This window comes from Lepisosteus oculatus, chromosome 6 (genome assembly GCF_040954835.1).
Source record: "Lepisosteus oculatus isolate fLepOcu1 chromosome 6, fLepOcu1.hap2, whole genome shotgun sequence".
Lineage (NCBI taxonomy): Eukaryota > Metazoa > Chordata > Actinopteri > Semionotiformes > Lepisosteidae > Lepisosteus > Lepisosteus oculatus.
This window is the reverse complement of record NC_090701.1, coordinates 41,939,785-42,222,754: the sequence shown is the minus strand read 5'-3', so window position 1 is coordinate 42,222,754 and position 282,970 is coordinate 41,939,785. Positions and strand designations below refer to the sequence as shown.

At 48.2% G+C, this 282,970-nt stretch overlaps 15 protein-coding genes across 25 annotated transcripts in view; 7 read left to right on the top strand and 8 right to left on the bottom strand.

Moving 5' to 3' along the window:
- Nucleotides 1-22,198: 22,198 nt before the first annotated feature.
- Nucleotides 22,199-32,922, bottom strand: LOC138239462 (hepatic and glial cell adhesion molecule-like). The gene is made up of 5 exons (XM_069191668.1): nt 32,805-32,922; nt 24,681-24,989; nt 24,186-24,449; nt 22,686-22,903; nt 22,199-22,222 (listed from the first exon to the last, which is right to left on the bottom strand). The coding sequence occupies exons 1-5, from the start codon at nt 32,839-32,841 to the stop codon at nt 22,199-22,201; spliced, it is 852 nt and encodes a 283-aa protein (XP_069047769.1). The 5' UTR covers nt 32,842-32,922.
- A 7,240-nt stretch (nt 32,923-40,162) lies between these two features.
- On the top strand, nt 40,163-53,866 carry LOC138239428 (T-lymphocyte surface antigen Ly-9-like). The gene is made up of 9 exons (XM_069191349.1): nt 40,163-40,296; nt 42,901-43,209; nt 43,436-43,696; nt 44,648-44,911; nt 46,010-46,273; nt 50,359-50,454; nt 51,375-51,399; nt 51,860-51,890; nt 53,165-53,866. Exons 1-9 carry the CDS (start codon nt 40,260-40,262, stop codon nt 53,411-53,413), a joined length of 1,536 nt encoding a protein of 511 aa, XP_069047450.1. The 5' UTR covers nt 40,163-40,259; the 3' UTR covers nt 53,414-53,866.
- A 16,356-nt stretch (nt 53,867-70,222) lies between these two features.
- LOC138239461 (neural cell adhesion molecule 1-like) lies at nt 70,223-89,339 on the top strand. The gene is made up of 10 exons (XM_069191667.1): nt 70,223-70,328; nt 73,879-74,190; nt 74,422-74,685; nt 75,783-75,866; nt 76,900-77,163; nt 84,925-85,188; nt 86,601-86,864; nt 87,898-88,161; nt 88,514-88,654; nt 88,913-89,339. The coding sequence occupies exons 1-9, from the start codon at nt 70,292-70,294 to the stop codon at nt 88,645-88,647; spliced, it is 1,887 nt and encodes a 628-aa protein (XP_069047768.1). The 5' UTR covers nt 70,223-70,291; the 3' UTR covers nt 88,648-88,654; nt 88,913-89,339.
- Nucleotides 89,340-99,214: 9,875 nt separating this feature from the next.
- On the bottom strand, nt 99,215-109,567 carry tmem132a (transmembrane protein 132A). The gene is made up of 11 exons (XM_069191348.1): nt 108,463-109,567; nt 107,021-107,229; nt 105,398-105,583; nt 104,771-105,306; nt 104,150-104,302; nt 103,660-103,858; nt 102,878-103,021; nt 101,831-102,033; nt 101,367-101,592; nt 101,012-101,203; nt 99,215-100,394 (listed from the first exon to the last, which is right to left on the bottom strand). Exons 1-11 carry the CDS (start codon nt 108,575-108,577, stop codon nt 99,648-99,650), a joined length of 2,910 nt encoding a protein of 969 aa, XP_069047449.1. The 5' UTR covers nt 108,578-109,567; the 3' UTR covers nt 99,215-99,647.
- Nucleotides 109,568-118,836: 9,269 nt separating this feature from the next.
- LOC107078191 (T-cell differentiation antigen CD6) lies at nt 118,837-152,721 on the top strand. Of its 4 annotated transcripts, XM_069191343.1 has the most exons (10): nt 123,258-123,377; nt 125,821-125,912; nt 145,814-145,867; nt 146,266-146,616; nt 146,870-147,184; nt 148,059-148,376; nt 149,953-150,081; nt 150,160-150,210; nt 150,669-150,740; nt 151,675-152,721. In XM_069191343.1, the coding sequence occupies exons 2-10, from the start codon at nt 125,834-125,836 to the stop codon at nt 151,749-151,751; spliced, it is 1,446 nt and encodes a 481-aa protein (XP_069047444.1). In that variant the 5' UTR covers nt 123,258-123,377; nt 125,821-125,833; the 3' UTR covers nt 151,752-152,721. The 4 variants fall into 4 exon arrangements, with proteins under 4 accessions (XP_069047445.1, XP_069047444.1, XP_069047446.1 ...); XM_069191344.1 differs by lacking the exons at nt 123,258-123,377; nt 125,821-125,912 and adding an exon at nt 118,837-119,020 and having other exon boundaries at nt 151,675-152,720; XM_069191345.1 differs by lacking the exon at nt 125,821-125,912 and having other exon boundaries at nt 151,675-152,719.
- A 1,906-nt stretch (nt 152,722-154,627) lies between these two features.
- vps37c (VPS37C subunit of ESCRT-I) lies at nt 154,628-158,966 on the bottom strand. 6 transcript variants are annotated; one of them, XM_015353930.2, is made up of 6 exons: nt 158,591-158,652; nt 157,945-157,956; nt 157,580-157,684; nt 156,824-156,995; nt 155,931-156,013; nt 154,628-155,522 (listed from the first exon to the last, which is right to left on the bottom strand). In XM_015353930.2, the coding sequence occupies exons 3-6, from the start codon at nt 157,670-157,672 to the stop codon at nt 154,806-154,808; spliced, it is 1,065 nt and encodes a 354-aa protein (XP_015209416.2). In that variant the 5' UTR covers nt 157,673-157,684; nt 157,945-157,956; nt 158,591-158,652; the 3' UTR covers nt 154,628-154,805. The 6 variants fall into 6 exon arrangements, with proteins under 6 accessions (XP_015209416.2, XP_015209415.2, XP_069047448.1 ...); XM_015353929.2 differs by having other exon boundaries at nt 158,541-158,629; XM_069191347.1 differs by having other exon boundaries at nt 157,945-157,960; nt 158,541-158,622.
- Nucleotides 158,967-162,029: 3,063 nt separating this feature from the next.
- tmem176 (transmembrane protein 176) lies at nt 162,030-169,071 on the bottom strand. The gene is made up of 7 exons (XM_069191342.1): nt 168,987-169,071; nt 167,577-167,706; nt 166,738-166,848; nt 165,993-166,049; nt 165,438-165,593; nt 162,946-163,062; nt 162,030-162,418 (listed from the first exon to the last, which is right to left on the bottom strand). The coding sequence occupies exons 2-7, from the start codon at nt 167,697-167,699 to the stop codon at nt 162,359-162,361; spliced, it is 624 nt and encodes a 207-aa protein (XP_069047443.1). The 5' UTR covers nt 167,700-167,706; nt 168,987-169,071; the 3' UTR covers nt 162,030-162,358.
- Nucleotides 168,656-179,743, top strand: LOC107078179 (uncharacterized). The gene is made up of 6 exons (XM_069191666.1): nt 168,656-169,338; nt 174,711-174,798; nt 175,170-175,280; nt 176,003-176,059; nt 176,452-176,607; nt 176,876-179,743. Exons 1-6 carry the CDS (start codon nt 168,656-168,658, stop codon nt 176,975-176,977), a joined length of 1,197 nt encoding a protein of 398 aa, XP_069047767.1. The 3' UTR covers nt 176,978-179,743.
- An 805-nt stretch (nt 179,744-180,548) lies between these two features.
- rnf20 (ring finger protein 20, E3 ubiquitin protein ligase) lies at nt 180,549-198,650 on the bottom strand. Its single transcript, XM_069191341.1, has 21 exons — nt 198,545-198,650; nt 197,027-197,200; nt 196,023-196,190; nt 195,443-195,593; nt 193,770-193,946; nt 192,775-192,890; nt 190,934-191,080; nt 190,754-190,828; nt 189,787-189,906; nt 188,638-188,817; nt 188,099-188,234; nt 187,840-187,961; nt 186,706-186,862; nt 185,606-185,846; nt 185,191-185,308; nt 184,664-184,813; nt 183,353-183,565; nt 182,769-182,894; nt 181,943-182,083; nt 181,202-181,303; nt 180,549-180,950 (listed from the first exon to the last, which is right to left on the bottom strand). The coding sequence occupies exons 2-21, from the start codon at nt 197,186-197,188 to the stop codon at nt 180,774-180,776; spliced, it is 2,979 nt and encodes a 992-aa protein (XP_069047442.1). The 5' UTR covers nt 197,189-197,200; nt 198,545-198,650; the 3' UTR covers nt 180,549-180,773.
- A 5,226-nt stretch (nt 198,651-203,876) lies between these two features.
- On the top strand, nt 203,877-211,067 carry aldob (aldolase b, fructose-bisphosphate). The gene is made up of 9 exons (XM_069191340.1): nt 203,877-203,994; nt 205,493-205,605; nt 206,045-206,256; nt 206,495-206,549; nt 206,842-207,002; nt 208,246-208,329; nt 209,251-209,425; nt 209,690-209,889; nt 210,363-211,067. The coding sequence occupies exons 2-9, from the start codon at nt 205,494-205,496 to the stop codon at nt 210,456-210,458; spliced, it is 1,095 nt and encodes a 364-aa protein (XP_069047441.1). The 5' UTR covers nt 203,877-203,994; nt 205,493; the 3' UTR covers nt 210,459-211,067.
- Nucleotides 211,068-212,372: 1,305 nt separating this feature from the next.
- LOC107078195 (L-asparaginase-like) lies at nt 212,373-218,478 on the bottom strand. 2 transcript variants are annotated; one of them, XM_069191337.1, is made up of 7 exons: nt 218,374-218,478; nt 215,659-215,797; nt 214,588-214,683; nt 213,902-214,062; nt 213,729-213,812; nt 213,469-213,631; nt 212,373-212,745 (listed from the first exon to the last, which is right to left on the bottom strand). In XM_069191337.1, exons 2-7 carry the CDS (start codon nt 215,791-215,793, stop codon nt 212,590-212,592), a joined length of 795 nt encoding a protein of 264 aa, XP_069047438.1. In that variant the 5' UTR covers nt 215,794-215,797; nt 218,374-218,478; the 3' UTR covers nt 212,373-212,589. The 2 variants fall into 2 exon arrangements, with proteins under 2 accessions (XP_069047438.1, XP_069047440.1); XM_069191339.1 differs by lacking the exon at nt 218,374-218,478 and adding an exon at nt 216,438-216,697.
- A 13,602-nt stretch (nt 218,479-232,080) lies between these two features.
- On the bottom strand, nt 232,081-248,239 carry LOC107078190 (proline-rich protein 36-like). Of its 2 annotated transcripts, none has more exons than XM_069191335.1 (13): nt 248,115-248,239; nt 245,738-245,860; nt 244,349-244,510; nt 243,319-243,408; nt 243,103-243,221; nt 242,510-242,561; nt 241,804-241,893; nt 241,239-241,305; nt 240,659-240,788; nt 239,805-239,838; nt 236,122-239,215; nt 232,832-233,542; nt 232,081-232,202 (listed from the first exon to the last, which is right to left on the bottom strand). In XM_069191335.1, the coding sequence occupies exons 1-13, from the start codon at nt 248,142-248,144 to the stop codon at nt 232,093-232,095; spliced, it is 4,812 nt and encodes a 1,603-aa protein (XP_069047436.1). In that variant the 5' UTR covers nt 248,145-248,239; the 3' UTR covers nt 232,081-232,092. The 2 variants fall into 2 exon arrangements, with proteins under 2 accessions (XP_069047436.1, XP_069047437.1); XM_069191336.1 differs by having other exon boundaries at nt 232,832-233,512; nt 248,115-248,238.
- A 3,068-nt stretch (nt 248,240-251,307) lies between these two features.
- Nucleotides 251,308-254,764, bottom strand: tmem109 (transmembrane protein 109). Its single transcript, XM_069191334.1, has 3 exons — nt 253,650-254,764; nt 252,285-252,387; nt 251,308-252,191 (listed from the first exon to the last, which is right to left on the bottom strand). Exons 1-3 carry the CDS (start codon nt 253,866-253,868, stop codon nt 251,815-251,817), a joined length of 699 nt encoding a protein of 232 aa, XP_069047435.1. The 5' UTR covers nt 253,869-254,764; the 3' UTR covers nt 251,308-251,814.
- A 3,374-nt stretch (nt 254,765-258,138) lies between these two features.
- On the top strand, nt 258,139-267,762 carry prpf19 (pre-mRNA processing factor 19). The gene is made up of 15 exons (XM_069191333.1): nt 258,139-258,324; nt 258,968-259,117; nt 260,876-260,952; nt 261,138-261,279; nt 261,368-261,441; nt 261,533-261,595; nt 262,155-262,196; nt 262,757-262,831; nt 263,088-263,163; nt 263,247-263,356; nt 263,829-263,984; nt 265,119-265,188; nt 265,885-266,141; nt 266,698-266,803; nt 267,065-267,762. The coding sequence occupies exons 1-15, from the start codon at nt 258,306-258,308 to the stop codon at nt 267,160-267,162; spliced, it is 1,515 nt and encodes a 504-aa protein (XP_069047434.1). The 5' UTR covers nt 258,139-258,305; the 3' UTR covers nt 267,163-267,762.
- Nucleotides 267,763-271,022: 3,260 nt separating this feature from the next.
- tcirg1a (T cell immune regulator 1, ATPase H+ transporting V0 subunit a3a) overlaps nt 271,023-282,970 on the top strand; it is a 23,145-nt gene continuing 11,197 nt past the window's right edge. The window contains exons 1-13 of the mRNA XM_069191332.1: nt 271,023-271,175; nt 272,343-272,464; nt 272,563-272,641; nt 273,062-273,312; nt 274,366-274,421; nt 276,187-276,313; nt 276,465-276,547; nt 278,180-278,273; nt 279,422-279,634; nt 279,724-279,874; nt 280,381-280,520; nt 281,910-282,067; nt 282,283-282,373. Coding sequence (XP_069047433.1) covers nt 272,348-272,464; nt 272,563-272,641; nt 273,062-273,312; nt 274,366-274,421; nt 276,187-276,313; nt 276,465-276,547; nt 278,180-278,273; nt 279,422-279,634; nt 279,724-279,874; nt 280,381-280,520; nt 281,910-282,067; nt 282,283-282,373 — 1,560 coding nt within the window. The 5' untranslated portion in view covers nt 271,023-271,175; nt 272,343-272,347. The remainder of the gene's footprint in view (nt 271,176-272,342; nt 272,465-272,562; nt 272,642-273,061; nt 273,313-274,365; nt 274,422-276,186; nt 276,314-276,464; nt 276,548-278,179; nt 278,274-279,421; nt 279,635-279,723; nt 279,875-280,380; nt 280,521-281,909; nt 282,068-282,282; nt 282,374-282,970) is intronic.

Here is a 282,970-nt window from a genome sequence, read left to right as displayed (position 1 = left end):
TTATGTTTAAACATTTTTGTTTTAAAAAAAATAAGAAATCCTCATTTGACTTTAAAAACATGCAGCTCCTGAGTGTTTTTTTGTGTGAAGATTCTTTGACCCACACTATGTATATGTGGTAAAAGGTACAGGTACTGTAATACAGAATGTCTGGTAAGGCCATTAAGAAGGCCTCAGAACAGGACCCAGTACTCTCCCAGCTCCCCACCCTTATACGCTCAGACTGGCCCTCCAAGGTCCCTGCCGAACTGGGCCCCTTCCTTCGGGTCAAAGATGAGCTCTCTTGCTGGAATGACTCCTGTGGGGGACCTGCACGGTCGTCACCAGCCAGTCTCCAAGCTCATATCCTGCAGATGGCCCATGAAGACCACCTGGGCATTGTGAAAGTCAAGCAATGGTGCCCGAAAACAGAAGGGCCTGCTCTCCTAGACTGGCCGGCCAAGCCCTGGGATCACCTCCAGCTGGACGGCTTCAGAGCAGGCAGGTGGCCATACTCAAGGGACGTCCTTCTGCAGTAGCTGACACAGCGGGGCTGTAGTGGCTGAGTAGTCTGGCAGAAACCAGAGGTAGTAGGCAGTCATCCCAAGGAAGGAGGCGACCTGAGCTGGTAGGGTAGGTTCCGGGATGTGCTGAATGGCCTTGACATTGATCTGCAGCGGAGTGAAGCAGCAGTAAGGTGAAAATTCACAAACTCAATGGCGTCACACATTTCTCTCTGTTGAGGGTGAGGTGGTTGTGGTGAAGCACCTTGAACACCCTGTGGAGGCGCTCATCATGGCTGGCACAGATTGAGCCATGAATTACAATGAACCACAATGTCATCGAGATAGATGACTACTCCAGGGATTCCAGCAAACATAGTGGTCATCACTGTATGGAAACAGCCGGCGGCGGAGCTCAATCCAAAGTGCACCCTTGTGTAGCAGAAGACACTGATGTGTGTGACAACAGTTGTCAAGTTCCGGCTGTCAAGGTGGGGAGGAATCTGGAGGTAGCCCTGACGAAGATCCAGTTTTGTAAACACAATGGAACTGGAGAGCTGTGAGCTGAGCTCTTCCACTGTTGGGAGGGGGTACTTATCTGGTATGACAGCTTTGTTCACTGCCTCCAGGTCCGCCCAGACTCGCACGCCCCCAGACTTGTTCTTAGCGACCACCAGATCGGACACCCATGGGGAGGCGTTGACCGGTTCAATGATGCCCCCCTCCGGGAGGCTCTGGAGTTCGGCAGTGACCTCATCACAAAGGGCCAGCGGGACGTGGCACAGTGGCTGGATGACTGGGCGCACGGGGGTGTCAGTCAGGGGCTTGTGGTTAAAAGCAGTGATGCAGCCATGGAGCACTGCAGGCCACTGGGTCTGCCACGGAGAGCTGACAGTAAGAACTGTTGTCAAGCAGAGCGAATCCGAGGTGAGTGAAGAAGTCCAGTCCCAGGAGGTTGGTGCCGTTTTCAAGACACGTGGAAATTGAAGGCAGAGAGAGACCTGGAGCCATAGCGCACCGGTAAGCTGAGTGAGCCCACAATATCAATTTTTGAACAACCGTAACCGCACAAGTTGGTGGACAGTGCTGAGAGAGGCCGGTGAGAGCAAAATTGCTCCACTGTTGAGATATTCAGGATAGAGACCGCGGCCCCAGTGTCCGGCAGCAGGGGAATACGCAAACCGTTCAGCTCGACCGTGCACATTCTGAAAGCTCTGGGCACTGCATGTTGGGAACAGAGGATGGCGAAGCTGAAGCTGAGTGCTGTGGGCGGGCCGGCGCTGAACGGCAGACCTTGGCAAAGTGATTACATTTGCTGCATCATCGACACTGATGCCCTCGGGCAGGGCAGTTCTGAGCCCTGGTGGCGTGAGAGGGCGAAACACAATTCCTGCAGCGCCTGGGAGGAGACTCACGCTGCCGCGTGTGCAGCCCGTCTGCGTCCTGTGTGAGCGAGTCTGGGCTGCCCGGCCGCCGTGGCTGCTCCTCATGGCCAGCAGCGAGAGCGGGAGAAGGAGCAGGGCAGCACGCCAGCGTAGAGGACAAGGCTATTTCAACAGCCCTGTGCAGAGTGAGGTCATCTAGTGTTGTCAGCAATCTTTGACGTTCACGTTGTTCGTGCGCTCTGCTAGCTGGTCTCTTATGAACTCTTATGAACTCGTCCTGCATCGCGCCGAATCGGTAAGAGGATACACAGACTCTCCCGGCAGCTGTCCTTCCTGTGGCGAATGAGGTCCAGTGCAGCCCGGGAAGTCTCAAAAGAGTCCAGCCAGTGAGTCTAGGGCGCTGGAGGCTCACCAGGTAAAGCGAGGAATGGGAAAGGCAGTGGGAGGGAAAGCTCTCTCCTTGTTACCAGTGTTACACCACGGAAAACCAGGGACTGAGGCGGACAGGTTTCGCAGAAGTCTGCTCTTCATTGTACATACTGTAACTCTTAACTGACACAGAACAGCAAAAACCCGCCAAGACACCCGAGTGCCGAAAAGCGGCAACCCCCCAAACCAACAGCACAACAGCATCGTAAACCCCAAACAGGACTCTGTGTGTGACATGACTGTAGCCCCCTTGTCTCACACTACACATAAAATGCATACTGTACATACATGATACATAGATCACGTTCCAGCTCTATGCTGATGCCCTGGTCCTGCTGTCACTCGTAGAACAGGATCACCATAGTCACGCTCCCCTGTCTGTCATCCCGTCCTGCTCCTGCTGTGTTTCCCCTGATGTCTTATTCCAGTCACTTCCGGATTATACCGTCTGCATAGGGTCCTAAACTACGCATTGTACCAGCTCATTGACAATCATTAACCCACAGCCTAATTAACTACATAAACACAGGTAAACCTTATTTTTCATCAGGGGATCCCCCACATTTCAGCAATCACCCCCTCTGTTTTGAAGCTAAAAGTGTTTACAATGTCAGGTGTCACAAACGTTATCTAAACTCAGACACACTTCCTAGTCACCTCTGGTTACCTCTCTTTCCGATCACTCTAGTAACCCCTAGTCGCCTTTGCTTGTGACATTATTATTAATTTATCCAGTACAGATCCCTGGCTACGACACCATATTATTTCAATCAAAAAAACTACCCTAGTCTAAAAGCAATGTAAACTGTGTTCATGTGACTAACCTTTTTTAAAATCCACACTCAAAGAAAAGGAATGAACCTGGACTAGATTCACAAGTGTCAGCAAACGTCCAGCCCTTCACCATGCTGAATCTGCAGCACCCAACTGCTTTTTCATGGCCAGCACGTGATATACTACTGACGTTGTGCTACTATAATGCTTGTAGTGACATACCTGTGCTTCAGTATTGTCATCGTGCTTTCACTCTACATACTGTACATCCTTCTGAAAAATAAAGAGGAATGCCAGCACATACTATTGTATGTTGACACTGCAATATGTTCTCTGTTAAGTAAATAGTAAGTCAGGTGTACGTACATTCTATAAACTAAATGACTAAGTGCAACTGTAGAATGTTCTCTTCTGACTATTGCGTGTTGTACAAATACAGGAAACAAGCAGAATGGGGAGATTGCTGAGGCAGGAAGAAAAGCAGTTGCAGTTTAGGCGTAATCTGTGAAAGATGGCAAACACAGCAACATAGTGACACTTGTGAGAGGAAGGCCGCAGGACAGAGCTGTATTTCCATTTGAAGTCACCAGATGGCCTCAAAGCCCTCTTGAAAAGTTAACACGCGAGTTGTCTTTCAGGAGTCCCAAGCTGTGGAATTAGGAAAGAGATGACCTGCATGGGTTAATAAAGCTCAGGGTCCTGGTTCTGCTAGATCTGTACTAGACAGCAGCACTCAGGAAGCAGAGACAGTCTATGTTTAGAGGCAGCGGGCAGCAGTGGGTGGTACAGTAACTATTTCATATCTTCAAATAGCAGTTTTAAAAACAGCAGAGAGAAACCTACTTCTTGTTTTCTGATTGTATTAAAATTACGCCATGCAGAAAGCAACTCTTAACCCAGTAATATACAGAACACAAAAAATAAGGCTGTGTTTCACTTGGTACCTGTGCTGTCACTGAATTAAATAGACCTGTACTACACTGGACAGAGTGACCTGACTGTGTCTGGACATCACTAATCACACACTGGACACACTGCTGTGGAGCTGGGCCAGTCTGAGATCAGACTGCTGTACAGTCCTGTACTACACTGGACACCGTGACCTGACAGTGTCTGGACATTATTAATTGCACCTCACATTTGAATGATAATGTGTGAATCTCTGAAGACGGTAACAGTACAACTGAGGCTTCTTCAGACAGTGAATGTCACCTGCAGAGAAGCTCTGTTCTCAGATCTCATGCAAAAGAGACACTACTGATCTTATTACTGTTGCTTTGTAGAATACCTAATGAAAGGATCCTACACAAATAAGCCTAACAAGAGAGCCGGGAGTCCGATATTGGAATTGGAGATGAAATCCTCTCCAGACCACAAGAGTGGCACCGTGGAAGGAGAGCCCTGTGCTCAGTTCCTTCAGTGTTACAATATCTTCATGAAGTTTCACTGTATTCACATGGATTTCCTCTGGGTATTCAGTTTACTCCCACAGTCCAAAGACATACTAATAGGCTTCTGGGAAGACTGGCCCTGGTGTGAGTGTGTGTGTGTCTGCCTGCCTTGTGATGGACTGGTGTCCTGTCCAGAGTACGCCTTGCACCTGTTGCTTGCCAGAACAGGCTTTGGCCCCCCAGCGACCCTGGTTTGTGGTTAGAAGATGGATGGAGTTTTAAGAGGAGCAAGAGAGCTCATAGGGTAGAGAGCAATACCATAATTGCTTGCAATCCTTGAATTTACTTTTTGGGAATCTGAGTATCTACGTGAAATTATCTGTGTACTAGCCAGCAGCTCTATCACCCTGCAACTCACTGTTGGCTCAGCAGGTGTGGACCTGGTCAGTACCTGGATGGAAGAGTTCTGGAAAAAACTAAAGTTGCTTCTGGAAGAGGTGTTAGTGGGGCCAGCAGGGGGTGCTCACCCTGCGGTCTGTATGGGTCCTAATGCCCCAGTAAAGTGATGGGGACACTATACTGTAAAAAGGCGCCATCCTTCGGATGAGATAAAAAAAACTGTTTGGTCCTGGTCATTAAGAATCCCAGGGCATTTCTTGAAAAGAGTAGGGGTGTGACCCTGGTGTCCTGGCCAAATTTCCCATTGGCCCTTACCAATCATGGCCTCCTAATAATCCCCATCTCTGACCTGGCTTCATCACTCTGTTCTCCTCCACACTGAGAGCTGGTGTGTGTGAGCAGACTGGAGCATCATCCAGGTTGGGCTGCACACTGGGGGTGGTGGAGGGGATCCCCAGTGTCTGTAAAGCGCTTTAGAGTGGAGTGTCCAGGGAAGTGCTGTATAAGTGTAAGTAATTATTATGATTATTATTATTAAATTTGCTGGTGAATTGAATAATCGTTCTTGGATTTGTGCCTTGTTCTCTCCACCCCAATATGTCCACATCAACCATATATTGTGTTCAGGAACCACAGCCTCACAGATATCGACCACTGTCCGTTTAATGTCTTCCTCCGTCTTCTCAGGAATCTCGTGCAGCTCCAGGTTTCATCTCCGGTGATATCTTTCCGGCTCGTTTATCTTTTGCTCTAGCTCAGCTATGTTTTGTTCATTTGTCTTAGTCACTTCTTTCACTGCTTTCGTATCAGGCTTTCAGCCCTTTAGTTCTTTAAGAGTGTTTCTACCGTCTTGATGGTCGCTGTGTTTTGGAAGAATCCTTTTTTCACTTGTTTGCACCAGTGCTTTTTTTGGCGATGGTATAAGATATCCGATTCTAAACAAATTTCTTCCTACATTAAGATACTGGGAAATAAGACCCCAAGATCTTCAGATCTATAAAAACACATCTGACTTGGCTGCTATCTTGCTGACCCCCCTCCACTCATAGATACGGTAACGCTCAGGGGTTCACATAAGCACCTTCACCGCTGCCGCATCAGGTCGGCCCCCCACTGTCGGGGACTCAAACCCAGGCCTCCAGCGTCACTCAACAGGGACCCAGCCTCTTGAGCCAAAGGGAAATCTCCCCTCAGCCCAGCGGCTGTGGTCCTGCTATTACAGGGAAGGGCGGTGACGTCACTGCGCTGGTAAACCTGCTCTCGCAAGCAATGGTGGCCGTATGCGTTACAACACGAAGTTCAGCACTTCCTGAAAGGCTCAAAATGTCAGAGCACCAATCAAGTGGCAAAACTGGTATTAAATAGCAAGGATTTAATTAGATGATTGAGTGGGGGACTGATTGCATGTTTTGAAAGTTAATAGGGCGTACAGACAAGCGACTCAAGTACGCTTGAATGTGATTGCTCGTGAGAATGTTGGTGTAATGAAAGCATTCTTTCCGGACCCTATGTGGACAACACAATCCAGGGATGAGTGGGGGAAAAAAGCATGCGGGAGTCGGGGATGAAAAAAGGGGCGTGTCCATGGTGCGCTGGTGTTCGGGGGAGGTGTGGCCAAGGCGAACAATCCTGAAGAAAGACCAAGAGGGAATCCAAATGGAGGCAAAAGTCCTAAACCGGGTGGTCCATCCAAGACCAACAAGATTTAAAAATGGGCACGGGACCGGGACCGGGACCAGGACCAGGCGCTTCCAGGTCCCGGACTTGCCTGGTACGGAAACCAGAGCAGAGCCCGGAGTAGAGTGAGCGCCTGGCTTTTAAGGAGAACTGAAAAGGGGGCTGGAACAGGGAGCAGGTGCGGGGGAGTGGAAAACGAGGAAGGGCTGGAGCGTCCTTAAGAGGAGGGGTTTACCAAGGCAACAGTTGGTGTGCCCTGGGGCAACAGATGTCATTGAACTGTTCACCATCCGTGTGTCTCCCTGGGGCCGCTGGTGCAGGAGGGGGCTGTGAGTCTCCCAGGTGGGGCGGCTGGTAAAGAAAATCTGCTCTACTAAAAATGAGAAAACAAATTCTAATACAGGTAAGCTATAATATGACAGCAATCTAATTTATTTGTTTGCACATGTACAGTAATAACATGAATTATAAAATGAAATCAGTGCTTTATTTTAAGTTTACAGTGTTCATTGTCATTAATAATACTTACTCCTTATAATTACTAGCATTACTTCTGAAATAGTTAATTTATAACAAAAATATTACTTTTGCACAATGGAAATGCTGTTCCACAAGTCACACAACCATACTCTGTTTCCCTTTAAGGTATTAACTCTCTCACTTGTGAAATCATCTGTCCTAGAGACTGCGATGCAAATAATCCTCATGAATACTGAGGCTTTACTGTAATTTTTTCAAAAGATGAATGATCTAATCCTACACTGGTAAGTGTGAGCTCTGAATTGATGCTAAAAAAATCAGTCTTCTGAAAAAATCTGTATTGTGGCAAATCGGTTGTCAGAGTGAGGATGAGGGAGAATGAGCAGAGAGTGAGTTGCAGCAGTAAGGAGAGGAATTTATTGCCCTTTTGTATACAAAGGTGCGCTAGTCGCTGGCAAGTGGGGGGGGTAACCCCTAGCATATCACGAGGGAAAAGAGGAAGAATGCCTGGGGGTCCCCCCTTATATAGCTCTTCTGGAAGGAGGAACTGCTGCTGCTGGGAAGGGGTCAAAGGGCGACGGTCCAGTCCACTGCTGGAGGGCTGGGGGGGGAGTGGAACGCCACAGTAATAAATCTTTTCCTTACATTTTAATTAAAAGAACAAAGAGAAATAAAGTAAAGAATATTTTGGAAAAACATTTTTACAGGTTTTTGAAGCTGAAAGAACTCAGTGTTGATTTATTCTGGACCTCAGTTGTTCCCATCTTCCTCTTCATCAACATGATCATGATTAAACAAGTACAGACAATAGTAGTTCAGGTGGGGAGCTGCGTCAGCATGCGTAGGCTGCAAAGGAACAAGTAATAGGTTTATTCCATGCTGAAAGAAAGAAGAAAGAGAACACAACGTTTCGGCCGTGGAGCCTTCTTCAGGTGTGTGAGAGACAGGGCAGTAGGCAAAGGTAAAGTAATAATAATAATAATAATAATAATTGCTTATACTTATATAGCGCTTTTCTGGACACTCCACTTAAAGCACTTTACAGGTAATGGGGACTCCCCTCCACCACCACCAATGTGCAGCATCCACCTGGATGATGCGACAGCAGCCATAGTGCGCCAGAACGCTCCCCACACACCAGCTCTCAGTGGGGAGGAGAGCAGAGGGATGTAGCCAATTCATAGAAGGGGATTATTAGGAGGCCATGATTGGTAAGGGCCAATTGGAAATTTGGCCAGGACACCGGGGTTACACCCCTACTCTTTTCGAGAAGCACCCTGGGATTTTTAATGACCACAGAGAGTCAGGACCTCGGTTTTACGTCTCATCCGAAGGACGGCGCCTGTTTACAGTATAGTGTCCCCATCACTATACTGGGGCATTAGGACCCACATGGACCATAGGGTGAGCGCCCCCTGCTGGCCCCACTAACACCTCTTCCAGCAGCAACCTTAGTTTTTCCCAGGAGGTCTCCCATCCAGGTACTGACCAGGCTCACACCTGCTTAGCTTCAGTGGGTTGCCAGTTGTGAGTTGCAGGGTGATATGGCTGCTGGATATGTAGTGGGAGAACAAAGGTTGGGAGGGAGGAGGAGTGAGAGGCGGGAGCAGGGGACAGATAGAGAGGCCAATCAAGAGGTGTGAAGTCAGAATGGGTGCAGAGAGGTGTGAAATGAAACTTCCAATGAATGGAGAAAATTTAAAAGAACAGTAGTCTGTCGTTAAGGGAAGGGAGAATGTGTGATCCTAGCTGCAGAATAATTTTAGTTTCGGTGGTCTTTCTGATGTATGAGTTCGGAAAACCGTCTTTGAGAACACAGACGGAGAGATTAGAGTGGTCGTGGCCGTCAGAGGTGAAATGAGAAACAATGGGCTTGGAGAGATCTTTAATCTTCACAGCCCTGACGTGTTCTCTGAAGCGGTCTCCGAGTCTCCTTCCTGTTTCTCCAATGTAGATGGCTGGGCATTTACTGCAAGAGATACAGTAAATAAGGTTGCTGGAGGTACAAGATGCTGTCTGGGTGATCCGGAAATGACTGTGGTGGTGTCTGTGTACTTGCAGGTGATACAGCGAGCTCTGTTGCAAGGGAAAGTGCCTGGTGTGGATGGTTGTTGAGGGCGGTCAAGGGAGCTGTGAACAAGGAGGTTACGCAGATTAGGTGGTCGGCGATATGAGATGATAGGGCGATCAGAAAAGAGGGCCCCAATGGAGGGATCATCCTGTAGGATGGAAAAGTTGTGGTTAATGGTCCTGGGGATAGGAAGTGTGTTAGGGTGGTAAGGAAGCACCAAAGGAATGCGGTTGTTACGGCGGGAGTTCCTGATCGGGTTGATGTTCCGGGGGGTGTTTTTGGCTCGGGCAAGAGCCCTGTCAATCACACTGCTGGGGTATCCTCTGTTGATGAAAAATGAGTACATTTCGAGGGCTTGGTTCTCGAAGTCAATGTCGTCGCTGCATAATCGTCGTAACCTAAGGAACTGTGAAAAAGGAAGAGAGTTTTTAGTGTGGTTGGGGTGAAATGAGCTGTACAGGAGGTAGTAGTTCAGGTGGGGAGCTACGTCAGCATGCGTAGGCTGCAAAGGAACAAGTAATAGGTTTATTCCATGCTGAAAAAAAGAAGAAAGAGAACACAACGTTTCGGCCGTGGAGCCTTCTTCAGGTGTGAGAGAGACAGGGCAGTAGGCAAAGGTAAAGTAGCGGGAGAACAAAGGTTGGGAGGGAGGAGGAGTGAGAGGCGGGAGCAGGGGACAGAAAGAGAGGCCAATCAAGAGGTGTGAAGTCAGAATGGGTGCAGAGAGGTGTGAAATTAAACTTCCAATGAATGGAGAAAATTTAAAAGAACAGTAATCTGTAATTAAGGGAAGGGAGAATGTGTGATCCTAGCTGCAGAATAATTTTAGTTTTGGTGGTCTTTCTGATGTATGAGTTCGGAAAACCGTCTTTGAGAACACAGACGGAGAGATTAGAGTGGTCGTGGCCGTCAGAGGTGAAATGAGAAACAATGGGCTTGGAGAGATCTTTAATCTTCACAGCCCTGACGTGTTCTCTGAAGCGGTCTCCGAGTCTCCTTCCTGTTTCTCCAATGTAGATGGCTGGGCATTTACTGCAAGAGATACATTAAATAAGGTTGCTGGAGGTACAAGATGCTGTCTGGGTGATCCGGAATTGTCCTGAGGGGCCTTGAATGAGTGTGGTGGTGTCTGTGTACTTGCAGGTGATACAGCGAGCTCTGTTGCAAGGGAAAGTGCCTGGTGTGGATGGTTGCTGAGGGCGGTCAAGGGAGCTGTGGACAAGGAGGTTACGCAGATTAGGTGGTCGGCGATATGAGATGATAGGGCGATCAGAAAAGAGGGCCCCAATGGAGGGATCATCCTGTAGGATGGAAAAGTTCTGGTTAATGGTCCTGGGGATAGGAAGTGTGTTAGGGTGGTAAGGAAGCACCAAGGGAATGCGGTTGTTACGGCGGGAGTTCCTGATCGGGTTGATGGTCCGGGGGGTGTTTTTGGCTCGGGCAAGGGCCCTGTCAATCACACTGCTGGGGTATCCTCTGTTGATGAAGAATGAGTACATTTCGAGGGCTTGGTTCTCAAAGTCCATGTCGTCGCTGCATAATCGTCGTAACCTAAGGAACTGTGAAAAAGGAAGAGAGTTTTTAGTGTGGTTGGGGTGAAATGAGCTGTACAGGAGGTAGCTGTGTGAATCCGTGGGTTTGTAATAAACTGAAGTGGACAGTCGGGGGTAGTTGATAGACAAGTGGATGTCTAGAAACGGAAGAGTGGTGGAAGATATGTTAACCGTATATTTGAGGGACGGGTGGAAGAATTCAAGCTGATCATTGGAGCATGTGGCGGTACCGACGCAGTCATCAATATATCGTTTGTAGAGGTCAGGGACATAGCCAGTGTAGGAAGCGAAGAAGCGTTCTTCTACCCAGCCGACAAAAATGTTGGCATAGCTGGGTCCCATTCTGGTGCCCATATCAACTCCACTGACCTGTTGGTAAAAAAGATTATTGAAGGAGAATGCGTTCAGTGTGAGGACCGATTCTGCAAGGCGTACCAGGGTGTGGGTGGGTGGATCAAGCACTGTGCGTTTGTCCAGCATGTGCTTGAGGGCTGTAAGGCCGTCATTATGGGGAATGACGGTGTACAGAGATGTGATGTCCATGGTAAAAATGTGGCATTCGGTACCCTGAAATTGGAAATCATTGAAAAGTTGGAGCGCGTGGTTGGTGTCTTTGATGTATGAGGGAAGATCTTCAACCAGCGGTCTCATGAGGCTGTCGAGAAAGGCTGAGATGTAAGTAGTTGGACAGTTACATGCTGATACGATGGGGCGTCCAGGGGTGTCCGGTTTGTGGATTTTGGGGAGGAGGTAAAATTGAGATACCTGTGGATGTTCCATGATGAGCCAGTTTGCCTCCTGGGGGAGCTCGTTACTGCTGATAAGAAGGGAAATGGTGGATACCACTTCCTTTTGGTAGTCAGTGGTAGGGTCCTGTTGGAGAGGGAGGTAGGCAGAAGTGTCAGTTAGTTGTCTAGAGGCTTCAAAGATATATAGATCCTTACGCCACACCACAACAGCACCTCCTTTGTCCGCTGGTTTGATGACGATATCATCCCTGTTGCAGAGAGACTGGAGCGCCTGATTTTCTCCTTGGGTGAGGTTAGACCTATGTTTACTGGGTATAGAGAGTGCCTTGGGAGTTTGATTAGTGCATTGGCTGATGAAAAAATCAACTGGTGGAAAACGGCCAGAGGAGGGAGTCCAACAGCTCTGTTTGGGATTAATGTTGTTAATGACATCAAAAACCGGGTTGTTATCAGCTGCCTGTGAAGAGGAATTGTCACCATACCTTCTGACCTTTCCCTTTCACAGGATGAGCGATCCCTCCTCAGCAAAGGGCTCAGTTTTGTACCAGTTCCCAGGAAGCTGGACATCCCCCAGACCAATGTCGACCTTAACCACTTTTACCGCAGGATCCGTCTCAGAGCACATTTTGCCGACAATTCCTCTTCACAGGCAGCTGATAACAACCCGGAGCTTGATTAGTGCATTGGTTGATGAAATAATCAACTGGTGGAAAACGGCCAGAGGAGGGAGTCCTCTATTAACCATTAACCATTAACTATTAACCATTAACCAGAACTTTTCCATCCTACAGGATGATCCCTCCATTGGGGCCCTCTTTTCTGACCGCCCCATCATCTCATATCGCCGACCACCCATTGCGTAACCTTCTTGTTCACCGTTCCCTTGACCGCCCTCAACAACCACCCACACCAGGCACTTTCCCTTGCAACAGAGCTCGCTGTATCACCTGCAAGTACACAGCCACCACCACACTCATTCAATGCCCCTCAGGACAATTCCGGATCACCCAGACAGCATCTTGTACCTCCAGCAACCTTATTTACTGTATCTCTTGCAGTAAATGCCAGGCCATCTACATTGGAGAAACAGGAAGGAGACTCGGAGACCGCTTCAGAGAACACGTCAGGGCTGTGAAGATTAAAGATCTGTCCAAGCCCATTGTTTCTCATTTCACCTCTGACGGCCACGACCACTCTAATCTCTCCGTCTGTGTTCTCAAAGACGTTTTTCCGAACTCATACATCAGAAAGACCACCGAAACTAAAATTATTCTGCAGCTAGGATCACACATTCTCCCTTCCCTTAACGACAGATTACTGTTCTTTTAAATTTTCTCCATTCATTGGAAGTTTCATTTCACACCTCTCTGCACCCATTCTGACTTCACACCTCTTGATTGGCCTCTCTATCTGTCCCCTGCTCCCGCCTCTCACTCCTCCTCCCTCCCAACCTTTGTTCTCCCGCTACTTTACCTTTGCCTACTGCCCTGTCTCTCTCACACCTGAAGAAGGCTCCACGGCCGAAACGTTGTGTTCTCTTTCTTCTTTTTTTCAGCATGGAATAAACCTATTACTTGTTCCTGTACAGGAGGTAGCTGTGTGAATCCGTGGGTTTGTAATAAACTGAAGTGGACAGTCGGGGGTAGTTGATAGAGAAGTTGATGTCTAGAAACGGAAGAGTAGTGGAAGATATGTTAACCTTATATTTGAGGGACGGGTGGAAGTTGGTGAAATGGTGCAGGAAGAACTCAAGCTGATCATTGGAGCATGTGGCGGTACCGACGCAGTCATAAATATATCGTTTGTAGAAGTCAGGGACATAGCCAGTGTAGGAAGCGAAGAAGCGTTCTTCTACCCAGCCGACAAAAATGTTGGCATAGCTGGGTCCCATTCTGGTGCCCATATCAACTCCACTGACCTGTTGGTAAAAAAGATTATTGAAAGAGAATGCGTTCAGTGTGAGGACCAATTCTGCAAGGCGTACCAGGGTGTGGGTGGGTGGATCAAGCACTGTGCGTTTGTCCAGCGTGTGCTTGAGGGCTGTAAGGTAAAAATGTAGCATTCGGTACCCTGAAATTGGAAATCATTAAAAAGTTGGAGCGCGTGGTTGGTGTCTTTGATGTATGAGGGAAGATCTTCAACCAGCGGTCTCATGAGGCTGTCGAAAAAGGCTGAGATGTAAGTAGTTGGACAGTTACATGCTGAAGTACAGACAATGCTGACCGGATCTCAGACCTCTGATAGTTGCAGCTGGTTTCTGGGGTGTAGAGAATGACATCAATCCATCTGAAGGGCTGGAAGTAAAAACCTGTTTAAATGAATGTCTAGGGCTCTAGTATCAGTTATCTACTTTCAGATCCAATACAGATGGGCCTCACTGTGATTAGGGTATATTTCAGCTGGGCCTTAACATAATTTCAGTTCTGTACAGTACATTGGTATGGTAACTTCACACTTTAACAGTTTTACTCTTAATTTTACTCTGCTGTTCCTCTTCTGTCCAGTGATTTTACCCTTCTGTCCCCATTGTATAGTCTTTATGTGAATTTACTGCCACAATGTTTACTTGTATTAGTAAATTGTGTTAATCTACTGTACGTTGACTGTTAGGAATAAATCGACCCAACAACACAGAGTCTTCACAAGGATTCACAACACGGAATGCATTTATTAATATATATAACAATATGTACATAAAAGCATCCAAGGTACTTACTGTATGTGAGAGTCTGCCTGGATACAAATGGTCATTATGTGAGGATATAAAGCTCACTATGTGAGGATTACCAGGCTATAGCCGATATCAAGACATACATGGAAAACAAATTACTTAAAGGAATTGTATTGTAGCCCAGCAAAGAAAACACAGTACTACAATGAATTTGAAATGGAACTTTTTATTCTGGATCTGAATGAAATCACAAAAATGAACGTTTTTATTATTTTCTGTTTGTGAGCATAGTAAAGCCCCACATCAGCAAATCTGAGAGAATTTAGAATCTGTTACAGAAACGTAGATTGGATGCAGTATAACCCTTAAACCAAAAGCTTCACATACAGTATGCATATATGGAGATTTACACACACAAGGATGCACAAAGAGCTACTAAATAAAACAAAGACAAAGAAAAAAAAAACGGTAGTGGCAGTTTCCTCTCTGATCTCTCGTCTAATCCAAGACGCACGGAAAATCACAGTCTTCTTCTAACACGCTCCAAACAGCACTGGAACCCCATGGGGGTCAGGATCACTTCTTCCATAAACATCCACCAATTGTCTCTAGCCAATATGTCACCATCCACTCATGTATCAGCAAAAAGGGATTACCAAACTCCATTTTCGATAGTTACACAATCAACTTTTATTTTATTAAACGTGTAAAAGCATTTACAAATACAAATACAAATACAACCAGGGGATCAGAAACAGGTACAGATAAAAAACAATTAACTGCTAGAGGTAATGAAGTCAATTATGTGATCAGATTGTATTTTTACATACTGTATATCAAATGTTTTCCTTGCTTTAGCATTTTCCAAGTGTTTTGTAGAATTTAGTTTCCAACTCCACCGCAAACGTACTAAAAAGGGGAGTATTATTAGACCATTTGATTTATGAATGTGAAATTTATTCAAAATGACTAATAAATTTACTATAAATTCTCTTTTTTCCAAATTTTCTATTAAACGGTACGATAAAATATAAAAATCCTTAATATAAAAATATAAAACTGCCTGCAAACAAAACTCTGCAAGTCCGTCCAAAACGCCTTCACAGACATGCACCTAACAAATGCACCAAAGACCCCCCTTCAGGCTGACAAAAAAACACACAGATCATCCTGCTCATGCTTATATTTAGAGAGCAATCATTTAACTAGATAAAACTTATGAACAAATTTAAACATTATATCTTTTACTTTATTTGTAATACAATATCTATCAGGAGTTGTCCAAACTAATGTCCAATTTATATTTTCAAACATTGCATTCCAAAAAGATAAACAAGAAGGGATAAGATGGGGTTTACAAAGATTCCTTATATGTGTATTATTACATTTCTTACCCTTTATTTCCACATTATCTAAGAATAAATAAGTAGTAAGACCAGAAAGGAAGTCAGACCTAATAGCACTTTTATTTGCTTTTAACAAATTCGCTACACCTTCCGGAATGGCATCAAAAACTATTGCATATTAACAGGAGTAACAGGGAACTGAAATCTCTCCAGGAATTCAGGATAAGTAAACAATCTACTGTACCGTCTTCATTCAACAGTTCTCTCTCATCCTAGAGTTAATCCCGCATCAGCGGAGTCCGCTTGTCAGCACACCAGTCTCCATTTGGTGGTTCGAACCAAATCCTTGAGCTGACATTGCCATTATATGCGACCGAGAATACTCCAACCGGCGCGTCGCTCCACCTGCCGTCGCAGTGGGGAGGGGAGAACAAAGTAATGTAGCCAATTCATAGAGGGGGATTATTAGGAGACAGGAAATTTGACCAGGACGCCGGGGTTACACCCCTACTCTTTTCGAGAAACTGGGATTTTTAATGACCACAGAGAGTCAGAACCTCGGTTTTACGTCTCATCCGAAAGACGGCGCTTGTTTACAGTATAGGGTCCCCATCACTATACTGGGGAATTAGGACTAACATGGACCACAGGGTGAGCGCCCCCTGCTGGCCCCACTAACAGTTCTTCCAGCAGCAACCTTAGTTTTCCCTAGGAGGTCTCCCATCCAGGTACTAGCCAGGCTATCTTCATTCAACAGTTGAGCCACTAAATAAATGCTGTTGTTATACCAAGTCTGTAAAAAAGCTATTATTTTAATACTTAATGTCTTTCTTATTCCAAATATAATATGTATTCGGTGAAAAATTGTTTGTAACGCATAAGGCCGACATTGCAGGAGTAGCGTGAACCAAGCTACATTCAGCGACTCTGGCTTGGCAGCACCTTTCAAAATAAAAGTCTCCTAAAACCTACCTCAGAAAAAATTGTCCTGGGCCAGGTTAAGTCACATTTATAGCACAACAACAATTTGTATATCCTCACAACTAGGTGGAATGTGATAAATAGACCCACAGGTAATAGGAAATTGCCGTTCTTCATTACTTTTTTGCTTTCTTGCAATGTTATTGGTGTTTTTATATCACTTCCTCCTTGGAAATTGACACTGAGCTGTGCACTGCTAGACAGGAAAAACTATCATTCCTGACCCCAAAAAACTATGCCTCTCCAAAAGTAGTTCAGATCTATTCCACAGACCCACAGGCAATAGAAAATCGCCTTGTTTCTGTCGGATAAGTGTCTCTATCAAAACTGCTGGGGATTATAGAGCACCTCCCATTCCCAGACTGGGACTGTGCAGTGATTGACAGGGAGTGGTCCCAGCCAAACAAACACTTAACACAGACACCTATCTGACAAAACCATGGTGATTTTCTATTAGCTGAGGGTCTGTAGAGAAGATCTGAGGTATTTTTGAAGAGGCACAAATTTATGTTTGGTCGGGACAGGAGTGAGACTGCTCTCTGTCCATTGCTGCGCAGTCCCAGTCTGGGAATGGGAGGTGCTCTATAATCCCCAGCAGTTTTGATAGAGACACTTATCTGACAGAAACAAGGTGATTTTCTATTAGCTGAAGGTCTGTGCAACAGATTCCATCCACCTTTGGAGAGGCAGACATTTTCCTCATCCAATTCTGCACTGCTGTGTGATCCACACAGACCAACAATATTAATAAAGACTTAAAACTGAATGAAGAAGGGTGATTTGCTATTGGCTGAGTGTCTTAACATTGTATGTTTCACCACTTTTGATGGTGCAAAAAATATGTTTTTGTCCCTTCTTATAGTTTAAAAAACTGACTGAATTTAAATATAATAAAGGATTTGATTTAATTACACATTTCAGATGGAGCTCCTTTAAAAGCTTACATCCTAAAATCTTTTTCATTGAACAGAAAAAAAATTATCAAAATAAAACTCCTTCAGCTACCACAGTAGCGTATGAGGAGTATATCAACATTAAGTGAAGTGATAAGCAGCTGAAACACCTGCTTTGTTATTTCTTTGTGGGTAACTAATTCCTTGAACATTCTGCCAGAATTTGAGAGGGTCCTTTTTAAATTTTAAATCACCTCCACTCCAATCTCCAAGTTTGACAAATCTAAGATTATTAAAAGTTTTTAATAATGTTACAGCACCTTTCTTCCATTTATACTCCTGTAAAAAGTCATTACAGGGAAAAGTGTAAACAACAACCATGATCCCAACCAAAGTAATGGTGACACTGAAGCGCATAGTATTGCGATCAAAGCCATAGTTGTGACTCAGAGTAACCATACAATAAAAAATGGTTCTTAGGCACAGAGTGGATGACTGGCAATGTTCTGAAAAGGCAGAAACTGTTGTGCATCTGTAAATAAGCCAACAGACAAAAAAACCAAAGGTGGAGTGCGATGCTTGCAATGAGTGGTTTAACTTTGTTTGTGTAGGTATCACACAGAATGACATAAATATAGAATCTGTAGGATTTTGCTCAGATAAATGTGATGTTAAAGTCACAGCATTAAAAACTGGGTTCAGTTTCATGAACAAATGTGAAGCAATCAGCAGTGTAATACATCATAAGTCAGCTGTGACCAAAACAAAAGTTAAATTGATGTATCACGTCAGCTTTGGTGCTCAAACAGAGCTGGATTATGTTATTTTTGGGGCTTATTGTGGTTAAACAGACAATAAACGGATGGTTTGCAGGGATAGGGAGGTCGAGCTAAATGGTGACACAGAAGTAGAAAGTAGCATTGCATGTAGTGTATCCGTCACCCAAGGAAATTGTTCCTCATGTCGTTCCCTCTGAGAAGTGAAATGCACAGTATGGATGCCTGCAGAACTGATGTCGATGGTATGAATCTAGATGGTAGCTGTTATGAGAACACCCCTGAAATTAAAACACACAAGGTAAGGCACCCAGATGGCACTGAGGACCTGACATTAGATTGCGACCTCAGTGGTAATTTTCAAAAACCAGCTATAAAAACCCAGGAAACTTTCCAGAGTGTTTAATTACAAAAAGCCAAAGTGAAGTTTTTCAGAAGTACAATACTCATACTGTAGCTCGGAGCATCACTTTTTTCCAATTGGGACGCTATGGAAAGCCATCTCAAAAGGTGTTGGAAAACTGTCAATGGGACTGCACAGGACCATGAATTAAGGTTTACTATAGTTATGGCCAGTTAAACTCATGTTATGAGGCAAGCCAGTGAACTCTGTAAAAAGCAGTATAGTGGAAAGTGTCAAAGATACAATGTTGGCATGTATAACTTTAGTGTCGTGCTTAATTCCACTGGATTAGAAGACCTGTACGCTCATATTTATGACACCTGCATTGTCATGGATAGTAGATACAGTAACTCACTTGTCACACAGTCTATTTCCAATCTCAAAAGGGAAGACTAACGGTGTCCCCACTGTTACAGGTGCTGAGGACTCAGATGTTAATTTTGGATGCATAGAGATTGTGAATTCACAATTTCTTGACCATTTTCAAAAAATGTTCATAAAGGCAATGGCAGATTCAAACAGACTGGAGAACAAAGGGCCCAATGCCCATTTTGGTTCAAAACTTTTTTGGAAAAAAATGCATTTACTGTCATTAATCCCAATATGGAGGTACATACTAATGGGCTGATTTTAGCAATACCAAAAAGTGGATGAGCTACATCAATTTCTGAAGTATATTTAAAAAATAATAGACAACTCTCTTAATAATGAAAAAAATCAGAATTGATGAATGTGTGGAAAGGTTAGGAACTCTTTACAAAGCACATGGAAGGGAGTTTTGTGATAAGATAAGACTGAATTTGTCTAGAATTAGTAAGTCTCCTGCCCTTATGGAAGAGGAGGAATGGAACAAAAAAAAATGTCCACAACATCTCTGGCATTCATTCCAAAAACCCCCTATCAGGACAATCCAAAATGTATCATCTAAATGATAAATGCAAAATAAATGGTTATCCAAATGATCACAACAAGCCACTTATCATTACATTCTCAAAAACAGGTAAAATTGGCAATCTTGATTGGGCCAATCAAACATGTAGATTTGAGAACACCCTAAACAAGTGCTGGTTTAATTCTGTCATGTAGTGTATCGCTAATACGAATGCAATACAGACCAAAATAAATACGGAATTCTATTCTAAAGGTTTTAAGTTTATGCCCGGCTGTTTACTGAATTTTGTCAAAACTGCCATCAACAATCCTAGAAGATAATTTTCAAAGAAAGTGTTAGATGTGTTATGCAAATGTGTTAGATGAGATATGCAAAGCGATATCTTCAATAGATTTCAAGAGAGAAAATGACCCAGCCGATTTAATAATTCCCCTTATGTCCTGGCTTGTTCACGGCCAAGTAAACAGTACTTTTATTACTTCCCCATGTAGACTTGTGCTAGAACTGTAGTTTCTTGTATACCGAAACACTGCATACTGAAGCCAGTCCTTTTTTTGGTTGCACAAATAGGTGCGTTTCACATGAGTTTATCGACCGCCATACACAAGTCTTTGATAGAGAACACAGTCACACAGAATTGCTCAAAGTGTAAGAAAACAGTGGCCCAGAACAATTGATTTAGCTCTTGTCCAGAGCACATACCACGGGTGCGATGCTCACCCAGATTTCCCACCAGCAGCGAACTGGAATTGGAAGGTTTTGGTAAAAAACAATATACCACCAAATCAACTATGTGCTAAGTCTACAAGCAGAGGTAGACATTATTGGGTGGTACTTTCACACATTGGACAGAAATTTAGAATTAAAGCAAATGATCAAAACAAATCAACACAGCCAACACATAGCATAGAAGTCTCACAAAACCCCAAGGTCATATTCATAGATCTACAGGCCTCTCTTGCTGTGGTAAATTTCAGAGTTCATGAGTCCATCAGGAAAAAAACTGAATAAAAATGGCTTTGATGGAAGGATGGTGTCTCGACCACCAGCCAGCAGAGATCAGCTCACAAAAGAGCTAACCAGTACCAGCAGTGGGTTAATAATAACAAGCGAGCAGCATTATTTAAACCATCCTAACCCACTTCCCACTGCTTGGTATTGAGTTAACTCCCTGAGAGCTCTACCTGGCGATTCCTAACTGTGTCACTCTGGATTTCGCCTCTCGATTCGGATTGTTTGCCTCCAGTGACTGACCTGGATATCAACCTTCCTTCCTCTCGTTGACCACGATCTCGCCTCTCGATTTGGTTTGTTTGTTGCCGCTACTCTATTCTGCAAGAAGAACATTGCTGCATGGATTACATTTGCAAAGCAGCACTTGAACAAAGAACATGACTCCTGGAACAATGTGCTCTGGACAGATGAGCACAAAGTGGAGTTCTTTGGCTATAATGCAAAATTGCCATGTTGGGCAAAAAAAAAAAAAAAAAAACCCCAACCACACAACTATTTAACCAGAAGAACTGCATACCCACCATCAGGTGCAGTTGTTGTGGGAAAATGTGGAGTTGAACTGAAAATGGATCATGCAACAGGGCAATGATCCAAAACACACAAGCAAATCTCTGACAGACTGAACCAAAAAGAAGATATTCAGGATTTGTGGAATCCTGAATGGTCAACTCAAAGTCCAGACCTAAACCACATAGAAATGCTGTGGTGGGACCTATACCTACAAGAAAACATCACTGTTCTGTATGAAAGAGTGGGCTATGACCCCAGTGATATGAGAGACTGACCACCTCTTCCAGTAGATATTTGATTCAAGTTACTGTTTCTAGATGAGGAGCAATAAGATTTATATATAGCAGGCATCATTTGCTAAACATTTGCTTTTTCACCTGAATATATTTAATACTGGTACTTTTTTTTTTAAATATCCCACACAAAGTAGAATTTCTCCGTGTATTTGTCCAATAAGGTAGTTGTCAGGGAACCCAATCAGTAGAATAGGAGGATCCTTATGCGTGACAGGAATCCCACAGAATGCAGAGTAGCAAAGGGACGATCCAAAAGACAAAATCCAAAGGCTGGGTCGATAAGGGAGGCAGAGGGTCTGGTAACAAGAGATGTCCAGAAACAATCCAAAAGTCAAAATCCAAGAGGCAAGATCGAGAAGGGAGGCTAAGGGTCCAGCAATGAAAGATATCCAAAACAATCCAAAAGTCAAAATCCAGGAGGCAAGGTCAATAGGCAGAAGCAGATGATTCATAACAGGAGATCAGTCAATAGGCTTGGAAACACACACTGGAGAATACTACAAGAGGCTTCTCAATAGTAAGCATGGAAAGGTGTGTGAGGGGAGTTTAAATACTGAAAGGAGAGGGGTGTGATTGGATGATTGGCTAGGGAGTGAGAATTTGAGGAATCTGATGCATGTGAGAATGTGATGGGTTCAAACAGGGATGAGATTGTGAAGCAGAGGTTCCGGGAATGTAACGTCGTTTGCGAGGGAGAGTGTGGAATGTGACAGGGACAGAACGGTGTTTCCGAGGTAGAGTGTGGGGTGTGACAGTAGTTTTATCTACTATTATGACTTGGTGAGGATTAGGTGAATTTCACAAAGAGCTAAATACAGTACGTTTTTTGCACCACACTGTAACTATATCACTTATTCTTTAATTACATTGTTAACGGATGTTCTTGGTAAGAAGACTGGCATCTACCTTGCTGGTGACTCTCTGTCAGTCTCTTCAGGATGAGCTCATTCCTCATCACAACCAGGACTGCGAACACAGTCAGCACTCCGAACACTGACACAGTTACAAAGTGGACAGCTGCTGAAATCACACTCCCACTGCTCCCAGTACCTGTGAAACAGCAGAGAGAGAGAGTAATACACAACACTCCAGTACATTAACACTGCACTGAGAGAGAGGGGTTAATACAGTCCAGACACACTGACTGGACACTCCAGTACATTAACACTGCACTGAGAGAGAGGGGTTAATACAGTCCAGACACACTGACTGGACACTACAGGACATTAACACTGCACTGAGAGAGAGGGGTTAATACAGTCCAGACTCACTGACTGGACACTACAGGACATTAACACTGCACTGAGAGAGAGGGGTTAATACAGTCCAGACACACTGACTGGACACTACAGTACATTAACACTGCACTGAGAGAGAGGGGTTAATACAGTACAGACAAAATAACAAATCAAGTGACTTAAGTGTGGCAGCTACTGTCAAGAAGTTTATTTGACTCCAGTATCTTACCAAAGCAGTGCTCCTCAGGTCTGACTGGGAGTGTCTCAGTGCTGACTGGGTTAGAGGCCACACAGCTGTAGGAGTGAGAGAGTCCTTCTGTCTCCAGAGGGAGAGTCAGGGGGGTGTTGAGATCAGGGTTGCTGGTGTGGTTGAGTGTCTCTCCCTCTCTCTGCCAGGACAGGGTCACCTCTCTCCCGTTCCTCACAGAGCACAGCAGAGAGCAGCTCTTGATGCCCCCGATTTCTTGGAATATGTGAGGTTTGGACACTCTTTCTGCAGAAACATAAAGTGCAGTGAGACCCTTCAACACTGTCAAATACTAATCAGTCTGATAGGTGCTGCTACTCAATTTCACTATAAAGACTACACTAAGTGAAGCAAGAAGAAACACAATGGATCAGCTTTTGAGCTCTTGTTTCATGTAATGAAGAGCTATAAAGCAAACGAGAACAGAGTATCTGAATAAATAGAGGGCTGGGTGGTGTGAAGAGCTGAAATCTGTTAATGTTTTTTAAAAGAACATTAAGAGAAGAGGTAATGTCACAGATGTTGGAAGGGATAAACCGTGGAATGGCAGGAGAGTGGAAAAAGACCCTATGCGTAGCGGCGGGACGGGGGTTAACCTGGGCTCAGCTGTTCAGAAAATGCCATATAGAAACATATGCCCTCAGGCAGCGGATGTGGGGCGACCTGATGCTAGGTGGGTTCCTGGACATCTGAACATCAATGCTGAGCGAGAAGAAAAGCGTGACCCGGAAATATACAGCCCCAGAGAGACACACTGGAAGGACAAGCAAAGCACAGGAAACGAAACTAGGGACAGGACAGAATAGGAGCGCCCCCTAGCTGCAGAGGGCGTGACAGTACCCCCGCCCTTCATGAGCGGCTCCTGACGCCCAACAAGTAAATGAGCTGCACAGCACACTGGGGGGAGGAAAAACCTCATTTAACTGAAAGGAAACCTCCTGGAGTCCACGGATGAGAGCTGCCCCCTCCTCCAGGGTAGAAACCTTTATTAGGTGGGGGGGGCGGATAGAGCTCCGGAGCGTCAACAAAAAACAAGTACAAAAGCACAAACAACAAAAATAAACTTGGGAGACCAGGGTAACACACCACTCAAAACAGATAGGAACCAAGAGTGCCACGACACAGGGGTCTGGGGAACCAGAGAGAAGGGGAAACCAGGAAGTGAAAAACCAAAACACCAAAAAAAATCAATGTAAAAACACAAAAACCCGGGAATAAAAACTAGAAAAACACCGAAAACTGAGCAAAATACACGTTCAACATTCTACCACTGATATCGGAGTGGACAACCTGAGGAAAGCCAGGCCGAGGCCCACTCACAGACACGGATGTCAGGAGAAGCATCCTACAATTAGAATAGAAGAACTGAAAAAAGAGCCCCCAATACTGCTGGAAAAACAAAAAGCACTGCTCGTGGGGTCAGGAGGTGGCTCAGCATTCTGTCACGGAATACAGTACAGATTCAATTACAAATTCATTGGCTCAGTCTGGCAGCTGTCAAGAAAATGTCTTGACTCCAGTATCTCACCAAAGCCGTGAACCTCAGGTCTGACTGTGAGAGTCTCAGTGCTGACTGGGTTAGAGGCCACACAGCTGTAGGAGTGAGAGAGTCCTTCTGTCTCCAGAGGGAGAGTCAGGGGGGTGTTGAGATCAGGGTTGCTGGTGTTTGTCAGTGTCTCTCCCTCTCTCTGCCAGGACAGGGTCACCTCTCTCCCGTTACTCACAGAGCACAGAAGAGAGCACCTGTCACTGACCTGAGACACTCTGGACACCTGAGGTCTGGACACTCTATCTGTAGAGACATGACCTGAAATGTAAACTCTGTCTGTAAAGATACAACAGCTGTCAATTCGGACTTAATTCTTCACTTGCTGACAAAAAGTTGCGGTGCTCTGTACACAGAATACAGAACACTGTGGACACAAGCAACACACTGACTGACCACTGTCAGGTTAAACACTGTTAGAGACAGGACTCTTTCAGAGTGAATTTCATGCACACAGGGGATACAGGGGATACTCACTGAACACTGTCAGGTTAAAGGTGGAATTCTTCTGGGTACCCAGGCTCTGCACTGTATAAACCCCACTGTCATTTGTTCTCAGATCCCAGATTTTGAAGAATCCAGATTGATTGTCCCAGGTCACTCTGTCTTTGAAGTCTGGTTGAGTGTTAGTTATCGTCCCATTAATTACTTCTGCAACCGTGCGGATAGTAGCACTATCTCCTTGTATTAGATCTATGAACTGTGACACTTGGACACTTGGAAACGTGACAGACTCTCCCACAATGCCTTTCACTTCCCGCTGCAGAGTGGGAGACAGTTGTGTCCCTGTGGAGGAGAGAGAAAGAGATAAGACTTTCTGTTCAGTCTGAACAAGCTTCAATAAAAGTCAAATACAGCACCTCTCTGTTACAAATTTACATGCCTGATTTTACATTTAACACACTGACTGGACAGGTACAAAATTCATTTGTTGGAATGAACTTTGTGAACTGCTGTACCTCTACTGACCCTCCTGCTGGCGTGTTAGATTCTCTTCATAGGCAGTGTGACTTTTTTCTCCAATGTTTTTCTTTTCATTTTTAATCCATAGTTCCTTATGAGCACTGTTTATCCAGTTGGCCTTATTTCAACTGTGACCAGTATTGGTAGCTCCATACCAGTTTGGCCCGCTGTGGTCTGGGCTGCTGCTGTGTATAACATTGACAGTGTCTTGTCTTCATCATGGACTTTGCTGTACGTACTTCTGACTTAATGTGGCAGAAGACCTTGCTCTGGACTGGCAGTGCATCTTCAGATCACTATTGTGTTTATTTAACAGATGTAGTATTGATTGACACTTATATTAACATGTTGATTGATTACCGATTATAATTGTTTCAATCATTATATACCTTTTATGTCCTGCAATATACTGCATACAGTATGTTTGTCCTTCTTTTGTAATGCTGCTGCTTAACATTCAAATTATGAACAAGTTATGTGAAAGCTGATCAGCTCTCACTGTATTATACCCATTACTGTGAGAAGGTTTAGAAATGTTGAGTTGACCTTGACGGAAACAGTATGAGTGGTAGTTGTATGAAAATATACCGGTAAGGGCTAGTAGAGACTGGTTTCATTCAATCCTCTAGAAGGGGGTATATTACCCATACAGGTTCCAGTAAGGGACATCAACATCATCAGCCCTGATCTCTGGTTGTGAACATCAAGAATAAAGATGGACAATTCACCTCACTACTGTCTCTAGTCTGATCCGTCTCTGGAGCTGTCTAGACTGCTTGCATCCAATTCTAACAAGATCAGCAACAATAATCTGATATTCTGTTTTAATAATAATAATAATAATAATAATAATAATAATAATAATAATTGCTTAAACTTATATAGCGCTTTTCTGGACACTCCACTCAAAGCGCTTTACAGGTAATGGGGACTCCCCTCCACCACCACCAATGTGCAGCCCCACCTGGATGATGCGACGGCAGCCATAGTGCGCCAGAACGCTCACCACACATCAGCGATCAGTGGGGAGGAGAGCAGAGTAATGTAGCCAATTCATAGAGGGGGATTATTAGGAGGCCATGACTGATAAGGGCCAATGGGAAATTTGGCCAAGACGCCGGGGTTACACCCCTACTCTTTTCGAGAAACGCCCTGGGATTTTTAACGACCACAGAGAGTCAGGACCTCGGTTTTACGTCTCATCCGAAGGACGGCGCCTGTTTACAGTGTAGTGTCCCCGTCACTATACTGGGGCATTAGGACCCACACAGACTGCAGGGTGAGCGCCCCCTGCTGGCCCCACTAACACCTCTTCCAGCAGCAACTCTTCCAGTTTTTCCAAGGAGGTCTCCCACCCAGGTACTGACCAGGCTCACACCTGCTTAGCTTAGCTTTAGCTTTAAAACTAAATTCCAGCTTAGTTTTAAAATTATTGAGTTGTATCTTCAAGGCATACTGTTACACATAGAAAAATCTTTTTATTGCCTTGACAAAGCGGCTTAGGCCTCTGTGTCAAATACAGTTAAAGCCCATTTAGTAAGAAAGACATTCCAGGACTGGAACACAGACCAGAACACAGTGAAACTGTACACTAATGCTGTTGGTGCAGCCTGGCTCCCTGCTATTTATCCCTCTTTTGGGCCAGAGGTTACGGTCCATCATCCAACAGACAATCCACCAATGAGAGACCTGTAGGACTACACCTGAAAACATCCTTACCAATCACCAACTGTGATGTCATGCCTTAAAAAGTAGCATCCAACTCATTTTTGTTGGTTATCTCCCCAACTTCTCTTCTCTTTCCAGCTGAGCTGTCAGTCAGGTTTTTCCAACCATGTGCCTGTAAGCAGTCCAACTCAGGACTTTAAATTTGTCCAGAAAGCCAGGTCAAAAGAGTGAATCAAATAGTTTTACCTGATCAACAGACAGTTGAAATATTTTTTTTGATATTCTAGATATTCAGCAAAAAGCTACAGCCTGGATGAACTGAGATTCTCTCCTCTCGTCTCACACGTGACAGGACCCAGGCAAGAAGAGTAAAGTTCACGAACGCTAACGTCTGGAAAAACTGCCCTTAGCAATATTAGACAAAGCTCTGTGTCTTCTCTTTGCACCAGGGCTAAGTGAGCAGTTGCCAAGACAGACTATGGCTCAACCCAACACTGTTTTTCCAGCTGGAAGTGTTAACATGTTAACTTGTGTTTCAGCATTAATAATGGAATTTTTATTCACGTGACGTATTAGAAAAATATTCCTTAGTAAGAATTTTGAACTAAGTTTATTAACTTTTCTTCTTTCACCACAACAGATACACAAAATAAAAAGAGACCAAACAGAAAAAGATAAAAGGGGAGAAGGGGGGCTCTGTTCAAAAACACACACATTTCTTTTACAGATACTGAATTCGTGGCATTAGGAGACAGGCATATAGTACACATCATAAATACAGGCTAGCTTATCACATTTTGTAAATCACCTAATCTGCATGGCTGAGAGGTTTGGAAGAATGTTTAACAAGAAAGGTTCCTATACATCATAAAATAAGTTTTGAGTGTAATAAACAAGTGATCTGAAAAGATGTACCCCAGTCCAATCCAATGCCATCTTGCTAAGGTACAGTATCTTATCCAAGATTCACAACAAATGTTAGCATTTTGTAGTCTTTTCTTAGCCTTATTAGTTACAGATGCAGCCATTTAGAATGTTCGAGGTGCTCAGCAAGATATATAAAATAGTTTACTGTTATTACGTGTTGTGACATGATGGGTCAATTCCAACAACCTTAAAGCAGCATATTAACTGTGCAACCCATGGTTAGCTCCATGCTTAACCAGGGCGCTACCTTAAGACAAATTAGTCCGTAACACCATACTAAACCTGTTCTCATTAGCAACAAACCGAAAGTAACAGCTCCTGCCCTCTAGATGTTACTGAAGTATGGAACTAACTTAAACCACCTCTTCATGTGGTTTAAACAGCTTAGTAGCAGACTAAACGGAACTGTGGATCACATTAGTTCATTCCTGCATATAGTGAAAATAATATTGTCACTAACATATGCATCTGCCACTTAAAAATTATTGTAATATTTAATTAAAGGTGTTTTCCAGACACACCACAATTATTCATAATGAGGTTTATTAATAAAAGTGTAATTTATGAATAATGCAGTTTAATGTCTGCTTTATTAGTAGCTGTATGTAGAGCCTTTAGTATGCAGTGGTGACATTTTCTGATAACCTGGGGAGTGAAGACAACTGCAATTAAGGAAATACATATTTAAATGCATTATAAGTCTTAAATGTGTTCCGTCACATCTGGGTGTTAATTTAATATGATTTTTTTTGTGATGTGACTCTACACTTGTGATCCTCAGGGAAAAGCAGGGATATTGGAAATTCAGGAGTACAGAGAATAACTGGTGTGGGCCAATGTAAGGGTGTATTAAAGGAAAAAAAGCTTAACGTCATCTTTCTAAAAATGTTTATTTTCTACTGCTTTTTGGAACGGTGTCCCTTCTCGTATCTGTGGTTGCAGTCCCTTGATATTTGTGGTGAAACAGTCAGAAAATGCCAAAAGTCTTGAAGATGGAATAGGAGGCTCATCCAGTCAGTAGCAATGTTGTGTAGGACTGACATGCCACAGTGACTACAGTATGCTCTTACTGGACTAGTACACAGACCAGATGACAGGCAAAACGCTGTTTTAAAATGGTAAAGTCAGAGGAACAGCAATGAACACATTTATACTCTTGCAGACACAAATGCAGCTTATACATAAAACAATGTATTGGCTTATTCCTCTGAAGGATCTCTATGTGAATCTATATCATTTATCAAAGGAAATAAAAGTGTCTATAATACAAGACATGTTCAAACTTAAACCCACAGCTACTGACCTCATTCGTTTCATGATTAGTTGCGATTGAGTATTGATTGAGTGTCACATTAGTAGTTATATAACCTTATCTGGTATATTTTAACATAAATGCCATACTTAAAAAAACATTAATGCCAGGGACATTCAGTTATACATAAATTGAAGACAGAAAAAGTTATAATTCTATATTAACATGGCTGAAATGTTAATTTACTGATCATTTGAAATGAGAGAGTTTTATTGTGTAAACACTGTAGTTTTTTCCCTTTTAAAGGGTGTTTTTGAGTGGACAATCAAGAGTCAGAATCTCAGGGCTGCAGGTTCACAGGAAGAGTGAGTAACATTTGCCAACACCCCATGTTATTAAGGGGAGAGGGTGGAGGAGGTTAAAGACACAGTCCCAGAAGCTCTGCTGGAAACTGTTACAATGCACACAATGGAAACAAGGCTTTTTCTTCAAGAGAAGCATTTAATCTAGTAGCCCACTAAAAGAAGATCTGGAACACTTCTATAGCTCTGGGCATTACTGCTTGTGATTGACTGCAATGCAGCTAATAAACCAGAGTACAGTACATTGTTCTTATATCTCATATGGATACAGGATGACAAAGCAGACAGGGAAAGAACCATTTTAATTTTCCTAAATAGGAGCACATCACTGGAGCCATTTTCATGAAAAAGACATACAGAGAAATCTAATCTGCATTTCAGTGAATTGTTGCTTTTTTAGTTTGGATTCCCCTTGAACACAAAATGGGATGTATAACAAAATAGAATACAACACAAACTACTGAATACATTCTCCAGAGCACCGAATAAATCTTAAAATACAGAATATGATCCACAGAATTCATCACAAGATGACACAAATTATAGAAGACATAATATACCATACAGACTACATCATACAGAATATAACACAAACTACTACACACAGTATAGAATATAACCCACAAAATATATATTTTGACACAAAAAGAGGCAGGTCCTGGTATCTCCATGTAAAAAACAGCCAGGTGTGTGAATAAACAGCAGTGAGCATTCTGCAGTGTACAGTGACAGTGAGCAGTATGCAGTGTGCAGTCAGTAGTCTGCAGTGTACAGTGACAGTGAGCAGTATGCAGTGTGCAGTCAGTAGTCTGCAGTGTACAGTGACAGTGAGCAGTATGCAGTGTCCAGTCAATAGTCTACATTGTACAGTGACAGTGAGCAGTATGCAGTGTGCAGCCAGTAGTCTGCAGTGTACAGTGACAGTGAGCAGTATGCAGTGTGCAGTCAGTAGTCTGCAGTGTACAGTGACAGTGAGCAGTATGCAGTGTGCAGTCAATAGTCTGCAGTGTACAGTGACAGTGAGCAGTATGCAGTGTGCAGTCAGTAGTCTGCAGTGTACAGTGACAGTGAGCAGTATGTAGTGTGCAGTCAGTAGTCTGCAGTGTACAGTGAGCAGTATGTAGTGTGCAGTCAGTAGTCTGCAGTGTACAGTGACAGTGAGCAGTATGTAGTGTGCAGTCAGTAGTCCGCAGTGTACAGTGACAGTGAGCAGTATGCAGTGTGCAGTCAGTAGTCTGCAGTGTACAGTGACAGTGAGCAGTATGCAGTGTGCAGTCAGTAGTCTGCAGTGTACAGTGACAGTGAGCAGTATGTAGTGTGCAGTCAGTAGTCTGCAGTGTACAGTGACAGTGAGCAGTATGTAGTGTGCAGTCAGTAGTCTGCAGTGTACAGTGACAGTGAGCAGTATGCAGTGTGCAGTCAGTAGTCTGCAGTGTACAGTGACAGTGAGCAGTATGTAGTGTGCAGTCAGTAGTCTGCAGTGTACAGTGACAGTGAGCAGTATGCAGTGTGCAGTCAGTAGTCTGCAGTGTACAGTGACAGTGAGCAGTATGCAGTGTGCAGTCAGTAGTCTGCAGTGTACAGTGACAGTGAGCAGTATGCAGTGTGCAGTCAGTAGTCTGCAGTGTACAGTGACAGTGAGCAGTATGCAGTGTGCAGTCAGTAGTCTGCAGTGTACAGTGACAGTGAGCAGTATGCAGTGTGCAGTCAGTAGTCTGCAGTGTACAGTGTACAGTGAGCAGTATGTAGTGTGCAGTCAGTAGTCCGCAGTGTACAGTGACAGTGAGCAGTATGCAGTGTGCAGTCAGTAGTCTGCAGTGTACAGTGACAGTGAGCAGTATGCAGTGTGCAGTCAATAGTCTGCAGTGTACAGTGACAGTGAGCAGTATGCAGTGTCCAGTCAGTAGTCTGCAGTGTACAGTGACAGTGAGCAGTATGCAGTGTGCAGTCAGTAGTCTGCAGTGTACAGTGACAGTGAGCAGTATGCAGTGTCCAGTCAGTAGTCTGCAGTGTACAGTGACAGTGAGCAGTATGCAGTGTGCAGTCAGTAGTCTGCAGTGTACAGTGACAGTGAGCAGTATGCAGTGTGCAGTCAGTAGTCTGCAGTGTACAGTGACAGTGAGCAGTATGCAGTGTGCAGTCAGTAGTCTGCAGTGTACAGTGACAGTGAGCAGTATGCAGTGTGCAGTCAGTAGTCTGCAGTGTACAGTGACAGTGAGCAGTATGCAGTGTGCAGTCAGTAGTCTGCAGTGTACAGTGACAGTGAGCAGTATGCAGTGTCCAGTCAATAGTCTACATTGTACAGTGACAGTGAGCAGTATGCAGTGTGCAGTCAGTAGTCTGCAGTGTACAGTGACAGTGAGCAGTATGCAGTGTGCAGTCAGTAGTCTGCAGTGTACAGTGACAGTGAGCAGTATGCAGTGTGCAGTCAGTAGTCTGCAGTGTACAGTGACAGTGAGCAGTATGTAGTGTGCAGTCAGTAGTCTGCAGTGTACAGTGACAGTGAGCAGTATGCAGTGTGCAGTCAGTAGTCTGCAGTGTACAGTGACAGTGAGCAGTATGCAGTGTGCAGTCAGTAGTCTGCAGTGTACAGTGACAGTGAGCAGTATGCAGTGTGCAGTCAGTAGTCTGCAGTGTACAGTGACAGTGAGCAGTATGCAGTGTGCAGTCAGTAGTCTGCAGTGTACAGTGACAGTGAGCAGTATGCAGTGTGCAGTCAGTAGTCTGCAGTGTACAGTGACAGTGAGCAGTATGCAGTGTGCAGTCAGTAGTCTGCAGTGTACAGTGACAGTGAGCAGTATGCAGTGTGCAGTCAGTAGTCTGCAGTGTACAGTGTACAGTGAGCAGTATGTAGTGTGCAGTCAGTAGTCTGCAGTGTACAGTGACAGTGAGCAGTATGCAGTGTGCAGTCAGTAGTCTGCAGTGTACAGTGACAGTGAGCAGTATGCAGTGTGCAGTCAGTAGTCTGCAGTGTTCAGTGTACAGTGAGCAGTATGTAGTGTGCAGTCAATAGTCTGCGGTGCACAATAAGCAGTATTTTGTGTGCAGTCAATAGTCTGCGGTAGTTTATAACAAGCAGTATGTAGTTTATAACAAGCAGTAGTTTACAGTGTACAATGAGCTGTGTGCAGTGTGTAGTGTAAAATGAGCAGAGTGTACTACTGTATGTAGGGTATGATTTAGCTATGGCAGTAAAATGATTGGAAAGCAATTACTATCCTAGCGCTGTACCTACTCATACAGATAGTGCTAATAAATACATGCTTCTGTAAAGCATCACCATGAGTTTAAGTTGCTTAAACTTAAAGAAAGAAACTTAAAGAAACTTAAAGAAGCTGTGGAAATTGTAAGCAGTGTGACAGGAGCTCATGCTGGAGTAGTTTTGCAGATGATAGCTTAGACACAGGTAGAGGCTGTACTGTGACTTACCCAGCAGGACCAGAAAGGACAAAACCAGACAGATCATCTCTCCAGCTTAACAGTAATTCTTCAGTCACAGAAGAGAGGGCGGCAGTCTGAACACGTTGTATTGAGGCACTGACACTGAATACTGTACGTACGCACTGACACTACACACCATACTGATGTAATGACACTAAACACTCTACTGATGCACTTCCGCTAAATTCTTTACTGATGCACCGAAAGTGACATACAGTACTGCTGACAGTTGCTGCTAACCCTCTGGTGAATATTGACACACTGAGTGTTTGATCATATGGGTGTGTGTTTCAAGAAAATAACCCAGAAACACGCTTTGAGCTCCACCAAGTGCAGAATTACTGCTCCTACCTCGGTGGCTGTTCTGCTTCTTTGTTTTTTCTTTCAGTCTCCTGTCCACTTGTATGTGTTTATTACTGACGGATTCTATGTTATCTCCTCTCTCTCAGTGTCTCCTGTCCTGTTGTGTGTTTATTATTAAGTGATTCTCTGTTATCTCTTCTCTCTCACTGTGTCTCCTGTCCTGTTATGTTTATACCTGACAGATTCTATAATACTCACTAAGTTGCTTCAAAAAAGTATAAATGAGATCTGTGTATATAGTAACGTCACTAAGCTGTGTTTCAGTACTGTACTCATGCAGACCCTACATGTTTCACCGATGAGACCTGTGTTTCAGTACTGTATACCCCACCCACATACTGTATATATAGTGCAGTATGGAATAAGCAGTATATAGTGTGCAGTAAGGAGTGTGTAGTCTCTAGTATTATCACGAACACGGACTGAAATCCATGTCAGATCTTGTAGAAGACCCTATGCGATGCGGTAAGAGCTGGAGAAAACAGGAGGCGTAGTGAAAGGGAACACACAAGGGTTTAATAGTGCACAAAATAATGGTGACAGTCCGTGAGACAGTGAACGGGGAAGACAGAACGGCATCCAGATCCAAACGGGTCCAAGGGCAGGTCAAAGCACAGTCCGAGAGTCCATCAACAAGGAATCCATCCTGGGACGCGACAAAGTTCAAATCCCCGGGAGGGGGGAGCACACGGAGAGACAAAACATGGAGGTCCAAGAGTGACGGGGCGAGATCCTCCAGACCCCGGGCTCAGGAAGCGGGAGGTGTCGGGGATGAGGCCTGTGCCCTCAGGAGACGGACGTAGAGTTTCCTGGTGCCAGGCGGGCCTCGCGGCATCTTACCCTAATGATGAGCCCCGAGGACTGGAGGAGCTGGTCTTTAAATAATAACACTGAAAGGGTACACCTGGAGAGCTTAATCACACGGACAATAATGGGAGCAGTGGAGCGCCCTCTAGGGAGGGATGTCGGGCGTGACAAGTATGTTGTAAACAGTGGGCAATGAGCAGGGTAAAGACACAAACACAAACGTAGACACAAATATAGACACATAAAGACACAAACACAAATGTAACTAGTCACAAACATACTGTCACCTGTAAAGGTATTCAAACCTTTGCCCAGTTTTCAGTCATTCAGGAGAGACAGATCTAGGTAGTATCTGAATGGCACATTACACCTTGCTATAACCAAATTATCAACTTCATTGTGTTCAATAGGATACTAAGTGACTTCATCATTACCACCATTATTTGAAGGTATATGTATAGTATACTGTGTATTGTACATAAATCCTTCTCTTTTCACATTTTTCTGCATTTTTTTGCAATAATCCATCATTTGTCCACAAACACAAGAAGAAAATGTCTTACCAGGTTTTACCACCATAAATTCTCAGAAGTACTCCTCTTCACTAAGGGTCTCCATATTGCTGCTATGATGAAGATCTTTGTGGACCCGAACACAATCCTCCAGTACCTCATAACCAGCCAGCCATTTCTTCTCCATCAGCTGTTTCACCACTCCAGTTTCTCATTTTCAACCAGCTTCGTAACTGAGTCTATTTTCTCTCATTCCTTCATCAAAGATCCAGATCTTCATGGTTCGTCAGTCTGTCGCAGGACCTAGACCTACAGTGCCTTGCGAAAGTATTCGGCCCCCTTGAACTTTTCAACCTTTTGCCACATTTCAGGCTTCAAACATAAAGATATAAATTTTTTATTTTATGTGAAGAATCACCAACAAGTGGGACACAATTGTGAAGTGGAACGAAATCTATTGGATTTTTGAAACTTTTTTAACTAATAAAAAAATGAAAAGTGGGGCGTGCAAAATTATTCGGCCCCCTTGCGTTAATACTTTGTAGAGCCACCTTTTGCTGCGATTACAGCTGCAAGTCGCTTGGGGTATGTCTCTATCAGTTTTGCACATCGAGAGACTGAAATTCTTGCCCATTCTTCCTTGCAAAACAGCTCGAGCTCAGTGAGGTTGGATGGAGAGCGTTTGTGAACAGCAGTTTTCATCTCTTTCCACAGATTCTCGATTGGATTCAGGTCTGGACTTTGACTTGGCCATTCAAACACCTGGATACGTTTATTTGTGAACCATTCCTTTGTAGATTTTGCTGTATGTTTGGGATCATTGTCTTGTTGGAAGATAAATCTCCGTCCCAGTTTCAGGTCTTTTGCAGACTCCAACAGGTTTTCATCCAGAATGGTCCTGTATTTGGCTGCATCCATCTTCCCCTCAATTTTAACCATCTTCCCTGTCCCTGCTGAAGAAAAGCAGGCCCAAACCATGATGCTGCCACCACCATGTTTGACAGTGGGGATGGTGTGTTGAGGGTGATGAGCTGTGTTGCTTTTACGCCAAACATATCGTTTTGCATTGTGGCCAAAAAGTTCAATTTTGGTTTCATCTGACCAGAGCACCTTCTTCCACATGTTTGGGGTGTCTCCCAGGTGGCTTGTGGCAAACTTTAGACGAGACTTTTTATGGATATCTTTGAGAAATGGCTTTCTTCTTGCCACTCTTCCATAAAGGCCAGATTTGTGCAGTGTAAGACTGATTGTTGTCCTATGGACAGACTCTCCCACCTCAGCCGTAGTTCTCTGCAGTTCATCCAGAGTGATCATGGGCCTCTTGGCTGCATCTCTGATCAGTCTTCTCCTTGTCTGAGCTGAAAGTTTAGAGGGACAGCCAGGTCTTGGTAGATTTGCAGTGGTCTGATACTCCTTCCATTTCAAGATGATCGCTTGCACAGTGCTCCTTGGGATGTTTGAAGCTTGGGAAATCTTTTTGTATCCAAATCCGGCTTTAAACTTCTCCACAACAGTATTACGGACCTGCCTGGTGTGTTCCTTGGTCTTCATGATGCTCTCTGTGCTTTCAACAGAACCTTGAGACTATCACAGAGCAGGTGCATTTATATAGAGACTTGATTACACACAGGTGGATTCTATTTATCACCATCAGTCATTTAGGACAACATTGGATCATTCAGAGATCCTCGCTGAACTTCTGGAGTGAGTTTGCTGCACTGAAAGTAAAGGGGCCGAATAATTTTGCACGCCCCACTTTTCATTTTTTTATTAGTTAAAAAAGTTTCAAAAATCCAATAGATTTCGTTCCACTTCACAATTGTGTCCCACTTGTTGGTGATTCTTCACATAAAATAAAAAATTTATATCTTTATGTTTGAAGCCTGAAATGTGGCAAAAGGTTGAAAAGTTCAAGGGGGCCGAATACTTTCGCAAGGCACTGTAGCAAGAGGCTGCTGTAGATGAAGCAGAGCAGGGCAAAGGCTGAGACCTGAAAAAGAAGGCTATGTAGATTTTTGCAGTCAGTGAAGCAAAAAGCCTTCTGATGTCTGGAAGCACTGCGAGGAGCTGATGGGCAAGCAGTGTCAAAGGTGGAAAGTCAGGATCACAGTCTGTGCTCAGATGGACGTGCAGTGAGCAAATCATTATTCAGGACTCAATGTGGGAGCACATCCAGAGTGGTGCTTTGTACATTTATAGGGACCTGGAGAGAGACGAAAAGAAACTGGGGGACGGAAAGAAATGTCTGAGGTGGACTGTCTGAAAGGAGGTGAGTCAGACCAAGAGGCATCCACATTCTCAGCTCCATGGGAGACCCACCATTTCTCATGGGAATGTTATGGATTCCTAGGGCAACTGAGGGCTGTGAGCAGCCGCCGCCCAGGCATAACAGGAGTCTAGTTAATTTTTTTTAATGCAGTATATGCTGCAGGTGCAGTACTTTGTTATTGTCCACTGGTGGGGTACCTGGAGTGAAGGTTCAGTGCACATTTCAGTAAACAGACATGAAATATTGGAGAGATCTGCCACGTCAGGGACTGAGGTAAGTCAAGGTGGTACTGTAGGTGACAGCTCTTCCTCTTTTCAGAAAAATTACATAGGCCAATATAACTGGAAGCCAGCTTCCAAGATGGCAGGTGGATGCTACAGTATGCTGCTATTCCTGGTTTGGCCCATAAAATGTGCCATGCCCCTGCTGCTTCTCAGCCCCAGGTCTGTCCGATGTCCTCCAGCTGTGTCAGCAGGTGTTCTACCACATCTTCTCTTTCCTGCCCCTTTTTCCAAGTTACTGTATTTTCTGTATTAGTTCCATTGGGATCACTATTTGCAATTATTTAAGGAAGAACATTTAAAAATCCACCTAATACCCCCCCTTACTACTCCACTATGAATCATGCTATTTTATACTTTTCTCCAATGCTTTTAAAATCATGCCTCTTGACTCTGGTATTTTTTTAGAACATATCCTGGTGAAATAAATTGTACTTACTGTTTGAGACCCTTTTAGCCAATGTCTGCTTGGAATTTCCTCCCCTTAAACATTTTGTCATATCTCTGCAGCAGAACACAGCAGGAGTCTGGTTCAGGTCTTAAATTGAAGCTAACCCCCTTGGCTTTGAGTGTGAGCAAATGTCTTTTATTTCTTAATGTGTTCACTCAGCAGACAAACATATGAAAAAAACATAAAAACAGCAGGTGAAAAATTGTTCAGAAGTTTCAATACTGAATACTGAAAATGCTTGTAGGCCTTGTCCTAGGTGTCTACTAACATTTGCATAAACATTTGGGACAAATTGATCAATTTGAAAAAATTCTACATAATGTTTTCTGAATACTGGAACTGGAATGAAATTTCTTGCATCCCAAAATAAATTATAAAAATAGTTGAAAGAAATAACAATAAAAGTCATTGCAATTGCTATAAAACCTTTAGACACTGCTAGAGAGCCTTTTTCTGCTGTCAGGCATTGGAAAAAAAACTCATTGCCTTCTGGTGTGAAAAAAGGACCACTGATAAGAAACTGATTGATTACCCCTTCTGAGTCAATGATTGACAGATAGAAGGCAGGTGGAATATAGCCTGAGGCTTCTAGAGGAAGTCTCACCCCCTAAGGGCTCTGAATGGCTGAAAATACAATGAATGACAGCGTTAATTCCAATCAGATTGCCTAATTTTTGGCGGTCCAGTTTCAAATATCTATTCCAAAGCCAATAACATTCAGTTTCCGCCAGGTCTGGAGTTCTGGAGGTGGGTTAGTCCAGCCTGTCGTACTTCCAAATAAGGTAAAAACATGGGATATATTCTTTTTTTTTTTTGCGGTTTTGGCTTTTGTGGTCATGTTTTGCTGGCTAATTGATTACCTTATTGATGCACTTTGGAAGTTTGCTGAAGTGCATAATCAGATAAAAAGTGTCCTTGTGATTGATTGCCTTGGTGTTTTTCGGTTCTGAAAGCGGTTTTGTAAAACTCAGAATGCCTTTTTTGATTGATAACAGGTTTTGTGTTTTGTATTGTTAAGGTTTTGTGGTTTTGTTGGTGAAAAACGATTAAATATGACATAGGTCTCAAAAGTAAATAATCACTTAGCCTGTGGTCGCAGGTGGCAACGCAGCGCACAATCATTTTTTGATTAATTACCTTGGTGTTTTTCGGTTCTGAAAAAGGTTTTGTGTAGCTCCGGTTGTCCCTTTTCGATTGATAAAAGATTTTCTGTAAAGGTTAAGTTGATGAGACGCGTCTTAAGTAAATGCTTACTTAGCCTGTAGTCGCACGCAACCATGCTGGACAGCACTAGGTACACTGGTTACAGGAGCAAATATTCAACATCTTAGCTGAAACAGTACTGAATCCTATTCTAGACTCTTCCCTATACTCATCATTTTCTTGACAGTTTCTTTCATTCGACTATTTTCTACCTCAAGGGTCTTATTAACTCTCAACTTTGTTTTACAGTACTGTATATGTTTTACCACTGAGGGCACCTCTTGCTGTGGTGACAAATCTGGTCCATCATTGGTCTTGGAATTTTTCTCAGTTCTGAAAAATGTTTCTGCCTATGTGCTTGTGATAGAACAGATTACATTCATTTTAAAACTTTCCACAAACCTGTCATCAAAATCTTGTGCAAAGTATTGTACAGTAGGTCAGTATATCATGTTAAACAGGATTGATTCAAAGTGAACAAAGTAAACTAAATAATGTAAACTTGGCTACACTTGAAAGCTTTGTAGTGTTAAAATATTTTGTCTTTCCATGTACAAAATACTGTAGGAAAACAAATATTCCTCAGTCAAAATGAGATGACAAAACAATTGCTTTATGTCAACACTTCGTGGATAGAATATATATGAATCTAACATAATGAAATTTAGTTTCTACATAAAATTATTTTCAAATATGTAAAAAGTTCATTTTAATAGGATGTGAACATTTTATTCTCCATCCCAACTTCTCTCTGCTGTTACAGGCTAGTTCCTGAAACGTCACTACTCTGCGAGGAAGGACTCCTTCAGCGGAGTCCACTCTGATGCGGACTTCAGAGAAGGGATCATTAAGGGCGCATTGGGGGCGCTTGTGAGAACCCTTATGGGACACCCTAAGCTCTTGCAGAGCAGAGGAAGAATGCACATATCACATACAGTATGAAGGGCACAAGACTACAAGTGTGCACAGTGAGACACCGCCCTAGATAAACCTTCACCACAGTAAAGGAAAGGTTGAAGTGCAGAACCAAAGTACCTGCAGATGCTTCCAAGAACAACACCTCATCTGTGAAGCATGGTGGAGGTTATGTCCTGGTCTGGTCATGCATGGTCACCTCTGGAACTGGCTCTCTCGGTTTAATTGATGACGTAACTAATGATGCTGGCAGTAAGATGAGTTCTGAAGCTTACGGAAACATTTGATCTGTTTAAGGAGACGATAGCTCTGCCATATTTAATTGGAAGTATAAATGAATATACTGTAAAATAAAAATTACAGTGTACTATACAATATTTATTATTCATATTAACCTCATAATCATAAATACAAATTGTTTGACTGTAAAGTAGGAGGTTTTGCGGTCCCGTTGCATCTACACATGGTACATAAACATATTTCTGACAGAAATGTATCGTGACAGCAAGTGAAGGAGGAGTCTGCAGAGCGGAGAGCAGGTTACAGAAAGCAGAAGTGCAGTGGGAGCTCTGTTCCCCTGGGGTTACTAAGCTTAGTGTCTGTGTAGAGAACTGTGCTGGAGTCACATATACATTTGATACAATGATTGTTATTCTGCTGTATGTCTGCTGGATCTCCGGTAAGAGCTCATTATTGTTGTTGTTAGCAATAGCAGCAGAGCAAGAAGTAGCAATAGTCATAGCACTCATTTAAAATACAGATTTTCATGACATTTTACAATTTTTATTTCAAAAGCTACTATGTAATATTTTAGGTAAACAATTTGGACTTCTTTGTTGTTTTTTAACAGTAGAAAAACTACATATAAGTAGTTTTACATTGAAACTGCTTTAACTGCTAATAACCGCTTCACTTACTAAGAACAATTCATATTTCGAGGGCATTTTTATATCCCTGCATTCTGTAATATTATAAATATTTTTTTAATTTAAACTTTGATTTGCCCAAATAAGTCAAATTATTGTCTAACCACAATGTCTGGATCTGTGAATGTCTAAGTAAAGAGTTGGTTCTTTTTCTCCAGCCGACTGATCTAGTTCTGGTCCTCCAGTTTCTTACTTACTCTGCACATAAATATCTTTGTATTTCTAGCAGCCGACAGTAAACTAAAGTGAGTTTAATGTACAGTATGATTAATGTTGGATGTATGCTCTGTTCAGTTTAAATTAATTTTGTGACAACAGATTTTTCATTACTCCAGTTCGAGCCAAGTGAATGTGATAGAGGGATGAATACTGTATGTAAGGGTAGAGTATTTGGAGTGTCTCACCCACATGTGGGAATGGCAGTCCAGCCATGAGGACAAGGCTGCCCCAACCCCCTCACTATTGATGGTGGAGGGGGGGTGAGAGAGAAAAACTAAGGGAAGACCTGGGCGCATGATTTATTCTGTATACTGTACATAGGCGAGCAGAAATGTGTGAGATTAAGATCTAACCTTCCTCCCAAATGTCTGTTATAAATTCCATCTTTGTGTATTATATCTATCAATCTTACTTTGTTATGTTAAAAGGTTTTTTGTACTTCACCGATTGCTCTACTAGTCGTAGACAGTGAAGTCATTATGAAACGAAGACAGAGATGTAGCAATCTGGGCATGACGGAGAGAAAAGTAAATTCGCCCAGGGGAGAAAATAACCCTCTGGGGCTGTAGGCCTATTGGTTTTTCCCCTCTCCCCTTTGGGCAGTAAGATTAGGTAGATTATGAATTATGGACCCTCAGGCTGGCCTTCGGTAGCTCAAGAGTGACTGCACTGACGTGGAAGGAGGACTGGGGCTGGAGGACAGATGAAACAACCATGATACAGTAAGTGCAGTGGCTAGGAGCTCAACCAGTGGAGAAGAATACAGTGCAAACAGAGATTTCAGAAGAGACACAGGAAGGGGCGAGGAAGCAGCCCTAGGGTTCCAAGGCAAGAAATAAAATCAGAAGCACTAGAAGAAAGAGCAGACACCATGGCCGGTACAGCGTGTTGGTTATTTTCCATGCTGGTCTTATGCAATGAGAAAACTACTCCTAGCATGGAGGATGTATTCAGATCACTGAATTTGATTGTGCTAGTAAAGGCAGAGAGCATGAGGATGATGATACTGAAGCTAAAAGAAGAAAACTAGAGGAGCACAAGAGCAACAAATGTAAGTTCTCTCGAAGAAGCCCGTCTCTGCCCAGAATACATGCTAGTGTGAGAGACAATCACAAAGGGATATCCAGAAGACAGTAGAAGGCGAGATTAGAATCAAACCTTCCTCCTGAACCTCTGCTATAAACTCCATTAAGTGCGGTAAATTTTCACAAACTATTCATGTACAGTAACAGGATCCGTCAGGCTGTTTCATAAGTTTGAAAATGAACCTGATACTAAAGCATATTGACTTTGATATTAGGTGTGTCAGGTGTGTGAGGTGGGTAGAGTTCAAATTGTAGCCTCACACGTTCACTCTCCTACTTGCTGGAAGCACACAATACTCTGAGCATCTTTTCCAAGACACTCTATGTGTGAGTCTCAATGGTGACATGATGTTTCTCACACTTGGCTTTACTAAGTCCTTTACATATTCACCTCCTTCAAGCCAGGACAGGAGTTGTTTGTTGCCACATCTCGATCAAGCAGCTCTTCAACCTCAGATTATCCACAGAAAACAATTGTTTGCACCTCTCATGTTGTGAGCTTTTCTCTTCTAGTTCTGATGTCATCCACCTTTGCTGGAAATTTAATCAGCTGTAACTGCTTCTTCTCTCTGTTTTCACTTTCTTCTCTCTTCTGCAAAACCTTCTCTCCCCTATCTCCTTTTCTCTGCTGTTTGTGGTTGAGCATCTTGACCACTGCACCTTGAGCCCCAGTCCATCTTTGTTATGTCATCTTTCCCCCTTCCCCAGTCTTCTTTATGTGGTCACCCAAGGAGCCTCCCCTTCCCAGTCACTGACACTACAGTATGTGAGCCCACAGCATCAGTCTGTACTTCCATGACTGTAAGGGGTGACATTATCATTATTTATAATTTGCTGCATCGCAAGCGTCAGGACCATATTTTTCATCTGATGGATACTTATTTTGTTAGTTAAAACAATTAACCCAGTACAACAAAATGAATATAAATTTAAGTTTCACTGGAGCATTATATACAGTACATTATTATTAAAAACAGAGAAACAATATTTGAATGTTTTTAAAGCTTGTTCAGAATAAACAGAAAGTCTCACCTGCTTCTCTCTCCTCCACAGGGACACAACTGTCTCCCACTCTGCAGCGGGAAGTGAAAGGCATTGTGGGAGAGTCTGTCACGTTTCCAAGTGTCCAAGTGTCACAGTTCATAGATCTAAAACAAGGAGATAGTGCTACTGTCCGCACGGTTGCAGAAGTATTTAATGGGACGATAACTAACACTCAACCAGACTTCAAAGACAGAGTGACCTGGGACAATCAATGTGGATTCTTCCAAATCTGGGATCTGAGAACAAATGACAGTGGGGTTTATACAGTGCAGAGCCTGGATACCCAGAAGAATTCCACCTTTAACCTGACAGTGTTCAGTGAGTATCCCCTGTATCCCATGTGTGCATGAAATTCACTCTGAAAGAGTCCTGTCTCTAACAGTGTTTAACCTGACAGTGGTCAGTCAGTATATCACTTGTGTCCACAGTGTTCTGTATTCTGTGTACAGAGCACCGCAGCTTTTTGTCAGCAGGTGAAGAATTAGGTCTGTACTGTATGCTGTTGTTCTCTGCAGAGTTTACATTTCAGTTCATGTCTCTACAGACAGAGTGTCCAAGCCTCAGGTGTCCAGAGTGTCCCAGGGCAGTGAGAGCTGCTCTCTGCTGTGCTCTGTGAGTAACGGGAGAGAGGTGACCCTGTCCTGGCAGAGAGAGGGGAAGACACTCAACCACACCAGCAACCCTGATCTCAACACCCCCCTGACTCTCCCTCTGGAGACAGGACTCTCTCACTCCTACAGCTGTGTGGCCTCTAACCCAGTCAGCAATGAGACAGTCCCAGTCACACCTGAGGAGCACTGCTTTGGTAAGATACAGTAGTTGAATAAAATTCATGATAGTAGCTGCCAGACTGAGTCACTTCATTTCCCCTTTGTGCATTAAATTTGCTGTGAAAGAGTAATGTCTGAAACAGTGTTTAATGTGACAGTGGACAGGCAATGTCGCCATTGTGTCCTCAGTGTTTAAATTAACAGTGGAAAATCAGTGTGTCCATTGGGTTCACAGTGTTTAACCTGTCAGTGTCCAGTCAGGGTGTCATTTGTGTCCACAGAGTTTAACCTGACAGTCCATTGTGTCCAGTGTTTAACCTGACAGTGGACAGTCAGTGTGTCCATAGTGTTTAACCTGATAGTGGACAGTCAGTGTCTCCATTGTGTCCACAGTATTTAACCCGACAGTGGACAGTCAGTGTGTTCATTGTGTCCACAGAGTTTTACCTGACAGAGGACAGTAAGTGTCTCCATTGTGTCCACAGAGTTTAACCTGACAGACTACAGTCAGTGTGTCCATTGTGTCCAGTGTTTAATCTGACAGTGGACAGTCAGTTTGTCCATAGTGTTTAACCTGACAGTGGACAGTCAGTGTCTCCATTGTGTCCACACTGTTTAACCTGACAGAGGACAATAAGGGTGTCATTTGTGTCCACCGTGTTTAATATGACAGTGGACAGTCAGTTTGTCCACAGCGTTTAACTTGACAGAGGATAGTCATTGTCTCCATTGTGTCCACAGTGTTTAACCTGATAGTGAACAATCAGGGTGTCATTTGAGTCCACAGTGTTCGGCCTGACAGAGGACAGTCGGAGCGTCATTTGTGTTCAGAGTGTTATACCTGACAGAGGACAGTCAGTGTCTACATTGTGTCCCCTATGTGCATGAAAATCAGTCTGACAGAATCCTGTCTCTTACAGTGTTTAAGCTATGCATCACTTGTCTCTCTGCAGACAGAGTTTACATTTCAAGTCATGTCTCTATAGACAGAGTCTCCAAGCCTCAGGTGTCCAGAGTGTCTCAGGTCAGTGACAGGTGCTCTCTGGTGTGCTCTGTGAGTAACGGGAGAGAGGTGACCCTGTCCTGGCAGAGAGAGGGAGAAACACTGACAAACACCAGCAACCCTGATCTCAACACCACCCTGACTCTCCCTCTGGAGACAGAAGGACTCTCTCACTCCTACAGCTGTGTGGCCTCTAACCCAGTCAGCACTGAGACACTCCCAGTCAGACCTGAGGATCACTGCCTCGGTGAGACACGGTAGTTTATTAAAATTCATGACAGTATTTGCCAGACTGTATCACTTTATTTCCCCTTTGTGCATTAAATTTACTGTGAAAGAGTAATGTCTGAAACAGTGTTTAATGTGACAGTGGACAGTCATTGTCTCCATTGTGTCCACAGTGTTTAACCTGATAGTGAACAATCAGGGTGTCATTTGAGTCCACAGTGTTCGGCCTGACAGTCCATTGTGTCCAGTGTTTAACCTGACAGTGGACAGTCAGTCTGTCCATAGTGTTTAACCTGATAGTGGACAGTCAGTGTCTCCATTGTGTCCACAGAATTTAACCTGACAGTGTCCAGTCAGGGTGTCATTTGTGTCCACAGAGTTTAACCTGACAGTCCATTGTGTCCAGTGTTTAACCTGACAGTGGACAGTCAGTCTATCCATAGTGTTTAACCTGATAGTGGACAGTCAGTGTCTCCATTGTGTCCACAGTATTTAACCTGACAGTGGACAGTCAGTGTGTTTGTTGTGTCCACAGAGTTTTACCTGACAGAGAACAGTAAGTGTCTCCATTGTGTCCACAGAGTTTAACCTGACAGACTACAGTCAGTGTGTCCATTGTGTCCAGTGTTTAATCTGACAGTGGACAGTCAGTTTGTCCATAGTGTTTAACCTGATAGTGGACAGTCAGTGTCTCCATTGTGTCCACACTGTTTAACCTGACAGAGGACAGTCAGTGTGTCCATTGTGTCCAAGATTTAACCTGACATTGGACAGTCAGTGTGTCCTTTGTGTCCACAGTGTTTAACCTCTCAGAAAACAGTCAGTTTGTCCATTGTGTCCAGTGTTTAATCTGACAGTGGACAGTCAGTTTGTCCACCGTGTTTAAACTGACAGAGGACAGTAAGTGTCTCCATTGTGTCCCCTGTGTGCATGAAAATCAGTCTGACAGAATCCTGTCTCTTACAGTGTTTAAGCTATGCATCACTTGTGTCACAGTGTTCTGTATTCTTTGTACAGAGCACTGCAGCAATTTGTCAGCAGGTCCAGAATTGGGTCTGTACTGTCTGCTGTTGTCTCTCTGCAGACAGAGTTTACAGTTCAGGTCATGTCTCTACAGACAGAGTATCCAGACCTCAGGTGTCCAGAGTGTCCCAGGGCAGTGAGAGCTGCTCTCTGCTGTGCTCTGTGAGTAACGGGAGAGAGGTGACCCTGTCCTGGCAGAGAGAGGGAGAGACACTCAACCACACCAGCAACCCTGATCTCAACACCCCCCTGACTCTCCCTCTGGAGACAGAAGGACTCTCTCACTCCTACAGCTGTGTGGCCAGTAACCCAGTCAGCAATGAGACAGTCCCAGTCAGACCTGAGGAGCACTGCTTTGGTGAGATACTGTAGTCAAATAAATCAACTTGTACTGTACAATGCTGCAATGAGACCAGTTAGTACCTGTTTGTGTGCTATGTATATTTGTTGGGTTTTACTTGTGTAGTGCAATACAGAATCATTTTCCTTTTTATCGCTGCCTGGTTTCACCTCTTAGCACTGAGACAGTCACACTCACAGATATCACAGTGACTGCTCGGGTAAGTTAATCTGAATACAGAAACAGAGGCCACAATGTGAAAGGCTTGTTTCTTGTTTACAGAGCCATTCTCCAAGTCCTACATCCAATCTCCAATCTCCATATTGTTTTTCTTGTGCACTGCTTGGTTTTGAATTGTCTTGCTTGAAGGAGTGAAAATCCTACTTGTATCGCTTAACAGAAAAGCTGTGTCAATCTACTGTATGCAACAGATGTTTTCTGTAAAACTAAAATCGTTTCTGCTGCCCCGGTGGTTGGATTGAACAACACAACACTATTCAGCACTACACAGCACAACACAACACATACTGTCTTTTGTCAAGTCTGTCAAAGTCCAATCAGCTAAATAAAACTATCATTCTCTCTTCATCATCCTCCTGTTCTGACTGACAGAAAGTGTTGTCATGACCAGGAACATTGCTAGGTAGCTTTACTGTCCAGGTAAACAAGATGTAAAGCAGCTCTGAGTTAAAGAGAAGTGGCTCTTTTATTTACAGTGTGAGACAAAGTAAATTCCAGAACACAAACTACAGCCTATGGGCCTTTGAAGACAGACTTTGAGTCTAGGCAGAATCTCAAAGAGAACATTGAGCTTTTGCTTGGACCTCTTCAAAGCCCCTCTCTGATAATGATCAAGCAGCTACGGCTCTTTGAGAGTTTTACAAAACCCTTAAATGGCTTCTTAAAACTCACAAGCTTTCTTGGTCCCCTGGCTGGTCACTTCCTGCACATTTCTTCACTGGGGTGAATTCGCAGCATGTAGGATCTGACCTTAGTCCCCAACGGCAGGTTTTTAAGCTCCACCTGAGGACGGTAGCTCAGTCCACAAAGCATTCTGGGGATTGTGGCTCAGACCACAATCTCCATCTTGTCTGAATCTACTGCCTCCTCACAAGGTCATGCTTTCAACATTATAAATGCTAAATAATGTCATTTTCAATTATTTAGTTATTAGCTAAATTAAACTAGTTTACTGAGTAATTAGTTTCCTAGTTCAGCCAAATCCTCCTCCAGATTCATCCGCCTACTATTTTGTATGTTGTATGTTCCAGTATGAGCCAATAAATCATGTCTAATCCTGTTCATCCCAGCACTGACAGGAGTTAGTCCATTTGCTCAGAGAGGTCTGCAACACACAGAACAAGACTGTAAACAGAACTGTCTAATAACTCACTATCACTGTGGCCCTTTTAATGGGGGGCAGATTCTTGTTTGTTCCTGGAGGTATTTTCCCCTACGATGTCAGTGACTGGACCTACAGTATCTCTAAGCATGGAAGCAGCTTGACACAGCAGTGTTTGGAGATGCCACACCTGTGGATTTGCCTTTACCCGAAAAGTGTAGTCTACATTCAGCCAGTTAGCTGCTTCCTGGCCCCAGTTTCCCTAGACTGACCTGAAAATAAGTGATCAAAACAGTACACTGTACTAAACAAGGATGCCACGATCAATGTGTTTTCTCAAGTTAGGAAGTTCATCATCACTTGCTTGGAGTTTGCAGATTTCCAGCAAAGACAGTTTGTTGTTCTTGTTGATAAGAACACTGTTGCTCTGCAGTTCTGTTATTTAAATGTAATACTTTTCAGCTTCATCCTCTGCTACAGTACTGAAGGCTGAATAAATGTTTTAATTCCTGTTTCAGCTGAGCAGATGTGGGAGTGATTATAGTTTGACCTCCTCCTGAATTTCTGTTTAACCTTCCACAGGTCACTATATTCTGATTCAAGGCTTTACAACAGCTCTTCAAACTGACAGCTGTTAAAACCTAATTTTAATAGATTTAATGGTGGATTTGTCAATGACTGTTGACAATATATTGTTCACTCACAAACCCATTTTTCCTTAAAGAATAAGGCAACGACTTAGCTTCTGGGAAGAACAGGTTAGCAGTTTCACATGATCTACTGGAGAGACGTACAGGGACAGAAACAACTGCTACTACAGGACTGTCTTGCTTATTGTGTACAGAGCTCTTCTATAAACTCAGCTTCTGATTGTGAAAAAAGATACAGTAATAATACAGTGATGTTGTACTGGAGTGTCCAGTCAGTGTGTCTGGACTGTATTAACCCCTTCTCAGTGCAGTGTTAATGTACTGGAGTGTCCAGTCAGTGTGTCTGAACTGTATTAACCCCTCTCTCTCAGCGCAGTGTTAATGTCCTGTAGTGTCCAGTCAGTGTGTCTGGACTGTATTAACCCCTCTCTCTCAGTGCAGTGTTAATGTCCTGTAGTGTTCAGTCAGTGTGTCTGGTCTGTATTAACCCCTCTCTCTCAGTGCAGTGTTAATGTACTGGAGTGTCCAGTCAGTGTGTCTGGACTGTATTAACCCCTCTCTCTCAGTGCAGTGTTAATGTCCTGTAGTGTCCAGTCAGTGTGTCTGGACTGTATTAACCCCTCTCTCTCAGTGCAGTGTTAATGTCCTGTAGTGTCCAGTCAGTGTGTCTGGACTGTATTAACCTTTCTGTCTCAGTCAGTGTTAAAGAGGAACTGCAACCCTGTTTTTAGATATCAGGGATATAACAAATCGACAATGATGGGTGAATTTCAAAGTATAAGAAAACTATCTAGTACACAGTAAGTGTACAGCTTCCAATTTACATCACAAAAGGATTAGGTTTCAATGCATGCATGGCACCATATTGCTGTCATTGTCTGTGATTCAGAACAAGGCAACTAAACTTCTGGTAATTGGAAATCAGCCCTATTACATTCTAAACATGCTGTACAACATGCAATTTTCAATATTTAATATTAACAGTAAACATTTTCATGAAATGGGCACAGACAAGGCAACATGTTTGTTAGATACTTTTAAATATTGCAAAAAAAGAGAAACCTGCCAGCCAACTAAACCCCAGACTTGCAGTGCTGCTATATGTGTGGAGTTTGTACGTTCTCACCGTGTTTGTGAGGGTTTCCAAACGATATAACTGGTCCTGGTGAGAGTCTGTGACTGTGTGAGTCCTGTGATGGACTGGCTTCTTTTAAAATGTATTCTGCAATAATTTTTGCAATAAATTCACCTACCAAATAATTGGCATAACATCGTCCATCTTTTTTCAGTTTTATGAAAATCATATGTATAAAATTTTAAATTATTAAAAAATAAACGAATAATTCCTGGCTTTACAGTGCCCTCCAAAAGTATTGGGGCAACAAAGTCAAAACCTTTTCTGTAATCTTGATCTTAATACGGATAGGTAAAATAGCAGGTGAAATAGACATTTGAGTCAATAACTGCACTAAGTCTGTTACCCACTCAGCTCACTGAATGATATGTGTGATAAGAAAAGATGCAGCTTCTAAGAGTTCCTGCCTGTTCTTAGGCTCTGTCCTGACATTTTTTTCCAAGTATAAAATGCTGCTAAATTGTATTTTATCTGGAGATGGATTTGGCCACTCTAAGATTTTTTGATTGTTTCTCCTTATGAACCCTTTTGCACTGGATTGACATGCTACATCTTAAAGCACCTCATAGCAAGTATGAAAACATCCAAACTCCTCAATAAAGATGAGTGAACCAGTTCCAAAGGTAGCCATCATGACCTTGCCTTCACCATGGGCTCATCTGTCCATAAAATTATTTCAGAACCCTCTTGGCTCATCTTTGTTCTTCCCACCAAATTCTGAAGCATAATGGACATCCATGGCCACCTGTGAAACTTGCACAAGCTAAAAGCAAGTTTTCCCCAGACCCAGAGTCTTTAAGCTGCATGGGCCTGCCCTGGGATCCATGTAGCTATATTGGCTGTGTACACACCAGGATGACCTACCGGCAACAAACCAAAGTGACAAACATGGGGGTGACTGTATCTGTCAGGCCTGAAGACAGTCAAAGTGTGGGTGTCTGGAGAGGAGCTGCAGTAATGTGTCTCTGTGTTACAGGGGCTGATGACAAAGTCCTGCTATACGCTGGGGCAGCTGGTGGAGGAGCTGTGTGTTTGGGAATTGTGGCTCTAGTGCTGTACTGCAGACTCCGAGGTAATCATCATCATCATCATGTTACTAAGGACAAGTTTTATTAAACTTATATAGCAAAAACACAAAGATATGTGTTCATTGAACACCTACACTGGCCAACAAGAAAGACAAACCTGTCTTCTAAACCAAACTGAATAAAACCTATAGTTAATTCTCTCTATATATAAATTCCACAATCTCTATTTATATAAAAAAATACATCAACCTATCAGGAGAAACTGTCTTTAACCTAGAGATCTTTTATAAAAGAAATCAGTTTCCTAAAACAACAGAATGGCAAGCATACAAATAAAAAGTACTTTCTTTGATCAATGTGTCCCGGCCCCCCTACAACTCAGGAGAGCCTTTGTCACCCCTCACACTTCTGTGTTCAGGCTCTCTGAACCAACAGCTAGTCACCAGTCCAGACCCTTGTCGCTCCTCACACTGTTGTGTTCAGGATCACTTAACCCTCAGCATCTCACCAGTCCAGAGCCCTTGTCACTCCTCACACTGCTGTGTTCAGGGTCTGTGAACCCTCAGCAGCTCACCAGTCCAGAGCCCTTATCACTCCTCACACTGCTGTGTTCAGGGTCTGTGAACCCTCAGCAGCTCACCATTCCAGAGCCCTTATCACTCCTCACACTGCTGTGTTCAGGGTCTGTGAACCCTCAGCAGCTCACCAGTCCAGAGCCCTTATCACTCCTCACACTGCTGTGTTCAGGGTCTGTGAACCCTCAGCAGCTCACCAGTCCAGAGCCCTTGTCACTCCTCACACTGCTGTGTTCAGGGTCTGTGAACCCTCAGCAGCTCACCAGTCCAGAGCCCTTGTCACTCCTCACACTGCTGTGTTCAGGATCACTTGCAGACTATTGCTGTTTAACTGTGTGTTAAGCTACATTCTCCAGAATCACTCACTAAGGTCTCTTTTCTCTTGACAGGTAAAAAGCCCAGAGATGAAGACAGGTACAGTGTAACAGGTCACACAGAGAATGTTCATATTCATTTGCTCACTATTTAATAAAAAAGGCTAATTGGCTTCAGTATTCTGCCTGATATTGATATGAATTAGCTTAGAAAGCAGAATTTTCAAAGGCAATGTCTAATTGTGCTTTGTATATATTAATTCCAAGCAAGTGGCAATGGAAATGCTGTAGAAATGACCAGATTTAATATTAATATATCCCATAATTCATAGAGAATGCTCTTGCTCTTAAAAACAACATGACCCTGAAATATCTCCTTGTAAGATACATGGACAGATGGGTGACTAGATAATTTGACAGGATTTGGAGAGGGGGCTATGAGCTCCCTATAGCATCATTCATGCAGTGATTCCCAGTTTGTTATTTTGAGAGGAATTGTGGTTTAAAGGAAAAATGTTCATTTAATAAAATATTTTTTTTATTTTTGTCTTTTTTCACAGTTCTCCTACCAACAATGGGGCTTTGGGAAGTGTAAGTACTGTACATGGTCTCTGCTCTAATTACAGACTCTGGATTAGGACCCTGACTGTGATATCCAGGCATTAAGGGATTGAGATCTCTACACTCTATACTTTATACTGGAGAGAAACAGGCAAAGGTCAAAATAAAAGATTTATCTGCAGGTTCCCCTCTCTCACACACACCTGAAGAGGGCTCCACAACCGAAGCGTTGTGTTTCTTTTATTTTCCTTTCAGCGTGGAATAAACCCCTATCCGTTCCTTTAGAAATCACCAAAATCTTCTAAATCTGCCTTAAAAGAGCTCAAGAAAGAGCATTGAAAGATCGTCATCAGGAATGAGCTCCTGCATCAGTCCTAAGAAGAACCATCGCTGGGATGTTTCACACTAGCAAGATGAATGAACTTCACTTTGTTTAATTTCTGAACACTGAAGATTGAAATGGCCTGATCAAAGCGTTTCACTTAATCAAAGACATGGATCAAGTAATCAAAGACATGGATCAAGTCAAACCAGTGGACATCTTCAAAATCAACAGTGATAAATGAACTACAATATCAAGCATCTTGAGGATCATCTGGGTTTTAGAAAGGAAGGCAGAGGTGAAAACACAGCAGAACAATCACCAATGGTGAAAGTGAGAGAACCATATTACTCATCTGATCTGAGGGCAGCATCCACAGACAGCCACAACCAGATATCAGAGTCCTACAGTCTTCTCGGGACCAGACTCCTAGCAGCCAGTGCAATAATACCATAATACCTTGCACTATCACACCTCTCACACTTAGGGTTACAGAGGGGAACTGTTTCACATTAAGTGTAGGTTAATTACAGGTTAATTACACACTAGAAAAAAGGTGTTTTGGAGCCTCTTCAGGTGTTTTGTATACTAACATCAGTGACGGGACAGGAATGATGCTCCCTTGACTCCTTTTTTTCTTTGATCACTAAGTGGACCAACAATCCTAGACTCTCATCCAGTCTTGCTTGAGGGATCCCAGAGAGCCAGCCTGAGTGGAGCGACATTCAGTGTGTTCTCTCAGCCCACAGCTCTCTGGGTAAAGAGCAGCTGTGGGTCTGGTCTTGGTTCTGCTCCTATTCACGGACTCTCTGGGCCCTCTAGGGCCGTCTCACTGCCGGGCTCTGAAATAGTGGAGACCAGAAGACCATTCAAGATTTGAATCAGTGTTCTTCTGAATTGTGGAATGATTATCTAAATTCAGAATCTTCTGAATTGTGCAGTGATTATCTCCTTTATTTCTCTGTGTTTGGGGGCCCTGCAGGGTCCAGCAGAGGTGACCTATGCAGCTTTGGACATGAAGAGACTGAAAAAGCCCACCTCAGTGCCCCCTGCTGGAGAGGACCACACAGTGTATGCAGAGGTAACGGGTGGAGGGAGGATGCAGGGGAGCCATTACGCACCAGAACCCCCTCCTGCTGCTGGAACCCTGGCCAGCGAGTGCACAGAGTATGCCAGGGTGAACTTCAGGAGGAAGACCAGGAGAGCGCAGGATGCAGTCCTGTACTACTGAGATGCAGCACACAGTCAGGTTTCTGTATCACTCTCATTGTCTAGTGAATGACATGGTGAGATCAGTCCCCTGTTCTTTTCTACTTGGGTACAGTGTGTCTCACTGTCATCTCATTTTTACAAGAAAACCTGAGGAGAACGGGAATCTGTTCTTGTCCACTGAGACAACACAGTCGAAAGAAACCCAGTCAGATATAAAGAAAGTGGATACATCCACAATTTTCACTGGGTTTTCATATGTGCCTCAATATATTTTTTAGTCCATGTTTTTTTTATGTTTTGCGAACTTTGTAGAAATACGTTACAGAAGTGTCTCTTCCAGGGGCTGAACACCTCTGTCACTGCTGCATTGAATGCATATCAGCAAGCTGCTGGGTCTCTTTGCTTTATGGACCAACATCATTTACTTATGTTCTTTACATCAGTGTGATTTTAATAAAAAAACTGATCTGAACAGATCTTCACTGAGATTTTTCATTGGTGAGACCAAACAATTCCTCCTCAAACGTTTTTTGTTGACACAATGAAACCTAAGCAACACACTCAACGTGGAAAGGCTTGCCCACTGCCATCAGAATCCATTCAGCCTTTTCATGACCTAGTTTTAGATCACTAAAACCATCATCATCCATCAGTGTGTAGCTGTCTCCATCATGTTCTTATTTTCAGGGAATAATACTGAAGCTGTTTGGGATCTGGATATGAAGTGCAATCTGCCTCTTGGGAATTCAGGGTGTAGAAACACATCTTTTAACATCCTGAGGCATGTTCTTGATTCATTATTTGGTGAACATCATAGGTTAATGTTCATTTTATAACATGAGGTGTGTTGGAGGGTATCACCATGTTTAACTTCACATCACAGTACCCCATTCTTTACAAAATAAGATAATCAGATGTAGAGCATTCTCTGGAAGATTTACTCAGCTTCCCTGGTCCTATCCTGTCCTTGAGTTGGTCACAACAGCCTATAATCCAAGTGGTTTGATCTTGTCCTTGAAGCAGTAAAAATGGTCTACATAACAGACAATTGCTCTCATTCTGAACCTCTGGTAGATCACGAAGTCAGCCTACTTACAGAGCTGGTGCAGGAGGTGAAGGGTTAAAATCCAGCATGTGGTAAGAATGACAGAGGACCTTGAGACCCAGACAGACAGCAGAGGCAAGCAAACTGGTTACCAGTATGGGCCTTATTCTCTTATGCGCCTTAACAAATCCAGCCTTAGTAGGAATGCAGGTAAAAGATAAATGTACACAAGCTGAAGAAAACATTTATTCTGTAGAGTTATGATGCTGCAGTGGCTCAAACACATTGTAAAATTGTCAAGTTTTGGGGTAATTTACTAGATAGTAGCCTCTCCAAGTGAATCTGGGTGGGGTGAAAGTCAGTCAAGCTACTGTACCTCTACACAGTTCCAGTAAATACAGGTGAAGAGCTTCCATATTCCTGTGTCCTAAAATTAATCCTTCCTACAACACTGCATAGGAAAAATCATCCCAGAGACAGTATAGAATACAATAATCAATAATACAATACAGTAATCAGGATGAAGGATTCAGAGTAGACAGGAAAAAAAAGAAGAACAATGTTATGGCTCTTTCATAGCAAACCAAACAACAGAACACAAGTCCAGGTACTCTGAGTACTGTAAATTACAACACTAGTTTTAGGTGAGGGATTGTTGGCTTTTATCAATTGTAGATTAGCCCTGATGTAGCCAATAGCCTTCCAAATCACACAACATCTCCACCTGTGTAAACGTGTAATGATTATGATGCTTTCAGAACAAAAGCAGCTGTAAATTTAGGTCTCTTCTGCTGGTTGGTCCATCTCAAAGAGTTTTTCTTTGAAGGTCTTAAAGGCTTTTCTGACAGAGACTGGTCAGTGTGTACATGTCACAACACTATCCCAGGCTCTGCAAAAGCCTGAGCTGTAGGGGCAGGAAGAAAGCCACAACTCCAAAAAGCCCAGATTGAGTCATGTGAGAGGTGTGCCAAGCAGCACTGTGGCGATTCTGAAGCCCTGTGTTTTTATGGTCTGATGAAACCAGGTTGGGACCTTTTGGCCTAAATCCAAAATGTTGAGCTTGGTGAAAACTCAGAATTCACTGCTTTCCTTCATTCTTTGTTAATTAATAAACAAGGCCAGAGCTGATTTCTCCCTACCTTCCCAGGCCATGAGCAGATCCCTCATCAGGCCCTCGAGTACAGTTTCCAGGAGACACTGATCACTGGTATCTAACCCCCAAACCCTTCAGTGTCAGTATTGTGGACGAGAGGACAGGGCTCTAGATACAAGATTGGAAGGTTGTGGGTTCAGATCCCAGATGCTGTTGTATTGCTCAACAAAGTTCTTCACTCAGAGTAGGCTTATCAAATTTCTTGCTCTAATATGTGTACAAAATTAGCTAAATGAATAATATTTCAGTCTTTTGTTTTTACTAATATGCATGTTTATACCTGGACATTTATTTTCGCAAGTGGTAAATGTTTTTACAATATTATTTTTCAACAGGAAGCAGATGTATGCAGTTTACAATAAACAAATTTACAATATTTATATTTTATTAAAATATCATATGATATATATATAGCAAATATATGTATTTGCTATATATAGCAAAGCTCAGTGCGTTTGTGTGGAAGAACCCACTTCTGTTTAACTGGACCCCATCAAGGCAGCAGCAGTTTATTTCTGTGAACAGAATTGGGAAGTGGTCACACTGCAGGCTTGAACAGGAAATGATCTGACAGAATCAGCTTTTAGACGGGCAGAAAACAAGCCCACACTCCAGCCTCTACAGTAAAACGTGTAAGAGGAACTGCTTTCCCAGTTTCACAGACCAGTAATTAAAGCTCAGAAACAAAATAAAATTCATTGACAGTATAGCAAAAAATTACAAATTTCAAATTAAGTACAAAATCATGAACTTTGTGAAAGGACTGTAATTTGTCATGTCATCGCAAACCCCTGGTCTCACCACAGGCAAGAGCAAGAGTTTGCACGAATTGCGATGTGATGTGGCCCTTCCTGCTCCCTAGTCACTGTAATGACTAATGTAAGGTGATGTTCAAGCGAAGTAAGTATAGGTTGTGCAGCAGATTCTGACTTGAGGGCTGTAAGACCATCATTGTGGGGAATTCCTTTTATAACAGCCGATAAATTAATTACATTGCACATACTACAGTACAGTGTTGAGTAGAGAACAGGCCCATAGATTAAAATACACTATAAAACACTGTACTGAAGTAAACAACACAAAAAATGGGTTTAGTGAAGTGGCAATGTAACATATTGGAATAAATGGGTAAAGTGAAAGTACAGTAAAATAGTTCTGCTAGAACATTCTAGGATTCTGTTTGACCACTTTCAGGGCAGACTGAGTTTTGTGGCACTGCACATACCATTGGAAATTACATCTATTTTGTGATGTAAATTGGGGGTTTTCTAACCTCCAATGTAAAAGTACATTTTACTTTTATTGTGGTTTGAAATGCACTCATCAATGACAATTCTTTCGAATCCCAAAAGATAAAAATAACATTGCAGTTCCCCTTTTAACATTCCCCTTACAACACCTGATCAATCAATTGCACTGCACATACTACAGTACAGTGTTGCACTTGAGAACAGACCCATAGTAAAAGACTTAATAAATTACAGAACTGGGCTTTTGTGAAGTGGCAATGTAACATATATAGGAATATATGGGTAAAGTGACAATACAGTTAGCAATTCTGCCACAGCGTACTAGCATTCTGTTTTAACCACTTTCAGGGAAGACTGAGGGCACTCCTGTCACCTTCAGGTCTTCTCTGGTCTTTTGCCTCATACACAGCCCTTAACTCATCATACTCACACTTAGAGCACTAACAGTTCACTGGGCACAGGAAGGGTCACACTCATAACTCACTACATCATGTCCAGTTTTCTTGCTCTCTTCAATAACTTCTTACATCAGGAAGTATAGATGTACTCAGCAGAGCCCAGCTCTCTCACTCTTCACTATTTATTCACATCACTGGGCATAGACTTAATCTGCAATTGAATTTGTATATATAAAGCATCCCAGTTATTTAAAAAAGATTGACTTCAATTAAACAAGGGCATTGTGGTAATAAATTGTAATTTCCATAATTATTTGTATGTTTTTGGTCAATATTGTTTTTGGTGAAAAAATAGGCTGATGAATAATAAGGTATTGTGTTTATTACTTTGGCTTTAAGTTCCCTGGCTAAGGAAATGAGAGTGCTGGTTGGAGATGAGTGCTGTCACATCCCCCAAATACTGATGCAGATTTCAAACACTAATCTCAGAGCAAGTCAGTTCAGCTGTGCTTTCACCCAAACTGAGCAGAACATGATGACTGAAAAACATGTGGGCAGTGGAAGATGCTCCGGCAGCAGGAAAAGTAGACTAATGCTACACAATTGTGTTCACTACACAATAAGAATGTATTTGAGCTGTACCCCCGAAAAGAATAGGAATATCGGCTACAGCTGAAGGCTTTAGGAGAGGGGAAAGAGTTAAGGGCCAACACCAGCCAGTTAGACACCAAACGAAAAGGGGAGGGTAAAAGAGGGAGATGCCCTTAATGGCAGCCTCATAGGCCCACACTAGGGACAGTATGGGGGTTAATAATAATAATAATAATAATAATAATAATAACAATAACAATTGCTTACACTAATACAGCGCTTTTCTGGACACTCCACTCAAAGCGCTTTACAGGTAATGGGGACTCCCCTCCACCACCACCAAGGTGCAGCCCCACCTGGATGATGCAACGGCAGCCATAGTGCGCCAGAACGCTCACCACACATCAGCTATCAGTGGGGAGGAGAGCAGAGTAAAGTAGCCAATTCATAGAGTGAATTAACTTAATGAGAAAGCCCAGATCCAGTGCAGACTGACACCATGCACGTGTACCCGTGAGACGGAGTGTGTATCGGTGACCAGGGGCTCCTGAGGTGGATACTGAAAAGAAGAGTGGGGGAGTGAGGAAGAAATGAAACAACAGATATAGGCTGGGGCAGCAGGTGCAGTGGGTTAGACGCTCAACCAGAAATAAAGAAGTGGGAGGAAGGAGAAAGGAATGGGTGATATTAGGAAGAGAAAGAGAAGGGGACGAGGGACAAAACTGACGCAGTTTCCCTGAAGCTTCTGGAAGGTTTGCTGACATCAGGAGGCCTGTAAAAAAGAACACAGATGGTATGGTGGACACAAAGCCACTTGTTTCTGGACACTGAGACACTACCTCACTAAGGGAGAAAACCTTAAAATCTCACTAAAGATACTAAGAAAAATAACCACTGATGCCTCTGGGGACTCAGAGGATATGACTTTATTATTAAACTGTGTCACATATGTCTGTAATTTGTGTTTTACAATTATTGCAAAATTCTATTAATATGAGATTCTTATTTATATGCATATGTGTTAACAGTCATGGGTAGTGGCCACACTCCAATTCCAGAATTGAAACTCTGCTCTTTAGTGTGTAGTGGGAAGGCATATTATTACACATAGAATGAAACATTATGAAAATTGTCTAATAATCTTTCTGCTGCCTTGCCAATCAGCACAGGCCACTGTGTGAAAGCAGAGAGATGCAGCTAAAGAGGCCCATCTGATAAGAGACATCGTAAAGCTGTGTCCATGCTGAACCACCCTCATGATATACAGTGTAGCCTGGCTACTCTCAGTCTGCTCTTCCCTTTGTGACAAAGACAATGGTCAGAGGTCACTGCCCATCACCCAAAGGGTGATTCACCAATGAGGGAGCTGCAGAGTGAATAGCAGAATTATACTTCATAACATCCTAATCAATCAGCTGTCATATTGTACCTTAAAAGCCAGCATTAAACTCAGTTTTGTTGGTTAACTCACTCGTTTTCTCTTTCCAGCTGAACTGACGATTTCATTTTACCAACAACGTACCTGCAAATAGTCTGTCAGTACTTTAACTTTCTCCGAGACACAAGTATGAATTGTGGCTGCGAACCCACTGATATTTTTGTCTGACCAAAACAATGACAACAGTTTGGCTCTTTTTGTTGACATCCTGAATATCCAGGTACAGCATATTCAGCAAAAAACTATAGCCAAGACAAACCTGTTTACTCCCACCTGTCTTACACGTAGGTGGACTCAAGCAGACAAATGAGCACAGACTGTTTTAAAGCCTGAAGTTCGAAACGTTAACTTCTTGCAGTGCTGTCCTGAGCAATGCTAGGCAACGATCTCTCTTTTGTTTGCACCGGGATACTAACAGCACAGAGCAAGCAGCTGCCACCTCAGACCACTGACCCACAGAACCCAACTCCATCTTTCCAGCAGGAAACTTATCAAGGATATTCCATCAACGGATCTTTGAATATAAAACTTCTCTACTCACATTCTCAAGAGCTGAACTATTATCCCAAACACAGGTGATAATTTGTTCATGATAGTAAGTGCATATTTACTTGTATCTGAGAATAATAATATGATTTAACTATATGAGACTGATAAAATCTATGTGTTTGACACATTATAGCTGATAATATGTATTTTAACTCTGAAGTTATTAAGTCTGATATTTTTAATCCCTGAAAGAACGATCAACCTGTCGTATCCCAGCAAATCATTTCACAAATATATTCTATTACATTTGTTGTTTGTTAGGCCTGTTTTGGTGTAATATCAATGAATAGTGTATTGTATACATACTGTACAATCCATTCTGAGTCTGTGGATTATTATGTTTGATTAATTCCTAACAATTGTCAAAGCACTCTCGCAATGTCACAGGCACCAGTGTCCACACAGAGAAGACTCACACACTCATCTCAAAGGACAGGCAGGTCACAGGCACCAGTGTCCACACAGAGAAGACTCACAGAGCTCATCTCAAAGGACAGGCAGGTCACAGGCACCAGTGTCCACACAGAGAAGACCCACACACTCATCTCAAAGAACAGGCAGGTCACAGGCACCAGTGTCCACACAGAGAAGACCCACAGAGCTCATCTCAAAGGACAGGCGGGTTACAGGAAGCCAAAGGCAGGGTCTTGAAGATTTTATCTGGACATGGGTCAGAACTGTTGCTAAACACTCAAGAGTTTCTCTAAACTGTGTTTCTCTAAGTAGTAGAGTTTTTCCTTGCTGGGCAGATTTTAGCTATGAATTTTTTTTTTTTTAATAAAGTCTAATATAACCTTGTGAGATTTGTGATACTCCATGGAGCGATAACAGTAAAGTTTATCACACCAACATATTAAATATAATATTTACTCCCATCATCCACCCTTATGACTGAAAATCAAGCAAAAAGCTTGAAATGTATAATAACTGTGTATCAGAGCCTGATGCTGTTCAAACAAAGTGTTTTGTTTTTATTTAAATTGTTTTAGAAAATACTTGAATTATTTACTGTTACTATTACTGTGGCACCAAAAGTTAAATTAATAGGACTTGCCCAGTGGACAAGGCACTCTACATCCATATAGAGGCAAAGACGATTCTGTAAATATAATTTTACACACTATTTACTGAAGTATTGATTCTTGCAGTGGTCAGCTTTGTTCCCACCATCATGAACTAAACAAGACACTTGGACAGCTGTCAGCAGGAACCACAGAGAAAAGCAGTTGGTAAAAAGAAAGAACACAAAAGCAGAAGTGAAACTAAGAAGAGCGAGACATGGAAGAAGAGCTGCTGGGTCACATACACTGTACCCGTGTGACAGAAACACTTATTGTTGCCAATGGGAGGTTATGAAAAAAGAGAAAATCAGGAAGCAACCAAGCGGAATAGTTCAAAATATGATATTCATAAATATCAACTTGTAAATAATTCATCTAAAACTATAACCGAGAGGTCGGTACAATTAGAGGCATGTGAATTCTCATTCTCTGTTCTCTGTCACAGCTGTGGTGAAAAGAGTAATAATCCAGGCACACTTGGTTAAGCAAATATCTATTAACAATGACAGAGACACACAGTACACTGCACACAACGTAAACATACAACACACCAGTTACTGTATTTACGAGTTTACAGACAAGGCATTTCAGAGACCTTCAGTTAGTCCACCCAGAAAACCCCAGGCTGCTACCGAGTATCTGACTCTTTAATAATACCTACAGAGGCCAGAGACGAGAAGCTGCCTTCTAAACTAAATGCAATACAGCCTGCAGTTAAATCTCTCTCTGCAAATCTGGATTCCAAAAAATAAATCAGGAACCTATCTCCCTATTCTAAAAATGCACTCCCGTGCAGGAAAAAACGCCTTTAACCAAAATACTCTTTACTCAGGAAACCTAATTTCCCCAGAAACACAGAACTACAGGCTCTCTCTAACAAGGTTAAAATACTTTGGTCCAATTGTTTTGTTCAGAGGATCATGGCGTAGGGACTCTAACCTGGCACAAGCTTCAAATTCCTCACCTCTTCTCTCTCTCTTGTGGTGTGACCTTCTTTCCTCCTTTTTCTCTCTCCTTTGCTTCTCCTGATCTGATTTTATACGGTGTGTTTCTGGACTGTTGATTGACACTTAATCATTTACCCAGATCATTAATCAATCATTAATTAAGGTCAACTTCAAGATTTGCTGGACTCCCTACATCTCAGCAAACATCCCCTATGCTTTGAAGCTAGCAATGTTTACACTAAGAGGTGTCACAAACTTTATCTAGATTCTTAGACACCTCCCTTGTGGACTAAAGTACCTAAGCTTGTAACGGTTATCCTCCCTTAAAAAATAATTATTGTCTCAATAATTGCTTTCATCAAGTGATAAAGTTGAGAGATCATTAAAGGGGTGAAGGGAAGGTAACAGATCTCTGCTTTTACCTGAAATATATTTCAGTATTAAGACTTGTAATTTTAAATCTCCCAGTTAAGAGAAAACCAGTAGCTCTTACTGACAGAAAAAGTGTTTCTTTTAAGTGTTTTTCCAATTGATTCCCCTTAATCACAGGCTCATCATGAGGATGTCCAATCGGCAGCATTAGGACAAACACTTTCGTTCTCTTGCGAGTGGTTTTTGCAAAACATAAATGCGAAACCTTTGCATAAAGTTTCCCCAAGTGCACCCAACCAAACTGTACTGAACAGTGGAAGACACCGTTATTTAAGCGATTCACACAGATCGGGGTCCGGTACAGGAACGGGGAGATTAAAAGGGGTCACGGGGCCAGGCGCTCCAAGGCACAATGTCACGCCCAGTGCACCTAGAGGGCGCTCTCCTTCTCTCCTGTTCCTAGTTCCCTGTGATTATTCATGTCTTTCTGGTGTGTCTTGTTGTGTAGCCTATTTACTTCCTGCTTCTGCTCTGCTCCTTCGCTCAGCATTGACGTTCGGATGTCCTGAGACCCCCCTAGCTCAGGTCACTCCTGTCCATGGCCTGAGGGCATAGGTTTCTTACCGACATCGTCTGACCCCCTGGACATCACTAATCACACACAGGACACACTGCTGTGGAGCTGGGCCAGTCTGAGATGAGTGTCACTGTGTCCAGGTTAATACAGAGACAGCAGGGATTTTGCATGAAGCACAGCTTTGTTCTTACAGCCATTACAACAGTAACGGGTAAAAGAAGAACAGCTGTTTTTCTGCATGACTGAAATTTCATTTTCATCTTAGTAGGAAAATGACTCATGTGTCTTTTTTGTCGTGTTGAAATAGCGGTCAGTTTTGTGTAAAAGCTCTGGTCTTGACCAAAATATCACTGTGTCCTCACTGCTCCTTCAACATGTGAAACTGCCCCAGCCTGAAGCAGAAATACTAGTGAAACCCTCAGACACCTCCAGACCACACTCACCCAGCCTTATGCAGACTGTTAATTCCCACCCCACTTCGCAGGTTCACACTTCATCACCCCTGCTATCTACTGTACATCTCTCTCTTTACAAGCCTTCAGACAATTTAAATGTATTTTTATTAGTGAGTTCAGGCCCAGGCCTTCACATAATGCTGATGGAGAAAGTAGAAGATAGAGAACAACACAATATCTGAAGCACAACCAGTAATACAGAGTTGTTTCTTCTGGAGGTGTCCAGTTCATAATTCATCACTCTCGCTCACTAATGGCCAGATCATGTTTAAAGAGTGTGGTCAAGGCTCTGAACTTGGGACTGGAGGATTGTGGGTTCAAACCCACAGCCAGCTCTGTAGTTTAAAGGACACTGAAAACATGGACGCGGGGATACTGAACATACTGAACAAGGCCTTCCTGTACAGTGCTATATAGTACTGGACAGAGGAACATTGACCACAGTGAACAAGGTCTTCCAGTACAGTTCTGTACTGTACTGAACACAGAGACACTGGGCACAGTGAACAAGGTCTTTCTGTACAGCTCTCTACTGAACACACCGAACAAGGTCTTCCGGTATAGTTCTGTACTGTACTAAACACAGTGAAGGTCTTCCTATACAGTTCTTTACTACACTTCACACAGTGACACTTGTGACATGGAGGCTACAGGACAGAGCTCTATGTCCTTCTGAAGTCACCTGTCACTATTGAAAAGTTAACACGCGAGTTGTCTTTCAGGAGTCCCCAGCTATGGAATTAGGAAAGAGATGACCTGCATGGGTTAATAAAGCTCAGGGTCCTGGTTCTGCTAGATCTGTACTAGACAGCAGCACTCAGGAAGCAGAGACAGTTTAGAGGCAGCAGGCAGCAGTGGGTGGTACAGTAACTATTTCATATCTTCAAATAGCAGTTTTAAAAACAGCAGAGAGAAACCTACTTCTTGTTTTCCAGGAACTGTAGCTTGAGAAGGCATCACATTAAAAAAATACCTCTATTTTCAACCAAAAGAAATTAAACAGACATCTAACACAACTGCAGGATAGACAGACTTGATTTTCTTTAAAGTTAGTCGGCCTTATCAACAGTCTATAAAAGGGAAAATTGAAACCAATCTTCAGAGTCAAGCATGGCTGGACAGAGACAATGTGTGAACTTGTTGCACAGTGAATGAAATGCAGCCTGTATGCTGGTTAGTATCCAGCTGATCCCAGGATCTCATCCAGCTGTTTACTGAAACAAACCAGTGTATGGGCTTCAACAACACAGCTGTGCAGCTTGTTCCACACTCCCATCACTCTTTGTGAAAAGAACTTGTGAAAAGAGTATGCCACTTTGAGCCTCCCTGCTCTCAGTTTCAAGCATGCTTTCCCTCTGTAGAGCATGCAAGAAGTCACAGAAGAGTTTAGTGGAGGTTTGAAATGAGTTTTAATTTGTTATGGAAAAGGTCGTTTTCCAGAGAACACCCAAGTAGACACACAACGTGTATCCTCCATGGTGCTCTGAATCCAAGCGGGTTTAAGGCAGTTTTGTTGTCTGATTACAGCTCAGGTCATTCTCTGCCACCACAAGTAGCAGTGACCGTTGCAACCTCTGCATATGCATTAGAACTGTACAACATATTTCCACACTTGGCACAGTGGCTGTTTCTAAGAAGTTTATCCCTTCCTTTCGGTCATTCCCAAACTGTCACACACTCAGGCCAGGTCTTGCACCTTAGTTTCCACTTGTGCTCTCTGGATTGTGAACGCTGCTCATTCTCAGGGTTACTGTTAGAAGTAGACGTGCTCTGTTCATCTAAAACAACATCTGTCCTTGGAAACAAATAAGATAATGCAACTTTTTTTGTACTGGGATGTAAAAGCCCTCAGATAATCAATAGCTATAAAGGGAACACACATTTTATATTAACCAGGATGGTGTGAGACAGTTTATTCCTTGACAAATTGAAGATGCACAAAGACTCAGCCCATGCTGTTGCTGGTGTAAGGAGAAACAGTGTTTAAACAAATAACCCTGCAACACTGAGACTCTTACCTCTGAAAGCCAGTAATGAACAGGAAAAGAAGACATTACCACTCAAATTTAATTTATTTCCTCTCTCAGTGATAGGACTCCTGCATGAACGTGTGAAACAGTGTAAAAATGTCAATGTTTAGGGTAAAAGATGAGGAGCTGGGTGAGCCCACAAGGTAAGAAACCCTTCCCATTCATGAGGTACTGGTTTCTGAGATCGGTGTCCCCTCTGCTGGTCTTGTGTGGTACTGCAAGCAGGGGACAGGGGTAGTATGAGCTGAGTAATACAGTACAAGTAGGAACCTGCGTCAGGCTGCGAAGGAACGGGTAAAGTTTTATTCCATGTTGAAAAGAAAGGAGATAACTTTTCAACTGTTGAGTTTTATTAGCAGTACCACATTTGGCTTATTTATAGGCATAGCAATTACAATTTAAAGCAATAATATTTTTAGCTTTTCTATACGCACAACATGTTTTAATGTTACTGCCAGAAATGTTAAATCTCTCATTACAGTAGATCAGGTCACTGTAACATCCTGACTGCATCAGCTTGAGCTGGTGCTTCATTCCTGGAGACAGGCTGTTATGATGGAACAGATGGAAAGAGACCTGCTCTTGATGGATTTAGCACCCATTAATCAGTAATTGGTGATTATATACCGTTAATCAGTAATCGGTGATTATATGCCATTAATCAGTAATCGGTGATTGGGGGAATTGGCCTGAGAGAGTCCGCACCGCCCTAGAGGGAATTAGACTCCTCGTACAGGTGCGCCTGGATTCCATGGAGACCGAGGATTGTGAGCTCTTGCTGGCTTGGGCATAAAACAGACCATGTAAATACTAATCAATATCTTTACATTAAAATACATTTTAAAATTAGCACAATTTATCACACGTTCAGTTTGACACTGAAATGTAATTAGATCAGGTAGGGATTGGTGTGTTCTAATCACACACAGGACACACTGCTGTGGAGCTTGGCCAGTCTGAGATCAGACTGCTGTACAGTCCTGTACTACACTGGACACAGTGATCTGACAGTGTCTGGACATCACTAATCACACACAAGACACACTGCTGTGGAGCTTGGCCAGTCTGAGATCAGATTCCTGTACAGTCCTGTACTACACTGGACACACAGTGATCTGACAGTGTCTGGACATCACTAATCACACACAGGACACACTGCTGTGGAGCTTGGCCAGTCTGAGATCAGATTCCTGTACAGTCCTGTACTACACTGGACACAGTGATCTGACAGTGTCTGGACATCACTAATCACACACAGGACACACTGCTGTGGAGCTTGGCCAGTCTGAGATCAGATTCCTGTACAGTCCTGTACTACACTGGACACAGTGATCTGACAGTGTCTGAACATCACTAATCACACACAGGACACACTGCTCTGGAGCTGGGCCAGTCTGACAACTGTCTTCCTGCAACTATAGCCTGTGATTTTTCACACCCCTGTAGTTCAATCAGAGAGAAATGAAACAGATTGCAGGTTATGGATTGCAAATGGGAAATTCTTGTTCTGTTTGTGTTTCACAGACTTCTGAAATTTTTTCGTGCCTCGTATGTTTCGTTGATATGGTAAAGTCTCAGCTACATGTATCATATAAAAGGAAAAGTGTAACTTCAGTTGAGCGAGCATATTTACCGAGTGTGAGGGGAGCCCCTGACTTGGTGATATGCTCCCCTTCAGCTGATTGAATAAAGATCTCTGTTTGACAATCTCCCAACCTGAGTGAAGACTGAGTTTTCTTTGTCAACGTATACCATAATAACAAACAGGAATTAGCATATTGTTCAATTAATGAATAGAATGAAAAATAATAAAGATACTTTCCTAAAAAACAGAATAGTCAGTTATATTCCTACCTGAGCTGGAGCAGAGAAGAAGGTGCTCTTCGATTCCTGACATGCGGCTGCGATTCCCACGATCTCACAGAGAGAAGGAGGGATTATGGGAAATATCCTCCGACACGCCCTCCTTCCTGCCGGTCTCATCCCTACTGGAGCATCAGTGCCGAGTGGAGGCTCGTCCCTCAAATTTGCTCAACAAGCTGTGTTGGCCTGAACACAGCACTGTGCAGTCACAAGTACCAAGAGGGCCACTAGGGGGCACCCTGTAGCTGAAAGTCAGGACCACTGATCAAATTGTGCAACACCGCCTCATAACCCTTGATGGAGACAAATATGATCAATAGGATTCTAACACAAATGTAATCATATTCCAACCTACACAAGAATACATATACAAACGACTAATTGACTCATACAGTGTAAGACCAAACCTAACCCCATGGTGTTGGGAGGCTACAGGACACCCAGTGCCGATGTGACTGGGAGACTCACAGTGGGGTGGGAGTAGGGTCCTCTCAGGCTGTAGACCATGTCTGGGAACCTCTCACTGTCTTTTCTCAAAGTCTCTATAAGACAAGAATACCTGAGCTGATGGGGTTCAGGAATGTCAGCAGGTTTGTGTTGAACTTCATCACCTTTCAATTGTTGAGGTTTAGACCTGTTCTGATTGGTGTTAAATGTGTCAAACTGTAGAGGAGAGGCAGTGGGTCAGATACGGATCATGAACTCTTGGTTAGACGTATCGAGACGAGCGCTCCTGGCTGGGCTACAGGGTGGGGAAATACAGGCTGATGGACAGTTTTATTGCCCCGTTCATCACAGCGGGTGAGCTAGTGACAGAGCTGGTAAGAGCAAGAGAGGCAGAGAGAGAGCAGACATACTCAAAACTCAGAGGAGAGAGAGAGAGGAGCTTTACAGAGGGAAACAGAGTGAATCTGGGGTAAAAGAATAGTAGTTTTATAGAGGGAAACAGTGAATCTGGGGTAAAGAATAGTAGTTTTATAGAGGGAAACAGAGTGAATCTGGGGTAAAAGGAGAGATTTTTGTGCCAGTTTTCAGATGTCAGAAATTGTGGTGGAGTTTGCATCACTGTTAAGCACTATCATTTATTTGAAAGGTTACAATAATTAAACTGTTAAAGTTAGCATTATCTACAGTACAGAGGAAAAGGCGTGTCAGTTTCCCATAATCGTCACTGGAGGGTTGAGACTGGAGTGCCTCTTCTGTCCAGCAGCAGTAACAGCTGATAAAGGGTCACTGAACGCTTCGAATTTGTAATTTTCCAAATCGACAGTCCTTTCTCAGGTTCAATAGCTTCAGACATGAATTTCAAGCCCTTTACATGCTTCCACATTGCAGTTCTTACTGAAGTTCTTAATCAGGTAAGTGCGATGGACTTCTTGCAATCTGTCTCTAAGTAAGAGTAGATCTATGCTTTCCCAGGATTACTGTTGGGGTGCAAATTAACATGAGCAGGGACAAATGGAACTGCTGGTGTCATGATACCGTAACACTGAGCTCAGATCAGTGAGACAGAGCCCTGCTGGAGGAATCAGAGACTCATGTCTGGTCTGGACTGCAGTGTTGACCTGTTTGAGATCTTTAACCTCATCCAAAGCGGCCTTCAGTCTCTCTCTAATCTCTTTCCCTTCCCTCTGAAGCTGACCTCTTCAATTACTTGCCTCAATTCAACCATATTTCTTTGAGTCCTCAAATCTTAGGAAGAACTTTTTCTGAAGGACAGTACATCCCATTTTTGTCAGTGTCTCATTTCATACCTCACAATAATATTCTTTTCATTTTTCAGTTCCTGATGTTCGATATTCATTGGGATTAACATGCTTGGTCTGGCGAGGTTTCATGATGACGCTGGAGGTCCCAGAGATGAAAACAGCTAGAGCTGAGTGAAAAAGACAAGTGCACCAGTTCTAGAGCAGCAATACATGTTCACCCACATTTTGCTCAGAAATGGTGTTGTTTAACAGAAGCTCAGGAGAAGGTCAAATATTATCATTGTTTCTACACAACGTTGCACACATCTTTTCTAGCTGCCCTCCCTCCACCCAGCCACACCCCTGCAGCAGCTCCCTGTTGAGTAGGGTTGGGACGGTGTTGCTGATATTACAGCCAGTGCTGTCATTTCTTCACCCAGGTGGGTTAATCCCAGAGTCGGCTATCCCTACCTCTCTACTATCTCTTTATATTGTACTGACTACTGAGAATGACAGAACTACTAAGATACAAAAATGACAAAGAAGAGTTTTGGAACAAAGGTTTAAGACAGGTGTGACTAAGACAAACCTTCAGCAGAGTGACAGAGAGGTTAAAGTGTGGAGGAAGATGCTCCAGTGTCACCTCCTCCTCTGTGCAGCCTGGTGGAGCTCATATCATGGCCTGGACACACATGGCTGCTTCTGGGCTTGACTCTCTCATCTTTATTGATCATGTAAGGAACGATGGCAGTGTTAAGGACCCTAAGCAGAATCCTCTGAACTCTAAAGTACCAGCAGGAGTTTATCCCAAAATGTGGGTCAGGAGGTCAGGGTAAAAAAAACAGTAAATACATAATAACCAAGTAGAGATTCAAGGCAGAGACAAAGCCAGGGGTCAGAACCAAAAACCTAGAAATCTTGGGGAACGGGGAACAGGGAATGGGGAACGGTGCAGCTCTAGCTTGGTGAAACCCGACACTGAGCAAGGAGTGGTGTGTCAGGCTGGTTAAAGTAGGCAGGTAGAAGGTGTGTCTGATTATTTAATTGGAAACGGCACTGGAATGTGCAACCAGACTTTTAAACTCTGAAACTGACTGACAGTGAACGTGTCCAAATACTTCAGGTTACTTGAAATCACTGGGTTGAACCTATCATACGATGATGTGATAATGTGACGATGTGAAATCTGTCTTGAATTGCACTAGTCATTCATATGAACTCCGTCATCAAAAATACAAATTGTTGGGACTGTAGTCTACACCTGTCCTGTAGCTGTCCTGATACGTCTACAGAGGCCTGGTAAATATATTTCTGACTGAAATGTATCGTGACAGCATGTGAAGGAGGAGTCTTCAGAGCGGAGAGCAGGTTACAGAAGGCAGAAGTGCAGTGGGAGCTCTGTTCCCCTGGGTCAGTGTGAGCTCTTCAGTCTTCAGTCTGTGTCTGTCGCTGTATTGGAGTCACACATACATTGAATACAATGAGCTTTATTCTGCTGTATGTCTGCTGGATTTCTGGTAAGAGCCCATTATTAGTAGCAGCTATAGTATTATTAATAAGGCTGATGATATTGTTAGTAGGGGCAGCAGTACTTATAGTAGTAATAGCACTCATTACATTTTATAAATTGTATGATATGTATTACTGTATTACTGTATGTTGGAGTATTTTGTGTTTGACTTTGCTTGTGGGTAGTTTCAGATTGATCATCACTTTCAGATACAAACGACCCCACCATTTAGAATAAAACATGTTCATATTTCAATTACAGGAAGTAAGAAAACTGCATGACAACACTGCAGTCTATTATTATACTTTTGTATTTAAATTAATCGGAAGGGCAGAAAATCATAAAAATATCACTTCTTTATGAGAAATTCTACTGTGATCTTTCCTGGAAGCGTCAGTCATTTTAGCCAGTTTGTTTTCTTACAGCAGTTAATCCTGATAGAGCTGTGCTTTGTAGAACAGATAGTGTCCTTCTAGCTCTCCGATGGTCTCCAAACGAACACCTGACTACTCCTCCAGTAGCTCCTTTCTTTTTCAAGACAATCCATCCCAGGGCCTTGAGCATAGGTGAGCTAGACGACTGCCAGGGGACCCCTCAATGTGCAGGACAACATATTCTTAATCAGCTTGTTCAAGTGTGAGTGAAAAATTCCTGCTGTTGATCATCCTAATGTAAACCCCGTCAAAAAAATGACCTATTATAATCGAGTACATAATGTTTCTGAAGTGCAGAAGCCTGCAGCTCCCATCTGGCAGCCCACTGAAGCTCAGCAGGAGGGAGCCTGGCCAGTTCCTGGAAAGCTAAGGTTGCTGCTGGAAGAGGTGTTAGTGGGGCCAGCAGGGGGCGCTCACCCTCCAGTCCATGTGGGTCCTAATGCCCCAGTATAGTGACGGGGACACTACACTGTAAAAAGTCGCCTTCCTGCGGATGAGACGTAAAACTGAGGTCCAGATTCTCTGTGGTCATTAAAAATCCCAGGGCGTTTCTCGAAAAGAGTAGGTACAGTATGTTACCCCAGGATCCTGGCCAAATTTCCCCCTGGTCTTTACCCATCATGGCCTCTGAATAATCCACATCTCTGAACTGGCTTCATCACTCTGCTCTCCACACTGAGAGCTGGTGTGTGTCATCCAGGTGGGGCTGCACACTGGGGGTGGTGGAGGAGGGGGTCCCCATTATCTGTAAAGCGCTTTGAGTGGAGTGTACAAGTGTAAGGAATTATTATTATTATTATTATTATTATTATTATTATTAAATTTGAAATTCTACAAGGGTAATTATCTTTTAACTTAGAACATTAACATTTTAAAAGTACCTAGGTAAAAAGCATTATTTCCAACAATTGTATTTAAAAAAATGCTAATCACAATAGACAAAATCTAAAACATAATGGTTAACAACTTGTTTTAAAGAAACTGTTTTAAAAAACACTGTAAACCCCATCTGTCCATCTTCTAGCTGCTTCATCTAATTCAGGGTCACGGGAGAGCTTGGACAGTAAAAACTCAACTGTGTGAAATTAGGAAATAATAAATGCAAGAAACAAACTAATTACATTTTTAGATATTACATTAAGTCTTCCATCTGTCATCAGCAATCAAATAAGCTCAATTGTTGGCCCTCCCGAGCACTTATTTCTTTCAAAATAAATATTTTGATTTTTCTTAGTATATTTACTTTTTCCATTATTTTATAATTAATATGTGAACCTGACAAATACATAAGCACCCTTTTTATCCTTTTAAACAAAAACACCCTTAAATGACTTGTCTAAGACAACCCTGGCCCTCAGATAATTACTGAGACTGATGGACAAAACAACACTGATACTGCAGTCAGAGTAATACAGTAAATTTGGAAATATAAATCAGAAATCAGTGAAATGTTATAAACTGAACTATCCCTAATGGCTACACCGTATTGCAAGCTTGGTTGATGCTTATTACTGCTGTTGCTTGTTGCAAAACCATGAGAACATTTCTCAGCTGGATTGAGAACTGGTCAGCGATGACAAGACACCACCTACTTCCCAGAGTGCAGTTCACTCGTGTACCAGAAGTATACCAGGAGCAAGAGAGGTGCCTTTTGCAAGGAGCCAGACTGTCAGTGATCTGTGCTGGGGCATCACTGCAAAGAGCTGAGCTACACTGAGGGCAGGTGTGAATCTCCTCTCCCACACGAGCTGGGTTCACCTGTACCTTCAGAGAACAGAAGGCCAGTCCACTTACTGTCAGCTGTCAGGTCCAGTAAGCAGCCTTGTGGTCAGAAAAGTCCAGAACATGTTTGCAGGCTGAAAGTGCAATAAAGAAGCAACAGGAAGTGTACAGTAGTTTAGGGGAAATACCAACAGAGGATGAGGTGAACTCAAAGGAGGTAACATTCTGCACAGGACCTCAGTGATGAATGACTGCTAAACCCATCATGACCACAGCTGTGATTCCCTCAGTGTAGCCCTGTCCAGCAGGAGTAATCTCATCCAACAGCAAACAGTCCTCCAGGTGACACTAGCAAGAGAGACAGAGGAAATCCACTTTCCACACAAAGATACTGTACACTCTTCTGGACTGAGAGAATCAGAGCCACCAGACTTTAAACAAATACAAATCTAGCAGAGATCATTATCAAAGAAGTGTTATATTCAGAGTCAGTACAGACAACCCTGGCACTCAGATAATTACCGAGACTGATGGACAAAACAACACTGATACTGCAGTCAGACTAAATAACTGACCAGAGCTCTGACTGTGTTCAGAGACACACTGATACTGCAGTCAGAGCTGCTGTTACAGACTAAATAACTGACCAGAGCTCTGACTGTGTTCAGAGACACACTGATACTGCAGTCAGAGCTGCTGTTACAGACTAAATAACTGACCAGAGCTCTGACTGTGTTCAGAGACACACTGATACTGCAGTCAGAGCTGCTGTTACAGACTAAATAACTGACCAGAGCTCTGACTGTGTTCAGAGACACACTGATACTGCAGTCAGAGCTGCTGTTACAGACTAAATAACTGACCAGAGCTCTGACTGTGTTCAGAGACACACTGATACTGCAGTCAGAGCTGCTATTACAGACTAAATAACTGACCAGAGCTCTGACTGTGTTCAGAGACACACTGATACTGCAGTCAGAGCTGCTGTTACAGACTAAATAACTGACCAGAGCTCTGACTGTGTTCAGAGACACACTGATACTGCAGTCAGAGCTGCTGTTACAGACTAAATAACTGACCAGAGCTCTCACTGTGTTCAAAGACACACTGATACTGCAGTCAGAGCTGCTAATACAGACTAAATAACTGACCAGGGCTCTCACTGTGTTCAGAGACACACTGATTTTAAAATTAAAAGTAAACTTTTGAGAAAAGATTCACACTGCCGATGAAGAGCCTCTTTGACTAAAAAGTCATTGAACTTCATACCTGTAGTATAAAATTTGTTCAAAGTTACGATGGTTTCAATAAAAAATATCAGGGATGTAATTTTATAATAGAGAGATACTGTTTTTGACTTTAATTAAAGCTGAACAGTCCCTCCTTCTCTCTCCTCCACAGGGACACATCTGTCTCCCACTCTGCAGCGGGAAGTGAAAGGCATTGTGGGAGAGTCTGTCACGTTTCCAAGTGTCCAAGTGTCACAGATCATAGATCTAATACAAGGAGATAGTGCTACTATCCGCACGGTTGCAGGAGTAATTAATGGGACGATAACTAACATTCAACCAGACTTCAAAGACAGAGTGACCTGGGACAATCAATCTGGATTCTTCCAAATCAGGGATCTGAGAACAAGTGACAGTGGGGTTTATACAGTGATGAGCCTGGGTACCCAGCAGACTTCCACAACCTTTAACCTGACAGTGTTCAGTGAGTATCCCCTGTATCCCCTGTGTGCATGAAATTCACTCTGAAAGAGTCCTGTCTCTAACAGTGTTTAACCTGACAGTGGTCAGTCAGTGAGTTGCTTGTGTCCACAGTGTTCTGTATTCTGTGTACAGAGCACCGCAGCTTTTTGTCAGCAGGTGAAGAATTAGGTCTGTACTGTCTGCTGTCTCTCTGCATTTCTCTGAGTTTACATTTCAGTTCATGTCTCTACAGACAGAGTGTCCAGACCTCAGGTGTCCAGAGTGATCAGAGTCTGTGAGAGCTGCTCTCTGTTGTGTTCTGTGAGTAACGGGAGAGAGGTGACCCTGTCCTGGCAGAGAGAGGGAGAGACACTGTCCCACACCAGCAACCCTGATCTCAACACCCCCCTGACTCTCCCTCTGGAGACAGAAGGACTCTCTCACTCCTACAGCTGTGTGGCCTCTAACCCAGTCAGCACTGAGACACTCCCAGTAGGACCTGAGGATCACTGCTTTGGTGAGATACTGTAGTTGAATAAAATTCGTGACAGTATCTGCCAGACTGTATCACTTTATTTCCCCTTTGTGCATTAAATTTACTGTGAAAGAATAATGTCTGAAACAGTGTTTAATGTGACAGTGGACAGGCAATGTCGCCATTGTGTCCACAGTGTTTAACCTGTCAGTGTCCAGTCAGGGTGTCATTTGTTTCCACAGAGTTTAACCTGACAGAGGACAGTAAGTGTCTCCCTTGTGTCCACAGTATGTAACCTGACAGTGGACAGTCAGGGTGTCCATAGTGTTTAATCTAACAGTGGTGTCACAGATGTCCAAAGGGACTGACCGTGGAGAGCAGGAGAGCGGAAAAAGACCCATATGCGTAGCGGCGGAACGGGAAAAAGGCCCGGGCTCATTAGTGCAAAGAGTTCAGGAGTGCCGTATAGAAACCTATGCCCTCAGGGAGCGGACGTGGGGAGACTTGGGGCTAGGCGGGTCTCAGGACATCCGAACGTCAATGCTGAGCGAGGACAGAGTGCAAGACCCGGAAATATAAAGCCCAAGGGAAAGAGAGGGACCGGAAGGACAGCAGGCAGGAAACTAGGGACAGGACAGAGTAGGATCGCCCCCTGGCTGCAGAGGGCGTGACAAGTGGACAGTCAGCATCTCCATTGTGTCCACAGTGTTTAACCTGATAGAAGACAGTCAGTGTCTCCATTGTGTCCACAGTTTTTAACCTGGTAGAGGACAGTCAGTGTCTCCATTGTGTCTACAGTGTTTAAACTGACAGTGGAAAGTCAGTATGTTCATTGTGTCCACAGTATTTAACCTGAAAGTGGACAGTCAGTGTGTCCACCGTGTTTAACTTGACAGAGGACAGTCAGCATCTCCATTGTTACTACCGTGTTTAACGCGACAGAGGACAGTAAGTGTCTCCATTGTGTCCACAGTGTTTAACCTGACAGAGGACAGTCAGTGTCTCCATTGTGTCCACAGTGTTTAACCTGACAGAGGACAGTCAGTGTCTCCATTGTGTCCAGTGCTTAATCTGACAATGGACAGTAAGTAGCCCCTGTATCCCCTGTGTGCACTAAATTGACTCTCCCTCTGGAGAAGGACTCTCTCACTCCTACAGCTGTGTGGCCTCTAACCCAGTCAGCACTGAGACACTCCCAGTCAGACCTGAGGAGCACTGCCTCGGTGAGATATGGTAGTTTATTAAAATTCATGACAGTAGCTGCCAGACTGTATCACTTCATTTCCCCTTTGTGCATTAAATTTACTGTGAAAGAATAATGTCTGAAACAGTGTTTAACGTGACAGTGGACAGGCAATGTCGCCATTGTGTCATCAGTGTTTAAATTAACAGTGGACAGTCATTGTCTCCATTGTGTCCACAGTGTTTAACCTGTCAGTGTCCAGTCAGGGTGTCATTTGTGTCCACAGAGTTTAACCTGACAGTCCATTGTGTCCAGTGTTTAACCTGACAGTGGACAGTCAATGTGTCCATAGTGTTTAACCTGATAGTGGACAGTCAGTGTCTCCATTGTGTCCACAGTATTTAACCCGACAGTGGACAGTCAGTGTGTTCATTGTGTCCACAGAGTTTTACCTGACAGAGGACAGTAAGTGTCTCCATTGTGTCCACAGAGTTTAACCTGACAGACTACAGTCAGTGTGTCCATTGTGTCCAGTGTTTAATCTGACAGTGGACAGTCAGTTTGTCCATAGTGTTTAACCTGATAGTGGACAGTCAGTGTCTCCATTGTGTTCACACTGTTTAACCTGACAGAGGACAGTAAGTGTCTACATTGTGTCCACAGAGTTTAACCTGACAGAGGACAGTCAGTGTTTCCATTGTGTCCAAGATTTAACCTGACATTGGACAGTCAGTGTGTCCTTTGTGTCCACAGTGTTTAACTTCTCAGAAAACAGTCAGTTTGTCCATTGTGTCCAGTGTTTAATCTGACAGTGGACAGTCAGTTTGTCCACCGTGTTTAAACTGACAGAGGACAGTAAGTGTCTCCATTGTGTCCCCTGTGTGCATGAAAATCAGTCTGACAGAATCCTGTCTCTTACAGTGTTTAAGCTATGCATCACTTGTGTCCACAGTGTTGTGTATTCTGTGTACAGAGCACTGCAGCAATTTGTCAGCAGGTCCAGAATTGGGTCTGTACTGTCTGCTGTTGTCTCTCTGCAGACAGAGTTTACAGTTCAGGTCATGTCTCTACAGACAGAGTGTCCAAACCTCAGGTGTCCAGAGTGTCTCAGGTCAGTGAGAGCTGCTCTCTGCTGTGCTCTGTGAGTAACGGGAGAGAGGTGACCCTGTCTTGGCAGAGAGAGGGAGAGACACTGTCCCACACCAGCAACCCCGATCTCAACACCCCCCTGACTCTCCCTCTGGAGACAGAAGGACTCTCTCACTCCTACAGCTGTGTGGCCTCTAACCCAGTCAGCACTGAGACACTCCCAGTCAGACCTGAGGATCACTGCTTTGGTAAGATACTGGAGTCAAATAAACTTTTCGACAGTAGCTGCCACACTTGAGTCACTTGATTTCTTATTTTGTCTGGAGTGTATTAACTGCTCTCTCTCAGTGCAGTGTTAATGTCCTGTAGTGTCCAGTCAGTGTGTCTGGACTGTATTAACCCCTCTCTCTCAGTGCAGTGTTAATGTCCTGTAGTGTCCAGTCAGTGTGTCTGTGCTGTATTAACCCCTCTCTCTCAGTGCAGTGTTAATGTCCTGTAGTGTTGTGTATTACTCTCTCTCTCTGCTGTTTCACAGGTACTGGGAGCAGTGGGAGTGTGATTTTAGCAGTTGTGCACTTTGTAACTGTGTCAGTGTTCGGAGTGCTGACTGTGTTTGCAGTCCTGGCTGTGATTAGGAATGAGCTCATCCTGAAGAGGCTGACAGAGTGAGAGGCAGGCAAGTGTATTACAGGCTCTGGAGTTTGTCTTGAGTTTGGAGGGTCCTCACCTCTAGTTCAGTCTTTACCCTCTATGGGTACTCTAGTCGCAGCAGTCCACTGCCGAGACCCTCCACTGCTCTGGAGAGTGATGGAAGAGGAGCTGTGTGTGCTGACTGCCCCCTTTCCCCTCAGGATACTGCGCAGTGTGTGCTGGACTGCTCTGTGTCCAATGATGTCCACTGATATATTGCTCTGTCTTTGTGTGTTTACTGCAGGACAGAGGAAAGAGAAGTGAAAATCACAGAACACCTAAAAAACAAAAGCAAAAAACAACAAAACAAAAAATGGAATTGAACACAGTGTTGGACCCTGGATTCAGTTCCTGGGATGCTATCTGTGTGGAGCTTGTGTGTTAGCCCAGTGTTCCCACAGCCCAAAGACATACTGGGAGGCTAATTTGCCTCTGTGTGTCTGCCCTACAGTGGACTGGTGTCCTATCCTGCTCTGTGCCTGTTGCTTGCTGGGACGGGCTCCAGTCCCCTCGACCCTGAGTCACTTTACAAGCAAGCGTTACAGTGTGTATTATCTCCTGCCTCACTAAGCTGTAATATTTCACTTGTGTATGTAATTTGCTTATGTTCATTGTTTGAGTAATTCAATCTCTTTTGAAATAAATGGTTTGATAACTTGACTGGAGTTTTATTACAGTCTGATACATAACAGGGGTTTAAGATCTAGAGTTTGTTATAATATACTTGTACAGCACAAGTAGATACAGACCCACCGTAGTGTGAGATTACAATTCCAGAGACAGAGGGAAGAGGAGAATCAAATAGACTATTCAGATTCAGGAACCAGGAGTTTCTGAATCTGTGGGGGTCAGACTCCTGTACAGATCAAACCTAACTCCATAACCCCATGGTGTTGTGAGACACCCAGTGGCGATGTGACTGGGAGACTCACAGTGGGGTGAGAGTAGGGTCCTCTCAGGCTGTAGACAATGTCTGGGAACCTCTCACTGTCTTTTCTCAGAGTCTCTGTAAGACAAGCAAACCTGAGCTGATGGGGTTTGTGTTGAACTTCATCACCTTTCAATTGTTCAGGTTTAGACCTGTTCTGATTGGTGTTAAATGTGTCAAACTGTAGAGGAGAGGCAGTGGGTCAGATACGGATCATAAACTCTTGGTTAGACGTATCGAGACGAGCGCTCCTGGCTGGGCTACAGGGTGGGGAAATACAGGCTGATGGACAGTTTTATTGCCCTGTTCATCACAGCGGGGTGAGCTAGTGACAGAGCTGGTAAGAGCAAGAGAGGCAGAGAGAGAGAGCAGACATACTCAGGACTCAGAGGTGAGAAAGAGAGGAGCTTTATAGAGGGAAACAGAGTGAATCTGGGGTAAAAGGAGAGATTTTTGTGCCAGTTGTCAGACGTCAGGAATTGTTGTGGAGTTTGCATCACTGTTAAGCACTATCATTTATTTGAAAGGTTACAATAATTAAACTGTTAAAGTTAGCATTATCTACAGTACAGAGAAAAAGGCGTGTCAGTTTCCCATAATCGTCACTGGAGGGTATGAGACTGGAGTGCCTCTTCTGTCCAGCAGCAGTAACAGCTGATAAAGGGTCACTGAACGCTTCGAATTTGTAATTTTCCAAATCGACAGTCCTTTCTCAGGTTCAATAGCTTCAGACATGAATTTCAAGCCCTTTACGTGCGTCCACATTGCAGTTCTTACTGAAGTTCTTAATCAGGTAAGTGCGATGGACTTTTTGCAATCTGTCTCTAAGTAAGAGTAGATCTATGCTTTCCCAGGATCACTGTTGGGGTGCATATTAACATGAGCAGGGACAAATGGAACTGCTGGTGTCATGATACCGTAACACTGAGCTCAGATCAGTGAGACAGAGCCCTGCTGGAGGAATCAGAGACTCATGTCTGGTCTGGACTGCAGTGTTGACCTGTTTGAGATCTTTAACCTCATCCAAAGCGGCCTTCGGTCTCTCTCTAATCTCTCTCCCTTCCCTCTGAAGCTGACCTCTTCCATTACTTGCCTCAATTCAACCATATTTCTTTGAGTCCTCAAATCTTAGGAAGAACTTTTTCTGAAGGACAGTACATCCCATTTTTGTCAGTGTCTCATTTCATACCTCACAATAATATTCTTTTCATTTTTCAGTTCCTGATGTTCGATATTCATTGGGATTAACATGCTTGGTCTGGCGAGGTTTCATGATGACGCTGGAGGTCCCAGAGATGAAAACATCTAGAGCTGAGTGAAAAAGACAAGTGCACCAGTTCTAGAGCAGCAATACATGTTCACCCACATTTTGCTCAGAAATGGTGTTGTTTAACAGAAGCTCAGGAGAAGGTCAAATGTTATCATTGTTTCTACACATCTTTTCTAGCTGCCCTCCCTCCACCCAGCCACACCCCTGCAGCAGCTCCCTGTTGAGTAGGGTTGGGACGGTGTTGCTGATATTACAGCCAGTGCTGTCATTTCTTCACCCAGGTGGGTTAATCCCAGAGTCGGCTATCCCTACCTCTCTACTATCTCTTTATATTGTACTGACTACTGAGAATGACAGAACTACTAAAATACAAAAATGACAAAGAAGAGTTTTGGAACAAAGGTTTAAGACAGGTGTGACTAAGACAAACCTTCAGCAGAGCGACAGAGAGGTTAAAGTGTGGAGGAAGATGCTCCAGTGTCACCTCCTCCTCTGTGCAGCCTGGTGGAGCTCATATCATGGCCTGGACACACATGGCTGCTTCTGGGCTTGACTCTCTCATCTTTATTGATCATGTAAGGAACGATGGCAGTGTTAAGGACCCTAAGCAGAATCCTCTGAACTCTAAAGTACCAGCAGGAGTTTATCCCAAAATGTGGGTCAGGAGGTCAGGGTAAAAAAACAGTAAATACATAATAACCAAGTAGAGATTCAAGGCAGAGACAAAGCCAGGGGTCAGAACCAAAAACCTAGAAATCTTGGGGAACGGGGAACAGGGAATGGGGAACGGTGCAGCTCTAGCTTGGTGAAACCCGACACTGAGCAAGGAGTGGTGTGTCAGGCTGGTTAAAGTAGGCAGGTAGAAGGTGTGTCTGATTATTTAATTGGAAACGGCACTGGAATGTGCAACCAGACTTTTAAACTCTGAAACTGACTGACAGTGAACGTGTCCGAATACTTCAGGTTACTTGAAATCACTGGGTTGAACCTATCGTACGATGATGTGATAATGTGACGATGTGAAATCTGTCTTGAATTGCACTAGTCATTCATATGAATTCCGTCATCAAAAATACAAATTGTTGGGTCTGTAGTCTACACCTGTCCTGTAGCTGTCCTTATACGTCTACAGAGGCCTGGTAAATATATTTCTGACTGAAATGTATCGTGACAGCATGTGAAGGAGGAGTCTTCAGAGCGGAGAGCAGGTTACAGAAGGCAGAAGTGCAGTGGGAGCTCTGTTCCCCTGGGTCAGTGTGAGCTCTTCAGTCTTCAGTCTGTGTCTGTCGCTGTATTGGAGTCACACATACGTTGAATACAATGAGCTTTATTCTGCTGTATGTCTGCTGGATTTCTGGTAAGAGCCCATTATTATTAGTAGCAGCTATAGTATTATTAATAAGGCTGATGATATTGTTAGTAGGGGCAGCAGTACTGATAGTAGTAATAGCACTCATTACATTTTATAAATTGTATTCTATGTATTACTGTATTACTGTATGTTGGAGTATTTTGTGTTTGACTTTGCTTGTGGGTAGTTTCAGATTGATCATCACTTACAGATACAAACGACCCCACCATTTAGAATAAAACATGTTCATATTTCAATTACAGGAAGTAAGAAAACTGCATGACAACACTGCAGTCTATTATTATACTTTTGTATTTAAATTAATCGGAAGGGTAGAAAATCATTAAAATATCACTTCTTTACGAGAAATTCTACTGTGATCTTTCCTGGAAGCTTCAGTCATTTTAGCCAGTTTGTTTTCTTACAGCAGTTAATCCTGATAGAGCTGTGCTTTGTAGAACAGATAGTGTCCGTCTAGCTCTCCGATTGTCTCCAAACGAACACCTGACTACTCCTCCAGTAGCTCCTTTCTTTTTCAAGACAATCCATCCCAGGGCCTTGAGCATAGGTGAGCCAGACGACCGCCAGGGGACCCCTCAATGTGCAGCACAACATATTCTTAATCAGCTTGTTCAAGTGTGAGTGAAAAATTCCTGCTGTTGATCATCCTAATGTAAACCCCGTCAAAAAAATGACCTATTATAATCGAGTACATAATGTTTCTGAAGTGCAGAAACCTGCAGCTCCCATCTGGCAGCCCACTGAAGCTCAGCAGGAGGGAGCCTGGCCAGTTCCTGGAAAGCTAAGGTTGCTGCTGGAAGAGGTGTTAGTGGGGCCAGCAGGGGGCGCTAACCCTACAGTCCATGTGGGTCCTAATGCCCCAGTATAGTGACGGGGATACTACACTGTAAAAAGTCGCCTTCCTGCGGATGAGACGTAAAACTGAGGTCTAGATTCTCTGTGGTCATTAAAAATCCCAGGGCGTTTCTCGAAAAGAGTAGGTATGTTACCCCAGGATCCTGGCCAAATTTCCCCCTGGTCTTTACCCATCATGGCCTCCGAATAGTCCCCACCTCTGAACTGGCTTCATCACTCTGCTCTCCACACTGAGAGCTGGTGTGTGTCATCCAGGTGGGGCTGCACACTGGGGGTGGTGGAGGAGGGGGTCCCCATTATCTGTAAAGCACTTTGAGTGGAGTGTCCAGAAAAGTGCTGTACAAGTGTAAGGAATTATTATTATTATTATTATTATTATTATTATTATTATTATTATTATTAAATTTGAAATTCTACAAGGGTAACTATCTTTAACTTAGAACATTAACATTTTAAAAGTACCTAGGTAAAAAGCATTATTTCCAACAATTGTATTTAAAAAAAGGCTAATCACAATAGACAAAATCTAAAACAATGGTTAACAACTTGTTTTAAAAAAACTGTTTTAAAAAAACACTGTAAACCCCATCTGTCCATCTTCTAGCTGCTTCATCTAATTCAGGGTCACGGGAGAGCTTGGACAGTAAAAACTCAACTGTGTGAAATAAGGAAATAATAAATGCAAGAAACAAACTAATTACATTTTTAGATATTACATTAAGTCTTCCATCTGTCATCAGCAATCAACTAAGCTCAATTGTTGGCCCTCCCGAGCATCTATTTCTTTCAAAATAAATATTTTGATTTTTCTTAGTATATTTACTTTTTCCATTATTTTATAATTAATATGTGAACCCGACAAATACATAAGCACCCTTTTTATCCTTTTAAAGAAAAACACCCTTAAATGACTTGTCTAAGACAACCCTGGCCCTCAGATAATTACTGAGACTGATGGACAAAACAACACTGATACTGCAGTCAGAGTAATACAGTAAATTTGGAAATATAAATCAGAAATCAGTGAAATGTTATAAACTGAACTATTCCTAATGGCTACACCGTATTGCAAGCTTGGTTGATGCTTATTACTGCTGTTGCTAGTTGCAAAACCATGAGAACATTTCTCAGCTGGATTGAGAACTGGTCAGCGATGACAAGACACCACCTACTTCCCAGAGTGCAGTTCACTCGTGTACCAGAAGTATACCAGGAGCAAGAGAGGTGCCTTTTGCAAGGAGCCAGACTGTCAGTGATCTGTGCTGGGGCATCACTGCAAAGAGCTGAGCTATACTGAGGGCAGGTGTGAATCTCCTCTCCCACACGAGCTGAGTTCACCTGTACCTTCAGAGAACAGAAGGCCAGTCCACTTACTGTCAGCTGTCAGGTCCAGTAAGCAGCCTTGTGGTCAGAAAAGTCCAGAACATGTTTGCAGGTTGAAAGTGCAATAAAGAAGCAACAGGAAGTGTACAGTAGTTTAGGGGAAATACCAACAGAGGATGAGGGGAACTCAAAGGAGGTAACATTCTGCACAGGACCTCAGTGATGAATGACTGTTAAACCCATCATGACACAGCTGTGATACCCTCAGTGTAGCCCTGTCCAGCAGGAGTAATCTCATCCAACAGCAAACAGTCCTCCAGGTGACACTAGCAAGAGAGACAGAGGAAATCCACTTTCCACACAAAGATACTGTACACTCTTCTGGACTGAGAGAATCAGAGCCACCAGACTTTAAACAAATACAAATCTAGCAGAGATCATTATCAAAGAAGTGTTACATTCAGAGTCAGTACAGACAACCCTGGCACTCAGATAATTACCGAGACTGATGGAGAAAACAACACTGATACTGCAGTCAGAGCTGCTGTTACAGACTAAATAACTGACCAGAGCTCTCACTGTGTTCAGAGACACACTGATACTGCAGTCAGAGCTGCGATTACAAACTAAATAACTGACCAGAGCTCTGACTGTGTTCAGAGACACACTGATACTGCAGTCAGAGCTGCTATTACAGACTAAATAACTGACCAGAGCTCTCACTGTGTTCAGAGACACACTGATACTGCAGTCAGAGCTGCTAATGCAGACTAAATAACTGACCAGGGGTCTCACTGTGTTCAGAGACACACTGATTTTAAAATGAAAAGTAAACTTTTGAGAAAAGATTCACACTGCCGATGTAGAGCCTCTTTGACTAAAAAGTCATTGAACTTCATACCTGTAGTATAAAATTTGTTCAAAGTTACGATGGTTTCAATAAAAAATATCAGGGATGTAATTTTATAATAGAGAGATATTGTTTTTGACTTTAATTAAAGCTGAACAGTCCCTCCTTCTCTCTCCTCCACAGGGACACATCTGTCTCCCACTCTGCAGCGGGAAGTAAAAGGCATTGTGGGAGAGTCTGTCACGTTTCCAAGTGTCCAAGTGTCACAGTTCATAGATCTAAAACAAGGAGATAGTGCTACTGTCCGCACGGTTGCAGGAGTATTTAATGGGTCGATAACTATCACTCAACCAGACTTCAAAGACAGAGTGACCTGGGACAATCAATCTGGATTCTTCCAAATCTGGGATCTGAGAACAAATGACAGTGGGGCTTATACAGTGATGAGCCTGGGTACCCAGAAGAATTCCACCTTTAACCTGACAGTGTTCAGTGAGTATCCCCTGTATCCCCTGTGTGCATGAAATTCACTCTGAAAGAGTCCTGTCTCTAACAGTGTTTAACCTGACAGTGGTCAGTCAGTGTGTTGCTTGTGTCTACAGTGTTCTGTATTCTGTACAGAGCACCGCAGCTTTTTGTCAGCAGGTCCAGACCTGGGTCTGTACTGTCTGCTGTTGTCTCTCTGCAGACAGAGTTTACATTTCAGTTCATGTCTCTACAGACAGAGTGTCCAAGCCTCAGGTGTCCAGAGTGTCCCAGGGCAGTGAGAGCTGCTCTCTGCTGTGCTCTGTGAGTAACGGGAGAGAGGTGACCCTGTCCTGGCAGAGAGAGGGAGAGACACTCAACCACACCAGCAACCCTGATCTCAACACCCCCCTGACTCTCCCTCTGGAGACAGAAGGACTCTCTCACTCCTACAGCTGTGTGGCCTCTAACCCAGTCAGCAATGAGACACTCCCAGTCAGACCTGAGGAGCACTGCTTTGGTGAGATATGGTAGTTGAATAAAATTCGTGACAGTATCTGCCAGACTGTATCACTTTATTTCCCCTTAGTGCATTAAATTTACTGTGAAAGAATAATGTCTGAAACAGTGTTTAATGTGACAGTGGACAGGCAATGTCGCCATTGTGTCCACAGTGGTTAAATTAACAGTGGACAATCAGTGTGTCCATTGTGTCCACAGTGTTTAACCTGTCAGTGTCCAGTCAGGGTGTCATTTGTGTCCACAGTGTTTAACCTGTCAGTGTCCAGTCAGGGTGTCATTTGTGTCCACAGTGTTTAACCTGTCAGTGTCCAGTCAGGGTGTCATTTGTTTCCAAATGAGTATAACCTGACAGAGGACAGTAAGTGTCTCCCTTGTGTCCACAGTATGTAACCTGACAGTGGACAGTCAGGGTGTCCATAGTGTTTAATCTAACAGTGGTGTCACGGATGTCCAAAGGGACTGACCGTGGAGAGCAGGAGAGCGGAAAAAGACCCATATGCGTAGCGGCGGAACGGGAAAAAGGCCCGGGCTCATTAGTGCAAAGAGTTCAGGAATGCCGTATAGAAACCTGTGCCCTCAAGGAGCGGACGTGGGGCACCCTGGTGCTAGGCAGGTCTCAAGACATCCGAACGTCAATGCTGAGCCAGGACAGAGTGCAAGACCCGGAAATATAAAGCCCAAGGGAAAGAGAGGGACCGGAAGGACAGCAGGCAGGAAACTAGGGACAGGACAGAGAAGGAGCGCCCTCTGGCTGCAGAGGGCGTGACAAGTGGACAGTCAGCATCTCCATTGTGTCCACAGTGTTTAACCTGATAGAGGACAGTCAGTGTGTCCATTGTGTCCACAGTGTTTAACCTGGTAGAGGACAGTCAGTGTCTCCATTGTGTCCACAGTGTTTAAACTGACAGTGGAAAGTCAGTATGTTCATTGTGTCCACAGTATTTAACCTGAAAGTGGACAGTCAGTGTGTCCACCGTGTTTAACTTGACAGAGTACAGTCAGCATCTCCATTGTTACTACTGTTTTTAACGCGACAGAGGACAGTAAGTGTCTCCATTGTGTCCACAGTTTTTAACCTGACAGAGGACAGTCAGTGTCTCCATTGTGTCCACAGTGTTTAACCTGACAGAGGACAGTCAGTGTCTCCATTGTGTCCAGTGCTTAATCTGACAATGGACAGTAAGTAGCCCCTGTATCCCCTGTGTGCACTAAATTGACTCTGAAAGAGTCCTGTCTCTTACAGTGTTTAACCTGACAGTGGTCAGTCAGTATATCACTTGTGTCCACAGTGTTGTGTATTCTGTGTACAGAGCACCGCAGCTTTTTGTCAGCAGGTCCAGAACTGGGTCTGTACTGTCTGCTGTTGTCTCTCTGCAGACAGAGTTTACATTTCAGGTCATGTCTCTACAGATAGAGTGTCTAAACCCCAAGTAAACAGAATGATCAGAGTCAGTGAGAGCTGCTCTCTTCTGTGCTCTGTGAGTAACGGGAGAGAGGTGACCCTGTCCTGGCAGAGAGAGGGAGGGACACTGTCCCACACCAGCAACCCTGATCTCAACACCCCCCTGACTCTCCCTCTGGAGACAGAAGGACTCTCTCACTCCTACAGCTGTGTGGCCTCTAACCCAGTCAGCACTGAGACACTCCCAGTCAGACCTGAGGAGCACTGCCTCGGTGAGACACGGTAGTTTATTATAATTCATGACAGTAGCTGCCAGACTGTATCACTTCATTTCCCCTTTGTGCATTAAATTTACTGTGAAAGAATAATGTCTGAAACAGTGTTTAATGTGACAGTGGACAGGCAATGTCGCCATTGTGTCCACAGTGGTTAAATTAACAGTGGACAGTCATTGTCTCCATTGTGTCCACAGTGTTTAACCTGTCAGTGTCCAGTCAGGGTGTCATTTGTGTCCACAGAGTTTAACCTGACAGTCCATTGTGTCCAGTGTTTAACCTGACAGTGGACAGTCAGTCTGTCCATAGTGTTTAACCTGATAGTGGACAGTCAGTGTCTCCATTGTGTCCACAGTATTTAACCCGACAGTGGACAGTCAGTGTGTTCATTGTGTCCACAGAGTTTTACCTGACAGAGGACAGTAAGTGTCTCCATTGTGTCCACAGAGTTTAACCTGACAGACTACAGTCAGTGTGTCCATTGTGCCCAGTGTTTAATCTGACAGTGGACAGTCAGTTTGTCCATAGTGTTTAACCTGATAGTGGACAGTCAGTGTCTCCATTGTGTTCACACTGTTTAACCTGACAGAGGACAGTAAGTGTCTACATTGTGTCCACAGAGTTTAACCTGACAGAGGACAGTCAGTGTGTCCATTGTGTCCAAGATTTAACCTGACATTGGACAGTCATTGTGTCCTTTGTGTCCACAGTGTTTAACCTCTCAGAAAACAGTCAGTTTGTCCATTGTGTCCAGTGTTTAATCTGACAGTGGACAGTCAGTTTGTCCACCGTGTTTAAACTGACAGAGGACAGTAAGTGTCTCCATTGTGTCTCCTGTGTGGATGAAAATCAGTCTGACAGAATCCTGTCTCTTACAGTGTTTAAGCTATGCATCACTTGTGTCCACAGTGTTGTGTATTCTGTGTACAGAGCACTGCAGCAATTTGCCAGCAGGTCCAGAATTGGGTCTGTACTGTCTGCTGTTGTCTCTCTGTAGACAGAGTTTACAGTTCAGGTCATGTCTCTACAGATAGAGTGTCCAAACCTCAGGTGTCCAGAGTGTCCCAGGGCAGTGAGAGTTGCTCTCTGCTGTGCTCTGTGAGTAACGGGAGAGAGGTGACCCTGTCCTGGCAGAGAGAGGGGAAGACACTCAACCACACCAGCAACCCTGATCTCAACACCCCCCTGACTCTCCCTCTGGAGACAGAAGGACTCTCTCACTCCTACAGCTGTGTGGCCTCTAACCCAGTCAGCAATGAGACACTCCCAGTCAGACCTGAGGATCACTGCTTTGGTAAGATACTGTAGTCAAATAAACTTTTCGACAGTAGCTGCCTCACTTGAGTCACTTGATTTCTTATTTTGTCTGGAGTGTATTAACTGCTCTCTCTCTCAGTGCAGTGTTAATGTCCTGTAGTGTCCAGTCAGTGTGTCTGGACTGTATTAACCCCTCTCTCAGTGCAGTGTTACTGTCCTGTAGTGTCCAGTCAGTGTGTCTGGACTGTATTAACCCCTCTCTCTCAGTGCAGTGTTAATGTAGTGTAGTGTCCAGTCAGTGTGTCTGGACTGTATTAACCCCTCTCTCTCAGTGCAGTGTTAATGTCCTGTAGTGTTGTGTATTACTCTCTCTCTCTGCTGTTTCACAGGTACTGGGAGCAGTGGGAGTGTGATTTTAGCAGTTGTGCACTTTGTAACTGTTTCAGTGTTCGGAGTGCTGACTGTGTTCGCAGTCCTGGCTGTGATTAGGAATGAGCTCATCCTGAAGAGGCTGACAGAGTGAGAGGCAGGCAAGTGTATTACAGGCTCTGGAGTTTGTCTTGAGTTTGGAGGGTCCTCACCTCTAGTTCAGTCTTTACCCTCTATAGGTACTCTAGTCGCAGCAGTCCACTGCTGAGACCCTCCACTGCTCTGGAGAGTGATGGAAGAGGAGCTGTGTGTGCTGACTGCCCCCTTTCCCCTCAGGATACTGCGCAGTGTGTGCTGGACTGCTCTGTGTCCAATGATGTCCACTGATATATTGCTCTGTCTTTGTGTGTTTACTGCAGGACAGAGGAAAGAGAAGTGAAAATCCACCCATTATATCGCAGAACACTTAAAAAACAAAAGCAAAAAACAACAAAACAACAAATGGAATTGAACAGTGTTGGACCCTGGATTCAGTTCCTGGGATGCTATCTGTGTGGAGCTTGTGTGTTAGTCCAGTGTTCCCACAGCCCAAAGACATACTGGGAGGCTAATTTGCCTCTGTGTGTCTGCCTTACTGTGGACTGGTGTCCTATCCTGCTCTGTGCCCGTTGCTTGCTGGGACGGGCTCCAGTCCCCACGACCCTGAGTCACTTTACAAGCAAACGTTACAGTGTGTATTATCTCCTGCCTCACTAAGCTGTAATATTTAACTTGTGTGTGTAATTTGCTTATGTTCATTGTTTGAGTAATTCAATCTCTTTTGAAATAAATGGTTTGATAACTTGACTGGAGTTTTATTACAGTCTGATACGTAACAGTGGTTTGAGATCTAGAGTTTATTATAATATACTTGAACAGCACAAGTAGATACAGACCCACAGTAGTGTGAGATTACAATTCCAGAGACAGAGGGAAGAGGAGACATCAAACAGACTATTCAGATTCAGGAACCAGGAGTCTCTGAATCTGTGGGGGTCAGACTCCTGTACAGACCAAACCTAACTCCATAACCCCATGGTGTTGGGAGGCTACAGGACACCCAGTGCCGATGTGACTGGGAGACTCACAGTGGGGTGAGAGTAGGGTCCTCTCAGGCTGTAGACAATGTCTGGGAACCTCTCACTGTCTTTTCTCAGAGTCTCTGTAAGACAAGCAAACCTGAGCTGATGGGGTTCAGGAATGTCAGCAGGTTTGTGTTGAACTTCATCACCTTTCAATTGTTGAGGTTTAGACCTGTTCTGATTGGTGTTAAATGTGTCAAACTGTAGAGGAGAGGCAGTGGGTCAGATACGGATCATGAACTCTTGGTTAGACGTATTGAGACGAGCGCTCCTGGCTGGGCTACAGGGTGGGGAAATACAGGCTGATGGACAGTTTTATTGCCCCGTTCATCACAGCGGGGTGAGCTAGTGACAGAGCTGGTAAGAGCAAGAGAGGCAGAGAGAGAGCAGACATACTCAGGACTCAGAGGAGAGAGAGAGAGGAGCTTTACAGAGGGAAACAGAGTGAATCTGGGGTAAAAGAATAGTAGTTTTATAGAGGGAAACAGGCGGAGAGAATTAATCTGGGGTAAAAGGAGAGGGGTTTTATAGAGGGAAATGGGGAAAGAGCAAAGGCTTATAGAAGGCAAGAAGGAGCTGGTGCTGTAATAATAATAATAATAATAATAATAATAAACTTTATTTTATATAGCGCCTTTAAAGGTGGCTTCTCAAAGCGCTTTACAGGATGACAATAACAATACATAAGAAGAGTATGACAATAAATAAGGAGAATACACAAGATAAGACACAATTACAATATACAGAGGAGACTGTGGATGGTGGTACTAAGAAGAGCAGAGGGGTGAAGAATGGAACCAGTTAAGTAAAGGCTTTTCTGAAGAAGAGGGTGTTGAGTCTGGATTTGAAGGAGTTTAGAGAGGGTGACTCTCTGATATCCTTGGGCAAAGAGTTCCAGAGCTTGGGGGCATAGCAGGAGAAGGCCCTGTCGCCCATACAATGTAGATGGGCTTGGGGGACAGTAAGGAGGGCAGAATTTGAAGAGCAGACCTCTTGGACTGCTGGTGAATAGATCCTCCACTTCTGGGGATGACCCTGCTCGTCCCTTCAGGAGGTGTCCAGTGAGCCTTTATACAGCCTTCACAGCTGCGTAAGGTCGTTGTTATTTTTCTTCTTCTTTTTGCCTGTCCTGCTATGTACCTTTATCGGGGCAGGCATTTTGTTTGGTTTTTCACCCTTTTTGTGGGTTATTTTTGGTTCATGCTAACCTCACATCAGTGCCTCCGTCCCTCAGTTAGGGGCATTGACTTCTTACAAGTGCTTACCGCGGCGCCGCCCACTCCCACATTGTTACATTATTTTTCAACAGGTTGCAGATGGCTGTAGTTTACAAGAAACACAACTACAATATTTACAATATTAATGATGCAAAACACCTTTTCCCATAGTGAAGTTATCTTTCTCAATTGCTGTAAAATAAACAGTGAAAATACCATATGATATATATATATAGCAAAGCTCACTCCGTTTGTGTGAAAGAACCTCCTTCTGTTTAACTGGACCCCAACAAAGCAGCAGGAGTTTATTTCTGTGAACAGAACTGGGAAGTGGTCACACCGCAGGCTTGAACAGGAAATTATCTGACAGAATCAGCTTTTAGACAAGCAGAAAACAAGCCCACACTCCAGCCTCTTCAACAAAAGGTTTAAAGAGGAACTGATTCCCTGCTTTCTCAGACTTGGTCATTAATTCTCAGTAACAAAATAAATATCTTGACAGTATAGAAACATTTTGCAAATTTCGAATTAAGCACAAAATCATGAGCTCTGTGAAAGGACCATAAGTCATCATGTTGTCGCAAACCCCTGGTCTCACCACAGGCAAGAGCAAGAGGTTGCGCGAACTGTGATGTATTGTGGCCCTTTCTGCTCGCTAGTCGCTGTAATGACTAATGTAAGGTGATGTACGAGCAAATTAAGTTCAGGTTGGGCAGCAGACATTTCACTCAGAAATGTTCCGACAAGATTTGCATGCAGAGTTAACACAAAGGTAGTATTTGTCAGCAAAAATTCCTTGAAGTTGAGATTAATATTTCTATTGGATTAAAAGAGAGGTGTTCACAAGCCTGATTGTTTACAATGTCATAGGGCTGCTTCACCTCACCGGACGTTTTATTGCCCCGTTCTGGATTGCAGAACATGGCACTGCACATACTGTACCATCGGAAATTCCATCTATTTTGTGATGTAAATTGGGGGTTTTCTAACCTCCAATGTAAAAGTACATTTTACTTTTATTGTGGTCTGAAATGCACTCATCAAAGCCAATTCTTTCCAATCCCAAAAGATAAAAATAAAATTATAGTTCCCCTTTAAACAGTCCCCTTACAACACCTGATCAATCAATTGCACTGCACATACTACAGTACAGTGTTGCACTTGAGAACAGACCCATAGTAAAACACTGAATAAATTACAGAACTGGGCTTTTGTGAAGTGGCAATGTAACATATATAGGAATATATGGGTAAAGTGACAATACAGTTAGCAACTCTGCCACAGCGTACTAGCATTCTGTTTTAACCACTTTCAGGGAAGACTGAGGGCACTCCTGTCACCTTCAGGTCTTCTCTGGTCTTTTGCCTCATACTGTACACAGCTCCTAACTCACCACACTCACACTTAGAGCACTAACAGTTCACTGGGCACAGGAAGGTTCACACTCATAACTCACTACATCATGTCCAATTTTCTTGCTCTCTTCAATAACTTCTTACATCAGGAGGTATAGATGTACTCAGCAGAGCCCAGCTCTCTTACTCTTCACTATTTATTCACATCACTAGGCATAGACTTAATCTGCAATTGAATTTGTACATATAAAGCATCCTAGTTATTTAAAAAAGATTGATTTCAATTAAACAAGGGCATCATGGTAAGGAATTGTAATTCCCATAATTATATGTATGTTGTTTGGTCAAATTCTTATAATGAAAAAATGAGCTGATGAATGATAAGATATATCGTATCGTATCAATTGGCACAACTGCACTGGTCACAGGCACCAGTGTCCACACAGAGAAGACCCACACACTCATCTCAAAGGACAGGCAGGTCACAGGCACCAGTGTCCACACAGAGAAGACTCACACACTCATCTCAAAGGACAGGCAGGTCACAGGCACCAGTGTCCACACAGAGAAGACCCACAGAGCTCATCTCAAAGGACACGCAGCTCACACATGCATATTTATATACACTCCCATACGCACACATCTATACTCACACACTCCTACACATGTACATGTTTTACCTGTGTTTCTCTTGTATAGATTTTGTCCCTTCACCTGTCTTCTGTGTATTGTGTACTTCCCCTCTGAGGGAGCCAAAGGCAGGGCCTGGAGGGTTTTATCTGGACTTGGACTTTTTCCTTGCTGGGAACAGTTCAGCATTGATTTGTTTTACTATGCGTTTTTAATAAATCCTAATAAAACCTTGTGACCTTAGTGATACTCTATGGAGCTACAAAAGGAAGGTTTATCACGCCAACATATTTGTCAGGAGGAACCAGATATGCAGACAAACCACGGAAAAAGAAACTGGTGAAAAGAAAAATGATAAAAGCATTTGAACTTGAACTTGAACTTTATTGCCATATGTAACCGGTACTGGTACAATGGAATTCTTACTTACAGAAAGTCTCTCGATTGTAAAACAAGTGTAAAAAACAAGACAAAGTGCAAACAGTGCATCAAGACAATGTACAAACAAACAATAGACAATGTGCAAGTAAACATGTAGACAGTTTGAATGTAAACAATACAGACATGTAAACAATGACTGGAGATGTGCAATAGATAAGAAATCATAAAGAGGTAGATGGTGATGGTGTAGGTGTGGTCCGAGGGGGATGGCTAAATGTGTTCGCCAGTCTCACTGCCTGTGGATAGAAGCTGTTGAAGAATCTAGTGGTCAGTGTCCGTATGCTCTTATATCTCTTGCCTGAGGGCAATGGGGTGAAGAGCTCATGCCTGGGGTGGTGACTGTCCTCTGTGATGGCCAGAATTCTACCACGGCAGCGGTCCTCATAGAGCTGTTTAATTTCGGTGAGACCGCAGCCGATGATCTTCTGGGCCATATTGACCATTCTCTGCAGTGCCTTTCTTTCTCGCGAAGAGGTGTTGCCATACCACACGGTGATCCCGTTGGTGAGGACGCTCTCGATAGTGCAGCGGTAGAAGTTCACCAACACATGTGTTGGCATCCCCCATCGCTTGAGGCACCTCAAGAAATAAAGGCGCTGCTGAGCCTTCTTCATGATAGAGTCAGTGTTCACAGTCCAGGTTAGATCTTTAGAGATGTGAATTCCCAAAAACCTAAAGCTGGTGACTGTTTCCACTTCCGTTCTATCAATACTGAGTGGGCTGTGAGTGTGTGGCCTGTGTCTCCGAAAGTCCACTATTAGCTCTTTCGTTTTCTTTATGTTCAAGTCCAGGGACGAGTGTATCTGCTCTCACTGTGTCAGATGTGAGTCTCACAGTCCAGTGTGTGAGGGAAGAGGGTATGTGTTCTCACTGTGTCAGACGTGTGACACACAATCATTACAGCTTGCCTGCAGGTCATGAAACATGACATGGATCTAAATTTACTGCACAATCCTTTCATAGCGAGGGACCAGCGCTTTGCTCAGTCCAGCACAATGGAGGGAAACACAGCTGACATGCAGCGCAGTGGGACAGCAGCAGTGCAGGCAGCAGCTGTGAGGCAGGAGCAGCCTGCAGAACTGACAGAGCTGACTGTAAGTCATACCAACATTAAGCCCACTGCTGTAATTATTATAAGCATTATTATTAATTTACATCTGAACTGATCATTTTCTATTTTTGTAAACAGAACTTGTGTATCAGAATTATCTGACAAATTATAAGAGAAAAATATAAGCCAAGTCATAAACACTGGTGTGCTACAGTATGTGCATGGAGATTGTATGTTCTCCTGTGCTCATGTGGGATTCCTCTGGGTGCTCTGGCTTCCTCCCACAGTCCAAAGACATGCTGGTTGGTTAACTGGCTTCCTGGAAAACTGGCCCTGGTGTGAGTGTTTCTTCACCAGACTGGGGAGGAACAGTGAGGAGACAGTGCTGCTTTGGTCAAGACCGGGGCTTTTACACAGAACTGACTGCTATTTCAACACAAGAAGAAAAGATACATTGGAGTAATTTCCCCACTAAGATTAAATTTAATATCTCTGTATTAAACTGGTGTAAAATGACCAGGGGAAGGGCCATCCAGGACAGGTATTTCAGGAACGACCTGCTCAATATACTCGACTTAGACCTGAGCAAGATGGCCGCCAAGAAAACCCAGCTGACCCGCAGATAGAAAGGGCGTATTCCGAAAAACAACGAGACACAGGTGAGTCTCGTCAGGAAACAAAATATAAATGCGCCGGAAGGGGGGTGAACCGGCGCGGAAGTTTGTGAGGTGATAGAGGAATCAGCTTGGTGTTACGAAAGGATTGATGAATTATGGTTTACGGATTGTGGCTTTGATGTGGCGCGGATTTGTGTTACTTTACGGACTTTGTAACTCGGATAGAATAAGGATTGAGAGAACGGATCACAGACTGGATTTGGAAGATAAACGGACAGGCGAAACAGAGTAAAACTCCACGGAAATTAAGAAAGAAAAAATGTGGTGTGAGTAATTTTACGTAACGGAGATAACTTTTCCCCCGGAGACACCACACTGGACACAGTGACCTGACAGTGTCTGGGCATCACTAATCACACACAGGACACACTGCTGTGGAGCTGGGCCAGTCTGAGATGAGTGTCGCTGTGTCCAGTTTAATACAGAGACAGCAGGGATATTGCATGAAGCACAGCTTTGCTTTTACAGCGGTAATGGGTTAAAGAAGAACAGCTGTTTTTCTGCGTGACTCCTATTTAAATGTTCATCTTAATAGGAAAATGACTCAAATGTATCTGTATCGTGTTGAAATAGCGGTCAGTTGTGTATAAAAGCTCTGGTCTTTAACAAGCAGCACTGTCCTCACTGCTCCTTCAACATGTGAAACTGCCCCAGCCTGAAGCAGAGATACCAGTGAAACCCTCAGACACCTCCAGACCACACTCACCCAGCCTCATACAGACTGTTAGTTCTCACACTTCATCACCCCTGCTATCTACATCTCTATCTTTACAAGGTTTTGAAAAATTTGACTGTTTTTATTAGCGAGTTCAGGCTCAGGTCCTGACATTGGGCTGATAGTGAAAGAAGAATGAGAGAGAGAAGCACAATGAAAACTTTTTCTGTGTTGTTCACCAGTAACAGAATCGTTTCTATTTGAGGTGTCCAGTTCATCCTTCAGAACTCACTCATCAACGGCCAGAAATGCCATTTCGTGTGGAATTCTAAGATGTTGAGAGCTTGGGTGACTATACTCACTCAGGGTGGTTAATGAGTTAAAGATGAAATGAAATAAACCCAGAAGGTGTGGAACACTGTATAGGTCAGGATTGATCAAATCAGCCAGGTTGTGCGCATATTGAAATGAGCTCAGAAAGCTGATGGTTCTGTCCTGCTGGGAATACGAATTCACTGGTTAAGTGGCTGCTGTGGTGTTTTGTGCTGAGTGAACTTAAAACTATAATGGATGCTTTGGGGCTCCCCTCTCTTTTACTTCATAAACCTGGGGTCTCCATCCCTGGTTTGAAGTTTCCCAATACAGTGTGTGTCATAGGTTGGGGTAGGGACAAGGCTTATTATTTCACTTTGAATTGGGTGTTTTTAAAGATTTCTAGTACTGTTTGGGCACCTGGACCAAACAGCCTGTTGCCAGTCACAGGAATGTAGCTCTAGAGGCCCCTCTCTGTGGTCTCAGTCACAGGATGACCTAGTGGTCTGTTGTGGTATGTTGGCGAGTGAGGGAGATAATAATTGCTTACACTTATATAGCGCTTTTCAGGTAATGGGGACTCCCCTCCACCACCACCACCACCACCACCAATGTGCAGCATCCACCTGCTTATCTTTTGGATAAGAATCTTTCCTGGGATACTATAGATGCAGTAGTTCAGGTGGGTAGCTGTGTCGGCATGCATAGTCTGCAAAGGAACAAGTAATAGATTTATTCCATGCTGAAAAGAGAAGAGAGAACGCAATGTTTCGGCTGTGAAGCCTTCTTCAGGTGACCTGAAGTGTTGGCAGCAGCCATATCACCTGGCAACCCACTGAAGCTAAGCAGGTGTGAGTCTGGTCAGTACCTAGATGGGAGACCTCCTGGGAAAAACTAAGGTTGCTGCTGGAAGAGGTGTTAGTGGGGCCAGCAGGGGGCGCTCACCCTGCGGTCCATGTGGGTCCTAATGCCCCAGTATAGTGACGGGGACACTATACTGTAAACAGGCGCCGTCCTTCGGATGAGACGTAAAACCGAGGTCCTGACTCTCTGTGGTCGTTAAAAATCCCAGGGCGTTTCTCGAAAAGAGTAGGGGTGTAACCCCGGCGTCTTGGCCAAATTCCCCATTGGCCCTTATCAATCATGGCCTCCTAATAATCCCCCTCTATGAATTGGCTTCATTACTCTGCTCTCCTCCCCACTGATAGCTGATGTGTGGTGAGCGTTCTGGCGCACTATGGCTGCCGTCACATCATCCAGGTGGGGCTGCACACTGGTGGAGGTAAAGCGCTTTGAGTGGAGTATCCAGAAAAGTGTTATATAAGTGTAAGAAATTATTATTATTATTATTATTATTATTATTATTATTATTGGCATAAAGGTTCCTGGGAAAGCTAAGGTTGCTGCTGAAAGAGGTATTATTGGACGCAGAAGGGGGCGCTCACCCTGTGGTCTGTATGGGTCCTAATGCCCCAGTATGGTGCATTAGGACAAAAAAAGGCGATGTCCTTCAGATGAGACATAAAACCGAGGTCCTGACTCTGTGGTCATTAAAAATGCCAGGGTGTTTCTTGAAAAGAGTAGGGGTGTCACCCTGGGGTCCTGGTCAAATTTCCCCCTGGCCTTCACCCATCACGGCCTCCTAATAATCTGCATCTCTGAACTGGCTTCATCACTCTGCTCTCATCCACACTGAGAGCTGGTGTGTGGTGAGCGGACTGGCGCATCATCCAGGTGGGGGTGCACACTGGTGGTGGTGGAGGGGATCCCCATTACCTGTAAAGGGCTTTGAGTGGAGGGTCCAGAAAAATGCTATATAAGTGTAAGCAATTATTAAATTTATTATAAGCTATTGGCAGACTTCCCTTAGCTTGCTTTGTCTTGAAGTCGAACCTGCTCAACATGCATGAACGCTCTCTGTCTCGCCCTGCTTGCGTGCAGGGACAGACGAGGTGGCGCTCAATTTCATCAAACTGCAAGTGGAATATGAAAAAAATATTTTTAATAATTCCCTGCAGACGTACTTAGCCACTGGAGAAGACGCATCGGCAACACAAAGTATTTTGACTGTGAGCCGAGTGACTGGCGAGTGCTGGGACACGAGGGCGTCCGGTTACCCTCTTTATAAGGGTGCACCTCGAATTCTCGCGCACTTTCCACACGTGCTCTACAGCACAGAGGAGCTGACTGGGCTTGTGGAGCGGTGGCTCTGTGGCTAAGGATCTGGGCCTGTGACTGGAAGGTTGCTGGTTCAAATCCTGCGGCCGGCAGAGGAATCCTACTCCAGTGGGCCCCTGAGCAAGGCCCTTAACCCCAACTGCTACAGGGGTGCTGTACAATGGCTGACCCTGTGCTCTGACCCCAAGCTTCTCTCCCTGTCTGTGTCTCATGGAGAAAAGCTGGGGTATGCGAAAAGACAAATTCCTAATGCAAGAAATTGTATAGGGCTAAGAAAGAAACATTATCATCATTATCATTACATTAAAGTGGCTTCTGGGACATAGCCACCGAGTGGAGGCGCGTCCCTCACATTCAAACTCAGCTTTATTGGCCTGCGAACAGCACCCTGTGGCTGCAATACCAGGAAGGCCACTGGGGGGCACCCTAAGGCTGAAAGCCAATTGAGCAACACCATCTTACATCCCTTAAGGGAACCCAAGATAATCAACAGGATTCTAACAAAAAATTTAATATTTTCAAACCTACACAAGAAAACATATACAAACATTAAATTATTGACTCATACGTGGTGTACTTCCCATTCCTAAACCTATTTGTCATTCAGTCATTTCATCCTTAAACCTTAGGAAAGAAAGAGAATTCCTAAATGTATTCCACAGAGAATAAACAAAAATGATATGCAGTTATACAGAATTAATTATGACAACAATATTGTAACAAACTATAGACTTTAAAGTATCTGAAGTGAAATTATATGAATTTATGTAGTACATGATTACTCAATAAATGTATTACTGTATTAACCCCTCTCTCTCAGTGCAGTGTTAATGTCCTGTAGTGTCCAGTCAGTGTGTCTGGACTGTATTAACCCCTCTCTCTCAGTGCAGTGTTAATGTCCTGTAGTGTCCAGTCAGTGTGTCTGGACTGTGTTAACCCCTCTCTCTCAGTGCAGTGTTAATGTCCTGTAGTGTCCAGTCAGTGTGTCTGGACTGTATTAACCCCTCTCTCTCAGTGCAGTGTTAATGTCCTGTAGTGTCCAGTCAGTGTGTCTGGACTGTATTAACCCCTCTCTCTCAGTGCAGTGTTAATGTCCTGTAGTGTCCAGTCAGTGTGTCTGGACTGTATTAACCCCTCTCTCTCAGTGCAGTGTTAATGTCCTGTAGTGTCCAGTGTGTCTGGACTGTATTAACCCCTCTCTCTCAGTGCAGTGTTAATGTCCTGTAGTGTCCAGTCAGTGTGTCTGGACTGTATTAACCCCTCTCTCTCAGTGCAGTGTTAATGTCCTGTAGTGTCCAGTGTGTCTGGACTGTATTAACCCCTCTCTCTCAGTGCAGTGTTAATGTACTGTAGTGTCCAGTCAGTGTTTCTGGACTGTATTAACCCCTCTCTCTCAGTGCAGTGTTAATGTCCTGTAGTGTCCAGTCAGTGTGTCTGGACTGTATTAACCCCTCTCTCTCAGTGCGGTGTTAATGTACAGTGTGTTCAGTTTCTCTCTATCTCTCTCGCTCAGAGTCTTAAGGGTTGTGTGGCTGGTCCTCAGCCTCCTCATTCTCTCTCTGACCCTCTCCCTCTGTCAGGCTCCTCTTTGTCCCTCTATCCCTTCCTGTCTGTCTCAGGGTGCAGGGCACGCAGTTGACGAGGAAGAGGAGGGCAGAGAGGCAGAGCAGAGAGAGCAGAGCTGCCAGCCCCACCTTCAGCTCCTCTGTTTCATGCTTTCTCCCCTCCCTCGGCACCAAAGGTACATCAGAACCGTTTGGTGCAAACACTCCGTTCTCCACGTGATGGGGACTCAGCACAGCGCTCTCTTCCCTCTGCGTATGTCCTGGGTGGCTGTCATTAGCTGGAATAGCAAAGGATTCCTGATCCATCTCTGAATCCGGTTCTAAGAAAAAATCGGAAATCTCCAGGAGCTCGAAATCCATGTCTTCGGCCCCAGCCGGCCGGGAGGGGTGGTCAAGGTTCACCCTGACCCAGCCAGACCCGCGGGCCAAGGGCAGAACTGCACCCACTTCCCCAGTGCTGGGCGGCTGGCTGGGACAAGCCCTGGGGAGAAGCTCCGCCCTCAGCAGAGGCCCGCCCCCATCACCCCGAGCAACCACCCGGGGTAGGACAGACGGCTGAGAGCCAGGAGGAGCGGTTACCATGGACACCACGGATTCAGCCAGTGAAGTGATGCGCAGGGAATAGGAGATGGTGTCGTAATAAGCCAAAGGGGCAAGTGTGTCATCACTGAACTGTAGCCATATGCTGAGAGAGGCTTCCTGCAGGAAGAGAGGGAGAGGGGTTAATACAGTCCAGACACACTGACTGGACACTACAGGACATTAACACTGCTCTAAGAGAGAGGGGTTAATACAGTCCAGACACACTGACTGGACACTACAGGACATTAACACTGCACTGAGAGAGAGGGGTTAATACAGTCCAGACACACTGACTGGACACTACAGGACATTAACACTGCTCTAAGAGAGAGGGGTTAATACAGTCCAGACACACTGACTGGACACTCCAGTACATTAACACTGCACTGAGAGAGAGGGGTTAATACAGTCCAGACACACTGACTGGACACTACAGGACATTAACACTGCACTGAGAGAGAGGGGTTAATACAGTCCAGACATACTGACTGGACATTACAGGACATTAACACTGCTCTAAGAGAGAGGGGTTAATACAGTCCAGACACACTGACTGGACACTCCAGTACATTAACACTGCACTGAGAGAGAGGGGTTAATACAGTCCAGACACACTGACTGGACACTACAGGACATTAACACTGCACTGAGAGAGAGGGGTTAATACAGTCCAGACATACTGACTGGACATTACAGGACATTAACACTGCACTGTCCATACACTGCACACTCACCTGTCCATATGTGTACAGGATGTGTTGCGCTGAGACAGTTGCTGTGATGACAGAAGGGTGGGAGGGACTGGCAGTGATTGACAAGGTCAGCCCACTCACTAGCTGGACCTTGAGGTCACCAAGTTTCACAGGGTCAGCTGATACTGTGACCTCTGACTCCCCTAGCACACTGTCCCACTGGCTGGACACTACCTGGAGAGAGAGAGACAGACGGAGCCCCAGCCCATTATAGATCAAACTGGTCATAGGAGAGGGCTGGCCGGACAAACACTCAGAAATAGGTGCACGAGTATACAGCTGTTATTAAGAATCATTGCCCTGTATCTCAAATTATCTGACACAACGTCACAATTACCTGCAGTGATGTCACTCCTGGCTCTAAACCAATCAGAATGCCGTGCTCATCAAGACTGGCAACTCGGGGGTTTTCCACTCTCAGCCCGTGACGGGCAAGCGCTGTCACATCCACAAACCAGTCAGGGGAGCCCAGCAGGTACGTCACCTGACGTCGGGCATCCACTGGCATAGCAGCAAACTGAGCCCAGATCTGAACTGTGGACCGCTGGTACACTGGAGAACAACTGAGAGAAATGGTGGAAAATTACTTCACTGGCTGTTACATGACGAACAGATACAACACAGCACAGACCATACAGATCGCAGTACTCTACGGTATAGGCACACTACAGCACAGCCATCACAGTGCTCTACAGTACAGGCACACTACAGCACAGCCATCACAGTGCTCTACAGTACAGGCACACTACAGCACAGCCATCACAGTGCTCTACAGTACAGCCTCAGGGCACAGACACTAACCCTGTCTCAGTGTGGGCTGTCCAGCCGTCTATCTGACTGAGCTGGGAGTCGGACAGTGCAACGGTCAGGGGAAGCTGTGGAACCCACACCGACAGGCAGAGGGAGGCGGAGAACGAGCCCAGGGAGAACTCCACCCCTGCACACACGCCCCCTCGCCCTGATTCGCTCCCGTCTACAAAGAGGGTGGAGCAGTCACTTGACACCTGCCAAGAGCGGAACAGGAGCGGAGTCACAAAACAAGTGACATAGGAAGATGAGAAAGATTTCAAACAAGAAGAAGAAGGCATTTGCTCCATCTTGCCTGTATGCGAGTAGTTAATTGACCCAAAGTTCGCATTTAAAACTCGGCTTTTTCTAGACTCCAACAAACTTCTAGCCTTGAACAATGAAAACCACGAGGGTGTCCTCAGTCAAGTAACTAGTAAAAACGAAATGGGTTTCTGGGCCTCCTCTCATTGGTAACATGTTTTACATTCTAAACCTTGGTGTACAGACGTGCTTTCTGCTTTGACTGGAAGATCACCAGCTGTTTCTTGAAAGAAACCAGGGTATCGCCTTCAGCAACATGGCTGGACGGCCTGTTCCACACTCCCACACCCCAGTCCCTCGGTTTGACTGTGTTGGCTGGCAGGGTGTGGTCTGTATAACAGCTGGTGTGAGTGTGATGGACAGATCCTCACTCCTCCCAGCCTAGCAACTCGTTCTGGGGTAATGCCACGGGTCTTTGTGCTTTTCTCTGCCCCAGAAGAACGTGCTGATGACACAGAGGTCATGCAGAGTGCAGGAATTTAATAGTGATGGCCTACTTTTGGAGACCCTACTGATTTAAGACATAATGGCCATGTGCTTCATCCAGAGCTTACACTGGCACTGGAATCAGCAAGCTGGCATGCTGGTGTACCAGGGATGATCTACTTCTGATTTACTCCTGCTATGAATTACTACCTAACTGTTCCTGTAGATAAACATACTACCCCTTGTACCACTATTGCTACTTCTAGTACTAGTGCGTCAGCAGCCACTGAACAGTCATATAGTTAACAGGACCTTAATGATGTCCTCATCAGCAGAGTGACAGGTGACAGCACTGGTGACGTCAGACACCTTCCCATCATGCCCCACAGCAAGGACGGTCACAGGAAGTGACACGGGCTGGCCAGTGAGAATGGCTGTGTTGATCAGAGAAGCGGTCTGTGTGGGAAAGCAAACACAAACTGGCACCACCTTGTTTCCCAGCACTGTCTGTTATGCTGCTGAAAAGGGAACTTCTAATCCAAAAGGAAGAACAGGCAGACTTCACCTTACTGCACACTAAAACACATAATGAAACACCCGGCAGAAAATCACCCAAAGGTGTCATAGACAAGGTATGGCAATGGAGCACCTAAGAAATTCCTGCAGCGGTACACACCTACTGGCCTTAACACATGGGTATCATGTCGGTATACATGGGCAACTGTGAAAAACAGAACTCTTGTCTCCCTAGAGAATTAATACTGATGTTTCAGCATGTTAATAGGAGAAATCTGAGATCTCAACAGGAAGTGGCTTTCAGTTTCAGGCACTGAGCGTTTTGATTATGAAAAGGAACAATGGCCCTGTGGAGCACTTTCCTCCCGGGCCAGAACAGACCCAATAATAGATCTCCATGGGGCCACAAGGGCCACGAGTGGTGGGCTGATATTTCAGTCCCTGTCTCAGTGTCCAGTAGAAATGCTCATGTGGGCATTTCTACTGGACTCTTATAATGACTGACAGGAGACCGATACATAGCAAGGTGCGAAAACAGGAGGACCGACAAGCACCATCGGAGAGCGTCGGTACAGTACCTCGGTGATCGGTGCAATGCCCACTATGTCTCTGTGGGAGAAGGTAAACAAGGATGCGGTGCCCCCCAGAGGTGGCATGGGGTTATTGTGTCCTGAGTACTCCACCCTCCAGAACACCCTGCGACTGACCGCACCCTTGGAGACAGAGTCCCCTTCGCACTGGAGAGAGATGCAGGCCACCTCCTGATAGAGAGAGGAACTGAGAGACGCACACACACAGAGTGAGGGGGGTCAAACAGGAAACACACTGACCGACTGCAGATACACTAAGGACATGTACAGTTAAAAAAATATATATATACAAGTAGAGGATTAAGTACTGTATTGGAATATTCCCATAGCTGGGGCTGCTCTCCTCTCTGATGATCGTTAAGATTAATTGCATGTGTGGGGCCAATTAAACCTTCCATAACAGGAGCCCATCGGCTGACAGCTGTGCAGGGTTCTCAGTAGCTCAGCGGACTGTTAAACTGCTCCTCTGCACCTGTACCTGAGTGTCTGGGTGAGTCCCTTCAGGCGATGGCAGATCAGTGATGTTGTTTCCTGTTTTGCTCCCACAGATTTCTCCATGGCAACGACCCAAAGGCCAGAGGTCATGACTGGAACTGTCAAAACTGTCATCTGCGCTTTCTTAACCTTTAACCTTTGAAGAATAAAGCAAGAGAGAGGGGTTAATATTTTGTACTGTATTAGCCCCTCTCTTTTTGAAGGGTTAATACAGTAGAGACAAAGACAACAGAGGGAGAGAGGTGTAAATACAGACACACTGACTGGACACTCCAGGACATTAACACTGCACTGAGAGAAAGGGGTTAATACAGTCCAGACACACTGACTGGACACTCCAGGACACTAACACTGCACTGAGAGAGAGGGGTTAATACAGTCCAGACACACTGACTGGACACTCCAGTACATTAACACTGCACTGAGAGAGAGGGGTTAATACAGTCCAGACACACTGACTGGACACTACAGGACATTAACACTACACTGAGAGAGAGGGGTCAATACAGTCCAGACACACTGACTGGACACTACAGGACATTAACACTGCACTGAGAGAGAGTAGCTACTTTACATCACTGAAAACATAAAGCACGTCCAGCACCTTATCACCACGAAATCAGCGCTGAAGTTGGACCGCAGGCGGACCGAGACGGCTACCGGCTGGCTGAACCTCGCCGGCCCCCTCTGGTATCTAATGAACACATTGGGATCCAGCCAGAGCTCCTCCTCCGCCTGCTGCAGAGAGGGGGCATCCTCCTGTTTGTCTGAACCAGCTCGGTCCTGGGCCCCAACACAGGAGCCAGGAGGCTGCCAATCATTCCTCATTGTGTTCCTGGCTCTCTCGCCCCCCGTCAGCCTCACTGCTCCCGTGTAATACAGCTTGCTCTGAGAGCGCTCCAGTCTGGCCTCCAAACAGCTAGGTGGCGCCCCGTCCATTAGTGCAGGAGGGCCGTCGTCGGAGTAATAGAGCTGCACTTGGGCGTCCATGGGGCTGGAGCCGCTAGCTGCGCTGCCTCTGTGGCGCCTGGGCTTGTGTCTGTGCGCCGGTGTGAGTTTCTGCGCGGGCAGGACGGGGTCCCGGGCCTTCAGCCACGAGCTGGGGAGAGAGAGGGAAGCCACACACACCCCCAGTGGAGCCTGAGGCAGAGAAGAGGTGAGTGCTGACAGAGTAGCAAAATCACAGACGCAAAAGCCACGTTCAGACAACGTTGCGTGCTTTTCTTTTTACCTCTGTGAGACAGGCAGCCCTCAGTTCTTGGGTTTCTTTGAATGCATGCAGAGTCACACAGCGCCCCCTGCTGTCAGTCCCCCGCCAGTGAAATAACACTCGGACCAGAAACCCATTCTCTTCTCCGGCGGTTAGGAGAGACGCTGAGAGAAGGGGGGACAGAGGAAGGAGAGACCGGGAGTACTCCTACAGAAAGGAAAGAGAGTTGATTCTGCAGAAAGTGAGCACACAACTGTAGAGACACACCTCTCTCAGAAACCTTGGCACACCTCTACAGACACTGATCAATACACACCTCTCTCATGAACCAGCAGCACCTCTCTACAGACACTTGATTACCTGTGAGACAGTGTAAGGATACCTGTGAGACAGTGTACAGCAGGCTGAGCTCACACTGGGTACCTGTGAGACAGTGTTCAGTGGGCTGAGCTCACACAGGGTACCTGTGAGACAGTGTGCAGCAGGCTGAGCTCACACAGGGTACCTGTGAGACAGTGTTCAGTGGGCTGAGCTCACGCAGGGTACCTGTGAGACAGTGTGCAGCAGGCTGAGCTCACGCAGGGTACCTGTGAGACAGTGTGCAGCAGGCTGAGCTCACACAGGGTACCTGTGAGACAGTGTTCAGTGGGCTGAGCTCACGCAGGGTACCTGTGAGACTGTACAGCAGGCTGAGCTCACACAAGGTACCTGTGAGACAGTGTGCAGCAGGCTAAGCTCACACAGGGTACCTGTGAGACAGTGTTCAGTGGGCTGAGCTCACGCAGGGTACCTGTGAGACTGTACAGCAGGCTGAGCTCACGCAGGGTACCTGTGAGACAGTGTTCAGTGGGCTTAGCTCACGCAGGATACCTGTGAGACAGTGTGCAGCAGGCTGAGCTCACACAGGGTACCTGTGAGACAGTGTTCAGTGGGCTGAGCTCACGCAGGGTACCTGTGAGACTGTACAGCAGGCTGAGCTCACGCAGGGTACCTGTGAGACAGTGTTCAGTGGGCTTAGCTCACGCAGGATACCTGTGAGACAGTGTGCAGCAGGCTGAGCTCACACAGGGTACCTGTGAGACAGTGTTCAGTGGGCTGAGCTCACACAGGGTACCTGTGAGACTGTACAGCAGGCTGAGCTCACGCAGGGTACCTGTGAGACAGTGTTCAGTGGGCTGAGCTCACGCAGGATACCTGTGAGACAGTGTGCAGCAGGCTGAGCTCACACAGGGTACCTGTGAGACAGTGTTCAGTGGGCTGAGCTCACGCAGGGTACCTGTGAGACAGTGTTCAGTGGGCTGAGCTCACGCAGGGTACCTGTGAGACAGTGTTCAGTGGGCTGAGCTCACGCAGGATACCTGTGAGACAGTGTGCAGCAGGCTGAGCTCACGCAGGGTACCTGGGAGACAGTGTGCAGCAGGCTGAGCTCACACAGGGTACCTGTGAGACAGTGTTCAGTGGGTTGAACTCACACAGGGTACCTGTGAGACAGTGTTCAGTGGGTTGAACTCACACAGGGTACCTGTGAGACAGTGTTCAGTGGGTTGAACTCACACAGGGTACCTGTGAGACAGTGTTCAGTGGGTTGAACTCAACAGGGTACCTGGGAGACAGTGTTCAGTGGGTTGAACTCACACAGGTTACCTGGGAGACAGTGTAGGGCCCGAGTGAAGCCTGGACTGTGGGTGGTCCCGGTGGCCCCGCGAGGGGCAGTAGGAGCAGAGGCTGTGAGCAGGACAGCAGGCTGGAGTTCCCGAAGAGATCCTGCTGGGCCTGGGAGAGGGGCAGGGGGCTCCAGGGCCCCGACACCGAGACCCGGGCTTGGAGAGAGAGGGGAGAGGGCTGGCCGAAGACTGGGGGAGACAGGAGACAGACGACAGCGTGAGATCGTGATCTGTCATTCAGCAAACACCTGCGAGTCAGGGTCCGCGCCCACAGTCTCGGTTCAGACCCGACAGCCCAACGTCTGGCTTTACGATTCAGGAAAAGCTAACCCTGGAACTGGTCTGTGGAAACTGTTAGCACCTCTAGGGCATTAACCCAGGTCAATGCCCCAGTCACCCCGCTGAACAGTTTCAGACAAACGATAGCGGTACGTATGTAGATACATATCTGAGAATGAACACCGTTCAAGTTAACAAAAGCAGTTGTTAAAGGCTTAAAATACATCGCATACATCTGTGTCACTGGCTAAATTTATCTGTGCCACGCTGATGTCAATCTAATAAGCATGAAACAGCTCTCTGTGACGTCTAGGATGAACTATGTGCAGAGTCAGAGACAGCTCTGCCTCCTGTAACGTTTCAATTGGATAAAGAGCTAATTCATGTTCGACACATCCCTCATAGACAGGTAACAGTGCTCAAACAACGTTGTCAATACCTATTGCGTCAAGGCCCTGCAGTGATTGTGGCTGCTGTGTTTGTGTATGGTGTACACTACTGACTTATTGTCAAGACTTATTACTGGACTACTGATACTGCTGCTACACTGATACTGCTGCTAGTATCACTACTGCTACTATATTAATACTGCTGCTAGTATCACTACTGCTACTGATACTGCTGCTAGTATCACCACTGCTACTATACTAATACTGCTGCTTGTATCACTACTGCTACTGATACTGCTGCTAGTATCACTACTGCTACTGATACTGCTGCTAGTATCACTACTGCTACTATACTGCTGCTAGTATCACTACTGCTACTGATACTGCTGCTAGTATCACTACTGCTACTGATACTGCTGTTAGTATCACTACTGCTACTATACTGATACTGCTGCTAGTATCACTACTGCTACTATACTAATACTGCTGCTTGTATCACTACTACTACTTATACTGCTGCTAGTATCACTACTGCTACTGATACTGCTGCTGGTACCACTACTGCTGCTTATAGTATTACTACTAATAATAACAATAATAACAATGATAATAATAGTAACAACAGGAGCTTCATTAGTCAGTAGTAACGGACTCCTTTATCTAACAGTGCTGTTACCACGACCCCGCGTGTTTTTATCCCAGTGAGTTTAGCAGTATTACTACTAACAGCAACATCGCCGGTCTGCACACTCACCAGACAGTGACACGCAGCAGAAGAGCACGACTCCACACGAGTGTCCGCGGCCAATCCGTGACCCGGCCGCCTCTCCCTTCTCAGAGGTCCCGCGGCGGCGCGAGCGGCTGTCCATCCCTGCCGCCTGCACCTGCGCGGGGCGCGAGGGACCCGAGAGCACGCGTTCAGTGAGATGCACACGCGAGCGCAGGTACTCGAGGGGCGGGGGATTCACTGCGCGAACACGCGCCTCCCGCCCGGTCTGCAGCCCGCAGCTCTGCCCCTGGAGAGTGTCATTCACACCGCCGAGCACATCCGCTTTCCTGCACCGCCCGAGAGAGCACGTCCACAGCGCGACTGCCGCCGCCACTGAGCGTTAATGATATAACATGCTTACACCACCCGCCAGAGGCTGGTCCAGAGGACAGGGCTGTGTCCGAGCAGGGGCTGGTCCAGTGGACAGGGCCGTGTCCAGTCCGGGTCAGGTCCAGTTTAGAGCTCCGTGTCCGCTGAGAATCTGGTCCAGTTTAGAGGTCCGTGTCCGCTCAGGGTCAGGTCCAGTAGACAGGGTCGTTTCCAGTCCTGGTTTGGTCCAGTTTAGAGGTCCATGTCCGCCCAGGGACTGATCCAGTGGACAGGTCTGTGTCCAGTCCGGGTCTGATCCAGAGGACAGGTCCGTGCCCGCACAGGGTCAGGTCCAGTGGACAGGGCCGTGTCCAGTCCGGGTCAGGTCCAGTGGACAGGTCCGTGCCCGCTCAGGGTCAGATCCAGTGGACAGGGCCGTGTCCAGTCCGGGTCAGGTCCAGTAGACAGCGATGACCCGCACACTGCTCGCTGTCTGTGCCCGCGGGGGGCCGTGCCGCGCGGGGAGCGCCGTCAGGTGTCGGGCGTGACGGCGATGCTCAGTCCTGCGCGCGCCGAGCTCTCTCGTGCGGGCGGGCGGGCGCTGTGACAGTGACCGTCACTACTGCTGCCTGCGGCTTCACCGCCTGGTCCGACAGGAGCGTATCGGTAAAGACTAGGTAACTACACGGATAGCAGACAAGTACGACACGCCCTTCTCGCTCCCAACTGAGAATGTAGAAGACGACTTTTCTTTGAAAAGGCTTTCTCCGATCTTAAAAATAAAAAATGAAATACAAAAGCAAGGTATTTTGTGTTAGTTTAAATAAATACCTTCAAATAAGATTCCAGAAAACGACAATCGTTTTGTTATAGTGCTTGGTAAAATTAGACAAACGTCTACCTCTTCAACGGGAAAAAAACATCATCATTTTCCACATGAACCACATATTCACTGTATTAACCCCTCTCTCTCAGTGCAGTGTTAATGTCCTGTAGTGTCCAGTCAGTGTGTCTGGACTGTATTAACCCCTCTCTCTCAGTGCAGTGTTAATGTACTGTAGTGTCCAGTCAGTGTGTCTGGACTGTATTAACCCCTCTCTCTCAGTGCAGTGTTAATGTCCTGTAGTGTCCAGTCAGTGTGTCTGGACTGTATTAACCCCTCTCTCTCAGTGCAGTGTTCATGTCCTGTAGTGTCCAGTCAGTGTGTCTGGACTGTATTAACCCCTCTCTCTCAGTGCAGTGTTAATGTCCTGTAGTGTCCAGTCTGTGAGTCTGGACTGTATTAACCCCTCTCTCTCAGTGCAGTGTTAATGTACTGGAGTGTCCAGTCAGTGTGTCTGGACTGTATTAACCCCTCTCTCTCAGTGCAGTGTTAATGTCCTGTAGTGTCCAGTCAGTGATTGTCTGTTATATTACCTCCTCATTCTCTCCTTCACTCCTCTCATCTTTTCCTTCTCTCTCAATATTCTAATCCCCTGATCGTTGATTAAATAATCACAGATCAGGACATGGCCTCCTTAATCCTCTTTGCTTGAAAAGCAGCCAAACAACTGTCACTTTGTCACATTACGGGGATCCTGCACTGATGTACCAGGTACCTACCACTGTATCTATTCCTGGCTCCAGTCTTTACCACTAACTCCTACTCTGGTCTTACTACAGAGATTCCCTCTTTTATACTGGCAAGAGAGGTTAAAACATGTCCGCAGTCTTCTAAAATGGAGAGGTCAAAAACCACCTCACTTGCACCTAGAATTCCAGCAGACTGTTGAAAAATGTTGACAATTTCAAGATCAGCTGTCGACCAGAGGACACAAGTTGAAATGAAGTGTTTAAGACAGGAAACAGGGCGGATGTCTTTACACAGAGAGTGGTGGGTGTCTGGAATCCATGTTGCTGATGGTGACATCCTAGGAACAATGTTGTGAATAAGGTTGCATTAACTATGGCTCTTCACACACAGAGTTAATGAGACACAGAACAGGAGCTGGAAAGCTGCTGTTACAATAAACACCCTGCAAGAAGCGACAAGCATCCCCATTAATGACATCCGCTCGAAGGCAAATGCCTACGTCTCTCCAGTGTCACTAACAGAAAGGAGAGTCGCCTTTAACGCCGGGGTGTCCAGAGGTGGTCCTAGGGGGCCCCAGAAGAGTTATCCTCATAGGTCACCCTAAACCTGGCGTCTCAAAACCTGGACCTGTGGAGCCCCAATATTGTTAACCTCATAGGTCAGCCTAAATCTGGGGTATCCAACCCTGGTGTCAGGGAGCCCCAATATCATTATTCTTATAGGTTAATGTACCCCATAATCTGGGCTCTCCAACCCTGGTCCAGGGTATTCCCCATCCAGTTATTCTTCTGGGTCACCCTTCATCTGGGGTCTCTAACACTAGTCCAGGGTATCCCCAGTATTGTCCTAATAGGTAACCCTGAATCATATTGGTCACCCTGTTACTTGAAGATCACTAACACTTCTGTACGCCACTGATCAAGCGAGCAGGTGATGTTAAACCAGTGAACGCTGCTCGTCCAGGCTTGAGTCGTGTTCCGATTTCTGTTCCAGCTGATCTCTAAGTGATTTAAACCTGCTGGACTGGGGCTCCCCAGGACCAGGGCTGGAGACCCCCGCAGGAATCCGTTCAGGAGGAATGGAGGAGGGCATCAGGAGGGTCAGGGTTCGAGCACACAGGCCCAGGCAGGGAATCCGACAGAAGCTCCTGCAGAGCTCTCACGCCGTGGGGTGGAGAGTTTAATCCTTGCACGCATGTGGCCCGTCCACATGCACGTGGAGCTCGGTGCCGGTGGGACGTGTGGGGCTGGCACCCTTGACGAAATGGAGGAATGAGGCCTGGACAGAGCTGCCCTGCTGTACCCTCTCATACTCTTCTCCTTAGTCATCGAGGAAGCATGATGCTTCTCTGTGCTGGAGGTCTTGGGATGAGCAGTGGTTTAGCAAGATGCAACCCTGCGGCGTGATTCACCCTACAGTACAACCCTGTAGTGTCGTGTACATTTCCCATACAACCCTGCGGCGTGATTCACCATACAGTACAACCCTGTAGTGTCGTGTACATTTTCCATACAACCCTGCGGCGTGATTCACCATACAGTACAACCCTGTAGTGTCGTGTACATTTCCCATACAACCCTGCGGCGTGATTCACCATACAGTACAACCCTGTAGTGTCGTGTACATTTCCCATACAACCCTGCGGCGTGATTCACCATTCAGTACAACCCTGTAGTGTCGTGTACATTTCCCATACAACCCTGCGGCGTGATTCACCATACAGTACAACCCTGTAGTGTCGTGTACATTTCCCATACAACCCTGCGGCGTGATTCACCATACAGTACAACCCTGTAGTGTCGTGTACATTTCCCATACAACCCTGCGGCGTGATTCACCATACAGTACAACCCTGTAGTGTCGTGTACATTTCCCATACAACCCTGCGGCGTGATTCACCATACAGTACAACCCTGTAGTGTTGTGTACATTTCCCATAAAACCCTGCGGCGTGGTATAGATTGACCAGGTTTGCAGCAAGCCTGTGCACATGGACTGACAGCAGGTTAATGAAAGACTTAAAATTAGGGGAGACAACTAAAACCAGGCTGAGGTAATAAGTGGTGTCTTACTGCTGCTCCTTCTGTCTAAAATTCATGGCCAGCATTCTAGTCACCCATCATTCAGTTCATTCAGCCTAGAAGCTAGGAGAAAAACACATGAGCTCCCTAAAGTGCCTGAACTCCCTGATGTCCTCTTCAAGACAGCAACAGCAAAGGAATAAGGGATAGGAGACACACAGACAGAGGAGGTAATGGAAATCAGAGCAGGTGACAAAGACAGTTACAGTACATGACAGTAGACACAGTGAGAGGAAATAGCAGGAATAAAGCAGGTGATACAGAAACAAGTCTTGATATAAAATGGTGCCGTGTTTCAGTTCTATAGCACAGAGGCGCACAGCTGTCACTTATGTTACTGCTAATCCTCTGCTGTTTAATAATGCAGGATCTAAAGAACTGTGTCAGTGAGAGAGGGAGAAAACAGAGGAATTCAAATGAATATTATAGTGCCCTAATCTTGTGTTAATGGATTGTCATGTCCACTTAGTCCCTCTGCTGGTACTATATTAAGACTCATCACCCCCTCCCCTGTCTCATATCTGTAATCTGCAGGTAATCCATTGTCATCTGTCATTGTTATTCCCAGAGAGACATTAATTTCATATAATCCCACTGACCTCAACTGAACAGGCACACAAACACATTTAAACACAAGTCTTTAAAAGTGTTCTCTACAAATACACACTCTCTCACGTGCACACAGACTCACACACTAACCATGTCACACTCAGATGGGAAACAATAAGAGAGTATTTGACACAGAATTGTAGTGCTACCGAAGTTTGCCACTAGAGGGAAACCATGTACTTTCGATTTAGGCCTCAATGACAGACGAAGTAAGATGCAAGTGTTGCAAAGGGACGAGCAAAGGTTAATTCCACCTGGAGAAACAGCTTCTTCGGGTGCTCTTCAGGGCACAGGTGAAATCAGGTTTCTTTAGTCACTCTTCAGAAGATAAGAAACTTCAGGTGCTCTTCAGGGAACAGAAGAGTTCAAGTGATCTTCAGGCAACAGGAGTGTTCAGGTGATCTTCAGGTGCTCTTCGGTGTACAGAAGATTTCAGGGGATCTTTGGGGTACGAGAGAGTTTGCCTGCAGAGTCAGTTCTTCAGGCAATCTTCAGTGAACAGGAGAGTTCAGGTGATCTTCAGGAAACAGGAAAGTTCAGGTGATCTACAGGGGACAGGAGAGTTAGGTGATCTTCAGGGGACAGGAGAGTTTAGGTGATCTACAGGGGACAGGAGAGTTAGGTGATCTTCAGGGGACAGGAGAGTTTAGATGTTCTTCAGGTGCTCTTCATGGCACAGAAGAGTTCATGTGATCTTCAGGGAATATAGGAGAGTTCAGGTGACATAAGGTCCTCTTCAGGAGACAGGCAACCTCAGGTACGTTTAAGAACTCGGGTGCTCTTACGGGTACAGAAGACATCAGATGTCTTCAGCTATTCTTCAGGGGGGAAGATTGAGGTCAGGTGCTCTTTAAAGGTCAGGAGAGTTCAGCTGCTCTCCAGGGGACAGATGACTTTGTGGTAAGAAGAAGCTTTGGTGTTTTGCAGATGGTGATGAAGAGTTTGGTTTGTGCATCTTCACAGACCCACAGGTCATGTTCAAAACTACACATAGATTATCTACAGGCTTTGTAAGGGGAGTCTCCCTCTCAGGGGCATCAGCTGGTGATGATAACTCATACTGTTTGACAGTTGGCAACACTATTGGAGTACAGTAATGGTGGACAGAGGGGCTCTAAACATCCTGGAGAAAAATGTTTCTTCTTCCAATGTCCCAGAGGGAATACAAAAAGTGCAGTACACACTCTGAGGTCTGCAGCATCTGCAGTACACACTCTGAGGTTAGTAGTAGCAGCAGTAGAGACTCTGGGGTCAGCAGCAGCTACAGTAGAGACTCCAAGGTCAGCAGTAGCAGCAGTAGAGACTCTGAGGTCAGCAGCAGCAGCAGTAGAAACTGAGGTCAGCAGCAGCTACGGTAGCAGGAGCAGAAACTCTGAGATCAGCAGTAGCAGTTGCAGCCAAACCTATGAGGTCAGCAGTAGCAGCTGCAGTAGAAGCTCTGAGGTCAGCAGCTGCAGTAGAAGCTCTGAGGTCAGCAGCTGCAGTAGAAGCTCTGAGGTCAGCAGCTGCAGTAGAAGCTCTGAGGTCAGCAGTGCAGCTGCAGTAGAAGCTCTGAGGTCAGCAGTGCAGCTGCAGTAGAAGCTCTGAGGTCAGCAGTAGCAGCTGCAGTAGAAGCTCTGAGGTCAGCAGTGCAGCTGCAGTAGAAGCTCTGAGGTCAGCAGTAGCAGCTGGAGCAGCTGCAGTAGAAGCTCTGAGGTCAGCAGTAGCAGCTGGAGCAGCTGCAGTAGAAACTCTGAGGTCAGCAGCTGCAGTAGAAACTCTGAGGTCAGCAGCTGCAGTAGAAGCTCTGAGGTCAGCAGTAGCCTCAGTTGCACTATAATTTTTTATACCAGTGGCAGCTGTAGCAGCTGTCACCCACAGCCACACACAAATGCACATAAATGTATACAACAATGGAAAATCTTGGTAAAACCCACTTCCTCTAAATCTATATACAGAGCTGTAGTGGTTATAAAAAGCACACACAAATGCACATTGTAGTAGCAATGCATGTTATCACACCTCATTTCCTTGCTTGCACCACTTCTCTCTCAAGCAACCTGGACCTCTGACTTTCCCAACCACATAATTGCAACCAGTCCGATTCAAGACTTAACCTTTTCTGACAGGAAACTGCAGAACAGTAGCACTGCACTGAGAGAGAGGGGTTAATACAGTCCAGACACACTGACTGGACACTACAGGACATTAACACTGCACTGAGAGAGAGGGGTTAATACAGTCCAGACACACTGACTGGACACTACAGGACATTAACACTGCACTGAGAGAGAGGGGTTAATACAGTACAGACACACTGACTGGACACTTCAGGACATTAACACTGCACTGAGAGAGAGGGGTTAATACAGTACAGACACACTGACTGGACACTACAGGACATTAACACTGCACTGAGAAAGAGGGGTTAATACAGTACAAACACACTGACTGGACACTTCAGGACATTAACACTGCACTGAGAGAGAGGGGTTAATACAGTACAGACACACTGGACACTACAGGACATTAACACTGCACTGAGAGAGAGGGGTTAATACAGTCCAGACACACTGACTGGACACTACAGTACATTAACACTGCACTGAGAGAGAGGGGTTAATACAGTCCAGACACACTGACTGGACACTCCAGTACATTAACACTGCACTGAGAGAGAGGGGTTAATACAGTACAGACACACTGACTGGACACTACAGGACATTAACACTGCACTGAGAGAGAGGGATTAATACAGTCCAGAGGTCCTGTCTGAGTAGACAGTAAATATAAGCCCTGGAGACCTGGACCAGTCTGTCTATGATATAGAAAGATTGCAGTTCATGGTGCTGATCTGCCTGCAGAGTCTGGAGGGGGCGTTGCCACGTTCTGCTCTCTGCACTGCTGTGGTTTCCTGCTCCGCTTCAAGCACATCCTGTTTGTGATATTTCCGTCTGAGTTTCTAAATTCACATCAGTGTGTCTGTCCCTCCTGTCTCTGAGTCCCCTCGTGTCCCCTCTCACTTCAACGCTCTTCACTTCAGGTGCAAAACCGTTGGATCAGATTAAATAATACCTCAGAATTATGTAGCATTTTCCCCAGAGTATCTCAAAAGGGCACTAGCACCTGCACCTGCCCCATCAGCCCCTCCAGGGAGACACACAGCCCCCTCCTGCCCCAGTGGCCCCACCTGGGAGACACACAGCCCCCTCCTGCACCAGCAGCTCCACTGCACACAGTTCAGGGGAAGGAGAGAGAAACTGCTGTTCCAACAGTCAGGACACTGGGGTCAACACCCCTACTCTCACTGACAGTGTCCTGGGTCTGTAATGATCAGCAGTCAGGACACTGGGGTCAACACCCCTACTCTCACTGACAGTGTCCTGGGTCTGTAATGACCAGCAGTCAGGACACTGGGGTCAACACCCCTACTCTCACTGACAGTGTCCTGGGTCTGTAATGACCAGTAGTCAGGTTAATACAGTACAGACAAACAGAGAGAGGAATTAGTACAGTACATCTGTAATGGAAAAAAAAGACACTAGAATGGAGCAAATGTATTTTTAACAAAGCACACTCTCCTTCACCCAATATGAAAGAGAAGCTAGCAGGTGACCCCTCCATCTTCCCCCACACTCTCACACACAGTCCCACCGCAATCAGAACTGCAGGTCTCACTGCCGCCCCCCGATCTTGCTGCCCCCTGTACGAGACCCTTTCACGGAGCTGAGCCCCGGACTCGAACACGCTTTCTCTGGACCGCAGCACGCACTCTGGGGCAAGACGGGGACCGGCTGAGTCGAAGTGCACTGCGACCCCCCAGAACAAGGGAGGGGAACAAGAAGAGGACAAGGACGCTCTCTGCACGGTCCCCCACAGTGCCTCATGGGAGTGCACACCCTCCAGCGGGCCCAGGATTGCACTGTGACAACGTCTTCCCCTTGTGTATAATTCACTGTGCACACGGACATCCGACTCCCACACAACAGCACCATGCTGCCCGGCCCAACACTCTGAGTACTGCTCACTGCTGCTGCTGGTGTCAGTCCAGCTCCAGCCGGGCCCTGAGGACACATCCCCAATGAAAGCAGTGTTGTAAACTCGCAGGCAGGTAGAGAGGGGGGGAGTTTTCTCTAAATGTCTGTCGATGTTAATTGTATTTGTTTTTTTGCTTTGGCAACACTGCTTTTACACATTGGTCATGCCAATAAAGCACCTTGAATTGAAATGGAATACTGTAGGCAGGGAGAGTAAGACAGGCAGACAGTCAGGGAGAGAGACAGACAGTCAGGGAGACCGAGAGAGAGAGAGACAGACTGAGAGGGAGAGACGGAGAGACGGGCAGACACAGGGAGAGAGAGAAACAGTCAGAGACAGACAGAGAGAGACAGACAGAGAGACAGGCAGTCACAGGGAGAGAGACAGGCAGTCAGGGAGACAGACAGAAAGACATGCAGACACAGAGAGAGAGACAGTCAGGGAGAGAGACAGGCAGTCAGGGAGACAGACAGAGAGACAGGCAGTCACAGGGAGAGAGACAGGCAGTCAGGGAGACAGACAGAGAGATGGGCAGACACAGGGAGAGAGACAGACAGTCAGGGAGACAGACAGAGAGATGGGCAGACACAGGGAGAGAGACAGACAGTCAGGGAGACAGACAGAAAGACATGCAGACACAGGGAGAGAGACAGTCAGGGAGAGAGACAGACAGGCGGACAGGCATGCAGACACAGGGAGAGAGAGAGACAGTCAGGGAGAGAGACAGACAGGCGGACAGACGGGCAGTCACAGGGAGAGAGACAGACAGTCAGGCAGAGAGACAGGCAGTCACAGGGAGAGAGTCAGACAGAGAGGCAGAAATTCGGACAGACACGTTGACGGGATAATAGATACCTTGATAGATTTTTAAGTTTTAAAATCCCCTTTAATTCAACCATTTAATAAAATCAAACAACACTCGTTCGGCACGCCACACTTCATCAATCCTACAGGCACTGAGTTAATGCTGCTCTCAATCACATCAGTTAGAACCACAACAACATCATAATAGATTTTCGTTCTTGCACTTAACCATAACGAAGCCATTGCATTTAAAAACAGCTAGAGAGAAATATCGCTATATCAGCAAGAAGTCTTAATTAAACTAGTTTCTATATATTGAATTTGGCTTTCGTGATTCTAGATATTGTCTTTTGTTTTGTGATTAAAAGTTGTTACTGTGTTGATATTTTTCTTCGATAGTTTCGATTCTAATTTAATTAGATAAATATTTTCTCTTGTAAGAAACAAAGTTTATTATTTATTTTTTTAAAGTTTCGTTTGTGTTTGTAGCCTGTTTATTTTATTTATTTTATTTTTAAACAAACGCGTGTGTTTGTACGAATTTAAGATGACTCACTCCCTCCTGTTATTACGGAATGAAATCTGGCTGCATCGCTTTGTAATCTCTGGTATATTGGCGAATACTGCAAAAATTCCACTGCAATAAATATATAAACTATACCAAAAACACCTAGTAAAAACTAATATTTTTAATGTTACTAAAAGTGACAAATCACGAGAAAATGTTAAAATTGTACATAGTTTCTGTTGTTATTTATCGCTAGAAAGATTTTTCTTTGAAAATCCCCAGCGTATATCAGATATATCTTATTTTTTTTTAATTAACGAACTGAGTTAATGGAAACGCAGCCGACCGAGTCTGAGGAGAGACAGGGGGACACGGTCCGCGCGCGCGACCCCGGAGCACGGCTCTGCCTCGAGACCGAAGTCGCCGCCCGCTCGTGCCGCCCGCGCCGCTCGCTCGCGCTCCCTGGTCTCTGTGATGTGGGAAGCGTTGGAGGGCGAGAAGAGGGCTCGCAGAAAGATCACGACAAAACCCCACAAAATAAAGACCCGAACGAGCGAGAAGGGAAGGAGAGGCAGGACTGTACGGTCGTGTACTTGTGTCAGTGATTCGGTAGTAATTACATGAGCGTGGTCGCTGGTTCCTGTAAGTGTATTATTATTATTATTATTATTATTATTATTATTATTATTATTATTATTATTATTATGCCATTCTTCCGCCCTTTCCCAAAAGAACTGACGTGACGGTCGCCGGTTCAAGCGGACTTTCTCTCCCGAGTGCTGTTTACACCTGATCTCTTTTCGCAAAACCGCTGGGTTTGTATCGACAGGTTTCTTATGTCAAATTAACGACATAATGTGAACCGAGAGAACGGCGAGTCGTTCTCTGCCTTCCCTGCTGTAGTTTAACAAAAGGTATTTTACGCAGTATTCTGTGAACCGTGGATTATTCTGTAAAGCGTTATGTGACAGTGTGGGCGCAATTACAGTACATACGAAAATAAGAAAACTCTCGAATGTTCTTAAATTAAGAGATTCAATTATTTTTATTTTATTAATATCAGAAAAGATTAATAGAACATGGCTGATTTGTGCTATATAACTGAAACATAGCTTGGAGGCACCAGTAAATACATGACACAGGTCTCATCAGAGACATTTAGCATAAAACTGAAACAGAGCTTGCAGAGACTAGAAAATAGCTAACACAGGTCTTATTAGTGACACATGTACGGTCTTATTAGCATAAAACTGAAACAGAGCTTGCAGAGACTAGAAAATACTGTACCTGACACAGGTCTCATCAGAGACACATGGAGGGTCTGTATGAGTACAGTACTGAAACACAGTGTGCAGGCACTAGTAAATACCTGACACAGGACTCGTCAGAGACACACGGAGTATCTGTATGAGTACAGTACTGAAACACAGTGTGCAGGCACTAGTAAATACCTGACACAGGTCTCATCAGAGACACATGGAGGGTCTGCATGAGTACAGTACTGAAACACAGTGTGCAGGCACTAGTAAATACCTGACACAGGACTCGTCAGAGACACACGGAGTATCTGTATGAGTACAGTACTGAAACACAGTGTGCAGGCACTAGTAAATACCTGACACAGGTCTCATCAGAGACACATGGAGGGTCTGCATGAGTACAGTACTGAAACACAGTGTGCAGGCACTAGTAAATACTGTACCTGACACAGGTCTCATCAGAGACACATGGAGGGTCTGTATGAGTACAGTACTGAAACACAGTGTGCAGGCACTAGTAAATACTGTACCTGACACAGGTCTCATCAGAGACACATGGAGGGTCTGTATGAGTACAGTACTGAAAAACAGTGCGCAGGCACTAGTAAATACCTGACACAGGTCTCATCAGAGACACACGGAGTATCTGTATGAGTACAGTACTGAAACACAGTGTGCAGGCACTAGTAAATACCTGACACAGGTCTCGTCAGAGACACACGGAGGGTCTGTATTAGCAGACCCCTGAGAACACACCTTGGTGAAGATAAAACAAGAAATACGAAGAGAGTAGAATAAACAGGTCAAATTGGCATAAAATACGGAAGCAGGAGAGACAGGAAAAGGACCATAGAGTGATCCGAATTCATTCTTTTACAGCGCTTATTCCTCGTCTCAGAACTCAGACAGGCACAGCTGCTAAACAGAACAGGAAGAGTAATCACAACAATAATTACTTTGATTAACTCATCATTCAACCATGACGCAAGCTCCTTTCTGAAATCGCAATCATTATAAACACTAGTTATATTCGGTTTAGAAACGTATGGCTGTTATTCTAACATGACTGTGATTATTAACCATGCCGACCGCATGGCGCAGTGAACCCGTCTGCTCCCCGCGCAGGGAATCCCAGGAAAACTGTGGGATGTGGGAGTAAGGACCCCCCATCCCTGTCCCACAGAGCCCCATTCCAGCTTGGGAAGCGCCGACTCCTCGGGTTCTCAAGCCCTGAGCAATTCACACAGGATCCGCAGCAGTGGAAAGGTTAATTCCCAGACTTTAGCGAGAGCGCTTAAAAAGCAGTCCATCGCAGTTACAGGTTACTGGTGCAAGGGATTACTTCTAGAAATTAACCAGAGGTGGGGGGATTTAAACAATGGCATTAGTGATCTTCAAATCCAACATCTAATTCATTTTAAACAGTAAACCCTTATACGGTAGTAACTTGTCACTGTAATGATAATCTGGGGACTTAAAAAAATTATTTAGCAATCACAATTTAGCACATTTATTCATTTAATCGTACAATAATTGAGTAACAGCAAGAGCAGAGTCCAGCCAGTACAGGAGTGCCCCCGCCAGGTCCTGGAGAGCTCCAGGCCAGCAGGTGTTGTAGGTCACCCGTTACAAGGAGAACCGTTTCTGGAGCCTTTCTGAAGTGAATTTAACGAACCACCTGTGTTAATGAGTTCAGTTACACAGGTGATGTGTGAAATTAATTTAGATTAAGATTTAAACCACTCCTCGTCGATCGTTGAGATCTAAACTCCTGGTAGTCTTCAGCTATCAAGGAGCGGAGGTGTCTTACTTGAGAAGATTACTCGCCTGGGTCATGAGCCCTTTACGGGTATTTCCGGTCTTTAAAACAGGTGGCCAGGAAGGGCTGCGCTCCGCAGAGACATGATTGGAGACCTTGGCATTAAAGATTGTCTAAAGCAAAAGATTCAAAGAATAACAAAAACAAAAGGTGGATTTAATACGTAGAATCACAAGTCCAGTTAAAACGTAAACATATTTATCTTCCATTTTATAACTTTTAGGTTTATTTTTTTTAAGACAAAAGCACACGTTAAATCAAAGGATCTCGGACCGAGCTGTTTCCCATCATGATCCTTAGTCACCTGGTCATTAAAGATCTGCTGCTCCCTTCCAGGACAGAACAAACATTTTAAAAGATCTTAATCCGTCTCCAGCCCGGAAATTACAGCGTAAAACGAGGGAATCTCGTATTCGGGAAATGGAATTTCCAAGCCTCCTTTCTTTCATTTCTGCTCGATTCGATCTCAGTCTTTCGTTTTCGCTCGCCGTTGTCTCATGCTATGCCGCTCTGGGGGTGTTTCAGAGAGAGCTTGTTTACTCGGTACGACCTCCTCCTCCGGCCCCCAGGGGCAGGGACGGGGCGCGCGTGTCTTTCCGTAAGCCGGCGGTACCGGTAAACCACCGCCCGCCGGCGATCACACACACGGGCGGGACAGAGATGATTGTCACTCCTTTCCCTCGCCGGCACTTGGGCAGAACCGAAACCCCGCAGTGACGGAGCGAGAGCGACGGAGGAAAGGTGTGAGCGGACGGCAGGAGTGAGTAACTGTACAGACAAAACAGAAACACTGGCTCATGGGATCGAGAGTGTGTAGGAGAGAGAGACAGGTACAGAAAGACACAGCACTGAGAGAGAGGGGTTAATACAGTCCAGACACACTGACTGGACACTACAGGACATTAACACTGCACTGAGAGAGAGGGGTTAATACAGTCCAGACACACTGACTGGACACTACAGGACATTAACACTGCACTGAGAGAGAGGGGTTAATACAGTCCAGACACACTGACTGGACACTACAGGACATTAACACTGCACTGAGAGAGAGGGGTTTATACAGTCCAGACACACTGACTGGACACTACAGGACATTAACACTGCACTGAGAGAGAGGGGTTAATACAGTACAGACACACTGACTGGACACTACAGGACATTAACACTGCACTGAGATAGAGGGGTTAATACAGTCCAGACACACTGACTGGACACTACAGGACATTAACACTGCACTGAGAGAGAGGGGTTAATACAGTACAGACACACTGACTGGACACTACAGGACATTAACACTGCACTGAGAGAGAGGAGTTAATACAGTCCAGACACACTGACTGGACACTACAGGACATTAACACTGCACTGAGAGAGAGGGGTTAATACAGTCCAGACACACTGACTGGACACTACAGGACATTAACACTGCACTGAGAGAGAGGGGTTAATACAGTCCAGACACACTGACTGGACACTACAGTACATTAACACTGCACTGAGAGAGAGGGGTTAATACAGTCCAGACACCCTGACTGGACACTCCGGCACACTAACACTGCACTGAGAGACCAGCAGTTTGTAAGACAGACAGAAGGTTTGTGAGATGTTTTCTCCTCTCCGAGAAAGACTTCAACTCCCTATTGCTCCACTCCCTCTGCCTCCCCCTCCTCTCCTCTCTCTTCTGCTGTATGTGAGCCCCTTCCTCTTTATCCGCCTGACTTTCTGAAATGTCAAGCCCTTTGTTCTGAGGAAGCTCTGCACCGCTCGGAGAGATGAGAGAGAGAGGGGGGAAAGAGAGAGGGAGGGAGAGAGAACAGTTCTAACACACCTCTCATATTTCCTTTTGAGGGTGTGCTGTCTGTCTTCAGTCTTTTCCTTTTTCATCTTCTGTGTGCGTCTGAGCACGCGTCGACTAACGGTAAGATTGACCATTATTATCAGTTGCGTGCTGCCGGAATGGTGGTAGCGGTAGGAGTATTGGTATCCTAGTACCGGTAGTACAGTAGTACTCGTAGTAGCGGTGGGGTAGCAGTGGTAGTACGAGTACTGGTAGAAATAATGGTGCTAGCAGTGGTAACACCAGTATCGGTGGTAGTGGGAGTATTGGTAGTAATAATTTTGGTAGCGGGGTAATAAGAGTAATGGTGGTAGCAGCGGTGGACCAGGCCTTTCTTTAATGTGGCTTCACACGGTGAACAAGGCTGTGACTGTGGACTCTGTGTCTGTGCTGTACAGAGCACTTGAAGACACAGAATGGCCCTCTGCACTGCTGGAGGAGGAGTGTTAAACTGGTGTGGAAGCATCACAGCAAACGGAGGCAGAATGGAGAACAGCAAAGGGTGCTGAGGCCATTCAGAGAGCACGAGGCCAGGAGGGAGAGGGCGTAAGGACTGATACTTTTGTTCCCGGTGCAAATTTCCTTAAAGAGTTTGACCACTATAATGGTGATGAGCAGCGAATTCTCGATCCGGCCGGACTGATTCGGTGTGCACTCTCCTTGTCTTGTCTCCGTGCGTGTCAAGGAATCCCAGGACAGTGTACTGTAGCTCCCCAGTGCAGACAGGAAGACTCTGAGGCTCAGGAATGGCGCAGCATTGCGAATTGACAGTTTTTCAGCAGAAAAAAGGCTGAGGGGACCCAGATTGAAATGCCCTCGTAGACAGGTCTCCCCGACAGTCTTCAGAAACGGGCAGAGCAACAAAGAAGCACAGGGGACCGGGAATGATCCCTCAAATGGGTTATAAATCTGAGAAGGAGGCACTTCTTCATTACTCAAAGAAAAGGTTTTCAGAGTGTGGGAGAAGCTACCAGCCATGTTATTGAATGCGGTTGACAGCCGGATGGGATCCTTGCATCAATTAGCTATGAACTACCAAATAGCCAAGGTGGGCCGAATGGCCTCCTGTCGTCCCTGACCTCTCATGTTCCTGTCCTCTAATCGTACCGAGAAACAGTGTCGTGACTTTTAACTGTCACACATGCAGTATGTGTGAGCTCTCTCATGTTCCTGTCCTCTAATCGTACCGAGAAACAGTGTCGTGACTTTTAACTGTCACACATGCAGTGTGTGTGAGCTCTCTCATGTTCCTGTCCTCCTATCGTACCGTGAAACAGTGTCGTGACTTTTAACTGTCACACATGCAGTGTGTGTGAGCTCTCTCATGTTCCTGTCCTCTAATCGTACCGAGAAACAGTGTCGTGACTTTTAACTGTCACACATGCAGTGTGTGTGAGCTCTCTCATGTTCCTGTCCTCCTATCGTACCGAGAAACAGTGTCGTGACTTTTAACTGTCACACATGCAGTGTGTGTGAGCTTTCTCGTGTTCCTGTCCTCCTATCGTACCGAGAAACAGTGTCGTGACTTTTAACTGTCACACATGCAGTGTGTGTGAGCTCTCTCATGTTCCTGTCCTCTAATCGTACCGAGAAACAGTGTCGTGACTTTTAACTGTCACACATGCAGTGTGTGTGAGCTCTCTCATGTTCCTGTCCTCCTATCGTACCGAGAAACAGTGTCGTGACTTTTAACTGTCACACATGCAGTGTGTGTGAGCTTTCTCGTGTTCCTGTCCTCTGATCGTACTGAGAAACAGTGTCGTGACTTTTGACAATGCTACACATGCAGCATGTGAGCTCTCATTTCTCTGTGCCTCACTCTCCTTTGATTTACTCGGCTACTGTAAACGTACTCATGGTGAAAGGATACTGTACATTGTACACTCTCTCTACAATCTACTCTACCAGAATACACTCTACTGTTACTCTAGCAAAGTACAGTCGGTTGTTACTTTAAAAATGTATGTTAGTGTTACTCTACTGTTTGTCTAGCAAAGTACGCTAGTATCACTCTAGCAAAGTACGCTAGTGTTACTCTAGAAATGTACGCTAGTGTTGCTCTAGCAATGTATACTCTACTTTTATTCTAGTAAAGTACACTGCTGTTACTCTAACAATGTACGCTAATGTTAAGCTAACAAAGTACACTCTTCTGTTACTCTAGCAATGTACGCTAACATTACACTATCGAAGTACACTCTTCTGAGTTCACTACTGTTAATTTAACAAAGTATATTCTGGTGTTGCTTTAGTAAAATTTACTCAGGTTTTTTGAGTAAAATATACTCCAGTCTTACTCTCACAAAGTATACTCCAGGTTTAGAATTAGTGAGATGAGCCAAAATCACAAAATAAGTTTTTTTACATTATTTTGCACTATGATTGTTGTTTTCAGACTAATGATACTAGGGACTGGAAAAAAACTAAATGGGAACAACATTGGCAATCCAGAACCTTTGGCTCAGCTCTCCCCAGGGTCAGACATTCACGATTGCATCTCTGTTTTTTACGACCCATGGTTCAGTCTTGTCCAGTTGATGTCGTCTGGCGCTCAGTGCCGTGCGGGGCTCGGAGCTCTCCCGTCTCCCGCCTGTCCGCACCAGAGGAACACACCACGTGAGTCAGCGCAACCGAGACTGTACGTGGATGTTTTGTACCTTAAAGATTTAGTTCTGAACATCTCGGAAATATTTTACACCTCGGCGGAGCAACTTGCGAGCCCCTTTCGTCTGAAAATGAGAAATACCGAGACAGAACGAATGCACGGCAGTCGAAACCCGAACTGGGTTTGGATTTCCCCAGCGCACAGGGGCTACCCACACGTTTGATCGCCTACTTAATTGATTAATTAAGTGGTCGGTCAATGAAGTGCTGAGTTATTGAAAATTCAGACTGAAGCCCTTGTCCGAGGAGTGGGTTACATAATGAAACACTAGGTATGATAAATACATGTCTCAAATGATGGACACAGAATAATTTCTCAAATTAAAGATTTTGTAAAAAAAATCGTTTCAACAGACGGCAGCAACATATTAAGGATAAAATGGATGAGGCTGATTGCAGATAGTGTGAAGGAAGTTCATAATGTTACCAAAGAAGAATAACCGATCTTGTTTTTCCTCTTTATAACGTGTGGGGTTTTGCGCGCTGACCTTACAACTCTCTATTTCCAGGACAGTTGACCTAGACGGGTCTCTGTGATTTCTCTGGACTTTCGTAATTATACGGAGCATAGAAAAGGCTTCTAACTTTCTAAATCCGTGCACAATACAAAAAGAAAAAAGTAGGCCTTAACCCACCCGTTTATTTAAGACATTTTGTACATCGATTTTGAAAAACATGACACGAGGAGCCTCGCAATCTTTCACTTTCCGAAGACAGGGAGGTTCGAGAATAAAGACCCGGTTCTGTGCTAAATCGGTCTTAGTTGATCTGGGAACGTGTTTCCATCGCGTCACGCTGCGTTGCAGATTGACCCACCAGTGTTAGCAAATCTCCACGGCTCCAAAGAGGTCTGGTCCAGCTGTTGGTGACAGCGGACACACTATACCGTAACACGGCCCACCTGCAGTGATATTGCCACCAGGTATGTGATGACGAACAAAACATACATTTAATCCAGGCCCTGCATTTTCAGTAACTCCTGAGTTCACCTTCATCAGGGGTTGCAATCAGACGGAATTTCTCTCTCGATCGCAGGAGCAGTTTCAGAGAACAGAAGAGATTTAACACATTAAATTTGTGTTGACCTTACAAGTGACCTTTACAAGTGCCCAACTTCGGCATCTGAGTTTAAAATGAGAGTGTGAAGTAAAAGTGAATCCTTTTATACGATAAGTAAATTTTAAAACAAGATGGAAATATACCTAGTTGTGGAAATATATAATCCTGTATTTAATCTGGTTGGTTTATGGTGGACATGCAGCTATCATTAGTAAACAGTTATCATGTGTGACCCACACTGCTACTAAAACTACTGCACAGAGAGAGACAGACTAGGAATATTGATGATGTCACACTGTGTCCAGCAGACACTGCCCAGAGAGAGACAGGCTGTGGATATTGATGTCACACTGTGTGCAGTAGTCACTGTCCTGAGAGAGAGACATACCTGTGGATATTGATGTCACACTGTGTCCAGTAGACACTGTCCAGAGAGAGAGAGACAGGCTGTGGATATTGATGTCACACTGTGTGCAGTAGACACTGTCCAGAGTGAGAAATGTTGTGGATATTGATGTCACACTTTGTGTAGTAGACACTGTCCAGAGAGAGACAGGGCGTGGATATTGATGTTACACTATCCCTGTTATATCATATTTTTACTTCAATTAGTGAATGCTGTTTGTAAAACTACACCAGTTATATTAAGAAAGCTGGCCATGATTTTTCAGTATCATTAATAAGGCATGTGTTAGCTGTTTTGAACCCAAAAAGATATCCTTCTTATTCGCAGGGTACAGTTTCTGACATGTCTACAAGAAGCAAAAAAACATGCATGGTAGGGAATAGCTCTCCTATATCATATATACAGTATACTGCGGCTATACCTAATGCACTGCAAATCAATAGAAATATGGCAAACACTAAGAGAACATGACAGAAGATACAGTACTGCGCAGATTTCTATGATTAAAATTAGTATTAAAAGTGAACATAAAGCACGTACTTTTACAGTTATTGTGTGAGATCATTGTCAGGTACATGCGATGAAATTTGAAAGATAGGATGGGTAAAATGGAGGAAAACACGTGTGAATTCTGAATTGAGCCTTGGATTCAGTTTGATTAGCTTCTGGCCTCTGAAAATATCCTAGAAACATCAATAACTCTGCAGTTACTGGCCTGACACTGCAAAGAAACTAAAGACAAGGAGGAAGGTGCTGTAGGCATGGTTTGTATAAAAAGAGTCAAAGCATTTGTGGGAGTGTGGAACAATCTACCCCGCTATGTTGAAGCCTAAATCATGGCTTCTTTCAAGACCCAGCGAGGACACGCAATCACACAGCCAGGACAGGGGGGCACTTCTTTACACAAAGGGTTGTGGGAGTGTGGAACAAGACCAGCAAGTTGAAACTGATGCCTTGGATTCTGTCAACATACAGCTGGATAATCCTCAGATCAATTAGCTACTAACCACCTAAAAAGCTGGAAGGACTCAATGCCCTCCCTTTTCTGCAACCCATCTTGTTCAGCTTTCCATCTTCAATAGCTTCAACAGACTCTCTCTGGCTGTTTTAATACTGTGCATGTTATGCCTGATTACACTGGACTAACAGCAGCACGATCTGATGTGGTAGACGCTCTTGTGTTGTTATTGTACTAGATTAATAACAGCACGATCTGCTGTGGTAGACGCTCTTGTGTTTTTACTTATTAAACTAGATGAATAGCAGCACGATCTGCTGTAGTAGACGCTCTTGTGTTCTTATTATACTAGATGAATAGCACCACGATCTGCTGTGGTAGACGCTCTTGTGTTCTTATTATACTAGATGAATAGCACCACGATCTGCTGTGGTAGACGCTCTTGTGTTCTTATTGTTCTAGATGAATAGCACCACGATCTGCTGTGGTAGAAGCTCTTGTGTTCTTATTAAACTAGATGAATAGCAGCACGATCTGCTGTGGTAGAAGCTCTGTTCTTATTGTTCTAGATGAATAGCACCACGATCTGCTGTGGTAGACACTCTTGTGTTCTTATTATACTAGATAAATAGCAGCAGGATCTGCTGTGGTAGAAGCTCTTGTGTTCTTACTTATTGTACTAGAATAATAGTAGCATGACCTGCTGTAGTAGAAGCTCTTATGTTCTTACATTTTGCATGAGGGGTTTTTAACCTTTTTTGGACGGGACCCAGATTAAGTCTGGGAGCGAGCTTCAAGACCCCGTGGTTCAGTTTTTAATGAATTTCCTTTTAAGCCCTTTGCTGTCATCTTCAAATTAAGTGCATTATTGTTATTAAAATATAACACTTAGGAAATATACGAACTTTTACAAAATAATAATAATAAAATATGAATAGCAATTAGTAATTAATGAGTAAGGAAATATTAGAAAGATGTCACAGGACTCAAACAGTAACTTATTGGTATATTAATGTGAATCTTGACTGTGCACAAGCCTTGAAAGTTGGCTGTGTTTGTGTATTTATCCCGCACGAGTTGTTATGAACCCCGTGCAGGTTACTGGGAGAGTCCGATGGCTAACGAGTCCGGGAGGAGCGAGGCAGCAGGGTAGAGCTCCGAATCCGAATCCGCGAGGCAGACGATTCCAGAGAGGGCGAGACGGAAGAGCAGTCGGAAGGTCCAAGGCTAGAAAGGTCTGCGTGTCGGCGGCCAGAGGTTCGAGGACGATGCGAGCTCAGGAGGCAGACAGGTTCCTAATACCGAGCGAGGACTAGTGAGGGACGAGGAGATTGAATAATGAGGGTCAGCTGATGCCGGCTGCACTTGGAACAGTATGGACAGGCGGCGCGTTGAGTCGTGCTCCGGTTGCAGTCGGCTTGAGAGCTTCGTTTATGCGATGGCAAGTGCTGAAAATCCTGCTGCACCCGAGTACTGTATGTCGTAGAGAAAGACAGAACTTTCAGAGTTGCATTTCGGGGGATTGATTTTTCTTCCTTCCCTTTGATCCAGAACGCCCTGACTTAATGATTCCGTTGGCTTTTGAAAGTTGTAGCGCCCTGTCGGCTCGGTTCTGGACCTCGGCACGCTGCTCTTGCAGGCCAGCAGTGCTTCAGATGTCATGAGCCGGGTCTTCGGTGTTGGTGTGTGATGGGCTGCAGACCCTGCTGTTTATTCCCATCCTCGACGCAGAATGTTACACAGGGCCTGTGTGCGGCCTGAACGTTACACTTGTTTAACCGAGGAGCGCTCGTTTACTTTGAGCTATATTTGATATCTGCAAATAGATGTGGAAGATGTTTCCTTTATACTAATTACTTTCCACAAAAGAGAGGCGATTCTTTGATTCTTCTTTAACGAAGATGGTGCTTTCATGAAGACAGTAGTCTGCTTCCGAAATAATTATTTTTAAAGAAAGTCGCAAAACGTTTTTTTTCTATGATTTTTCAGGTTTTTCATTCATCATCACTGTTAAACGGAGCAATGTTAAAGCATTCTGCATCGATATTTTATTCCTCCGTGAGGCTAAAAACAGGCTTGTGTAGAAGGAAAGAAATGTCAGTTTATTCAAGAGGGTCGTGGCGATCCGAAGTGGCTTGGTGACCCATTGTTGGGCTGCAACACCCGTAACAGACTAATACCAGCACAGCCTTCTGGGGCAGATGCTCCTGTGCTCCTATCCTTGTCTATTAGGCATTTATTACCAACAGAAACTAAAAGGTACCAACAAAACCTATATACTGTATGAAGGCTTTTCAATGAACAGCCCAAGGCAGGGCACGAGTTAGCCCAGAGGGGTCTGTGTAAACCGAGCGCCCGAACGCCATATTCAGCTTCAGCAGGAGCTCCTGGGGCTCTCGCGGGTCAGCAGGAACGCCAAGACAGCTGACTTTGCCCAGGCTTGAGCACACTTGGAGGTACAACTTTCTGAGTCCAGTAGCTCCTGGGCGTGGGCAGAGGCCCTGGTGTGCCAGGCAGGCAGGACTGGGGTTAGCGCCATGCCTGTGATAACCACAGGGTGGATGCTCAAGGTGGGAAGGGTTTCCCTGGTACTCCCTCCACTCATGAGACCGGTTGCCATATGGCGAAGTGAAAGAAGACTGACAAGCGAGGGGCATGCCGCATCATCAGGCAAAGCTGGGGTGCAGAAAGGCCCGGCCAGATCAGCCCGCAGTGTGGTGATGCTGCTGTCCTAACCATGAGCACTTGCAGCTCTGGGGGCTGGGGTACAGAAAGGCCCGGCCAGATCAGCCCGCAGTGTGGTGATGCTGCTGTCCTAACCATGAGCACTTGCAGCACTGGGGGCTGGGGTACAGAGAGGCCCGGCCAGCTCAGCCCGCAGTGTGGTGATGCTGCTGTCCTAACCATGAGCACTTGCAGCGCTGGGGGCTGGGGTACAGAAAGGCCCGGCCAGCTCAGCCCGCAGTGTGGTGATGCTGCTGTCCTAACCATGAGCACTTGCAGCGCTGGGGGCTGGGGTACAGAAAGGCCCGGCCAGCTCAGCCCGCAGTGTGGTGATGCTGCTGTCCTAACCATGAGCACTTGCAGCGCTGGGGGCTGGGGTACAGAAAGGCCCGGCCAGATCAGCCCGCAGTGTGGTGATGCTGCTGTCCTACCCATGAGCACTTGCAGCGCTGGGGGCTGGGGTACAGAGAGGCCCGGCCAGATCAGCCCGCAGTGTTTCAGAAGGGATGTCCCTCAGGAAGTGGAGCTGTGTGGGCTGGGGACCCCACGAGCTCCCGGAATCAGAGCCCGGCAGGGTCAGGGAGAGCTTGTCTCGTCACACCAGCACCCAGCCGTGTCCACCTCTCCCGCCCTTTAAAGATCCTGTCCTCTTGAACCACTGTCCAGCAGGGGGCCCGGTCATCAGCCCCAGGAGCCTGGCACGGGTTCGATGCAGCAGCCTGTTGGTGAGACTCAAGCCTGCCCAGGCGGGCCTTGGTAGAAAAGTGATCACGAGTTCAACTGGGTTTGCCCAACCCTAGATCATTCACGGTTATAACGGAGGCTGTGTGTGAGCAAACAGTTCTGTTCTACAGCACCCTCCCTGCACGCAGAGATGCTAAATGTTAGCAATAAGTGCAGAAATAAACCGATGAGTCTAGAGCATAAGAATGCTGGGGTGGCAGTTTTGCTCCGGTGTCCTTGAGGTTCTGGCTGGGTTAATCGGGCTCTCTGTTTTGGGGTCCCATCCAGAGTGTAGTCCTGCCTTACTCCCTGTGTTTTGGAGCTGCGCTCCAGATTGCCCTGAGGCTCGCTAAGAACAGACCGCTGGATATGTGGGATAATCAGTACATCGCTACATCTTGCCAGTGCATGAAGAGTTAAACAGCAGTTCTCCAATAAGTGACCTTGTAAATCCGGTGATATTGGAAACAAACGAATTCTGTATATTTCCGCACCGGTATTAACAAGGAGCAATTACAGTGTATCGCTATAAAGGTGCTGGGGCAATACGTGCTTCACTTTTTATGTCTGCAAAATGCTAGCGCTGAGAACCCAGGCATGCCAAGCAAACTCCCATTGCAAAGGCGCTTGAGCCGGCCCAGGTTTTATCAGCAGCTGGTTCTCATTGGCAAACCAGCAGCAGAGGCAGGACATTCCGAGCACAATCGACACGTTAGCTTTTGAGTTTCGTCCGTTCTGTTTGCTGTGAGTCTGAGCTGTATCAGCTCTTGGGGATTTGAATTCTTGTGCCACTGCAGCGCTGTTCTGCTTCTGCCTTGAGCGTGAGCAGGTCTTTGAGAAGCTGTTTACTCCAGGGTAGCCCAATGCCATGCCGAATGTTGCAGGTTTTTTTTAAAAGCTCAGACTGCCTACAGAGATTCTTCAGCTGGCTTCCTGTCTAAGTATCTGAAAACGTTCTTGGTGATTTCTTGGTGATGGTGAGGCTCTTGCCTCCATTCTCAGCCAGCAGTGAAGCATGAACCAGACAACACAAGTGGAAAATCTGGACGGGAGGCTCTTCTTCACACAAAGGGTGGTGGGAGTGTGGAACAAGCTGCACAGCTCTGTTGTTTTCTTTCCGGAAACAGCTGGTTGAGCCTCTCATTTGTGACCTGTCTGATGTTCTCCATACATCCCCACTGAATCCTCTGCCGACCGCTTGTAAACATTCGAAGGCATAAAGGCTCACAGCAGCAAGCAGCAGAAAGGAAATGCATGTTGTCGGTGTGGATTCAGATCTGGAAAAAGCAGTAGGAATGTGCTCAGCTCAGCTCTTTCAGTGACGGTGCAATAGCACTGGAACTGAAACTGATATCTGCTTTTGGAGCACCATCCAGCTGGCAGCCCCAACACATTACTGGTGATCGAAAATATGCTCATTTAATCATTACCACAGACAATACCATAATGTTATCAAAAAATGGCAAATCACACCTCTGTATAGACACTGATTCAGGGATAATGACCACCAATCGTTGTTATACCCACTTATTCTGCTAATTCACGGGGCTCTAGACTCTTATAGACCTGTGAGTGTACTGACACAGCCCAGTCACAGGCTCTAGACTCTTACAGTCCTGTGAGTGTACTGACACAGCCCAGTCACAGGCTCTAGACTCTTACAGTCCTGTGAGTGTACTGACACAGTCCAGTCACAGGGCTCTAGACTCTTATAGTCCTGTGAGTGTACTGACACTGCCCAGTCACAGGGCTCTAGACTCTTACAGGCCTGTGAGTGTACTGACACAGTCCACTCACAGGCTCTAGACTCTTATAGACCTGTGAGTGTACTGACACAGCCCAGTCACAGGCTCTAGACTCTTACAGTCCTGTGAGTGTACTGACACAGCCCAGTCACAGGCTCTAGACTCTTATAGTCCTGTGAGTGTATTGACACAGCCCAGTCACAGGCTCTAGACTCTTATAGTCCTGTGAGTGTATTGACACAGCCCAGTCACAGGCTCTAGACTCTTATAGTCCTGTGAGTGTACTGACACAGCCCAGTCACAGGGCTCTAGACTCTTATAGTCCTGTGAGTAGTAACAGAGTTTGGACATTTAAGGTTTCAGCATAGAGTGAGGTTTGTAACAGTATGGTTTGTAGGGCTACTGCAGAAAGCACTCTCTATCCCAGTGTTTCAATGGGAATCAGTGCTTGATTTTCAATACTCAATCCCCAGTGAGGTCTCCCTGTCAGGCATATCAGACGGAAGAGAACAGATTCTGTAGCTTGTCAATGAGGGAATGCACTGACTGCAGCAGTAACAGACTTCCTGCTGTATCCGGTACCAACAGACATTTTCCAGCCACCCTCGTAACTCTCACTCATTTCACCCTTTAACCCCGATCAGACGGGGATTTTCAAGTAAGAAAAAAATACATTAGAAAGCAAATTACACAGAAGAAGTTAAAAACGAGACACAGAGGAGGGGAGGCCCATCTTGCCCAATTGGTAGTAGATTAATCCCAGGATCTCATCCAGCTGTGTCTTGAAAGAGGCCAGGGTATCGGCTTCCACAACACAGCTGGACAGCTTGTTCCACACCCCCACCACTCTCTGTGGAAAGAAAAGACTCCTGTCCTGACTGGAGGATCTCATCCAGCTGTGTCTTGAAAGAAACCAGGGTATCGGCTTCATCAACAAGGCTGAGCTGTTTGTTCCACACTCCCACCACCCTCTGTGCACAGAAGTGCCTCCTGTTCTCATTTGTAAATACACCTCCACATACACCTCCCCTCTGCCCTCTAGTTTGTATTTGAGTGCTCGTTGTGAAATCCACTAGGTGAAGCTTGAAGACTCTGAATATATGGTTCAGATCCTCGTAGTCTTCTGAAGAATAAAGTAGATTAAAAAGGCACTTCGAGCCCGAAGAGATGGCGTTCCTTCAGCCCGTCGGTGTCAGACATGATTTTGAACCCCATCGTGTGCCTGGAGTCTCTTCCCTGACTGCGGAGTAGAAAAATCTTTGGAATGTGGTGACCAAAACTACACAATCTACACAAGTCTATATTGTGTGTAGCTGTACTGCAGATACTGTACTACAATAAACCTTTCGGTAACTATCCAAGATATCTGTCTCTTATGAGCAGGTATAAACATATTATTACCTATGAAAAAAGGACAATATTAGATTGTTTTACTTTTAAGATCTAATTATTTGAGTTTAGGTTATTGTATTTGTTACAGTATGGTGAAATTAATTATACTGAATTCCATTTCAATGTAAATATTAAACTCAGTTTAAAATAATATGAAATAGCTTTTTTTATTAAACTATTCTATAAGCTATTATAAGAATATGACACGTTTATATACCACAAATAATCTAGGAAATAGCAAACCCATTATTAGAAATTATTGTAATTATAAACAATTTTCTACTGACATATGACCTAAAACTATAGGCACTTCTTCACATACTGTAAATTACAGATTTAAAACTGACCCTGTCGTGACAAAGAGTGTAGCGGCGTGTTCACAACGGTTTTGTTTTCTATTTGAAAAAGTATTGGATTGTTTTATTGTATAACTGTTTACAAACCGACTGTTTGGATTATTTAGCTCCTGTTTTCTGTGTGTTACCGTTTAGAACCTGGCAGTGCTGATTAGATCCCGTTTACCGTGTTGTTCCCGTGTTATTGAACAGAACTTTAATCCTATGATTTAAGGCAACAGCCGAGAGAGAGGTGAAGAGTCTGCACTCCTATACTCTTACTCTTTCAGTGATCGGCCGACGGCTGGCTCTTAAAACGGACTCGCAGATACTTGCAGGACTACTGCTGCTGAACGTTTTTGTAAACTGGTAAAAATTTGTCGGACAACGCGGAGGTCTAAATATGTGACCTCCCTGTCAAAACCCGTATCCTTATGTGCGGAGGAGTTCGTCATAAACGTACGTGTCGGGTGCCAGATATAAATGATTATATCTGGAAATTCATTTTAACGTCGGGACTTGAAAAACGAGGGAGGTGTTCTCTCTTTGTCTACAGTACGTTAAGGAGTCGTAAAGTTTTGCATACGTTCCTGCGCCCCAGCTGAAAAGGTCCCGCAGGCCCGCCGACCTGACGCCGTTTCAGTTCTGATTGTGCAGGAGGGAGACGGCGATGACTGGTGCCGCCGGCGGCCTGCTGACAAAACAACAGCTCTGCGTGGGACCGGTTAACTCTTAGCAGGGCAGAAGCTAACGCGCGTCTTACGGACAGAGCTGTCTGATGCTTAATGGGTTTAAACCGGCAACGCGTGAGAAACAAGTTTATTATGAAATAGAGCACGCAGGCTGAAAAATCAGGAGCAAGGCACTGTACAGTGCGGCCGAATGTACTGGAACATCCTTCTGGAATCGAAATGAACTCCCGGACGTTCATTTGTTCAATTGCATCGTCGACGAACACCGCTTAACACCACTTAATTAAACGATTGATTCCAAAATAATGATTCAGTAAAAACTTTAATAAACCAGACTATAACCGTCTCCATTTTTTTACGATACCGTAGGGGAAAAACGGGCTTTGGTTTAAAGATGATTAGTAATAAAAATAGAGTTGGAATTAATACAAATCTTAAAAATCATTAAATAACACTTAAAATGAATTTTGTGCTAAAATAATATTTTGCAACGTTTCTTTCAAAGCACATGGCTCCAAATGTACAATTCACAATCGGGACAAAAATATCGGCATAAGAGTTTCTCAAGCTGCGTTACTACTCCGCTGTGATCAGTTAAAGAGGTCAAATGTTCAATTAAGCAATTCAGATATCACTGATCACTGAGGCCTAAAATCTACAAACTCTTCAGCCCTCAGGAACCAGAGTTACTGAACAGACCGATCGGTCACAGTTAACATGCTCCAGGCGGGGAGAAATGGACGGATTAAAGAACTGGGGAGCCCATCACCCCTGGACTCGGGGAACGGGTCCCGCAGAGGAGGGGTGGATGTCAGCCCCGGCGGCTCCTCGGACACCACGCGGGGCGAGTATTCGGGACAGGGAGCAGGAGCGGGGTGTCGTGTGCGGGGCTGTCCCGCACGGCGCAGCGAGAGCCACGGTACGGCTATCGACACCGGAGACAACGCCGACACTCGCGCCCGGCCTGGGTCCTACACACACCTGCACACGCCGTCGGGCCGCCACGCGTGGGTAGGCGCAGACGAGCAGCGCCTCGCAGTTTCTGTACACACCCGCGTCCGCTCCCGTGCTCGGATTTCAGTTCTGCCACAAACACGAAGGGTAAGAGCTCAGCGCCTCTCGGGGCCGAGCCGGGGAGCAGAGTGAAAACACACGCACCGCTCTCACCTCCCGTGACTGACGTGACGCGCTGCCCGAGCCCGGCAGACAGGAGGCGAAGCATTTCTGTGTTCATCGGTGCTGAAGCGGGTGTCAGGATATATCATACCCCATGTGTCTGTGTCTGCATGAGGCAGTACAGAATTCTAAACCCGCTCATCAGCGCTGCAAGGCCCATATCAATGTTCATTCTGTATTTCTAGTAAAAGAAAAAATAGAAATAAAAAAATGGTTAAAACTATGTTGTTGTGGTCTGGGGACCAACAGATTGATTTGAAGTTTCCCGGAAAAGCACCTCAGTCTAGAAGCAGGACACGATGGAATTGTCTGAGTATTTGTAGAGCCTGTCTCTGTCGGGTCGGCGCCACGGAGGCCAAGCGTGAGCTCAGGCTCCACTACCTCTCCGGAAAATCATGAGCTCACCCCTTTCAGAACAGCAGTCTCGAACAGGGACTGGACGCTCTGAGTGAGGTCACTCAGCCAGCTTCGTGCGGATGAGACATAGGACAGTGTAGGCCACAAGGATCACCAAGGCCAGGGAAGACGACTGCAGAAGTCAGTAAGAGAGAAACCGCTTTCTACAGACTACTAAATGCAGAACCTGTCCAGGTAATCTGAGTACTGGAAGAGCAACAGACTCGTGTCTTAAGTAAAGGGACTTGCTGTCTTACGCTGCTGGAAATAACGACTTCCTATTTATGTCACTGTTTAGCGATTCACTAATTTGAATAGGGAGATGGGTTCCTTTTTATTTAGCATCTGTTTTCTAGAGAACGTCAGTCCTGGGCAGGGTCCTTGTTCGATAAGACAGAGGTTTCCTCTTTGCCTTTATATGGTGATCTGTTTCTTGGTGTCAGGTGTGCGTCTGGAGTTCTGCATCTTCAGTGTTTAAAGCATGAAAGGTGTATTCTTTTAAATTACTGTAATAAGCCTTTGTTTGTCTATGTTATGTTTGGCACCTGTTTATTAGAGAAACTAAGAACGCATGATGTGATACTTGTGTTATTCCGTGACTGCGGGCGGTGTAATTATTTTTCATTTTCTAATTTGCTTGCATAGCAAGCTGGTGCCAGGACCGGAATTGTATATTGACTCTATTTTTTTAATGTAATTTTAACCCCCTAACACATTACAATTTTAAATGAATAAAATGTCAGAGAGTACTGACGTAGAATTCAGTTGATCATGAAAAACACTCCTCCGGAATTCATTTTAACATTATCCTTTTAATCGCGCTTGCTTCCAGTTTTGTTTAACCTCTAAACTGAGCATTGCAGAGTTCATGTCTACCACGACGGCTTCGTCCGTGCGATTCTCTGCAACGGTGCGAATTTCTGCAGCAGTGTGATTGTGTGTCCCACAGCGCAACGAGCGCGCCACAGTGCGTTTGTGTCTGCAGGAGTGTGATTGTGTGTCCCACAGCGCAACGAGCGCGCCACAGTGCGTTTGTGTCTGCAGGAGTGTGATTGTGTGTCCCACAGCGCGTTTGTGTCTGCAGCAGTATGATTGTGTCTCCCACAGCACAATGAGAGGGCCACAGTGCGTTTGTGTCTGCAGCAGTGTGATTGTGTGTCCCACAGTGCTATGAGCGCGCCACAGTGCGTTAGTGTCTGCAGGAGTGTGATTGTGTGTCCCACAGCACAATGAGAGTGCCACAGTGCGTTTGTGTCTGCAGGAGTGTGATTGTGTGTCCCACAGCACAATGAGAGTGCCACAGTGCGTTTGTGTCTGCAGCAGTGTGATTGTGTGTCCCACAGCACAATGAGAGGGCCACAGTGTGTTTGTGTCTGCAGGAGTGTGATTGTGTGTCCCACAGCACAATGAGAGTGCCACAGTGCGTTTGTGTCTGCAGCAGTGTGATTGTGTCCCACAGCGCAACGAGCGCGCCACAGTGCCTTTGTGTCTGCAGGAGTGTGATTGTGTGTCCCACAGCGCAACGAGCGCGCCACAGTGCGTTTGTGTCTGCAGGAGTGTGATTGTGTGTCCCACAGCACAATGAGAGTGCCACAGTGCGTTTGTGTCTGCAGGAGTGTGATTGTGTGTCCCACAGCGCAACGAGCGCGCCACAGTGCGTTTGTGTCTGCAGGAGTGTGATTGTGTGTCCCACAGCGCAATGAGAGTGCCACAATGCGTTAGTGTCTGCAGACACAAAGATTCGGCACTGAACGTTTTCTCACAGCTGTGGCCTTTAGTCGAGAATCACAGTTCATGGTAAAGGTTCCAAATTCACCTCAAGTCGAGAAACACAGCCAGAGGGTTAAGGTGGAGGGCCATGCACCCTGGGCTGAGGTGAGGCCCCCTGTGAGGTGAGGCCCGGGCCAAATAGCCCTGCTGCCCCCCCTCGTAGGGCCTGACTGGACAGGGGCTCCTCGCCAGTGTGCGACGTCGCCTCTGGGCTGTCCCGGCCATGTGCTCTTGCCAGATATCTCTGCTTCTTACGGCAGCTCTCCGGGATAATCTGGGAGAATCCTGTCTTCCACACGGGGAGGCAGTAGTCTGTGGTGTTTTTGGTGCCTCTCGGTAGATAAGTGTGCGTCGGCTGGAGCTGTCGAGTCCTGGCCCCTTCCAGTCAAGTCCAGCACCGGTCTGCAGTGCCACCTAGTCGCCTCGGCAGCTAGTTCTCAGGCTGGGGGAGGCAGACTCCTGTGGGTGGAGCGACTGGGGGAGGCAGGGGGTTGACTGCCTGCGCATTAGACAGGGGGAGAGGTGGGACGCCAGAATAATTACCACACAACGAGGCGACGCTGAATGCCCCGTTTCTCTGAGCGGTGCCGTTGTGTCGGTCCCTATCACAGCAGGACGGCGTGGGTCATGTGCACTCAACCTCAAAGCCTGCAGCACCCTGAATTCTTGCAGCGAGAAAGTGAACCCACAGCAGGCGGAGGCCTGGCGCCAGGGCCAATTAAAACACAGCTGAACATTCACCCAGCACGCAGCCAGCAGAGGTAAAGCCGAACAGGGTTTACGATAGTCCCTAATTCGACTCAAAAGTCACAATTAGTCACTAATTGGGTCACTAATCTCAGAGACCAAATATATCTGCATAGAGTTTGAAAACAGCAGAAGTCGGGTTGCAAGAGACCCTGTATAAATGCTTAATAATCATGTTTTTAACCATGCTATTAACAGTGAACTACACTCGACATTTCTGAATAAGAGCAGCTGTCAGTAACCTGCAGGTGATCACCACCACAGCTTAGCACCCAGGACAGCGACGCCCTGCTAATCCTTCATGTAACTCAGGGGTTTCCAGCTCACTAACCTGGGTTAGATCCTAATGAGGGCAGTAGAGGAATGAAATATGTCCTGAGTATTTGGCGTAATTCGCCTACCTGAAGGGACGGCAGCCTGAGGCTCAACCTCCCCTTACGCTGTTGTGTGGATTAAGCAAGAGAGCTAGTACAAATGTATAGATGGTGACCAAGGGAGTTAGTACAAGGGTGTAGATGGTGACCAAGAGAGATAGAACAAGGGTGTAGATGATGACCAAGAGAGTTAGTACAAGTGTGTAGATGGTGACCAAGAGAGATAGAACAAGGGTGTAGAAGGTGACCAAGAGAGTTAGTACAAGGGTGTAGATGGTGACCAAGAGAGTTAGTACAAGGGTGTAGAAGGTGACCAAGAGAGCTAGTACAAGTGTGTAGATGGTGACCAAGAGAGTTAGTACAAGTGTGTAGATGATGACCAAGAGAGTTAGTACAAGTGTGTAGATGGTGACCAAGAGAGCTAGTACAAGGGTGTAGATGGTGACCAAGAGAGTTAGTACAAGTGTGTAGATGGTGACCAAGAGAGCTAGTACAAGGGTGTAGATGATGACCAAGAGAGTTAGTACAAGGGTGTAGATGGTGACCAAGAGAGATAGAACAAGTGTGTAGAAGGTGACCAAGAGAGTTAGTACAAGGGTGTAGATGATGACCAAGAGAGTTAGTACAAGGGTGTAGATGGTGACCAAGAGAGATAGAACAAGTGTGTAGATGGTGACCAAGAGAGCTAGTACAAGCGTGTAGATGGTGACCAAGAGAGTTAGTACAAGTGTGTAGATGGTGACCAAGAGAGCTAGTACAAGTGTGTAGATGGTGACCAAGAGAGCTAGTACAAATGTATAGATGGTGACCAAGAGAGTTAGTACAAGCGTGTAGATGGTGACCAAGAGAGTTAGTACAAGTGTGTAGATGGTGACCAAGAGAGCTAGTACAAATGTATAGATGGTGACCAAGAGAGTTAGTACAAGTGTGTAGATGGTGACCAAGAGAGTTAGTACAAGGGTGTAGATGGTGACCAAGAGAGCTAGTACAAGGGTGTAGAAGGTGACCAAGAGAGTTAGTACAAATGTATAGATGGTGACCAAGAGAGTTAGTACAAGCGTGTAGATGGTGACCAAGAGAGTTAGTACAAGTGTGTAGATGGTGACCAAGAGAGCTAGTACAAGGGTGTAGATGGTGACCAAGAGAGTTAGTACAAGGCAGGAGGGAAGGAAGTTCTGGGTGCGAGACATCTGTACATAAGCAGGGTTTGAATCTTACCTGGAATCCTCTCGATTTTCTGTTATAAACTCCGTTAAAGAGATTGACGGTGTTTCCTGTAGACAGTAAAAGACAGTGTGGCAGGAAGTGGTTTGAGTGCTGACTTTCTGTTTGCTTGTCCTGAGCAGGTCTGCAGTAAAGCCTGATGGACTTGGGCAGGTCGAGATCTTGTGAGCTTTTGTGCTCTGGGACAGCCCCAGTTAGGGGTCTGTCAGAGTCACATAGACCCATTGTCTTTTATTTTTAGATCTACAATCTACAGTACAGAGTCTATACAGTATGTATACAATTAGATTTATACAGCATCCTATACATATATTTCTATTTATGCAAATCAGTATCACTGCAATCAGTGGTGTCAATATACAACTCTACACTACTGAATGTTTTTGGCTTTGCAGTACGCAAAAAATGTATGTACAGTTCAGCAATAGTTTTGAAATGAAATGATACCAGTGATGATACACAACCGTTAATGGGGTTGAGTTAGATTTCTTCTTGTAGCTCTTATTGATGTGAAATAGATGCTTATAAATTCCATCTTCTTTCAGCTAAAAAAACCATTAAAAAACTCAAACCATTAAAACCAAAGAAAATACAGTAAAAAAACAAAGAAAATACAGTCAAATCAGGACATCAGTGCTGAAATAAATTAGCACAGGGTTCTTTAGATTTAATGTTATTTAGATCAGAGAAAAATATATTCCTGATGGTTTAAAATTGTACTCTTGTACGGTTTTAGAAAAGACTGTGTGGTGTGATGGCTTTCTTTGGGGGATCTTTCTCAATAATTTGGCAGTAGTGTAGACAGTAACAGTATGAAAGGACTGAAATGCTCTTCTTTGGCTTGAATCGTTTTTTTCAAGGGTCTTAGTGGAGCGGTGACACTGTGGCTAAGGATCTGAGGCTGTGGCTGGAAGGTTGCTGGTTCAAATCTCACAGCCAGCAGAGGAATCCTACTCTGTTGGGCCCCTGAGCTCCAGGGGTGCTGTATAAATGGCTGACCCTGCGCTCTGACCCCAAGCTTCTCTCCCTGTCTGTGTGTCTCATGGAGAGTTGGGGTATGCAAAAAGATGAATTCCTAATGCAAGAAATTGTATGTGGCTAATAAAGTGATATTCAAAAAAATGTTACTTTATCTCCAGTTACATAACACATGCCGTACATGTAGTGAAAGAGATTTAAAACTGACACATCAATAAACAAAACATTTCCTGGACAGTTACATCTGTGCCTTTATCTCTGTAGAGTGTTTCAGTACCTGATATATGGAGTGATACTGTGTTTTGATATTCTAGTGTAAAATATTTTAGGAATACTTCAGTTTCTGTCACACTAGATAAATAAATTCACATGGGTGCCCCGGGAAAATTCTCCAATAGCTCACTTTCTCAAACTTGTGTCTACACCGTTTGGAAACAATGAAAGCATCAATAATGAGCAAAATGTCTCCCAAAAACACATTTTAAAAAGTCTATTGTGACAATGCATTAGGAAATAGGATATTTTGGGGTTCGGTACTGTATCCCCTTTGACTAAGGGTGGACAACTGGCTTTAAAAAGACTCAGCCAAAATCTTTAGCACTTTGACAAGACCAAGCCAGCAGAATTCCCCCTCGGACTGGTTCCAACACGTTTCGACATCATCAACAGCAGGAGCTCGGCAAAACGGAAAATCCTTTTGAAAGGAGTTGAGCATTCACCTCCTAATTGATTTTCAATTAATTACCAATTCAAAAGAAAGCCCTCTATAGCACAGGTTGCTTTCAGAAGGATACTTATAGGCTATGACCTTCACATTTCTGAAGTGCCAGCGGAAAATAAGAGCTCTGAATATGTATGGAAACTTGCACACATTTGTAGCTCACAAAAATATCAAGAAACTAATTAGCGATTGTGATTGTGAGATTTACAAATTGGGATTTTGGGGGCCCAACAAATAATTTCTGAAATAGTGACATCATCGTACTCTTTTTAATGAATGTACTGTATACAACAACATAAGACAGTCACAGATGAGAGGAGATAACCAAGATCTTCGAGCTCGTTTGCTTGCTAGTGGCTAATTAATCCAAGGAAATCAATGTCTTCAATATGACCCCCGTGCACTGGTAGGAAAAAATGGAGATTCAAAAATATTTTATATAAAAAATAGTTTGTATTCTGTCTTCTCTGTATTTTCTTATAAAGAATGAGTCATAACATTTTAACTAGTTCAGGTGGGTAGCTGCGTCAGCATGCGTAGGCTGCAAAGGAACAAGTAATAGGTTTATTCCATGCTGAAAAGAAAGAAAACACAACGTTTCATCCTTGGAGCCTTCTTCAGGGTATAAAATCATATTTTAAGCACTAAAGTGACTTAAATGTCTAATCCAACATGGACTGTGGCCCAGCCATTTCACAGTCTGAATGATATAGCCACTGGCGGCCAGTAACCAGGATTAACCACAACGGTTCATTCAGGATGAGGGGCTCTACTCACGCCACTGGGCTGGCCAATACCCCAGCAAGCATCTAATATCCTATAGGGTCCGGGGGGAGGTGTTAGTGGGCTGCTGGGACACAGTATTGGGATGGTATGACTTAGACATTTGTTCACTCCACATGACCTTCGTGGTCACAAGAAAACTGACTAGAATCGTAAGAAACCTCAGAGCCTCACAGTGTGCTCTTCTGCCAGTCTTACAGGAGCGCCAGGCAGACTTTAGCACAGGTTGAAGTCTAAACACATGGATCAAAAACATGGCAGTTGTAGATTTTCTCTTATCCTGAAATCCATGAGGACCTAAGGCAGGGATGTGAAATCAGGTAACACACGATCCCGCGGAGTTGTTTGGGTTCGAATCAGAGGAGCTGATTTCAGGACAAGCTGCTCCTTCGTAACAACATGTTTGGTTGCACCTGCCAGAGCGCTGGTTTTTGCAGGAGGATTTAATTCCTTTTAGGATCTTCCAGGCAGGGCCCGTGTCTCTGGGCTACACTTCACTATTTAGAGAAGCGGTTCTCACAACTGCGCGTCAGTGTTGGGGAGGAGACGGACCCCCTGGGGGTCTTTCACTGTGTGGAAAACAGTGTCACATTCCTGTGATGCTGTGTCTCTGGAAGTGTGCAGCAAGGGAGGTCTATCTTTGAGCAATGAATGAGGGTAAATTTGGACTGTAGATGGGCTGGCACCAGTGAAAGAATTGTTTGTGCCTGCTCATTGCATCAGGTATTTACCAACTCTGTATTATTGCTACAGTACATTAAGCAAAATGTCATGTTCTTTATTATTTCTTCAGGTATGTACCCACGAACAACACATTATATAGAGCCATTCTTTGTTACTCTTGCTTTTAAAGAAGTCAGTTCTAATGAGTTTCCAGTTTTTACTGGAATTTGAGCCATTTGGTAGTGAAGTGAATGTCTTGCATAATCTGTAAAAACCTTACAAACAATCCTATATGTGAATATGGCTGACTAAGAAAGGAATTTTGTGATGAACTTGATTGCTTTCCAGACCCATGCTAATAATGTTCTCAATTGAACAATTCAAAATAACAGCTGCTGCCCTAGAGGACACTAAAGTTAGCTAGTGCTCAATTTAGGACACCATAGCTCCATACTCAATCTGCTCGTTTGTTGCAATTAATCCTTTCAGATTAATCCATAAATAATTTTCTCCCACATGTGACATACCAATGGTCTGATCGCATGAGTGGGTCTCTGTACTTAAAGAGCAGAGACAACATTGCTCATGTCAAAATGTACTGGAGTGTCCAGTCAGTGTGTCTGGACCGTATTAACCCCTCTCTCTTTCAGTGCAGTGTTAATGTACTGGAGTGTCCAGTCAGTGTGTCTGGACTGTATTAACCCCTCTCTCTCAGTGCAGTGTTAATGTCCTGTAGTGTCCAGTCAGTGTGTCTGGACTGTATTAACCCCTCTCTCTCTCAGTGCAGTGTTAATGTCCTGGAGTGTCCAGTCAGTGTGTCTGTACTGTATAAACCCCTCTCTCTCAGTGCAGTGTTAATGTCCTGTAGTGTCCAGTCAGTGTGTCTGGACTGTATTAACCCCTCTCTCTCAGTGCAGTGTTAATGTCCTGTAGTGTCCAGTCAGTGTGTCTGGACTGTATTAACCCCTCTCTCTCTCTTCCTTTCAGTAATGCTGAACGGATTCTCTGTATTATTTCTCGGACTTCTCCACCTGGGCATAGGTAATCAGAGTTCACACGCTGATTTGAACCAATGTTCTGTTGTTTTTCAATTTACACGTGTCTTGTTCCCAAATACCTCTGTGTGCGCCTCAGTCTCTAGAACTGTTTGTGTGTGTCCGAGCCTACAGAGCAGTTTGTCTCACACTGGAGAGCTCTCTGTGTCTGTCCTGCAGCCTGTCTCTCAGACGCTGAGTGTCTCTGTAGAGCTGTCTTCTCTGTCTGTGTCCTTTGCACCCTGTTTAGACAGAGACACACGCAGGAGTGAGACTGGTCCCCAATATCCCTTGTCGTCTTCCTCTCTGTCCTCTTCACGAGTGACACCACTGTTCGTCCCGCATCCTGGCTGTGTGTCTGTGCTCACGCCTGCTGCTCTCGTCCTCGCCCCCCCCCGTCCCCAGTCCCCTCTGTCTCTCCAGGTCCTGGCAAGGAGATCGCGGGAGGATCTTCTCCGAACTGCACCGCCGTCACGGCGCCTCCCGAGCTGGCGGTCTTCTCCCTGGCTGAGGGGCGCGGACGCTGCGCCGGGGAGCTGCAGGTGGGTCTGCGTTTCCCCCAGGACGGGCGTCCCGCTGGGCCCGTCTGCAGGGAGAGTCTGGACGACGGCACGGCTGGGGCGGTCTGCACGGCTCTGGGCTGCGGAGCCCTGCTGAGTCTGCAGGGCACACAGAGGGACACGCTGGGCTACCTGATCAGGAACGGCACTGTTGAGTCATCCCAGTGCATGGCTGTGGCACACGTTGTCTGTCAAGGTGAGCGGGTGTGAGCGTGCATCATCTCCTTCACCACTGTGGAAACCTGAGACCCTGTTTAGTGGGGCTGCATTTAAAACCGGGGGGGGGGGGGGGGGGCGCTTCTTTACACAAAGGGTGGTGGGAGTGTGGAACAAGCTATCCACCCATGTTGTTGGACTGGACACCCTGGTTGCCTTGTAGAATGGCTGTCTGTTCTTTGTGAGCTGCCTTGTGTCCCTGCTGTCTAACGTCTCCCTCTTTCTCTCACAAGAGAAATCCCGTCTCCCGGTAAGACTGGCCTCAGCGTTCAAGGAGTCGGTGGTCTCCTGTGCCGGACTGGTCCAAATTCGAGCACATGACAGCTGGAAATATGTCTGCGTCAATAAGGACACATGGGATCTGAAATTTGCCAATGAAACCTGTCAGGAGGTAGGCTGTGGGAACTCGATCCACCACAGTGCTGTCCCAGCAACCCCAGAAGGCACCACAGGGGTGTTCTGCAACAGCACGAACGCTGACTTGCTCAGGTGTCCCATGCTTGTAGAGAAAAATGAGACCTGTCTTCACGCAAGAGTGGTGTGTCAAGGTAAATACTGCCTGTGTGCCCACTTGTGTTACTGGTCTTACTCACCTGTCTGTCAGTGTGTCTGTACTGTATTAACCCCTCTCTCTCAGTGCAGTGTTAATGTCCTGGAGTGTCCAGTCAGTGTGTCTGTACTGTATTAACCCCTCTCTCTCAGTGCAGTGTTAATGTCCTGTAGTGTCCAGTCAAGTGTGTCTGGACTGTATTAACCCCTCTCTCTCAGTGCAGTGTTAATGTCCTGTAGTGTCCAGTCAGTGTGTCTGGACTGTATTAACCCCTCTCTCTCAGTGCAGTGTTAATGTCCTGGAGTGTCCAGTCAAGTGTGTCTGTACTGTATTAACCCCTCTCTCTCAGTGCAGTGTTAATGTCCTGTAGTGTCCAGTCAGTGTGTCTGGACTGTATTAACCCCTCTCTCTCAGTGCAGTGTTAATGTCCTGTAGTGTCCAGTCAGTGTGTCTGGACTGTATTAACCCCTCTCTCTCAGTGCAGTGTTAATGTCCTGTAGTGTCCAGTCAAGTGTGTCTGGACTGTATTAACCCCTCTCTCTCAGTGCAGTGTTAATGTCCTGTAGTGCCCAGTCAGTGTGTCTGGACTGTATTAACCCCTCTCTCTCAGTGCAGTGTTAATGTCCTGGAGTGTCCAGTCAAGTGTGTCTGTACTGTATTAACCCCTCTCTCTCAGTGCAGTGTTAATGTCCTGTAGTGTCCAGTCAGTGTGTCTGGACTGTATGAACCCCTCTCTCTCAGTGCAGTGTTAATGTCCTGTAGTGTCCAGTCAGTGTGTCTGGACTGTATTAACCCCTCTCTCTCAGTGCAGTGTTAATGTCCTGGAGTGTCCAGTCAGTGTGTCTGTATAAACCCCTCTCTCTCCACTCCAGGCTCTCCCTCTACTCTGCCAGTCTCACTCAGTGGGGGTGCCAGTCATTGTCAGGGATATGTGCGCATATTCTACCATAACCAGTGGCAGCCAGTTTGCCCCGCTGACAACAATGTAAACCACTGGATCTCCCAGAATGCCAAGGCAGTATGTCAGTCACTAGGATGTGGGAACACAGGAAAGGAGGCACCACTACCTCAGGCACGAGGCAGTAAAGTGAAGGGGATGACATGCGCCAATACCTCTCTGTCACTGACAAACTGTTTCCACTATCTGGAGCAGAGCGAGGGATGTTTAAACATCAGTTTAGTCTGCCAAGGTAAGACTCTTCACCTTTGCTCTCCCCTGTTCACCACTCTTCACTACTGCTCACTCTTTTTACCACTCTTCAGCACTGTTCGCTATTGCTAACCACTGCTCCATTGCTCTCCACTCTTCACAACTGTTCACCTCTTTTCAGCACTGCTCCCCATTGTTCACCACTGTTCACCATTTTTCACCACTGCTCACTACTGCTCACACCACAATGGCTACCTGTCTGGGAGACATAAGATCAAACTATTAAACAAGGCACGCTGGGCGTTAATGATCCAAAATGAGTCTGAAGCATATCGCGACTTTCTCATGACTCCTGTTAAATCCGGACCTGCTTCTCACCTGTCCTGAACAGGTCTGATTGGGCTCAGAACAGGGGGGGACATTGTTACCCCACTGTTCAGCCTAGTTTGGGAACAAATTCCTTACAACGTTTGTTGAGTCTATTTTTGTTGGAGACTGTAGCAGGGAGATTTGGGTTCTCAAAGCTCAGCTCTGAAGATCATGCCAGTGGCTTCCTTTTATAGACCACTGCCAATACCATTTCCTTTGAAAGAATAAAACCTTGTGCTAGGTACAGAATACATCTGGAACAGACATGCACACTCATGCATCCATTTGGACTGGATGTGTTTTTACACATCAGCACAGAAAAAATAGTTTTGAACCACAGAAATGCCTGGCTGCTCAGACAATGTGATGCCAGCTCAGCTCAACTTCGATATCTCCCTTGAAGCCTATGTTGCCAGAATACTGGGGAGGCTCTGATCGGTGCTCATATTAACAAAGCATTTCTCTGCACCCCTCCCAGAACATCCTCATTATTTTATCAGAAGCTTCACCCTGATGGTCAGACTGCTTGTGCTCTTGAAACCAAGGGTCAAATTAAATGCAGATAGCGGGGCTTATAGGTTTTAATGTATCTCCTTTTTACACTTCTTCAGTTCAAACATCAGCTGCGCATGTTGATCAATCAACTGAATAATAAGTAACTAACAGTCAAATCTGTTGATTGTCGAGTGCATGACAGGACATAATTGTTATGTAGCATTGTGCATGTGTGGTCCGGTGATCATCTCCCAGGCCTGGGCACAGTGAAACTGCATTCACCCAGCTTAAACAGCAGAGTGGGGTGCCTGAGTGCACACAGCACTGCCTCACACTGTCGCAGAACCACAGCACAGGGCCGGGCTGGGCCGGGCCAACATTCCTGAGTTGGTATCCCAGCCAATCATTCTGACGTTCCTGGGGGGGAATTTCAAGCTCTTCTGCGTCTGAGAACAGGAATCTGTTTTCCCCCCAGTTCATCAGGATAAATGCACGACAAAGTGAGGCGAAGTTCTGTCTTCACAGCACATAGCCAAAGACAGCGCTTCTCGGTATCTCATTATTTTTGCCTGCCCATAAATTAATTAACTGTCAAATATTTTTGCAGCAAATTGTTTAACCTAAACTAACTAAACTGACTAAAGTTTGCATTATCAAATCGAGTTTAGCTGGGTTAGTTTAAGCTGATGTACTTAGTGTTACCGGAGTTAATGTACTGTACTAATTAATGTACTAACTCTCCCTCTCGTCAGAACACATGGAGCCCAGTACCAGAACGCTGGTGTTTCTCCAGGTCTTCTCGGTGTTGCTGTCCATGCTTCTGCTGTCTCTGATTCTGATCAAGTTTGGACCTCGGACCTACCATAAAATCAGCAAAAGATGTGAGTTTCCAGGTGAACTGCTGGGCTCGCTCTGGGCGTTCTGGCCTGTTGAGTGACGTGCTGCTGTGTGTCTTCCAGTGTCCGAGAGGAGAGAGAGGCAGTGGATCGGGCCCACGCAGAGTCACAGTGGTGAGTGGGTGTGTTCGGCTCCCTGACGGACCATCACTAAGCTGGGCTCCCTGCTGGCAAGCGAGCTCTGCTCTGCTGTTCTGACTCCTGGACCGGTGCTGGAGGGAGGAACGGGCCAAGTCAGAACGTTACTGTAGTGTTCTGACTCCTGGACCGGTTCTGGAAGGAAGAACAGGTTCAATCAGAACCTTGCTGTCCTGTACTGACAAATGGACTGGTACCAGGGAGAGAGGTAGCAGGTGTCGGTATGAGTGTTTCAGCCCGCCAGACCCCAGCAGCCCCTTGACCCGCTGGTGGTGGTGCTGGTGCTGCCCTGGGCCGGAACAGGCCCCGCTTGGACTTTCATGCTGCGGCTCCTGGCTCAGTGATGCGAGAGTCTCCAGAGAGCCTGTGGCTCCCTGCCCCTGTCTGTCAGCCTTGAGAATGTTCCAGGACTGACCTCTGTCTGTGTGTCTCAGTGTCTTTCTACAGAGCGCAGAGCGCAGCCCAGGCCAACAGCACAGACAACAAACAGAGACTGTCTTTCCCAGGTGAGAGTACTGCCCACAGACAGCACACACTGCCCACAGACAGCACACACAGCACACGCTGCCCACACGCTGCCCACAGACAGCACACACTGCCCACGCTGCCCACAGACAGCACACACTGCACACGCTGCCCACACGCTGCCCACAGACAGCACACACTGCCCACGCTGCCCACAGACAGCACACACTGCACACGCTGCCCACACGCTGCCCACAGACAGCACACGCTGCCCACACGCTGCCCACAGACAGCACACACTGCACACGCTGCCCACAGACAGCACACACTGCCGACACTGCCCACAGACAGCACACACTGCCCACAGACAGCACACACTGCCGACACTGCCCACAGACAGCACACACTGCCCACAGACAGCACACACTGCCCACAGACAGCACACACTGCACACGCTGCCCACAGACAGCACACAGTGCCGACACTGCCCACAGACAGCACACACTGCCGACACTGCCCACAGACAGCACACACTGCCCACAGACAGCACACACTGCCCACAGACAGCACACAGTGCCCAAGCTGCCCGAAATACACAGACAGCACATACTGCCGACACACAGCACACGCTGCAGAGACAGCACACAGACAGCACACGCTGCAGAGACAGCACACAGACAGCACACGCTGCAGAGACAGCACACAGACAGCACACGCTGCAGAGACAGCACACAGACAGCACACAGACAGCACACGCTGCAGAGACAGCACACAGACAGCACACGCTGCAGAGACAGCACACAGACAGCACACAGACAGCACACGCTGCAGAGACAGCACACGCTGCCCACACGCTGCCCACACGCTGCCCACACGCTGCCCACAGACCATCAGAGGCACAGACAGGAGCACACACAGTCAGACTCAACGCCTCCTATCACACACGGACACACCCGTCTCCCCCTCTCTCTCCAGGACTGGAGCGGATGACTGGGAACCACAGCAGGGAGCCGTCCTCAGCCAGGAACAGCGACTATGACTCCTACAACTGAGCCACAGCGTGTGAGCATCATGACCCCGTGACAGCGCCCCGGGAGAGCCACCGTCCTCATCGTCGGCTGAGGAAGAGCGCCCGTCTCTCGCTGAACTGTCTCTACAGCTTTCGTCTCCTTCCCTCTTCCTGCCTGAGAATAATCCTCAGAATCACAAGAATAATAAGACGCAGTTTTTTCTGTGTCTGACACAACGACATAAATATTTCAGTGGGATAATTCACAAATATTTTTCATTCTTCTTAAACTTCTAACCTTGTCCAAAGTGCTCTCAACAATGTTTTCCTGCCAAGCAGTGACTCTATCTGTTGATTCACACCTCTTATCTTTCACATCTGTCTCTGACCTGGTCAGCTGTAGTTGTGAAGCAGACAGCTGCGCAGTCCCCTGTCTCTGACCTGGTCAGCTGTAGTTGTGAAGCAGACAGCTGCGCAGTCCCCTGTCTCTGACCTGGTCAGCTGTAGTTGTGAAGCAGGCAGCTGCGCAGTCCCCTGTCTCTGACCTGGTCAGCTGTAGTTGTGAAGCAGACAGCTGCGCAGTCCCCTGTCTCTGACCTGGTCAGCTGTAGTTGTGAAGCAGACAGCTGCGCAGTCCCCTGACTCTGACCTGGTCAGCTGTAGTTGTGAAGCAGACAGCTGCGCAGTCCCCTGTCTCTGACCTGGTCAGCTGTAGTTGTGAAGCAGACAGCTGCGCAGTCCCCTGACTCTGACCTGGTCAGCTGTAGTTGTGAAGCAGACAGCTGCGCAGTCCCCTGTCTGCAGCACTGAATTGGACAGGATGTTGAAGGTGATTGATGGTAAAACTAGTTTGTTAGCAAAATGAGTAACTGGTAAAAAATGAGGTCATTTTGAGAACTGTGTGCTTGTGTGTATGTTTAGAAATTGAATTTTATTTTAAAGTTTAAGGATTAAAGGTTTTGTCAGTTATTTTAGTACTGAAATGAAGACCTTGTAAAAAGTTTGTATTAAAACCTTTTTGAAAAAAAGCACTGTTTAGCTTGGATTATTCTCAAAAGGGGATTATTATTAAAGTACCAACACTGAGTGCACTGAGAGAAAGAGGGTGGTTAATACAGTCCAGACACACTGACTGGACACTACAGGACATTAACACTGCACTGAGAGAGAGGGGTTAATACAGTCCAGACACACTGACTGGACACTACAGGACATTAACACTGCACTGAGAGAGAGGGGTTAATACAGTCCAGACACACTGACTGGACACTACAGGACATTAACACTGCACTGAGAGAGAGGGGTTAATACAGTATGGACACATATACCAGCTGTAGTGCTGTATCTTGATTGCCCAGGTGTGAACAGTGTATGCAGCCTGTCTCTGTGATACTAGTACAGTATAATCAGCCTCTAAAACACATGCAATGTCCACAGCACCTCACATTCTGCTCGGGATTAATCCCAGTCTTCTAGAGGAGCACCTGCAGCAGATCTTGCACCCCTCTGCCCACTCTGAATCCGGTCTCAGGTGTGTTCTTTCACAGCTGCTCATTTTAATGTGGCTGGGCGCCATGCCCCCTCCCCCCGCCACACAAGGGCGCCGAGGTCCAGCAGCAAGGCCCAGCTGCAAAAGGAGAGCAGGACTCCTCCTGTCTCTTGAGCTCAGCTCCCAGTGGTTATCTAGGCATGTACACAGAGGTCACGTGGCCCGACTGCAGGAGCAGGTTCATCTGATGTCACCAAACCGAGGGGTTGATTAATTACTCAGTCTCGTACTCTTCCTCTCCGACAGCACAGGTGAGGAAGGGCGCCGGCTCTCCCTCCTCGACGGTGCAGGCGGGGAATGGTGCCAGCTCTCCCTCCTCTTCCTCTGTGATGACTCAGGCAAGGAAGAGCACCGGCTCTCCCTCCTCGTCCTCTCCGACGGCACAGGTGAGGAAGGGCACCGGCTCTCCCTCCTCTTCCTCTCCGCCAGCGCAGGTGGGGAAGGGTGCCAGCTCTCCCTCCTCTTCCTCTCCAAAGGCGCAGACTGGGAAGGAATGCTCTGAACTGAGCTGTCCAGCGGACAACAGCAGGACATCATTATTTATGATTCAGAAATGTCCCGAGAGGAGAGCTGCATCAATGAGCGCTGGCTCTGGCCGTGAACTGTGGAGCCTCCATCACACACCTGAAGAAGCTCCACAGCCGAAACACTGAGATCCTTCCTTGTGCTCGTCCCGAGGAATTAACCCCTTACTGCCCCTGTCGTTCACAAACACCCACAGGGACTGCAGCCGATTCAGGAAAGTTCACAAACAAAGCGCATGCCGTTGATCGCTGTATTTTAAACACTGAAGCCAACTCGTCGACCCCTCGCCTCTCTCCTCTCGCGCAGGCGCGCCAGCCTGACAGCTCCCCGGGCGTTTCCTCCCCGATCAGCAGGGAATTCAGGGGGCCCTGCGTACCGACACGCCCCCCCAGAGCAGGCCTTGTGAAGACACAGGCCCAGGGTGCACAGTAAGTCCGAGTCTGGCTCATGCAGGGCTTGAGAGGAGGAGTCAGAAGAACAAGACAAACGAGAGCAGGACACCCGGCCCAACCAGCTCGTTTGGTCGTTAGTAGTTAATTGATCCAACGATCACTCAGCTGTTCCCTTGAGAGAAGCCGGGGGATCGGCTTCAACAACACAGCTGGGGAGCCTGTTCCACACTCCCACTACCCTTTGTGTAAAGAACTGCCTCCTGCTCTCAGCTTTAAATGCTCCTGTCCGGAGTCCAAAAACAGCTTCTGCCCTGAAAAATATCAAACCTACTGGGACTCGTGTCTCCTGGCCTGTAAGCAGCAATGTCACTGAACCAGAAAACAACTACAAAGAGCCCCGTCAGACCACGGCCCCGACACAAATAACCACTGCGCAGCAAGAAAGGACAGATCCCAATTAAATAACATGAGTTTTAAATACAAAGGGCTTCGCCAACAGAATGGTTTACACACGAATCTTCATTATGTTGAATTTTCAGTCTATTACATAAAGAGAGTGTACAGTACATGTTTTCACATGTTAGCTATGTCACAAAAGTCCCAATACAATGCTGCTGAAGTAAAATTCTGCTTAGGAGTAAGGCTGTGGCATGCCATAGCTGGGTCTATAGCAGCCAGGCCGAGCAGTAGGAGACTGGTGAGGCGCTACATTCGGATTAGGTGGGTAAGAGTACCCAGGAGAGGGGTAAGGACAGGGGTAACTGGGGTTAAACTGACCAAACTGAGGTGGGGGAACTGGGAAACCTTGTTGAACGGGGTAAGGGCAGGCCGAAGGACCAAAACCAGGGCCTGGGCCTGGATGGGGAGGGAAGCCTGGGCCTGGGTTGAATCCGGGGCCCACAGAAGGTGGTCCTTGGCAGGCCTGGGCAGGGAATGGAACGGCGGGCAAGGAGCCTTGGGCAGTGGGGCCTTGGGCTTGAGATTTTTGTGGGGAGGAGGGGTACGGGAGAGCGGGAGATGGGAAGGGGCCAGAGCTGGGTGCTGGCGGAGGGGGGCCTGGCTGAGAGCTGGGGAACGAGACTTCTGTCGCTGGCTGAAAGTCTTCCTGCTTCTGTTGCAGCTGTGGGGATTCTTGCGGTTTCCAGGAAAACGGATCACAGGCGCGTGATTGTGATGTCATCTCCGCTGGACGCGTCGCGCCACCCCCTCCTTCTCTTTTCTGGCGCAGGACGTCCTGCAGTTTCTCTATCCGCACTCTCCTGCTGTGAGCCAGGCAGCGCTTAGAGTGGAACTGGTCAAGGAAAGAGTCCAGAGCCAGCTGGCCCTCAAGAAACTGATCTGCCAGAGCCTGAGAGAGAGAGAGAGAGGTTAATACAGTACAGACACACTGACTGGACACTACAGGACATTAACACTGCACTGAGAGAGAGGAGTTAATACAGTACAGACACACTGACTGAACACTACAGGACATTAACACTGCACTGAGAGAGAGGGGTTAATACAGTCCAGACATACTGACTGGACACTACAGGACATTAACACTGCACTGAGAGAGAGGGGTTAATACAGTCCAGACACACTGACTGGACACTACAGTACATTAACACTGCACTGAGAGAGAGGGGTTAATACAGTCCAGACACACTGACTGGACACTACAGGACATTAACACTGCACTGAGAGAGAGGGGTAGAAAGAGACAGAGATATAAACTGCAAACAGGAGATACAAAAAAGAGGCAACAGCAGCTCACCTCGGACTCTGTCTCAACAGTAGCGCCCTCTGCCTCCAGCTTCAAGAAGACCACCTCTGGAGAGAACTGACTGAGCTTATTGTCTGCAGAGAGAGTTTATCACAGTGCTCTTTTACCAAAGTGTGGCCAAGACCTCAATGCCTAGTGAGTCCTTTCATTATTGCAGATACACACAGACAGGCATCCATTTAGGGCACTGACAAATCACTGCATCTGAATTATACTATACACTTGAACCAGTGTCAGGACACCAACTTATTCCAGACACACTGCCTGTGTTGATACAGATGCAGGTGTGAACGCAGGCACTGTGTCTGGATTAGACTGGTGTCCAGACACCAATAAAAATCTGACTGGAAACAGTGACTGTATTAACACTGGATCAGTGTCTCCTCACTGCCCTCTCTCCGTCTCCCCCTCCCCTCCCCTGTCCTAGAGCTGCTCAGAAACAGACTGAGTGCTGTGACAAGGTCCCACCAGCTCAGCCACAGCAGTTACAGGACTGACCAGGGAATACAGCAGCACAGCACGCAGTTTAAACAACATTTACACAGAGACCTGCTCTAAAACAGCTGTTATCTGATCTGTAGGGTTCCTGTATTACACCTTTGCCACTCTTTTTTAGATCTTAAACTGCACTTTATTTTCAGTCACTAGACATGTAAAAGGGCCTGTGAGATCTACAGGATGAAGATCTGACATCGGCTAATCAGGTCTAATACTGCTTTAATCTGTCTCTCTGGGTCTGCAGCAGGACTGAAAGGCTTGAAATACTTAGTGCGTCACAATTCTGCAGGCCTCCTTAGATCCTCCTGTCTCTCTGACCCTGGGGAACTGCTTGCAGAGGCAAGAGAAGTGAGACTCGTTCTGTGTCTCTCTTGTCTCGCTCTTACCTCTTTCCTGGCAGCAGCCCCTGTAGCGGTCATGCAACTCCCTCAGCTCTCTGTATCTCTCTCCCAGTCTCTCCCGCCCCTCCTCCAGCCTGGGCCGGAGCTCCAGGTTTCTCTCTGCCAGACTGCGGTTGGAGGCCAAACACATCTCCCTCTCCAGCTGTATGGACTGTACCTGAAGGAGAGAGAGGGGTTAACACAGTCCAGACACACTGACTGGACACTACAGGACATTAACACTGCACTGAGAGAGAGGGGTTAATACAGTCCAGACACACTGACTGGACACTACAGGACATTAACACTGCACTGAGAGAGAGGGGTTAATACAGTCCAGACACACTGACTGGACACTCCAGTACATTAACACTGCACTGAGAGAGAGGGGTTAATACAGTACAGACACACTGACTGGACACTACAGGACATTAACACTGCACTGAGAGAGAGGGGTTAGTACAGTCCAGACACACTGACTGGACACTACAGGACATTAACACTGCACTGAGAGAGAGGGGTTAATACAGTCCAGAGACACTGACTGGACACCACGGGACATTAACACTGCACTGAGAGAGAGGGGTTAATACAGTCCAGACACACTGACTGGACACTACAGGACATTAACACTGCACTGAGAGAGAGGGGTTAATACAGTCCAGACACACTGACTGGACACCACAGTTAATACAATACATATACTGCATGAACTCTGCATTAATGTTAATCTTCTCTGTGGTTGGTGCTGTGACCTCTTACCTCATCAGACTCCAGCACCAGTGACTCCAACTTCTCCTGGTTGTCCAGTAGAGCTTGAAGCTCCGCGTGACTGAGTTCTCGCAGCTTCTCCATTGGTCAGCCTGCCTGTCAATCACAACAGACACGCCCACTTTCGTTATATTAGAACTCTTAAGTGACTTTCTTATAATGTTTTTACTGTTCATAAACAAAGGAGTACTGTAAGATTTTTCAAAAACTTGAGAAAAATCACGATTAAAGGCAAAAACAAATGTGATGACATTTTTACTGAATGTTCCTCAGTGTTGAGTCTGAATATTGTGATAAATATTTACATAAACAGTTCCATAACAAAATACATTTTCTACAATAAAAATGTCGGTTACCTATGACGTCCGCTGTCTTCGTCACAAGTCCATCGAGAGGTATAGAAAATAAATAATATGCCCAATAACAGTAATAAAAAACACACAATGACTCCTTTTTAACAGGTGGCAGTTAACCCGAATCCAAAGGTCCTAATTCAAGCCACTCTGCGGTACTGAATTACCGCAATAAATCTGTTTTCGACAGTGCCCTTTTTGTACTCTATTCCAAATTGAGGTTTTTTATCATGACACAATATAAAGCAGAAAATGAATAAAAACAAAATAGTGTATGACGAATTAACACAGAAAAACAAGTAATTCTCGGAAGTGATATCATGAAATCCACATAAACTAGCTGCAGATCAGCACAACAAGTAGATACACAATCCCCGCGTCGGTCCAGAAAGAAATAGCCTATGAATTGGTTCGTAAAAGCGACGAAACAAAAGCTTTAAACACATTCACGCCGTCCCGTCTCGAAATGCCATCGCTAACGTCACCGTGAGTCAGGCATTCCTGACAGCGACCCTAGCGATCCCGGCGGCGCTACAGCCGCCCCGCTTCAGCGACGGGTCGCGATGAGCTGAAGTACAATATTGATTTCTCAATCTTACAACACACGGAACCACGCTGGGCGCTGCCAGCTCAGAAACGCGCGTCGGACCTGCGGGTTCGCCTGCACCTCCACCGAGCCGAAACCGAAACCACTTCCGTCCTCAGGCGAGACCACTGCGCTCTGGCGATGGAGGGGTGTCCATCTCACCAAAGCACAGCTGAAGCGACACTTAAACTGTAAAAATAAGTCGCTCCCTACCTTACTGTAGCTTAGCACATATTTCAAATTCTATTACTTTGACTCATTTCTGTATATTTCCCAGGATGGCTGTCGAAAACTTGCTCCTTGACGACCCCATTGTGGACGATGATTTGGGCCGTCCTGAAGATCAGCTGTTCGAAGAAATTCCCCTGATCGGGTGGAAGGTCCCGACCAGATTGTATTTACGGGAGGAAGAGGTGGTGCGGAACCGAAAATTGGGTTAATCTTTTTTTAGAAATAATACATCAAAAGGATCAAAAAGGAAAACTATAAATGAATGTCATCTTCATTTCTCAAAATGGAGAGCATTGTTTTCGAAATCACTTTCGCGTTTACAAGGACGACAATTCCCAGGATTCAATGCCGCAGGAAGTAGAGGACCCAGAGTCCCGAGAGCTCATGGTTAATGTAGTTTGTTTGTACCCAATCGATAGAATTGTTTTACATTAAGGTTAGGTTAAGTGGGAGAAGGAGGAGGCTAGATGCCTTATCTAGAGGCCTTAAAAAACTTAGGCAATAATAAGAAGAGTGAACTGTCCAGGCAGCTCAACACCTGGAGTAAATTATCAAAGCCATTGAGATCGGAGTTGCGGTTGTATGTTTTATGTGTGACTGCCCTCTCCTCTTCTCCTCTCCACAAAGGTGTCCTGCCCACAGCTCTCTTCCTCTCCTCTTCACATTGTCCCACACAGGCGTCCTGCCCACAGCTCTCCTCCTCTCCTCTTCACATTGTCCCACACAGGCGTCCTGCCCACAGCTCTCCTCTTCATACTGTCCCACACAGGCGTCCTGCCCACAGCTCTCCTCTTCATACTGTCCCATACAGGCGTCCTGCCCACAGCTCTCCTCCTGTCCTCTTCACATTGTCCCACACAGGCGTCCTGCCCACAGCTCTCCTCCTCTCCTCTTCACATTGTCCCACACAGGCGTCCTGCCCACAGCTCTCCTCTTCATACTGTCCCACACAGGCGTCCTGCCCACAGCTCTCCTCCTCTCCTCTCCTCATTGTCCCACGCAGGCATCCTGCCCACAGCTCTCCTCCTCTCCTCCTCACATTGTCCCACACAGGCGTCCTGCCCACAGCTCTCCTCCTCTCCTCTCCACATTGTCCTACAGAAATATGTAGCTTCAGTCCACATCTGGTCTCAGACCCTAGTTCACAGCCCTCGCTAGCCATGGTCCTGCTCCTGCCAGTGTTCCTTCTGTGGCAGAAACAGGTCCCACACCGTATGGTGATGGTGCCCGCCTCCCTCCCCAGTCTCCACCCTCAGCCCCCGGGGTCCCAGCTCCCTGTCCACAGAAGAGGTGGCTCTCGGTCCCATGGCATCGCCCAGTGGCAATCCTCTCACAGCACTGTGCTCTGAGCTCTCCACTCTCTCTGTTGGGCTTGGAAACACCATTAAGGCTTTCCTTGAACCCTTCGTATCCCTTTAACTAATTAACATTAGCGAACCACATTCTCGTATATATGTTCTGCTTTCAGACTTCAGCCAGCAGCCATATCCCCCTGCAGCTCCCAGCTGGCAGCCCCCTGGAGCTCAGCAGTAGGGAGCCTGGTCAGTACCTGGAGAGGAGACTCCTGGGAAAGATAAGGCTGCTGCTGGAAGAGGTGTTAGTTGGGCCAGCAGGGGGCGCTCACCCTACAGTCCATGTGGGTCCTAATGCCCCAGTATAGTGATGGGGACACTATACTGTAAAAAGGTGCCATCCTTCAGTTGAGACATAAAACTGAGGTCCTGACTCCCTGTGGTCAGTAAAAATCCCAGGGTGTTTCTTGAAAAGAGTAGGGGTGTCAGCCTGGTGTCCTGGAAAAAATTCCTCTTGGCCTTTACCCATCATGACCTCCTAATAATCCCCATCTATAAACTGGCTTCATCACTCTGTTCTCCTCCTGATGTGTGGTGAGCGTTCTGGCGCACTATGGCTGCCGTCGCATCATCCAGGTGGGGCTGCACACTGGTGGTGGTGGAGGGGAGTCCCCATTACCTTTAAAGCGCTGAGTGGAGTGTCCAGAAAATGTGCTATATAACTGTAAGGAATTGTTATTATTATTCATAACCTAAGAATTCATGTGTTGGCACTATGGGCTGCCAAAAGATCCTCAAAGCCAGTTACACCTGTGACTCGAACTCATTCAAATTACGCCTCTGCTTTGCCTTAGATTAGGGTTTGTCCAAGTTAGTGCAGTGTGTTACATGCAGGGAGCAAACCCCCTGAGCTCTGAGAATTTACTGCTTAGTAAACTACTCTACTACTTTCAAAACACCGTAGAAGCAGCAAAAGAGTCTCAGTAAGTTTTAGATAAAATTCTCCATGGAGCTAACCCCTGGCAGATGATGCTTAATGAAGACAAGTATCTATCCAGATAATGTGGGGAATGCAATAAAAAGGCGAACATAATGCTAGGATATACAGTTAGAAGTGTACATTTTAAATCAAAAGAAGTTATGTTAATATTGTGTAAGTAGTAAGGCCTAATTAACTGAGTACAATTTTATTCATCATGTCAAAGAAAAGAATCGCTGTAATTGCAAGAATTGCATAATTTCAGGATTTAAGGGAGTGTCCCACTCTGACAGACTGAAGGAACTGAGTCTCTTTAGTCTGGAGGGAGTGTCCCACACTGACAGGAAGGAGGAACTGAGTCTCTTCGGTCTGAAGGGAGCGTCCCACACTGACAAGCTGAAGGAACTGAGTCTCTTTAGTCTAAAAGGAATGTACTGCGTTGTACACAGCTGAATCTCTTTAGTCTTTAGTCAGTGAAGATTATGAGGCCACCAGAGGACACAAACAGAAACTGTGTGAAGTGGATTTAAAATTGAGAACAGGAGGGACGCCTTTACGCACAGAGTGGTGGGAGTGTGGAACGAGATCCCAAAGCCATGTTGTTGAAGCCGATAGCCTGGCTTCTTTCCAGATACAAACTACCAGACAAGCTGGATGTGAATGGCCTCCTCTCGTTTGCAACCTTTTTTTATGTTCTTACTGTATTACTGCTATTAACCATTCGGTATGTTCTCAGGCCAGAGAGGGTGTTACCTATGAATATATATAGTTGTGCAGATTCAGAGTATGCAAAGGAACAAGTAAAGATTTATTCCATGCTGAAAAGAAAAGAAAAGAAACACCTTCTGTGGTTGTGACACACTCCTCTTTTCACCCTGGAATCAACTCTTACTTGTTCCTTTGCAGCCTGCGCATGCTGACGCAGCTCCCAGCTTGAACTAGATCCAGAGCCAGGTGGAGAGACACTGTCCACTCATTCGAACTGGTTGGCGTGCGACTATTGACGATTAATCAAGTTTATTGAAACATATGAAATAGAGTATACAGAATAATGACAGATTGTATACACTGAGTACAAACAGAGTATGACAATACTGGGACACAAACTGGACAGCTCTGAGACACAGCTGGTCCCCAGGGAGAGGGGCACGAGTGGGATGGAGACAGAAATCTCCTCAGACCCTTCAAAGAGAGGATGAATGAATGGGCAGTTTGATAGGCACGTGTATGGATGGAGGGATAGACACGTAGAGAGATTAGATCCGTACTGGGGCTGCTGTGTACAATTCAGAGTAACGCGTCCCGGAATAGCATCCCTCCTCTCCCTGCTCAGTTCATAACTGGGAATCCGGTTGTCGTGGGAGTCGGTGGGGCGCTCAGGTTCAGAGCCTGGAAGGACACAATGAAAGCAATGAATACCCCACTGACGCTCACAGATCTGCTCATCTGCCAAAGGAAATATTAGACTCGCACAGATCGCTTGCACAAGACGCAGAACAGATCAGGCACAAGCACCCCTGGGTCTGACAAGGCGGGGCCTCCTGGGCGTGCTCGCAGGGCCTGATGCAGACGCTCTGGGATCCAGGACACGTCAACAGGTGGGGTCCCTGGGAGACTCGTGCTCTAAAGCAGGGGAGCCCAGCTCCAGCCCTCAAGGAGGCGCTGTCCAGCAGGCTTTAAAGGTCTAAATCTCTTGTCAAGAATGAGGAAAGACTTCACCTAGTCCAATTAAGCAATTAGTGAGTCCAATCAGGTAATGGAGGGCTCAGCAGGAAGGAGGGGGTCAGATGTGTTAACCGGCTCCTGGCGTGCTGAGGGTGGGGTTTCAGTGAGGGGAGTGAGGTATCTGCTCGAACCCGCAGCACTGCTGAGCACAATTCGGTGACATCTGCATTGAAGAAAGATTGGTCTTATACCGTGTAGGGGGTGAACTTCTTCTTCTCTCGGAAGAGGAAGATGCTGAGGAAGAAGCTGATGACAGTCTGAACCACCGTGAACACCAGGAGAGAAGACTTCACTCCCCGAGAGAAGGCCTGACAGAGAGAGACAACGCCTGATAAAGACAGTACATTATTGACATAGCAGTGCAGTCACGCACGGTACAGTCACGCACGGTACAGTCACACTGCAGTCACACACAATACAGTCACACACAATACAGTCACACTGCAGTCACACACAGTACAGTCACACTGCAGTCACGCACAGTACAGTCACGCACAGTACAGTCACACTGCAGTCACGCACAGTACAGTCACACTGCAGTCACGCACAGTACAGTCACACACAATACAGTCACACTGCAGTCACACACAGTACAGTCACGCACAGTACAGTCACACACAGGACAGTCACACACAGATACACAGTACAGTCACACACAGTACAGTCACACTGCAGTCACACACAGTACAGTCACACACAATACAGTCACACTGCAGTCACACACAGTACAGTCACAGTACAGTCACGCACAGTACAGTCACGCACAGTACAGTCACACACAGATACACAGTACAGTCACACACAGTACAGTCACACTGCAGTCACACACAATACAGTCACACTGCAGTCACACACAGTACAGTCACGCACAGTACAGTCACAGTACAGTCACACACAGTACAGTCACACTGCAGTCACGCACAGTACAGTCACACTGCAGTCACGCACAGTACAGTCTCACACAGTACAGTCACACTGCAGTCACGCACAGTACAGTCACACTGCAGTCACACACAGTACAGTCACACACAGGACAGTCACGCACAGATACACAGTACAGTCACACTGCAGTCACGCACAGTACAGTCACACACAGGACAGTCACGCACAGATACACAGTACAGTCACACACAGTACAGTCACACTGCAGTCACACACAGTACAGTCTCACACAGTACAGTCACACTGCAGTCACGCACAGTACAGTCACACACAGGACAGTCACGCACAGATACACAGTACAGTCACACACAGTACAGTCACACTGCAGTCACACACAGTACAGTCACACACAGTACAGTCACACTGCAGTCACACACAGTACAGTCTCACACAGTACAGTCACACTGCAGTCACGCACAGTACAGTCACACACAGGACAGTCACACACAGTACAGTCACACTGCAGTCACACACAGGACAGTCACACACAGATACACAGTACAGTCACACACAGTACAGTCACACACAATACAGTCACACACAATACAGTCACACTGCAGTCACACACAGTACAGTCACGCACAGTACAGTCACGCACAGTACAGTCACAGTACAGTCACACACAGTACAGTCACACTGCAGTCACGCACAGTACAGTCTCACACAGTACAGTCACACTGCAGTCACGCACAGTACAGTCACACACAGGACAGTCACGCACAGATACACAGTACAGTCACACTGCAGTCACACACAGTACAGTCACACACAGGACAGTCATGCACAGATACATAGTACAGTCACACACAGTACAGTCACACTGCAGTCACACACAGTACAGTCTCACACAGTACAGTCACACTGCAGTCACGCACAGTACAGTCACACACAGGACAGTCACGCACAGATACACAGTACAGTCACACACAGTACAGTCACACTGCAGTCACACACAGTACAGTCACACTGCAGTCACGCACAGTACAGTCTCACACAGTACTGTCACACTGCAGTCACGCACAGTACAGTCACACACAGGACAGTCACGCACAGATACACAGTACAGTCACACACAGTACAGTCACACTGCAGTCACACACAGTACAGTCACACACAGTACAGTCACACTGCAGTCACACACAGTACAGTCACACTGCAGTCACGCACAGTACAGTCTCACACAGTACAGTCACACTGCAGTCACGCACAGTACAGTCACACACAGGACAGTCACACACAGTACAGTCACACTGCAGTCACACACAGTACAGTCACACACAGTACAGTCACACTGCAGTCATGCACAGTACAGTCTCACACAGTACAGTCACACTGCAGTCACGCACAGTACAGTCACACACAGGACAGTCACGCACAGATACACAGTACAGTCACACACAGTACAGTCACACTGCAGTCACACACAGTACAGTCACACTGCAGTCACACACAGTACAGTCTCACACAGTACAGTCACACTGCAGTCACGCACAGTACAGTCACACACAGGACAGTCACGCACAGATACACAGTACAGTCACACACAGTACAGTCACACTGCAGTCACACACAGTACAGTCACACTGCAGTCACGCACAGTACAGTCTCACACAGTACAGTCACACACAGGACAGTCACGCACAGGACAGTCACGCACAGATACACAGGACAGTCACACACAGGACAGTCACGCACAGATACACAGGACAGTCACGCACAGGACAGCACACGTCAGTCTGACCGTGGCGAACTGCTGGTGACCATTGCAGTCTCCCGTCTCCTCGGAGTCGGATGTGCAGCCCGTCTCCGGGTTGCTGAACAGATCCACGAAGTAGATGATCACGGCCACCAGGGACACGACCGCGGCCAGGGCGGTGGCAGCCAGGCACACTTGCACCTGGAACACGCACACAGTGCGTCAGTGCCCCCCGCGGCCTGGACACACCCCGGAAACACCCCGGACACGGCCCTCAACGACCCCAGAACCAACACCGGGTCAGCCGCCCTCTGATACTGTTACCTCCTGTCTCGTGAGGGTGACGTGTGCAGACAAGCACAGTGCTAGGAAGAACACACGATCACACACATGAGGTCTGCTAGCCCATCCAGCCCCTTTGATCGTTATTAACTCATTGATCTGAGCATCTCATCCAGCTGTGTCTTGAAAGAAACCAGCGTTTTGGCTTCAACAACACAGCTGGACAGCCTGTTCCACACTCCCACCACCCTTTGTGTAAAGAAGTGTCTCCTGTTCTCTGTTTTAAATGCTCTTCCATGCATAAACACACAAACTCACAGCCAAGAGAGTAGTGTGCTTCTCCGTCACTATAGCCACAGCTCCTGAAACGATGAACTGTACAAATAAAAAAAAACACATGTCAAAATGTCAGCAGTTACATGAGAAATCCACCCATCCATTTTCTATCTGCTTCATCCGGTCCAGGGCTGCAGAGGAGCCAGGGGCACAAGGCAGGGTACACACACTGGCTCACACCAGGGGCAGTTTTCCCCAGAAGCAATTAACCTGCCACTAGGCCTTTGGACCGTGGGAAGAACCCCACGCAAACACAAGGAAAACCTACAAACTCCATGCAAATAGCACCCCAGGTCCAGACTCGACCCCAGGGCCCCAGCTCTGCAAGGCTGCAATGCTAAACAGTGCGCCACCATGCCGCCACTACATGAGAAAAGACATTTAAAGCACTGCGATGCAGTGCCTCACTGAGAGAGGTGCACAGTGGGAATTGTAGTGTATGTGCGGGGCATTATGGGACTTGTAGTGCGTGAAGAGACCTGCATCAGGGGCTCTGTGTACTCAACTGAGCAGATCCTTGCAAACAAAGGGCTTTGTGGCATCTAAAGGGCTCTGGTACCAATTTCATTCCATAAGCGGTCGACTAGGAGAAGAAGTGTTCAGGGAAAAGTCTTTAAGGATCTCACAATGCACCAGGAAATGAAGGAAGGTGGGTTTGCCCCTCAAGGATCAACCCAGATAATGTCTGCCTGTTCCTGGGGGCTGAGTATCGAGGTGTTCATCATACCATGACCCCACTCCACCAGGGCACGCCGAAGTTCAGCACCTCTGTCACATCGCCGGCCATGAGGGGGGCAGCGAAGCAGATCACGAGCACCCCCACCATCACCTCCGACACCTAGAGGGGAGATTGAGTCCTCATTGTAATTCCAGCCATCGCCGCTGTGTCTCCTATTCACTGCTGCTCCTCCCAATCCCTTCTCATCTCACTGCTGCTCCTCTCACTGCTCCTCTCTCTACAGGTCCTTTCACTGCTTCACTTCTCACTACAGCTCCTCTCACTGCTGCTCCTCTCACTACAGCTCCTTTCTCCACAGCTCTTCTCAGTCCCTTCTTCTCTCACTGCTCCTTTCTCTACAGCTCCTTTCACTGTTTCACTTCTCACTATAGCTCCTCTCACTGCTGCTCCTTTCTCTACAGCTCCTCTCATTGCTGCTCCTCTCCCCACAGCTCCTCTCACTGCTGCCCCTCTCAGTCCCTTCTTCTCTCACTGCTCCTTTCTCTACAGCTCCTTTCACTGCTTCACTTCTCACTATAGCTCCTCTCACTGCTGCTCCTTTCTCTACAGCTCCTCTCACTGCTGCTCCTCTCTCCACAGCTCCTCTCACTGCTGCCCCTCTCAGTCCCTTCTCCTCTCACTGCTGCCCCTCTCTCTACGGCTCCTGTCACTGCTGCTCCTCTCTCCAGCTCCTCTCTCTGGTGTTCCAGTGTAATGTCTGCTGTTCCTGCTCCTCTCACTGAGTACTGCTGCTACCCGCAACACTACTACACAACAGCAGTCAGAACAAGGGTGAGGACAGCAGCACAGGTGTTACTGCTGCACCTAGTCACGGGGGGGTGACTTACCCCGAGGGCCTTGGGCTCTCCTCTCGCTATACTCTCCTTCACCAGCCACTGTCTGTCTGCCAGCTTGTCATTACTGCTGTCTGTCAGCGTCACTGAGAGGTCACGAGAGATAGAGACTGCCATCACTGCACTGAGAGAGAGAGACAGGTTAATACAGTCCAGACACACTGACTGGACACTACAGGACATTAACACTGCACTGAGAGAGAGGGGTTAATACAGTCCAGACACACTGACTGGACACTACAGGACATTAACACTGCACTGAGAGAGAGGGGTTAATACAGTCCAGACACACTGACTGGACACTACAGGACATTAACACTGCACTGAGAGAGAGGGGTTAATACAGTCCAGACACACTGACTGGACACTACAGGACATTAACACTGCACTGAGAGAGAGGGGTTAATACAGTCCAGACACACTGACTGGACACTACAGGACATTAACACTGCACTGAGAGAGAGGGGTTAATACAGTCCAGACACACTGACTGGACACTACAGGACATTAACACTGCACTGAGAGAGAGGGGTTAATACAGTCCAGACGCACTGACTGGACACTCCAGTACATTAACACTGCACTGAGAGAGAGGGGTTAATACAGTCCAGACGCACTGACTGGACACTACAGGACATTAACACTGCACTGAGAGAGAGGGGTTAATACAGTCCAGACGCACTGACTGGACACTACAGGACATTAACACTGCACTGAGAGAGAGGGGTTAATACAGTCCAGACACACTGACTGGACACTACAGGACATTAACACTGCACTGAGAGAGAGGGGTTAATACAGTCCAGACGCACTGACTGGACACTCCAGTACATTAACACTGCACTGAGAGAGAGGGGTTAATACAGTCCAGACGCACTGACTGGACACTACAGGACATTAACACTGCACTGAGAGAGAGGGGTTAATACAGTCCAGACGCACTGACTGGACACTACAGGACATTAACACTGCACTGAGAGAGAGGGGTTAATACAGTACAGACACACTGACTGGACACTACAGGACATTAACACAGTTAATACAGTGTGTCCAGTAGAGAGGAGACTCTGGAGATGCCGTGTGTCCCTCTGCGCCAGTGGCGGGAGCTCGCCCGTAGCTCTCCCAGCCTGCCGCGGGGGCGGCAGCACCTACGGGACCCCGGCGGACAGGGCCGTGCACTCCCATCACGGGCTTCCCCGCTCCCGTGCGCTCCGGCCGCTGTTGGGGCTTCTAGCCGTCCGGGCGAGAGAGCTGGTTTTGCTCGGACGGACACGCAGGACCGCGGCCGCCGTGGGCTCGACGCGGGGAAAGCAGGAGAAAGCTACAGACTCCGAGCGCCGGACGGGCGCACAGAGAGCGCGGCGGGAGCACATCGCTGTCCGCCGGGACAGAAGGCGCACTTACCTGCAGGCGTCAGGGAGCGGAGGAAGATCCGAGGAAACACGTTTCTTCCGCTCGTCTGCCTCAGCAGGAGCAAGCAGCGCGCGGCGGGGCGAGAGGGGCGCGGGGGGCAGCTCGCGAGCGCACAGCTCTCCTCCCGTCTCCGCCCTTTCGGGGAAACCAAAAAAACACTGGACATTTGCACACAAACATACACCCCCCCCAATATCGGCCCCTCTCTGCTCCCTCCTCGTCCTGGCTCCGCGCTCAGTGTTGTTTGTAACTCTCCGTCCTCCCGCCTCTCTCCCTCTGCAGCGTCGTGTCTCCACAGCCCCGGCGCGAAGGATATAAACTGCCGTCTACGCGTCTTGTCCAGGTTCGTCTGACTCTTCCTCCTCCTCTTCCTCTCGGCAGCGGTAGCGGGACACAGCGACAGTACTCACGGCCCGAGGTGCGGGGGTTTGCTCCGGGCGGGAGTGGGGTGGGAGCTCGGTGATCGAGGAGCGCCGCCAATGGAGCAAGTTTAACTGCCGCTGCTACTCTCGAATTGCGCCGGTCCTGAAAAAGGGATTTTAGAAACGCAGAGTGAAGTAGAGAGGCGAATTTTGCGATGGTTGGGCGGCTGGGGGGGTATTATTAAAATCAATAATAAAAGAGATTTTCAGCACAGCAACAGCCAAAGTACTCTGAAGGACGGAGTGAGATGTCTCTAGGATGATAATGCGACGCTGGCAGTCTGTTTCAGTCTGTTTAGTGAGTAGTATCAACAGAAAGAACACAGACCTGTTACAGGTACTAGAAGCACTCGAGATGCACAAATCTCCAGTTTTAGCCAGGCTGTGTTGCCGGAAGAGATGCTGTTCTGAAGCCATTGACACCTCTCTTCTTACAGTCCCTGGAGACAGTGATAGGATAGGAGCTGGGGACTGGAGAGCAGCTGGTGTAACACCCGTCCATGATGAAGAGGGCTCACTGATAGATCCCCAGAGCCTGGTGGGATCTCACCAGCGGTGCTCCTGGCAATGAGAGATATTCAGAAACTATTGACCCTACTCCTCCAACAGTCCCTGAACAGAGACAGGACCCAGGGGCTGGAGAGCAGCTCCTGTACAAGGGAGGGTGAGAGGACTGCACTGAGCAAATCTAATCCAGTACATCAGACTTCTCTTACAGGTGGAGTAATGGAAATGATTGTTAGAACTAAACTAGTTACCACGGCTGGATCAGCCATACGGGAATAATATCCCAGGGAACAATCGATATGAATTTAGAAAAGACAGGTCTTGCTTGAATAAAACATAAAAGACTTTTGAACCAGGGGCTAAAATAGTCATGGATTCACATCGAGCACATGATAAAGTACTGTATATCATGATTTTACAGAAGGTGTTTGATCACATTTGTCGCAAAAGATTAATCCTCAGATTTAATGAGGCAGCTCAGAGAAATGTATAAATAGAACGAAGAGGGTAAAAATAACTAATGATTGGATGAATTAATGTCAGTGATGTAATTAGTGGAGTACCACAGGGTTCTGTACTGGTACCACTGGTCTTCTTAATTATATCAGTAATGTAATTAGTGGATAACCACACTGATCTTTACTGGGACCAGTGGTCTTCCTGATTATATCAATGATGTAATTAGTGGAGTACCACAGGGGTCTATACTGGAAACACTGCTGTTCTTAATTATATAATTATAGTTATAGATATAGAGTATAGTTAGAAACCTAGTCAGGTTTGCAGGGGATACCAAATTAGGAGAATTAGCTAACACTAAACAGATTCAGTATAATATACAGTATAAAAATGCAATTCAAAAAGATTTAGATAAAATTTAAGGATGGCCAAAATCTAGCAGGTGGCGTTTAGCACATAGGACTATGTTTCATGAATAAAATGGGAAACAGTGAGTTTGAATATACTGCCTGTAAAGAAGACATTTACGTTGAAATATCACTTGTATCTTCTAGACAATGTAGGGAAGCAATTAAAAAGGGCAAACAAAATGTTAGGTTACACTGTTAAAAGTGGTGAACTTGAATCAAGGGATGCAGTGTAATGATAGTATAATTTACTAGTAAGAAGCTCTTAGAATATTGCGTACAATTTCAGTCATGAAGTTACAGCAAAGACACTGCTGCTCTGGAACCAATCCAGAAGCGAAGATCAACCACAGAGGTTCTGCACTGACAGGCTGGAGGAACTGAGTCTATTTAGTCTCAAACACTAAAGATCCTTTCCTCCATTTTCAAACCACCTCTTCCAATTCATTGTCATGGGTGAGCAAGCAAGTGTTCAGTACAGCTCACACCTGTAGAAACTAAATCACGAAATCACTCCTGTCTTTGTTCAGTACAGCTCACACGAAATATCAGACTCGAATATCAGACTAGTGCCCAGAGAGGACAGGCTCAGTGACCACAGCCTGTATACAGACAGATCGGAGAGAGCCTAAATCACTCCTGTCACACAGACTGACCTGCAGAGACTAAATCACTCCTGTCTGTGTTCAGTTGTGCAAACATACATACACATGGATTAAAACGTGTGTACACATGTCCAAAACACACACATGCACAAACTGTGCACGCACTTACACACACGTGTCTATACACTTACACACATAGGCACTTGCACACACGTGTGTATACGCTTACACTCATACACTTACACACACGTGTACACACTTACACTGACGCACATTTACACACATGTGTGTACACTTACACTCACACACGCGTGTGTGTGTACACTTACACTCTTACACACACTTACGCACAGCATTTGGCCACCCTGTGCAGTGTCAGGAGACACTCGAGTGGGCGTGTGGAGTGGAGTAAGGACGTGTTGTTTCCCCTGCACTCTTGCGGTGTTTGTCAGTCCCATTCCTGGGGAGCACATAAAGAGCAACAGATACTCTTGTCTGCACACTGAAAACTGAGTACCCCGTTGCTGCCGGGAGGAAACACTGAGGCCACAAGCGTCCCCAGTCACTAGTGCAGACAGGCTCAGCTCCTCTGTCAGGGTCAGGTAGGACAGCACTAGCCACCCCAGGGAGAGAAGGCGAGGCAAACAAGCCTGATCTCTCCTTCTCTCTCGCCCACTCACACTCCCCCTCTCCCTGGACACAGCCGCCTTCCTGCAGCAGCATTCCTCGCCTTCTGGGGGGAGAATCAGGACACATGGATCTCATTATGACTCCCTCCTCCCTTCCTTCCGCTCTCCACCACCAGCACAATTGCTCGCTTTATGGAGAGCTGAGAGCTGCAGTAATGATCAGATCAGATCAGACCACATGGGAGGTCTCTTTATTAATCCCTCTCTCTGGTGCAACTGTCCTCCCCCACTCGAACATCAGACTACTGCCCAGAGAGGACAGGCTCAGTGACCACGGCCTGCACACAGACACTGGACACAGACAGACCTCACTGTCCAGAGAGGACAGGCTCAATGACCACAGCCTGGACACAGGCAGATCTAAATGTCCAGAGAGGACAGGCTCAGTGACCACAGACACTGGACACAGACAGACCTGACTGTCCAGAGAGGACAGGCTCAGTGACAACAGCCTGGACACAGACAGACCTGACTGTCCAGAGGGGACAGGCTCAGTAACCACAGCCTGCACACAGACACTGGACACAGACAGACCTGACTGTCCAGAGAGGACAGACTCAGTGACCACAGTCTGGACACAGGCAGATCTGACTGTCCAGAGAGGACAGGCTCAGTGACCACAGCCTGGACACAGACAGATTTGATTGTCCAGAGAGGACAGGCTCAGTGACCACCTGCCAAAGGTGAGAAGCAGAGACAGAGACTGGAAGACTACTCTCTGCTGCACTTTGAGAAATACTCTGAAATTAGACAAACGTTATTCCCCAGAAAAACAAATCAAATCCAAGAATACCCACAGCTGCCAGAATCCAAACAGCTTCCAGTCCTGCTGGGGAGGAAACTCAATAGCTGCAGCCCGGTATGTGACCCCCTGTCACAGCTGGAGAAACAGGGAGGTACAGTAGGCTTCCATATGCAACATGCATTGTCCTGAATGTTTGTGAATGTTTACTAGTTGTTAATGCCTTGGCAACACTGTAATTCAACTATTGTGCCAATAAACCTCTATGATTTTGACACGCCATGTCAGATATTGCTAAACCAGATGTTTCTGCAGCTGGTGTGCAGGACCAGCACTCACAGCGGAGAGAGTGCTCTGGATTCTCTCCAGAGAGAGGAATTCCAAACTGCTTTGGCTCCAGAATCCGTACTTCCTCTCTCTCTCACTCTGCTTTGTCCTTTGTAACAGAAGGCTCCCTGCCAGCTCTTTTTTGTGAAGGGGAGTTTGTCCTTCGCTGACTAATCTGGTTAAACAAAGTGCAGTTATTCTGTGACTCTCCTGTGCTTGTTGGTCCCTGCTGTCCTGTCCGTTTCAATGTGCAGTTTAAACCTTCAGGGGAGTTTGGCCAGAGATCATTGAACTAAACAAACAGACACTCTCCACCTCACTCTGAGTGGATTTTTCTAATCAGCTTGTTGTTTTACTCTTTAGATATTTCTGCTGTAAGTGTGTTCTTTGTGGTTGAATCTTCGCTTGAAATGAGCGCCCAGACTAAAGTATTTATTCTGAACTCACTGAAACACTATTATTGCACACAGAGCAAGGTCGCTCAGCTCCCTGTGTGACTTGTCTTTTGTGCACCTAAGCTAATGTAGGCTTGCCACAACAAGGGGGCTGCATGCTTTTACAATCAGCATATTTCTGTTTTTTAATTTACTTTGCAGTATTTGCTGACGTTTAACATCTATCACCTATAAAGAGTTTTCAGTCTTAGCATTTAAATTGTGATTAAAAATATTAATATTAAGAAATAAATACTTCATTTGTAATTAGACAAAATGGGTCATTCCTGGGAGAGAATAAATACTTTAGCAGGGCGGTGTATTTACTCGTTTTAGAATGTGTTTGCAAACAACAGCTCATCTGCAAGTTCCACGTCTAGCTCACAGCATTTTGGCAGTAATTACAGGCATTTCACTGTGACTTGTTATTCCAGTTGTACCACTATTCCATCTGTTCCAGCTGCTGTTCCATTTGTGCTACTATTCCAGCTGTGCTGCTCTTCCAGTTGATACTTTATTCCAGCTTTATTACCATTCCAGCTGTGCTGCTCTTCCAGTTGATACTTTATTCCAGCTTTATTACTATTCCAGCTGTGCTGCTCTTCCAGTTGCTGCTCTATTCCAGCTGTATTACTATTCCAGCTGTGCTGCTCTTCCAGTTGCTGCTCTATTCCAGCTCTATTACTATTCCAGCTGTGCTGCTCTTCCAGTTGCTGCTCTATTCCAGTTGTATTACTATTCCAGCTGTGCTGCTCTATTCCAATTGTATTACTATTCCAGCTATGCTGACTAGTGCAGCAATGTAGTGTCTCCAGGGCTGCTGGGTGCTGTCATACAGCACTGGGCAGGGGGAGAAGGGGGAGGAGGGAGAGGAGGGGGGGAGACTGAGCACAAATGTTTCATTCACAAACTGAGGTACACAAGTCTCGTTGTGTCCAGAAAACCGTGACAACCCTCTCCTGCAGCTCCAGCTCTTCTGGCCTCTCCCCTTCTTCCTTTGCCATATACAATAAGGAAATAACAAGCGAATTGCATTTCCAGATCACTTCACACCGTATCTTCTCCATGTCCATCAGTGTCTCTCTGGTCCTCGTTAACGTCAATGTCTGCTGCTCTTGCCCAGGTCTGACCCAGGGACGATGCCAAGCACCGGGACTGCGGGTCCGAAAGTCCATCGCCTCCATTGCATCTTGGATCCCGAGGCCCTAGGGGTGGGAGTCCTTCAACCATTGGAATTACGAGTCTGAAAGATGGAGAAAGACTTGGATTAGGCAGACTGAGTGACAGCGAGAGACACCGGCAGGCGCACAAGCCCAAAAACACCTCTATTACCACCTTGTGATCTGATCTGGTCACACGTGGGGTGTGAATCTGAGCATGTGTCTCGTCTCTGGGAGAGAGAGTTACTATGCATGAAAATCACTGCTTATAAATGTAATCAATAGATTGATGGATTGATTCATTTTCGAAGCAGCCGATATAAATCCCAGTCTGACAAGCAGATCCCGGCGCCGGACCTGTTCAGGGTTGTAAAATCCTGTCCTATCCCATTCCTTCACTGCTGTCTCCGTCTGTCCTGCAGGTGGTGACGGTGCTCCTGGGAATCTTCCAGCTGCTCCTGGCCATTCCCGTTTACTACACTGACCTCCAGCCCCCAAGAGTTCTCATCACCCCCGTCCTCATCGGCGTGCTGGTACAGTCGTAGCCCTCGGTGTTTGTGTCTGCCTGTGTGTGTGCCAGCCAGTCTGTCTCCTCCACAAAAGAGGAGAAAAAATACAGCGGCGAAACAAAGCAGGGAGACTAAAGAAACCCGTTAGAGGAAAGAAAGGACATTTTAACAAGTAGAAAACTGACAAACACAGAATTTCAATTAGTGTTCTAGGTGCAGTCAGGCTTGTAGTCCCTTTCCTTATTTTCCACGGGTCAGCCGACACCAGAGCTAGACGGGACAGTACTATAGAAGACCCTGATCCCACTGCTAACACCAACCTGCTGATGAGGTGACACGTTTGCCTTTCACCTCTTGCCTTTCATACGTAAGCTCAAACTCTCTGCATTCGGAGAGAAAATAAAAGCTTGTCACTTAAGGATTCAGATCGGTACGAGCTCAGCTGAAACAAACACCAGCAGGTGAGCAGGCTGCCAGGACCAGCACTGTCACGCCCGGAGACTGACAAACCTGTATCAGGAGCAGGAATTCCCTGGCTCCTCACATGACTGTACAACACAGGGTAACAACAAGTCATTTTTAATAGCCTAGTGGAAGAAGTCCCTCTTTTTCCTGTTGAAAGTGTATTTGCATTAACACCGTGTTCTCCTTTTTGTCATTGATTTTATACTCAAATTTGACTAAACATCTCAGGAAAAAAAAAACACCTTAATGACTCTCTTATTTGTGTGCATTTTCCTTTTCAGTTTATTATAGCAGGGTCTTTTTCCATTGCTTGTGAGAAATCACCCAGTAGGCAGCTGGTAAGTTATCTTTAGTAGTCATTAACTTTACAACCATATCTGTATCGGCTTTTCATTTTAATAACTCTTCTCTTAATCCCTCACTCTGTTTCCAGTGAGTGTGTCTGGACTGTATTAACCCCTCTCTCTCAGTGCAGTGTTAATGTCCTGGAGTGTCCAGTCAGTGTGTCTGGACTGTATTAACCCCTCTCTCTCAGTGCAGTGTTAATGTCCTGTAGTGTCCAGTCAGTGTGTCTGGACTGTATTGACCCCTCTCTCTCAGTGCAGTGTTAATGTACTGGAGTGTCCAGTCAGTGTGTCTTGACTGTATTAACCCCTCTCTCTCAGTGCAGTGTTAATGTACTGGAGTGTCCACTGTCTGTACTGTATTAACTCTACACTCTATTCCATAGCTACGGGGATGTCTGTACAGTAACGGAGCTGGCCTGTTGGTGGCACTGTGTGCAGTTTTTGTGTATTCAGTATCCCTACACCAAATCCCGAAAGCAGAGTCTTGCGAGTCACATGGACCAGATGTCACTATTTGCCAGCTTACTGCAGCGTTCAGGGTATGTTTTTTCTGCCATTATTTTATCCTTCCACCTCTAATGTACTGTAGTGTCCAGTCAGTGTGTCTGGACTGTATTAAACCCTCTCTCTCAGTGCAGTGTTAATGTCCTGTAGTGTCCAGTCAGTGTGTCTGGACTGTATTAACCCCTCTCTCTCAGTGCAGTGTTAATGTACTGGAGTGTCCAGTCAGTGTGTCTGGACTGTATTAACCCCTCTCTCTCTCAGTGCAATATACTAATGCCTCTGTTTCCTGTTTGTCTTCTTCAGGGTATGACAATTGGTGTCGCCGCCCTGCTGATGATCTATGACATCGCAGCTCTTGTTCTACAGTCTGTTCTTGCCTTCTGTGCACTAAGAGAGCTGAAGTGAAACTGACAGGATCAGATGAAACAATGGACTGATACACTGACAGACATGCTGACTGACTGACCGACACAGAGGGCACTGGTGAAACATACCAGATACAGGGAAAGCTGCAAAGACAGACGAGGTTATTGGGGCACTGGCCTTACCTCTGCAGCAGTTTTAACACAGGCGAGCAGTGAAGAGCCGACTGAGGGAATAAAACCGTTAATATGACCAACATGCCGACTGACTGACACACTGACTGACTCCGACTTACTGACACTGTGACCAACATGCCGACTTACTGACACACTGACTTCTACTTACTGACACTGTGACCAACATGCCGACTGACTGACACACTGACTTCTACTTACTGACACTGTGACCAACATGCCGACTGACTGACACACTGACTTCTACTTACTGACACTGTGACCAACATGCCGACTGACTGACACACTGACTTCTACTTACTGACACTGTGACCAACATGCCGACTGACTGACACACTGACTTCTACTTACTGACACTGTGACCAACATGCTGACTGACTGACACACTGACTTCTACTTACTGACACTGTGACCAACATGCTGACTGACTGACACACTGACTGACTCCGACTTACTGACACCGTGACCAACATGCCGACTGACTGACACACTGACTTCTACTTACTGACACTGTGACCAACATGCTGACTGACTGACACACTGACTTCTACTTACTGACACTGTGACCAACATGCTGACTGACTGACACACTGACTTCTACTTACTGACACTGTGACCAACATGCTGACTGACTGACACACTGACTTCTACTTACTGACACTGTGACCAACATGCTGACTGACTGACACACTGACTTCTACTTACTGACACTGTGACCAACATGCTGACTGACTGACACACTGACTTCTACTTACTGACACTGTGACCAACATGCTGACTGACTGACACACTGACTTCTACTTACTGACACTGTGACCAACATGCTGACTGACTGACACACTGACTTCTACTTACTGACACTGTGACCAACATGCTGACTGACTGACACACTGACTTCTACTTACTGACACTGTGACCAACATGCTGACTGACTGACACACTGACTTCTACTTACTGACACTGTGACCAACATGCTGACTGACTGACACACTGACTTCTACTTACTGACACCGTGACCAACATGCTGACTGACTGACACACTGACTTCTACTTACTGACACTGTGACCAACATGCTGACTGACTGACACACTGACTTCTACTTACTGACACCGTGACCAACATGCTGACTGACTGACACACTGACTGACTCTGACTTACTGACACTGTGACCAACATGCTGACTGACTGACACACTGACTTCTACTTACTGACACCGTGACCAACATGCTGACTGACTGACACACTGACTGACTCCGACTTACTGACACTGTGACCAACATGCTGACTGACTGACACACTGACTTCTACTTACTGACACCGTGACCAACATGCTGACTGACTGACACACTGACTTCTACTTACTGACACCGTGACCAACATGCTGACTGACTGACACACTGACTGACTCCGACTTACTGACACTGTGACCAACATGCTGACTGACTGACACACTGACTTCTACTTACTGACACTGTGACCAACATGCTGACTGACTGACACACTGACTTCTACTTACTGACACCGTGACCAACATGCTGACTGACTGACACACTGACTGACTCCGACTTACTGACACTGTGACCAACATGCTGACTGACTGACACACTGACTTCTACTTACTGACACCGTGACCAACATGCTGACTGACTGACTCCGACTTACTGACACTGTGACCAACATGCTGACTGACTGACACACTGACTTCTACTTACTGACACTGTGACCAACATGCTGACTGACTGACACACTGACTTCTACTTACTGACACCGTGACCAACATGCTGACTGACTGACACACTGACTTCTACTTACTGACACTGTGACCAACATGCTGACTGACTGACACACTGACTTCTACTTACTGACACCGTGACCAACATGCTGACTGACTGACACACTGACTTCTACTTACTGACACTGTGACCAACATGCTGACTGACTGACACACTGACTTCTACTTACTGACACTGTGACCAACATGCTGACTGACTGACACACTGACTTCTACTTACTGACACCGTGACCAACATGCTGACTGACTGACACACTGACTGACTCCGACTTACTGACACCGTGACCAACATGCTGACTGACTGACACACTGACTGACTCCGACTTACTGACACCGTGACCAACATGCTGACTGACTGACACACTGACTTCTACTTACTGACACCGTGACCAACATGCTGACTGACTGACACACTGACTTCTACTTACTGACACTGTGACCAACATGCTGACTGACTGACACACTGACTTCTACTTACTGACACTGTGACCAACATGCTGACTGACTGACACACTGACTTCTACTTACTGACACCGTGACCAACATGCTGACTGACTGACTCCGACTTACTGACACTGTGACCAACATGCCGACTGACACATTGTGTCAGAAATTAACACTTAATAAGCATTTATATTGTATTATGTTTATAGTTTTGTACCCATTAATGTATCAGCTGTAATCCAGCCACCTCCTCTCTCCTGTCCCCCATCTGTCTGAATACTCTCCGGTCCTGCTCTGTACAGTTGGACTGTGAGGAAAACTAGCCATAACAGCCCTGTACTCTCACACCAAACAATAAAAGTCATGGTTAATTAAGAGTGTGTGCCTCTATAGGGAGTGTGTGTCTATAGGAGTATTAAGAGACATAAAAACCCTCATGTTACTGTACTTAAACCCCTGGAGCTGGCACACTGCAAATCAGCAAGTAAACAGAACAAGATAATGATCTTATCTTAAAAGGGAAATTAGCATTACCCTGTGATGTTCCTGATCAGTATAGATTCAAGTTTATCTGGAAAACATCCAACATGTATCAGAGTAGTAAGACAATATATGTGGAGCATCTTCCTGAAGGTGAAGTCATTCGCCCAGGCTGGTGGATAGAGGGCTGGAGCCAGACCACACACCTGCTCCCTCGCAGAGCTGCAGAGGCCTGCTGGAGTCCATCAGCGTCAACTCACGCATGCTGAACATCCCTGCCAGACATGGACTTCTGGAACCTCTGATCCCCTGCTTTGAACCCACACTGCCGGAGAAGGTTTGCGTGTATCTGAGCACATAACACACACACTGCCAGAGAGGGTCCGCGTGTATCTGAGCACACAACACACACACGCACACTGCCGGAGAGGGTCCACGTGTCTCTGAACACACACACACACTCACACAATGCACGCACGCATGTACGCTGCTGGAGAGGGTCTGCGTGTCTCTGAACACACAACACACAACACACACACAACGCATGCACGCACGCTGCCGGAGAGGGTCCGTGTGTCTCTGACCACACACACACACTGCCAGAAAGGGTCTTGACACCATGCGATTTCAGAGACATTGTGCACAATATTGAGAACAAGATTGAAATTATGAATCTGAATAAAGACAAAATAATTTTGAAAATACAGCGCTCTGTCCGGGACAGTTTTTAATTTCCTAAGAAACACGTAACACAAAGTCCACACAGAGTCCAAACAAAAAATGAACATCACACTCCGACCCTCAAAAGCAAGCTCTACTCAGCGGTTTAACGCCTACACCCGCCAGACGAGAGAGCGCAGCCGGAGGAGAGGCGGACAGCGCGGCGGCGTCTCTCGGCCGGCTGCGGCTCCCCACGCTGCCCCCTCGCTATCCGATGTAGATGCGGTGGAAGTCGTTGGCACCGAAGGCAGCGTTGCACTTGGGGCACTTCCTCTGACGCGTGTCGTAGCGCGTCTTCACACACTCGAAACAGAACACGTGGAAACACTTGGTCAGCACAGCGTCCTTCACCCGGGAGTTACAGCACGGACAGGTCAGACGAGCCTGAAAGAGCAGGAGAGAGAGGGGTTAATACAGTCCAGACACACTGACTGGACACTCCAGGACATTAACACTGCACTGAGAGAGAGGGGTTAATACAGTCCAGACACACTGACTGGACACTCCAGGACATTAACACTGCACTGAGAGAGAGGGGTTAATACAGTCCAGACACACTGACTGGACACTACAGGACATTAAAATGAGTTTGACAGAGCAAGAAGAAAGAAGGAAGAGAGGTAGACAGGTCAGACCTTGTAATCGTTAATTTCCTCGTTAAGGATCTCGTCACAGTTTGGAATGTTCTCGGGCTTCTTGGCTTTCTCCAGCTTCCGCCTCAGCTTGGAAATGTCCTCCTGGAGGAAGAGGTCATCAGGGTCGTTAACAGCCATAAAACAGAACCAATCACTGTGATCAGCTAGTGTCCCTGATCCTCACAGGTGTTAATGGCCAGATAGATCTTTACTGTCATGAGTTTAACGCGCTCCTTTTAAAATCTGCCTCTGTTACCACAACACAGAGTGGTAAAATGTGTACACAAGGAACGTTTGTGTGAGGGAAGAACAGTTGAATCCAGTTTTATTATCAATTTATATTATTTTTTTTAAAACTGACTTGATTTAAGGAGCTATAAATGTAATCTATTAATTTAAACCAGATTATTGCTCTCAAATTACAGGAGGCAGCTCTCTACGAAAAGATATCTGGATATTAACAGTGCTTGTCACCTGAAACCTGCAGGAGTATTAATGCAGTGCCGTACTAGTCAAGACAATGCTCACTGAGGATGAGGGCTCTACCAGTCTGTGATATCATGAGATACCATGGGAGCAAGCCACGAGTCACACAGTATCTGTTCTTTATAGGGGCAGCTTCACCTCCAAACCAACCCCCTCATTAACCCACAGTCCCCACACAGCCATGCTCTTTCGCTCTCGGCTGCAACATCAGCATCCCATGAGTCACTGGGTCAGCGGGTGACGCCCCATCGGCACCTGGGCTCTCCTGGCGTTGAAGGACTCCTTCTCCCGGGAGATGCTGTTCTCGATGACCTCCTCCCTCACGGCACTGAGTCTGGACTGGACGCTCTCCATTTGAGACCTGAGCTCCTCGGACAGCTGCACGGACTCCACCGCCTGCGGGTGAAAGCCACAGAGCAGGAGCTGCAGTGTAAGCAGTGCAGTGCACACAGACAGGCCATAGAGAGCAGGAGCTGCAGTGTAAGCAGTGCAGTGCACACAGACAGGCCATAGAGAGCAGGAGCTGCAGTGTAAGCTGTGCAGGGCACACAGACAGGCAGTAGAGAGCAGGAGCTGCAGTGTAAGCAGTACAGTGCACACAGACAGGCCGTAGAGAGCAGGAGCTGCAGTGTAAGCTGTGCAGTGCACACAGACAGGCCGTAGAGAGCAGGAGCTGCAGTGTAAGCAGTGCAGTGCACACAGACAGGCCGTAGAGAGCAGGAGCTGCAGTGTAAGCTGTGCAGTGCACACAGACGGGCAGTAGAGAGCAGGAGCTGCAGTGTAAGCTGTGCAGGGCACACAGACAGGCCGTAGAGAGCAGGAGCTGCAGTGTAAGCTGTGCAGGGCACACAGACAGGCCGTAGAGAGCAGGAGCTGCAGTGTAAGCTGTGCAGTGCACACAGACAGGCCGTAGAGAGCAGGAGCTGCAGTGTAAGCTGTGCAGTGCACACAGATGGGCAGTAGAGTAGTAAAAGCACTATAAGCTATACAGTGGAATGCACACAAACAGTACTGCAGTAGAGCACAGAGGACAGTCACCACAGGAGAGCGCGGGGCAGTCAGGAGAACAGGCAGTACAGACCTTGCGCTTGTTCATCTCCAGCGCCTGCGTCCTGAGCGCCAGCTCCCTCTCCGCCGTGCTGATGGTGCCCTGCAGGAGGCGCTCCTTCTCCTCCAGCTTCCTCACCACCTGCAGCTGGGCGTCCACCTGACCGAGAGGGGAGAGCTGGAGGGTCACAGCCACAACGACACACAAGCACAGGTCACTCCGCCGCGACACCCGGAGAAGGCTCCACAGCCGAAACGTTGCGTTTTCTTTCTTCTCTTTTCATCATGGGATAAACCTTTTACTCATTAACTACTGCCCTCATCAGGCCTGGCGTCAGAGGCCAGGCAGGGCTGGACTTGGACAGCACTGGGGAGGAGACCCCTGGGGAAACAACAGGTTGCTGCTATATGTGGCGCTGCTGGACCAGTAGGGGGCGCCTTTGCAGCTGGACCAGAACTTCCAAACCAGTTTGCCAATATGGTGACGACAGAGGCCACCCCTGCAGGTGAATACTACTGGAGGACATGCTGTCCTTGGGATGAAAAACTAAACTGAGGTCATAAGTGCCTGGATCGTTATAGACGCCAGTGCAGTGGCAGTGATATCACTCTCTGTACCTGAGTCTTGAGGGTCAGTAACTGGTCTGCCAGCTCCTCCTTCTCCTCCTTCAGCAGCTTGTGGATCTGGTTGGACTTGATCCTCTCGCTCATCAGCTTGAAGTTGGCATCGTCCTTCTCCCTCAGCTGCTGCATCAGCCTGATGTTCTGCTCCTGCATGTCTTCGAAGGCCTGGCCTGTCACATCCATCTCACTGAGGAGAGCCTCCTCCTCCTGGGAGAGGGAGGTCAGTACTCAATACACTGTTCATAAGAGCAGGAGTGTTCTCCTCAACACACTATTACTGCTGTACTGACACAGAGAGGTTAGCGTAGTGTTTGCTGCTCCTGGTCTCTCACAGAGATCAAGTTTCAGCTCTACTCTCAGAACTTCAGGGGCTGCAGCAGAGGTTGGCACTGCTGGAGCAGTACTGTCAGACCTGGGCACTGCCAGCCCATCTGGACCCAGAACAGGAGCTTCAGTAGAGCCTGGCACTGCTGGAGCAGTACTGTCAGACCCAGGCACTGAAAGCCCATCTGGACCCAGAGCAGGGGCTTCAGTAGAGCCTGGCACTGCTGGAGCAGTACTGTCACAACTGGGCACTGCCAGCCCATCTGGACCCAGAACCAGAGCTGCAGCAGAGCCTGGCACTGCTGGAGCAGTAATGTCAGTCCTGGGCACTGCCAGCCCATCTGGACCCAGAGTGGGGGCTGCAGCAGAGCCTGGCACTGCTGGACCAGAACTGTCAGACCATCTGGACAAGACCACAGTTAAGAAGAAAGCTAGATTTCACTAAACACCATCACAAAGGAAATCTACAGGACCCTAAAGAGACAATACACACCAAGTATCTGAAGGTAAAATACAGCAAAGAGAAACAGAAACTGGTGAAGTACAGGCTCAGTGACCAGTCTGGCCACATAAAACTGGATACAGACAGACCTGACTGTCCAGAGATAACATGCTATTCTCCCATTGCCAGCAATGGAAAGCAGGGACAGAGATGCACTTTCTTATACGCCGAGAGAAACTCAGGGAGTAGACATACTTTTCTAATCCCAGAATTCCCACACCTGCCAGAATTAGAACAGTTCCCAATCTTACTGGGAGAGGGGGGAGGGAACTCAATTGAGCAGGATGCCCAGTATGTGATCACCAATCAGAGCCTGAGGAACAGTGAGCCTCTCTCTCAATGGTTTGTTACGTACATGACTGTCCAATGTCTGTCCTGTTAATGCTGTGTTCATTATATCTATTTTGGCAAAAGTCTTCAGTGAAGCGATAAGTCACTTTGAATGTGACAGTACAAACCGTGCAGGACTGGAGAAGTACCTGCTTCGCCAGGGAGAGTTTCTTGTTCAAGGTATCAATCTGCTCCTCCACAGATCGGATCTTCCTCAGGGCCTCCTCATCCGCCATCTTCTTCCCCTCCCTCCTCTCCCTCTCCTCCAGCTCCCGCAGGCGCTGACGCAGCTCCTCCGCCTAGGAAACAGAAAACAGTGCAGTGTTAATGTCCTGTAGTGTCCAGTCAGTGTGTCTGGACTGTATTAACCCCTCTCTCTCAGTGCAGTGTTAATGTGCTGTAGTGTCCAGTCAGTGTGTCTGGACTGTATTAACCCCTCTCTCTCAGTGCAGTGGTAATGTCCTGTAGTGTCCAGTCAGTGTTTCTGGACTGTATTAACCCCTCTCTCTCAGTGCAGTGTTAATGTCCTGTAGTGTCCAGTCAGTGTGTCTGTACTGTATTAACCCCTCTCTCTCAGTGCAGTGTTAATGTACTGTAGTGTCCAGTCAGTGTGTCTGTGCTGTATTAACCCCTCTGTCTCAGTACTGTAGTGTCTAGACAGTGTAAATGTACTGACCTCTGACTTGGCCTTGCGCTCTGCAGCCATGAGCTGCACCTTATCTCTCTGCTCTTTGGGGGCAGAGCGGTACATGTCCAGCAGCAGCTTCATCTCCCTTTGGGATTCCTGCGCCTTCCTGGAAAAACGCACACAGAGCTGAGCGCACACAGGCACGCACACGCACAGTTCCCCTCGCTGTGTGGGTCTGTCTCCATGCGTCACGTCTCCGGTGTATCTGTCCTGCCTGCACTGTAGCACAGGAGCACATGGGCTCTCCCAAGATAACGCAGTGACACACTCGCATTCTCTCTCCCCCTGAGAGAAGAGCAACAGGTCAGCTACTTTCTCTCCGACACACAAACAGAGGAAGAGTACAGCATTCACACACGCAGTTGATCTCGATGGACTCCTCTCATACGCTGATAACACTCACTTCAGCTCCGCCCTCACGATCTTCAGCTGCTCCACCTCCTTCCTCTTGACTCCTCCAATCACGGCGCAGCGCTCAGGCCCCGTGTCCTCCGATTGGCTGCTGGAGCCTGCCCTCTCGCGCTCCTCCTTCACAGCCCCGCCCCCTGCCCGGGACATCGCCGCCTTCTCCCTGTCCCTGTCCTTCTCCTCCTCCCTGGAGCCTCCCTCACTGTCCGCCCCCGGCTCGGCCTTCATCACAGGACCTGGAACCAGGGAGACAGACAGGAGGGGTTATGGGTTAACGCAGGACAGACCTGGGGACTCCACAGGCCACCTGGCGCTGACCCGGATATGAGAGACAGTACAGAGCTGGCGGGTCACAATGTCTTCCCAGTGCAAAACGCCAGAGATTGCACCCGTGTACTGCACGTGCACCTTCATCGCTTCAGGAAGGATTTCAAGTAAACGTCTGTTCAAAAAGCCTTCAATTTCTATATTTGGAGTTTCTGACATCGCTCCTAAAGGCTCCAAGAGTAGAGTCGTTTATTGCCACATGTACACGTACACTGGGATTCTTAATCGCGCTGATCTCGCGGGGCAAACACAGTACAACAGACAGAACCACACAAAGTAGACGGTACATTACAAACATGAATAATAACAGGAACGATACATACGTGGTAGAAAAAAACATGGGAGATCATGTAAAAAGTGCACTGTGCAGATGTGTGTTGAGTCTGAGGCACTGCACAGTCAGCTGCTGAGGATGTGCACTGCAGTAGGGTAGGAGCTGTTCTTCAGTCTAGTGGACAGAGCTTTAATAATGTGGTACCGCTTGCCAGAGTGCAGGGGGGAGAACAGTTTGTGTCTGGGATGGTTGGGATCCTGAATGATGGACTGGGCTTTATTGGGACAGCAGAGGGTGTGAATCTCGCCGATTGATGGTAAATCACGTCCTATAACCCTCTGTGCCGTGGCCACAAACCCTTTGTAGTGAATCTCTGTTATGCAACTCTTGTTCAACTCTGTTAGTTTGTTACTATATTATTAAATTAATAATCTGGGTCCTGAACAGTAAAAAACGGTTAGGTTACAAGACACCAAATCACGAATTGCTTCTACCTGTGGATGTGGGCGTGGCCGGGCTGGGCTCTGGCTCCGCCTTCACCGTGATGTCACTAGAGGTAGAGGGCGTGAGGGGGGAGGCGGTCTCTTCCTTCACATCTAACTCCGTGCTGGACTGTGATTGGAGGAGGGAGCTGCCCTTCACAGCACGGGCCTATCGCAGACAAAGCAGTGGAGTCAAAGTGCAGACAATACTATGAACCCTGTATGAAACTCTCCACTACATCCCTTTCTCTCTCTCTAATTCACTCACACAACCACACTCAAATCTGAAATGGAATCAAATAAAATGTGACATGTATTAAAAGTATTAATTTTTCCCCTAAGATTAATCAAAAATAGGAACAGAATACCGTTTTTGTTGTATTAACTCCTTTAACTTCCATCTTCAATTCATATTTATCTTTTCTCAGTGTTTCTCTGTCACCTCCCTCAGTTGTGCGAGGCTTCTCTCATTCTGTACTTCTCAGTGTGTCCCATGATCAGCAGCCATATCACCCTGCAACTCACAACTGGCAACCCACTGAAGCTAAGCAGGTGTGAGCCTGGTCAGTACCTGGATGGGAGACCTCCTGGGAAAAACTAAGGTTGCTGCTGGAAGAGGTGTTAGTGGGGCCAGCAGGGGGCGCTCACCCTGTGGTCCATGTGGGTCCTAATGCCCCAGTATAGTGACGTGGACACTATACTGTAAACAGGCGCCGTCCTTCGGATGAGACGTAAAACCAAGGTCCTGACTCTCTGTGGTCATTAAAAATCCCAGGGCGTTTCTCGAAAAGAGTAGGGGTGTAACCCCGGTGTCCTGGCCAAATTTCCAATTGGCCCTTATCAATCATGGCCTCCTAATAATCCCCCTCTATGAATTGGCTACATTACTCTGCTCTCCTCCCCACTGATAGCTGGTGTGTGGTGAGCGTTCTGGCGCACTATGGCTGCCGTCGCATCATCCAGGTGGATGCTGCACATTGGTGGTGGTGGAAGGGAGTCCCCATTACCTGTAAAGTGCTTTAAGTGGAGTGTCCAGAAAAGCGCTATATAAGTGTAAGCAATTATTATTATTATTATTATTATTATCAGCTGCTTGTGTCGCCATGGCCAACTTTAAACAGTCCCTCCTCGTACAGGGCCCCTCACCTTGCTCAGCTCGGCCTGGGCCTCCCTCAGTCTCTGCTTGTACTTCTGCACCTCCCCCTTCATCTGCTGGTTGTGGTTCTGCAGCGTGCTGATCAGGTGACGCATCTCTCGGTTGATGGGACCTGCGACGAACACGATTGGGTGCAGTCAGCTGACAAACTAGTGCACTAACAAACAGCGGCCCTCACAATGAAAATAACTAGCACACACCTCACGTCATTAAAGCCTTGACCACCCAATTAAAAGAAAGCAGACCAACCTGCTTGCTCATTGGCTGCGAGCGTCTGTTCAAATTCGATCCTCAGCATCTCGTACTCCTTCCTGACCTGAGCCAGAGTGTCCTCTAACTGGATCACCTCTGTCCGCACCTTCCTTTGCAGACTGACCTCATCATTCTGAGGGAGAGAGAGGGGTTAATACAGTCCAGACACACTGACTGGACACTACAGGACATTAACACTGCACTGAGAGAGAGGGGTTAATACAGTCCAGACACACTGACTGGACACTCCAGTACATTAACACTGCACTGAGAGAGAGGGGTAAATACAGTCCAGACACACTGACTGGACACTACAGGACATTAACACTGCACTGAGAAAGAGGGGTTAATACAGTCCAGACACACTGACTGGACACTCCAGGACATTAACACTGCACTGAGAGAGAGGGGTTAATACAGTCCAGACACACTGACTGGACACTACAGGACATTAACACTGCACTGAGAGAGAGGGGTTAACAGTACAGACACACTGAGTGAGAGCAGTTGCAGTAACTGGTGCAGAGCAGCATTACCTCCATGTGGTCCAGCTGCCTTAATCTGGCTCCCCTGGTGGTGTTGAGTCGTGCTCGTGTTTCATCCAACTGAGCCTTGAGCTGCAGCGATTCGTTGTAAAGCACAGAGAACTGGGACTGCAGACAGCGGTACTCCGAGGACTCCTTCACAGCGCTCTCCGCACGAGAGCACAGCTCCACCTGAGAGAGGAGGACGGCACAGGTATGACTACAGCACACTGCGGTCAGTAGCCTGCAGTCCACAGTGTAGCACACAACAACACACCATAATCAGAATAATGCAGTGCATAACAGCTTAAGCACAAGTCTTGGATATCAATGCATACCATCTTATAAGCTTTCCTACAGGTCTTCTGCCAATTTTGTACCTTGCCACATATACAATTTCCGGTCAAGAAACAGCACTGAAATGTTGTTTGCACGGTGACTGATTCTCGAAGTGACTGTGGTACGAGGAGACCGCCCAGTACATGTCGACAGTGTAGTGCAGATGAACACTGTCCAGCACAGTATAATAATAATAATAATAATAATAATAATAATAATAATAATAATAATTGCTTACACTTATATAGCGCTTTTCTGGACACTCCACTCAAAGCGCTTTACAGGTAATGGGGACTCCCCTCCACCACCACCAATGTGCAGCATCCACCTGGATGATGCGACGGCAGCCATAGTGCGCCAGAACGTTCACCACACACCAGCTATCAGTGGGGAGGAGAGCAGAGTAATGTAGCCAATTCATAGAGGGGGATTATTAGGAGGCCATGATTGGTAAGGGCCAATTGGAAATTTTGGCCAGGACACCGGGGTTACACCCCTACTCTTTTCGAGAAGCGCCCTGGGATTTTTAATGACCACAGAGTCAGGACCTCGGTTTTACGTCTCATCCGAAGGACAGCGCCTGTTTACAGTATAGTGTCCCCGTCACTATACTGGGGCATTAGGGCCCACATGGATCACAGGGTGAGCGCCCCCTGCTGGCCCCACTAACACCTCTTCCAGGTGTAACCTTAGTTTTTCCCAGGAGGTCTCCCATCCAGGTACTGACCAGGCTCACACCTGCTTAGCTTCAGTGGGTTGCCAGTTGTGAGTTGCAGGGTGATATGGCTGCGAGTATGACCTCGCCGCCCTGCAGAGCCTCACCCTCATGCTGTTGTTCTCCTGGCTGATCTGCTGCAGGTCCTGAGTCAGCCTCTGCAGCTCGCTGAGACGATTCTCCGCCAGCTCTCGGTTCTCCTCCAGCTCACTGTTCATCTCCTCGAACTGGGCGCAGAGGGAGGGCGGGACACCAGGAAACAGAACACGGAGCAGGTTATTCCCGGTCGGGCCAGCCCACGGGAGTGACCGACGGGTCTGCCCGTCTCCTCTCACGACGACCATGACCCCGTCCTCGCGGCTCCTTCACCCAGCCATGCTGATGAAGCCGACACCCTCGCTTAGGGGCGGAGCGGTGGCTCTGTGGCTCAGGATCTGCGCTTGTGGCTGGAAAGTTGCCGGTTCAAATCCCGCAGCCGGCAGAGGAATCCTACTCTGTTGGGCCCCTGAGCAAGGCCCTTAATCCCAGTTGCTGCAGGGGGCTGTATAAATGGCTGACCCTGCGCTCTGACCCCAAGCTTCTCTCTCCCTGTATGTGTGTCTCATGGAGAGCAAGCTGGGGTATGGGAAAATAAATTTCCTAATGCAAGAATTTGTAAAGGGTTAATAAAGTGATGATATTATTATTATTACTTCTCTCAAGAAACACTAGATGCCCGATCCGGGGTTGTCATCCAGCTAACCGCCAAGCAGGCAGGAAGGGCTTGACAACCTCCTTTCATTCGGAACCGTGACGTCTAACTCTCATCTGAAAGGACGGCTATGACCCTGCTGTCTGAACAGATCCTCTCTGTATAAACCGGTGCTCTTTCTGGTGGGCGTGTGAAGGTCGAACCACCAACAGCCAGGAGTTGAACGGCAGACAGAAGTCTGGAGCTGCACGAGCCACGAGAAACAGTTTTCGTTAAAAAGCAATGAAGGAGCAGGCTGCCATTGACGTTTCTTACGCTCCCTTGTCTGGGCTCGTGAAACGCTCATGGCTCTGCGAGACTCCGCAGGCGCTGCCTTCACTCACCTTCCTTTTGTTGATGGTGATGGTCCCACACACACTGCTGGCCTCTCCACACACCTTATAGCCCTTACTGTTCACCTGCGCAGAGAGAGAGCCAGGTCACACCGGCAGACAGGCGCACAGAGGGATCTGAACACAGCACCGTTCGGGAACTGACTCTCCCCTCCTCTGACCCCTGCTCACCCTCTCCAGCACCTCCCCCAGGTGAGCGTTCAGCCTGTTCTCCCGCCGGCGGATCTTCTCCATGTCCCACTGCAGCTCCTCAATCCGGACCTGGAGCTCACTGACCCGGCTCTCCGCACACTGAACTGCACTGCTCAGACTCTGGGACTGAGAGAGAGAGAGGGGTTAATACAGTCCAGACACACTGACTGGACACTACAGGACATTAACACTGCACTGAGAGAGAGGGGTTAATACAGTCCAGACACACTGACTGGACACTACAGGACATTAACACTGCACTGAGAGAGAGGGGTTAATACAGTCCAGACACACTGACTGGACACTCCAGGACATTAACACTGCACTGAGAGAGAGGGGTTAATACAGTCCAGACACACTGACTGGACACTCCAGGACATTAACACTGCACTGAGAGAGAGGGGTTAATACAGTCCAGACACACTGACTGGACACTCCAGGACATTAACACTGCACTGAGAGAGAGGGGTTAATACAGTCCAGACACACTGACTGGACACTCCAGGACATTAACACTGCACTGAGAGAGAGGGGTTAATACAGTCCAGACACACTGACTGGACACTACAGAACATTAACACTGCACTGAGAGAGAGGGGTTAATACAGTCCAGACACACTGACTGGACACTCCAGGACATTAACACTGCACTGAGAGAGAGGGGTTAATACAGTCCAGACACACTGACTGGACACTCCAGGACATTAACACTGCACTGAGAGAGAGGGGTTAATACAGTCCAGACACACTGACTGGACACTCCAGGACATTAACACTGCACTGAGAGAGAGGGGTTAATACAGTCCAGACACACTGACTGAACACTACAGGACATTAACACGGCACTGAGAGAGAGGGGGTAATACAGTCCAGACACACTGACTGGACACTACAGGACATTAACACTGCACTCAGAGAGAGGGGTTAATACAGTCCAGACACACTGACTGGACACTCCAGGACATTAACACTGCACTGAGAGAGAGGGGTTAATACAGTCCAGACACACTGACTGGACACTCCAGGACATTAACACTGCACTGAGAGAGAGGGGTTAATACAGTCCAGACACACTGACTGGACACTCCAGGACATTAACACTGCACTGAGAGAGAGGGGTTAATACAGTCCAGACACACTGACTGGACACTCCAGGACATTAACACTGCACTGAGAGAGAGGGGTTAATACAGTCCAGACACACTGACTGGACACTCCAGGACATTAACACTGCACTGAGAGAGAGGGGTTAATACAGTCCAGACACACTGACTGGACACTCCAGGACATTAACACTGCACTGAGAGAGAGGGGTTAATACAGTCCAGACACACTGACTGGACACTACAGAACATTAACACTGCACTGAGAGAGAGGGGTTAATACAGTCCAGACACACTGACTGAACACTACAGGACATTAACACGGCACTGAGAGAGGGGGGGTAATACAGTCCAGACACACTGACTGGACACTACAGGACATTAACACGGCACTCAGAGAGAGGGGTTAATACAGTCCAGACACCCTGACTGGACACTACAGGACATTAACACTGCACTGAGAGAGAGGGGTTAATACAGTCCAGACACACTGACTGGACACTACAGGACATTAACACTGCACTGAGAGAGAGGGGTTAATACAGTCCAGACACCCTGACTGGACACTACAGGACATTAACACTGCACTGAGAGAGAGGAGTTAATACGGTAAATTAACTATTGCAGTACAGTACTCTCTTGCACTGAGGGAGAGTTAATAGTGTACGCCAACTGCAGCTACAGTAGTAACACCAATCAATACTGAAGTGCAGGTACCTCTGTGGTCATATGAGCATGTTTCTGTTGCAGCTGGTCAGTCAGCTGCTGCAACCTCTCATTCTCCTTGGACAGGATGGAGTTCAGCTGAGACACCACCTGCCACACGGCACTGTCTGTGGAGAAACACACACTGTGACAGCGCCTGCGTGTCCTACAGTACTCTCTGTAGAAAAACACACACACACCCTGCATGTCCTACAGTACTCCCTGTGGGGAAACACACACTGTGACAGCGCCTGCGTGTCCTTCAGTACTCTCTGTGGAGAAACACACACACACACCCTGCGTGTCCTACAGTACTCCCTGTGGGGAAACACTGTGACAGCGCCTGCGTGTCCTCCAGTACTCTCTGTGGAAACACACACACACACACACACACACACACACACACACACCTGCGTGTCCTACAGTACTCCCTGTGGGGAAACACTGTGACAACGCCTGTGTGTCCTCCAGTACTCTCTGTGGAAACACACACACACTGTGACAGAGCCTGCGTGTCCAACAGTACTCCCTATGAACACACACTGTGACAGAGCCTGCGTGTCCTCCAGTACTCTCTGTGGGAACACACACACACACTGTGACAGAGCCTGCGTGTCCTCCAGTACTCTCTGTGGAAACACACACACACACACACACACACACACACACACACACCCTGCGTGTCCTACAGTACTCCCTGTGGGGAAACACTGTGACAACGCCTGTGTGTCCTCCAGTACTCTCTGTGGAAACACACACACACACTGTGACAGAGCCTGCGTGTCCTCCAGTACTCTCTGTGGAAACACACACGTGTGCGTCATGCTTTCTGACAACACCACACGTACAAGCAGTCATAGAAGTGAGAAAAACTACTTTATCTTCTGCCCTTTCCTACCCCTTTCAGTCTGGAGTGAGTTTCCTCCGGAACCCGAGCTTTCCTGGATCCCCGGGGCTACGCAGCCCAGCAGACTTTGACAGGACCCCGCAGCGGACGGCCAACCCACCTTGGCTGAGCTCTCTCTCCAGCTGGCGCACGGTGGCCCACAGCGCGTCGTACGCCTCCACCAGGCGGCTGGTCAGCCCCCGGCTGGACTCCACGCGCTCCTGCAGCTCCGCCTCCATCTCCTCGCTGCTGCTGCTGGCCAGCGTGGCCAGGAACGAGAGCGCCGCCTCCCCCTGGCCTGCAGGACACCGGGGACACAGCGCCGCGCTCAGCCTCCGGCACCCAGCCCCCAGGACAACAAGCCGGGGGCTCAGAGCTCGGAGCCTTAGGTCACAACACAACGCCCTGCCGGCGGAGCCTCCCTTCACGCTGGAGTGTTTTCCGGGCCGACTGCAGCTGGGCTCTGCCCTCTGCCCTCTGGCACACACTCAGGGGGACACTGCGCAGGCCTGTATGCCCGGACCCATCCGCCCCACCGGATCCCCTCACTCGAGCACCCCCACCAGAGCAGGACAGGGGCTCCCCGGCCGCCGTCTTGTCCCATGCAAGCACTGTGTGTCCGCGGCGTCGCCCTGCCACTGCGGCGCCGAGAGCAGGTCCCTGACGTGGCTTCGCTAGAGCCCAGAGCCACTGCTGCAGTGTTCGACCTCTGCTCCGCGCCACCGCTGTGCTGTATAAGAGGGGCTTCCTAGTGTGGGGAACTCCGGCTTCTGGAACGTAACCCTTAGGTCAGCCAGGCAGCGTCCAGTAAAAAAAGCTCCGAGCACAGGGCTGCACCTCTAGAGCAAACGCCCCTTCAGACACGGTGAAGCTGGGTTCGAACAGACCCACGGTACCAGGGCAGAACACCAGGGGAATCCTCACTGCAACAAGCCCCTGGCAAACATTTTCCTTACACGCGTTCGAGGATACAACGATAGCAGCTCTATTCATATTGAGCTCTGTTGGAGTTTATTTTATTCCATTTCTATTGCACTATTACGTACTATTTTGTATATGTCATTTGGTGATTTTTTTCCCCCCTCCGGTGAGCTCGTAGAAGAGACATTTCATTGCCAGACACTACTGCTGCGCGCTGTATTGTTGTGCATTTGACACATAAACTTGGATTTGATGATCTGATTGGGATCCACCCCAGAATTTTCTACCACTTAATCTTGCAAGACCCCCAGTTGGTGGGGGATCTGCCAGCTTGCGAAGCATCAGTGAGCTGCGATGCGTGCTGGCTCGAGACGGGACCCACACTGCCTCTCCATGCCTCCGATGTGTCCTGTACACGTTACTGGCCACTATGGCACTGGACTCAGTGGTTGGCAATACTTGCTCGTGCAAAGAAGAGGGAGTGATAATTCAGTAAACAGATGTCAAAGCCGTCAGTGAGATAAATTAATAATTTAAACTGGCTCCCTGTGTGCATGAGAGAGCCCAGCTGCAGAGCGATCGGGTGAGAGGTAAGAACGATAAGGGCTTGATAAGTCCTGGTGAGGGACGCAGTGACAGTGCTGCTGGTCGGGGGTCTACAGCTCTTACAATGAAGAAAATCTGAGCGAGCATATGACATGCGACAGCAACATTACTCAAGAGTCCTGATACACATAAGTATTATCATGTAAATAAGTGCAAGAATTGCCATAAGCTTTACAATATTTCCGAAAAAGTACTGAGCATTTTGCATCCTGTAAAGCGACAGGACAACGGCCCTGCTGGCCCTGCCCCTCCGTCTCCCTCTCTTACTCTTGCAGTCTCGCCCTCGCTCCTGGTTACTGTCCCCATCCGGCTCAGGAGTCTCCGGCTTCAGGCTCCGCCCCTCCGAGGGCGGCAGCAGGTCCCCGAGCTCCGCCTGCAGGTCGTAGCGCCGGCCAATCAGGCGCACGTTCTCGTCGAACTGAGGGGGGGGGGGCGGGAGAGTGGCAGGTCAATACAGGCGCACTGAACGTACCAACAGGTCCAACCGCAGGCACACTCGTATCCAGAGGCTGGGCGCGATATACACAGCGCGATATACACAAAAGGATACACAGATGGATAGCGCGCATATCATGAGGACTGTCTAGACCATCTGCTTCATCTGCATTGGCAAACATTAATGCAAACATAAGCCACACGCAGGATATAAAGTCCAGAATCGTTATTAAATATTGAGCAGAAACCACAAAAGGCCCCAGCATTCCAAGTGTAGCATGGCCACACCTGAGCATCACGGGCATCTTTTCCAGCTGCTGGAAACTGAGCCTCTCATAGCCACAGTGGTGTGTGAGCAGCACCTGCCGATGGACCGGCGTCAGGGCACGCCCTGAGCAGCGTGGAGCATTACCTGGTTCCAGTAGCGGTTCAGGATGAGCAGACTGGCATCATCAGTTGCTTGCCGTCTCTCCAGCCTCTCAGCTCGATCTCGCAGCTCATCCTCAATCACCTGCCTCTGGTCAAGAGCCTCTCCCAGCTTCCTGTTCTTAACCTGGAGAGCTCGGATATCCTGCTCCTCCTGAGAGAGAGAGGGGTTAATACAGTCCAGACACACTGACTGGACACTACAGGACATTAACACTGCACTGAGAGAGAGGGGTTAATACAGTCCAGACACACTGATTGGACACTACAGGACATTAACACTGCACTGAGAGAGAGGGGTTAATACAGTCCAGACACACTGACTGGACACTACAGGACATTAACACTGCACTGAGAGAGAGAGGGGTTAATACAGTCCAGACACACTGACTGGACACTCCAGTACATTAACACTGCACTGAGAGAGAGGGGTTAATACAGTACAGACACACTGACTGGACACTACAGGACATTAACACTGCACTGAGAGAGAGGGGTTAATACAGTCCAGACACACTGACTGGACACTCCAGTACATTAACACTGCACTGAGAGAGAGGGGTTAATATAGTCCAGACACACTGACTGGACACTACAGGACATTAACACTGCACTGAGAGAGAGGGGTTAATACAGTCCAAACACACTGACTGGACACTACAGGACATTAACACTGCACTGAGAGAGAGGGGTTAATACAGTCCAGACACACTGACTGGACACTACAGGACATTAACACTGCACTGAGAGAGAGGGGTTAATACAGTCCAGACACACTGACTGGACACTCCAGTACATTAACACTGCACTGAGAGAGAGAGAGGTTAATACAGTCCAGACACACTGACTGGACACTCCAGGACACTAATACTGCACTGAGAGAAATGTGTAACAAGACGTCTTCACAATATCAGTCTGGTAGGAGACAGTGTATGGACAGCTGACAGAGCCAGGGTGATGGCCTGATGTTGGACAGGGGGTGGGACTCACAGTGTTGGACACTCCCCCCAGCTTGATGACCGTCTCCACAGCGGTGCTGCCGCCCGCAGCTCCCCCGTCCTCCGCCTCCCTCTCCCCCTCCCTCTCTCGCTCCCGCCGCTTCTCGGGGGGCCCGGAGGTCAGGGGGTCAGCAGGGCGCTTCAGCCCCGACATCGCTGGCCCAGCCTAGGACAGAGAGCAGGTCAAGATGGCGCCGGCGCCAAGCTGCGGCACGTATCCCACGGTGCACCGGCCCGCTCCCAAGATGCAGCTGGGGCAGGAAGTGCTGCAGGCGTGAGACTTTCTCAGCCTCTCGCCCAGACGCGACCGCAGGCCTGTCCGCCTGAGCCAGAGGAGGAGACACACTGCTCTCCCTGGCAAGCCTGGTTTCTCCACACCTTGGCCCAGCAAAGCCCCTTCCTAGACTCGAAGCAACAAATAAAAGCAGAGTTGAAGTCTCAGGACTCAACCACTCTTCCCGGCACAGAAGCTCAGGGAATCTCTGAAACTCGTCCGATTCAGTTTCTGTTGATTGCGACGGCGTCTCAGATCAGCCCCCTAGTGTGGGGCGTTTTAAAGACATTGGGGTGTCAAGTTGTTTAAAGTCCTCTGCCTGCTGCCAGGGGCCTCCTGGAGAATCTACCTGCGTCCCTGTAACAGCCGATAAACCCCACAGGGCAGCTCAAACGCCACATCCTGCTCGCTCCAGTGTCCGGAGAGCACAAGAGAGCTCAGCTCGAGTGAAGACCCGGAGAGCCAGTGAAAGAAGCTCAGCTGCAAACTCCAGAGAGCCAGAGAACACAGCACCATCAGAGTGATGCGCAGAGACAGGGCCGATACAGAGCCAGGACTGGAAAAGGGCTTTCTGGCCTCTGGATGGCCTGAAGTAGTCTCTGTTGGGAATCAGGATCAGGAATACTCCGAATGAAGGGAGACTCAGCTTCCTTGCACATTCAGACAGATAAACTCTCTTGATGGAGGGCACACACGCCCTGAGTGACTACACACCCCAGAGCTGGTGACATGCTCCATTATAAGAAAGTCTTGAGCATAGCTGGTTGAGCAAACCAATTCAAGACTCATTTCATGAAGTGGCTGCAGGTAGGACAGGCAGGCAAACTCCCACTGCCCAGCAGTCTGCGCCTCTCCAGCGTTAACCTGCTGCAAGCTCTTGTACAGATGAGAATTAATTTCGCTGTCTCTGACAGAAGCCGGGGAGCCCCAGTAATTTTACTAACAGGGAGAGCGGTGAGCCCCGGGAAGTTTACTAACAGGGAGACCGATGAGCCCCCGTAGTTTCTCTCTGCTGGAGAGAGCAGTGATCTCTAGTAATTTTACTATCTAACGCAGAAAATCTTTTATATCAGCACAGAAAGATGCTGATATAAACTCAGCGCTACACCCAACACACAAACACACAGCTTACACACACGTACACCACTACACGACCAGGGCAACTACACAACACTAACGTTATCTTCTCATTCACCTCCTGCGCTAAAGTCACTCATAGCGTCTTCGTTTTCTTACCGAAAGTTCTCCCGAAGTCTTGCCTTTAACGCCGGTCTCAATGATTCATGTTTTAGATTTGTGTACACCTCCAGCTCCCACCCTCTCTATCCCCGTCTCCTGCTTACGGAAGCGGAAGTTAAACCACAACCTGCTTTATTTGTTGGCGGGGCGCTGTGCGCGGCTCTCGGGACGGTATCGCGCCACCTGGTGGTGGGAGGTCATATCGGCCTGGGCAGGGCCTCGATTACTGTGGGATCACCTCAACTGATAATACTGCTCCTGTGACATTATTATTAGTATTACACTTCAGCTGGGTAGCTGCGTCAGCATGCTTAGGCTGCGAAGGAACAAGTAATAGGTTTAATCCATGCTGAAAAGAGGAGAAAGAAAACCCAACGTTTTGGCCGTGGAGGCTTCTTCAGGTGTGAGCTTACACACACACCCTCACACCTGAAGAAGGCTCCACGGCCAAAACGTTGTGTTTTCTTTCTCCTCTTTTCAGCCTGGAATAAACCTATGACTTGTTCCATTATTCTTATTATTGGTAGTACTAACGGAGATATAAATCAGGTGGCACAAGCGGTTAGCCTTGTTAAGACCATGGATTTAATTCCTGGGGTGCTGTCTGTGTGAAGTTGATATGTTCTCCCTGTGTTCATGCTGGTTTCCTCCCACAGTCCAAAGACATACTGTCAGGTTAATTAGCTTCTGGGAAAACAGGCCCTGGTGTGTGTGTGTGTTTCTGTGTGCACTGTGATGGACAGGTGTCCCATCCAGGGTGTGCTGTGCCTTTCACCCACTGCTTACTGGGATAGACTCCGACTCCCCCACAACCCTGAACTGGAGTACTTAGAAAATGGATGCAAGAAGAAAATTATATTTATTTGATGTGAATCCTCAGTGTGTCACTATAGCGCACTGGGCTACACTCTGACAGGAGTGCTCAGTGTGTCACTATAGCGCACTGGGCTACACTCTGACAGGAGTGCTCAGTGTGTCACTATAGCGCACTGGGCTAAACTCAGACAGGAGTGCTCAGTGTGTCACTGTAGCGCACTGGGCTACACTCTGACAGGAGTGCTCAGTGTGTCACTGTACCGCACTGGGCTACACTCTGACAGGAGTGCTCAGTGTGTCACTGTACCGCACTGGGCTACACTCAGACAGGAGTGCTCAGTGTGTCACTGTAGCGCACTGGGCTACACTCTGACAGGAGTGCTCAGTGTGTCACTGTAGCGCACTGGGCTACACTCTGACAGGAGTGCTCAGTGTGTCACTGTAGCGCACTGGGCTACACTCAGACAGGAGTGCTCAGTGTGTCACTGTAGCGCACTGGGCTACACTCAGAGAAGGTCTGATCTTCCCTGTCGAGGAGTCTAAGTGAAAGGCAAGCCAGGACTGTTCCATACAGAACCATACCTTTGACGCCTCATAATAATCTTCAACTCATTGCATAACCAGACAGCTACTTAATAGACAGAGAAATTAATATCAATTCAGTCCTGCATCAAACTGCAGCACGGTATCTTTCTGGAAGCTAATACTTCAGCTGTGGGTCAGGGTTCACATTGTGTAACTTTCTCTTATCTGCAGTGCTTGGAAAGATAGCACTGCCTGACTGAATCATGGAGCAATTTCTGGGTAAGAATGATTAGATCTGGGAGTTAAATCTTAACCACATTCATTGTGGTCTGTGTTTCAGTCTAGGGAGATGTGGCCATGTTTGTCTCTTTCTGTACTGAACTGTGTATTTATAATTTAGTTAATCAATCTTTATTGGCTCTAAGGGAATTTGTCTTGCAGATCAAGAGCTCATAAAAATATAACATACTATATACGACATAAATACAATGCAACAACAGTACAATAACATGACACAAAACAACATTTATCAACATCACTCAATGAGAACTCTAGGAATATCATTTACATTTCCAGCATGTACATGTACACTCAGTGGCCAGAATATTGGGAACCCTGAGTCAAAATGAACAGATTCATAGCAGGCAGTGTGTCTGATCTTCACAACCACTGCTCACACCTGCCCAATCAGACACTCTACTGCTCACACCTGTTATCTGAGACACTGCACTGCTCACACCTGTTATCTGAGACACTTCACTGCTCACACCTGTCATCTGAGACACTCCACTGCTCACACCTGACATCTGAAACACTCCACTGCTCACACCTGACATCTGAGAGACTCCACTGCTCACACGTGTCACCTGAGACACTCCACTGCTCACACCTGCCCAATCAGACACTCTACTGCTCACACCTGTTATCTGAGACACTCCACTGCTCACACCTGACATCTGAGACACTCCACTGCTCACACCTGCCCAATCAGACACTCTACTGCTCACACCTGTCACATGAAACACTCCACTGCTCACACCTGTCACCTGAGACACTCCACTGCTCACACCTGACATCTGAGACACTCCACTGCTCACACCTGCCCAATCAGACACTCCACTGCTCACACCTGTCACCTGAGACACTCCACTGCTCACACCTGTAAGAAGATATATCTTCTTGTGTTCTTTAGATAGATGATAGATACTTTATTGACCCCATGAGGGAAATTTAGTGTAGTTTCAGTCCTGGGTGCTTGTTTGTGGAGCTCTGACAATTCAATCAAAGCCTTACTTTTCAAACCCGTGCTGTCCGTCCATGTAGAGAGCAGCCTCAATAAAGGCACCAGTGACAACCAACGTTGTCCTCTTGCTGCTCTAGCCTGATTGGGACATGTGCGTGTTGTTTTGGCTCCTCTTGTTTCCAGTATTTCCTGTTTCCACTGCACTGCTGTATTCTGTCTGCCTCTTGCCAGTTCCAGAGGGCAGCATGGTGGGTGTCTGGGATTGTGGCTTCGAACTCCTGCTGCGGACACTGCAGTTGTACCTGGAGGGAGGGGCTGTACCCCAGTGGAAAGGTGGGGACCAGCCCTGCTGGGGAAAGGCTCTGTGACGGGACCACGTGCCCTCTGAGGGCTCGATGCCATGGAACGTGGGATGAGCTCTGACACAGACAGCACAGTCGGTGTTTCAGTCCCTTCACTCAACACACATGAGCCTGCGCGTGGGGACCCCAGCTGTCTGCCCAGACACTGCTTTGAGAGACAGGACAGGCACCACCAAGCTGGGGTACACTAGGAGCACCCCAGTATCTGTCCTTACCCATGTGGGGATGGCTTACGTAAGAGGATTTACAGGTGAAGGGGAATCTATCTTTCTGGGGCCAAATCTCTCTCCTTCTCCCAGTTACACCTGTTACCCCCTGTTACAGCCTGCCTGCCTTTCCTGCACACAGAGACTGAGGGGTTAATACAGTCCAGACACACTGACTGGACACTACAGGACATTAACACTGCACTGAGAGAGAGGGGTTAATACAGTACAGACACACTGACTGGACACTACGGGACATTAACACTGCACTGAGAGAGAGGGGTTAATACAGTCCAGACACACTGACTGGACACTACAGGACATTAACACTGCACTGAGAGAGAGGGGTTAATACAGTCCAGACACACTGACTGGACACTACAGGACATTAACACTGCACTGAGAGGGGTTAATACAGTCCAGACACACTGACTGGACACTACAGGACATTAACACTGCACTGAGAGAGAGGGGTTAATACAGTCCAGACACACTGACTGGACACTACAGGACATTAACACTGCACTGAGAGGGGTTAATACAGTCCAGACACACTGACTGGACACTACAGGACATTAACACTGCACTGAGAGAGAGGGGTTAATACAGTCCAGACACACTGACTGGACACTACAGGACATTAATACTGCACTGAGAGAGAGGGGTTAATACAGTCCAGACACACTGACTGGACACTACAGTACATTAACACTGCACTGAGAGAGAGGGGTTAATACAGTCCAGACACACTGACTGGACACTACAGGACATTAACACTGCACTGAGAGAGAGAGTTTGAGAGATGGTGCTGTAAGGAAGGATGATGCAGTACTCTGTCTGGGTTGTGGGGCAGGATGGGCAGGGAGTGAGAGGAGATACTATGTGTTGGAGATATAGTGAGATAGAGAGAGCTGGAAAGATACAGAGAGAACAGAGGGAATTCAGCACAATAGCAAGGTTTGAATTCAGCCTAGTGTGTTTACTGCTGTGTTTGTTCCACAGAGTGCTGATCTTTGCTCCCCCAGTCAGTGAAATCAGCCAAGCCCAGCGTGAACACTGCACTCTGACAGAGTGGAGCTGCAGCTGGCCATTAACACTCCTGTTCTAACAGGACTGCTCTACTGTACTGGGACTGTAGCTCCTATTGTAACAGGACTGCTCTACAGTACTGGGACTGTAGCTCCTATTGTAGCAGGTTGCTCTACTGTACTGGGACTGTAGCTCTTATTGTAACTGGACTGTTTTCCTGCACTGGGACTGTAGCTCCTATTGTAACAGGACTGTTCTACTGCACTGGGACTGTTGCTCCTATTGTAGCAGGTTGCTCTACTGTACTGGGACTGTAGCTCCTATTGTAACAGGACTGCTCTACTGTACTGGGACTGTAGCTCCTATTGTAACAGGACTGTTCTACTGTACTGGGACTGTAGCCCCTATTGTAACAGGACTGTTCTCCTGCACTGGGACTGTAGCTCCTATTGTAACAAGACTGTTCTACTGTACTGGGACTGTAGCCCCTATTGTAACTGGACTGTTCTACTGCGCTGGGACTGTAGCCCCTATTGTAACAGGACTGTTCTACTGTACTGGGACTGTAGCCCCTATTGTAACAGGACTGTTCTTCTGCACTGGGACTGTAGCTCCTATTGTAACAGGACTGTTATACTGTACTGGATTGTAGCTCCTATTGTAACTGGACTGTTCTCCTGTACTGGGACTATAGTATGGAACCTCATGTACCGTTGTCAGGTATAAAGTCCTCTTCCTGAGTTAATTAGACCAGGAGCATGAGTTCTTCCTCCCACTGTGGAACCTCGTAGACTGATTTCAGGGATAAAGTCCTCTTCTTGTCTCTCAGGGATCAGAGATGGAAAGCACTGACCTAAGCATTACAAAGTAATACACACACGGGACGTGCACAGCGCCACCAAAACAACACTCAGTACGCATTCCCCAGCACACACCGGGACTCAACCAGGAACAAACGGCGAACACAACAAGCCCACCACCAGCAGCCACGCCCACTTCTCCCCTTTCGACCAATCGCATCGCGAAGTCCTCAGACCGCCCGCCAACGCCCCCTAGCCCCGCCCCGTCAACACAGAACCACGCCCTCTTGGTTGGCGTCACGACGGGCCACGTCACGAATCGATTTGATCCACAAAGCGGCACTTTAAATACTGCGACCTGAAAGCGCTCTTGCACTCCGTTCGCCTCGCAGGTACAGCGTGTGGAGGGACTCGAGACTCCGTCTTCTTCTGCAGTCACGATCTGCGATCACCCCCACCAGCTCAAGTGAGTTGCTCTGTAGTTGTTAATGGCACTGTCAGGGGGGGTCAGTGTGAGTCCCCAGGAGGGACAGACCGCCTGGGGAGAGGGTCACAGGTAGAGTCCGTGCAGTTCAGAATGATTCTTTAACGCCTCGTTTGCAAGGTGAGGTATCTGTGCAAGGTAGCTTCACTGCAGCTGCTGCAGCTGTAAACGTTTGTTCACTAAACGCAACCGAGCTGGAACACCTGTGCGCGCGGCAGCTGGGGTTTGAGCGCGCAGAGCTGTTTCAGGAGCTGTGTCCCACGGGAGTCCTCTGGACTGGACTCCTGGAGCCGAACAGAGGCCGGGGGGGGTGAGAGGTGGGCGGGCAGGACAGGCCCAGTGGGGAGGAAGCGGGAACTGGAGGGCGGATCACGCCGGGCCAGGCTGCTGAAGTCCGAGCTTTGGTCCGAGCGGGGATGAGAAGACCGACCAGAGCTCAGACAGGAGACGGGGCTCACGACTTCTGCTGCTCTAGCGCGATTTACTGCCCACTGTATTACAGCTGAACACAGAGAAGCTGTTATGAAGCTAAACAATATTGCTGCTGTTTTTGCGCGGGGCTGCGGGCTCGGGGTGGCGCGCGCGTGGTACCCGCCCCGAACTGGCCTGGTTCTGGAGCTGCACCGGCACCGAGCACGTGAAGACGTTCACGGGGGTGCAGAAACTGTACTTTGTCATTGAGTTCAAAGAGGTTTCATCTCGATTTTACGTCGTTTTGACTTTTTTTTTTTCATTTGTCGTGTCGTCTTTACGTCTCGTAAAGCGTTCTGAGACTTTTTTTAAAGGCTCTGAAACGCGTTGTGACCGGCCGTGGAGCGGGGGACCTGTGGAAACGCCAGCCCCCCTGCAGAGACACGGGCGCACCCACTGGTGTCGAGTACGCGCAGGGTCACAAGCACTGGCACTCTGCCCCCACCTCACGGTCACGGTCAGCCCCCAGACTGAAGTTCAGCAGAGGAAACCAGGCAAATATTGACTGAGGGGGTGGGGAGAGGGAGGAGGCTGGAGAACTGAACTGACAGCATTGTTTGTGTGCTGGAGCTCCTGAGGGCTGCTCTTTAGCCTGCAAGCATGACTGAGCAACAGCACTGAGACTCCCATTGCACAACTGCCTGACTAGAGCCTCAGGATCTGCCAGCTGGGGGCCCCTGAGCCTCGCAAGGGGGCTACTCCGGTGCCTGCCCGCCCACCCCTGAGCCTCGCAAGGGGGCTGCTCCGGCACCCGCCACGGAGCGTGTCAACATGAGCCTGGCTGCAGTGTTACAAGCCAAGAGCATCATTTGGTCAGGTCTCAGAATCTCCTATCAATGGTGTGGATGGACCAGTAGGTGGTTTTCCCTCTGGACTGCAGCTGTCGCACTGTGCAAACACAGACCAAATTTAATAACCACACTGACCACAATAAACCAGTGGTAAGGTACTGTAGTGTTCAGTCAGTTAGTCTGTCTGCAATGAATTAACCCCTCTCTCTCTGTGGCAGGATGACTCACCAGTTCACCTATCTGACTCCGGAGCAGAAGAAGGAGCTCTCCTCTATTGCTCAGAGGATTGTGGCAACAGGGAAAGGGATCCTGGCTGCAGACGAGTCTGTAGGTGAGAGAGGGGACGATTGTCTGTTGCTCATGTATGAGGGTTGTCTGTTCTATTCTGCTGTCTACAGCCATTCTTCTGTGGCACCTTGATACCACACTGGAGGTGCTCTCCATCGGCTCCGGTTTACTCCTGTATATGGAAGTGCTTTTAAAATTGAGAATAGGAGACACTTCTTTACACAAAGGGTGGGGGGAGTGTGGAACAAGCTGTCCGGCCATGTTGTTGGAGGCGATACCCTGGCTTCTTTAAAGAAACAGCTTGATAAGATCCTCCAGTCAGGACAGGACTTCTTTAAAAAAAAAAACAGCCGGATGAGAGCCTTGGATCAGTTAACGGCCGATGTCCCATGTGGCTGGATGGGCCGAGCAGCCTCCTCTCTGTGTGACTGCTGTCCCGCGCGGTGTGGTTACCGGCCCGTGCTCCCGTCTCTCTTGTCCAGGCACGATGGGGAAGCGACTGCAGAAGATCAGCGTGGAGAACACCGAGGAGAACAGGCGGCAGTTCCGCCAGCTGCTCTTCTCCGTCGATCCCTCCATCTCGGAGTGCATCGGAGGGGTCATCTTCTTCCACGAGACGCTGTATCAGAAGGCGGACAACGGGGTGCTCTTCCCAAAGATTGTCAAGGACAAGGGCATCGTGGTGGGCATCAAGGTCAGTCTCGGCCGGCACTACTACACTGTGACAGACATCACAACTTGTGCAGGGTTGACAGAGGGCAGAAAGACCTGGAGGGGGCGCTGTGTCTACAGCAGGACTGTCCAGTCCCAGTCCTGGAGGGGGGTGTTGTGTCTACAGCAGGGCTGTCCAGTCCCGGTCCTGGAGGGGGTGTGACAGTCTGTCAGTCGCTGGGCACACGTGAATCAATGTGACGCTCTATTTCTATGGGCAGGTGGATAAAGGCACAGCAGCACTGGCTGGAACAGATGGAGAGACGACAACACAGGGTAACATCTCCCCCTCTCTCAGTGCAGTGTTAATATACTGTAGTGTCCAGTCAATGTGTCTGGACTGTATTAACCCCTCTCTCTCAGTGCAGTGTTAATGTCCTGTAGTGTCCAGTCAGTGTGTCTGGACTGTATTAACCCCTCTCTCTCTCAGCGCAGTGTTAATGTCCTGTAGTGTCCAGTCAGTGTGTCTGGACTGTATTAACCCCTCTCTCTCTCAGCGCAGTGTTAATGTCCTGTAGTGTCCAGTCAGTGTGTCTGGACTGTACTAACGCTTTGCTCTGTAATTCAGGGTTGGATGGACTGGCAGAGCGCTGTGCCCAGTACAAGAAGGACGGTGTTGACTTTGCCAAGTGGCGGTGTGTGCTGAAGATCTCGGAGAGCTGCCCCTCCTCCCTTGCCATCGCAGAGAATGCCAATGTCCTGGCGCGATACGCCAGCATCTGCCAGCAGGTGGTGTTTCACACACGGATAGAGACATAGGCGCTGTCATGCAGTGGTGTTAAGTCCTGGAGGTGCAGTCGCCTGCTCCTCTTTACATCCCCTACTGCTGAGAAGTCAGAAGATAAACAGCCCATTCTTTGATCAAGCTGTTGATTCAGTTGAGGAGCTGAGGGCATGGTTGAGATGTCATCTGGAATTCCCCATGTCTCTGAAAGGACCAGCCAGCATGATCTTCACGCCATAGGATTATTCCATCACCTGGCTCTTTTGTCTTCTCAAGCCAGTTAGCAAGTGAGGCGTTAAAAAGAGTTACACAGCCTGCTGGACTGTTAGCGCACGGGGCCCTCTCTATGTGCGCAGTCATGCAGTATCCCCACACACGCCCCACTGCACACCGTTCAGGGGGAGGAGAGGAACTGCTGCATCACCTGAATTCACAGAGAGCTTCAGAGAAAACATTGTTCCAAGACCAGGTGGGATTGAGTCATTGGGGTCAGCACCCCTACTCTCACTGAGAGTGTCCTGCATCTGTAATGACCAGCAGTCAGGACACTGGGGTCAACACCCCTACTCTCACTGAGAGTGTCCTGCGTCTGTAATGACCAGCAGTCAGGACACTGGGGTCAACACCCCTACTCTCACTGAGAGTGTCCTGCGTCTGTAATGACCAGCAGTCAGGACACTGGGGTCAACACCCCTACTCTTACTGACAGTGTCCTGGGTCTGTAATGGCCAAGTACCAGTTTAACAGTACCTCCTACAGCAGTGTCTCTGGTCACCATACAGGTGCATGAGTTTGGAGGTTACAATCCAAAGGGAAGAGCTCCACCTACTGATCCATCTACACCTCATTGAGCAGCAACCCCATTTTCCCTGGTCTCTCATCCCATTCCCGGCCAGGCCCAGCCTTGCTTGGTTTGTGTGATTTGACCTGATTTTACCCGTGTCTTCTGTAGCATGAGGTTTTTAGGGTCTTTGAAGTATTTTGACAATCTCTCATGGGTGCTTGGTTCTATGTCTACCCCAGGGCTTAGATGAATCTAGCAGACCCTTTTGATCTAAACCACAAATAAGCTTATTTGATTGACCAACCACCCGAATTTACTCCATCTTATCAGTCAGCTGCCTTTATGCAGTTTTTGCTATGCCTGTCTCTATGCTTTTGGTCAATTTGACTTGAAATTCTAAGTCCTATCTTGAACATACAAATACGTAAAAATTCACAATTTCATCTATTTATCATATTTTTCAGAATGGACTGGTGCCTATTGTTGAACCAGAGATTTTGCCTGATGGGGACCATGACCTCCTGCGCTGTCAATATGTCACAGAAAAGGTTTGTACTGTATTAACCCCTCTCTCTCAGTGCAGTGTTCATGTCCTGTAGTGTCCAGTCAGTGTGTCTGGACTGTATTAACCCCTCTCTCTCAGTGCAGTGTTCATGTCCTGTAGTGTCCAGTCAGTGTGTCTGGACTGTATTAACCCCTCTCTCTCAGTGCAGTGTTCATGTACTGTAGTGTCCAGTCACAGTGTCTGTACTGTATTAACCCCTCTCTCTCAGTGCAGTGTTAATGTCCTGGAGTGTCCAGTCAGTGTGTCTGGACTGTATTAACCCCTCTCTCTTAGTGCAGCGTTAATGTCCTGTAGTGTCCAGTCAGGGTGTCTGGACTGTATTAACCCCTCTCTCTCAGTGCAGTGTTAATGTCCTGTAGTGTCCAGTCAGTGTGTCTGGACTGTATTAACCCCTCTCTCTCAGTGCAGTGTTAATGTCCTGTAGTGTCCAGTCAGTGTGTCTGGACTGTTTTAACCCCTCTCTCTCAGTGCAGTGTTCATGTACTGTAGTGTCCAGTCAGTGTGTCTGGACTGTATTAACCCCTCTCTCTCAGTGCAGTGTTAATGTCCTGTAGTGTCCAGTCAGTCTGTCTGTACTGTATTAACCCCTCTCTCTCAGTGCAGTGTTAATGTCCTGTAGTGTCCAGTCAGTGTGTCTGGACTGTTTTAACCCCTCTCTCTCAGTGCAGTGTTCATGTACTGTAGTGTCCAGTCAGTCTGTCTGTACTGTATTAACCCCTCTCTCTCAGTGCAGTGTTAATGTCCTGGAGTGTCCAGTCAGTGTGTCTGGACTGTATTAACCCCTCTCTCTCAGTGCAGTGTTAATGTCCTGTAGTGTCCAGTCAGTGTGTCTGGACTGTTTTAACCCCTCTCTCTCAGTGCAATGTCCTGTCTGTACTGTACTAAGCTGTTGCTCTCTCTTCAGGTGCTCTCAGCAGTATATAAGGCCCTCAATGATCACCATGTCTACCTGGAAGGAACCCTGCTGAAGCCCAACATGGTGACCGCTGGCCACTCCTGCTCCAAGAAGTACACGCCCCAGGAAGTCGCCATGGCAACTGTGACGGCACTGCGCCGCACAGTGCCAGCTGCTGTGCCTGGTCAGTCGCGGTCCCTGATGTACTGTGTACATGCACCCTGACACTGATGCGCCAAGATGAATCCCACAGACAGAGCGTTATGAGGAGTGCGAATCCTTAGGGAGAGTGTCTCGATGCCCACACTCTACACACTGATACTCGCTGATTTAGTGTTCTAGCACTGCATCTCCAGCACACACGCTGATACAGGGATAAACTGCAGAGACAAACAGACACGCTTATCTGCATTCTGTCCTAGTGATGCGTCTCCCTCCCTCTCTACAGGAATCTGCTTCCTCTCTGGGGGGCAGAGTGAAGAGGAGGCCTCCCTGAACCTCAACGCCATGAACCAGTGCTCCCTGCCCCGGCCCTGGAAGCTGACCTTCTCGTACGGCCGGGCTCTGCAGGCCTCGGCCCTCTCAGCCTGGGGAGGGAAGCCAGGCAACAAGCAAGCTGCCCAGACGGCCTTCTGCACCCGCGCCAAGGTGGGGGCTGAGAGTGGTGCTGGCTTTACTCTGCATGCCTGTTTGTTCTTGGGGGAGCGGGGCGCTGGGGTCAGACTGCCTCTTGAAGGTCACAGCCCCGGGGAGAGGACTGAAAGGGTTCTTTGTCCTCGCCTCTGCTGGATCAGGGAAAGATGGCAATTTCTGGCACAGGGGTGAGATGTTCCTCAAAATTTTGCTCTTGATTATTTTGCTGATCCGGTAAAAACATTTAAAACACCTTTTCTTCCTTCCAACTAAATCAAGTCAAATTCTGTATCTTAGTTATCCTAACCAAAGAGTCTGAAACCTACAAACGAGCTGAAGGTTTCCTTGCCTGGTATGTGACAGCATCTTCAGTTTTAGTTGTCCAGCTCATCTCTAACCCCAGTAGCAGGAAGTGCTGTTAAATCGCACTGTCAGCTTCTTTTTCTCAGACACCTGTCCTGAGATCACATTGTCTTTCTTCTCTGCAGATCAACGGCCTGGCAGCCAAAGGAGAGTACAAGCCCAGTGGACAGGCTGACCAGTCTGCTACACAGTCTCTCTATACAGCCAGCTATGTCTACTAGACTACACTGAGAAATGTGCACTCTCACTGCACAGCTACACGTCACCCCAACATTATAACAAACATGTTTGCTGGGTATAATAACAAACACAGTCATGGTAGACAGATGAGTGGAGCAGAAGCACACTGACACAGGCACACAACTGGTCATTTCTTTAAGGTATACTGACACTCTCGGAGACACTGGACCAGAAGAAGGCTCACACTGCACAGCCAGCCAAATCTGTTAGGTATGCTGACACACATAATCCTGTACACAGACAGACGGCTCTACCAGACATGCACTAACACAAGCACACAGCTACCCATATCCTTTAGAGAAAGTAGCACACTTTGTGCATAGACATACTTTGACTTTGGGACTTTCCTATACTTGGACACTAGCACTCTTCCCCATGACCCCCTGGTGCCACACAGACTTCTGTACAACCTGATCTCTGCTCAAGAACTGTGAACCCTGTTCAGAAAAGGATGCTGCTGGACTTGCCTCTGAAAGACCTGGAATTTATCCATTGTTTAAAGAGTCTGGCCCACCCTTTTCTATTAGTAGCTGGCTGTAAGTCTGCCTGTGCTGTTGTAAGAAAGGAAATAAAGTCACCCTTAAACTGCATATCTGAAATGAGTTGTGTGACCTGTCTTTCCAAATGTTAATATGCACTGTTTGCTGATTGAAACTTCATCATAGTGTGAGCTGATCCAACAGGACTGTCAAACTGGGATGATTCAGTTGCTCCTTTATAGCCGCTCGGAGCGTGATCCATGCGAGTCCGGAGCAGTCGTACTTAAACACTCCTCAGGATGAGAGGACCAGCTCCGCACTTCAAAATGACAAGCTGGGATGTTGTAAGATTGGCCTGGTATGGGATTGCCTGAACAGGAGTGTGACTGACAGTTTTTCTATAGACTGTGTAATAATAATAATTGCTTACACTTATATAGCGCTTTTCTGGACACTCCACTTAAAGCGCTTTACAGGTAATGGGGACTCCCTTCCACCACCACCAATGTGCAGCATCCACCTGGATGATGCGACAGCAGCCATAGTGCGCCAGAACGTTCACCACACATCAGCTATCAGTGGGGAGGAGAGCAGAGTAATGTAGCCAATTCATAGAGGGGAATTATTAGGAGGCCATGATTGATAAGGGCCAATGGGAAATTTGGCCAAGACGCCGGGGTTACACCCCTACTCTTTTCGAGAAACGCCCTGGGATTTTTAACGACCACAGAGAGTCAGGACCTCGGTTTTACGTCTCATCCGAAGGACCGCGCCTGTTTACGGTATAGTGTCCCCGTCACTATACTGGGGCATTAGGACCCACATGGACCACAGGGTGAGCGCCCCCTGCTGGCCCCACTAACACCTCTTCCAGCAGCAACCTTAGTTTTTCCCCAGGAGGTCTCCCATCCAGGTACTGACCAGGCTCACACCTGCTTAGTGTAAACATGGTGAGGGGAGAAAAAATAATGGGTCCTAGGGTATAAGATGGGAAACTGTTTCTAGCTCTCAACAGTACGAGTGTGGTTAGACGTCTGATATTATTGGCTCTTTTTCTCTGGATGTGGAAAATATTTTTTGGGGGGGTGGGGATTGAGAGGAGGGTGGCCCGCTGGCACAGGGGTTAGCATTGTTGCCTTGCAGTTTTCAGTCCTAGGTTCAATTTCAGAGCAGGGGTGCCGGCTGTGTGGCGTTTCTATGCTCTACCTGTGCTTGTGTGGGTTTCCTCCCACAGTCCAAAGCCCTACTGGCAGGTAAGATGCTTTGGGGAAAATTGACCTGGGTGTGAGTGTGTGCCTGTCTGTGAGCACCGTAAGGGACTGGTGTCCTGACCAGGGTGTATCCTGCCTTGCGCCGTTTGCTTTCCAGGACAGGCTGTGATCAGAAAAAGTGATCAGAAAAAGGATAGATTGGAAATGTATTGGAAATATAAGGTATTTAATATTAATAAATAAATTAGAAATACAAATAAAGTAAAAGGAACTGGAAATCAGGTGAATGAGGTACAGGGTACTGTAGAGAATGTACAGGGCATTGGACATGAGAGGAGAAAGGCCAGAAAGGCACCGATGTGCACGACTCTGCTGGTCTCTCTGACAAGGGAGACCAGCAAGCCGCAGCAGGTCCGGGGCTGTCAGTCGTCCGAGGGCACCTGCTCGGCAGTGAACTTCAGGTAGGCCTCCCTGGTGGGGAACTGCTCAGTGAAGCGCGGGTGGAAGAGCTTCAGAACGTTCTGGAAGCCATTCTTTCGGGCCTCGTCCACAGCCGTCCTGCCCCGGACATCCCTCTCCTGAGAGAGACAGAGGACACCACGTCTGATCTAACATTGTGGATTCGCCATTTAACAGAATGCACTAACGAGTGTTATTGAAAGGCAAAAATGACAGTGCACTAATACATACAGCAGACTAGCCACGTGAAATTCCAGGAAGTAACCAAAAGACGGCGATGGCTTCTCCCCAAGGAGCAGGGTTCTCAGGTGGAGCTCTTCATATCCGTCTCTGAAGGCTGCATTATACACTGTTTCACCACACAGCTGTGGTGAACTGCACATGAGTGCTCTTCTATCACTCCTCTGGCTCTCACACTAATAACTGCAGTGCTGCCAGAGCAGCCTGAGTCACACAGAGGTGTTGTCGCCCCCTTCTGGTTCCTATGTGAAACTATGTGTGGTTAGTTTGCCACAACATGGAACTTGACTGTAATGTGCTAGTAAATCAATACAACAGATCATATTCTACTACTCCATGAAGAAAAGGGGTAGTAAATTATATACACTATAAATGGACATAATGATGAGTTGTTAAATACCACATTACTATAGTGACTCTCATACAATGTGTCTGCACTGTAGTAACATCTCTTTTGGTGCAGTGTGCAGTCTTAATGTACTGTAGTCCTGTCTGTTCTGTATTAAGCCGTTTCTCTCTTTAGCTTCTCTCTCTTTAGGTGCTCTCAGTGGTCAGTGGTGTATAAGGCCCAGAGTGATCACCATGTCTCTGCTGTGTCTCACCAGTGGAGTAGCCCCGTAGTCCAGCAGTGTGGCGACCATGACTGGGTCTCTCAGCCTCACTGCCAGGTGCATTGCAGTGCGGTTGTCATAATCGCCCTGGTCCATGTTGGTGCCAGATAGGAACCAGCCATACAGGATCTGATAATCTTTCTTGACCACTGCCCTGAAAGAGAGAGGAGAATTAACTCTGTCATCAACAGAACAGCAACACTAAACTGAGAGAGTATAATGTAGACATTGTGCAGTACAGGTCTACTCACTGTATGAGCTCAATTCCTATCCTGACGGGTGGAATGGAAAGAGTGGCCCCCTTTGTCCTGAGGATCCTGATGATCTCATAGTGCCTGGTGGAGGGCAGATGCACAGTGCAGTACAGAACACGGTAAAGTACTATGCTATCCTAAGGAAAGGTACAGCAGAGAGGAGTACAGACCTGTGCCGTATAGCAAGGTGAAGAGGAGTGTTTCCAAATCGATCCGTCACTGCTGGGCTTGCACCCTTGGCCAAGAGATATTGGACCATGTCTAGTCGGCCTGCTTCACAGGCTTTATGGAGTGGAGTGGTGCCATCATAATCGCCAGAGTCCACATCAATCTACAGAGAGAGAGGGATTACTACAGTGCAGACACATTGACTGGACACTACAGGACATTAACACTGCACTGAGAGAGAGGGGTTAATACAGTACAGACACACTTACTGGACACTACAGGACATTAACACTGCACTGGGAGAGAGGGGTTAATACAGTCCAGACACACTTACTGGACACTACAGGACATTAACACTGCACTGGGAGAGAGGGGTTAATACAGTCCAGACACACTGACTGGACACTCCAGTACATTAACACTGCACTGAGAGAGAGGGGTTAATACAGTCCAGACACACTTACTGGACACTACAGGACATTAACACTGCACTGGGAGAGAGGGGTTAATACAGTCCAGACACACTTACTGGACACTACAGGACATTAACACTGCACTGAGAGAGAGGGGTTAATACAGTCCAGACACACTGACTGGACACTACAGGACATTAACACTGCACTGGGAGAGACTTTCTTTAGGTTAGAAATACAAATATTATATTAAGTGTGTATAGCCCATCTCTCACCGTCTCCAGTATTTCCTGTAGAGCAAGGACATCATTGTTTTCTACCGCCCCACAGGCAAAGGAGGGCAGAAGCTCCTGAAGCAGATCCTTCCTCTCCTGAGTAAGAGAGCAGAGTGCAGGGAGAGGAGAGAAGGGAGGATAAGAGAGGAGGAAGAGGAGAGGGGATAGAGGAGAGGTGAGGTATTCATGCAGAGTAAATTCTAATACATATTCAAAGTCATTGTAGTTTTGCCAAAACAGAAACAATTAAAAGAACATTTACAGTATAAAGATATTATTGAACATTTATGGACATCATAGAACAATTTCCTCTGCACATTCCTGCTGTCAGGACACACAACAAGATTCACACACAGTTATATTTAAGAAGTTTGAGAAGAGAGCTTCATCAGCATGCGAAGGCTGCAAAAGGACCAAGTAACGGTTTATTCCATGTTGAAAGGAAAAGAAAAGAGACATAGTGAATAGGCTGTGGGGCCTTCTTCAGGTGTTCAATTACAATTAAAATTTATTTAATGTAAAGAGCACGTTTCGTTCCACAGAATTCAGAATCTCTCTATTTACAGGGGGGAACTATTTTTCCCCACTATAGCTCAGCCCCACCTGGAGCCACACAGCCCCCTCCTGCACCAGCAGCCCCACCTGGGAGACACACAGCCCCCTCCTGCACCAGCAGCCCCACCTGGGAGACACACAGCCCCCTCCTGCACCAGCAGCCTCACCTGGGAGACACACAGCCCCCTCCTGCACCAGCAGCCCCACCTGGGAGACACACAGCCCCCTCCTGCACCAGCAGCCTCACCTGGAAGACACACAGCCCCCTCCTGCACCAGCAGCCCCACCTGGGAGACACACAGCCCCCTCCTGCACCAGCAGCCTCACCTGGGAGACACACAGCCCCCTCCTGCACCAGTGGCCCCATTTCTGACATGTGAGCAGATCAGATGGCAAGGTGGTAAGTTGTCACACAATAACTCTTCGTCCACCTTCTTCAGAAGATAATAACTGTTTTATAAGCGTTTTAACTGCTGCTGTCGGGACCTACAAAGTCCCTCTCTGTTTCTTCAGTACCTCTATGTCTTTATTGCGAAGCCAGGGCAGCTCCAGCACCTCCCCGACCCAGCGCAGGAATCTCCTGCCTCTCACCACAGCGCCGGAGATCAGGAAGGGTCTGTTGTCACTGTCCTCTGCTGGAGACGCCTCCATCAGTCTGGAGTAATACAGCAATACACTGCGGTTGACACAGCTCCTAACACAGTTCCAGAGCAACGCCTCTGTAATACAGCTGTTTATACAGCTAATACAGCCCCCATCAGCCCTGGAGTAATACAGGAGCACAGCATTTGACACAGTTCCAGAGCAACATCTCCTAGATCTGGCTGCCCTGTTAACAGTGTGTAAACTGTGTTCTGTAAATGACATGTGAAATAAATGAAATCTCTCTGAATCTGTACAGTGCAGTTTGATATAGTCTCACACGTTACAGTGTTCTTGCTTACTGGGAGCAGTACCTGTTAAGGAGTGGTTGTGTTGTGAACAATTTGGATTAATTTGCCTGTTCATGAATATTTAAATGTATCAAGAGTTTTAGTTTCTCACTACTTCTTATATCATTTCATGCTGATGACTCTTAAATCTTCCTCTCTCTTCCTCCCACCGACAATAAAGGCTCCTGTATCTCTCCTGTCACGCAGCCCTGTCCTGGAGGTCACATACTGGGTTGCAGCTCTATTGAGTTTATTCCCCTCTCTTCTTGAAGGACTGTTCTCAATCAGGCAGATGTGGCAGTTCTGGGATTAGATACCTTAGTCTAGGGGAGAATGTTTGTCTAATCCTAGATTGTTACTCACAGTGCATCAGAAAGTGTCTCTGCTTCTCCCTGCTGGCAGTGGGAGCACGGCCTGTCCTGTCTGTACAGGTCTGCCAGTGTCTAGTTTGTATTTTCAGGCTGTGGTCACTGAGTTTGTCCTCCCCGGACAGCCAGGACTTTCTGTGTGCAGTTTCAATGTCCAGGCTGTTGTCACTGAGTCTGTCCTCCCTGGACAGCCAAGACTGTCTGTGTGCAGTTTCAATGTCCAGGCTGTAGTCACCGAGTCTGTCCTCTATGGGCATCCAGGTCTGTCTGTGTCCAGTTTGTATTTTCAGGCTGTATTCACTGACTCTGTCCTCCCTGGACAGTCAGGTCTGTCTGTGTCCAGGTTCTGTGTCCAGGCTAAGGCTGTCGTCCCTGGACAGTCAGGTCTGTCTGTGCCCAGTTTCTGTGTCCAGATAGTGGTCTCTCAGCCTGTCCTCTCTGGACAGCCAGAACTCTGTGTGTCCAGTTTCTTAGGAGCATGTAGGTTGTCATGGCCCTTCACTCTTCTCTCGAAGCTGCTCCTCTCCTGCCCACCTTTCAGCAGCTGTTCAGACCTCTCACCTACATTCCTCAACTGTGTTGGACTAGTGTTTTCCATTGTCAGGCTGCTAATGTCATTTGCAAGTTGCTCCTCTACGATAAATATGCAGTGCAAGGGTGTTTACGTTATTGCTTTGTATCCACACTGCATTGCTGTATATCCTCGACTGTCTCTTCTTTCTCAGTATCGGCATGTTTGGAAGGGCTGTTTTTCACAGCGTGTGTGTGCTAGATTGTACGGAAGCGCAGTGCTGCCACCAAGGAAAGCGCACTTACGGGAACATTCTCGCGTACTCCATGTGAACACCCGATGGCACAGTTGTCATATAATACCTATATCGCTACGTGCGGGCTGAGAGTTTTAAGCAGTGGGACAGATCGCACGTATAAATGTTCATAACGGAACCGTCATTGCTGTGATCTCTAAATCACACAAAGCCGGTTCTGTTCATCTTGGCTAAGAATCGCAAGATTTCATTATGACTAGCCCCCAGTCGAGAGCAGCAGCGCTGGACACTGACACGACCATGAACCCGAAAGCGCCAGCAGGCTCAGGGCGACGTTCACAGCTCGCACAGACACTGCAGTCGCCAGCGCTATTGTAACACCCCGGGCTCGGTTTAGGGTTTTCGGCATTCGTGTGAAAGAAAACTGAGCTTTCACTGGCCGATCAGCAGGCTTTATTGATAAAATACTAGCAGACCAAAAAAGAATAACGGACACAGCCCCTCTCTTCCCCGGTCAGAGACTAAACACGACTTTACTCACGATAGACACATTGCCACACACAAAACACTGAACATGTCAACCCAAATACAGTGTCTCACACTACCTCGTCATTGCCAGATAATTAGTTATCTCCTAATACGAGATAAGGGGGCGATTTTTCCCCTTGGTGGCAGCAATGCGCTTCCGTAAGACCGTGCGAGCTATCACTTTTAGTCAGTTTTGTTTTTCTTAAGGTATCTGGATGTTATCGTGCTTACTATTTCCTTCAGACACTTCAAACGACACTTTTGTAGAAGTTGGAGTTTGTCCCGGGTATGGGCAGATGCAAATAAAAACCAATATCGCTGCGTTTATATTGTGAGCAGTCCGATACACCTGTTAAGCAGTATGTACATATCTATTCGTGTTAAGAGAAGATAAAGAGACATTAACTGTTATAAAGACCTTTTGTATTGCAAGCAGTCTCACATAAATGACCTGTTAAAGAACACCTCAATGTATATTGAGATGTTTGAGATAATTCTACTGGAAAAGAGTGTTAATATTGTGAGACGTCTGAGATGAAATACCTGTGAAGGAATATGTCTGTGTACTGTGAGCAATGTGACATGTAGTAACGCTTAAAGGAGTGTTTATATTGTGAGTAGCGGGAGATAAATTACCTGACTCGGAGAGAAATACAGTTGGTCGTTTCGGCGGTTGGTCGCGCGAGACCAGCAGGTAGGACCCTCGAGGCACTTGGGGAGGAGGGGCAGGGGCGTCAGGTTGTTAGGTCGTTGTCAAGGAAACGAGCACGAGCCTGAGGCGCGAGAGTCTCTTTCCTGAGTTCATGTTTGTGGAGCCGTTACTGGAGTAGAGGTGCGGCCCTCTCCGTCTCCACACACATCACAGCCCGTTACGTGTAATGCCGTTTTGAGTCTTGAAGACAAGAAAGGCATGCCGGTATCCTCTTCTCCCTAAAGCACCTTAACCTAAGAATCGTTGGTAAAATATGTTGGAAACGGGCCTGTTTATTAGTTTCATGTTAGCTACAAGAGTGTGAAGAAGCCCTGTCTTTGGCTACGTGATGTAAAACTAGAAATGTGCTTCTGTAACGGAGTAAAGTTGTGATTTTCCACTGAAGTACTGGACGGTTTGTAAATACAGTAGTTCGTTGTGAAGAATGGCGTCCCTTGCAGGGCGGGAACGGTACCACTGTAGGTTTCTCGGTGGGGGTGGGAAGGAAATATAGTTGATATTAATTAGTGTACCATAAGTTAACTTTGGAGTTGGATGTTCATTTTAATTTCTTCAGTTAGTGTTCCTGTGAGAGAAGTTGGGTGTATTTTTTTTTTCAATTTAGGCAGAGCAGAAATCAAACATGTCGCCAAATTAGTGGTACGTGCGGGACCGTTGTGAAAAGAGCCCGTTTCCGCAGCTCTCTCTCTGTCCGGCCTGGGAGCGCTTTACCGGCGAGGTCGCTGGCTCCGTTGTGTATATCTGTGATCGTTTAGTGTTTTTGTTTCAAATAAGGTTGTAAAGTGGAAAGTAATCATATGAGACGGGAGTGATCATTTGTTTAAAATACGTTTTGTTATATGTGATGTTTTCGTTCTATGCATTTCGTCTTTTGTGTGGTTCTGTAGGTCGACCGCAGTAGAGCCTGTCTGATATGGGCTTTACTTTTTATATATTGTCCGCTCCTGCTGCTATTCAATACCACAACACAGCGGAGAGGAAGGGGAGGAATTGTGGCGAATCTGCGCACACTACACCTCACTTCGCCGTGAATTTAATATTTAATATGGTAAATGGGGGGAGGGGGGTGTTACCGGTTATTGGGGAAGAGCTCGGAAACATCAAAATAATTAGGCGGGAAACAGCCTCAACAACCTTTATTTTCTCAGCTCAGGGTATTGAAGTACAGGATTAAACAGCGCACTCGTATGACAGAGTTCAGTATGAACAGATTACAATCGGCGATGTTTTGAATGCAGTATTAAAACTGATTAAAAACAATGGTGCTGTCAGAATGAGAGCAAGGCTGGCGATGATCAATACTGAGATGAGCCTGTGTCTCCCAGGTGGAGCTGCTGGTGCAGGAGGGGGCTGTGTGTCTCCCAGGTGGGGCCGCTGGTGCAGGAGGGGGCTGTGTGTCTCCCAGGTGGAGCTGCTGGTGCAGGAGGGGGCTGTGTCTCCCAGGTGGAGCTGCTGGTGCAGGAGGGGGCTGTGTGTCTCCCAGGTGGGGCCGCTGGTGCAGGAGGGGGCTGTGTGTCTCCCAGGTGGGGTCACTGGTGCAGGAGGGGGGCTGTGTGTCTCCCAGGTGGAGCTGCTGGTGCAGGAGGGGGCTGTGTGTCTCCCAGGTGGAGCTGCTGGTGCAGGAGGGGGCTGTGTGTCTCCCAGGTGGGGCCGCTGGTGCAGGAGGGGGCTGTGTGTCTCCCAGGTGGGGTCACTGGTGCAGGAGGGGGGCTGTGTGTCTCCCAGGTGGAGCTGCTGGTGCAGGAGGGGGCTGTGTCTGCAGGTGGGGCTGAACTACAGTGGGGGGGGGGGGGGGATAGTCATTTGCAAGTGAATCACAGTTGTAATTAAACACCTGAAGAATGCTCTCTCTATATAGATCTATAGATGTGATCTATCTAGAATATAATATACAGTCTACAGTCCAGCTAGAATATACACTCCCTGTGATCACTGTCCGAGGAGGGCAAGCAGGAAGTGTCCGACCCCTCCTCTTCCTCTTCCTCTCGCTCTTTGCCCGAGGAAGACGCGTCGGAGCTCAGCCTCCAGACCCGGGAGCTGGTGAGCGCCGTCTTCCGGGGGATCCAGTCCCAGCTGGCCAAGGAGGAGCTGCAGAGGGCCGGCTCCGGGCGGGGCGCGCGGCTCTCCGAGGAGAGCCTGCTGGCCCGGGAGATCGTGGCGTCCGCGCTGGCCAGGCTGGAGGAGCGCCCCCCCGCCGGCCCGCCGCTCCCCCCACGCCCCCCGTCCTCGCCCCTGGTCAAGGAGGCGGGGGTCCTGGTGTGGGACGTCATCTACAAGGCGGTGGACATTGTGAAGCACCTGCAGGCCAGCGACAGTGTCGTCCGCGGAGGTGCGCCCCCTGAGCCCCCCAAACCCGCAGTGCCCCCTGAGCCCGTCCCTCACCCGGAGGGCCGAGAGCTTGGTGTGGGGTGTGGTCTGCAGGGCCGTGGAGACGCTGCAGCTCCTGCAGGCGGAGGCGCAGGAGGACGCAGTGTCGCCGAAGAGAGTGACCTTTGACCTCCCCTGCCTCCTGGACACCCCCGAGCCCCCCACCTCCAGCCAGGCCCCGCGCTGCCGGTCGGTGGAGAGCCAGGCCTGCGCCGACAGCTCGGCCTGCAGGCTCCTGGGCGGCTCGGGAGAGCGTTCGGAGGAGGAGGCGGAGCTCGGCAGCCTGGCCCAGGAGATCGTGGGCGTCATCCTGCGGAGCGCCGCCGAGGAGACGCAGGAGGAAGAAGCTCTGCAGCTGGAGCTCCAGGCGTCTGCCCCCGACAGCCGGCCGCCGCCAGCTCCCGCGCCCGGAGAGGGGAGAGCGGTGAGTCCGGCGCCTACCGGCCGCTGTCCGGAGTCCGACCCCTCCTCTTCCTCTTCCTCTCGCTCTTTGCCCGAAGAAGACGCGTCGGAGCTCAGCCTCCAGACCTGGGAGCTGGTGAGCGCCGTCTTCCAGGGGATCCAGTCCCCGCGCTCTCGGAGCCCGGCGCCCGGCTGCTGCGCGGCGTGCTGGAGAAGTTCGTTGGGAAGCTGCTGGCGCAGTGCCTGGGCTTCCCCGCGGCGCTGTCCCGCCAGCTGGACCTGGTGTGGCAGAGTGGCTCCAAGGACGCGTTGCGGGAGGCGCTGAGCTCTGGCCGGCCCGAGACCGTCTCCGCCGCCAGGACCGCCGTGGTGCAGCAGGTTTGCCAGTTCTTCCTGTCCGAGGACGAGTCTCCGCTCAGCTCGGCCAGCAGCTCCAGGACCTCGGTCCGCTCCTTCGACAGCGACAACATCCCAGCCACGGTAGGTACTCTGGCGGCAGTGCGGATGTGCGTTAACGGAGCTTCCCTCCAGGACTCTCCCGGCAACAGAGAGGTGCGTGCCCTTGTCCTGCTGGAGGCCGGCGCCCCACTCCCGCAGGCAGCGTCCAGGCCATCCGGAAACGGGAGTGCGGCGCCCTGCAGTCATGGCCAGAAGCTCTCCCGGCTCCAGCAGGCCGCCGGTACGGCCGTCATCCGCGCAAGCTCCGTAGCCGATCTGCTGATCCTGTCGTTGGGTCCCGGGATCACCGATGGCCAGAACGGACTCGCTGATCGCCCAACTTCATCCTCCTCCTCCTCAGGCCTGTCAAACATCGTGGAGGACATCGTCACTGGGCTGCTCTGGACAGTGGCCCCGGCGTGCACTCCGCCCGACGGCACCGGCCCTGCTGGAGAGCTGGACAGGCCGCCCAGCCTGCTCTGTGTGCTCAGTTACCTCAGACAGCGGCAGGACAGGCCCAGGAGGAGCGTCCCGGGGACACGCCTGTGGGTGAGTCCTGTCCAGAGCCGCAGCCCAGCCTGACTGCGTCCCTGACTCCACACTCGTGCAGGAGGGGACTTCCTACCTCCAGAGTCACGGGCAGGAGACTGGGGCCGGTGTGCAGCTTTGATCGAGGCTCCTGGGATTGATTCGGCTCGTTTGATGTCAGCTGATAACGCGCCTGTCAGGCTCTCAAAGGCCCACGCTTGAGGGGTCAGGCCCAGCTGACCAGGTTTAGAGCACCAGTCTCCAGGCGGCCCCCCTCTCCACTCTTCTCAGATCTGTGAGGCGATTCCAGGGTGCGGGTGGCGGGGGGGGGGGAGTTTTTGAGGCACCCTTTGTGCACATGCCACATGGAATGTCCTGGGGGGCGAGGTCTGGGGTGTCTTGTGAGCACAGCCTGCCTGTTTCGCCTGGGGGGTCAAATCTGGGGTGTCCTGTGAGCGCAGCCTGAACCCAGAACCCAGGATTTGAGAGAGACGTAAAAAATCCAGATTAAAAAACAACGGTCGTCTGTTTTGTCTTTCAGGTCGTGTGGAAGCCCCTGTGCTGTTGACACGTGCGAGACAATATTCAGACCCCCCGAATCAGAAAAACTGAAACAGGTTCCGCTCTCAAATAACACTATAAAAAGAAGAATTTTACTTTGCTATTCCTCTGGTCCCGGTTCCATTCTCCTGGGATAACATCTGTGACTCCTGGAAAACTAGCCATCCAGGAGATGTACGAGAAAGATATAACTGGCCCTTTGGCAATAGTGTTACTCTAGGGGGGTGGAATATGCCCCCATATGATGAGGAACGTAAGACAGGGAATGTTCTGAATTTAAAGTAACCATTTAGAAGAAGTACATGTACTTAAACAGTTACTTGTAATCATAATGCTACCCTGCGGATACTTAACTACTCATCCTCCTAATGAAGAGAGATATACCAGAAGGGGAAGATTCTGGGGCAGTGCCGCCCCGCTCGTCTCCGGAGCCGGATCAACAGTGGCGTCGCCCCGGCGGTCAGACCCGCCCGCCCGCATGGCGACGGGGCACAAGCGATCGCGGCTGCAGGCGGCCTTCCCGTCTCCCTCCAGGACCACACTCCCGGAGGAACGGGCAGTCTGGAGCAGGAATTTCTAAGAGGGGGCAAAAGATTCAATTCCCTGTAAGGAATCCTGAGGAGCGGAAAAAACTTGGAATTCCTTCCTGAGATCCTTGCGCTTGCTGCCTTCAGCGGGAAGGGAGACGGGATTCAGCTGTAGAGCACGGGAGGTCCACTCTGCCCTCAGGATGCGACAGTGCGGACTGTGTCGTTTTAGCAGACTGTAGACTCCACTTAGTCGAATATTCAGCCGACTCGACTGACGATTTAAAAAGCACAGCTTTGGTTGTGAAAGTTTGTTCCTCTTGGTTGTGAAGTAAAATCCACTCTGCACCTCTCTGGCCCAACACTGCTCCTGCAACACAAAACACACGAGTTATTCTTCCTCGGAAACATGGGGCGCAGCTTCCCTGTCGACAGCGGAGTCTAACTCCCTGGACTGGCTGTGAAAGCGAACAGAGACAGTCCGTGGCCAGCAGCTGGCCGGTCTCCCAGAAGCATGCGAGACGCGCAGGATCTTGTGTTTGTGCGTTTCTACTGGGCACTGAGGCCGCACAGCTCTGTCGGACATCACGCACAGCTGCGCAACGCAAAACAATAAAACTCACACAGGGACACAGGGATCGCATCTTGTTTGTGCATCAGAGATAAAGAGTGTTCTAAAACCAGTCCCAGTCCCAGTCGTGCTCAGACCTGCAGTGTCCGACTGTTCTGGACACAGAGGACACAGAGTTAACTCTTGAAAGACACGGCAGGCTGTATAACTGCTGCACTCTGCAGGTGTCCATGCTGTGGTGTATGAAAGGAGCTTGTCAATTCAACAGTTCCCTCCCCTGCCTGAATTAACAGAGCCTGACAGCTATTCTGCTGTTCAGTGAACTCATCCAATTGGCCAGCCCCTCCCTGATGAGCAAACCAAATTCACCCAGTTTACCACGTTTGCATTGCAAACACAGCCTGAGACACTAAGACTGACAAGGTGCCAACAGAATCACAACCTAGGGCGGAACACAAACAAGCCACTTCCCCTAACAGCGTGACTGACTTCTTTTCCTCTGTTCTGTCTCCTGCAGGAAACCAGGGAACAAGCGTCTCCAGGCATTTCACTCACAGGCCACAGGACAACGAGCTGGGTCTGGGTGGAACAAGCAGCATACGGGCCTCTTGTTCGTAATGTTTAATGTTATTGACAATAAACACACCTCACTGGGGCAGACTGTTTGGAAAGCGTCTTTGTACTAGGGGCAGCCCATCGAGGAACTTTAAACCAAGTCTGTGGATACAGTTGTATGTTTTCCAAAGCTTAAAGTTCAGAGGTGCAAAGTTGCACTGTAAAGTGCTGGACGTCTATAATACACAATTGATGCACTCCTGTATAAATGACTCTCTTCACAGCAAAATTAATTGCTTGTCCTTTATAAAATGAAAATCTGGTAATTCAACAAGTGATTTAACCTTATAATAAGGTTTTCAATCATAATTGATTAATAATCAAGATGTAGTGTTAGTGGTAAAGTGAACAGAAGGCTGGAGAAATTCTTGTTGCGCACTCCTCCGCCATCACCCACCCCAGAAATCACACAGCACACTCCTCCGCTGTCACTCCCCCAGAAATCACACAGCACACTCCTCCCCCAGAAATCACACAGCACACTCCTCCGCTGTCACTCCCCCAGAAATCACACAGCACACTCCTCCGCTGTCACTCCCCCAGAAATCACACAGCACACTCCTCCCCCAGAAATCACACAGCACACTCCTCCGCTGTCACTCCCCCAGAAATCACACAGCACACTCCTCCGCTGTCACTCCCCCAGAAATCACACAGCACACTCCTCCCCCAGAAATCACACAGCACACTCCTCCGCTGTCACTCCCCCAGAAATCACACAGCACACTCCTCCGCTGTCACTCCCCCAGAAATCACACAGCACACTCCTCCCCCAGAAATCACACAGCACACTCCTCCGCTGTCACTCCCCCAGAAATCACACAGCACACTCCTCCGCTGTCACTCCCCCAGAAATCACACAGCACACTCCTCCGCTGTCACTCCCCCAGAAATCACACAGCACACTCCTCCGCTGTCACTCCCCCAGAAATCACACAGCACACTCCTCCGCTGTCACTCCCCCAGAAATCACACAGCACACTCCTCCGCTGTCACTCCCCCAGAAATCACACAGCACACTCCTCCCCCAGAAGTCACACAGCACACTCCTCCGCTGTCACTCCCCCAGAAATCACACAGCACACTCCTCCGCTGTCACTCCCCCAGAAATCACACAGCACACTCCTCCGCTGTCACTCCCCCAGAAATCACACAGCACACTCCTCCGCTGTCACTCCCCCAGAAGTCACACAGCACACTCCTCCGCTGTCACTCCCCCAGAAGTCACACAGCACACTCCTCCGCTGTCACTCCCCCAGAAGTCACACAGCACACTCCTCCGCTGTCACTCCCCCAGAAGTCACACAGCACACTCCTCCGCTGTCACTCCCCCAGAAGTCACACAGCACACTCCTCCGCTGTCACTCCCCCAGAAATCACACAGCACACTCCTCCGCTGTCACTCCCCCAGAAGTCACACAGCACACTCCTCCGCTGTCACTCCCCCAGAAATCACACAGCACACTCCTCCGCTGTCACTCCCCCAGAAATCACACAGCACACTCCTCCGCTGTCACTCCCCCAGAAGTCACACAGCACACTCCTCCGCTGTCACTCCCCCAGAAGTCACACAGCACACTCCTCCGCTGTCACTCCCCCAGAAGTCACACAGCACACTCCTCCGCTGTCACTCCCCCAGAAATCACACAGCACACTCCTCCGCTGTCACTCCCCCAGAAGTCACACAGCACACTCCTCCGCTGTCACTCCCCCAGAAGTCACACAGCACACTCCTCCCCCAGAAGTCACACAGCACACTCCTCCGCTGTCACTCCCCCAGAAGTCACACAGCACACTCCTCCGCTGTCACTCCCCCAGAAGTCACACAGCACACTCCTCCGCTGTCACTCCCCCAGAAGTCACACAGCACACTCCTCCGCTGTCACTCCCCCAGAAGTCACACAGCACACTCCTCCGCTGTCACTCCCCCAGAAGTCACACAGCACACTCCTCCGCTGTCACTCCCCCAGAAGTCACACAGCACACTCCTCCCCCAGAAATCACACAGCACACTCCTCCGCTGTCACTCCCCCAGAAATCACACAGCACACTCCTCCGCTGTCACTCCCCCAGAAGTCACACAGCACACTCCTCCGCTGTCACTCCCCCAGAAGTCACACAGCACACTCCTCCGCTGTCACTCCCCCAGAAGTCACACAGCACACTCCTCCGCTGTCACTCCCCCAGAAGTCACACAGCACACTCCTCCGCTGTCACTCCCCCAGAAGTCACACAGCACACTCCTCCGCTGTCACTCCCCCAGAAGTCACACAGCACACTCCTCCGCTGTCACTCCCCCAGAAGTCACACAGCACACTCCTCCGCTGTCACTCCCCCAGAAATCACACAGCACACTCCTCCGCTGTCACTCCCCCAGAAATCACAGCACACTCCTCCGCTGTCACTCCCCCAGAAATCACACAGCACACTCCTCCGCTGTCACTCCCCCAGAAATCACACAGCACACTCCTCCGCTGTCACTCCCCCAGAAATCACACAGCACACTCCTCCGCTGTCACTCCCCCAGAAATCACACAGCACACTCCTCCGCTGTCACTCCCCCAGAAATCACACAGCACACTCCTCCGCTGTCACTCCCCCAGAAATCACACAGCACACTCCTCCGCTGTCACTCCCCCAGAAATCACACAGCACACTCCTCCGCTGTCACTCCCCCAGAAATCACACAGCACACTCCTCCGCTGTCACTCCCCCAGAAATCACACAGCACACTCCTCCGCTGTCACTCCCCCAGAAGTCACACAGCACACTCCTCCGCTGTCACTCCCCCAGAAATCACAGCACACTCCTCCGCTGTCACTCCCCCAGAAGTCACACAGCACACTCCTCCGCTGTCACTCCCCCAGAAGTCACACAGCACTCCTCCGCTGTCACTCCCCCAGAAATCACACAGCACACTCCTCCGCTGTCACTCCCCCAGAAGTCACACAGCACACTCCTCCCCCAGAAATCGCACAGCACACTCCTCCGCTGTCACTCCCCCAGAAATCACACAGCACACTCCTCCGCTGTCACTCCCCCAGAAGTCACACAGCACACTCCTCCCCCAGAAGTCACACAGCACACTCCTCCGCTGTCACTCCCCCAGAAATCACACAGCACACTCCTCCGCTGTCACTCCCCCAGAAGTCACACAGCACACTCCTCCGCTGTCACTCCCCCAGAAGTCACACAGCACACTCCTCCGCTGTCACTCCCCCAGAAATCACACAGCACACTCCTCCGCTGTCACTCCCCCAGAAATCACACAGCACACTCCTCCGCTGTCACTCCCCCAGAAATCACACAGCACACTCCTCCGCTGTCACTCCCCCAGAAATCACACAGCACACTCCTCCGCTGTCACTCCCCCAGAAATCACACAGCACACTCCTCCGCTGTCACTCCCCCAGAAATCACACAGCACACTCCTCCGCTGTCACTCCCCCAGAAATCACACAGCACACTCCTCCACTGAAGAAGCCCACTGAACCCACAATTTTTTCTCTGTTGCTGATCGGTACAACACAGGCACACTTGCACTTCCTTCAAGACATTGCAGTATTGTTTCCTGACTGAGATGGATGTGCTTCGGGCTTACTTCACGTAGACTTCAGAGGAGGACAGTGACTGAAGAGAAGCACCTCGAACCCGTCACCCTTCAGTACATGGCCCCGATCACTCCTCCACACCCTGCCCCAAGAGCTGCAGTCACAGAACGGTACAGTAAGCAGACAGGAGGGGGCTGGAGCAGAAGCCACACAGGAAGCACGCTCCTAAAAGGCCGTGGGAACAGGACGAGGTAATGTGATGTCAAGAGTCGAGCGCTAAACCTCAGGCGCAGGAGAGAAGACACAGAACATGCCGGTGCACCGGGAATACAAGAATGATCCAGACATGGTGTGGATCAAAGGTAAGCTGTCTGATACAATCTGGCCCCCACACAACTAATTATTGAATGAATCTGTGATTAACTACAGCAGAAGTGAGTTTACAGCATTAGTGAGAGTAACTGGGGACAGAGGAGGAGGGGCTTAAACAAGTAGGCCTCAAGGTAGACTCGTCACACCCACTCTTGGCCAGCACACAGAACCAGTCTTTTTGAGTTCAAGTATAACGATTGGTGAAATGAAAAGGCGTTTCTCCAACTCAAATTGTGAGGTCATGAAGGGTATCCAGGCATTCAATCCATCCAGCAGGAGGTTTTCGAATGAGGAGGCTCTTCTCTTATTGGCAAACGCATATGGAGCAGATGTTGAGGATCTCAGACATGAGCTGGAGAGCACTGGACAAGGAAAAAAGCGGGAAAGACCATCCAGCCAGTCTGTGGGAATTTCTGAACTTTGTGGATCCATACAAAGAGGTTGTTTTTTTAGCTGTTCCGGTGATGGAAAGTAGATGTGGTATTGCCGGTCAGCAGCGCAACATGTGAACGGAGATTGTCAGCCCCTCAGCTAGTGAAGAATCACCTGCACTCCACCGTGACCGAGAACAGATGAACAAGTACAGCAGTTCTCAGCCTCGAGTCTAAACGTGCAAAAGCTCGTTGCACTCAGAGCTCTTACAGTCACAAACTGTTTTCCCTCCTACCGTCTGGTAAACGGTACCGAAGCATTCGGTCCAGGTCCAACAGACTACAGAACAGCTTCTACCTCCAGGCAATAAGACTGCTAAATAGCCAACCTGCAGCTCCTTAGCAAATCACCTGTAATGGCTACATGGACACACAATTCTCACTATATGCAGCATAACTGCACTACATGTATATATTGCACACACCATGGACACATAGCAGCTCTACTCACTTTGAGTTTTATTCCATTTCAAAAATGTAACCTCAATTTTGTGATTTTTGTGAGCTCGCAGAAAAAGACATTTCATTGCCAGCAACTACTGCTGCACGCCGTACTGTTGTGCATTTGATAAATAAACTTTGATTTGATTTTGATTTCCAGTCAGTCACGGGAAACCTGGTTCACCTCGCCATTGAGATGTTATTGCAACATGACACGACACTGCAAAATGAATTGCGTTTCCAGCATTATATTCGGGACTTTGTTATCTGCTTGGAGGATTTGTCTCCTTTAATCTTTTGCGAATAGAAGCAATTGACCGGTCTGTGCCTTTTTGGCTACCGCTGACTGATCTCTAGTGAAAACACGAGCTCCTGACCCTGGGTGGGCCGGTGGTCTATGTGACCAAAACCAAACCCTTCATGATGAGATTTCTTTTTTCAAAGCCAATGATGTGTTTTGTGCCATCTTTCTGTATGACGCATCAAAAAAAAACTTTTGCTGTTACGCAACAACTCAACTATTTTGTCACTAAACTCAAAGTTAAAAGTCAAATGCACAGCAGGTGTGGTAAACACACACGACATCAGACGGGCTCACCTCCTATCGGGTGACCTCTCTCTGCGTTAGGTGGGGGCTGTACCCTGTGTGCGGCCGCAGGTTTCTCCACACGTCCCGTCCGGACCCGAAACACCCGACACGACGGGGCTACAACCCGCCGGAGGACCCGCTGAGCCTCGGCCGAGCCCCGCTCTTCCTCCTGCCCGTCTCGCCGAGGCGGACTTGAACAGATTCTGTTACTCGAAGAAGGAGACGCGACAGTCCCGGTCCAAGCTCAGGGGGGCCACTCGCCGTCTCTTCCAGTTGATGTTTATTTGGGTTTCATCAACGAACAGTCCTCCCCTCCGCAGGCAGTCGTCCCTCCCGGTCTCGTCTCTGATCCGCTCTTCGAAACGAGCGGAGAGCGGGAGCGGAGCTTTTCTTCAAATCTGCGGTTATCGGCCGCTGGGCTCGTGCGCGACACTCCGCTGGTTTAAAAAAAAAACGAGCCCAGAAAATCCGGCACGAGCTACACTTCAGGTTTCGCCCCCCCTCTGCTCAACTCCCGAGGACACGCTGGAAGCCCCGCCTCCCCGCAGCTGCCATTGGCTGAACCAGCCCGTCACTCCAAAACAACACAGCCAGTGAGGTGCCTGGAGCGCTGCGACTGACAGACAAATGGGTTAAGAAAATAGGTGACCTTAATCCCTCCCACTTTGATTCAGTTCACACTCCATGATTAGTGTGATGTGTGTGCACTTCGGGGACGGGGGTGTGATAACATTCAAAATACATAGATGTGTAGACCATTTTCTGTCAAGAAGTTAATTTATACATGTAAATATATAAATGTCACAGACTCCACAGCCGAAACGTTGTCTCCTTTCTTCACTTTTCAGCATGGAATAAACCTTTAACTTGTTCCTTTGCAGCCTACACATGCTGACGCAGCTACCTACTTGAACTACATATGTAAATATATGTTCCTCTGTTGATCTAAATAGCAGATCCAATATCATACTGCTTTTTCATAATAGATGTTTGTGATGAAGGACTGTCACATTTAGCAAACATGTCGGATCACACAACCAGCTGTGTTAATTCTGTAACCAGAATTCCTAAAACCACAAGACCCTGCTGAGCCCAGAGAAGAGCCCCCTCAGCCAGCTGGTCCTGAGGCTCACTGACACCAACCTGCCTCACGCCAGCACAGCTAAAACAGCATGAATCAGTCAACCAAATCACAACACAAGCCAAACAACACTACCCCTCTCACTGGGACTCACACACAAACATAACAACAACTGGAATGCTATAGAACCCTTAGTGATACACACTAGATGAGCACCTAACCAGGCAAAGAGAAACCTGAAGAAGGCTCCACGGCCGAAACGTTGTGTTCTCTTTCTTCTTTTTTTCAGCATGGATAAAACCTATTACTTGTTCCAAAGAGAAACAGAGTAAACTTGTTTACTTGTACATTGTCTACTGTTTGTTTGTATATTGTCTTGATGCACTGTCCGCACTTTGTGTTTTTACACTTGTTTAAACATTCCAGAGACCTTCTGTAAGAATTCCTTTGTACCAGTACCTGTACCAGTTACATATTTCAATAAAGTTCAGGGTCACCCCCATTCTAACACACACAGGACTGGGGAGTCAGGGTCACCCCCTTATTAAAACACACACAGGACTGGGGAGGCAGGGACACCCCCATATTAATACACACAGGACTGGAGAGAGGGGGTCCCCCCCATTCTTACACACACACAGGACTGGAGAGAGAGGGTCACCCCCATTCTTACACACACGCAGGACTGGGGAGACAGGGTCACCGCCTTATTAATACACACACTGGACTGGGGAGCCACACACAGAGCACAGCTCTTAAAGAGCCATGCGCAAACAGCACAGATACCCCGATTTAGGACTCGAAGTCACGTAACGATAAAACCCAGTTAGAAACGTCATGGTTCTTCACTCTCAGAAGTGCAAACTATGTGTTAAGTAGTAAACACCTCCTTCTCCCCCTCAGACTGTACAGAGCACTCACACACACACTCACAATTACACACACACTTATCACTCACACACAGTCACTCACACACTCTTATCACTCACACTCATCACTTACACCCATCACTTACACCCATCACTCACACTCATCACTCACACTCATCACTCACACTCATCACTCACACACACAATTACACACACTCGCTCATACTACACACATGCACACACACACACACACACACACACACACAGATGGACACGTTTACAATCCTGTGATGCAACTGACTACTTTATCTCCTGCGCCACGCGTGGTCTGAAGCAGCATGCCCGGCCTAGGCATGCTGCCAGAATGTTAAAGCCCCGCCGGACACGCCTGAGCAGGGCTTCCCCACGACCTGAAAGACAAAACAGACGACGGTTATTGTTCTTAAATCTGGATTTTTACGTCTCTCTCAAATCCTGGGTTCTGGGTTCAGGAGTGCTCACAGGACACCCCAGATCTCACCCCCCAGGAGAAAGAGACAGACTGTGCTCACAGGACACCCCAGATCTCACCCCCCAGGAGAAACAGACAGACTGTGCTCACAGGACACCCCAGATCTCACCCCCCAGGATAAACAGGCAGGCTGTGCTCAGGACACACTCGCTCACAGGACACCCCAGACCTCACCTCCCAGGACATTCCATGTGGCATGTGCACAAACAGTGCCCCAAAAACTCCCCCCCCCCGCCACCCGCCACCCGCCACCAGCACCCTGGAAGAGTGGAGAGGGGGGCTGCCTGGAGACTGGTGCTCTAAACCTGGGCAGCTGGGCCTGACCCCTCAAGCGTGGGCCTTTGAGAGCCTGACAGGCGCGTTATCAGCTGACATCAAACGAGCCGAATCAATCCCAGGAGCCTCGATCAAAGCTGCACACAGGCCCCAGTCTCCTGCCCGTGACTCTGGAGGTAGGAAGTCCCCTCCTGCCCGAGTGTGGAGTCAGGGACGCAGTCAGGCTTGGCTGCAGCTCTGGACAGGACTTACCCACAGGCGTGTCCCCGGGACGCTCCTCCTGGGCCTCCACGGCGGTCCTGGTGTGGGCGGCAGCGCTGGCGGCTTCTCTGGCGCCTGCGGTGGGGGGGCGGCGGGCCCTGGTCCCGGCGGAGACCTGCAGCACCGAGGCTACCAGGCCGGCGGCCATGTGGCTCAGGGCCGAGGCGGGCCTGTCCAGCTCTCTAGCAGGGCCGGCGCCGTCGGGAGGAGTGCTCGCCGGGGCCACTGTCTCGAGCAGCCCGGTGACTATGTCCTCCACAATGTAGGACAGGCCGGAGCAGGAGGAGGACGTGACGGAGGAGGACGTGACGGAGGAGGACGTGACGGAGGAGGACGTGACGGAGGAGGACGTGACGGAGGAGGACGTGACGGAGGAGGAGGACGAGGAGGAGGAGCAAACCGGGATCGGCAGGTCAGCGAGGGAGCTCGCCCGGATGACGGGCGTGCCGGCGGCCTGCTGGAGCCGGGAGAGCTCTGAGGGCGCCGCACTCTCGTCTCCCGATGGCCTGGACGCTGCCCGCGGGAGCGGGGCGCTGGCCTCCAGCGGGACGAGGGCGCGCACCTCTCCGGTGCCGGGCAAGTCCTGGAGGGAAGCTCCGGGCCGCGCCGTCCGCTCCGCTGTGCAGCGGCTGCGGCCCTCCGGCCTCCTTCTGGCCCCGGCGTCCGGCGCTCCTGCGGAACGAGGTGAGATGGACAGTCTATCTGGAGGTGTGACACAGGCGACCTACAGTTCAGCTAGAATATACACCCACTGTGATCTATCTAGAATATAATATAGTCTACAGTCCAGCTAGAATATACACTCCCTGTGATCTATCTAGAATATTATATACAGTCTACAGTCCAGCTAGAATATACACTCCCTGTGATCTATCTAGAATATAATATACAGTCTACAGTCCAGCTAGAATATACACTCCCTGTGATCTATCTAGAATATTATATACAGTCTACAGTCCTGCTAGAATATACACTCCCTGTGATCTATCTAGAATATTATATACAGTCTACAGTCCTGCTAGAATATACACTCCCTGTGATCTATCTAGAATATTATATACAGTCTACAGTCCAGCTAGAATATACACTCCCTGTGATCTATCTAGAATATTATATACAGTCTACAGTCCAGCTAGAATATACACTCCCTGTGATCTATCTAGAATATTATATACAGTCTACAGTCCTGCTAGAATACACACTCCCTGTGATCTATCTAGAATATTATATAGTCTACAGTCCTGCTAGAATATACACTCCCTGTGATCTATCTAGAATATAATATACAGTCTACAGTCCAGCTAGAATATACACTCCCTGTGATCTATCTAGAATATTATATACAGTCTACAGTCCAGCTAGAATATACACTCCCTGTGATCTATCTAGAATATTATACAGTCTACAGTCCAGCTAGAATATACACTCCCTGTGATCTATCTAGAATATTATATACAGTCTACAGTCCAGCTAGAATATACACTCCCTGTGATCTATCTAGAATATTATATAGTCTACAGTCCTGCTAGAATATACACTCCCTGTGATCTATCTAGAATATTATATACAGTCTACAGTCCAGCTAGAATACACACTCCCTGTGATCTATCTAGAATATTATATAGTCTACAGTCCTGCTAGAATATACACTCACTGTGATCTATCTAGAATATTATATACAGTCTACAGTCCTGCTAGAATATACACTCCCTGTGATCTATCTAGAATATTATATACAGTCTACAGTCCTGCTAGAATATACACTCCCTGTGATCTATCTAGAATATTATATACAGTCTACAGTCCAGCTAGAATATACACTCCCTGTGATCTATCTAGAATATTATATACAGTCTACAGTCCAGCTAGAATATACACTCCCTGTGATCTATCTAGAATATTATATACAGTCTACAGTCCTGCTAGAATACACACTCCCTGTGATCTATCTAGAATATTATATAGTCTACAGTCCTGCTAGAATATACACTCCCTGTGATCTATCTAGAATATAATATACAGTCTACAGTCCAGCTAGAATATACACTCCCTGTGATCTATCTAGAACATTATATACAGTCTACAGTCCAGCTAGAATATACACTCCCTGTGATCTATCTAGAATATTATACAGTCTACAGTCCAGCTAGAATATACACTCCCTGTGATCTATCTAGAACATTATATACAGTCTACAGTCCAGCTAGAATATACACTCCCTGTGATCTATCTAGAATATTATATAGTCTACAGTCCTGCTAGAATATACACTCCCTGTGATCTATCTAGAATATTATATACAGTCTACAGTCCAGCTAGAATATACACTCCCTGTGATCTATCTAGAATATTATATACAGTCTACAGTCCAGCTAGAATATACACTCCCTGTGATCTATCTAGAATATTATATACAGTCTACAGTCCAGCTAGAATATACACTCCCTGTGATCTATCTAGAATATTATATACAGTCTACAGTCCAGCTAGAATATACACTCCCTGTGATCTATCTAGAATATTATATATAGTCTACAGTCCTGCTAGAATATACACTCCCTGTGATCTATCTAGAATATTATATACAGTCTACAGTCCAGCTAGAATATACACTCCCTGTGATCTATCTAGAATATTATATACAGTCTACAGTCCAGCTAGAATATACACTCCCTGTGATCTATCTAGAATATTATATACAGTCTACAGTCCAGCTAGAATACACACTCCCTGTGATCTATCTAGAATATTATATACAGTCTACAGTCCAGCTAGAATATACACTCCCTGTGATCTATCTAGAATATTATATACAGTCTACAGTCCAGCTAGAATATACACTCCCTGTGATCTATCTAGAATATTATATACAGTCTACAGTCCAGCTAGAATATACACTCCCTGTGATCTATCTAGAATATTATATACAGTCTACAGTCCAGCTAGAATATACACTCCCTGTGATCTATCTAGAATATTATATACAGTCTACAGTCCAGCTAGAATATACACTCCCTGTGATCTATCTAGAATATTATATACAGTCTACAGTCCAGCTAGAATACACACTCCCTGTGATCTATCTAGAATATTATATACAGTCTACAGTCCAGCTAGAATATACACTCCCTGTGATCTATCTAGAATATTATATACAGTCTACAGTCCAGCTAGAATATACACTCCCTGTGATCTATCTAGAATATTATATACAGTCTACAGTCCAGCTAGAATATACACACTTCCCCCTTCCCTTCTCCCGCCCTCCTATAACCTCTCACCTCTCCTGTGCTGGGCGGGGGGGGTGTCCGCGGGCACCACTGCGCTCATGACCATGCTGACCAGCAGGCTGCAGAGCGCGGCCAGCATGCCGTCGTGGTGCTGGGAGTCGGGCCACACGCGTCGCTCCGCCAGCGGAGCCACCGACCCAGAGAGCTTGCGCCAGAAGGACTGCAGCCGCCCCTTCCTCTCGCTGGCCGCGGGGGCGCTCTTCCTGTCCAGCTGGCGGGACAGCGCCTCGGGGAAGCCCAGGCACTGCGCCAGCAGCTTCCCCACGAACTTCTCCAGCACGCCGCGCAGCAGCCGGGCGCCGGGCTCTGAGAGCGCGGGGGCGCGGGGCGGGGCGAGGGCGGGCGCGCTCCTGCAGGCCTCCGCGGGCGCGCCGTCCTCCGGCCGCCCGTCACGGCTGCGCTGCGGCGCGCAGGGCTCTGGGGAGATCCTCCTGCAGCGCCCGCGGCCCGGCTCTCCCGGCTCTCCCGGCGGCTCCGGGAGCAGGCCGGCACCCGCGGCGCTGCGGAGGGAGGTGGCGGAGGGCGAGACGGGGACGCTGGCGGGGGGGGCGCGCCTTGCCCGGGCCGGCGGGCTGTCCAGGCACAGGCTGGAGAACAGGACGTCCGTGATGGTGGTGGACAGCTGCTCCACGGTCAGCGGGGCCTGCCCCCCGCGCGCGGCCCGCACTGCCCGCAGGATCCGGCTGACCACGCGCTGCGGGTCGCAGGCCTGTCCCTGCTGGGGCGCCGGCCCGGCGGTGCAGGCCGCCATCAGCTCCAGCGAGTCCGGAGAGCTGCTGTCCAGCTCCGCTGACGACGTGCGGCTGCTGAACTGGGACGGAGACTCGGACGGGTACAGGGACTCAGACGTGGACTCGGACGTGGACATGGACAGGGCCTCCTGGCTCACATAGGCTTTCAGCCTGGCCACCACCGCCTGGACGAGCCCCCTGGACACGGCCTGGACCTCGGCCGGCTGGAGCGACCTTCCCGAGGCCAGCCGGTCGCACGCCGCCGCGCGGAGCAGCCCGCGCACTTCCTGCTCGCCCTCCTCGGACCCCGGAGCCGCGGCGGCGGCCAGGCCCTGCAGGACGGCGGCCACGATGTCGGAGGCCAGGGAGCAGTGCGAGGAGGCGGCGGGGGGGCCGGGCGGCGGCGGCGGGGGCAGGAGCCTCTCGATGATGCGCCGGACGGGCTGGACCGTGCTCTGCTGCAGCCTCGACCTGAGGGCGTCCAGAAGGCCCCCCAGGCGCCCTGGGCCGCCGACGGCCAGGTGGGAGCGCGCGGCGCTGGCGGGGCGCGGGGCCGGCCCGGCGGGGGGGCGCTCCTCCAGCCTGGCCAGCGCGGACGCCACGATCTCCCGGGCCAGCAGGCTCTCCTCGGAGAGCCGCGCGCCCCGCCCGGAGCCGGCCCTCTGCAGCTCCTCCTTGGCCAGCTGGGACTGGATCCCCCGAAAGACGGCGCTCACCAGCTCCCGGGTCTGGAGGCTGAGCTCCGACGCGTCTTCCTCAGGCAAAGAGGAAGAGGAAGAGGAAGAGGAGGGGTCGGACTCCGGACAGCGGCCGGTAGGCGCCGGACTCACCGCTCTCCCCTCTCCGGGCGCGGGAGCTGGCGGCGGCCGGCTGTCGGGGGCAGACGCCTGGAGCTCCAGCTGCAGAGCTTCTTCCTCCTGCGTCTCCTCGGCGACGCTCCGCAGGATGACGCCCACGATCTCCTGGGCCAGGCTGCCGAGCTCCGCCTCCTCCTCCGAACGCTCTCCCGAGCCGCCCAGGAGCCTGCAGGCCGAGCTGTCGGCGCAGGCCTGGCTCTCCACCGACCGGCAGCGCGGGGCCTGGCTGGAGGTGGGGGGCTCGGGGGTGTCCAGGAGGCAGGGGAGGTCAAAGGTCACTGTGTCCTCCTGCGCCTCTGCCTGCAGGAGCTGCAGCGTCTCCACGGCCCTGCAGACCACACCCCACACCAAGCTCTCGGCCCTCCGGGTGAGGGACGGGCTCAGGGGGTTTGGGGGGCACTGCGGGCTCGGGGGACTCAGGGGGCACTGCGGGTTTGGGGGGCTCAGGGGGCGCACCTCCGCGGACGACACTGTGAAGGCGGCCGCAGCGCTTTCACTGGCGCTGGCCTGCAGGTGCTTCACAATGTCCACCGCCTTGTACATGACGTCCCACACCAGGACCCCCGCCTCCTTGACCAGGGGCGAGGACGGGGGGCGCGGGGGGAGCGGCGGGCCGGCGGGGGACCCCGCCAGGTCCTCGCCCTCCTCGGCTCCGCAGGGGGGACCCTCCTGGGGGTCGACCTCCATCGGGGCGTCCTCCGCTGCCTCTGGGGTGGCCATGTTGCCTGGCAGGGACGCCACCGAGGGCCTGGAGGACGCCGGACTCGGGGGGGACGGGGGCGGCGCCCCGCCGTTGGCGCTGCCGCCTGGGCTGGTGCTGTGGGGGGGGCTGAGCTCGCAGCGGGAGCCCGAGCCGCTGGCGCCGCGCGGGGGGCTGAGCTCGCGGCGGGAGCCCGGGTCGCTGGCGCTGCGCGGGGGGCTGATCTCGCGGCGGGAGCCCGAGCCGCTGGCGCTGTGCGGGGGGCCGAGCTCGCAGCGGGAGCCCGAGCCGCTGGCGCTGCGCGGGGGGCCGAGCTCGCAGCGGGAGCCCGAGCCGCTGGCGCCGTGTGGGGGGCCGAGCTCGCAGCGGGAGCCCGAGCCGCTGGCGCCGTGCGGGGGGCCGAGCTCGCAGCGGGAGCCCGAGCCGCTGGCGCCGTGCGGGGGGCCGAGCTCGCAGCGGGAGCCCGAGCCGCTGGCGCCGTGCGGGGGGCCGAGCTCGCAGCGGGAGCCCGAGCCGCTGGCGCCGCGCGGGGGGCTGAGCTCGCGGCGGGAGCCCGAGCCGCTGGCGCCGCGCGGGGGGCTGAGCTCGCGGCGGGAGCCCGGGCCGCTGGCGCCGCGCGGGGGGCTGAGCTCGCAGCGGGAGCCCGGGTCGCTGGCGCAGCACTGGAGCGAGGTGTCGCTGGGGCAGCCGGGCGACTCCTCGAACTCCTGGATGGCCGGGATCAGGATGTCGCTCACGGCCGTCACTACCCATCTCACGAGGCCCCCCAGGACGGGGCCCAGCCCCTCCGCGGAGACCTGCGCACAACAGACATGGCGGCTAGGGCCTTCGCCTTCCTCACCGGGGCCTTGTCCAGGCGCCCGGCCATGTCCTGCAGCCAGGCCACCGGCCCACTGCCACTGGGGGGGAAACCCCACCTCAACACGGGGAGAACATGCAAACTCCACACAGACAGGCAGCCCGGCACCGCATCGAACCCAGGACAGCTGCACCACCTTCGTTTAGTCAAAGTGCAACACCTACAGAGATCATAACAGCAGCTGATAAAAAAGGAGTGCACTGTTCTATCAGAAGACTTACTGTTATAAATCATACTAAACCTTGCCCTGTACTCAATTAGCTCAGGCTGCAGTCTTACAGAACCATGGAAGAAAATAAAAGGCCATTTTCAGAGCAAGCAGCACTGTGCAGCGGGGATCAGGGCTCTCCTCAGGACTAGAAGGTTGCGGGTTCAAACCCCAGGGGAGGAGCTGCTGTGCCCATGAGGTAGCCCTTCACTTGGACCTTCAGCTTCGGCCAAGTAAGTCGCTGTCATTCAGCCGAACCGAACCTGGGCTTGCAGTTAGTGACGTGTGGCAGTGCGCGGTAGGCTGGAAGAATACTCACTCTCTGTCTTAGCTGTTCTTCTATGCTCGTTTTTCTGTGAAGAGACAAGGCACAGCTGACACCAGTCATCCTGACTGAGCATTCAGACACCACGGCGGTTATCTGTGAGTGCTGACACTGATGTGGCCTCTCCACATATTCACAGCTCTGCTCTGCTCTATCCAGAATCAGTAGGGAGCTGGACAGCTTTCGAGTAAACATCTGGACACATGTAGTAAGACTCTGCACCTGCTGGAGCAGGTATCCTGTCTCTGTTTTGTTAAAGCAGACACTGATTTCATCAATTAAAAAAATCATCCCCCTGCATGCCAGTACTCTGCCATGATCATCGGGAGCTAATGGACCTACATTGATCACAAATGTGCTGATCAGCTCTTTAGTCAGCAATTTTGGGTGTTTGAAGAACTCGAGATAGGAAGGTGTGTGTATAAAATTTTAGGAGCATCTTGGAAATTGCAGGTTTCTCAGTCCTGATCTTGGAGGATCCCTGTCTTTGCTGGTTTTTGTTGCAACTAGAACTGCCCACATCCACAGTGGGAGAGACACTGTATCAGGCACACCCACAGTGGGAGAGACACTGTATCAGGCACGCCCACAGTGGGAGAGACACTGTATCAGGCACGCCCACAGTGGGAGAGACACTGTAATCAGGCACGCCCACAGTGGGGGTGACACTGTATCAGACACACCCACAGTGGGAGTGACACTGTATCAGACACGCCCACAGTGGGAGTGACACTGTAATCAGACATGCCCACAGTGGAAGTAACACTTTATCTGACACACCCACAGTGACTCTCATGCCTGCAAGAGAAATCAAGCAACAGGGAGCCAGGATACTGGGTCAAACTCACAGGTGGGTCAGATGCGTGCTCTGAGACTTCTGGGACGGCTCTGAGGGGCAGCTCGTCTCTCCTGGGGACGAAGACGTCTCCGTTGCACGAGACGGGAGAGCCGAGGAACGATGGGTCTCTGTCTGACTCACTGCCGAGGAAGAACAGGAGAGAGTGAGCGACGTTCCTTCTCGGTTTCACTAACCCAGCACAAGTCAGAGGTCAGTAAGAACGACCTTCTGGACTTGGAACAAACCGGCACCACACATGAGCGCGAGCCCCAGGGGTCCACTGGTGCATCGGACTGGTCTTGTCCTCAGTGTCCTTAAACATCAAATCATAGGAAAAGCAAAACAGGAGGAGACCGGGGGAAATCAGCATGCAAACTATCGTAGTAATTAACCGCAATAACTACGTTCCTGAAATACCCCGAGAGTCTCTGGAGACCCCTGAGAGTCTCCAGGATACCCGAGAGATTTAGGGATACCCTGAGGGTCTCTGGGATACCCTGAGACCCCCGGGAAGCCCTGTTTTCTGAGCAGATCTCCATGGCCGTGGAGGTCAGTCAGCAGTTGCAGGAGACAGACGGGCCGAGTCTCACCTGCCTCGCTGTGGACACGGGCTTCCTCTGGGACTGCTGCCAAGCGCATGTCCTGCTTCGGCGCCTTCTGTAGCACAAGACACGCCCTGTTAGAAAGGCTCCGACACACAGGGATCATTGTGTCATAACTATCTGACGGGTGACTTCAGGACCACAGACTGACATCTGATCCAAAGGAAGAACAGACCACCTGAAGGAGCAGTGACTGTCTCATGTTGGGTCATGGGGTCAGGGGTCAGGGATTCTAACTTGGGACCCTCATGGTGATTTAGAATGGTTTAGGGATCAGAGATCAGGGGTCAATGGACAGGGATACTAAACTGGGACCCTGTCCTGGCAACTTAAAGTGGATCATGGGGTCAGGTGTTAGGGATTCTAAGCTGGGACAGTCCTAGTGACTTAGAGGTCAGAGGTCAGGGGTCAGGGATTCTAAGCTGGGACCCTCCTAGTGACTCAGAGGTCAGAGCAGGATGACTGTTGCCCCTCCAGGTGAAGAGTCACCCTGCTTCTCTCTGCTGTCGACAGGCAGCTCTGCAGAAAAGCGCTTCTTGTAGGGCGGCGGTACCTTCTTGTCCCAGCGCCTTTCCAGTCGCAGCTCCCTGTGGACCTCCACCTCCAGCTCCTGCAGCTGCTGACGCAGTCTCTCGCGCCAGGCCTGCGCCAAGGTCAGAGGTCAGAGGTCAGCATGCCGCCGCACTGACTCCTGCAGCCAGGAGCTCCAGAGTGGTGGAGATTCTTAAACCAGGCTTCTCAGGAGAGCCAGCCCTGCGGCCATTACTGGTGCTAACACATGTGTCTGAAGGAGCAGGCTAAAATCATATCAAACCATCAGACTGCAGCTACACACTCCCAGTCAAGTACGACCTCCAGACTCTTTCCAAAAACAGCACAGCTAACCAGGGCAGTGGGATCTGTGCTCACGCAGACCACAGTAAGACACAGTAATGTTTGTCAGGGTGTCCACTGCACAGGAAAATGATCATTAATCTAGAACTCAAATAGTTATCACCGATACTAGTGTCTGTAAAAGGGCAGCTGGCTCAGACAAGATGTAGTCCAGACAAGACCAACATTACCCAGAAGGCAATGGGGACTTCACAGTCACCTGACCATGAATGGAACATTTAAAACCATGATCCAGAGGCATCTAGAGATGTTCGTCATCTCCCGGCTGGAGATGGAACAGGCCTGTGGGCTTGATGAATATTTACACACTGCAGTGAGGGTGAGGAGGGGTGTGGGAGGGAGTGACGCTGTCGCCTGTCTCTTACCAGCTCCGAGTAGCTGTGGGTGTTCTGGTTTTCAGTCCTGCCATTGCGGCCCCTTCAGACAGAGCACAGAGCAGGTCAGTATACGGGCCGTGAGAATGAACGGATAATATTATATACAGGTCACCTCCATCTGTCTAGAATATAATATACAGGCCACCAGTCTAGCTAGAATATAATATACAAGTCAGAATTCTAGCTATTGCAAGCAACAAACACGGTGATTAGCGCCATCTCAGCACACAGACTTTCTCAAGGTTACAGCAGATAACCCTCAGGACCACTTGAGATCTGAACCCACAGCCCTAACCTGAGGCCCTAAGTGCTGTCCTGACCTCTCGCTCTGTCAATCTGTGTGTCCAAGCTGGGACCAGTCACCTTCCTGTTCATTACTGTCTACCTGTCTCTCAATCGATCTAGCTGTGATCTACACAACTGCCTGCATCTTTCCTTCTTGATAACTTTGGCCTGATGGTAAGTGAAGTTCCCCTGGATTGGATCTGACCCCTTCCTGTTTTCCATCAGCCCACATGTTAGCATGAGTGCACATGAGGGCCCAGTGCTCCAGGCTCCCCAGCGTCCCTCCTCCTCCTCACCTCCAGATCCGTGCGGCACTCCCGCAATCCAGTAGCCACTCCCGCAGGTGGCACACAGTTATTCCTGGTGGGATCTGTTTCTTCTCCTGCAGGACCAGGAACTTCCTCACCAGTTCCTTCTGTGAAATCCAGGGAGTCGGTCAGCAAGGCAACCCCCTACGGTTGGGAGACGACAAGACCCCGCTGTCGGCGGCTCGATCGGGCTCCCACCCCCACCTGCTCTCGCAGGAAGCTCTTCTCCCAGTCCAGCTTCACCGTGGTCAGATACTCCCGGTATTGGTTGAACTCCTTAGTGGTGCAGATCACCTTCAGAACAACACAGGAGCAGTGACAATCAGCACAGAGCGGTGACACAGCGACAGGCTCTGCGCTGAGACTACAGAGGAAGGACGATCAGTGCAGAGAGGCGACACAGCGACAGGCTCTGCGCTGAGACTATAGAGGAAGGACTATCAGTGCAGAGAGGCGACACAGCGACAGGCTCTGTGCTGAGACTATAGAGGAAGGACTATCAGTGCAGAGAGGCGACACAGCGACAGGCTCTGTGCTGAGACTACAGAGGAAGGACTATCAGTGCAGAGAGGCGACACAGCGACAGGCTCTGTGCTGAGACTACAGAGGAAGGACTATCAGTGCAGAGAGGCGACACAGCGACAGGCTCTGCGCTGAGACTATAGAGGAAGGACTATCAGTGCAGAGAGGCGACACAGCGACAGGCTCTGCGCTGAGACTACAGAGGAAGGACTATCAGTGCAGAGAGGCGACACAGCGACAGGCTCTGTGCTGAGACTACAGAGGAAGGACTATCAGTGCAGAGAGGCGACACAGCACTGACTCTGTAGAGGATGCCTGTCTATTGGGTCACGCTTCTGAATGTTGTCCTATATCAAATATCATCCTATATTGATTTTCAACTAGCTCTTCCAACTGAGCCACCACAATACACTGGGTGTGACCTCTGACCTCTACTGTTGCTCACACATCAGATGAGCAGCAGGGTTAAAGGTCAGGGGCAGGTGCAGAGGCAAGGGCTTGGGTCTGGGCTCAGCAGGAGCCATTCAGGCACTCGGCCTCAGGGTTTCCAGAGGGGGCTCATGGGGCAGCCGCAGTCAGAATCAGTTCCTGGGTCACAGAGGTCACGGAGGGGCCGAGGTTGTCAGAGCCAGCATTACAGGACGGTGTGGGGAGACCCTCTCCCCTTGCCCTCCGCCTGCGTCCTCGGCCCCTGGCCTCCATCCTTACTCACCTTCTTCTGCGGCGTGAGGAGGCCCTGGCGCACGAGCAGGCGCTGCCGGTCGCGCTGGCTGAAGAACTGCTTCAGGTTGGGGTCATGCAGGCTGTTGTAGGTGCTGTGCAGCAGCCGGCCACTGGGGTCGGTCAGCACAAAATCCGCGCTGTCCTGATGCAGCTGCCGAGGGGGACAGGCGACATGTCAGCCCACAGCCACCAGGGGGCGCCAGCGCATTCGTTCAACAGCAAACTGAACTGGAGGGGAATTCCCTGCTGCTCTTGCTGGACTGTTTAATTGTACAGCGCCTTGGTGCTATATATACTAATGGTAATGATAGTCACAGGTTGTGATGCAGGATGAAGTAGGATGGTGAAGTCCCCGAGACTGGACAGAGAGGGGTGCAGAACCTCACTGAATCTCTCCTCTGCTCAACTGTGGGCTCTGACTCTCACTCCCCCTTTGGGTTTCCCACAAGGAACCTTTGCTGTACTTAAAGGGGGCTCTGTGAAAAAGCCACCATCTTGGCTCAAAACTTGGGTACACAGGTGAGGCCTTGAGCCAAGATGGACACCTGTTCATTGAGAAAAGCTGCAGAATGAGGCACAGCCGGTCTAGGTGAGTATGTAGCACTCAGGGGGAGTGGGATTCCACACAGATCCTATCCTAACAGCTCCTTTCTCTCCATGTGGTAGTAAAACATCCTCCAGAGTGCTAAAGGCTCACTCAGACCAGCTGTACCTCATTCTTGGAGCTGCTTCCTCAGTTAACAGGCAGCCATCTTGGCTCAAGGCCACACCATGGCGCTCGACTTTTGAGCCATGATGGTGGGGTCAACTTCACAGTATAATAATAATAATTCAGGTGGGGAACTGCGTCAGCATGCGTAGGCTGCAAAGGAACAAGTAATAGGTTTATTCCATGCTGAAAAAAAGAAGAAAGAAAACACAACGTTTTAGCCGTGGAGCCTTCTTCAGGTGTGAGAGAGACAGGGCAGTAGGCAAAGGTAAAGTAGCGGGAGAACAAAGGTTGGGAGGGAGGAGGAGTGAGAGGCGGGAGCAGGGGACAGAAAGAGAGGCCAATCAAGAGGTGTGAAGTCAGAATGGGTGCAGAGAGGTGTGAAATGAAACTTCCAATGAATGGAGAAAATTTAAAAGAACAGTAGTCTGTCGTTAAGAGAAGGGAGAATGTGTGATCCTAGCTGCAGAATAATTTTGGTTTCGGTGGTCTTTCTGATGTATGAGATCGGAAAACTGTCTTTGAGAAGATGTCTCCGAGTCTCCTTCCTGTTTCTCCAATGTAGATGTCTCCAAGTCTGGAGTATACCTCTAACTCATCCCCAGCTCACAGCCGAAAGAGACAGAAGGACTGACTGCTGCGTGCTCATGTCCAGAGAGAAGCTCTTACCCTCTCGCAGAGGCTGGTGGTGTAGAAAGTGGTGCGAACTCCGGGGACGATCGGGGTCTTGGATCCCAGAGGCTGATCCAGCAGGAAGTCAGCCACCTCCGTCCCGGCGAGGGGACGGACACCCTGAGACAACACAAAGACAGCAGCTCACAACGGGGCTCGATATCATCGGTTTGTGGTGCAGCACCATCAGTTATTGGGGTGCAGCAGTACAGATCCTTCCTGGCTGAGAACTGAGTGAAATTGTTCTCCGGGGTGGGGTGATCTGGTTCTAGGGGTGCTGACTGTTTCCTCTTTGCAGTAAATTTGCACCCATTGACACAGGAGCTGCAGGAGTGAAAGGCCCTGCTCACAGATAGACCATCTTAAACCTGCAACCTTCCCCTGAGGAGGCCAGAGCCCCTGACCCTTACTACTGCGCCTCACTGAGGAAACCCAACTAGGCCTGCAGACCGGACTTAGGCAAGGAGGGGGGTTAGGGGGGTAGATTTCAGGGTGGGGTCAGGGACAGGAGTAGGGGTGGGGTTATATTTCAGGGTGGGGTCAGGGACAGGAGTACAGGTGGGGTTATATTTCAGGTTGGGGTCAGGGACAGGAGTCTGAAGGGAGTGTCACACACTGACAGGCGGAAGGAACTGAGTCTCTTTATCCTGAAGGGAGTGACCCACACTGACAGGCTGAAGGAACTGAGTCTCTTTAGTCTGAAGAGGGTGACCCACACTGACAGGCGGAAGGAACTGAGTCTCTTTATCCTGAAGGGAGTGACACACACTGACAGGCTGAAGGATCTGAGCCTCTTTAGTCTGAAGGGAGTGACCCACACTGACAGGCTGAAGGAACTGAGTCTCTTTAGTCTGAAGGGAGTGACCCACACTGACAGATTGAAGGAACTGAGTCCCTTTAGTCTGAAGGGAGTAACCCACACTGACAGGCTGAAGGAATGGAGTCTCTTTAGCCTGAAAGGCAGTGTCCCACACTGACAGGCTGAAGGAACTGAGTCTCTTTAGTCTGAAGGGAGTAACCCACACTGACAGGCTGAAGGAACTGAGTCTCTTTAGTCTGAAGGGAGTGACCCACACTGACAGGCTGAAGGAACTGAGTCTCTTTAGTCTGAAGGGAGTGACCCACACTGAAAGACTGAAAGAACTGTCCCTTTAGTCTGAAGGGAGTGACCCACACTGACAGGCTGAAGGAACTGAGTCTCTTTAGTCTGAAGGGAGTGTCCCACACTGACAGGCTAAAGGAACTGAGTCTCTTTAATCTGAAAGGCAGTGTCCAACACTGACAGACTGAAGGAACGGAGTCTCTTTAGTCTGAAGGGAGTGTCCCAAACTGACAGGCTGAAGGAACTGAGTCTCTTTAGTCTGAAGGGAGTGCCCCACACTGACAGGCTGAAGGAACTGGGTCTCTTTAGTCTAAAGGGAGTGTCATACAGTGTCAGGCTGAAGGAACTAAGTCTCTTTAGTCTGAAGGGAGTGACCCACACTGACAGACTGAAGGAACAGTCTCTTTAGTCTGAAGGGAGTGACCCACACTGACAGACTGAAGGAACTGTCTCTTTAGTTTGAAGGGAGTGTCCCACACTGACAAGCTGAAGGAACTGAGTCTCTTCAGTCTGAAGAGAGTGTCCCACACTGACAGGCTGAAGGAACTGAGTCTCTTTAGTCTGAAGGGAGTGACCCACACTGACAGGCTGATGGAACTGAGTCTCTTTAGTCTGAAGGGAGTGTCCCACACTGATAGACTGGAGAAACTGAGTATCAGAAGACCATGAGGAGATCTGAGACAACTCTATTCAAAGCCCTCAAAGTCACTGAAAAATTCAACCCAGCAGATTTCTTCAGAATGAACAGTAAAACACGAACTAGAGGACATATGTGGAAGAGCATTTAAAACTGAGAACAGGAGTCCCGTCTTTACACTAAGGGTGGTGGGAGTGTGGACCAAGCTGCCCTGCCATGTTGTTGAAGCCAATACCCTGACCTCTCAGGATGAGAGTCTTGGATCAATTAGCTACTAACGAGCAGGATGGGCCGTTTGTGACTTCCCCATGACTAAGAACTGGGCTGGGCACCAACCAGAAGGGAAGATGGGGGTTAAGGATGCCCATTACAGCATGTACAACTATCAGTGCTCACTGACACAGAATAAAGATTCAGATGTAATGTTCACTCATTCTTTAACTCCCTGTCAAAATTAATACATGACTCAAAGTGTACACCAGTCAAGCCAGGCACACATTAAAAATAAATCACTCCTAGTAGAAACAGGTGTACACGTACAGAATGGGTCACATTTAGATTCCAAATCCCATATTCTGAGAACAAAATCAATTCCACAGATTCATTCAATGGCTAACAGAAAAGGGCAAACTCACTTCTCTGTGTTTCACATCCCTGCTCGCCATTCTATCTCAGGAATGGGCGACATGGTGCGACTTTGCCACTCGCGGCGATCCGGTGTGACAGCTGACTGGCCTCCCTCGAGACTAACACCCGGAGCAGCGCGGGGCGGCAAGGAGACCTCTGTGACGTCATAAGGAGCGGCGGACGACGAGGCGCGTCACGCGTGAGACTTCCTCCCGCTGACCGTAATGTCCCACGTGGCGATGATGTGAAACGTGCCGTCACTTTTTTTAAATAAACACCCCAGGACATCTTTTCGATCTCAAAGTGCCGAAGCTCTTGGTTCCTTAGGACTTTCACCCCGTGCAGAGTTTGCTTTCGAGGGGCGTTCGGTTCTTAGCAAATAAAAACGAAGCCCCCCGAAACCACAGTGGTGCCAACACGAGTGGGTGTGGGCGGAAAGATATACGTCCTGCTCATGTTGCCCCCCGGCCCGCTCTGCCGCCTCTCGCCTGTTTGAGCGGATCGTGTGTGAGTGGAGAGTGTTTGCTCTCTCTCTGGGGTCTCCGGGTCACCTCTGTACCCGCGGGGTGTCAATGCAGACTTCCGGCCACGCCTGCGCTCTGGGCTTCTGGGAGGCGGCGACCCCTGCCGGCAGTGAGCGGGTGCGGGTGATTTTTTAAGGCTTCGGGTTTCTTATTCCTGCGGAGTTTCCTTCTGGTTTTGGTTTTGTCACTCCATCCATTTTCTAACCATTCCGCGCTGAGAGGTGGCAATGTCGCCCGCATCTGATTTAATTACCTCAACATTTCAAATTCATCTCATCCTTCTGGTTTAAAAGTCAAAAAGAAGATTCCTGTCAATCCTTCAAGTCTTGCCCAGTGGCGCATATGAGAATAATAATAATAATAATAATAATAAAATAATAATAATAATAATAATAATAATAATAATTGCTTAAACTTATATAGCACTTTTCTGGACACTCCACTCAAAGCGCTTTACAGGTAATGGGGACTCCCCTCCACCACCACCAATGTGCAGCCCCACCTGGATGATACTTTAAAATCTTGTCAGCACGTTTACTTCCTATAGGGACCAGTCTCTGTCTCCGCCTGCACTCTCGGTGAAGTACCCGGATGAAACCAGCCGAGTAACATGCCCTAAACTAAGACACGGTCCAGAAAGGAGTGAATACCCCTCTACCGGGGCTTAGTAACTGCTGCACACTTAATTCATGGTTGAATTTCTGGTTTACGTCCTAACGGAACCCAGAGCTCCGTGCAGCTCTTTTTTATCAACCAGCATAAACAACGTCACTTGTCTGTGCCGGGTTGTGTGTTGCTGAAAGCCCCGTTTCTGCCGCTTTCTGAAGCTGAAACACGTTTCGTTATCAAGATATTGCGTCTTCTTTCTTCAGGGAGTGACGTCACGAAGGTGCCCTTTAAAGGCGGAAGAGTCACGTGACTGATAAACAGCGGCGAAAAGGAAGAGTTTCAGTCCCAGAAGCCCCCAGAGTTAATAATTCCCCAGGGCCCGGTGGGATCTCACCATCATTGTCTCCAAGCAATGAGAGAAGAGCAGTGGTCTTCCAACAGTCCCTTAACACAGAGACAGGACCCAGAGACTGGAGAATAGCTCCTGTAACTCCTTTCTCATAAAGCAGACAGGAGACATAACTGATCCAGGTGCTTGTAGACCAAGACACCCGACTCCTCTTGCATGTAAAGTAATGGAAACATTAGAACTGAACTAGGGGACCTGGATGAAATATACTCAGCAATGATTTAGAAAAGGTAGCTCCTGTCTCACAGCAACAACAGCAACAGATACACATAGATACACATAGGGCATATGGTATGAAGTGTTAAGATTTTCAGAAGCACTTTTGTAAAGTTCCCCAAAATCAATTAATTCTCAAGTTGTAAGGTGGCAGGCATTGAGGGAAATGTGTCTGGATAGAGAATTAGCTATTAAATCTATAACAGAGGGAACAGATAAGAGGTGAATACTCTAATTAGCGTAATGAAATTAGAGGAGTACCCCAGAGATCTGTACTGGGACCACTGATCTAATTTACATCTTCGAGACGGTGTGGGGAACCAGTATGAGACAAAATGTTGAGATATGAGATATGAGATTTTTCTTTGGCATGACCGTACAAAACTACAAAAAACAACACTCAAAATACAGATTAAAAACAAATAATAATCATAGACATGCAACAACACATAAACACACATCACACTCTCATTACACACAATCCGCTAGCTCAATACAGGAAACAGTCACTTAGCTGTGTTTAATATGCCAATTACACAGGGAATAAAAGATTTCCTGTAGACATTTTCTTCTCGTCTTATCATCTTGTATCACGTCCTTTCATAATGTATAAACAATTAAATATCATACTCTTTTATCACTAAGACTTGAGGGCACTAGGGCACTACAAGGTATAAGAATGCACACACATCTCGATACTTTCCTATCTCAATGACTCTCTCGTGCAGTGTAAATGTCCTGTAGTGTCCAGTCAGTGTGTCTGGACTGTATTAACCCCTCTCTCTCAGTGCAGTGTTAATGTACTGTAGTGTCCAGTCAGTGTGTCTGGACTGTATTAACCCCTCTCTCTCAGTGCAGTGTTAATGTACTGTAGTGTCCAGTCAGTGTGTCTGTACTGTATTAACCCCTCTCTCTCAGTGCAGTGTTAATGTACTGTAGTGTCCAGTCAGTGTGTCTGTACTGTATTAACCCCTCTCTCTCAGTGCAGTGTTAATGTCCTGTAGTGTCCAGTGTGTCTGTACTGTATTAACCCCTCTCTCTCAGTGCAGTGTTAATGTCCTGTAGTGTCCAGTCAGTGTGTCTGTACTGTATTAACCCCTCTCTCTCAGTGCAGTGTTAATGTCCTGTAGTGTCCAGTCAGTGTGTCTGTACTGTATTAACCCCTCTCTCTCAGTGCAGTGTTAATGTGCTGTAGTGTTCAGTCAGTGTGTCTGTACTGTATTAACCCCTCTCTCTCAGTGCAGTGTTAATGTCCTGTAGTGTCCAGTCTGTGTGTCTGGACTGTATTAACCCCTCTCTCTCAGTGCAGTGTTAATGTCCTGGAGTGTCCAGTCAGTGTGTCTGGACTGTATTAACCCCTCTCTCTCAGTGCAGTGTTAATGTCCTGTAGTGTCCAGTCAGTGTGTCTGGACTGTATTAACCCCTCTCTCTCAGTGCAGTGTTAATGTCCTGTAGTGTCCAGTCAGTGTGTCTGGACTGTATTAACCCCTCTCTCTCAGTGCAGTGTTAATGTCCTGTAGTGTCCAGTCTGTGTGTCTGGACTGTATTAACCCCTCTCTCTCAGTGCAGTGTTAATGTCCTGTAGTGTCCAGTCAGTGTGTCTGGACTGTATTAACCCCTCTCTCTCAGTGCAGTGTTAATGTCCTGTAGTGTCCAGTCTGTGTGTCTGGACTGTATTAACCCCTCTCTCTCAGTGCAGTGTTAATGTCCTGTAGTGTCCAGTCTGTGTGTCTGGACTGTATTAACCCCTCTCTCTCAGTGCAGTGTTAATGTCCTGTAGTGTCCAGTCAGTGTGTCTGGACTGTATTAACCCCTCTCTCTCAGTGCAGTGTTAATGTCCTGTAGTGTCCAGTCTGTGTGTCTGGACTGTATTAACCCCTCTCTCTCAGTGCAGTGTTAATGTCCTGTAGTGTTCAGTCAGTGTGTCTGGACTGTATTAACCCCTCTCTCTCAATCCCTAATGGCGTTCTTTTTTCCAGAATTCCTTTTCAGGTCCAGTATTTGTTTCTCCAGTATTGCCATCTTGGCTTCCAGACTCCGGTGTTTGTCGTCTGCCGTTGCCCCACGCAGCCCCCCCAGGAGCACGGAGACAACCAGTAGGGCCACCAGGAGCACAGCCCTCTTGTACGGATCCTCCACGTGGTACAGGATGGAGAAGAAAGCCCACATGAACAGGCTGAACTTGACCAGCCACAGGACCCGCCTCAGCACAGAGCCAACCAATCGCAGCGCCAGGGAGATCAGCCAGTATCCAATCAGGGTGGCCAGGCCCCACTGCATCATCTTGGCGACCTCCTCGGCAGTGAAGAGTGGCGTGGTCAGGCGAACTGTGCGGGACAACAGGACAGTGTCAGTGCAGAGTGCACCCTGCGCACAGGGAGATCAGAATGACATGTGAGCCACTGAACATCATCTCTCACCATTGACCTCTGCAGTTTTCAGCAGCTCGATACAGAGTCCAGCGACGACGTTCAGCCCAGTTGCAGCTCCCTCTGACAGCACTCTCACCGCACTCTGAGCGACCTGCCAGGACAGGGTCAGCGTTACTGCTGCCTCACTGGCAGAACCCCTACAGCCGGGCCCAATACCACAGATCAGAACCCCTACAGCCGGGCCCAATACAGCAGATCAGAACCCCTGCAGCCAGGCCCAATACAGCAGATCAGAACCCCTGGAGCCGGGCCCAATACAGCGGATCAGAACCCCTGCAGCCAGGCCCAATACAGCAGATCAGAACCCCTGGAGCCGGGCCCAATACAGCGGATCAGAACCCCTGCAGCCAGGCCCAATACCACAGATCAGAACCCCTGGAGCCGGGCCCAATATCGCTGACCAGAACCCCTACAGCCGGGCCCAATACCACAGATCAGAACCCCTACAGCCGGGCCCAATACAGCAGATCAGAACCCCTGCAGCCGGGCCCAATACAGCAGATCAGAACCCCTGGAGCCGGGCCCAATACCACAGATCAGAACCCCTACAGCCGGGCCCAATACAGCAGATCAGAACTCCTGCAGCCGGGCCCAATACAGCAGATCAGAACCCCTGGAGCCGGGCCCAATACAGCGGATCAGAACCCCTGCAGCCAGGCCCAATACAGCAGATCAGAACCCCTGGAGCCGGGCCCAATACAGCGGATCAGAACCCCTGCAGCCAGGCCCAATACAGCAGATCAGAACCCCTGGAGCCGGGCCCAATACAGCGGATCAGAACCCCTGCAGCCAGGCCCAATACAGCGGATCAGAACCCCTGCAGCCGGGCCCAATACAGCGGATCAACACCCCAGCAAGAACGCAGTACTTTAACTGGAACTGTACCTTCGGTTATGGGGCTGCGTTCTCTGTGCCATTTAAGGCTCAAAGGTTTGTGAACAGAAGTCTGAACAAGCAAGCAAACAGACCGATTCACGGTGGCAATCAACACCACCGATGAAGAGATCAACTGAACTGCAAGCCAACACTAACAGTAACACTAACCCCCTGTCTCCTCCCCGGGACCAGGGCTGGGAACCACAGCACCATGTCTCTGTGCCAACCAGTGCAAACTGTCTTCTGACCCACGTCCTGGGCAGCACCGACACCCGGCAGCTGAATCAGGAGGGTCAAAGGTCACAGAGGATAGGCTGAACTCTGGGCGCCGTCCCCCTGCCCAGAAACCTCAGGTGATGTCCCAGTAGCCGTCACTCCCGGCGTAAGAGAAGAATAACCCCCAGGCTCCATCTCCGAGCCCAGCCCAGAGTCCGGCCCGGGCGCAAGAGGAAGGAAAGCGCCGGGCTCAAGCCTCACCTCCAGCGCGCTGTCCAGGGTCTCCGGCCCGACCACCGACTCCGCCGCCCGGCGCGCCCGTCCGCAGCCTTCGGCGACCACACCCTGGAGCTGGTTCCAGGTGCCGCCGGCTCCCCGACTCTCCCCGGCCGGCCCGGGCTGCCCGAGACAGGCCGGTAGGGCCGCGCACAGCACCGCCAGCAGCACAGCGAAGGGTCTCCGGAGCGGGTACAAAGCCATCGCCAGCACCTGTCCGAGATCGGGACTCCAACACAGCCGACGGGCGAGTTCGCGATTTAAAACCTGGAGTTGAGCCCCGTCCGCCCTGCTTAGCACGTAAAGCTGAGAATGTTACTCATCAGAGAGCAACCCTTTTTTTTAGAAAACGCACAGCTGTCTCGCAATAATAGAAGTTTAAATCCAATTTTAAAGGAACCTCTTCAAGTGCGAGTGAACCAGCTCTCCCTCATGAAGTATCTGCAGTCCAGAGGCCGCGCTCGTTTCCCAGTTAAACCAGGTTGTAGAAGATTAAATCTAAGACGACGAAAAGGTTGCTAAAAAGACTCCCGAAAAACTTAGAACATCAACTGAAACTCAGCGGCGATTTATGTATTTTATTAAAAATGATATATCCTGGTATAAGATGCGCCTCTGTCACAGCCTGCACAACCTTGTCTGGACTGCTGAGCCACACGAAGGCACAGTTCACTGGGAGATAAAATAAAGTCGCACTGAAATCTAAAACACCACATTAAGCCGCGACCTTCTGCGGCTAAAAATAGATATCTTTAAAAAAATACACAGCTGGCGCTGGAGAAGAGAGTTTTGTGCAAATGGAGGTCTGTCTTCAGTCCAAACGAGGGCTCCTTAATGTAGCTTTCGATCCGGGTTTAACTACTTGTTGCTGTTTTAAAGAAGTAATATTTTTTTTTAATTAAAGGCTGACGATATCGGAAAAAGCGAGTTAAAACAGCGAAGCAATTAAAAGTTCGGCTAACTAAGCGAGCAAACACGGGCAATGTTTAGGACGCTCCTATCGCTAATATTAGTTACCGCTACAATGTTAGAAGCCTTCTGCTGAGCTGTATCTCCTTAAACGACCTGAGCCACCCCGCCCCGCCCTACCCGCCAGACTAAAGCGGAGTGACTCACACAGTATGCATGTTAAATTGGAGCCAAGCCCGTGCCTGGCGAGGGGCGTTGGAGCACCGTTGCATTTCGGGAGTTGTAGTTTGTGTGCAATTGAATTCCAAAGTAAACTTTATTATTGTCATTCCCTAATGGCAAATGGACAGCGTCCAGTACAGGACTACAACATATTCTGTGAGATGTATGAGACGTAAAACCGAGGTCCCGACTCTCTGCAGTTAAAAATCCCAGGACGTTTCTCGAAAAGAGTAGGGGTGTAACCCCGGCGTCTTGGCCAAATTTCCCATTGGCCCTTATCAATCATGGCCTCCTAATAATCCCCCTCTATGAATTGGCTACATTACTCTGCTCTCCTCCCCACTGAGAGCTGATGTGTGGTGAACGTTGTGGCGCACTATGGCTGCTGTCGCATCATCCAGGTGGATGCTGCACATTGGTGGTGGTGGAGGGGAGTCCCCATTACCTGTAAAGCGCTTTGAGTGGAGTGTCCAGAAAAGTGCTATATAAGTGCAAGCAATTATTATTATCATTATTACTATTATTATTATAACCTCCCGGGAGGTTAGATCTCTGCCACGCGATAGCGGGGCTCTCACACCGATCCTGCAAAACTGCCTCCGCGCCTCCGCCGCCCCCGTCTTAACAGACTTCCCAACCCGTGCGGGTCCTGACCCGAGGGCCCCTGGCTTTAATTCACACACTGCGTACAGCACCTCTGGGTCACGAGTCAGCCAGCTGTGCCGTTACACACTGCACTGCCCTCCTGCAGTCAGGCCCTGGGCTGCGGGGCACTGCCATGCCACCCTGGTGCCACCCTCGGCCACCTGCTTCCCCGCACCGAGCTTTCCGGCGTCCTGATCTCCCCACCCTGCCCTGCCCTGCCCTCTCGGGCCCTGTGCTCCCCCGAGGAAGAGGGGGTTCCTGGTTTGGAAGAGCGGGTTGGACTCTCTTGCTCACCCACGGATCGTAATTGTGAACAAACTGGAAGAAACCTCACGGGGCGCCCCACCGCCGAGCCCCGAAACTGCTCAGCATCTTCACCGACCCCCCTCTCCTCCCCGTCACTGGCTCACCCTGATGTGCTCATTCAGACCTGTATTTAAGCTGCGTGTGAGGTGACTGGGTTTGTGGCTGTGGCTGCTGTTCTGTGTCTGTGGTTTTGGGTGACCCCTTTAAAGTCTTTGAACTGCAAGCGGAGCTGAGCTCTGTCCTCCGCGGACGGGGGCTGGAGACGGCGGCTGCGATCAGGCTCTGCGAGGCAGGAGGGGGCGTCAGTGAGAACAGGAGGACTGTTGGAATCGAGAGGCCCGTGTGCACTTCTCGTTCACTCGACTGAGAATGCTCACTGTGAGGGGACCTGTGTGTCTCTCCCCCACACCGACCCAAGACCAGATTTCAGATAAGACCACTTTATTGGCCATATACAATTTCTTGCATTTGTCTTTTCCCATACCCCAGCTTGCTCTCCATGAGACACACAGACAGGGAGCTTTTATATTTCATTATTTCATATTTCCATAGGGTCAGCTATTTATACGGCACCCCTGGAGCAGTTGGGGTTAAGGGTCTTGCTCAGGGGCCCAACTGAGTAGGATTCCTCTGCCGGCTGCGGGATTTGAACCGGCAACCTTCCAGCCACAGGAGCATATCCTTAGCCACAGAGCCACCGGTTCGCCCCCTGTTGGGTAGTTAGGAGCTAGTTGATCCCAGGATTTCATCCAGCATCCAGAAACCAGTGTATTGGTTTTAACATCATGGCTGGGAAGCTTGTTCCACACTCCCACCGCCCTTTGTGTAAAGACATGCCTCTTGACCTGACTGCAGGACCTCGTCCAGGTTCTTGAGAGAAGCCAGAGTATCGGCTTCAACGACATCAGTGGATACAAATCATCCTGCAACTCATACATCATACATAGCAGCCATATCACCCTGCAACTCACAACTGGCAACCCACTGAAGCTAAGCAGGTGTGAGCCTGGTCAGAACCTGGATGGGAGACCTCCTGGGAAAAACTAAGGTTGCTGCTGGAAGAGGTGTTAGTGGGGCCAGTAGGGGGCGCTCACCCTGTGGTCCACGTGGGTCCTAATGCCCCAGTATATTGACGGGGACACTGTACTGTAAACAGGCCCCGTCCTTCGGATGAGATGTAAAACCGAGGTCCTGACTCTCTGTGGTCATTAAAAATCCCAGGGCGTTTCTTGAAAAGAGTAGGGGTGTAACCCCGGCGTCCTGGCCAAATTTCCCATTGGCCCTTATCAATCATGGCCTCCTAATAATCCCCCTCTATGAATTGGCTACATTACTCTGCTCTCCTCCCCACTGATAGCTGATGTGTGGGGAGCGTTCTGGCGCACTATGGCTGCCGTTGCATCATCCAGGTGGATGCTGCACATTGGTGGTGGTGGAGGGGAGTCCCCATTACCTGTAAAGCGCTTTGAGTGGAGTGTCCAGAAAAGCGCTATATAAGTGTAAGCAATTATTATTATTAATTATCCTGGTTTCTTCCCCCTTTCCGCTGGTAAGCGTTACAGGAGCATAAAGTCACGAACCTCCTCCACATTCAGAGACACTTTCTTCCCTGCAAACTGTCAGATTATTCAATCCATGCTGAAAAGAGAAGAAAGAAGACACAATGTTTCGGCCGTTGAGCCTTCTTCAGGTGCCGAAACGTTGCGTTTTCTCTCTTCTCTTTTCAGCATGGAATAAACCTATTACTTGTTCCATTGCAGCCTACGCATGCTGACGCAGCTCCCCACCTGAACTACTTCAGATTATTCAATTCTACCTCTACCACTGACTCATACTGACGTTTTTTTTCCACATTTCTTGTGCTGACTTGTATTTTAAATTGTATGTGATTTCACTTCACTGCTGTTCTGTGTTTATATTTTGGTGTTTCCTCAATGTCTTTGTATTGGAGCATACATGCAAACAAGCATTTCATTGCACTCGTGCATAAGACAAGCGAACTCAGCTGAACTGGGCCACTTGTTCCACACTTGGTTTCTTTCAAGAAACAGCTGGATGGGATTGTAGTGCTAATAGCTTCTACCAACCCAATGGGTTAGACGTAACATTTCTTAGGATGGCCTGCAAGCTCACACGTTCACTGGCTTTCCCACTCTAGTCGCATACTGCTAACAGAAATTTCTTTTAGCCAATGAAAATGAGAGTACCTGGCGCTCTAACGACAACCTTTCTCTCGACCCAGAAGGAGGCGGGCCTGTAAGTCGTGATTCGCCTGTGGATTGGCTCAATTTGTCAAATGGGCGGTGTCGGAGGAGCATCGCGCCGAGTAAGAACACCTGTCATTGGTCAAGATGTGGGAGAAGGCGGGGCTGGAGGACCGGGAGCTCTCGGAAGCTATCCCAGCATGCCGAGCGCGCCGCGGCGGTACTAAGTCGCGCGGCGTGTTGTTGCAGAGTTGTAATTCGCTGGGGCAAGTGTGTAAAAAATAAATCAAATCTACCGAAAGGACAGCGGAGATCTCCAGCACCCGATTCCGTTGTTGGCTGGAGGGTTTGAATCATGTCTTTCGTTTGTGCTAGTAAGTCCTGGCCGCCGGGAAAGCTCGGAAAAAAAGAGTTTCATTGTGAAGTAAAGACGCGTTGTAAATGTCGGCACGCAGTCGAGTTTTCCAGGGCTTGCGGCGATACACATCGTGAATTTGCCGATAGTAGCAGCAGTAGCGTGGGTTTCGTGTGTTGTGTAGAAAAAGCCTGTGTTTCTGGGAATGTTTTGGGTGCGCGAGTTGAGTTGAGGTGAGGTGGGAGTGTGGGTCGGGGGAGGTGACGGAAGTTCGTTTCTCTCCCGTGTTGCAGTCTCTGCGCCTCATCGCTGCTTATTGAGACGGGTTTTTCTGCCTAAAAGTAACATCGGCGGCGGCAGGATTGTGCCACTGCACGTGTGAGCCCACAGTCCTGCGTGAGGCTCCCCCACTCGAGAAGGGAGCTGTGCAAGGGTCCTCTGGCCTTGCAGTTCTGATGGTAACAGTACCTGCTGCCTGGGCACAGGCGGGTTTGTGCGCCGCAGGGCCTGATGCAGACGTTCAAAGACGACTGCTTTTGTTTTCCCGGATGATTTTCAGAGAGGCCGTTACCCTCGTGGGTTAACAGCCGTGTCTGTGTTGCCGTGGGAGGGGGGGTTGTGTGAACTTCAGTGGACACTGACTCCGTCTTGCTCTCCCCCAGTCTGTCACGAGGTGCCGGAGCACCCCTGCGTGTCCCCGGTGTCCAACCAGGTGTTCGAGCGGCGGCTGATCGAGAAGTACATCGCGGAGAACGGCGCTGACCCCATCACCGGCCAGCCGCTGTCCGAGGAGCAGCTGGTGGACATCAAGGGTGAGGCTTCTGTGTGTCTGCTGTCCCTCTATCACTAATCCCAGCCCCAGTGCTGTCCAGCTGCTGGACATCAAGGGTGAGGCCTCTGTGTGTCTGCTGTCCCTCTATCACTAATCCCAGCCCCAGTGCTGTCCAGCTGCTGGACATCAAGGGTGAGGCTTCTGTGTGTCTGCTGTCCCTCTATCACTAATCCCAGCCCCAGTGCTGTCCAGCTGCTGGACATCAAGGGTGAGGCTTCTGTTTGTCTGCTGTCCCTCTAGCCCTAATCCCAGCCCCAGTGCTGTCCAGCTGCTGGACATCAAGGGTGAGGCTTCTGTGTGTCTGCTGTCACTCTATCACTAATCCCAACCCAGTGCTGTCCAGCTGCTGGACATCAAGGGTGAGGCCTCTGTGTGTCTGCTGTCCCTCTAGCCCTAATCCCAGCCCCAGTGCTGTCCAGCTGCTGGACATCAAGGGTGAGGCTTCTGTGTGTCTGCTGTCCCTCTATCACTAATCCCAGCCCCAGTGCTGTCCAGCTGCTGGACATCAAGGGTGAGGCTTCTGTGTGTCTGCTGTCACTCTAGCCCTAATCCCAGCCCCAGTGCTGTCCATCTGCTGGACATCAAGGGTGAGGCTTCTGTGTGTCTGCTGTCCCTCTATCACTAATCCCAGCCCCAGTGCTGTCCATCTGTTGGAGATCAAGAGTGAGGCTTCTGTGTGTCTGCTGTCAATCTAACCCTAATCCCAGCCCCAGTGCTGTCCAGCTGCTGAAGAGCAGCTTGTAGACATCAAGGGTGAGGATTCTGTGTGTCTGCTGTCAGTCTAACCCTAACCCCAACCTCGTCTGCTGTCCAGCTGCTGTCTGAAGAGCAGCTCGTGGACATCAAAGGTGAGGTGTGTCTTGCCATCTCCCACGCTGCACTGCTGGGATGCCTGAGCAGCTCGCTGCTGTAGGAGGCGTGAAAGATGAACCTCAGCACTGTGTTCTACCGCATGGCTGACCCGGTAGGGAGCTACGTCCTGGGAGAGGTGGATCTAGCCGAGCAGCGCGGGGAAGGGTCCTTTTCCGCACAACATCGTGTCCTCCTGCACGGCCGGGGAAGGCTGTCGGCAGACCTGAAAGCACACGCGTGCTTGCTGTTCCTGCTGATGTAGCGGGGCTCGGAGTGCTCAGCCCCTTCTGACTCGTGCACAGTGTCAGACTCGGCCGTGGAGTTATCCCCTGTCTCCGCAGCGGCCGAGAGCTGCTGGGGTCTAATCCCAGCAGGGGCAGGGAGAGCTGTAGCTTCTTTCGCCCCTGGAAGTGCTGCATTGGAGCCTTCATGTTGGACTGAACACTTCCACTGGAACAAATGCATGTATATCATGATTCCTTTCCCGTCCAACCCTTCTACTTACTAACTGATCCGAGGATCTCGGCCTGCAGTTTCTTTAAAGAGTCCAGGGTATCGGCTTCAACGTCATAGCAGGGCGGTTTGTTTTACACTCACACTCCCACTCCCACTCGTAAACTAGCTTTAGTGAAGAAAGAAGTTTGTTCCAGGTCCCTGGTGTCTGAGCCTTGGGGTCTTATTTGTGTTCTTGGCTTATGCAGAAGCAAGCCTTGTGTACTGCTAGAGACTTCAGAAAAAAAACCCATTAAGTACAGTCCAAACAGTTTCTGATTTCTGTGCTGAAGGAATCGAGATCCTGATGCGCGGAGCTCCCACTGCTGGTGTCAGCAGGACCTGTCGAGTTCCAGAGGGACCGTCTCTATTAACCACCCTCTCTCTCTTTCAGTCTCTCACCCCATCAGGCCCAAGGCTCCGTCTGCAACCAGTATTCCTGCCATTCTCAAGGCACTACAGGATGAGTGGGTGAGTTTCTCAGTGTGTCTGGACTGTATTAACCCCTCTCTCAGTGCAGTGTTAATGTACTGGAGTGTCCAGTCAGTGTGTCTGGACTGTATTAACCCCTCTCTCTCAGTGTTAATGTACTGGAGTGTCCAGTGAGGGTCTGTCGTGTTTTATTTGCTGTAGTAACTCCACTGTCTGTCTTTCAGGATGCAGTGATGCTGCACAGCTTCACTCTCAGACAGCAGCTGCAGACGACTCGTCAGGAGCTGTCTCACGCCCTGTATCAGCATGATGCCGCCTGCCGTGTCATTGCCCGGCTCACCAAGGAGGTCACCGCTGCCAGAGAAGGTACAGCTCTCAGTGCCTTTTGTCTGGTCGCCTGTTGTCGTTCATCCTTGTTAGACATCAAACTGATAGCTCCCTGCTTTCTCTGTAGCCCTGGCGACGCTGAAGCCTCAGGCGGGATTGGTGGTTCCACAGGCAGTGCCCGCCTCCCAGCCCACTGCCGCAGTGAGTCATTGGTTAAACGACCTGCCTGTCAGTGTAAAGTTACCCGGGATGCGTTGTGTGAATCGATGTGACGAGTGTTTGTTTCTCTCAGGGAGGTGGGGAGCCCATGGAAGTCAGCGAGCAAGTGGGAATGACTCCGGAGATCATACAAAAGGTACTGTAAGCTGCTCTTTCTCATACCTGCTGCAATGTTTGGTCACTTTTTTCAGTAAGCTCTGTGCTGAAGACGAGCTCCCGGGATCTGCTTCTGTAGCTAGTTGACAGAGCAGCACTGCCCCCTGATGGGACACTCGTTCTTCACAGAGTAACCTCCACTGAATCCAGCCTGTACCCCTCAAATACAGCAGCTTATTGCCCCCGAAATCCAGCAGGGGCCTGCAGCCCGTACCCCCTGATCCAGCAGGGCGCCTGGCTTTGTTGGGGTACAGGTCTACAGCTGCTAGCCCCATGCAGCAGGGTTTCATGAGTGATTCCATTAGTGATATCTTCCCATTGTGGCGTCGCGGCCACAGAGGAGCTGGTGACTGGCCTGTCGGTGTGGCTGCCGTGCCGCAGTGCCTTCAGGGCTCTCCTCACAGCCCTCCTGTGAGCCAGCGAGGGCTTGACTTCTCTCGCAGAGCTCGTCTGGCCTCGAGGCTTGTCTGCTCTTAGTCTGTTACACACTCCAGAAGCAATGGGTTTATATTAACTGATATCTCCCTCTCTCTCTTCAGCTCCAAGACAAGGCCACTGTCCTGACCACCGAGAGAAAGAAGGTCAGTCTGCGAGGACACTCTCTTTCCGTCTGCTCTAACTGTCATCACCCGTGTGATTTTAACCCCTCTCTCTCCCCCACACTGACTCTGCTTAAGAGCACCAGATAAGTCACAAACCAGAGCACATCCCGTCTGTTAGGTAGTTAACTGATCCAAAGATCTCATCCAGCTGTTTTTTGAAAGAAACGCTGGTATCGGCTTAACAACACAGCTGGACAGCCTGTTCCACACTCCCACCCTCCTTTGTGTAAAGAAGTGAGTTCTGTTCTCGGTTTTAAACGTACTTCCATGATTTCTGGTTTGTGTTTCTCTCCTAATTGCAAAGTCCCCTGGGCTGACTTTACATTTGAGGAGGCTGAATACTTTTTTCTTAGAATTAATTTTCTCCCCCCTTTTCTGCTCTGACTCTCTCGCACAGTGATGATGATGATGATAATAATTACATTTAAAAGTAATAGTCATAACATCGTACGGCAGAGTCATTGCAGTACGTGCTCTCTGTATGTCTGTTAAACTCTTCCCTGTCTGTTTCAGTAACCCCTGCTTCCTCTTTCTTTCAGAGAGGGAAGACCGTTCCCGAAGAGCTGGTCAGGGCTGAAGATCTCAGCAAGTACAGACAAGTGGCTTCTCACGCTGTGAGTGTGGTCTAGGAGAGGGGTGGGCTGAAATGGTGATGGCAGGGGTCCACAGCGTGTCCAGAGATGGAAGATGCTGAGTTGGGGTGGGGGGGTGCTCCGTATGGCTCCTGTTGGATTGCAGAGCTGGGTTTGATGGGAATTGTGACCTTGTGCCCAGCAAGGATCGCAGCTCACTGCTGGGATAAGGGAGGAGTCTTTGTGTTCAGCTGCAGTGGTGGCACATGAAGACTTACCATCTCTCCTTCTCCCGCAGGGCCTGCACAGCGCCAGCATCCCTGGTATCCTGGCCCTGGATCTGTGCCCCACGGACACCAACAAAGTGCTCACAGGTGAGGACGCCATCGGATCGCTCTCCCCTCTCTGCGCTGAGCCACCGGCCCTTCTCCCCTTACCTCCCGTGCTTCTGTTTCAGGTGGCGCTGACAAGAATGTGGTTGTGTTTGACAAGAATGCTGAGCACATCATGGCTACACTGAAGGGACACACCAAGAAGGTCACCAGTGTCATCTACCACCCGTCACAGGTCTGTCTCTCACTGGAGAGCAGTGTTAATGTCCTGTAGTGTCTGGACTGTATTAAGCCCTCTCTCTCAGTGCAGTGTTAATGTCCTGTAGTGTCCAGTCAGTGTGTCTGGACTGTATTAACCCCTCTCTCTCAGTGCAGTGTTAATGTCCTGTAGTGTCCAGTCAGTGTGTCTGGACTGTATTAACCCCTCTCTCTCAGTGCAGTGTTAATGTCCTGGAGTGTCCAGTCAGTGTGTCTGGACTGTATTAACCCCTCTCTCTCAGTGCAGTGTTAATGTCCTGGAGTGTCCAGTCAGTGTGTCTGGACTGTATTAACCCCTCTCTCTCAGTGCAGTGTTAATGTCCTGGAGTGTCCAGTCAGTGTGTCTGGACTGTATTAACCCCTCTCTCTCAGTGCAGTGTTAATGTCCTGGAGTGTCCAGTCAGTGTGTCTGGACTGTATTAACCCCTCTCTCTCTCTCCCTCCCTCAGTCGGTGGTGTTCTCCTCCTCTCCGGACAGCACTATCAGGGTGTGGTCGGTCTCGAGCTCCAGCTGTGTCCAGGTGATCCGTGCTCACGAGAGCGGGGTGACTGGCCTTTCTCTGCACGCCACCGGGGACTACCTGCTCAGTGCCTCTGAGGATCAGGTAACCCTGCTGCAGCTGCGCCATGTTTTTCCCGCTGTGCCGCGGTCTGCGCACACTGCCGCCCTCAGAGCGGTCCGGCAGGGATGGGCTGGAGCCGTGGACCCGGCTCATTCCACATTGCCACTAGGGCTGCAGTCAGAGGGGTGCGTGTTGCCTCATCATGTATCATTTCTTCACATGGTCTCTTGAGATTCAGAACTCATAAAGTAACTCCACAGAGGCTATTCGGCACTTCGAGCCCGGTTGGTAGTTTATAATTAATTGAGCTGAGGATCTCATTCCAGCTGTTTCTTAAAGGAAAAGTCGGGATATCAGCTTCTCAACATAATGGCTGGGCATTATGGTCCCACACCCCTGCCTCCCTTTGTGAAAAAGGACATTCTTGTCCGACTTCCTGAAAGAAAGGAGCCGCAGGGTATCGGCTTCAGCTACATGGCTGGGCGGCCTGTGTGTGCTGTCCTGACTGAAGGGTCTCGTCCAGCTCCTTTTTGAAAGAAGCCAGACTGTCGGCTTGGTCAACACACAAAAGTCGCACACGGGAGGAGCCCTTCCAGTCTGTTCAGTCGGTAATTGATCCAGGGATCTCATCCAGCTGTTTCTCGAAAGAAGAGGGACTTTGACTTCCAACAACATGGCAGCTCTGAACATACAAGTTCAAACAGGAGGCCTGTAACTCCTGTCGTCGGTTTTAATGCTCTTCGCTGTAGCTTCAAATTGCGTCCCCTGGTTCGTGTACGGAAGCTCTCCCAGTGTAGCGTGACCACAGGGAGCAGTCTCCCAGAGTCGCTCTCGCCCCTGTCCAGCACGTCTCGTGTGCGGTGTGCTGTCAGGCTGCGGCCATCCTGATCCCGGTCCGTCGCGGAGCTTTGCTCCAGCCAGCTCTGTGATACGCTGGTGGGAACAGGATCGGTGGAGCTATGGGGGTTGGTGGTTGGAGCCAAGACCTGCAATGGAGTGGACTGGACCGGTCCGAACACTTCATGCCTCACTTGACGTAAGCGAGCAGCACGTGGCGGTAAACGCGCCAGCGTGGCATGATTCATCTCCAGGGTGCGATGTGAGCTGTGTACTTCAAGCTGCCTTCTCTGTCCAGCAGTCTTGCTCACCGTACCCCTGTCCTCGCTTCTTCCTCAGTACTGGGCGTTCTCCGATATCCAGACCGGCCGAGTGCTGACCAAGGTGACCGACGAGGCTGCTGGCTGTGGTGAGTCCCCTCTCTGTCCCCCATCAGTCTGCTAGCCCTGCGAGAATCAAGCCCTTCAACTTGCAAATGTCGTCATCATCATAGGCTGGTCTGTGGAGTCTGGGGTGAGAGGTCAGCCAAGGATCAGTGACCTGCTGTATTATGGAGTAGGACAGGATAGGAACCTGCTACTGTCCCAGTGTGAATTAATAGACGGGTGCACGGCTCATGGGTGACGTTCCTCTTCCGGGAGTGAGCTCTAGCAGGGGTCCAGGAGTGTGTGCGCTACCACCCTGTTGGCCACGCCTGAGCGCGTCTCCTCCCAGGGAGGAGTTCGGATCAAGTGCTCCTGGTTTCTCAGGCCAGCTGTTTGCTGATGTTTTGTGTTGTCAGCATTCTGTTAATACTGGTGTTATTGTAGTTGTCTGGCAGTGATCCACCACTGGAGTAAGGGTCCCTCACGATTTGTTCACAGATAAGTTTATCATAATATTGTTTCCCCATCATCCTCGGCTCTAGCCTGTGCTCCAGCTCCACCTGTATTTGACGTGTTTCCCCATCATCCTCAGCTCTGGCCCCTGCCCCAGCTCCACCTGTATTTGACGTGTTTCCCCATCATCCTCGGCTCTGGCCTGTGCCCTAGCTCTGCTCGTGCAGGCCTGGTGCCCCCTCACTGTGCCTGTTGTTAACGTTGATGTTTCATGTCTGCTGTTTCAGCCCTGACCTGCGCCCAGTTCCACCCTGACGGGCTGATCTTCGGCACGGGCACGGCCGACTCCCAGATCAAGATCTGGGACCTGAAGGAGCGCACCAACGTGGCCAACTTCCCCGGCCACAGCGGCCCCGTGACGGCCATCGCCTTCTCCGAGAACGGCTACTACCTGGCCACCGGCGCGCAGGACTGCTCCGTCAAGCTCTGGGATCTGAGGAAGCTGAAGAACTTCAAGACCATCACGCTGGACCACTCCTACGAGGTGAGGCGGCCAGTGTGCCCCACGCTGGGCGGGGGGAGTATGAGGGGGTCAGGGGTGCCCTGTACCAGGCAAGGGGCCAGGGGAACAGACCTCTTATCCTTCATTATCCTTCATATTGAAAATACTGTACCACAGGTGGACAGTGTGATGGGAAAGGGATAGTAAATCTCGTTGCTGGACTCGGAGAAGTGATGCACCTTCCAAAATCTTTCTGGGCTCTGGAGAATAACGAACAGGGTTAATAAACCCTGGTGAGCCTGCAGCTCCGCTCTCCTGTCCCCGAGTCCGCGGTCTCGCAGGAGCTGGGGGAAATCGGGGAGGAGCGCTGCAGTATTGAGAGCGCGCCCTCTCTGCGCTTTCGCAGCAGCTAAGAAAGCGTCGCTTCTGACGTGCGGCGGGTTCAGGGTGCGCTAGGACTTAAGTCAGCCAGTGGGTGTGTGTTTGGTGCGCTTGACGCACCGAACGGGAGTTTCCTGGGGCCGCGGGCTGGGTGGCTGCTCTGGGGGGCTGCGGGACGTCGCTGGGCCCTGCTGACGTCCCCCTTCTCCGTTCGCAGGTGAAGTCCTTGATATTTGACCAGAGCGGAACTTACTTGGCAGTAGGAGGGTCTGACATCAGGGTCTATATCTGCAAGCAGTGGTCTGAAGTCCTCAACTTCACCGGTAAGAGCATCTTCCTGAAGCAACACTCTACACAAACTAAACTCCTTTACTCCTTTAGCTTTTAACAACCAACCTCTACTGTAACTGGACTGTGACTGCCTACTGTATTACCCCCTCTCTCAGTGCAGCGCTAATGTCCTGTAGTGTCCAGTCAGTGTGTCTGGACTGTATTAACCCCTCTCTCTCAGTGCAGTGTTAATGTACTGTAGTGTCCAGTCAGTGTCTGTACTGTATTAACCCCTCTCTCTCTCTCTCACACAGAGCACACAGGCCTGGTGACAGGAGTGGCCTTTGGGCAGCATGCCCAGTTCCTAACCTCCTCTGGGATGGACCGCAGCCTCAAGTTCTACAGCCTGTGAGAGAGCCCTGTGGCCATGAGTAGAAATGCCGAGGACATGCTGTGAAGTACATGATGATTGAAAATGATAATGATGTTAACTGTATTACTGACCTGTCTGATGCAGTAACAGGTTGTCTTTGTGTTTTTTAAAAGAATTTTTTGTTAATTTTTGTCCTTGCCCATTGCCTTCATCTCTCTCACTCGCCCTCCTGCTTTCTTTGCCCCTCTCCCTTGGCGCCGCCCTCTAGCCTGTATATGTACCGCGCTCCCTCAGCGCTGCCGAACCCTTCCTCTGTACCTGTGCGGTGTGTGCAGACTGCCCCCTGGTGGCTGTCTGCAGTCATGCAGGCCTCTGACGCCACCTGCTAGTTCAGTTTTTATTTCAGATGTCTTGTAGGTTTTTAAAGTTGCCCATGGGCCTGTTCATGAGCTCTATACAGTCATGTGACGCCCCCCCGCCTGGCCTGGGCGCGTGCAGAGTTCCCAGCGCGAGTATCGCCCGCGGCCCGGTGGGCTCGGTGTCCGTTTCTTTGCTGTTTTTTATAGTGGCAGAAAGATTTCCGAAACCGGTCCGTATCTGTACGCAGTAATAATCCTGATAATAAAATCCTTTACTCCCGGCGCGTGTCCGCCTCTTCCTTCTGTCGTTCTGCGGATCTGCTCCGGGTCTCCCTCCTGTCCAGGAAGCAAGAGCCACTGGTTTCCTTCTGCAGCAGCGCTGGAAAAGTCGCCTGCTTCTAGTTTAAGACACCAGGAGAGAGCACAAGGGAGAGCCTCTCTCTGTAAAAGTGTGTGGAGCTGAGGGGAGACCGGAGAAATTCGGATCAGTGCACAGCACGCGGGAGAGAGTGCTGTGCTCCCGTGGGCGATGCCCAAGCAGCAGGGCTGGGAAAAGTGGTCTTGTTGTGGCTTCCCGTCGACTGGCGAAGAGGGCAGCGCTGCACTAGCAGAGGCTAGTGACCAACGAGACGCAGGTGTTAACACTGTGAAAGCATCGTGTACACTGTCTAGCCCAGGGGTTCTTAATCTGGGGGTGTGGGAGTAATACACAGGGTACATGCTCATTACACAGATATTCCTCTTTGGATTTGTATAATCTGTGCTTTATTATTTTAACTATTGAATTAAATAGGACCATAACCCTTTTGATAAAACTTGAAATGATCATTAAAAATGCAAACATAGGTTTTAAAATGTTGGTACTGTTGAAGAAGTTGGCTAGAGCCATTTTAAAGAGTCTGGTTTTTGATTGCAGAAATCAGAAGCTATAAGGTATTGCAGAGATTCCTGTCCAGCCTTGTGCAAAGATGGGTGGGCTGCTCTGTGGTTAGGAGCAGCGCTGGAAGATGGAGAAGTTCCTTGGCCAGATGATGCAATTTGTTCATGAATTGCTGACATCTCTTGAGGCATTCTGAACGGGATGCAGAAGAGAATATCGTGTCGCAGTGCAGTCAAGCGCTGCTTTTTATTAGGTCTGGACACTGGTAGCATAAAAGAAGAATTTCTCTATTGTAGGTCTATTCTAACAACCATGAAGACTTCAGACATGCGTGAAGAAGTAGGGTTTCTGTGCCAGTCGAGGGTTTAAGTGGTAGAAGGGAGGAAACTGTGCTGCAAAGGGCCCTGATTTTCCACCCTGATGAAGAATCTCCGCACGCCATCCTGACTCACTGCTCCCTCCAGCGGGATGCTCGGACTTTTACATCCCTTCCAGACGCTCTGACGGATTTCCTATCGGCAGCTAGACAAGCAGTCAGCTTTCTTCTGATGGCCTGACTTTTAAAATAGGTCTGGATGTTATTTTCAGATCAGTTGGCTATCAAGTACCAAATGGCTTGGAATTGGCAGAAAAGCCTCCTTTTGTGACCTGTCTAAAGTTCCTTATTTCTCTCATTATTGGCAATATTCCCTAGCTGAAAAGAAGGCTGCAGTCTGCAGTTCTGACCAGTTAAAAACAGCTGCGTAACTTCACTGGCCAAGAGCGTGTGTGTTTGAACAGCTTTGTCTCTGCCTCACAACAAGGGCAATCTTAAGATAAGGGTTCTACCTGATAGTGAAATGTCAACCCACATGTTGTTTTCCCAGTAGGGTCACAAGTCCAGCTCTTGCCATCTGACCTGTAAACTGTGCCTTTTTTAACTTGTTCTGGTGAGAATCCTTGGAGAGCGAGCCGTGATCGCCACAGGCCGGTATCTCTTTCATTCTCCTGGCCTGCCATGGAAGGAGAAGGCTGTTCTTGCTCACTGTAGCAGTCCTGAGTGATCGTGGTGCTGCAGCACATGTGTAATGAGAGGTGGTGCTGTGGTCAGCATCACTGCCTCTCGGTACTGGAGCCCTGGGGTCAGTACCTGGGGTGCTGTCGGTGTGGAGTTTGAATGTTCTTCCTGCGTTAGTGTGGGTTTCCTCCTGCAGTCAAACACATGCTGGCTTCTGGGGAAATTGGCCCTGGGGTGAGTGTGTGAGTATTGGTGTCTGTGGGGCCTGTGATGGACTGGTGTCTAGTCCAGGATGTACCATGAGTCTGTTGCTTGCCAGGACAGACTCCAGCCCCCTTGCGGCACTGAATTGGTAGCATCTGTTCTTTGAGACACAGGTCGGGCTGAGTGACTCCTGGGGTGGACAGAGACACACAAGTCGGGCTGAGCTTGTCCTGGGGTGGACAGAGACACACAGGTCGGGCTGAGCTTGTCCTGGGGTGGACAGAGACAATCAGGTCGGGCTGAGTGACTCCTGGGGTGGACAGGGACACACAGGTCGGACTGAGTGACTCCTGGGGTGGACAGACACACGGGTTGGGCTGACTGACTGCTGGGGTGGACAGAGACAGCAGAATTAAGAACTGCCCGTGACAAGTTGAGCGACATCATATCCAACATACCTGCTATCACGTCAAGTATCAAATCTGGGGTGACCGCATTCAAACATTCACTCAAGAGGACAGTCCGTGGACGGGAGGGAGGGGGCTGCCGGTGATTTTTGTACCAATAGATATTTGTACAATTAACAAAAACAAGGGGAAAATTCCGGATATTTCAAGTGATTTGAAAATTCCTCCCGGACGGAGAGCTCAGGACATGTCCGGGTACGGTAACAGTGAAGTGTTTGCCTGCATACTGAACGCTGTGCACACACTCTGTAATGCCTGAAAAACGAGTGTGGAGGGAGCGTACGTGTCTGCTGGTCATTCTGTATTTATCAATTCAATTCAAGGTGCTTTATTAGCATGACCGATGGGTACAATCAGTGTTGCCAAAGCAATTAAAAAATAATAAAATGAACATGGAACAAAACAAAAAATAGAAGTAAAATAAAATCTACAGACATGTTACAGACATTTACAACAAAGACATATTATAAAATATTGACATCTACTGTAGGCGGCTGGAGTATTATTGGGAGACGGACTCACTGTTCCTCAGGCTGTGACAGGAGATCACATACTGGGCTGCCAGATCAACTGAGTTCCCTCCTCCCTCTCCCAGTAGGATTGGGACCCATTGTGATTCTGGCAGGTGTGGGAACTCTGGGATTAGATTTCTGAATTGAATTTATCTATCTATCTGTATTTGTCTATGTCTGTTACAGACATCTCTGCCTGCTCGACCTGTTCCCCCTTGGAATTTATCCAAGCTGTGCCGAGACTTGTCCAATCTTATCGCGCCAATCAGGCTCTGTCGGGCGAGATTGACGGCTGTTCTGTGCGCAGCTGTCCCCACATCAGGAAATCACAGACCGAGGGCTTCTGGAGACCCAGCTATCTCCCCGCGGGTCTGTTATTGAAATGTGCTTATCTGCACTACACGGCTCCGAAAGGCAGTCGGGCGCTCTCTCGGCTCCACCGGCCAGAGGCGGAAGTGCAGCCAACGCGGAAGTGGGGCCGGTGACGTCCGGGCACGAGGAGGTAACGTGACCCGGGCCGCAGCCCGAGGTGCGGAAGTCTCGGCAGTTGCTATCTGCGGCTCTGATCGCCCGGAGATCATTCGGAGTCTGGTTGCGCAGGCGGAGGCACGCTGCCGGGGTGACATACTTGAGGTAAGACCGCGATCGCAGACCTTCAGCGGGTGCCTGCGGGTGTGGATATATCTGAATGCGGCTTCTGTCCAGCCGTGAAGCTGAGCTGTAAAAACCGCTTTCCACAAAACACTCTCGTCCGATCGTCTGCGTCTGGTAGCCGGGTCCAGCCAACGATGATAACAGGCGTGCCGTGTTCGTGACCGCTCCGTTTGCTGCAGGGGCTTGTGCCGCTGCTGAGTTTTAGCCTGGAGGGGAGGTTTGTTGTGGATCTGCAGTTGGAGTGACCGAGCCTGATGTTTGTGTTTGTGTCTGAGGAAGTTAACCGTGTGTTTCGAGAGCTCGCACAGCGACTGTTTCACTCATTCGACCGTTAAAACTGGCAGTAATAATAGCTGGAGGTTTTGGGGAAGTCTGCCTGCGAACTGCTTTCAGGATATTCTGGTATTTCTTCACTACGTGCAGCTCTTGGGAATGTACGTCAGAGAAAGAGGAAATATTTTCTCTTTCATTCCTTGTGTCTCGTCTCTCCGTCTCACTCTTTCTTTCTCTTCAGTTATTTTAATGTTAAGATATTTTGTATTGATTTATCTCCTCTCTCTCAGTGCAGTGTTAATGTACTGGAGTGTCCAGTCAGTGTGTCTGGACTGTATTAACCCCTCTCTCTCAGTGCAGTGTTAATGTCCTGGAGTGTCCAGTCAGTGTGTCTGGACTGTATTAACCTCTCTCTCTCTGAGCAGTGTTAATGTACTGGAGTGTAATTTCCCATTAGTAGTAATTTAACTACTAATCAGCATCACATGAAGGCAGAAGGGGAGAGAAAGGAGGAAGGACAGCGTTCAGTCTGTTTCTCATCTTTTCTATCAGTAGTTTGTGTATTTCACTATAAATAGCCATTAGTCAGCGCTGTCTGAGTGCAGTTGTCTGATCACGAGCAGACAAGCCAGCACACACGAGAATGACAAGTCATGTTCACATACAGACTAACTCATATACTCCTGCCAGGAGACAACATCCCATGTTGTCTGACTAAAACTATGATGTCTTTCTGCAGTGCAGTGTTAATGTCCTGTAGTGTCCAGTCAGTGTGTCTGGACTGTATTAACCCCTCTCTCTCAGTGCAGTGTTAATGTCCTGTAGTGTCCAGTCAGTGTGTCTGGTCTGTATTAACCCCTCTCTCTCTTTCAGGTGAAATGGGTTCTCTGTTCCGCAGTGAAGAGGTCTGTCTTGCTCAGCTGTTCCTCCAATCAGGATCAGCGTACAATTGTGTGAGCGAGCTTGGAGAGCTGGGATTGGTTGAATTCCGAGACGTGAGTGTCGTCATCGTCTACTTGACAGAATCCACAGTGAGAGTGGTCGGTGTCGGTCAGTGACGGTCAGTCTCTCTCTCTCTCTCTCTCTCCTGCAGTTGAACCCCAGTGTCAATGCCTTCCAGAGGAAGTATGTTGGGGAGGTGCGACGCTGCGAGGAGATGGAGAAGACCTTCAGTGAGTGTCTCTTGGCCACGGCGCCCTGTGAGCGGTCCAGGCCAGGTGCCTGCAGCTCCACCAGCCTCCCCCGCGGCTGGGGGGATTGCACTCCTGAGCACGCTGACGTCACTGTCAGGGCTCGGGGATCAGGTGTCTGTGTGAAGAGGCTCTGGGCTTCTGGATTGCTGTTTCTGGGATGGCCTCCCCCAGCCTGTCTTTCTGGCTCCTCCCTGAGATTCTGATGCCTTGTGTTTGGTACACGCAGATCCAGGGGCTGCCGAGCAGGATTAGCTCAGAAGGCCGTAGGTGTGTTGTTATGTGCTGTGTCCCTTCTGCACATGGCCCCCGTATTGATTTCTTGGACTCGCCCTGCGTCTGAGTGACCGCTGGCGCTGACTGTGTGACCTGTGCTTTATCAGCCCCTCTCTGTCTTCCTAGCCTTCCTGGAGCAGGAGATCCGGCGCTCCCTGTCCCCGCCGCTGTCCGGGCCCCTGCCCCTGCCCGGCCCGGCCCCCCCGGCCCCCCAGGCTCGCGAGGCCCTGCAGATCCAGGAGGAGAGCGAGCGGCTGGCCCAGGAGCTGAGGGAGGTGTCCCGGAACAGGGACTCTCTGAGATCGCAGCTGGCCAGCCTGACCCAGTACAAGAGAGTCCTGCAGCAGACTCACTCGCTGACGGGCTCGCTGACTCAGGTCAGGGCACGACGGCATTTCCCAGCATGCCCTGCGACACTCCCTGTGACACACAGACCTGACTGTCCAAAGAGGACAGGCTCAGTAACCAGGGCCTGTACACAGACAGACCTGACTGTCCAGAGAGGACAGGCTCAGTAACCAGGGCCTGTACACAGACAGACCTGACTGTCCAGAGAGGACAGGCTCAGTAACCAGGGCCTGTACACAGACAGACCTGACTGTCCAGAGAGGACAGGCTCAGTAACCAGGGCCTGTACACAGACAGACCTGACTGTCCAGAGAGGACAGGCTCAGTAACCAGGGCCTGTACACAGACACTGGACATAGACAGACCTGACTGTCCAGAGAGGACAGGCTCAGTAACCAGGGCCTGTACACAGACAGACCTGACTGTCCAGAGAGGACAGGCTCAGTAACCAGGGCCTGTACACAGACAGACCTGACTGTCCAGAGAGGACAGGCTCAGTAACCAGGGCCTGTACACAGACAGACCTGACTGTCCAGAGAGGACAAGCTCAGTAACAAGGGGCTGTACACAGACACTGGACATAGACAGACCTGACTGTCCAGAGAGGACAGGCTCAGTAACCGAGGACTGTACACAGACACTGGACATAGACAGACCTGACTGTCCAGAGAGGACAGGCTCAGTAACCAAGGCCTGTACACAGACACTGGACATAGACAGACCTGGCTGTCCAGAGAGGACAGGCTCAGTAACCACAGACACTGGACACATACAGACCTGACTGTCCAAGGAGGACAGGCACAGTGACCACAGCCTGGACATCAAAACTAGACAGACCTGAACAGTTTCCATTTCTACTGGAGGAGGAATCTCAAAATTCCTGTGTTAGAATGTTTACTAATTGTAATTGCCTTGGCAACATTTTAATTAATCTGTCTTGCCTATAAAGCTCTTTGAATGAGTGTAATTCTATAAAAAACAGTCTGTGTTCAGATGGATAAAGAGCGCCCCCAGTCTGCAGATGTAGCGAACTACAGATGTCTATCTGATGCTGATGTCCTCTTTTCTCTCTGTCTGTACAGGTCAGTCTGTCTCCTGTCGAATCCGGAGCGGAGCACAGACAGGATGTCCGCCTGAGGTCAGCCGCTGGGTCTCTGTCTCCGTCTGCCTCTCTCTGAACCTCTGTTTGCTTCTTGGTGTCTTTCTGTCTCACTGAATACCTGTCTGTCCTCCTGTCTCTTTGTATCTGTCTGTATCTCTCTACCTTTCTGCTTGATGTCTTCAGCACTGCGTCTTACTGTGTTAAGCCGGGGGAGGGTTACTGTGTGTGTGGAGCTGTGATAGGGTTGAGGGTTACTGTGTGTGTGTGTGGAGCTGTGATAGGGTTGAGGGTTACTGTGTGTGTGTGTGGAGCTGTGATAGGGTTGAGGGTTACTGTGTGTGTGTGTGGAGCTGTGATAGGGTTGAGGGTTACTGTGTGTGTGTGTGTGTGGAGCTGTGATAGGGTTGAGGGTTACTGTGTGTGTGTGTGGAGCTGTGATAGGGTTGAGGGTTACTGTGTGTGTGTGTGGAGCTGTGATAGGGTTGAGGGTTACTGTGTGTGTGTGTGGAGCTGTGATAGGGTTGAGGGTTACTGTGTGTGTGTGTGGAGCTGTGATAGGGTTGAGGGTTACTGTGTGTGTGTGTGGAGCTGTGATAGGGTTGAGGGTTACTGTGTGTGTGTGTGGAGCTGTGATAGGGTTGAGGGTTACTGTGTGTGTGTGTGGAGCTGTGATAGGGTTGAGGGTTACTGTGTGTGTGTGTGGAGCTGTGATAGGGTTGAGGGTTACTGTGTGTGTGTGTGGAGCTGTGATAGGGTTGAGGGTTACTGTGTGTGTGTGTGGAGCTGTGATAGGGTTGAGGGTTACTGTGTGTGTGTGTGGAGCTGTGATAGGGTTGAGGGTTACTGTGTGTGTGTGTGGAGCTGTGATAGGGTTGAGGGTTACTGTGTGTGTGGAGCTGTGATAGGGTTGAGGGTTACTGTGTGTGTGTGTGGAGCTGTGATAGGGTTGAGGGTTACTGTGTGTGTGTGTGGAGCTGTGATAGGGTTGAGGGTTACTGTGTGTGTGTGTGGAGCTGTGATAGGGTTGAGGGTTACTGTGTGTGTGTGTGGAGCTGTGATAGGGTTGAGGGTTACTGTGTGTGTGTGTGGAGCTGTGATAGGGTTGAGGGTTACTGTGTGTGTGTGTGGAGCTGTGATAGGGTTGAGGGTTACTGTGTGTGTGTGTGGAGCTGTGATAGGGTTGAGGGTTACTGTGTGTGTGTGTGGAGCTGTGATAGGGTTGAGGGTTACTGTGTGTGTGTGTGGAGCTGTGATAGGGTTGAGGGTTACTGTGTGTGTGTGTGGAGCTGTGATAGGGTTGAGGGTTACTGTGTGTGTGTGTGGAGCTGTGATAGGGTTGAGGGTTACTGTGTGTGTGTGTGTGGAGCTGTGATAGGGTTGAGGGTTACTGTGTGTGTGTGTGTGGAGCTGTGATAGGGTTGAGGGTTACTGTGTGCGTGTGTGTGTGGAGCTGTGATAGGGTTGAGGGTTACTGTGTGTGTGTGTGGAGCTGTGATAGGGTTGAGGGTTACTGTGTGTGTGTGTGGAGCTGTGATAGGGTTGAGGGTTACTGTGTGTGTGTGTGGAGCTGTGATAGGGTTGAGGGTTACTGTGTGTGTGTGTGGAGCTGTGATAGGGTTGAGGGTTACTGTGTGTGTGTGTGGAGCTGTGATAGGGTTGAGGGTTACTGTGTGTGTGTGTGGAGCTGTGATAGGGTTGAGGGTTACTGTGTGTGTGTGTGGAGCTGTGATAGGGTTGAGGGTTACTGTGTGTGTGGAGCTGGGTGACTCTTCCCATGGTCCTCACTGCCTCCCTCTTTCAGCTTCATAGCGGGTGTGATTCACCCCTGGAAGGTGCCTGCGTTTGAGCGACTGCTGTGGCGGGCCTGTCGCGGCTACATCATCGTCAACTTCCGTGAGATGGAGGAGCCGGTGGAGGTGCCCGAGACTGTGAGTCTCTCCGCCTCTCCCTCCGTCCTGTTCGACTTGCCTCGTAGGGCTGAGAGAAGGAGAAGGAGCTCCTCTGGTTCAGAAATCAAAGCCTTTCATGACATGATCCGGCCTCTGGTGTTCATCGGGATTTCCTCTCGTCCAATCACAGGGAGAGATGGTGCAGTGGACAGTTTTCCTCATCTCCTATTGGGGGGACCAGATTGGCCAGAAAGTGAAGAAGATCTGTGATTGGTGGGTCTTCCTGTCACTCTGATCAAACCCCTGCCAGGCAGCCTATAACATTTTGGATATCAAATCCACAGCAGTAATGCAGCAACGCCTCCATGCCTCTTGCACACGATCAGCTCAAACTTCTGCTGCTGCCACTGTCCTGGACACTGATGTCCTGTTTTCACAGACATCCTAGTGAAGTTCAGAGCTCAGCTAAGAACATAAGAACACAAGACGGGTTACAAACAAGAGTAGGCCATTCGACCCACCTAATCAATTAAGTCGTCTGTAGTTGATTGATCTGAGCGCCTCATCCAGCTGTTCCTTGACAGAAACCAGGGAATAGATTTCAACAACATGGCAGGGCAGCTTGTTCCACACTCCCGCCACTTTTTGTGTAGAGAAGCACCCCTGTTCTCCGTTTTAAATTTTCTTCCACAGTTTCCACTTGTGTCCTCTGGTTTCACTGTTTGTTCTAAACAAGTCTTATGCGCTGACATTTTTGATGCCTACAGTGACATTCAAGTTGCATTGTAGTCTACAGTTTACTGATGGGTCTGTAATGACCAGCAGTTAGGACACTGGGGTCAACACCCCTCTCTCAGTGCAGTGTTAATGTCCTGTAGTGTCCAGTCAGTGTGTTTGGACTGTATTAACCCCTCTCTCTCAGTGCAGTGTTAATGTACTGTAGTGTCCAGTCAGTGTGTCTGGACTGTATTAACCCCTCTCTCTCAGGGCAGTGTTAATGTCCTGTAGTGTCCAGTCAGTGTGTCTGGACTGTATTAACCCCTCTCTCTCAGTGCAGTGTTAATGTACTGGAGTGTCCAGTCAGTGTGTCTGGACTGTATTAACCCCTCTCTCTCAGTGCAGTGTTAATGTACTGGAGTGTCCAGTCAGTGTGTCTGGACTGTATTAACCCCTCTCTCTCAGTGCAGTGTTAATGTCCTGTAGTGTCCAGTCAGTGTGTCTGGACTGTATTAACCCCTCTCTCTCAGTGCAGTGTTAATGTACTGGAGTGTCCAGTCAGTGTGTCTGGACTGTATTAACCCCTCTCTCTCAGTGCAGTGTTAATGTCCTGGAGTGTCCAGTCAGTGTGTCTGGACTGTATTAACCCCTCTCTCTCAGTGCAGTGTTAATGTCCTGTAGTGTCCAGTCAGTGTGTCTGGACTGTATTAACCCCTCTCTCTCAGTGCAGTGTTAATGTCCTGGAGTGTCAAGTCAGTGTGTCTGGACTGTATTAACCCCTCTCTCTCAGTGCAGTGTTAATGTCCTGTAGTGTCCAGTCAGTGTGTCTGGACTGTATTAACCCCTCTCTCTCAGTGCAGTGTTAATGTCCTGGAGTGTCCAGTCAGTGTGTCTGGACTGTATTAACCCCTCTCTCTCAGTGCAGTGTTAATGTCCTGGAGTGTCCAGTCAGTGTGTCTGGACTGTATTAACCCCTCTCTCTCAGTGCAGTGTTAATGTCCTGTAGTGTCCAGTCAGTGTGTCTGGACTGTATTAACCCCTCTCTCTCAGTGCAGTGTTAATGTCCTGGAGTGTCCAGTCAGTGTGTCTGGACTGTATTAACCCCTCTCTCTCAGTGCAGTGTTAATGTCCTGTAGTGTCCAGTCAGTGTGTCTGGACTGTATTAACTCGGTGTTTTTCTCCCTCCAGCTATCACACCAATATCTTTGCCTATCCAGAGAGTGCCAACGAGAGGCAAGAGATCCTGGAGGGGCTGGAGAAGCGAATAGAGGAGATCATATCGGTGAGGAGGGGTTTGAGGTCATGAGCTTCTTCTTTAACAAGTCTGTTCCTGTTACGTACTGTAAGACAGAGGAGACTTGAGGGTTTTCAGAGAGAACTGAGAAATCTGAGCTCACTGTGGGTTTGTGACACACAGTCTCTTCATCTGGGGTCCTTGTCCTGGAGCGGAGTCCATTGTTAGTACTGTAAGGAGTTGTGTCTACGACAGTATTGCCACAGTGCTTGCATTAAACACTCCATCAAAAGGCATGATACAGACCCTACCATTTATTAGAATTCAGGCAGGGCTGTACAGGGCTGGAGGGCTGTACAGGTTTTGGAGTAATTTAGGATGTCTGTAGTGTAGTGATATGGGGTATCAATACAGCAGTAATACAGGGTGTCTCTACTGTAGCAATACAGTCTGTACTGTTGTGAATACAGGGTATCAGTACAGCACTTACATAGTCTGTATACTGTAGCAGTAATACAGGCTGTACTGCAGGGATACAGCAGTGATACAGTCTGTACTGCAGGGATAGAGTCTGTACTGCAGGGATACTGCAGTGATACAGCCTGTACTGCAGGGATACAGCCTGTACTGCAGGGATACAGCCTGTACTGCAGGGATAGAGTCTGTACTGCAGGGATACAGCAGTGATACAGTCTGTACTGCAGGAATACAGCCTGTACTGCAGGGATACAGCAGGGATACAGCCTGTACTGCAGGGATACAGCAGTAATATAGTCTGTACTGCAGGGATACAGCAGTAAAACAGCCTGTACAGCAGGGATACAGCAGTGATACAGCCTGTACTGCAGGGATACAGCAGTGATACAGCCTGTACTGCAGGGATACAGCAGTGATACAGTCTGTACTGCAGGGATACAGCAGTGATACAGCCTGTACTGCAGGGATACAGCAGTGATACAGTCTGTACTGCAGGGATACAGCAGTGATACAGCCTGTACTGCAGGGATACAGCAGTGATACAGTCTGTACTGCAGGGATACAGTCTGTACTGCAGGGATACAGCAGTAATACACCCTGTACAGCAGTAATACACCCTGTACTGCAGGGATAGAGTCTGTACTGCAGGGATACAGCAGTACTGCAGTCTGTACTGCAGGCGTACAGCACTGATCCCTCTCTCCCTCTCCCTGTGCCAGGTGCTGTCCCAGACGGAGCACTTCCTCCAGCAGGTCCTCAGCAAGGCGGTGGCCTCGCTGCCCCAGTGGATGGTCCAGATCCGGAAGAGCAAGGCCGTCTACCTGGTGCTGAACATGTGCAGCGTGTCGGTGACGGAGAAGTGCCTGATCGCAGAGGTGTGGTGTCCTGTCACCGAGCTGCACCGGCTGAACACCGCGCTGAGAGAGGGATCGGTGAGCGGGGGGAGAGCGGAGAGGGATCGGGGGGACTGGGGGGAGAGGGAGCACCCTGTGACCTCTTTTTGTGTTTCTCTTGGTGTCAGAGCAAAAGCGGCTCAGGCGTCGATTCGTTTTATAACCGGATCCCGTCCTCGGACGTCCCTCCTACGCTGTTCCGTACCAACTCCTTCACGGCTGGGTTCCAGACCATCGTCGATGCCTACGGAGTGGCCAGCTACCGGGAGGTCAACCCTGGTACCTGTCTGTGTGTCTCACTGTCTGTCTGTCTCTCCAGCTACCGGGAGGTCAACCCTGGTACCTGTCTGTGTGTCTCACTGTCTGTCTGTCTCTCCAGCTACCGGGAGGTCAACCCTGGTACCTGTCTGTGTGTCTCACTGTCTGTCTGTCTCTCCAGCTACCGGGAGGTCAACCCTGGTACCTGTCTGTGTGTGTCTCACTGTCTGTCTGTCTCTCCAGCTACCGGGAGGTCAACCCTGGTACCTGTCTGTGTGTGTCTCACTGTCTGTCTGTCTCTCCAGCTACCGGGAGGTCAACCCTGGTACCTGTCTGTGTGTCTCACTGTCTGTCTGTCTCTCCAGCTACCGGGAGGTCAACCCTGGTACCTGTCTGTGTGTCTCACTGTCTGTCTGTCTCTCCAGCTACCGGGAGGTCAACCCTGGTACCTGTCTGTGTGTCTCACTGTCTGTCTGTCTCTCCAGTTGGTGTGCCTGTCTCTCACTGGCTCTGACTCTGTGTCTCAGCTCTCTACACCATCATCACCTTCCCCTTCCTGTTTGCGGTGATGTTCGGGGATGTGGGCCACGGGATTCTCATGACCGTGTTCGCTCTGTGGATGGTCTTGGAGGAGAAGGACCCCAAACTGAGAAGAAGCACCAATGAGGTGTGTGCCCTCTGTGTGTGTGAGGGGGGTGTAAGATCGGGGTGCCCTGTGTGTGTGAGGGGGGTGTAAGATTGGGGTGCCCTGTGTGTGTGTGAGGGGGGTGTAAGATCGGGGTGCCCTGTGTGTGTGTGTGAGGGGGGTGTAAGATCGGGGTGCCCTGTGTGTGTGTGTGAGGGGGGTGTAAGATTGGGGTGCCCTCTGTGTGTGTGAGGGGGGTGTAAGATCGGGGTGCCCTGTGTGTGTGTGTGAGGGGGGTGTAAGATCGGGGTGCCCTGTGTGTGTGTGTGAGGGGGGTGTAAGATTGGGGTGCCCTCTGTGTGTGTGAGGGGGGTGTAAGATCGGGGTGCCCTGTGTGTGTGTGTGTGTGTGAGAGGGGGGTGTAAGATTGGGGTGCCCTGTGTGTGTGTGTGTGAGAGGGGGGTGTAAGATCGGGGTGCCCTGTGTGTGTGAGGGGGGTGTAAGATTGGGGTGCCCTGTGTGTGTGTGTGTGTGAGAGGGGGGTGTAAGATCGGGGTGCCCTGTGTGTGTGAGGGGGGTGTAAGATTGGGGTGCCCTGTGTGTGTGTGAGGGGGGTGTAAGATCGGGGTGCCCTGTGTGTGTGTGAGAGGGGGGTGTAAGATCGGGGTGCCCTGTGTGTGTGTGAGGGGGGTGTAAGATCGGGGTGCCCTGTGTGTGTGTGAGGGGGGTGTAAGATCGGGGTGCCCTGTGTGTGTGTGTGTGAGAGGGGGGTGTAAGATCGGGGTGCCCTGTGTGTGTGAGGGGGGTGTAAGATTGGGGTGCCCTGTGTGTGTGTGTGTGAGGGGGGTGTAAGATTGGGGTGCCCTGTGTGTGTGTGTGTGTGAGGGGGGTGTAAGATCGGGGTGCCCTGTGTGTGTGTGTGAGGGGGGTGTAAGATCGGGGTGCCCTGTGTGTGTGTGTGAGGGGGGTGTAAGATCGGGGTGCCCTGTGTGTGTGTGTGAGGGGGGTGTATGATTGGGGTGCCCTGTGTGTGTGTGTGAGGGGGGTGTATGATTGGGGTGCCCTGTGTGTGTGAGGGGGGTGTAAGATCGGGGTGCCCTGTGTGTGTGAGAGGGGTGTAAGATCAGTTTGGGCTGTTTTGAGGTTTGTAAGGGCTGTGGATTGTGTTGGTATGTACATTGAGTATTTTGACCGTTTTGTGTGTATAGTGTATCAGTTTTTTTTGCACAGCAGAAAGCTGTCTCCTTAGTTATCTGATGAGAAAGACTGCTCACTCACTGTGCAAGAACAGGGGTTATACTCCCGTGTTCCTACTGATTTTATTATTATATAGTCCTGCAGTGAGAAACAGCGCCCCCTGACTCTGCACAGGCTCAGGGGGTGAACTGCAGCTCACAGTTCTGGTGTTGTGGTGTTGCTTTGTTGTGCCAGATCTGGCAGATGATGTTTGGAGGACGATACCTGATTCTGTTGATGGGACTGTTCTCCATCTACACGGGTGCTGTCTATAACGAGTGCTTCAGCAAAGCTCTCAGCCCCTTCCCCTCTGCCTGGCACGTCCGGCCCATGTTCGAGAACTACAACTGGAGGTCAGTCTTGCAAGACATCCCGCCGGACTGTCTTACACACTTTTATGATATGGATATGTCTGTGCTACAGAGGCCAGTCTTGCAGGACTTCTGTTCCTCTGCATTTGTGTAAGAGAGGTGGTCTGTTTCGTCTCGCAGCTCGGCGTCTTGGTTGGTCGCTGTGTAACTGTGGGTGTGTGTCTGTCCCCCCTGTGTCTCGCTCTCCTCTCTCTCAGTCAGGAGACTCTCAGAGAGAACCAGTACCTCAGTCTGGACCCCGTCGTCACCGGAGTGTTCCAGGGACCCTACCCCTTTGGCATCGACCCGGTATGTCTCCTCACTGTTCCCCGTGTCCCCGTGTCCCCGTGGCAGACAGTGTCCCCGTGTCCCCGTGTCCCCGTGTCCCCGTGTCCCCGTGTCCCCGTGTCCCCGTGTCCCCGTGTCCCCGTGTCCCCGTGTCCCCGTGTCCCCGTGTGTCCCCGTGGCAGACAGTGTGGCAGACAGTGTCCCCGTGTGTCCCCGTGTGTCCCCGTGGCAGACAGTGTGGCAGACAGTGTCCCCGTGTGTCCCCGTGGCAGACAGTGTGGCAGACAGTGTCCCCGTGTGTCCCCGTGGCAGACAGTGTGGCAGACAGTGTCCCCGTGGCAGACAGTGTGTCTGTGTGTCCCTGTGGCAGACTGTGTGTCAGACAGTGTGTCTGTGTGTCCCCGTGTGTCCCCGTGGCAGACAGTGTGGCAGACCGTGTGTCTGTGTGTCCCTGTGGCAAACTGTGTGTCAGACAGTGTGTCCCTGTGGCAGACAGTGTGTGCACATTCTCAGTGTATCAGTCTGTCCCCGAGTCAGTGCGACAGCGGGTCTCTCAGTGTATCAGTCTGTCCCCGAGTCAGTGCGACAGCGGGTCTCTCAGTGTATCAGTCTGTCCCC

Excerpts from the sequence above, each read along its gene's own strand:
- LOC138239462 (XM_069191668.1), bottom strand. The coding sequence starts at position 32,841 with ATGATCTGTCTGGTTTTGTCCTTTCTGGTCCTGCTGG. Across the intron at positions 24,450-24,680 it reads CTTTAACCTGACAGTGTTCA|ATAGAGTGTCCAGACCTCAG; the intron begins GTGAGTATCCCC and ends ATGTCTCTACAG. Across the intron at positions 22,904-24,185 it reads ACCTGAGGTTCACGGCTTTG|AAAGAGTGTCCAAACCTCAC; the intron begins GTGAGATACTGG and ends ATGTTTCTGCAG.
- LOC138239428 (XM_069191349.1), top strand. The coding sequence starts at position 40,260 with ATGATTGTTATTCTGCTGTATGTCTGCTGGATCTCCG. Across the intron at positions 40,297-42,900 it reads GTATGTCTGCTGGATCTCCG|GGACACAACTGTCTCCCACT; the intron begins GTAAGAGCTCAT and ends TCTCCTCCACAG. Across the intron at positions 46,274-50,358 it reads ACCTGAGGAGCACTGCTTTG|GGGCTGATGACAAAGTCCTG; the intron begins GTGAGATACTGT and ends TCTGTGTTACAG.
- LOC138239461 (XM_069191667.1), top strand. The coding sequence starts at position 70,292 with ATGAGCTTTATTCTGCTGTATGTCTGCTGGATTTCTG. Across the intron at positions 74,191-74,421 it reads CTTTAACCTGACAGTGTTCA|ACAGAGTGTCCAGACCTCAG; the intron begins GTGAGTATCCCC and ends ATGTCTCTACAG. Across the intron at positions 85,189-86,600 it reads ACCTGAGGAGCACTGCTTTG|ATAGAGTGTCTAAACCCCAA; the intron begins GTGAGATATGGT and ends ATGTCTCTACAG.
- tmem132a (XM_069191348.1), bottom strand. The coding sequence starts at position 108,577 with ATGGACAGCCGCTCGCGCCGCCGCGGGACCTCTGAGAAGGGAGAGGCG. Across the intron at positions 103,022-103,659 it reads GCATTGCACCGATCACCGAG|ACCGCTTCTCTGATCAACAC; the intron begins GTACTGTACCGA and ends TTTCCCACACAG. Across the intron at positions 101,593-101,830 it reads ACAGCCCACACTGAGACAGG|TTGTTCTCCAGTGTACCAGC; the intron begins GTTAGTGTCTGT and ends CATTTCTCTCAG.
- LOC107078191 (XM_069191343.1), top strand. The coding sequence starts at position 125,834 with ATGTCGTCTGGCGCTCAGTGCCGTGCGGGGCTCGGAGCTCTCCCGTCT. Across the intron at positions 150,211-150,668 it reads GCCCACGCAGAGTCACAGTG|TGTCTTTCTACAGAGCGCAG; the intron begins GTGAGTGGGTGT and ends TGTGTGTCTCAG. Across the intron at positions 150,741-151,674 it reads ACAGAGACTGTCTTTCCCAG|GACTGGAGCGGATGACTGGG; the intron begins GTGAGAGTACTG and ends CTCTCTCTCCAG.
- vps37c (XM_015353932.2), bottom strand. The coding sequence starts at position 157,672 with ATGGAGAAGCTGCGAGAACTCAGTCACGCGGAGCTTCAAGCTCTACTG. Across the intron at positions 156,996-157,579 it reads TGGTGCTGGAGTCTGATGAG|GTACAGTCCATACAGCTGGA; the intron begins GTAAGAGGTCAC and ends TCTCTCCTTCAG. Across the intron at positions 156,014-156,823 it reads GGGCTGCTGCCAGGAAAGAG|ACAATAAGCTCAGTCAGTTC; the intron begins GTAAGAGCGAGA and ends CTCTCTCTGCAG.
- tmem176 (XM_069191342.1), bottom strand. The coding sequence starts at position 167,699 with ATGGCAGTCTCTATCTCTCGTGACCTCTCAGTGACGCTGACAGACAGC. Across the intron at positions 166,849-167,576 it reads GAGAGCCCAAGGCCCTCGGG|GTGTCGGAGGTGATGGTGGG; the intron begins GTAAGTCACCCC and ends TCTCCCCTCTAG. Across the intron at positions 163,063-165,437 it reads GTCACCAGCAGTTCGCCACG|GCCTTCTCTCGGGGAGTGAA; the intron begins GTCAGACTGACG and ends TCTCTCTGTCAG.
- LOC107078179 (XM_069191666.1), top strand. The coding sequence starts at position 168,656 with ATGCCGTGTGTCCCTCTGCGCCAGTGGCGGGAGCTCGCCCGTAGCTCT. Across the intron at positions 169,339-174,710 it reads CGTCTACGCGTCTTGTCCAG|GTCTGACCCAGGGACGATGC; the intron begins GTTCGTCTGACT and ends GCTCTTGCCCAG. Across the intron at positions 175,281-176,002 it reads CCGTCCTCATCGGCGTGCTG|TTTATTATAGCAGGGTCTTT; the intron begins GTACAGTCGTAG and ends TTTCCTTTTCAG.
- rnf20 (XM_069191341.1), bottom strand. The coding sequence starts at position 197,188 with ATGTCGGGGCTGAAGCGCCCTGCTGACCCCCTGACCTCCGGGCCCCCC. Across the intron at positions 196,191-197,026 it reads TGGGGGGAGTGTCCAACACT|GAGGAGCAGGATATCCGAGC; the intron begins GTGAGTCCCACC and ends TCTCTCTCTCAG. Across the intron at positions 191,081-192,774 it reads ATGCTCATATGACCACAGAG|TCCCAGAGTCTGAGCAGTGC; the intron begins GTACCTGCACTT and ends TCTCTCTCTCAG.
- aldob (XM_069191340.1), top strand. The coding sequence starts at position 205,494 with ATGACTCACCAGTTCACCTATCTGACTCCGGAGCAGAAGAAGGAGCTC. Across the intron at positions 206,257-206,494 it reads GCATCGTGGTGGGCATCAAG|GTGGATAAAGGCACAGCAGC; the intron begins GTCAGTCTCGGC and ends TTCTATGGGCAG. Across the intron at positions 209,890-210,362 it reads CCTTCTGCACCCGCGCCAAG|ATCAACGGCCTGGCAGCCAA; the intron begins GTGGGGGCTGAG and ends TCTTCTCTGCAG.
- LOC107078195 (XM_069191337.1), bottom strand. The coding sequence starts at position 215,793 with ATGGAGGCGTCTCCAGCAGAGGACAGTGACAACAGACCCTTCCTGATC. Across the intron at positions 214,684-215,658 it reads TTCGCAATAAAGACATAGAG|GAGAGGAAGGATCTGCTTCA; the intron begins GTACTGAAGAAA and ends TCTCTTACTCAG. Across the intron at positions 213,632-213,728 it reads ATAGGAATTGAGCTCATACA|GGCAGTGGTCAAGAAAGATT; the intron begins GTGAGTAGACCT and ends TCTCTCTTTCAG.
- LOC107078190 (XM_069191335.1), bottom strand. The coding sequence starts at position 248,144 with ATGGCGAGCAGGGATGTGAAACACAGAGAA. Across the intron at positions 244,511-245,737 it reads CCACCAGCCTCTGCGAGAGG|CTGCATCAGGACAGCGCGGA; the intron begins GTAAGAGCTTCT and ends CCCCCTCGGCAG. Across the intron at positions 243,409-244,348 it reads TCCTCACGCCGCAGAAGAAG|GTGATCTGCACCACTAAGGA; the intron begins GTGAGTAAGGAT and ends GTTGTTCTGAAG.
- tmem109 (XM_069191334.1), bottom strand. The coding sequence starts at position 253,868 with ATGGCTTTGTACCCGCTCCGGAGACCCTTCGCTGTGCTGCTGGCGGTG. Across the intron at positions 252,388-253,649 it reads CCCTGGACAGCGCGCTGGAG|GTCGCTCAGAGTGCGGTGAG; the intron begins GTGAGGCTTGAG and ends CTGTCCTGGCAG. Across the intron at positions 252,192-252,284 it reads GAAAACTGCAGAGGTCAATG|TTCGCCTGACCACGCCACTC; the intron begins GTGAGAGATGAT and ends TGTCCCGCACAG.
- prpf19 (XM_069191333.1), top strand. Across the intron at positions 259,118-260,875 it reads GCAGCTGGTGGACATCAAGG|TCTCTCACCCCATCAGGCCC; the intron begins GTGAGGCTTCTG and ends TCTCTCTTTCAG. Across the intron at positions 260,953-261,137 it reads AGGCACTACAGGATGAGTGG|GATGCAGTGATGCTGCACAG; the intron begins GTGAGTTTCTCA and ends TCTGTCTTTCAG.